At 35.5% G+C, this 288,358-nt stretch overlaps 12 protein-coding genes and 1 long non-coding RNA gene across 17 annotated transcripts; 5 read left to right on the top strand and 8 right to left on the bottom strand.

Annotated features, from left to right (window-relative positions):
* Positions 1 to 14,679: 14,679 nt before the first annotated feature.
* LOC137404332 (transcription factor HES-2-like) lies at positions 14,680 to 15,891 on the bottom strand. Of its 2 annotated transcripts, XM_068090526.1 has the most exons (3): positions 15,873 to 15,891; positions 15,588 to 15,686; positions 14,680 to 15,466 (listed from the first exon to the last, which is right to left on the bottom strand). In XM_068090526.1, exons 2-3 carry the CDS (start codon positions 15,633 to 15,635, stop codon positions 14,957 to 14,959), a joined length of 558 nt encoding a protein of 185 aa, XP_067946627.1. In that variant the 5' UTR covers positions 15,636 to 15,686; positions 15,873 to 15,891; the 3' UTR covers positions 14,680 to 14,956. The 2 variants fall into 2 exon arrangements, with proteins under 2 accessions (XP_067946627.1, XP_067946626.1); XM_068090525.1 differs by lacking the exon at positions 15,873 to 15,891 and having other exon boundaries at positions 15,588 to 15,706.
* Positions 15,892 to 37,278: 21,387 nt separating this feature from the next.
* On the bottom strand, positions 37,279 to 44,439 carry LOC137405268 (uncharacterized). Its single transcript, XM_068091495.1, has 2 exons — positions 37,561 to 44,439; positions 37,279 to 37,374 (listed from the first exon to the last, which is right to left on the bottom strand). Exon 1 carries the CDS (start codon positions 44,437 to 44,439, stop codon positions 38,140 to 38,142), a length of 6,300 nt encoding a protein of 2,099 aa, XP_067947596.1. The 3' UTR covers positions 37,279 to 37,374; positions 37,561 to 38,139.
* Positions 44,440 to 56,261: 11,822 nt separating this feature from the next.
* On the top strand, positions 56,262 to 62,117 carry LOC137404116 (uncharacterized). Its single transcript, XM_068090270.1, has one exon. It carries the CDS (start codon positions 56,262 to 56,264, stop codon positions 62,115 to 62,117), a length of 5,856 nt encoding a protein of 1,951 aa, XP_067946371.1.
* Positions 62,118 to 73,641: 11,524 nt separating this feature from the next.
* LOC137405269 (uncharacterized) lies at positions 73,642 to 77,370 on the bottom strand. The gene has a single exon (XM_068091496.1). It carries the CDS (start codon positions 77,368 to 77,370, stop codon positions 73,642 to 73,644), a length of 3,729 nt encoding a protein of 1,242 aa, XP_067947597.1.
* Positions 77,371 to 84,784: 7,414 nt separating this feature from the next.
* LOC137403921 (uncharacterized) lies at positions 84,785 to 93,051 on the top strand. The gene is made up of 14 exons (XM_068090042.1): positions 84,785 to 84,988; positions 85,510 to 85,607; positions 86,706 to 86,847; positions 87,651 to 87,736; positions 88,382 to 88,522; positions 88,788 to 88,887; positions 89,535 to 89,597; positions 89,795 to 89,848; positions 90,380 to 90,550; positions 90,684 to 90,891; positions 91,659 to 91,735; positions 91,872 to 92,037; positions 92,206 to 92,240; positions 92,624 to 93,051. The coding sequence occupies exons 1-14, from the start codon at positions 84,877 to 84,879 to the stop codon at positions 92,764 to 92,766; spliced, it is 1,596 nt and encodes a 531-aa protein (XP_067946143.1). The 5' UTR covers positions 84,785 to 84,876; the 3' UTR covers positions 92,767 to 93,051.
* Positions 93,052 to 102,823: 9,772 nt separating this feature from the next.
* LOC137403923 (uncharacterized) lies at positions 102,824 to 113,299 on the top strand. Its single transcript, XM_068090044.1, has 12 exons — positions 102,824 to 103,019; positions 103,535 to 103,641; positions 104,069 to 104,210; positions 105,000 to 105,088; positions 105,651 to 105,791; positions 109,492 to 109,591; positions 110,461 to 110,523; positions 110,635 to 110,688; positions 111,248 to 111,418; positions 111,689 to 111,896; positions 112,427 to 112,494; positions 112,877 to 113,299. Exons 1-12 carry the CDS (start codon positions 102,908 to 102,910, stop codon positions 113,014 to 113,016), a joined length of 1,395 nt encoding a protein of 464 aa, XP_067946145.1. The 5' UTR covers positions 102,824 to 102,907; the 3' UTR covers positions 113,017 to 113,299.
* A 7,325-nt stretch (positions 113,300 to 120,624) lies between these two features.
* Positions 120,625 to 127,803, top strand: LOC137403922 (uncharacterized). The gene is made up of 12 exons (XM_068090043.1): positions 120,625 to 120,824; positions 121,339 to 121,448; positions 121,912 to 122,053; positions 123,213 to 123,298; positions 123,675 to 123,815; positions 124,081 to 124,180; positions 124,503 to 124,565; positions 124,677 to 124,730; positions 125,263 to 125,433; positions 125,683 to 125,890; positions 126,968 to 127,038; positions 127,373 to 127,803. Exons 1-12 carry the CDS (start codon positions 120,713 to 120,715, stop codon positions 127,513 to 127,515), a joined length of 1,401 nt encoding a protein of 466 aa, XP_067946144.1. The 5' UTR covers positions 120,625 to 120,712; the 3' UTR covers positions 127,516 to 127,803.
* Positions 127,804 to 130,486: 2,683 nt separating this feature from the next.
* LOC137403924 (uncharacterized) lies at positions 130,487 to 134,563 on the top strand. Of its 4 annotated transcripts, XR_010979636.1 has the most exons (7): positions 130,693 to 130,730; positions 130,929 to 130,982; positions 131,578 to 131,742; positions 132,010 to 132,977; positions 133,138 to 133,302; positions 133,471 to 133,505; positions 134,140 to 134,563. It is a non-coding gene; the product is annotated as an uncharacterized lncRNA (long non-coding RNA). The 4 variants fall into 4 exon arrangements; XR_010979635.1 differs by lacking the exons at positions 130,693 to 130,730; positions 130,929 to 130,982 and adding an exon at positions 130,487 to 130,635; XR_010979637.1 differs by lacking the exons at positions 130,693 to 130,730; positions 130,929 to 130,982 and adding an exon at positions 130,499 to 130,655.
* Positions 134,564 to 137,743: 3,180 nt separating this feature from the next.
* On the bottom strand, positions 137,744 to 205,418 carry LOC137405270 (general transcription factor 3C polypeptide 1-like). The gene is made up of 36 exons (XM_068091497.1): positions 205,362 to 205,418; positions 204,798 to 204,968; positions 204,496 to 204,684; positions 201,131 to 201,263; positions 199,711 to 199,846; positions 197,313 to 197,486; positions 196,478 to 196,561; positions 195,893 to 195,984; positions 193,186 to 193,272; positions 192,283 to 192,391; positions 185,787 to 185,952; positions 185,095 to 185,317; positions 184,446 to 184,610; positions 182,866 to 182,964; positions 179,949 to 180,113; positions 179,184 to 179,351; positions 177,279 to 177,419; positions 173,473 to 173,647; positions 170,831 to 170,994; positions 169,134 to 169,320; positions 164,338 to 164,460; positions 162,519 to 162,606; positions 161,153 to 161,361; positions 159,958 to 160,057; positions 159,280 to 159,422; positions 159,005 to 159,015; positions 158,414 to 158,670; positions 157,128 to 157,244; positions 151,438 to 151,562; positions 149,961 to 150,193; positions 148,709 to 148,855; positions 145,978 to 146,131; positions 143,404 to 143,615; positions 142,438 to 142,568; positions 141,783 to 141,962; positions 137,744 to 138,342 (listed from the first exon to the last, which is right to left on the bottom strand). The coding sequence occupies exons 1-36, from the start codon at positions 205,416 to 205,418 to the stop codon at positions 138,121 to 138,123; spliced, it is 5,337 nt and encodes a 1,778-aa protein (XP_067947598.1). The 3' UTR covers positions 137,744 to 138,120.
* Positions 205,419 to 207,372: 1,954 nt separating this feature from the next.
* Positions 207,373 to 224,194, bottom strand: LOC137404441 (uncharacterized). Its single transcript, XM_068090646.1, has 10 exons — positions 224,124 to 224,194; positions 223,223 to 223,262; positions 216,580 to 216,594; positions 216,129 to 216,216; positions 215,123 to 215,256; positions 213,410 to 213,511; positions 212,108 to 212,242; positions 211,703 to 211,813; positions 209,974 to 210,180; positions 207,373 to 207,966 (listed from the first exon to the last, which is right to left on the bottom strand). Exons 1-10 carry the CDS (start codon positions 224,172 to 224,174, stop codon positions 207,953 to 207,955), a joined length of 897 nt encoding a protein of 298 aa, XP_067946747.1. The 5' UTR covers positions 224,175 to 224,194; the 3' UTR covers positions 207,373 to 207,952.
* Positions 224,195 to 229,424: 5,230 nt separating this feature from the next.
* On the bottom strand, positions 229,425 to 243,649 carry LOC137405271 (uncharacterized). Its single transcript, XM_068091498.1, has 9 exons — positions 243,599 to 243,649; positions 243,067 to 243,100; positions 241,854 to 241,947; positions 235,906 to 236,054; positions 234,950 to 235,051; positions 233,492 to 233,623; positions 232,619 to 232,723; positions 230,818 to 231,024; positions 229,425 to 229,603 (listed from the first exon to the last, which is right to left on the bottom strand). The coding sequence occupies exons 1-9, from the start codon at positions 243,647 to 243,649 to the stop codon at positions 229,590 to 229,592; spliced, it is 888 nt and encodes a 295-aa protein (XP_067947599.1). The 3' UTR covers positions 229,425 to 229,589.
* Positions 243,650 to 246,052: 2,403 nt separating this feature from the next.
* Positions 246,053 to 261,378, bottom strand: LOC137404643 (uncharacterized). Its single transcript, XM_068090870.1, has 8 exons — positions 261,353 to 261,378; positions 255,946 to 255,984; positions 254,354 to 254,409; positions 253,375 to 253,437; positions 250,694 to 250,822; positions 248,415 to 248,507; positions 247,086 to 247,301; positions 246,053 to 246,258 (listed from the first exon to the last, which is right to left on the bottom strand). The coding sequence occupies exons 1-8, from the start codon at positions 261,364 to 261,366 to the stop codon at positions 246,179 to 246,181; spliced, it is 690 nt and encodes a 229-aa protein (XP_067946971.1). The 5' UTR covers positions 261,367 to 261,378; the 3' UTR covers positions 246,053 to 246,178.
* A 6,970-nt stretch (positions 261,379 to 268,348) lies between these two features.
* LOC137404703 (uncharacterized) lies at positions 268,349 to 281,288 on the bottom strand. The gene is made up of 7 exons (XM_068090935.1): positions 281,259 to 281,288; positions 278,771 to 278,874; positions 277,605 to 277,682; positions 276,348 to 276,467; positions 272,409 to 272,510; positions 270,423 to 270,632; positions 268,349 to 268,624 (listed from the first exon to the last, which is right to left on the bottom strand). The coding sequence occupies exons 1-7, from the start codon at positions 281,273 to 281,275 to the stop codon at positions 268,581 to 268,583; spliced, it is 675 nt and encodes a 224-aa protein (XP_067947036.1). The 5' UTR covers positions 281,276 to 281,288; the 3' UTR covers positions 268,349 to 268,580.
* Positions 281,289 to 288,358: the final 7,070 nt, after the last annotated feature.

A 288,358-nucleotide genomic window follows, 5' to 3' on the forward strand; every position in this document is an offset into this window, starting at 1 on the left:
TCAGGTTTCCGGTGAACATTGAAATAATTGGCAATAGATATTCTCTATTGTTCTTTTCATCCACAAAATTACTATTTGCTCTACAAGATGCTGCGTTACTTGTAGAGCTTTTTTACTTCCAAAACTCTCCAAACAATTCGATATTGCAAATTTACAGTATCGAAATGAATCACGGTATATTTATGGACGATTCGCGATATATTGAGGTACTATTATTATGTAAACAAGACATGTAAATTTTTGTTTGTTTATGATAATTTTAAAAACTGTTCTATGTTCATGATAATTTGAAACATTTATATCATGAATACCCGTGTGCATGGAAGGCCATGCAATCAGCTTATTATAAGACTGAACGGCCCGTGAGTTTTAGTTCCAGTGTCGCTCACTCTGAAAGTCATCAGATGTGAGATAAATCACCATTACACGATTATATCGTTTATGCAATTGACGATATCTCTTTAAATGGTGACGGTTTTTAAATCGACTACTTTAAAATCGTCACAAACAATTAAAATATTAAATCCTCTTATCATAAAGTTCTAGGTAGCTGTTTCTAAAAATACCCGCGCGTGTTACCAAAATATGAAGTCAAGTTTATGACCTCATTTAAAACTCCTTATCCATTTATTTTATTAGATTGGCTCGAACCAGGACATTCCATAGCAGAGTAGTACTATGAGTCGGAGGTAGCCGCGTGCTTTCAGAGGTTACTCATGCTGAGTAATAACATTCTAGCGGACGTCATAACGCCTGTCATAATCTTTTCTTCCCATTTTGCATAAATCGAGAAAGATTTTATTTAAGGATATTTCTATTTGTGAATTGTAAATTCATTCAGCCAAAGATTAGAAGGATTAAATCTTGCGAGATATAAGTGAGCAGCTCGTTCCAGGCCTTGGCAAATACCAACTGCTACAGTAATCTCAGTGCGGCCTGTAACAACTTGTGCTGATCAATACATACTTCCTATACATTCATAGCTTTGTTGGAGAATCATTTCTGTGTTGTTGAAGATGTTGCAAAATTGTTTCTTACATGACTTCAGGTTGCTCTCTTATCAGCAGTTCGCTTTCAACCAGCCAAACCTAGTTATACCGAGTCTGGTCTGTTTGATGTAATATCATTGCTGTCTTCAACCTTGTTTTTAACCTTGTCTTCATATGGATATCTATCCACAGGGCTGGTTTGGCTTAACCAATCAAGTAACAGAGTTAATTATATACTCAGTAAGAAAGTTAGTTATGAACCTTCCCAAAAGAAAATCGAAAACTATCCAAACTCTTCATAGCGCCCGCTATCATTGTTGCCGTGTAGCAAATCAGCTATGCAAACACCTCATCTCAGCTCTCTGAGAACTTTGCTTATTTAGCAAGGTGAAAAAAAACACCTCACATATGAGCAGCACTTATCATACAGAAAAAAAGTAGAATTGTTTTTCTTGAAGAATCTAGACCGCTCTCAGCTTAAATAGCTTCTGCTGTCAAAAGCTGCCAATAAATGTCGCATTGCCATGTTGTCTGGTTTACCGTCTAAACACACCTGTTGTTAAGTGCCAACAAGAGAAGCAGTGACGAGGGCAGTTCCCCTGATATTATATAAAAGTGAGCAGTTCGGTTGTAAGCAGAGAATATATAATCTACCGATTTATCTCAGGATTCTTTCAAATGATTCAGACAAAGATTGCTGCTTTGTAATTTACTAATGTTTATTCCTTACATAATAAATTACATTTTATAATTCATTTGTAATAATATTTTCTAATTATATTTAATAATTTCTGTGTTATTATTTTAGTTATTTTATTATTTTTTATTCCTCATGGCCTAACTTGCTTTTTACGATATTAGCTGATGAAATAACGTTTAGATCAGTTCCAATCTAACATGTATAGTCTAATTAGTTGTAATTTTTTTTCCAAATAAACGCTTAATACTTCAATGCCTCTACTAGCAGTTGCAGACAGAATGAAATAATTGATAATTGAGTTAGTGGTTTATATTGTTTCGCCTTGACGACTGAGGCAGAAAAACAAGCTTCTGAATTCTAACGCTATATTTAGAAACAAGATAAAAAGATTTCTAAAAGATTCACTCTACATGTTTGTTTTGCAAATGAGCGGACGTTTACATGGGAATCTCATCTTTTGACAAAATATCTTTTTAATACCCTTTTTTACTCTGTTGTCCTTTGTAAATTGAATAGAGCAAGATAAACAATGGTCAAGTGAAGTTAATAGAACCAACATGCAATTAACTTCTATTGGCCACTATTTGTCGTTCTCTGATATTCTCATTGATTATACAAACCCCAAACCTACATGTATAAATGCTCTGATGCTATATGAATCTAAGAACAGTAATCTGTCTACTTAAAGGTTGACTTGCAACAAAATTCACATTACAGTTATTTGGTATCATAAGATTCACCATGTCTTACTCTGTTGTGTTGTAGGTGCCACATATGTGGAAATGTGATTACAAGCTTTTAAAAACTCAAAAACGAACAGCTGATCGCCGCCATCACAAAACCGCTGTAGATTGAAATCATTTTATTTCCCTGACGTAGTCTTACATTTGGTTATTGTTTTGCCACATGATGTTCTCACGTAAAGTGAGAGGGCCAATAAAAGGCTCAATATAAAACTTCCCGTAGCACTAGTTTATGACAAACACTTTGGGCTTTACCGAAGAGTCTTTACCAAATACAGTTGCTCACTACTTTACAGTTTCGTTTCAGCTTGATCCAATCATCTAGTCGTAATCTGATCATGTGACCTAATCATCTTGCCAAATAGCATGAATAATTTCTGCAGTATTTTTTGACTATCACATGTGATCAACAGGCTCCTCATGTTTATCAGAGGATGATATGCACTCCTTTGAGCTAAGGTTAAAAAATTAAATGAATTTTTACAGTGGATTTTGAGACATCAGTGCTCAAAATGACAGCATTACAATGATGATGAAATAGGTGCGAAAGAACAATAGACATAGTTTTATTGAATGCATGAAGTATATTTGTGAAAATATTTTGACGGATGAGGCTGCGTGAAAGTGTAAACAGAAGCCATCTTGTACAACTACGTCCCATTTGAGCCGTTTTGGAGAGAGATTCTAATCTATGGCCATCTCGTGATAGCTGCGATTAACTGTTTGTTTTTGAGCTTTTAAACGCTTGTATAATCACATTTCCACATATTTTGCAATTACAACACAGCAGAGTACCTAGGTAAGACATACATAGGTAGTGAATCTTTTGATACCAAATATCTGTAATGTGAATTTTGTTGCAAGTCAATCTTTGAAGACACAGCTAAAGCTAAGCTGGAGTAACACTCCTAAAACAGACCGAATTCTGCTCCTTTTAATTCACAAAGTATTCACATTTTTATAGCTAACAAAGTGAACATGAATAGTATATGTTTTAACATGTAGAATAGCATCAATTATTTTAAAAAGCAAAAACATACTTTCAAAACTGCCTCTCAAAGGTCAACATGTACTATTCTAAAATGGCACTCTCATTTAGAAAGTATGTTTTGGCTGCTGTGGATTTTTATAAACTACAAATATAAAAAACAAAAAGGAATTCTAAACATGGCGTAAGTATTTGACTAGCAATGTGTCACACAACTGTAGGTTTGCATATTTTCTTAATTTATCTCAATGTTTTGACAGCATTCAGAATGCAAATGAAATACTTTTTAAAGTCAAATGGTAACAGCTAACATTTAGCGACACGTGTCAATTAACCCAACCTGGCAGTTCACCTTCCGATTGACATGTTTTTCAAAAAGTTACACACTGAAATTGCCGCTTTTCTTAAAATGATTGTTTATTTTTACATCTGCTATCTACTATAGGCATATTTATAATTATGTATATTTATACAATGTATATATTTATTTATAATTATATTTATTTGACCTTCTGACCTTACAATAAGGAGTTTGTGAGCCTCTCTGCTCCTCAGTTGTGCATAGATCGTTTCTTTTTAAACTCTTGACTCGTATACCACGAAAACTCATTTAAAAAAATGAATGAATTTTTAAAAACCTTAGGCCTAAAAATAGGAAATTTTTACTATAATAAGAGCCATGTCTGCCTGTTCATTTGTTTGTCCGACGCCACGCTGAGAGCATTTGGAAAGTATAGCGCCTCTTACGAGAATAAAACTCGAATATTTGGATCTGAAGCTAACCACGTTATCACTGCATTACTCATTCACCTTTCCATATCTAAGAATAATTGTGTACATAGTTATTACACATGATGATCTCTCATAGCCCACAGGACTGCCAGCGCACTAGTACATATAAACTTGCATTACTCTGTGATGTGTGCGTACTTGTTACATGCACATGTGATCAGAATACTACTAACCGTCAATTCAGAGACCTATATTTACGTTTGCATAGATGGCAATGAAAATGTTATGATTGTGATCAGATCTGAAAACTCTATTTAGCTTACCTAAAATAATACAAGTGAAATTATCATGTAGAGATGATTCTTAAAAAGGAGTATAATTTTGTTATTGCAGCTTCATGTTTTATAAACAAATTAAAATACATTACTAAAAATGTTTTAGATACCAGTATGTATAAGATGAATATTCATCTATAGCTGCAGACGCTTCCATACGAATGACAGCTTCACTGCTTCTGATTGGAAAGTTGCCAAGTGGCAACTCACTCACAGTACAGTGTTGGGATAGCCTTTGAATTTGGCACATGCATAATTTCAAAACCATATACATAGATTTAGTAGGGCCAACGACGTAGCAGCTGTAATCTGTCATTTTAACAGTGAACTATTTAGTCAATGCTCCGACACCTATCAATGTGACGGAAAGTTCTCTGTTTACTTTTTGGGAATAGCCTGACACAAAAATCTCTGTAATGTGAACAATGTTTGAACACAAAAAAACCTGGTTACTCATTACTATTCCGTTTTTTTCCACGGACGAGTAGGTAAGCCTACAGAAGATAGCCCGCCATTTAAGAATATTCAAGAAGCTAAAATAGGTCCTACAACAACAGTCTCAACCATACAACGATAGTAAAATTACGAGATATAATGATATATAATGACCACACACCATTCAGATGTGCGGTCTCATTTATATAGTGTAGTAATTTCCACCTTTTTGAGTTGTGTAACATTTTTTATATTCATGAAATCCTTTAGCACACCACCAAACAAAATGACACAAAATGTCACTTCAACGCTGTAATGTATATAGTTAAAGGAAACTCAGTAAGAAACCTAGGCCTGTTTTAATGAACACAACTTAGATATTTTTGCAAAAACTGTAAAGAGACTCACGAAGCTCTTGGCTACCTCCTGAAAACCTCAGCATGGTTGTGTCTATTTGAAAAAAATTGTTTTGTATGTGGCTCGACACCGTGAAGTTCTGCTCAACAGACTGTTGCTCTAACCAGCTGCGTTAATCAGCCAGCTTTCCAAGCCAATCCAAATACTGTTAACACTGTTAACTCTTAACAGTGTTAACAGTATTAAATAATTAAAATAATTAAGTAATTACGCAAATATATATTTTCTGTGCGTTACACAAAAGCAAGCAGACAGACAACGGCCAATAATACTATAGATAAGTTTAAAAAAGAGGCCTTTTATTAATAATTTCCCATTATCTGACAATCTCTCAGAACACACTAGTGTACCGTGACATACTGCTTGAAAGTCACTGATCTACTTCGCAGAAATCATAGCATATTAATCAACATATGTAATAATATTTACAGTACAACAATAAAAGTTGTGCTAAAACTCTTAACAGTGTTAACAGTATTAATACTAGAAATTCCCCTGTCATACAGCCCACGACCAAAGTGATATTGGAAAAAAAGAAAGGGTACTGATGGTTGAGAAATGCAATATTAGCAGTCAAATGGCACTGCAGTGCAATAGGATAACTGCAATGGTAGCTGTAATGTACTGGGTGTGGGTGTTATTATGTACAACAAACAGCAATAATGAAAGGGAAAGATTATATGTTTATATCTCTCCCCTGCAATAGGAGAAATGCAATATTAGAAGTAAAATGCACTGATATTATTAGAATAACTAATATTATTACTAGAAATTCCCCTGTCACACAGCCCACGACCTGATAATGGAATCAGTGATAATGGAAAAAAGAAATGGCAGTGCTGGTTGTTGAAAAAGTAGTTGTCAAAAAGTATGTTTTACAACAATAAATTACACCTAATCACACAAAAAATCACACCTAACCTATTACTGTCTCAAACCTATGTTTTACAACAATAAAATAAATATTAATTAAAGCTGTAGGCCTAACCTACTGTAATGTATGTAATTTAACAACAACAATAAGGAAATATGTTTATTATAACTCTGAAATGCAAAATTAGAAGTAAAATGGCAAGCTACTGTGTACTATACACAGTTTTAAAGTTGGTTGTGTTGAATGTAGACTGGTTTTGATAGCGATCTTTAGCAGAAAGCAAGTATGAGCGTTCACGCGTCTGGAAGTTTTCTGCAAACTGCAGCAAAATAAAAAAATGTTTTCGTCATAAAGAGGCATTGTAGTTCGGCCCTAGCTTGTACATTAGTTGTAAAGAATTTCGGCTAACGTTTTAAATAATTTAATGAAACCTTTGGTGATTAGACAAAAAACAGGTTGATAAACTGTGTACCACAATTTCGTACCTGTAAATCGGTCTACGCCTCAAACGGTCTACGTTTATTGCAAAAACCTTCGGACAAATTCGATTACAAGTAAACAATGAAATGAGCACGGTTTTTTTATGAAATGCGCACTGCTAAATAGTTCTACTATCTTTCGCACGGCTTCATTAGCGTATCGTAGGCCGGTCTTAACTTTTATTAAACCAAGCTTTTCAAGCGTTTTATGGCGATTTTCGGCCAAATTAATTTGTCTATTTGTGTATGATCTGATCAGATGGGTAAGTTTTGAGATACTGTCGACAATTTACAAAGACTTGGTAACATATTTAAATAGGCTTATATGTGTTCTGTATCGTTATTATACTTTAACGACTCTACAAAACGATGGTTAAATTTGTTGATGAGATTTTGAAACAAGGGTTTGCGACGTTGTTGATGAATAATTTTCGTAAGTTGTGTGCACATGCATTTATCATAAAAACTCTCAAACTTTGCTCCGCTCGTTTGGTCGTGGGAATATAGTAATACAGTAATAGTAGACAACCAATGCACAATTTTATTTACATTTCAAAACGCCATAGCTAAAAATATCAAGAAGTTGTGATATTTATATAAATTAAAAAAAAATCTATTTAACAAATCTATTTAGAAAAAATAATAACGGTAACATATTGCCCATCATCGATGTTGTTAGTGTGACTATAACACTTCAATAGTCATCCAAATTTATAATTAAATATTGTAATAATCTCATAAGAATCGTTAGAAAAAAGGATCATCGTCATTTCCTTTACTTTCACTGCTTTGAACATCAGTTAGAATGTCAAAGTACTCAAAAGTGTCCAAAATGTCAGTTACTTTAAAATCGGCAAAAAAGAAATGATTATATTTCAGTACTTCTACGTTAATTACAGAAACCTTCGGCAATTCGACAATACTATAGACTGGTGAAATGTGTACGTTACTTTTTCGTGAAATGCGCACGACTTAATGGTTCTATTCTCTGTCGCTCGACGTTTCATTTGTCGGTCTTAATTTTGATAAAAGTAAGGCTTGGCAAATTTTAATAACGATTTTCGGCCAAATTAATCTGTCTATTTGTGTATAATCCGATCAGATGGGTAGGTTTTAAGATATTGTCGACAATTTACAAAGACTTGGTAACATATTTAAATAGGTTTTTATGTGTTTTGTATCGTTATTATACTTATAATAACCGGCATGATGTTTTAAAAATGTTTTGTATGCAAAAAATTTACAGACAATTGCATTGCATCCAAATGCAATGCAAAAAGTGAAGAACAAAAAGCACCAAAATTATTAAACAAGAACAAGTTTAAAAGCGACCAGCGTATCTCATAGAATTTACCAAGCTAAATTCTATGAATAAGTTTGCAGATTAGAAGTTATCGTGTGAGTATTAGAGACGACAAAAACCACTAGTCAAAATCTTGGACAAATATTAGTTTATCCTTTATTTGGTTGAAAAATGCTAAATAAAAACTCTTTTTACCAAATGATTAACTGTGTCAAACGTGTCACCAATTTTGGCGGCTACAATGAGACTGTTTGACGACATGACGGTATTTGACATAAACCTTGCCAGCCACTAAGAGTGGCTATGCCAATTGATTACATAAATCCAAAAAATGCTTTTATGATTTTGAAATTTAAATTAATCATAAGATGAATCAATAGCCACTGGTCGGCATAAGGTCGGCATAAGGTCGGCATAAGGTCGGCATAAGGTCGGCATAAGGTCGGCATAAGGTCGGCATAAGGTCGGCATAAGGTCGGCATAAGGTCGGCATAAGGTCGGCATAAGGTCGGCATAAGGTCGGCATAAGGTCGGCATAAGGTCGGCATAAGGTCGGCATAAGGTCGGCATAAGGTCGGCATAAGGTCGGCATAAGGTCGGCATAAGGTCGGCATAAGGTCGGCATAAGGTCGGCATAAGGTCGGCATAAGGTCGGCATAAGGTCGGCATAAGGTCGGCATAAGGTCGGCATAAGGTCGGCATAAGGTCGGCATAAGGTCGGCATAAGTTCGGCATAAGGTCGGCATAAGGTCGACATAAGGTCGGCATAAGACGAAACAAACATAAAATGTTTTCGCAAGCCTTTGTTCGATATGCCAGTTTAGGGTTATAGTTTATATGGTGGCTAAACAGTAAAATGGTTAATGATAATAATATTACCAACGGCTATAAGAAGAAAAATGAGTTGCACAGGGTTCTTCAACAGACTGTTGATGTTTTTGCTTAATTACAGAAAAAACCATTTCCAGCATCAAATTGTTTGTATGGCTTATTTGAAATAAAACTACACCACAAAATCTTTTTTCAAAGCGAAGTACAAGTTTTTGGACCCTAGTCATCATTTTTACATCCTTGTGAATGCTATGCATCCACATCTACACCACTATACTAAACCACTACTACACCATTATTACATCACTAATCACTCATGCCACTAATACTACTCCACAAATATGCAACTACTAAACTGCTACTACACAACTACAACATTACTACCACACAACTACTACAGTACTACCACACAACTACTACACCGCTACTACGCCACTACTACGCCACTACTACGCCACTACTACGCCACTACTACGCCACTACTACGCCACTACTGCCACTTCTATGACCTTGCTGATGTTAAATAAATTTGCCATTGGCAAGCACACGAATGCATTACTATGATTTATGGTTTGACAGAACTGTAAAAAAAACAAAATTTAGCAAAAACTGCACAGTAAGCTTACACAAATTCCCTAACAAAAAATAGACAACCTTCTTGCTGGAGCTAAGATCACTTTAATTATTTCCGCAGTAATAAAAGCAGTTCAACTGGTAAAGGATAATGAAAGGTTGTTTCACAGAACTGCAAAATATCACAACATAGCAAATGTGGCAAAAGTCAGTTTACAAAAATTTCAACAAACAATGAGCATTTTTTTACAAAATCTGTAGCGTAAATAGCACAAGTCTAAAAAAACCCTTTCAGATCACCTCTAGAAAGTTTAAAAATAGTTTTTTATAGGCAGCATGAACTTTTCTAATATATTTCGCAGCCCAACGCCGGGCCCACTCCATCAATTCCTTCTTTTATAATGATTAATATGCTTGACTAGATACATTATATAAAAGAAAACAATATAAAACTCTCGCTTGTCAGAAGCTAGTGAAAAGTAGCGCACATGAGCAAACGTGTAGGCTATCTCGTGACTGTTAAAAAAGAAAACAAGGAGAACTTACAGACGAAAGGTGGAAAAATCTACCGATGCCTTTTTTTAGCTATTTACCTAAATTGTGAAACTTATTTAATTAATATCTCCAGTCTCATCATGAATGGAAGAAACATGCTTCTGCAATTTACTCCCAGAACATTTACACGCAGAACCTTAGCACCTTACTTCTACATCTCTTTCGTTGTGCTGTGAATCACATGGCGCCACTGAACTTCTAAAGTCATGCTCTTCATATACTAGTTAGAGCAGCTCCTCCTTTATGTATTACAAATCTGTATGCATACAGAGTGCAGCTGATTATGCTGTAGGCTGAGAGTAAATGTATATTATAATGTATATGCCTACGATGTATCTGTCTGCTTTGTGATTGGCTCTTTAAAATTAGATCAAACTTATGCTGAAAATATGTACAAATAAGTCTTTATTGCAACAAATGTTTATTTGTCTGAAGCCACTCTACGGGTATGAAAAAAAACTACCTCACACAGGGCTTGAACCTAGATATGTCATTTTACAGCCAGAGGTGTCAACCACAACACCTCTCAGCCATCTTGCCACTTCATGGAATAATTATGAATATACTATTACTTATGACAATCTCTCACAGTGTCTGGGCCTGTCAGCGTGTTAGTTGGAAATAAAATGACAAATGTATGAGGCCATGGTATAATAGAGGACCAGAATAAACAGAACTTGAGTGACAAAGAGTTATGGTGAGTCACTCATTAATAACACTCAATGCATGACACCTGGCTGTCATAACTTGATAATTTTGCAAGAAACGTGACCAACTAAAATTATCAATTCAGTAGAATGTAGAAGGAAGAACTTTTTGAGACTAAAAAAGATTTCAGATAAGTCAAAGCGGTACAATCAGAATGCACGAGGAAATCATTGAGTCACGAATATCAACCAAGTGAACTCTGAACAACTGAGTGAATCACACAGACCCTTTTGGGTAAAAAGGAAAATCAACTCCCAGGATATTTTCAATGATCCAAGGATCTTTAATAATCACTGATGCAATCATTTGTAAAACTACTTTTTCCATCTTAAATATGCTTCTGCTAACAGAAAAGGTAAATGAAAATACTTGTGGTTAGTAATCCATATGATTTTGCGGGTGAATTAGAAGCCAAGACGTTGTTACAGGTAATCCATCGGAATTGCGTGAAATATAAAGTGAGTGATATATTTGGTAAGAGACTCTCTGAGCTAGCCGGCAACTGTTGGCGTAGAGTCGTGCACACCTGAAAACAAAATGCTTATGCAACAGGAAGTGTTTCACCAGCTTAAGCGTGCCAGATTATCTGCTCCTTTATCATAAATTACCAAACGTCAAACATAACCGCGACGACTACTCTACCACCCTCAAGGTGTTAATACAAGTACTTCAGTCTAAACGCGTCGTTACAATTAAGGAGCCGTGCATGTGCAAAACACCGTAGCAAAGTGTCTAGCAAACATGATTAATAATATTAATTTGCCATGAATTTGAGGATCATCTCCAAGATTAGCGGTTACACAATGATCCAAAGCCATATTTTATCATGTCAACAGCTAGCGCTCTGCAGAGAAGGGGGCCCAGTGGCTTCTGTGGGTACATGCAGACACCGGCAGTGGCCATCATAAGCTTGGGGAAGGCTATTCAGCGATATTGAGAAATATCTTCATATCAAGTTGTATCAGTGTAAAAAATTAGTCATGTAGTATTTGGCTACTTGTAATACATGTAGTACTTGGCTAGCCTCAGGCCCGATTGAAGTCATTGCAGCCAAAAGCAACCAAATCAGTACTGAAAATAATTGACTGTGAGTATATTGTTTCTTTTCTGCAGCGTATATAACTTTCCCTTCTTTAAACCTTGCTTACTTATGAATGTTCTGTAAATCATATGTGGGATGCGGGATTCGAACCTTCTCTGCTCCAAATCAGCAGAGGTTTTTAGCTTTTGCTGATCCGTGGTTCACAAGGAATTGCTAAACTATGTAAAAACTGTTAAAATATTCATAATAAAAGAACTTATAGGAGTGAGGACAAAAACCACTTTTTTAAATAAAGTGCGAATTAGAGAGCCATATTGCTAGATTTTCTAAAAATTTAATTTTTTGAGTGTAAAAGAATCTGCCATTTAAAAGATGACTTGCAACAAAATTCACATTACAGTTATTTGGTATCAAAAGATTCACCTTGTCTTACTCTGTTGTATTGTAGGTGCCAAATATGTGGGAATGTGACTACAAGCTATTAAAAGCTAAATAATGAACAGTTAATCGCAGCCACCAAGAAAACGCCATAGTTTGGAATCTCTTTATTTCGAGGACGTTCTCAAATATTTTGGTTATTGTTTTGACACGCAAGTTTATCACGTGAATTGAAAGGCCAATAAAAGGCTCAATATAAAGCGCCTCATAGCACTACTTTATGGCAAACATTTTGGGTTTTACCAAAAATCCTGTATCAAATATAGATGCTCACTACTTAACAGTTTCGTTTTGGTTTGGTCTAATCATCTAGTCGTAATCTGATCATGTGACCCATACTTCCTGCACTATTTCTGCAGTATTTTTCGACTAACACAGGTGACCAACAGGCTCGTCATGCTTATCAGAAGATGATATGAACTCCTTCAGGCTAAGGTTAAAAATTAAACTAATTTTTAGGCTAGGTTTTGAGATATCAGTGCTCAAAAGTGACAGCATGACAATGATGATGAAATAGACGCGTAATGACAATAGACATGGTTTTATTGAATGCGTGAAGTATATTTGTGAAAATATTTCGACGAATGAGGTTGCATAAGAGTGTAAACAGAAGCACACAGAATCAACTGCATCCCATTTGAGCTGTTTTGGAGAGGGATTCCAACCTACAGCATTTTCAAGATGGCTGCGATGGACTGTTCGCTTTTGAGCTTTTAAGAGCTTGTAATCACATTTCCACATATTTTGCACATACAACATAGCAGACGAGGGCATGGTGAACCTTTTGGTACTAAATAGCTGTAATGTGAATTTTGTTGCTAGTCAATCTTTATGTTTTTCAAAGTTCCTATTATTGATATATTTAAATTTTTGGCATAAGTTTTTTAAACTAAAATGAATATTTTTATCCAACCATTATGACCAGCCATTGAAGGCTATTACAAAATTCACAACTGATTAAAATGGGCTCATTGAATTTGTATTACTGTGACCAGTTAGCTCTTTCGTGGATTCTCAACACATTTGCTATAGAAAGATTTATTACGTTAACAACACAATAATCTTGATCAAATGAAGTTTTTATATATAATGCAAGTTTTTTTATCATAATGAGTAGAAATATTACTAACTACCTGATTTTATCAGCAATATGAAAACATTAACTGTTACTTACCTAAAAAACCTGTCACTACCTTTAATTTTCAGTTTCTACTTTTGTCCTACACAATTCAACTAAAGGTTCTCATTCGCGGTTTTGGAATTTCAGAGGTGCATATCAGTCACGTTCAAGCAATAACATATGAAAAAGGAAATGTCAAAACTAATGTCAAAACTAATCACATTTCATAGTCAAGGACTGAAGTTCGTAGAATCAAGAACAATTTTGACCTCAGAGCTTGAATAAACAGATCTATTTTATTTGAATGCATTTACCTGTATGCAGGCCATTTTAAAATTATTTTCCTGTAGTTGGTAACTAATAGAAACCGAAGAAATGAGTGAAAGTTTCACTTTGATTGTGTGCAACTCTGAATTACTTTATCTTGGCTATAAAATAACTGCACGATTTTAAATCTCCCTAAACTTTGTGTAAGTTAATTAATATGCTAACACGTTAACATTAACATAACATAACATTAACATGTTCATATTAGCTTAAACCAACACAACGTCAAAGGAGCATATTTTGAGTAACCTACAGAAAAAACAAATCTTTCCTTCTCTGCTAAGAGAACCTTCCATAAAACATTTTATTGACGGGATGAACTCTTGAACTGTGTCTACTCTGATTATATAGTGACAACGGACAATTTAATTTTACGTAAGTAATTTCACAGATCAAAGACTACTTTATAAGAAATAAAAAAGTGAGAATGGCGCAGGAAGATACTCTGTTATTGTTATCAAGTCTTGGTACAGATGTCTAACAGCAGTCCTACTGACAAGGAGAGTGAATTATATATTAAAGCTATTTATTATAAAATGAATTGAAAGCTAGAAACAGTATAATGAGGCAATCTATAAAACAGGGAGGTTCAAATCTGAACACCGATATGCTAATCACTGGAACAACCCAACTAAACTATAATTAAAATACTCAAAAACTTGACATTTTGACCCAATATGAGACTTCCTGTTAGAAATGGAAACAGGGACATCGACTAAATTCACTCACCTCTGCATGCGCGTACATTTACCTGTGCTAACCTCAGTCTAAAGGTCACTTTAAGAGGTCACAAATGTTTAAGACTAAAATGTGAAATGTCTTTTGGTTTGTGGAACAAGCAATTGTTCAGCAAACTTTTTGAGTCATGCAGCTGAAATTATTGACTAACTTGTTTTATTAACCATGAATTATTACAGACAAACATTAAATTGAGATAAATGTATATTAACCTGTTTCAATCTCTACAAGTACATGTATGACTTTATAAGAGGTCGAGCAGGGACCAGCAGAGAAGTCATTCTATGATAGAACTGGTTTATTAGTAAATGATTAAAAATTAAATTAAAAAGTAAATTATTACATGAGAAGCTACTGTTTGAGTAAAATGTTTATTTATTAAAACAAAATCAACAACTGAACAGGAGGGTCACCTGCACTTTTGGCAACTGAACAGGAGGGTCACCTGCACTTTTGGCAACTGACTGATTGGTAAACCTAATACTGCTTCAAAAGGATAAAGCCATGGATTGGCTTAAAACATGACAAAATATAACGACAAAAATCATAGCAAAAAGAGATTTAATGCAATAGGAAAGATAAAAAAATGTACAAATAAATACAATTAGTAGAAAAACAACAACTCCAAATTACCATGGCCTCCAAACATCAGACTTATTACGAGTTGGATGTGCACTAGGGAGGCCTTTGACAGGAAATGCAAATGGAAAATTGGAATGCAACATAGGAAAATAGACAAAATGTGGTTCCGGTGAGGTTGGACTAAGAGATGAGCAACTAGATCCTGGAGATGGCGATGATATTGGTTGCCCTTGATGCCTACGCTGGTGAGCTGCCAATATGTTCTCGTTGACATTTTTAGCCATAAGTCTTTGCATTTCCTGCGAGCAAGGCATGTATCCAGCCCGTGTCGGATCTATAGGTTTGGGTGGAATGGCTACCGGAGCAGTGTTGTTATTATTAGTCGATTGTGAACGTCTTTGAGCTGCGATGAGTTTACGAAGATGATTTACGGTCAGCTCAAGAATGTCAGCTTTTTCTAGTTTAGATCTTGTGTTTCCACATACGAGGTTCTTGAGCTCTTCGAGGTGACTGTTTATTCTTTCTCTTCGTCTCTTCTCTATTATTGGCTTCAATATCTACAAAAACAAAAAACCAATGAATATTTTTGTAAATTACAAAGAAATATAAATTGGCACTAAAGAAACAAATCTTGATGAAATTACTCTAAAATAAGCCATAGTAATATTTTATACTTACTCTGCGGTTGCTGTCTTTCGGCATCTCTAGAGATCCAATCGTCTTCATGGTTTCCTTTTATCGCAATAGTGCTACTGCAGTCAATATGGTTCCAGCTGGCTATTTGAATAGATTAGAAACTTCTGTTAAATGAAGCTCAGCCCAAGCTACATATTAGGCGCGGTGAACCAATAAAAATTCAGAATAAAGCATTAGCGATCTCCTCAGCCAATAAAAAAGTTTTAAAAAGAATTAGCAAAGGATGAACCGTATAATCATCTTGCGCTGTCAATCATGTGCACTCACCTAGTGTTACTAAATTTTCTTGGCCAATCTGGTTCCACTGACCTCACCAATTGGTGGCTTACGCAGATCATCATGATGATGTCTGCGAATTATGAATATGCTCTAAACTTTTACAATAAGCTGAAGATTATCACCTTTGGCTCCTTTGGTGGAGACCATCAATAAGGGTGCGTCTTTGTACAAGCTACAGTCAAGCTTTATTCATCAAAATGATGAAGATCAAACATCAAAAATGAAAATTCTATCAAATGCTTCATGTTAATTCAATCATTTACCAAAAATACTAATGTTTAAAAACATCTTATAATTAAGGAAAAGTTATCACTTAAAACTTGCAATTTTCATCCAGTTTGACTACGCTGGGATACTATAAATAACAGAGCAAAAAAAGAAGCTTATAGCTTTTTGTGTGTAAGATGTTTTACTAGCTGAGATGTTACACGCTGGCAAAGGTTTCTTAATATCCACTCTATAATCATTGACTGATGAAAAAAGAAGACAACTCCAAACTCTAGTAGTTGACTATTCTATTCTTTGTTTAAATTCGTTAAACTTTGAAGTGACTTTAAATGAATTTTGGGAAAGCTTTGAAGGAAAATTGAAAAAGAAATAGTAAGTGGCATAAAGACTTACATTTACGTTGATTAACATCCAATGTATGATCCTGCAAACCAACTGATTGCTTGACCTAAGTTTCAGACACCGTGTAAAACAACCAACCTCTTAATAACTTGTTTGCAGATGTGAGAAATATAAAGAAAACTTGTGGTTTATATATATGTGGTATTTTTAGCACTCTTGGTAACCATAATCAGCCAATTATGCAGAACTTCAATATGAATGAACATATTCTCATGTCTGTGGATGAGAAAGTATTTTTTATCTCAGCTCTTACTATTTGTAGTCTCAAATAAATACCAATTATTAACTTTCATGTTTGGAATTCCAAGGAAAGTATTCAACCCTCTTACCCTGTCACCTCCTCCCCTGTCACCACCCCGTTATAAAATACACATGAAGAAAGAACTATATTGTTATGTTCTTCCATCTCAAAAAGGGGTCAGTCAGAACAGGAACTGCAAAAAATGGTGCCAGTTACAAAAAGGTAGATTGAATGAGCTTTCCACCTTAAAATCCTCATATCATAAAATACAAAATTAAAACTTTCGAAATAATGCATTATGTAAACCATAGTTTTGTAAGACAGTTTTGAATTCAATGTTTAATGTAAGTACGAGCTTTGGAAAAATATGTCTTTTAATGTAATGCTGTCATAACGTACTCTTTGGCATTTTATAACCAATTGATAAAGACTGGAATCAACGTATTCTCCCAAATAAACATATTCCTTATTACAGAAACTAAAATTATATAATATATTGAAATCTAACCGTGTTAACAAATGTAAAAAACTTTCCTTTTGCATTTTCATCAATTGAGATTTTTTGTTTGAGTTGTTGTATATTTGACAACTGACTCTTCTAAGGGAATTTTAGTGACATTTTTATTTTATTGTACTTTATTATATTGTTGCCATTGGCATTGTGTTTTGTTTCAAAGCATTTACGACAACCTGTTTTTGGAAATGTAAACATTTAAAATTTTAAAATATGCTAAAATGAACCTTCACCCTTTGAATAGCAATAATCTATACAACTTATTAAAAGTTAAAATCAAGATCTGAATGCCTTCCTAAAATTTTTTAAAATTAAATTTTCTATTAGAAAAAGGCTGGCGCCAGCTCATCAATAATTTTTCATACTAGTCTTTGAGTGAGAGGCTTAATAATAATCAACTGCATTGTTCAACTGTTCATGTCACTTCAGTGAGCTAAGCCGAGTTGAATCATAGATGTAACATACTCTACAGGGTGATTGATGTTGTAGTAGTTGTCTTCCCTCGTTCACATATACACGTGTATTGTATCCGCATTATCGCAGTAGGATTATATATTAGGTTATGTGGAAAAATATAACACTCTCTCATGCTTCCGGGCAGAACAACACGAGATCGTTAATGACTTAATAAGAAAATCTATCGAACGCATCTAGTCTAGTGGCCGTGCTAAATCAATCTTACTACATGGTGGCAGCGAGAGGAGGTCTTCAGCAATGTTATGGGAGACAGTGAGCATAGCGAAGAAGAAGATGCCGCTCCTGTGGTACATAAACATTACTCAATTCCAAGACTGAATCCACCGGACAAATTTGACTTCAGTGACCCAGGACAATGGACTAGGTGGAAAGCCAGATGGCTCAGGTATCGGGAGGCAAGTAGATTATGTGAGCAAAGGGACAGAGAACAGATTAACATCCTTGTTTATACGTTAGGCCCTCAAGCAGAAGATATCATTTTAGCCAAAGCTATCCCGGAGGATACAAACGACAATCTAATTAATGCTTTCGATACATATTTTGGTGTTCGCACTAATACGATAGTAGAACGCGCGAAATTCAACAAGCTTGCTCAAGGCAACGATGGCTTGGACGTATTTATCAATAAGCTGTATAGACAAGCTGAATATTGCAACTACGGTGCATTGAGAGAAGAACTCATTCGCGATAGATTGGTTGTTGGCGTTACTGATGATTTGCTGAGCAACAAACTACAATCAGAATTAAATTTGACTCTCAACACTGCTGTAGACATTTGCAGAAGATATGAATCAGCAAAGCAGGCACAGACGGTTGTGAGACCTGGCATTAAAGGTTCGTCGGCGTCAGTAGACAGCGTTAAACATTTGAAAAACCATAGGTCTATGAAAGCGACTGCCAAGAATGCTAGGCCCATAACGACTGGTGCTGCTAGTTATAACCCTAATCCAGCCAGTAAACCGAAAGCCTGTCACAAGTGTGGAAAAGGCTTCCACCCGAAATCATCATGTCCAGCTATCAAATCTGTATGTAACCACTGCCGAAAGATCAGACATTGGAAATCGGTATGCAGACAATTATCTAAGGTTTCAGAAGTTCAAGTAGCTGAAAATATCTCGACACCACATTTCCTAGGTGAGGTCAAGCCGGTCAAAGTAGACAATCGCAGCTGGTCGGTGAGAATAAATATCACATTCAACAACTGTCCCGAGGTCGTAAGTGTGTTCAAACTCGATACAGGTGCTGCTGTATCTGTATGCAGTGTAGATACTTTCGGAGGTAACATTCATAAACTGTCTAAACCCGACAAGCAACTTGTAAGACCCGGTAACACTCACTTACCTGTACTAGGTTATGCCAATGCTAAGATGCGCATTGACAACCGACACATTGTTGAGAAAGTTTATGTAGTTTCTGATCAGAACACTAACCTGTTAAGCAAGGATGCCTGTATTTCTTTAGGATTGGTTACTTGTGATGTAAATCATGTATTCAATGTTAACACTGTTTCTGGTGATGTTGTAGGGAAACATGATTTTAAACCTGAATACCCTGATGTTTTTTGTGGTTTAGGCAAGTTCGCAGATCCATACACGATACAGATACGAGACGATGCGAAACCAGTAGCGTTGCATATCCCGTACGAAGTATCGATGCCCCGTTTACAGATCGTAAAGAAGCAGCTGGACGATATGGAACGAAAGGAGGTCATTTCAAAGGTGACCGTACCTACAGACTGGTGTGCGGGTATGGTCCAGGTTCCGAAGGCAGACCAGAATCAGATCCGAATTTGTGCTGACCTTACAAATTTAAACAAGGCCGTACGGCGCGACACATATCCAAGTACGTCAGTCGATAGCTCGCTTGCTAAGATATCAGGTGCAAAGTTTATGAGCAAGCTTGATGCAAACTCGGGCTATTATCAAATTCCGCTATCTGACAAATCTCGGCTACTCATGACATTCGTGACTCCTTTTGGGCGTTATTGCTACAATAGGGTTCCATTCGGACTAGTCAGCGCCGGCGACATCTTTCAACGGTGTATATATAACATTCTTGAAGGTCTTGACGGTGTTGTCTGTCGCATGGATGACTTATTAGTATACAGCTCTGTCAGTGAACAGGAGCATGATGATCGTGTTCGCAAAGTGCTCCAGCACCTGAGGGCGGCGGGCATGACACTTAATGCGGAGAAATGTTGCTTCAGCCAACGCTCCACGAAATCTTTAGGTCATTTGGTAGATGCAGAAGGCGTGAGACCCGATCCCGATCGTATCAGAGATATTCAAAATCTCGCTGACCCGACAAATATAACTGAACTACAATCACTCTTTGGTACCGTGAATCAGTTGGGAAAGTTCTCGCCACGCATCACTGAATTGACGATACCACTTCGTGCTGTCCTCAAGTCGCCACATTGGGTCTGGGATGTTGCCCAAAAGCAAGCCGTGTCTGACATTAAGTGTGAATTGTCGAAGGCTCCGTGTTTAGCATGGTACAGCATCGACAAACCAATAATCATAATGTGTGACGCTTCCAATCAGGGTCTAGGAGCAGTTTTGCTACAAGTGCAATCCGATGGCTCCCGAAGGCTAGTAGCATGTAAATCCTGATCTCTAACCGAAACCGAACAGCGTTGGTCACCTATAGAGAAAGAGGCACTAGGTATAGCGGGGTCATGTGCTAAGTTTGATAGGTACATTCTTGGCCATCAGAACGTGACAGTCGAAACTGATCACAAGCCGCTAGTGCCCATATTTAATTCGAAAGCAGTAAACGATCTTATGATTCACATTCAAAGACAAAGGTTACGTGCAATGAAGTACACTTTTGTGACTAAACACGTACCAGGAAAGTCGAATTATGTGGCAGATCTGCTTTCACGCCGACCAGTAGGTAGACCAGACGTCGAGGACAAGAAGCTCGCCGATGAAATTGAGGTGTACACTATATCGTCTCTATCGCAACTACCAGCGATGGACCGCAGGCTTAACGAGATTAAACACGCACAGCTGGAGGATACAACATGTAGGCAAATCAGGCAATACGTACGACATGTTTGGCCATTTTACTTATCAGACTTGCAGACGAACCTGAAGCCATATTGGCAAGTTCAAGAAGATCTGAGTCTGGTGGACAATGTTCTCATGTATATGGACCGTTTGGTAATACCTCTTCCGATGCGCGCAGACATTCTTTCTAGATTGCATTGCGGCCATCAGGGCATCACAAAATGCAGAGAGAGAGCCCGCCAGTCAGTCTGGTGGCCAGGCGTTTCTTCCGAGATTTCCGAAATAATAAAGTCATGTAGAACATGCCAAACATACTCTAGCAAAAAGACTGAACTGTTGCAACCGTCAATCTTCCCCGACCGCCCATGGCAGCGTGTCGCCACCGACATGTTTCACTGGCAAAGCAAAGACTACGTACTAATTATAGACTATTATTCTAGGTTCATAGAAGTGATAAAGCTGGATCGAACCGATAGCGACTCCGTGATCAACGCACTGAAGTCCGTATTCGCTCGTCACAGTATTCCACAGTCTGTCATATTTGACAATGGCCTGCAGTACGCTAGCCAACAGTTCAAGAGGTTTGCGGAAGAATACAATTTCCTCAGCATAACCAGCTCACCGAGATTTCCACAAGCTAATGGGGAAGCAGAGCGTGCCGTGCGCACAGTTAAGAATCTGCTACACAAATCATCCGACCCGTATAGAGCGCTACTAGCGTATAAAAACACGTCCATACAGAACGGTTATTCTCCTGCCGAACTACTTATGGGACGCCGTTTAAGATCGGACATACCCGTTGATCCGAAGTCACTCCTACCGAATCCTCCTGACATAGAGATAGTCAGGTCGAAAGAACAGGATTACAAATCCTGCATGAAGAGAAACTTCGACAGCCGCCACAGAGTGAAAGAGTTATCTCCGTTATCGCGAGGTGATGACGTGTACATTAGCGATCTCGACAGAGAAGGCGTTGTTACCAAGAACCTTCCAGGACGCTCGCATGAAGTACACACTCCGAACGGCAGCGTACGTCGCAACCGTCAAGCCCTCTGCCGATTGTCACCGAACAATCAGGACACTGTCGAACCGAGCTCTCTCCCACTAGTCGAGCGTGAGGCCGGATCCAATACTGCTGCAGTACGACAACCTATGTCAATTTCTGACAATCAGCCACCAGTACTACGCCGCAGCACTTGCATACGTAGACCTGTAAAGCGCATGGATCTGTGAGCAGTCGATAATTCATTCGTTGCTAGGTCTTGTACATATTATACTCACTTTTGTTATTCTCAGTTTATGGCTTATATGTTTGCTCCGTTCAGCATAGTTTGTAATGCCTTCTTTCTGTATGCCCAATCCACATATGCCTTACCTACTTCTTATTTTGTATTAAGGGAGATGTTGTAGTAGTTGTCTTCCCTCGTTCACATATACACGTGTATTGTATCCGCATTATCGCAGTAGAATTATATATTAGGTTATGTGGAAAAATATAACACTCTCTCATGCTTCCGGGCAGAACAACACGAGATCGTTAATGACTTAATAAGAAAATCTATCGAACGCATCCAGTCTAGTGGCCGTGCTAAATCAATCTTACTACGATTGACTCATGCTCAAGTCATGGCAATTCCAATAGCTTCACAGAAGATGCTCAGTCATGAAACAACCATTTGACATCAATCTAGTAATGACTGCGCTTTACTATGTTGATGACACTAAGGCTAACTATCCTCAAATACAGTACCATATCGAGTAATGACTAAACTCGAATACATCGGCATCGCTAGTAATAACTACGCTCAAATATACTGATGTCATTAGTAAACACCGAACTCTTAAACAGATTAAACCAGCGATGATGCTGATATTAAAAGTAATAAAGAATTAAAAAGCTATGACTTCGCCTAAAACTTTTTGCCAAAATTCTTTATAATTAAAAAAACGCTGTGCGGCAGCAGTCGTATTCCTAAAAAAACCAATATTAAAATAAGTTTGGTTTAAGAACTTTGATGGCAAACCTAACAACAAAGAGGTTAATGTAGAGACACGCTTGCTGTTCATCTTTGACTTAGAAAAGCATAAACTCACAAGTATATCATGTAAATCATGAAGATTATATAAATCATGTCTAAATCATATAAAATGATTGTTATAAGAATGCTGAATGCTTGCTAAAAACGTAAAGACTTCGATGCTGCTAAAAACTTTAAAAACTTATCTCTAGTTTTTCATGACACATACACACGAAATCAAATAAAAATACCTTAGATTTTTAGTAAAATATTCACTATATACGCTAGCAGTTAGAGCAGATGTTTATAGTTCTATAAACTTATAACATGAAGGTTTGCTATAAAACGATATTTGACTATAGCTACAATAATTAGTCAATTGAAGAACTATTTTGGTCATACCTCAGTACTATATTATAACTATTGTTCTCTCATCTTAAGGCCTCTGTGTAAAACTGATACATTTATACATCTTAGCAAATTTGTCAATTTCTACGGATTAATAAAAACATCAGCTTCACACCAACAAATTAGACTAGTTTCTAAGCTAATTAGGGAATAAAAACATACTTGAGGATTTCCATTAATTTAAATGAAATGCATAAATGAAATAGTTTTTTGATTTAATCATTTTTATTTGTTTTCAAATTTTGTGATATGAAAAAATAATATTTAATGTGTTTAAAGCAATCTTAAAGCAAAACTGGTATCCAATTGACACTATAACAACTGTTTTCTCAAATGTGCACCTGCTCTAGTTTTAGTCATTGTTTGCCATGCTTGTTCTCATCAACTACGTATATGAGAAGATGGATGTATCTCAGAGTCTGCCAGCTGGTTGATGGGAATGCTGTTTACCAAGAAGTTAATGAGTGACAGGAGGCGTGCTTCAACTTGGCTTATGAATAATGTGCTCAGCATAAATGTATGTAGGTCACAACCTTTTTGTTTTTCACAAATTTAAATTTTTCAGTTCAATTATGCATGCAGGGAATAAATTTTTTCAAACTCAATTAAGTGTTATGTCCACCTAAATGTAGCCAATCTATCATACTGAAGTGAACGAGACTCAAGGTTCCATATAAGGTAAGGGTGATTTGACAATTGATTAGACTCATTCTCCGTCACTGTATATTTAAAGCCAGCAAACAAACACTACCATAACATATTTGTAAACTCATAAAAAAATACCAGTATCTCTTTAATAAAAGCTGTTTTTAAACTAGCAATATAAGATTGAATTTAGCATTTGAAAACTTTTGTTCTATTTTTTATACAGCTTTGTACAAATGTGTTGAACGAAGTCCATTAATAATACTTATAAACAGAATGTCTTTTCGTCATCTTTTTCTAAAATTATTTAACTAAATTAAAACAATAATTTACATGACTGTCTATGAGTTCTACTGATACTATTTCAGAATGCTTACCTCAATAGTTACTCAGACCACTTTACATGTCTGATAAATGTCTGATATAAGTATTATATATGTCAGATAGTTGTCTGATATATGTTTAATATATGTCTTTTATACACCGGACATAGGTCTGACATATGTCTGATATAATGTAAGTCTCATATATGTCTGATATATGTCTACTATATGCCTGATACATGTTTTATACATGTCTGATATATATCCGATATAAGTCTTATATATGTCAGATACTTGTCTGATATATGTCTAATATATGTCTTTTATACGGCTGATATACAATGTATGTCTAATATAAGTCTGACATATGCCTGATACAATGTAAGTCACATATATGTCTGATATATGTCTATTATATGTCTGATACATGGTTTATATACAACTGATATATGTCTGATATAAGTCTGACATATGTCTGATATAATGTAAATCTTAGATATGTTTGATATTTGTCTGATATATGTCTAATATATGGATGATATAAATCTTATATATGTCTGATATATGGCTGATAAATGTCTGATATATGTCTGATATATGTCTGATATATGTCTGATATATGTCTGATATATGTCTGATATATGTCTGATATAATGTAAATCTTAGATATGCTTGATATTTTCTGATATATGTCAGATACATAGCTGATAAATGTTTGATACATGTCTGATATGCATCTGATATACATCTGGTTTAAGTCTGATATATGTCTGATATTGGTCTGCTATATATGTGAATTAAGTCATATATATGTCTTATAGATGTTTATATATGTCTGATATATGAATGGTATTTAAGCAAAATTTTATCTCGTAATTTAATGAAACAATACTGCCATAATAATATGACTATACTGCCAGCTGAGATAAAAAAAGGCAAGCGATATTCTAAAAATTTGTCTAAAACTCAACTAAATACTTGAGCATTAAACTTGGGAAATATTGCTTTACTGAGCAGGATAAGAGAAGACTATGCAGAAGTTCTGCTGTGCTCACTATGTCTGTTATAAATCTTTCAATTCTAGCAGGTTTTGGTCAAACTCCCATTTCCAAGTTATCATAGGCTACAATATCATAATGTACAGAGACAGTAATATTGATAGCAAGAGTATTTTCACAAACTTTTCATTGCTTTTAGATACCGTCAGAGGCACACTCAATGATATTGTATAATTACTCTGTTTGTAATGAATGTGATAACAAAGATTTAAATCGAGTCTTAACAAAACACCCGTCATAGATAAAAAACTGCCTTTTTCATTTTATGGCATATTACCGTCTCATAGATAGAGCAAATTTATTGACTTTGGGCGAACAGATTTTCATTGGCTGATATAAGGTAATTGTTAAATCTTTTAAATGTAAAATTACCTTTTATTATTTTTCTGTTGAACTCAGCTTTCATATTGGGAGTTTGATAATGATTTGAAGCTCCAGCAGTGATTGTATGCAGTTTTAACTAGCTTATTATATAAATCTCTTGTAAATACTGAAAATGTTTCTTTTATTTATAAAGAAGCTTCACCAATATACATTTGATGAAAAGTTTTGGTGAAACAAAAGGATATAGAGTGTTCTCCAAATGACAAAAATAGTTACCTTTATTCTTTTTTGGCAGGAAACTATTTCTCCATTTTACAAAACAATGCAATGTTGGATACGCTTTAGAACAGAGCGCTGTCTCAATTTTATTTTAAGTTCAAAAGCTCACTTGTATAGACATTGATCAGCTTTATAATAAAAGAAATATTACCTAATTTGTAATTCGTAAATTGTAATGAACATTAATGTTATTGAGATGCCAAAAGAATAAATATACACAGGAGAGGTTCAATGTCAACTACAAACTGTACGATTGCTTCAAATCATTCAGATGTTTGAGAGTAACCAATGCTCTTCTATTCACTGTAAGAGCAATGGAAACTGTTTTTTACAATTGAATATTCTGACAAAACAATAATTCATGCATTCAAGAATAAATGTAATAAATAATTACAGAGAATAATAATAGTAAACTATTGAAAAAATTTCTATTAACATTTTATGCTGAATAATGTATTTCCTTACTAAACATTTGTATTACGTTTCTCCATAAATGGTGCTTTACAGCTTTGAGTTGATGACCTACCATTGCTGAAAGACAATGCTAGAGGTCAGCTGATAGTCTTAAGATAGGTAGATACCTTCACTAGAAGACGATGCCAGAGGCCAGCTGATAGTTTTGATATAGGTAGATACTTTTGCTGGAAGACGATGCCAGAGGTCAGCTGGTAGTCTTGAGATAGGTAGATACCTTTGCTATAAGGCCATGCTAAAGGTTCGTTGGTTGTCTTAAGAAAGGTAGATGCCTTTGCTAGAAGGCGATGCCAGAGGTCAGCTGGTAGTCTTAAGATAGGTAGATACCTTTGCTAAAAGACGATGCCAGAGGTCAGCTGGTAGTCTTGAGATAGGTAGATAACTTTGCTATAAGGCCATGCTATAGGTCCATTGGTTGTCTTAAGATAGGTAGATGCCTTTGCTAGAAGGCGATGCCAGAGGTCAGCTGGTAGTCTTAAGATAGGTAGATACCTTTGCTAAAAGACGATGCCAGAGGTCAGCAGGTAGTTGTAAAATAGGTAGATACCTTTGCTAGAAGACGATGCCAGAGGTCAGCTGGTAGTCTTAAGATAGGTAGATACCTTTGCTAAAAGACGATGCCAGAGGTCAGCTGGTAGTTGTAAAATAAGTAGATACCTTTGCTAGAAGATGATGCCAGAGGTCAGCTGGTAGTCTTAAGATAGGTAGATACTTTTGCTAGAAGGCGATGCCAGAGGTCATTTGGTAGTCTTAAGATGGATTTGATCAGATAAAAGCGGCAGATTTTGGGCTGATTGAATAATATTGCATAATTTAACATTTATGACTAGGCGGCTAAAGGTTGTCTAGACCACAAAAGAAACAAAGTGTCTAAATCAGGAAACATTAGATTAAGTGCAGAAAGCATCACAGATTCGTCTTCGCCATTTTTCCAACTATGCCAAGCTAACTGTTGATCGTTTTATTATGCACTGAGAGTACCTCAAAATTTAAATGAGCATTTGACAGCGTATGCTCTAATAATTAAAATATCGCGTATTAATTACAGAAACAAATGAAATTATTCACCGTCAGTGGCCTGCATTGAATTAACAATATAATTAACATAAACATTTGATTAAGATATGCCTAGAGCAGTGACACATCGTTAAATGCTTCACTTCAAATTTGGCATGGGCTTAAATAGCCTCCTTGTTGAGGCCCTCTGCTGACACAAGGTTAAATGACCTCTTCTAGAGGCCCTTCTGACAAGAGCCAAAATGACCTCGTTTCGACACCCCTCTGGCAAGAGCTTAAATGACCTCCTTGATGTTAAGGGCCTCGTGCTGTGCTACAGTAAACCTGACGAAACAGGATTTTGGAATAACCAATAGACAAAAGTTTTTTTTCAAATTGCTTAAATAGTGAGCACAAGTTACAATGAAAAGTATCATGTGCGACTCGGAACATAATTCGCACAGCATGTTCTTGCTGAATGCCTAGCTCCTAACATTGGGTAACTTGCTGGATTCAGCTACTGACTGCATGGTTAAACACGGAATCGCTATAAAAGAAATTTTAAAAATCTTTCTCAGTGTATTCATGGTAGTGATTTTTCAAATGCTTTGATACATTTCAACAAAATTGCATATCGAGTCTTTACTGTCTAGAATATTATTATATACAAATAATATTACTATAATTAGTATTATTATTATATGCTCAGTTAGACTGAACTGTATTAATGTAATCTAAACCTTCCATCCTCATGCTATGTTTGGCAAAGACAATCTATAAAAGTTGAAAACTTTCACAAGTGAATAACCTGATTTGAATAAGATTTAAAAACCACCATATAGCCACCGAGTCACTGTGAACGAATGAGTTCTCACAAAGCCTGTTCGAGTGCATAATTGTTAAAGGTTGACTTGCAACAAAATTTATATTACAGTTATTTGGTGTGAAAAGGTTTACCATGTCTTACTCTGCTGGGTTGTAGGTGCAAAATATGTGGAAATGTGATTACAAGCTCTTAAAAGCTCAAAAACGATCAGTTATTCTCAGCCATCTCGAAAACGCCGTAGGTTGGAATCCCTCTCAAAAAGGTGATGTAGGCTATTTGAGCACGGTGTGCTTCTGTTTACACTTTCATGCAACTTCATTCGTCAAAACATTTTCACAAATATATTTCACGCCTTCAATAAACCCATGACTATTGTTCTTACGCGTCTATTTCATTATCATCGTAATGCTGTCACTTTGAGCACTGATATCTCAAAATCTAGCTTAAAAATCAGTTTAATTTTATAACCTTAGCTCGAAAGAGTGCATATCATCCTTTGATAAACACGAGGAGCCTGTTGGTATTTTGTGATGGTTGAAAAATGCTGCAGAAATTGTTCGCGCCATTTGATGGAAAATATGGGTCACATGATGAGATTAGGACTAGATAATTAGACCAAATTGAAACGAAACTGTAAAGTAGCAAGCATCTATAATTGATACAGGCTTTCTGGTAGAACCCGAAGTGTTTGTCATAAACTAGTGCTACCAGACGTTTTATATTGAGCCTTTTATTGGCCTTTTAGTTCACGTGATAACGTCACGTGTCAAAACAATAACCAAGTTGAGTTGAATACATCATTGAAACAAAGAGATTCCAACCTACAGCAGTTTTTTTACCTGTTCATTTTTGAGCTTTTAAAAGCTTGTAATCACATTTCCACATATTTCCACATATTTTAAACCTACAACACAACAGAATAAGACATGGTGAACCTTTTGATACCAAATAACTGTAATGCATATTTTGTTGCAAGTCAACTTTTAATTACATTTTTCTCAAAAGTCTAATAAAATAGATGTATGAAGTTGTTATAGATATTTACCATTGATAACTAGCAGTATAACAACTTTCTCTGTAGACATGTTGTCTATGTCACTTTCACAACCCTGAATCTGCTCACCAAATAGAAGTTGCAAAACTGTTGTCATTTGAAAGAACTGCCTGTCTTTAGTTTAATCTACAGTTTAATCTTTTAATCATTTTAAAAATGAACTTACACAATATTTTTGTATATTTTATCAGAAAGTATCAGTATTTTTTATCATTTGTGATTGTTTTTGATGTTTCAGCTGATTTAATTGTCAGGATGTTTCAAAATTAGAATCGATAAAACTTGATTGCAATTTGAACGCTCAGATCAATCGAAAGTGCAATTATGACATCCATAATTATCATTTATATAGTTACAAAGAGTCTAACAGAATAGAGATGTTTAATGCTGCAACTTGAACGCAACAGCCGATACCAACTATAGCAATGATACCTAGCGACGCCATTTCACAAATTTTTTTTCCGAGAATGTTGAATGCGATCAAGTTTTATCGATTTTCATCTAAAAACATCTTGGCAACCAGATCACCTCAAACATCAAAGGCAGTTGTAAATGATAGAAACATACCAATACTTTTAGATAAAATCTACAAAAAATATGTGTAAGTTTATCTTTAAAGGTTAACTTACAGCACCAAATACTTACAGCACTTACTTACAATACTTACACTTACAGCACCAAATACTGTTGCATATTACAGCAGATAATATAACTGATTGGAGTTTCAATAATACTTTTGTGTCGTTTCAAATAAAAACCAAGTTTCATGACCGTTTTTAAATCGTGAAAATGAACAAGATTATTTGAGATTTTTGAAAAATCTCAACCTGAAACAGCAGCGACTTTTTTAACTAGATTATCTAAAAATTGTCAGTTAAAAATTTTTAACCTTGAAAGCAGATAATATGTTAATACGTTTTAAACAAATTTCTTCTGAGAATTACTGATTTATACAAATTTTTTTACTAATTTCCTACTCTTGTGAAGAAAGAATTTCTTGATAGTATCAAGACTCCACAAGACAAAACAAACAGGATGATTGTTAGGATTCTATAGCCGCCGATCGAAAGTTAATGTGGGAAGTATAAATACGGCCCAAACCTTTTCATTATTTGCAAAATAAGCTTCGACCTGGCATTATATGTAATTATCTGCCATGTTGAGTAGCCAAAATTTTTCTCATCTAGTTGCCTGTGTTAGGCAACTAAATCAGAAAACTGCATTAGAATGGCAACCAAACAAAGTGCTTTGCTTCCCGTTCATGCATTGGCTTATTCTCAGCGTTGACCGGGTCTATCACACATTTATGTTTGCCAAAACAATGATCTCTTCATGCTACAGCTTGAGCCTTACACCGCCACTGTTTTTTTTCTAAAACTAATTTTTGTTTTCACATCAAAATCATTGCTGGAAAATGAAATATCATGGTTATATTGTTATCATTAGAAGCAATTTTAAGGTGCTGTCAGTTAACCTTTAAGCAAAGTATGAGCTATTCTATAGCATAGAGTTACGCTCATAACATAGAGTTACTCTTATAACATAGAGTTACACTCATAGGCTACTTGATCTCTCCAAAATTTTAATGAGCAGTTATCATGTCAAGTACTTCTCAAGTGCTTTGTTTCATATTCTTTTGGAATTATTTTATTTATTTCTATTATTTTTATTATTTATTCTTTTATTCTCTTAGATGAGTTGTTTTTTAATTTAGCTAATCGAAAACTCAGCCTGCTAGTTGAGACTATTTTCTCTTTTGATAATAACAAATAAAAACATGATAACTGTGGCAATGACTGAGTAACATATGCGCTGTTATCAATACATATTGGGAAATATGTGTGGTTCATCTGAAATCATGTTTGGATACGAAGGACAGCTAATATATTAGGACAATATTCTAGTTAACTTAAACTATAATATCCTTACTCCATATTTTCAAACAATCAAAGCACAGCAAAATCGCTTAGACACCTTTATTCACAAAAAATAGTACGAAGACAAATTGAAATACTGTATTTAAACATTCCTGATACTACTTTACGAGATTTACACATATTCCTAACAACAAAAAACTTAAAAAAGACATTTTTGTATAAACCATTGTTGCAATTAATTGTCTACAAAGCTAGCTAATTATAATATTGTGGCGGACATTGCATTTACTTTATTTACTCCTATATGCCTTATACTGTCTTGTCCTTTTAAATATCGTGATTCGTCTCCCCTGTCTGTTCTATATGCTTATCCCTTATTACCCTGTTCGTTTTTAATCAGCGACGCCAATAACTATTTAATCATGCTTATACTTCTTTTTATATTATTATTATATTCAGTTTCGACCGTGTGCTATGTTTTTACTTGTTTTTGTACATACCCACCTTCCTTTTATATGGTAGTAAATTGGGTGACTTGACAGATGGGCCAGGCTCCCAGTGTAGTTGTGAATGCCTCTGTTGTACACTGATTGTGGTGCTTACAGTCAAATACAAACTTATTCACTTTGAACTCATACACTCTTTTTCTGCCTGAAGCAGGGGTGGATTGCAGTAGCCAGTTAAGGGAAGGCGCTTGACCTTAACAATACATATACATTTATATTCACCTAAGTACAAGCAAGTGCCCAACATTCTCTAATGTTAAGATAGATAGTAACTCTATTCATAACTCTATTCACATCGGTCAATGCCGTTTGAAGCAGTTTAGACCATGAGACAAAATACAAAAAATAGTTTAATAAAAAGGATTAGAGCATTACTATGCTTTGCATAGTGAATGTATAGAAATAAGCTATACTTATGGAATAAAAGATGTGAATGTTAATTCATAGAGCATTATCTTTTCACCAATAAAATTATTTGAATAACAGTTTAACTGTAAGATAGTAGTTAAGGCGCATCTCACATCAGCTAAAAGTAACTCTTACTGTTCATAATCTCTGCTGTCTACTAGTGACAGTTTATCACCATGACTGCTAAGTTCATGCCATGCCATGTAGAACTCTAAGCGTTGTATCAAAGCTTCACTAGGCACTTCTATTTAATACTGATGTTCTGATACAAAAAAAGTAACACTTTTACCGACTGAATATTAATGACACAGCTAAACAAAAAATGCCTAAAATATGCCTATGTAAAGAAGATTCATGGTTTAAAACAATTTGCAAGCAAATCTTTCAGCGAATAAGTTTACACCGTATTGACAATGCATGTAATTTGTTCTCACAGCATCGCTTGCAATTCTAGCCGCATACATTTTATATACTTGTATATATAAATGTTATTATAACAAACGTGCATAAAATGCGAAGAACCTCTGAACTCGTATCTAAATACATACTACACTATATTGGAGAGATCCAGAGTTTCGATAAGTTCTCTGTGAATGTCAAAGAGGAGAGAATACTTCATCTTATAATGTTTGAAGGAGTGGCTGCCATCACACCCTACTGTCACTATACAAACCAGAAATGCATAAAATTGAATAGCAATGCCTGTCTGGTATCGGTGCTGACAAGGTGAGTAATGGCTTCAACTGTACACTTTGCTTGTTTAGCAGAAGAAAATCACATAGTTTTGATATTATAGCCAAACCAAGCATAGCCTCATGCAGACAATGAGTTTAGTGATCGTCCCCCATGTTTGATATCTCTATTTTTGGCTGAACATTTTAGCCAACCACAACAGTGGGTTTATGCAATAGCAAATAGGAGAATGGTCTTGTAAATATGACAATCATAATATTTTGTCACTTCCTGTTTAGAATAGTGCCTATAGTATTTTGACTTTATAACACTGAACAACAATTAAATTTTGACACCGAAATGTGGAACTCGCTCTTGAAAATTAACACAATTCTCAATTTCCGTAAAGAAAGGGAGGAAAAGCAAGAATTATAAATCAAATTTGTTGTTTTAATTATGCCGATATTTTCCGTAATTCATTGCCATCCAATATTGCTAAGTTTTTTGGAGTGGTTAAAAATAGAAAGTTGGCTAAAAATGCATTTATTTATTCATCAGTTTGGTACGGCGCTTCCAAGCTTCACTTACGCCCTGATTGTTATTTAGCAATTAATTATTATTTTTGCATAAAAATAGGCACATGGCTCAGTGACATTGATGAGGCTAACAAATCAAGCTGCATTGTCTATATAATTAACATACTGATACAATGCTATGTGTGGTTATTCAACAGCAGCCTTAGCTATGCTCTCGCGTTTATATTAAGGCAGGTAGATGATTAGCCCCTATCGATAATTTCTAAAATAATTAAATGCTCAGTTTGCGTTGATAGCAATTAAATGTCACTCACATATTTGCCAGACGACATACTCCTGCCGAATTACCATAGACCGCTGAATAGTGTAAGCTAATTTGCATGGGAGTGCACATGAAATAAGTTGGTAAACCGGTTAGCGCTGTTTTTAAGAACAAGTAAAAACAACCACAAAAAGCATGCATAGATTAGTTTTAATACTTTACCAATAATACTATAAGGTACTTACCTCGTTATACCAAGGAGTAAGTTGGTAAATATGATGTTAAATAATGTTTTAGTATCCTTATGAGTGTTTCTATTGAAAATATGAAATTACTACTGAATGCTTGGAGATGCGCAGGTAATAAAGAAGGTTTTTACACAGACAAGTTACTTTTAATCAACAAATACAACATGTAGCATTCCAACTTTTAAATCAAGGCATTCATTTATTTCTATGTATTGCGTTTATTTCTATGTATTGCATTTATTTCTTTGTATTGCGCTTATTTCTTTGTATTGCGTTTATTTCTTTGTATTGCGTTTATTTTGTGTAATTCATACTGTACCAGCTGCAGTACCTACTACATCTCTATACTGTTTGCACTAGTCTTGTTGGTCAGATGAGTTTAAGCATTTTTCTTCATGTATAGGCACATATTTTTCTTCCGATATGGCTCCTGAGATATGGCTTACAGTTCTTCAGCATGGTCTTAACCTGTAAATATGACTGCAAAGCTTACTGATGGTTAGTTGCAGATGCTACTAAAACTTCTAAAATCATTTTTATACAAATGAGATAGGTTCTACATGAAAGAATTGTCTCCTCTTTGCTACTAACAAAAATCCGATGTGACGATGATAAAGCTATATTATATTAAAATTAAGTTAAAGTTATATTTGCTTATCGAATGTAATCGCTACTTGTATTCTTATTGTTTGAAATATTTCGTTGAACCGTTTTTTACTTGAAAGTTTTATTTTAAACTTTGCTAACTATTGACTCAACAATGAAAATAAGTTTGAAAATTGAGACTGTTCATGAAAAATTTGAAGCGCATACATGATTCTATGCTACAGTGAATTGAATCAGTGAGGTCGACATACTGAATTATTATTATTATTATGAATAATTATGAATAATTGTGAATAATTGTGAATTATGTCGGTCAATGATGTTATTGTAAAACACAGCATCTATTTACAATAACAATAAACAAGACAAAGTCAGTTTATAACTTAAGAAATATTACTATTTGCAAACACAATTTGCAAGCTACATCTTTGAGGTAATAATGGCATCTTAAACTTCTAGTTGGTGTATGGTAGATTATTCAATCTAAGCGGGCATAACTCTCTTCTTTGTTAATACTGATCCGTACTATAGATGTTGTTGTGATAGACAAGCAAAATTCAACCACAATTCAGAACCAGCCTAACAGTAGGCGTAAATAGATAATTTTTAATTGTTTTAGAAAAAACCTTCACAAGAAATTTTATGTAGCAGCCTTTATTCTAATCACAGCAAAACTAGCCAGCAAAATATATGAACTCAAAAGCTTACAAAGTGAAAAACAAGTGTCAAAATTTGAATTGTTTGAATTCCATTATTTTAATTTAAACAAAAGTGCAAAAAAGAAAACTTCCAAGCGTCTTATAAAATTCCTTTAAAAGTGACCATATATTTTTGTCCCTTTTAACTAAAGCGATTACCATAATGCTTTTTGCATGGTATGCATATTCATGCCTAAGACATCCCAGACGTGCATATTTAATGTTTGATGTACGTAAATCAAATCTCTTCAAGACAACAAATGACACCCTTCTAGATTAGCTCAGGAGCAACAGCTTTGTTGTAATATCTGTCTAGAAGAGGAAGAGTGGCCTGTGTGAGTCATACAGTGACCACACCTATATATAGATCATGAACACAAAAGGAAAGAATGGGATGAGTCAGAGCGTATTGATTGACAGTTACCTACATGTATTTCCTTTGCGGCTACTCATAATACCAGGCCACATGGCATCACCCTGATTGGTGGGAAAACAGAGCATGACTACCAGCCTACTGTCCATCTCAACCTACGTAACAAAATATATAACCTGTTTGTATTACTATGACTGCCTACCTGGGGTTTATTACTGGCACAAATATATCTGCCCAATTGTATATCTTATTAACAGAAGTTCATTAAAGGTTGACTTGCAACAAAATTCACATTACAGTTATTTGGTATCAAAAGATTCACTATGTCTTACTCTGTTGTGCTGTAGGTGCAGAAAATATGTGGAAATGTGATTACAGCTTTTAAAAGCTAAAAAACGAACAGTAAATCGCAGTCAACCTTTAACAGAAGTTCATTCTGTAAAACTAATTATTTTACCTTTTAAATGAGTTATCATTTAAACTTTTAACTAGTTGATAGTTTCAAGTGCTAGTCTCTTATAAGGCACCATTACACTCTGCTTAGGTATGTTTCACTGCAGGCTAAATGAGAGATTGTATGATCATATTGTATGTGCTAACTACTGCTTTATGGGTAAGCAGATAAAACTTTAGTATATAACAATAGAAACATAAAAGTGTGATGTGATAATACCACATAATATATGATTTGCATGCTGTAGTAGACATTTTTAAAACACTCAATTGCCTATGCCTTTTGGCTAGATACTAGTTGTCTATGCCAGTTGCTAGATGCCAGTTGTCTATGCTAATTGTTAGATGCCAGTTGTTTATGCCAGTTGTCTATTCTAGTTGCTACATGCCAGTTGTCTATGCCAGTTGTCTGTTCCAGTTGCTAGAAGCCAGTTGTCTATGCCAGTTTTCTATGCCAGTTGCTAGATGCCAGTTGTCTATGCCAGTTGTTTATGTCAGTTGCTAGATGCCAGTTGTTTATGTCAGTTGCTAGATGCCAGTTGTCTATGCCAGTTGCTAGATGCCAGTTGTTTATGTCAGTTGCTAGCTGCCAGTTGTTGACCTACATGTAAGGTAGTAAGGTCTAACTTGTCTGGGCTAGTTGCTAAATATTTGTTGCTAGATGCCAGTTGCTAGATGCTAGTTGTAGACAAGTTTTCAATATCAGTAGCAGGAGTCAGTTTAAGTGTCACTCACTATCTGTCAGCAGTAGATGTTAGCTGGAAGTGTTAATGATCGGTGCCAGTAGTAAGCACTGTAACAGTTACATGGTATCAAGGGAAAGTATCTGTTATAAAATCAGGCATCTATTTATTTTATACTCTAGAACAAACGCATATGTAAAATATTTTGATTATCGTAACATATATATTAACAATTTTAAGCATGTTCTACTGAAGTACCAGTTAAAAATAACTAAGGCCAGACATTCTGGATTCTAGCTTATTAACATATTATTATCATACCAGCTCATTGGGTCAACTTACGCAAAATAAGAGAGGTTAAGTTTTGGCTTTAGTAGCTACAGTGCACATTAAGTTACCAATATGTAGCAATAAGCGTGTTGACAAATCGGCTTCATTAAATACGATAATTAGTATAGTGCACTGTTAAAAAATTGTAATCTATAACTTCACTTTGCGGAGTCGTCCCCTCTTCAATAATGCACCGACCCACAACTCTTCTAATCTCCATATAATTAACTGTGTTGCTCAAAAGTACTGACAGTAATTAAAGTACATATCAAATAAATACATAAATATACAAGTCAAATACTAATACATGTATCAGTCACTGCTTTTCAGACCAGTCATAGATCAGTAAACCAAAAATCATAGCAACTGAGCTAAACAAAACTGTGTGATTCTAAGTTTTAGGTAAACAACGATTAGCAACTTGACCAGTGTACTAGTGACTTCAACGCTTCAATGCTGATAGAGTGTAACTGCTCCCCTGGATTTTGTTGCGTATGATACACTGATGTTGGGATGTATATATGTAGCTTTATTTATACACACCACAGAACACCGTGAAACTACAAAGATATATGCATTTGGCTAACATAATGTTGCTACATAAAATGATATAAGTAATAAAGCATTTCAAGCAAGGTACAAGTACAGTTACAGTAGTTTTAAGGTTAAAATAACAACAAAAACATTATGATAATAGTTAAGATGCAATTACAACAAATTCAAAAGACAAAAATGTATAATCATACCTTATTGCACCTTTCCAGAAGAGAGTTAGTTACGTACTTGTAGACACTCCGTATACTTGCATATAAAATACTTGCAGAATATATGTATAATATGCTTGAATAATATGAGTAAGATGTAATCGATTGTCACTGTCAGATATAAAATATATATGTAAGAAATATGTAAAGCCAGAGAACTCACATCTTGACAGTTGAGGCTCTGGTGTAAAAGTGATAAAGACGAGCACTTGCTGACAAAATACAGTGTTGAAAATTCTAGAAAGATTGATTCACTGGGTAAAAATTAGCCAAAATAATATGATTGCAGCAGTGATATCACAAAGGTAGCAGCGTGTCTCAACAGGAACTTTATTCATTAAAATAATATTGCTTGTATTTTGAAACTCTTTTGAATCATCGCACTTCTTTGTGCTGTGGCTATTTCTAATTCTAATTCTGGCAGTCTTCTGTAGGATAAACAATCAAATCGAATAACAAGGGTGATAGAAATGTTATTAGAAGTTTCTGGAAACGTTACACTCCCACCTAAAATTTCTCTAGAATTTTAACAAAATATTTAGCCAACCAATGACTACATTTTTAACCTTTGTTTACATTATCAGAGCCTTCCACCAACACTACAACCTTTGACACTGGCCTTGTAAGGTATTTGTTAGACTTAGTGGGTGACTTGTGGTTTCCAAGCAAAAGCTTTACAGAGCGAACTCGATTGTCAGGAGACTTAATGCACTCTACAACTCTACACTTGGTCCAATTATTTCGAATTAGATCCTCATCCTTAATGAGGACAATGCTACCTACTGTTAAGTTTGGGGTTTCTTTCACCCATTTTTGGCGAGCTTGGAGTTGTGTCAGATATTCACCCCTCCAACGATGCCAAAAGACATTAGCTAAGTGCTGGACTGCACGCCAGCGTTTCCTGCAATAGATGTCTGCGTCTTCATATCTACCTGGTGGGGGAAGCACGACATCTGACTTCATTGTCAGAAGCATGTTTGGTGTAAGAGGTTTGTCCTCGTCTGTTACTGGAGATAGTGGTCTCGAATTTACAATAGCCATAACCTCGTATAGCAAGGTTCGAAGGCCGCTGGTGTCTAGCCTCCCACCATGGTTCTTCAATAGGCTTTTAAGGACATTCCTGGCAGTTCTAATCATTCTCTCCCACACGCCTCCCATATGGCTAGCGTTAGGTGGATTAAGCTTGAACTCCAGGGTGCCCTTTTCAGATATCTCAGAAATGGCGCCAACAAAGTTTGTTCCTCTATCACAATGTACTACTCTAATTGGACCTCTAATAGCTATGACATTTCTGAGTCCATTTATAAAGGCTGAGGAACTGAGGTCATCAAGCACTTCTATATGTATGGCTCTGCTTGCTAAACAAGTTACCATTAAGCCATATCTCTTCAGCTCTGTTCGCCTCTCTTTCACAGTGAAAGGACCGAAGCAATCCACCCCAACTGCTGTGAAAGGAGGTTGAGCTGTGACTCTGGCTTCAGGCAAAGCTGCCATCTGTGGAGTCATTAGTTTGGGGCGTAACTCTCTGCAAGTAGTGCAGTGGTATATCAGTGATGAAACTGCAGCATGGGCATTGACTACCCAAAAACCTGCAGATCTAATCTTTGATAGCGTGATGCTTCTACCTTGATGTGCTACTTCCTGGTGAAAATGTCGCAGAAGCAGCTTGGTTACATGACTTTTTCGTGGGAGAATTGCAGGGTGTTTCTCTTCAAAACATATTGTGTCATCGTTGACCAACCGACCCCCAACTCTCATAAGTCCAGACTTATCTAGAAAGGGGTTCAGTTTGAAGAGGGGGCTGTTCTGAGGAATTGGCTTCCGTTGCTTCAGCAGTTTGATTTCTTGCAGATAATCTTCTTGGGTCAGTCTAACAATTACAATGAGTGCCTTCTGATGTGTAACTGTTAGACTAGCAACTGTGTTTCTTATAGAGAATAGCTTGTTTAGGAAAACAGATACCACCTTGACAGCTTTCTTCCAGTCAGAGAATCTCTCTAAGCGCTTGGCCAGACTGGGGTAGTCCTTTTGAGCAAATAGGGTGTGAGATTTCACTTCTGGATCATCAACCTGCACAGAAGGTTGTGGCTGTTCAGGGAACTGGACAGGCTCATGCCACAAAAAGTCAGGTCCTGTAAACCAATTAGAGGTGGCTAGTTGGCCAGCTGATAAGCCACGAGAAGCGTGGTCAGCAGGGTTTGCAGATGTTGGAACATAGAACCAACTTGAAGGGTTGCTTCGATCTCTGATCTGTTGTATCCTGTTCGTCACATAAGCATGAAACTTTTTTGTCTCATTCTTGATATAGCCTAAAACTATTTGAGAGTCAGTCCAAAATGTTTCAGTAACATCAATGCCAAGTTCACACCTAATAATGGCACTCATCTGTGTAGCTGTAACTGCTGCTTGCAGTTCAAGCCTTGGGATAGTCACAGCTTTCAAAGGAGTGACTTTTGCTTTGCTGATGAGAAGAGTGCAGTGAACCTTACTGGTACTGTTTACTAAGCGGATGTAGCTGACTGCGCCATAGCCACTGTTGCTAGCGTCTGAGAAGTGATGAACTTCAGCCTTTGAAATCGTTCCAAAATCAGTCGGTTTATAACACCTGGCAATGGAAACAAGTGGTAGATCATCAAGACTAGATTTCCAGTCCTCCCATCGTGCCAAAATGTTAGTAGTCAAAGGATCATCCCAACCTGCAGATGTCCTACATATGTCTTGTAGTATCCCTTTGCCTTGTAGAATGTAGGGTGACACAAAACCCAAAGGATCAAAAATTGAAGATATCGACGAAAGAACTCCTCTCCTTGTGTTTGGGTTTTCTTTGATCTGTGAGGTAAATTTGAAACAATCTGCCTTGATGGACCAAATGAGACCAAGAGTTCTTTCATTTGGCTGAAAGTCACCATCCGCATCAAGCAGTTGTATTTCCTTTAAATTTCTCTCTGTGTCAGGAAGCGATCTCAGAAAGACTTGTGAGTTTGATGCAAATTTATGCAAATGTAAGTTTCCCTCTCTGCATATTGATATGGCTTCATTCACTAGTTTTACAGCCTCTTGCGGTGTGGATACGCTAGTAAGTCCATCGTCAACATAGAAATCAGCATTAATAAATTGCTTAGCTGGGGTATAGGTATTAGCGCTTTGTTTGCACAAGGCTCTGAACCCAAATGTAGCACAACCCGGAGAAGACTTTGCTCCAAAAAGGTGTACTTTCATCCTGTATGTAACTACTTTACCCTCTTCATCGAACCACAGGAAGCGTAGGTAGTTTCTGTCATCTTTATGAACTCGAAACTGGTGAAACATACGTTCCACATCACACGCTATGCCGACCTGTTCCCTTCGGAACCTCATTAGTATCCCAATTAGACTGCTGAGCTGATCAGGACCTTGCATCAAAAAATCATTGAGACTTTGGCCACCTACTTTAGCACTACCATCAAAGACTATACGTATCTTTCCGGGTTTCTTCGGGTGGTACACACCAAAGTGTGGCATGTACCACGAGTGGGGATCATCTAGCTCACAATCTGGAACTAGTTCAGCGTCTCCATTTTCCAAAATTTGTTTCATGAACGAATAGTAGTGCTCAGAATATTCCGGGTCTTGGAGTTTTTTCTTTAGGTGTTTGAACCTGTTTGTTGCCAGCGCTTTGGAATTATTGACAGGTGGGTATTGCTTAAAAGGTAGAGGCATGGTCATATACCCTTCTTGGTCTTTATAGACTTCTTTGTGCATAATTTCTAGAAACCTTTTGTCTTCAAGGGATATGGCATTGTGATGGTTGTCATGTTCATTGATCTTGAAATCAGAGCTAAGAACCTTCAAAATTCTGCTGGACAAATCATCTTGAATCTCACCAGAATTAGCCTGAAAGGTGACATATTGTCTCTCAATCGGTTCGATGACAGCCCTGTGGACCGTAATCAAATTGCTTTTTGTCTGGGCTGTGTTACCCATGATACACCAACCAAGATCTGTCAATTTGGCAAACGGCTCGTGATCTGCTCTTGATATAACCTTTCTAGGTATGAAAGCTTGTGTAAGATCATTGCCAATCAACAAACCAAGGTGAACGGACTCGCTTTCCTCTTGCGAGATAAGTTCATGTGAGATGCACCTGAGATGAGACCAGTCTTGAACGGACATTGCATTAGGGATGTGCTCAGGATTGACTGGTATTTCTGTTTGAGATATGCAGGCAGGAAGTTCCAAACGCTTCTGCCGTTTGAAACCTCGGATTACTAATTCATTCACTTCTTTGCAATGCACATGTGAACCTTGAACGTCTGTGAGTGTACTGAGTTTGACTTTTGTGTCTGAAACTTTTGCTGTGAGATTATCCAGAGTTTTATTTGTAATAAAGCTAGTATTAGACCCAGAATCCAGCAATGCATAGACCAGAACTTCATGATTAGGTCGTTGCTTACTTGAAACATACACAGGAATTGTCCAAGACATAACACGAGCTGCACTTTGCTTGTGGCTATTTGCATTATTTGAGTTCACTGAACGATTGCTGGGTCCACTTTCTTGTTTTGACTTGTCATTTGTTTCATTTTTTCTGATATTGTCTTCCTTAATATCAGCCCTACTGTCTTTGTTTTCTTTCACTAGTGGTACAGTTTTGGTTGGCTTAGACAGTGGACTTTGTTTACTTGACCCTTTTGAGGTGATGTACTCATGAAATATTGTAGGATGCTGCTCATGACATGAACGACATCTTGCTGGATTATTGCATTCATTGGCGACATGACGTGGTTTTATGCATTTGAAACACAAAGAATTTTCCTTAATGTAAGACATCTGTTTGTCTCGAGAAAGCTTTGCTAGCTCATTGCAATCACTGGTGCTGTGATTGATTCTCTCACATTTCTGGCATGGTTTTTTCTTGTGTTGTTTTACTTTCTCATCAGTTGACATTGCGTTCATGTTTGCTTGAGTTTGCAATGCACTGGTTTTCCTTTGTTGAGGTTTGTTAGATTTTGGCTGAAGTTTAACTTGTGAATTTCCATGAGCTCGTGTAGCTAGGGCTTGTGCTAGAGGGTTAGTGGCAACATAGTCCTCATTTGCCACAAATTTGCAAAATTCATTGAAGGAAGGAAAGGCTTTAGTTTGCTTTTCTAACTGGGTTGCTTTTGCTACCCACTTTCTTCCTACTGAAAGTGGGAGCTTTTCAATAATTTTAGCATTTTCTCGTCGATCCTTCAGACATTCTAGCTCTTTTACATTTTTCATGGCTGTACGGCATGAATCAAGGAAGTCAGAGATTCTTTCCAATCCCTCACCGTCGTTTTCATGAATTCTAGGCCATTGCTCTAACTTGCTTCGGAAGGCCTCCGAAATAATATGAGGCTGACCAAATCTTCGGTCCAATTTTCTTTTTGCATCACTGTAAGCGTCAGCTGTACCCACACGAAAGTAGCCTGCAACAGTTTCTTGGGCTTTGCCTCCCAGATATTGTTGCAAAAGGGTCAATCTTTGCAAAGGACTATGCTTTGCTGTTTCTACCAGCCCCTCAAAGGCTACCTTCCAGTCGATATATTGGAGAGGGTCTCCACAAAAGACTGGCGGTTCAGCAGGCTTCATCCTGATAGTGTTAATTGCTGATGCTAAAGCATCGGCAAAGAGCTCTTGTGAACTAGCTGTTGTACTTGGAGACTGATCCAATGTAAAACCATTGCCAGGCAGAGTAGCGGTTCTCTCTTGAGTGATGCGTTGTGGGTTGATTGGAGTTTCAACTATTTGGTGGGCCATTCGGTCTGTCTCAACCACAGGTGCTAAGCTAGCCTCATTGGCAATAGGCGCTTGATGCTGATATTCCACCTCATAACCAACAGGGGAGGGTGGTCTCATCAACACGTTTTCTTCTTCTGCTATTGCTTGTGCAAAGATTTTCTGCCGCTGGTTTTCAGCTTGAATTTCTGCCTTCATTTTTGCTTGCGTAATAAGGCTCTCATTTTTCTGCATTTGAGACTGTAATTTGAGACTTTGCTCTTTTAGTTTTTGAGATTCAATCTCAGCTTGTAGTTGAGCATGCTTTGCAGCAGCAGCGGCCGCTGCTTCGGCCTGTTTTAAGCGTAACGACTGGCTTGTCTTGCTAGACCTAGATCTTTGGGATGACCTATAAGATGTTATTGATGATCTAGACCTGCTTGGTGCGTGTGAATGCTGCAGTTCATACGGTTCCCTGTTTGGGTGGAGTTGGCTATCAGTTTGTGGTTCGTCGATATGACTCGAGTAATGTGTCTTTGCCAACTGTGTTAAGTTCGGCTGAAAATTCTCAACATCCAAATCTGTGCCATGACTTGATTGCGTGGCTTTCGTACCACTTGTACGTTGCTTCACGCTCGCGCTACTCATTGTAGATAAAACATGTCCTATAATACTTTTATTATCAGCTCCTATTCTATCTATTTCATTTGTTAGCTTAAGTTCAGGTGTGATGTCACCAAGAGACTTCTTTAGGTCATCATGTAATGCAGTGATATGTTCTATACCTTCAGTGAGCTCTTTATGCATGGCTCTTAGTTTGCTAAATGACAGCTCTGTTGTCTGCTTTTGCAACTCGGTCAAACATGATTTGTGGGTTACACTTATATTTTTAATAGCCTGTTTCAAGGTTGAAGTTTTTTGCTGGCATTCGAGCCTGTTTGTTCTCTGTTTAGTGTTGCTTGAGTCTGGCATTTCTGTTTGCTCTTCATCAAATACATTTGACTGTTCAGTTTCAACACTAGTCTCAATAATAGGTTCACCTGTTTCAGTACTAAGTTCACCAGTTTCAGTCGTAAGTTCTTTAGCTGCAGCTATAGGCTCATCAGTTGGAGTAATAGATTCAATATTATCAGTACTTGCCATTGCTCAGAAAAGCACTACCATCCACTATGTCACAGTGTAAACATTGAATAAGGCGTTGAAAGCAATAAGTAAACCAATCGCTAAAGGGTGTCAAAGGTTAATGTGTCAGTTACAACTAATGAGAAGAAAATGTTCAAGTTTTCCCGTTTTTAGCGCAGGTGTGATGCAGAAAATTTTAAGTGTTTGTGTAATTTCCCTTTGAATGGTGTGGTTTATGACTGCGTTCAGTTTTGCCTAGTCTATCACACCTAACAAAACACTGCAATGAAAATGACTTACTTTGGCAGTGTTCTAAAATTAGCTGACAGAAGTAAAACTTGCTTGAAAGTCAGTGGATGGGGTCATAGGTCAGAATTTTGTACCCACAAAAATCAGTGCAATGCTATGAATAGATCGCTGACTGGCTGCTGCGCGCGTGATATCACTGTTGCAATAACAATTGCAAAGTCGGCTAAGGAAAATAAACAAGCATGAAATGATAAAAGAAAAGGTTATCAAATCTGAGAAAAACCAAAATTGACAAATAACTAAAATGGTTAAAGTTGTCTGTCTAGAATTTTACTTTGCTCAATGATGACTGATAGGTAACTAGTTACATCGATTAGAGCGCCCAACTTATCTGTTAAGCTGATGAAGATTTGTCACTCTTGGCCCTGGCTCTTGTAGACTCTTTCCGAAGATTTGTCACTCTTGGCTCTGGCACTTGTAGACTCTTTCTTACATACAGCACTGTGTTCAAGTCTCACTTGGCTTGGCATAAGTTACTTTCCACTTGGTGTATAAGTTTCACTGTAACTGCTCCCCTGGATTTTGTTGCGTATGATACACTGATGTTGGGATGTATATATGTAGCTTTATTTATACACACCACAGAACACCGTGAAACTACAAAGATATATGCATTTGGCTAACATAATGTTGCTACATAAAATGATATAAGTAATAAAGCATTTCAAGCAAGGTACAAGTACAGTTACAGTAGTTTTAAGGTTAAAATAACAACAAAATTATGATAATAGTTAAGATGCAATTACAACAAATTCAAAAGACAAAAATGTATAATCATACCTTATTGCACCTTTCCAGAAGAGAGTTAGTTACGTACTTGTAGACACTCCGTATACTTGCATATAAAATACTTGCAGAATATATGTATAATATGCTTGAATAATATGAGTAAGATGTAATCGATTGTCACTGTCAGATATAAAATATATATGTAAGAAATATGTAAAGCCAGAGAACTCACATCTTGACAGTTGAGGCTCTGGTGTAAAAGTGATAAAGACGAGCACTTGCTGACAAAATACAGTGTTGAAAATTCTAGAAAGATTGATTCACTGGGTAAAAATTAGCCAAAATAATATGATTGCAGCAGTGATATCACAAAGGTAGCAGCGTGTCTCAACAGGAACTTTATTCATTAAAATAATATTGCTTGTATTTTGAAACTCTTTTGAATCATCGCACTTCTTTGTGCTGTGGCTATTTCTAATTCTAATTCTGGCAGTCTTCTGTAGGATAAACAATCAAATCGAATAACAAGGGTGATAGAAATGTTATTAGAAGTTTCTGGAAACGTTACATAGAGTCAGCAGTAGCCAGTGGCTAGGTGTCTTATGAAAGTGTCCGCTGACAAGGTCAGTTATCAGAACCAGCTAATAGATGACAGCTATAGGCATGAACTACCAGTGCCAGTTGTAGGGCCGAGTTTAAGTGCTAGCTGTTAGGCATAGTTTGCAAGATGGCAGCTGTAGTTGTCAACTGCAAGTGCCAGCTATAGAGGTGTCAACTGTAACGACCAACTGTAGGTGTCAACTGGAGGTGTCAAATAGAGTTGTAAACTGGAGGTGAATTTGTCAACTAAAATTGTCAACTGTGGACAACACTAGAGATGTCAGCTAGAGGTGTCACCTGTAGATTTCAGCAGTATTTGTCAACTGTAGGTACCAGCTATAGAGGTATCAACTGTAATTGCCAACGCAGGTGTTAGTGTCAATTGTCAACTCTCGGTGTCAATTAGAGATGTCAAGTAAAGGTGTCAACCTTTACTTGACATCTCTAATTGAGAATGTCAAGTAAAGGTTGAGAATTCTCCTCGAAAATAATTTAGGGTAAATCGACTGGAAAAGTTGTTTCCCTAGCAAATATCTTTGGTAGAGGAGACATCGTCCCACGTGGTTCCTTCCTTTTTGTAAAGAATCTATGAGGCGTAATTTGCTTCTCCTTTTGTTAACGAGTGTTTTTACGCCGTTTCCGAAGCTGTTCTGAGCGTTTAATTTCAATGCGCATGCTCCGGTTTGGTCGCGAGCCAAATTTATGTTCGAGATCTGAGATGAATGAATCTGAAATTTTTTGGTCGAAAACTGAGTTGGATGAGAACCAGAGTGTTCGAGAACCAAGGTTCCACTGTATTTCTATTATAATTTTTCTATTTGTAGTAGAGAAAAAATTTGTAAAAACTTTTGAGTTTTAAGAATGAACTTACATAAAACTTGAGCAGATTTTATTAGAAAATATTGGTGTTTTTCTATCTTTTGCAATTGTTTTTGATGTTTGAGGTGATCTGACTGCTGAAAAGTTTCATGATTAAAATCGACAAAACTTAATCGCAGTGAAAACGCTTTGTAAAATTTACGTTTTAAAATTTTGTTTACGAAATGACATCATTAGTTGCTATCCTTCCTATATAGCTGATACCGGCTGTTAGGTTCAAGGTGCAGCATTATGCGTCTCTATTCTGTCAGTCTCTTTGCAAATATAAATGTCATAATCGCGCTTTCGATTAACCTGAGATTTTTAATCACAATCAAATGTTGTCAAATTTAATCTTGAAACATCCTGGCAGTCTGATCACCTCAAGCAATAAAAAACAATTGTAAACGATAAAAAAATACCGATACTTTCTAATAAAATCTAATAGAATTTTGTGCAAGTTGCTCATTAAAAAGAGTTAACATTAGATTGGAACTAGATTCTTATATTCTGATTTACCTCTGCTAGTTATTGGACTTGCCTCCCTTTGGTTGCATTATGCTTGGTATATTCTAATTTTATTTCATCATTCACATGCAACTCCTGGTGTTGTGAAATGTTATTTACTTCTTTTGTTACATTCTTTGGCGAGCTTCATGACACTTACATAGCGCACCGGCGCACTGAAGTCAAAATATTTTGATCTCTTGTAATAACACGGATATTCATTTTATAAATATCATACTAGTTTTGATATTTACGTGACTCAATTTACCTCATGGAATACTTTGAAGTCTGATTACACTGCCTGAAGAAGTCAAAATAATTGACTAGGAAGTCAAGCTAGGCAAATATGCATACACTGTAGAAGTGCCAAAGAGGACCTTTGTCTGTTTATGAAAGTATGAATAATGATGGAGTTCCAAACCTTCTTTTTTGCATAGTTGAACCTTGACTAAGTATTGTCTTATATAGCCAATGCACTGCCAATATTATGGCAGCGCATTTGGTTATATAACTAATGCACACCAATTTGGCAGCGCAATAGTTGTATAAGGCAGCAAAAAATTTAAAATAGTGATTGAAATACCAGCTAATAAGAATGCTGTAAATTGCGAACTCAGACATCTGTGTTTAAAAAACAAACTAGCCATAGTAGTACATCATGAGATCGTTTTTTATACACCGGCTAAAAGTTATTGCCAAATTTCATTTTTTAAAAATTTTTTTCTACAAAACTGCAAAGAAAATTTTATTTTAACTTAAAAGATTACTATACTATAACTCAAGCTAAAGAAATTTGTCATTACAACATCTTAAAACATGTAAAATATATTTGAAGTGAGAAATAGCCAGACTGACAGACTGTGGACCTGCTAAATTACTTTAGATATCTGATTTTATATTACTTTAGATAAAAATGCCGCAAAGACAAATTTGTTTAGGATGTAGCTAGATCCCACAGTTAAGGGTATAACTAGATCACACAGTTAAATGTGTAACTAGATCCCACAGTTAAGTGTGTAGCTAGATCCCACAGTTAAGGTTGTAGCTAGATCACACAGCTTAGGATGTAGCTAGATCCCACAGTTAAGGGTGTAGCTAGATCACACAGCTTAGGATGTAGCTAGATCACACAGTTTAGGGTGCAGCTAGATCACACAGTTAAGGGTGTAGCTAGATCACACAGTTAAGGGTGTAGCTAGATCCCACAATTAAGGGTGTAGCTAGATCATACAGTTAAGGTTGTAGCTAGATCCCACAATTAAGGGTGTAGCTAGATCACACAGTTAAGGGTGTAGCTAGATCACACAGTTAAGGATGTAGCTAGATCCCACAGTTTAGGATGTAGCTAGATCCCACAATTAAGGGTGTAGCTAAATCACACAGTTAAGGTTGTAGCTAGATCACACAGTTAAGGATGTAGCTACATGTAGATCACACAGTTTAGGATGTAGCTACATGTAGATCCCACAGTTTAGGATGTAGCTAGATCACACAGTTAAGGTTGTAGCTAGATCACACAGTTAAGCCAAAAGTAATCTCAAAAGGACATAATAGCAATAAATGTTCAGATAAGAAGTGAAGCCAAGGTAAAGGATGGACGTGCCAGGTGTTCTAATTTATGTCTGGACATTTCTCAAGATAATCAGGCTTTATGAGTGTTTAATAACTATTACAGTTTTATGTAGAATTAAATTTTTATGTGTCTCTGGAAAATGATGAAAACAACATGTCAGACCTGTTAGGGAGAAGTAAAAATACTATTAGAAAAAATCTCAAAAATTATGTTTAAGAGCCGTGCTACTAAATATTATCGTTTAATACTTAATATTATGGGCATTTAGACACGGGCCCAGTTATGCCAGCGTCTAAATGTCCTTAATACATTCTGTTCTTAGATATTTTCTGTCTAAAATACTCAGAGCACATTTCCACCCTGCCTGACCATCTATTACATTCCTCAATTCTCCCCTACCCCTTATATTAAACACCAACACCTGCTATTCTAACTTATAGAGCAGAGTTATACAAAAAGAACTTTTTTCCAATACACAAAATTTTACTTTACCGATCTTTATTTTTTGTCTCATAGTCTAATCTGCTTGGAACAATATCGAGCAGTAAAATAAAGTTCACATCTATATATATATTTCTCAAAGTATGTCAGTCTGTATACATTCCGGCTATAGATCTTAAAAACTTGGAATAAAGAATAAGCAGCGAAACAGATTTGATCTCGGAGCCTCCTGTTTGCAAGTCCAGCACCATACCATTTAGGCCACACAGATCTATTTTTTCCATTGGCAATGTAGTAATAATAATAATTAAATCTTCCATTGGCAATGTACCAGGCTAATAGCAAGTGGGGCAGGCAACTCTCATTACTGCTCAAGCTGATTTTTATTACCCGGGCAACGGCGGGTAGCACAGCTAGTCTATCTATAAAATAAAGTGCTCCTTTAATCCTTGGCTAGAATATCACAAGCCTGCATAAGGCTATTGAGCGGTAACATACATGTAAAGTATATAGCCAAAACAAAGCCTTCATGTAAAGCTAGAGCGGGAGTAAGAGATGTTTCTCATTTGAATGTGATAATTAAGGTGTGCTGTAAAGTCCAGATCAATATTTTTGATATTCTATTAATATCACTAGCAAAGCTGAGCTGATGAAAAGACAACCAATAAAACCCATTTCATCATTGACATCTAAATAAGCTTTCCTAGCTTTATGAAAGATGTATTGTTATCGCGAAGATGTCAATGTGTAACATATTTGAATATTTTCCAAAACAATATCTGTCAAGACTGCATGACCTACTCTCCAGTTCTGATTTCTGATTCTATAGTTGGGCTTTATCAGTGAGCTGATAGACAGAACTGTTTTGGAGGGACATAAGCACCATGAATAATTGGGAGGTTTCATCATTTGATTCTGATTACATAAGCCTTTGTTGTGGTCAATGATATGACAAGAAGAACAGGTAGCAGCATTTGCTTGAGTTTGATTGATTTGTACATATTGTATGATATACTTGGATAAAAACAAATCTATCACAATATTCACAACTTTAACATTTGAGAACATACATTGATTTGTACATATTGTGTGATATATCTTCCATATATATAAATAAATTTCAAAATCCGTCGTTTGGTGTGTCCAGCTAAAGCTATTAAAATTTAGAAAATAAATATCCACTTCGTGCTGGATTTGATCTCGGAAACTCTCTTCACCAGATAATAATCTTACCAATTGATTTACTAGAGATGCAATAATTTCATTAAGTAATATGAGTCATTATGTTGGTTAAAATACACAGCACTCTGCGCCACGCAACCAACTTCACTAAAACTTGTTCTCACGGCTCTTATTAGTAAGTTTAGCAATACTAGCTTACTCAAATTAGCCGTTGGCAATGTGCCAGGCTAATGGCAAGTGGCAAGATTTTTAATACCCGTGCAATGCCAATCATTTGGCTAGTATGGATATAAACATACGAGTATGAAAAAGAAACAACAGAAAGCTACTAGATTTGAGGTGCAGAATCTTGACTTGCCTGAAAAGTTGACAACTTCTGTGACAATTTGACAAGTTTAGCAATTTATGAACTGTTCTCAGACAGGGGTAAAAAATTAAATTCAAAATGGTTCAATATCGAGTTCTTTTAGTTGCCGTAACTTTGTTGATTGCACCATACAACTGGAGTTGCGTTAGCAATGAAAAGGCAACTTCTATATCGTAAAGTAAGTTACTGTCCCTTCACTTATTGTTGAGATGACCTATACTCAAGCAGATATCTGTTATCAATACAACATGATCTTTTGATAATTGTTATCTAAATTTAAAGCATTTAAAGTGGTAGCACCTAGCAAGTCACTGTTTAAAAATAAACTTACACAAAACCTTTTGTAGATTTTATCAGAAAGTATCAATATTTTTTTATCATTTGTGATTGTTATGGATGTTTGAGGTGATCCGATTGCCAAGTTGTTTGAAGATTAAAATCAACAGACTTAAATGCAATTGAAATTCTCAGAAAAGAAAGCGTGCGACATGACGTCCCTAGTTGTTATCGTTGCGATGGTTGATACCGGCCATTACATTTAAGTTAAAGCATTACGCGTTTCTATTCTGTCAGTCTCTTTGTAATTATAGACATCATAATCACATTGATCTGAGCATTTCAATTATGATCAAATTTTATTAATTTTAATCTTGAAACATCCTGGCTGTCAGATCACTTAAAACATCAAAAAACAGTCGCAAATGATAAAAAAATACTGATACGTTCTGATAAATTTGCTAAAGATCTTGAGCAAGTTTATCTTCAACAGTTAATAAGTTATGCAAAATGTAGTTATTCTTACTGTAACTTGTTTTTTATTGCAACAATGTATTACTACTGTTTTTATTTTTTCCCGCTACTAGAAACTAGCCTTTTAATTAAAACTATTCACAAAAATCTGAGACAAGCTTAAAGAAATTATCTTTTTGTCTGATATGAGGATGGCCACTTGTGGTTTGCCTGTTGCAGTGAACTTGAGATACCAGGTGTAACCAGAGCTGTTCCTGATTTTGCTTGAATTAAAAAGCTTACACATAGTTGCTTGCACTTCTGAAAGTTGTAAATGAAACTGGTACATTTTATTATAATTTTATTATAATTTAAGATGTTCTTAAAAGGCTGAATAATTTAATCAATTTGTTATCCCCTTCATCTTGCCATGGCAAATCTTAAAGTGTCTAACACAAGACTGCTTAAACTGTTAACACAATATTTATTTATAAGTAACAATAAAACATAAAACACTAACAAAGCCATACTTGGAATAATTTTTACTATTAGGATTTACTTATCTTGGCATCAACAGGAAACCCTGCGTATATCAACAGGAAACCCTGCGTATATCAACAAGAAACCCTGCGTATATCAACAAGAAACCCTGCGTATATCAACAGGAAACCCTGCGTATATCAACAGGAAACCCTGCGTATATCAACAGGAAACCCTGCGTATATCAACAAGAAATCCTGCGTATATCAACAGGAAACCCTTCGTATATCAACAGGAAACCCTGCGTATATCAACAAGAAACCCTGCGTATATCAACAAGAAACCCTGCGTATATCAACAGGAAACCCTGCGTATATCAACAGGAAACCCTGCGTATATCAACAGGAAACCCTGCGTATATCAACAGGAAACCCTGCGTATATCAACAGGAAACCCTGCGTATATCAACAGGAAACCCTGCGTATATCAACAGGAAACCCTTCGTATATCAACAGGAAACCCTGCGTATATCAACAAGAAACCCTGCGTATATCAACAGGAAACCCTGCGTATATCAACAGGAAACCCTGCGTATATCAACAGGAAACCCTGCGTATATCAACAGGAAACCCTGCGTATATCAACAGGAAACCCTGCGTATATCAACAAGAAACCCTTCGTATATCAACAGGAAACCCTGCGTATATCAACAGGAAACCCTGCGTATATCAACAGGAAACCCTGCGTATATCAACAGGAAACCCTGCGTATATCAACAGGAAACCCTGCGTATATCAACAGGAAACCCTGCGTATATCAACAGGAAACCCTGCGTATATCAACAGGAAACCCTTCGTATATCAACAGGAAACCCTGCGTATATCAACAGGAAACCCTGCGTATATCAACAGGAAACCCTGCGTATATCAACAGGAAACCCTGCGTATATCAACAGGAAACCCTGCGTATATCAACAGGAAACCCTGCGTATATCAACAGGAAACCCTGCGTATATCAACAGGAAACCCTGCGTATATCAACAGGAAACCCTTCGTATATCAACAGGAAACCCTGCGTATATCAACAGGAAACCCTGCGTATATCAACAGGAAATCCTGCGTATATCAACAGGAAACCCTGCGTATATCAACAGGAAACCCTGCGTATATCAACAGGAAACCCTGCGTATATCAACAGGAAACCCTTCGTATATCAACAGGAAACCCTGCGTATATCAACAGGAAACCCTGCGTATATCAACAGGAAACCCTTCGTATATCAACAGGAAACCCTTCGTATATCAACAGGAAACCCTGCGTATATCAACAGGAAACCCTGCGTATATCAACAAGAAACCCTGCGTATATCAACAGGAAACCCTTCGTATATCAACAGGAAACCCTTCGTATATCAACAGGAAACCCTGCGTATATCAACAGGAAACCCTGCGTATATCAACAGGAAACCCTTCGTATATCAACAGGAAACCCTTCGTATATCAACAGGAAACCCTTCGTATATCAACAGGAAACCCTGCGTATATCAACAGGAAACCCTGCGTATATCAACAAGAAACCCTGCGTATATCAACAGGAAACCCTTCGTATATCAACAGGAAACCCTTCGTATATCAACAGGAAACCCTGCGTATATCAACAGGAAACCCTGCGTATATCAACAGGAAACCCTGCGTATATCAACAGGAAACCCTTCGTATATCAACAGGAAACCCTGCGCATATCAACAGGAAACCCTGCGTATATCAACAAGAAACCCTTCGTATATCAAGTTTTAACAAAATCAGGATTTAGAAATTGCAAGCCAGCAAAGTCTACAATAAAACGATAAATTGTTTTTATTGTCTCTATTCTTATTTATTTCTTTTTATTACTTCAGTAATACTTTTTATTGCCTTATTACATCAGTAAAACTAAAAGTAAATTAATCTGCTATGAAAGCATTTTTCTACCTCAAGTGAAAAAAACAATGTACACATAAACATAATTTTAAATCAAATGTTGTCATAAGAAAGTATGTTTAGATTCACGAAGAGATTTTTGGCTATTTAAACATTTACTTTACTCGAATAAACAATGTTTTTTTCTCATTAAAAAGCAGCATTCTAAAAATATATTAAAATTTTTGCAAAAACAGATGTAAACATAAACTAGTTATCTTTTTAGGGAAATACTTTGCTGTATAATTTCATTGTAAATCAATTGTGTTAAATAACAAAGTCGTAAAAATTAAGTTGTGAAAAAAGCCTTTATATGTCACTGATCAGTTCTTTACTTTTAGATTTTTGCCAGAACAGCTAAACAATTGTTGGCGTAATCCGCTTTGCAAAAGGTTCTTTAGGTGAAAAATTACGTTGTGTTTTTTAACAGTTATTTTTGAAAAATAAATCGATCAAATTTGTCTTGAATCATCAGATATCAGATAGAAAGGTGACATGTGATTGGTTAATTGTTGTTTGCTTTTTTGCCTTTTTAAATGTTGCTTCCCCTTAAAAGAGAATTCTAGGGGCTTTTGTAACGCCATAAATACTGTAGCTGCGCTTAGTTAGAAGTAGAACTTGGCACGGTTGTTTGTTTGTTTTACTGATGACTGTGCTGTTGTAGCTCATTGCACTGGGTGGGCGGGCTGCTCTGATCTGGTTTTGTGTTTTGATGAACTGGTGGGTGACCGTCCTATCCGGATGTTCTTTTTGTTGATGTCACAGCACAAATGCTGTCAGCACAAAGAAATGTATGATGTCACGAGTTGCATTAGCCGAAAATTGTTGATTTTCAAGTATTTTAAGTAACAAAAGATGAATCAACTTTCCTGTTGCTTACCAATTGCAAAAGTATTTAGGTGCTACAATTTCTAATTTTATACCTGTTTACAAGATGCCATAGTATATAAGCAGGCAGACTTTCACAAGTGGACAGTAGCGCTTTGAGAATTCTCTCTCACCTACATATTATTTTTCTGAAGTATTACAGTCATATCACATGTATTAGGAATTATTCTGAAGATCAAACTAATCACAGTATTAAACCAGTCAGATCTGTTATGGAGAGAGCACAAGGTATGTTGTGTTTTTATTGCTACATTTAGTTTTGTATTTACTGCTACAATTGTATTTAATCAAGGCTTTGAATTCTACAAGGTTGGCAACTTATTACTGCTTATTTTTGGCTGTATTAGCAATCATCTGAAATGTCACATAGGATGAACAATATGCTGACATTGAAGAATTAGTAGTGTTGAACTGCTGCCTGGCTTATTTTATCATGCTTGTATTTTTACTTATATTCACTTGTAGTTTTACTTGCTTATGTTTTAAAGAAATCGACTGATGTGAAACTCAATGCATATATAGTATTGTATAAACTGCATTTTACCATTTTGTAGTTTTTACGGTGTGAACTACGTCAATAAAGTTCATATCAGTCATAAACCACTCTTCCTTATAACGGATCGTGACTACAGTAAAAACTTATTCTCCCATGGAGTCAAGAGTGGTAACCAGAGCTCAATAAACAACCTATTCACCCAAAAGAGTCAAGAGAAGCCAGCGAAAGCTCAGCATACAGCAGGAATAGCTTATTCGCCTACCTTCTACAAAGACAATCAATAACATTGAAACAACTGACATGGATATCTGAGACTATACCTAGCCAATACACATCAACACTGAAGTCTGAGGTCGGTGAGTGATAATCACTTCAGCTATCAGAAAAGACATTAGAAAACAGCACAGCTTGGTTTTTTCTTGGCAATCATTACTTAGGCTAATCTTTCTTGTAATTGCGATTGGTAAGCCATTGGAAGGTGCAAAATCATACTTCTGTCAGTGTGACATCATATTTGAGACAAAAATCCAATTTTTGGCAAGCATTTGAAAACGGACATCGATTAAAACGTCTGGCTGGGTAGGTTTTGCTACTGTTCTTCAGAGCTCGGCTGGGGTTATGGGTAGTTTTGTCTGGTTTATGTGCATGACTTATGACATATATCAGAACTATGCATATCAGGCAAGCAATCCTGCCATCATTTAGTATGTCCTAGATTAAAAGCAAGATGACTAAGTCCAAACGTAGTCGAAAACAAAGTAGAAAGGCTACTGAAAACGAAATTGCTTTGCGTAAAAACAATATAGCAAGTTGTATCAGAAAGTTCAATAAGCTGACCAAAAAAGGTCCTGCATGCACTAATGAGATAAAAGACAAAATAACAGACATATACCTTGATGTAACTGCCGAGCTAGACATTTTATGTAAGCTTGAACCTGAGTTCACTGAAGATGAACAGGTTAGAGAGCAAGTCGCATTAATGGAAAAATATGTCAAAACTGAAAGTGGCAAATTTCCAAGAGCTTCGCATTCGGTTCACAGTCATAGTCAAAGTAAAGTTTCTAAGAGTTCAATAGCTATAGAAGTAGCAAGAATTCAAACCGAAGAGGTTGAGGCTGAAATTCAAGCACTGCGAGTGCAAGCAGAAAATGAGCGTGTGCTTAATGAACTTGAGCAGAAATTAAAAGACCAGAAATTAAAAATGCAACAGCAGTCTTTAGTTGACAAAAGAAATAGGCTTTCTTTGAGGCGCAGACTACTAGAAGAAAATGGTGTAGATGAAAGAGAAGAAATTGTTCAAGCTCTTGACAACACGCCATATGTAGGCGCTAGTAATGAGATTGCGCAACCCTCAGCAGAGGAAAATGTAGTTGAAAACGATCAGCAATCCTTGGTAGTGTCAGTAAAAAGTAATGTATCGGAAGCTCAAATATTAGCAGATTCCATCGCAAAAGCTGTACACAGTAGTAAGTTCCCTGTGCCTGAACCTCCAATATTTTCTGGGAATCCATTAGAGTATGTTAATTGGGAAGTGTCTTTTAGATCACTTGTGGAGAGATCTGGTATACCAGACTCTGATAAAATCCACTACCTTAAGCAATACTTAGCAGGTCCAGCAAAGGAGGCAGTGAGTGGGCTATTTTATCTCCAATCTAGCGATGCATATGAAAAAGCAAGAAAAAAGTTAAAGGAGCGTTTTGGTTCTGATTGTGCTGTAGCAGAAGCTTTCAGGTCAAAACTGGAACAATGGCCAAAAATCAAAGGCAACGACAATGCACACATACAAAAATTTGCAGATTTTCTCAGCCAATGTGAGACAGTAATGTCACACCTTGAAGGATTGAAAATTCTCAATGATTCACGTTACAACATGGCACTCGCGGCTAAGCTGCCTGATTGGCTAGCAAATAGATGGAAACGTAAAATTGTAGAACACAAAAAGTCAGCAGGAAAGTTTCCTGCTTTTAGCATGTTTGTTGAATTTGTAAATAATGAGTCTGACATTCTAAATGATCCTTCAATTGTCAGTTACTCAACTAGCTCTGACGACACAAAGCAACCAAAAAAGCCAACTAAATCTAAATCGACAGCTCACCTGGCAACCAGCAACAGTAACAGTGGTGACCGCAATAGTGATTCTAATAGTAACTCCAAAGCTAAGCCGTCTTGTGCCTTTTGTCACCTGTCTAATCATGATTTAGCTGAATGCAGAAAGCTAGCAAGAAAAACTGCAGAAGAAAAGAAGCAGTTTGTACTTGAACAAAAACTATGCTTTTCTTGCCTAAAAGCTACTGATCACAGATCAGCACAGTGCACTAGCAAAGCAACTTGTAAGGCTTGTGGAAAGAATCATCCTACTGCACTGCATGTTGAACGAGTGCCAAAAACAGAAAATCAAAAGAATGACAATGCTGCCAGCCCTACAAAAACAAAGGATCACATGGCAACAACCACAGGTGCAAGTACACCTAATCCACCAGCAAAGGCTGCTAATAATGAATCAAAAGCACTTGCAACTTGTAGTGACAGTCAAGCAAATTCAAGCAACAGTCTCAGCTCTATGATAGTGCCAGTTTGGTTATCTAGCACAAACCAACCTAGTAAGGAAATTCTAGTCTATGCAATGTTAGACACAATGTCAGATACTACATTTGTCACAAACAATGCAGTTAGATGGTTGAACACTGTAGGGAAACCAACTACACTTCAATTGACGACAATGACTGCGAGTAGCAAAAACATAGAGTGTAAGATGTATACAGATTTGGTAATCAGAGGTTATAGCGCTCACGATAGTATACAAGTGCCTTGTGCTTATACTAGAGACTCTATACCGTTGGATAAGAGCCACATACCAAGTGCACAAATGACCAAAGATTGGCCACATTTGCAAGCAATAGCACATGAAATTCCAAACCTGCAAGGAGAAAAAGTTGAAGTAGGCATGCTTATAGGGTATAACATGTCTAGAGCTCTTGTGCCTTTAAAGTCCATAATTGGCGCTAGTCATGCAGACCCTTATGCAGTACAAACCCCATTAGGCTGGAGCATAGTTGGAAAATTGCAAAAAGGTTCGAAAGAAGAGTTTAATCACACCAGTCATAGGATCATGACATTGCAAAACCAAAATCATGCTGAACTTGAGCCAAAAGCAGTAACGTTTGTGTGTAAAGCAGAAGCAACTGATGAACTTTGCAGCAAACAGATTATAGATCTATTACAACAAGACTTTACAGAGAAACAAAGTCCTGAGTTGAAGCAAATCCCTATGTCTCAAGAAGACAAACGTTTTGTCAGTACACTCTCTGAACAAGCAGAACAAACTCAGCAAGGCTTTTACTCAATGCCATTGCCATTCAAAACAAGGCCTGTAATGCCTAACAACCTAGCCATGGCAAAAAAGAGGTTTTCACTCTTGCAAAAGAAAATGGAAAAGGACGAACAGTACCGCAATGATTATATTGCATTCATGGCAGCAATAATAGAAGCAGGGGATGCTGAATTGGTGCCCACTAACAGCAAAGCAACTCCAGGTGAAGTTTGGTATATTCCGCATTTTGGAGTATACCATCCTAAAAAACCTGATAAAATCCGAGTTGTATTTGACTGTAGTGCTAAATATCAAGCCACATGCCTAAATGAGCATTTGCTGCAAGGACCTGATTTGTTGAATAGCCTTGTAGGCATACTGCACAGATTCAGAAAAGGACAAATTGCAATTATGTGCGATATCCAACGGATGTTCCACATGTTCAGAGTGCATGAGTCTGATAGAGATTTCCTGAGATTTTTATGGTACAAAGATGACACCATGTCACAAATAGCAGAGTATAGAATGGCTGTGCACTTATTTGGTGCCACTTCTTCTCCTGGGTGTGCCACCTTTGGCCTACGCAAGCTAGTGGCAGACAAGCATGACCCAGAGCAACCATATAGTGTGCAAGCCAAACACTTCATAACACATGACTTTTATGTAGACGATGGATTAATGAGCTTGGACTCACAAGAGCAGGCCATAGGTGTCATAAACAATGCTATAGAGTTATGCTCAAAAGGCAATGTAAGATTGCACAAGTTTGTGTGCAACAACAGGGAAGTTATGACCGCAGTGCCTGAGACAGAAAAGGCAGCCAACTTCCAAGATTTAGACTTGCAGGCTGCGAATAGCGCTCTTCCAATAGAGCGTGCATTAGGCATACAATGGTGTGTTGAGAATGACCAGTTTCAGTTCAAAATAGCCTTAAAAAGTCAGCCAGTAACCAGGCGTGGCATCCTGTCCACAATAGCTTCAGTTTTTGACCCTTTAGGTCTCATTTCTCCTTTCATTTTGAAGGGGAAACAAATCTTGCAAGAGATGTGCAAAGAAAATCTAGAGTGGGATGATCCACTACCGGAGCATCTGCAGAACCAATGGCAATGCTGGATGCATGACTTAGTTGCATTAGCACAAATCAAAATAGACAGATGTTTGAAACCTTCAGACTTTGAAAATATCATTTCAACTGAATTGCATCATTTTTCAGATGCTAGCAATCTAGGCTATGGGCAATGCTCATACATAAGATATGTCAATGCTGACAATAGAGTTCATTGCACTTTGCTTTGTGGTAAATCTAGAGTTGCACCTTTAAAGCAAGTGACAATTCCTAGAGCAGAACTACAAGCTGCTGTACTTTCAGCTACAATAGCACACAACCTGAAATCAGAATTAAAGCTGAATAACCTCACAAAGGAGGTGTTTTGGACTGATTCCAAAGTAGTGCTTGGATACATACACAATGAGGCTCGCAGATTCCATGTCTATGTAGCCAACAGAGTTCAGCAGATAACTGACATTACACTTGCTGATCAATGGCAATACATCAGCACTCAAGAGAATCCTGCAGACATTGCCTCTAGAGGAGCTAATATAAAAAGCCTGGTGGACTCATGCTGGCTAACTGGTCCCAAGTTCTTAAGGAACAGTAACCTCCAACTGTTTCCTGTAGCTAAAGAATACACAACACTGAACCCTACTGACCCTGAGATTAAAGCTACCTGTCACAGTCTCACAAGCTCAAAGAAACTGACCATGACTGACAGGCTGACAGCATACTCAAGCCTCCAGTCAGCTGTGAGAGCAGTAAGCAAGTTACAAAGCTTTGTGAGATCTAAGACAGGTGCACACAGTATCATTTCTAAAGTAGAGGCTCATGAAAAGGCTAAACTTACAATCCTAAAGTGGGCCCAGCAAGGGGGACTCACAGAATATGAACAAATAAAGCAAGGAACCTTAAGTAAATCTAGTGCGTTAGCAAAGCTTGACCCATTTATTGACAGTTCAGGAATAATCAGGGTGGGTGGCAGACTTAAAGAAGCAAACTTGCCCTTTGCAGAAACTCACCCTATAGTATTACCCAAGAAATCACATGTCACACAACTGGTGATAGCAAATTGCCACAGGGCAGTAGCGCACCAAGGAAAAGGTATTACACTCAATGAAATTAGGTCATCTGGCTATTGGATACTAGGAGGCAGCTCTCTTGTAGCTTCATACATACATAGCTGTATACAATGTAGAAAGCAGCGGCGTCCAACAGAAAGCCAAAAAATGGCAGATTTGCCAAGTGAACGGGTGAACAGTGCTCCACCCTTTACATATGTGGGGTGCGATTGCTTCGGACCATTTATAGTGAAAGAGAACAGAAAAGAGCTAAAGCGCTATGGGGTAATATTTACATGCATGGCATCTCGAGCAATTCATGTCGAGGTCCTAGATGACATGAGTACAGATGCATTCATCAATGCGCTTAGATGCTTTATAGCAATCAGGGGACCAATAAGACAACTCCACACTGATAGAGGCACAAACTTTATCGGTGCCGCTAATGAGTTTGCTAAAACTTTCAAAGAGGGCAGCCACAACAAATTTACAAAATTTGCCCAAAGCAACCACTTTGACTTTGTTACAAACCCACCTCACTCTAGTCATATGGGAGGAGCGTGGGAAAGGCACATCAGAACCATCAGAAGTGTGTTAAATTCTATTCTTATGAACAGTCATAACAGACTAGACACAGGCACACTTCGGACGTTTCTTTATGAGGCCATGGCCATAACAAATTGCAGACCACTGACTGCAGTTAGTGACAACAGTAGTGTAGAAACTGCACTGTCTCCAAATCAGTTGCTTACAATGAAGTCACAAGTAGTCATGCCTCCACCTGGAGAGTTTGACTCTGAAGACACCTACTCTCGAAAACGATGGAGAGTTGTGCAGGGATTGGCCAACACTTTCTGGTCCCGTTGGCGTAAGGAATATCTCCAAACCTTGCAAAAAAGACAAAAGTGGACAAAGGTATGTCCCAACATAGAGAAAGATGACATTGTCATCTTACAAGATGACTCCAAACATCGGAATCATTGGCCACTCGCAAGAGTAATGGAAACTATCCCAAGCAAAGACAAATTAGTCAGAAAAGTTAAACTGCTATTAGCAGATGGTCGTATAGACAACAAGGGTAGACGACTCTCATCACAAGTATTTTTAGAAAGACCTATCAATAAAGTAATACTTCTGTGCAAACCTCATGCAAATATTTAGCCAAACATTCATTTATTATAGCTTTCTGTAGTTTTGCTGATTATATGTTATCATTAGCTCCTATAGGATTATCGTGCTAGTATTGAATTCGACAAAAGGGGTCGAATTAAAGAGGGGAGTGTAGCTGCGCTTAGTTAGAAGTAGAACTTGGCACGGTTGTTTGTTTGTTTTACTGATGACTGTGCTGTTGTAGCTCATTGCACTGGGTGGGCGGGCTGCTCTGATCTGGTTTTGTGTTTTGATGAACTGGTGGGTGACCGTCCTATCCGGATGTTCTTTTTGTTGATGTCACAGCACAAATGCTGTCAGCACAAAGAAATGTATGATGTCACGAGTTGCATTAGCCGAAAATTGTTGATTTTCAAGTATTTTAAGTAACAAAAGATGAATCAACTTTCCTGTTGCTTACCAATTGCAAAAGTATTTAGGTGCTACAATTTCTAATTTTATACCTGTTTACAAGATGCCATAGTATATAAGCAGGCAGACTTTCACAAGTGGACAGTAGCGCTTTGAGAATTCTCTCTCACCTACATATTATTTTTCTGAAGTATTACAGTCATATCACATGTATTAGGAATTATTCTGAAGATCAAACTAATCACAGTATTAAACCAGTCAGATCTGTTATGGAGAGAGCACAAGGTATGTTGTGTTTTTATTGCTACATTTAGTTTTGTATTTACTGCTACAATTGTATTTAATCAAGGCTTTGAATTCTACAAGGTTGGCAACTTATTACTGCTTATTTTTGGCTGTATTAGCAATCATCTGAAATGTCACATAGGATGAACAATATGCTGACATTGAAGAATTAGTAGTGTTGAACTGCTGCCTGGCTTATTTTATCATGCTTGTATTTTTACTTATATTCACTTGTAGTTTTACTTGCTTATGTTTTAAAGAAATCGACTGATGTGAAACTCAATGCATATATAGTATTGTATAAACTGCATTTTACCATTTTGTAGTTTTTACGGTGTGAACTACGTCAATAAAGTTCATATCAGTCATAAACCACTCTTCCTTATAACGGATCGTGACTACAAATACTGACCTCAAAGGCATATGGTAAACCTTTATTAAATATGCAAGGCTGGTTAGCCAACAGTGTCAGCGTGAACAACTCTGGTGAACTACAGCAAATCAACTCTGCTATGCTTAGACTCTATAAGATAAAAAATAATTACTAAGGTAAAGCTAGCTTAGGATATATTGCGAATATTGTGGTGACAAACAATAAATGTGCAGGCGAATCACAAGATGGAAACAAAGGATATGTTCTAATCAATTTCGGCATCCACCTAGGAAAACTTGCAGGATCTGGAAGATGTACACATTTGAATACAATATGACCTGAGTTTTGGCAAGTTTTACGCTCTCTTCCTTGCTTATTTTCACTGATCAGCTGTCACAACTTTCATTGACGTTTATAATGTTTAATCTAAATACTTACTTCCAGTCACAAGGTTGCACCTGTTTGTGCAAAGATGCCAAGTCACGGGATGTGTGCGGGTAAACTGTTTATTTTAGTGCGTCATGCTTTTTTATTACGAAACACTTCTCTGAGCTTTTGAAGGGTTGATAGGATTCGCAGATGTGTATGTAGTATTAAACTTAACAGTTCTTTGACCATAAATGTGTTTGTAACGCCAAGCCTACATTGATTAGATGAGTGTCTGTAACGTCAAGCCTATGTTGATTAGAAGAGTGTCTGTAACGTCAAGCCTATGTTGATTATAAGTGTGTTTGTAACGTCAAGCCTACGTTGATTATAAGTGTGTTTGTAACGTCAAGCCTATGTTGATTATAAGTGTGCTTGTAACGTCAAGCCTATGTTGATTATAAGTGTGCTTGTAACGTCAAGCCTATGTTGATTATAAGTGTGCTTGTAGTACTGGCATTGACTATAAATTTGTCTATTATACCAAAGTGATACCAGGCCCACAATGATTATAAGTGGGTCTGTGATACCAGGCCCACAATGATTATAAGTGTCTGTGATACCAGGCCCACAATGATTATAAGTGGGTCTGTGATACCAGGCCTACAATGATTATAAGTGTCTGTGATACCAGGCCTACAATGATTGTAAGTGTCTGTGATACCAGGCCCACAAGGACGAGTATAACTGGAGTGGCTCAGAACCTGGTCACTTGACAGGGGAATTTTCTGTTTTTGTCACATGTCTTGCACATGCCCAGTTGCATTTAACCATGTATCATGAGTAATATTAGACACTGGCCACAATGCTATATTCTATCACAGCAATATTGCAATAACCCACTACTAATAACCCGATACTGTTAAGAAATATAAGATAGGATATTATGCAAAAATGTGCATAAATAGTTGCAGAATCTTGCATAAGATTATTGTACACAGAAAGGTATTTGGAAAATGTATAGAAAAATAGAGAAACGTATAAAAAAATATAAATCTTGAAAAAATTGTTAGGATTTGGCATGGGATATTAAATATTAGACAAAAACAGATAATTCCCCTATCACGTGACCAGGTTCTGAGCCACTCCAGTTATACTCGTCCGGCCCCACAATGATTATAAGGGTATCAGTAACGCCAAGCCTACGTTGAGCATATGTGTGTCTGTAACACTAAGCCTACATTGAGCATATGTGTGTAAGCAATACTGATCCAATATTGATACACACTTCCTCCTGTAAAACAAACTGCTATTACAACCTGTACGACCTTATTACATTCCCCTGTTCTTTTCTGAATTTAGAAATCATGCACTATTATTTACTTTGAAAAGTTGTTCTATAGTTCGAGTTGCGACAAGGAGAAACTTTGCTAAAAAAGATTAACAGATAAAATTGTCTAATCGCAATATTGGCCAAACTGTTTCTTCTGCCCAATGACGACTCAAATAATCCAAATCTCAATGCGCTTCGAAATACATAAAAATTGAAATTGAGATTTTATGATATATTTTATTTAGCTACCAATTGAAAAAAATGGTTGATAGTATAACCATATAAATGCAAGTTATATTTTGGCATTTCACACAAACAAGGGAGAGCAGTGGTAAACCTTTCACCTGAGCTTAAATCAGCTGATGTTATGCAAGCTGTCTCTAGTTCTTAGCCAGATATTAGCTACTACGTATTACTATTGCTACCATAAACACACACACTCACACCCACGCACACAAGTACACGCGCACGCACACAAGTACACACGCACAAGCACCCACACACACAGTCATACAATGATCATTTTGTTTATTGGTATAGGAAGAATCTCTGGCAACAGCAAAAGTAAGCGCAATATATATTGAGTTTATATGTAACTATATTAAATATTTCATCTAAATACATGTAACTTCTAACTTTTGCCAATTTATTGTAATTATAATACAAAAACCTTTTTTATGTGGTTGACTTTTGCCTTTTCATACATTTGGTCTAAATATGCAGAAAGTAACAAACAAAAATGAGGTTATAATAATATCTGAGTTATCTCCTCTCGCTAGACAAACCATGCATGGTCTATATCATCCTTGATACAACTCATGGTGCGCTATTGTCTCATTTTGTTTGCATTTAAATAAAGATGACAACTGCAAAGTCTATGAATTTTGCAAAATGAGTGCAGGACAGATAACTTCATTTTAATCAAAAGTAATTTCCTCATGCAACAATTCCTAGTCTTTCGTCTCTCTTACACTCAAACAGTAGCACAGATTAATGACAAATGTGGTTTATAACCACATACTCGTATCTGGCTATCTATTTAACTAAGTATGCTATGGGTGCGTTGCAAACGGCAGAGGAAAGAAGCCTTTCACAATGCACGTAGTACCTGTAAATTGAAGCTTTTTATTTGCTGCTGTCCATCATTAAAAGCAGTATTTTATTGTTATTATACCATTCTATAAATCAGCATAGTTGATAACTATTAATTTTTAATTTTGCTTTGTACCAAAACTGTAGAAGTATTAAAATTGAAGCAGCCCATTCAGAAACTAGCATTTTCAGCTGCGTTTGCAATACAAAAACACCTCAATTTTTCTAAAGCATTGCTTTATATACCTACTAGCTGTGCTTCCCGGCGTTGCCCGGGTATTAAAAATCAACTTATAAATAATGAGAGGTAATGAAAGTTGTCTGCCACTTGCTATTAGCCCCGCCAGATTGCCAATGGAAAATTTTAGTAAGCTAACTAATGAAAATCACTTACTTGCGCAATCACCCTGCTACCCTGCTTAGCACGCAAAGCCGTTGGGTATTCGCTCTCATATAACTTACATCAGCTAACCAATAACTCAATCTCTTTGGCCTAATGGGAATGGTGTTGGATTTGTGAATGGTAGGGTCTGAGATCAAATCTTCTTCACATATGAATTCTTTTTCCAAGATTTGAATAGCTATAGCTGGAGGTACACACATATCTACCTACTTTGAGAAACATATATATATCTATAGATATCTATAGATATCTATATTTATAGATATCGATATCTATAGATATCTATAAATATCTATAGATATCTATAGATATCTATAGATATAGATATCTATAGATATCTATAGATATAGATATCTATAGATATCTATAGATACAGATATCTATAAATATAGATATCTATAGATATCTATAGATATAAAGTGCTGCAGAGAGAACAGTTGGCAGTATTTAAAGGAATAATCGCACTAAAGGTAGATCAGAGGATGCAAATATTTTATTGTAATAATACTCTAGCATGCTTGTGCACTGAATACCTTAGCTTTTTTTTTAAAGGAGATAGGCAAACCTTAAGTTCCAGAAAATAAACTTTTAATGTCAAATACAAGGGAGCTACCATTATGTCTATTGACTACTGGTAAAAATAGCTGAAAACTTTAATTAATATATATATAAATCTCAGTTGCTGTCTTTCTATTGGTCATCCCTGTGTCCAGTTATGACGATTAAATCAAGCAGTAAAAAATCCGTATCACACTGGATTTGACTTCAGTACCTCCACATCTAGAGACAGCGACATTAACAACTAGACCACGGGACCGAGCAATGAATGTTTGTTATGACATTCAATACATTGGGTAAAATACTCATGCTTAAAGTGCTTGAAGTTATTAGCTAGTATTCATACAAACAATGGAAAGGTTTCAAGGTCTGAAGCCAAAATTACAAGCACCATACTTTAGTTGTAAGTTAAAGTGTAGAGTTTTGATGGAAACTTTATTTAGCGTGCAGGAGTATAATAAACTTTATTTATACGTGAGGTGATTTCACTGGTTATCATGCAGGTCACAACTTTTATTGAGTATCATGAAGCCTAAAATAACATTTCAGTACCATTTTCATACCAACTTGTTGAGCACAATAATTATGAATGCAATACAATATAAAAATTACAGTATGATAGCAAGTAAAGGTACTGAATATCAAGTGAAATGTGACAAGAAACAATATAACATGGTATAATAAAATAAAACAACATATGCAACTAACCTGTAATCTCTAGTAAATAATTCCATGGTAATTGACAACTTAATAATTGACACTAGTAATTCAAATCTGGCTGCCTTCGACAGAAACTAGAGAAACGTAATGCTATGAGTTAGTCACAACTTTAGCTTATGACTCAACGCCGGCAACTATCATTGGTTAGTATTGATTAGGCCATTCTGCCTCGGCATGAACTCCAGGAACTCTAAACTAATAAACTTTTTTTACTTAAGATTGTCACTCATCAAATTTTAAAATATCTTAATACAAAGTATAGATACTTTGCTATCATTTGAGACATTTTTTGTTGTTTTAGGTGATCTGACTGCCAGGATGTTGCCAGCTTAAAATCTACAAAACTTGATCTCAGTTAAATGATCACAATGATATTGGCTATTGCGTTCTAGTTGCAGTGTTACACGCCCCTGTTGACATATACATGTATATTACTTTGGATTTGTTCATGATTATTGGAATAAAACTTTGAATATAGATTCAGATACATTGCTATAAAGGTTTCAAATGATGTAGAGATAGGTTGACATAACCATATAAGCATCTGATGCTACTGTATATTTATCACTTATAAAAATTATTCATGACTATTGAGTCATTGACATTATTTTTGAGGGTGCCTGGGCACAGTTTTTATTCTGAGCATTTCAAGTGAGATCAAATTTTTTAAATTTTACTCTATGAACATCCTTGCAGTCAGATCACCTAAAACAACAAAATAAATTTAAAATGGTAGAAAACCCAATTAACAAGTTTATATTCCCAGAATGTTTCAAAAAATTCTAGAAATGTTTAATTGAAAAGTTGTCACAAGATAATGTGTAGACACCTTTTTAATTTTTCAGCAACTTTGTGGGCAATATGTTATGGCAAATGATTTTCCACAACGTTCCCACAATATTGAAAAAATGTTACATAATACTCCATCAACATTCCTTCCATGATGTTGCCTCAAAGATATTAGCTAACATCCTGAGAACCTGCAGGACATTAATGGGATGTAAGCAGCAACTTTCAAACATTTTGATAAAATTTCACAAAATATTCCTCTAAGAAATTGAGTACTATGTTAGTATAATGTACCGAGCAAAACCTTCTCACAACATTTTTTCCTCACGCTATGCTGTTAGTAAATACACAAATTGTAACATGATATAATAACAATACAAATAATGTAAAACACCATCCAAATATAGGTAGTTATAAAAATCCCTTTTGAAGCGTTTACTACACTCGTGTGCTATAACAAATGTACTCTTACACTGATTGTATTAAAATGGAACCTAGTCATATTTGAGATATTTCTAATGAAGTGTGAAAATTAAAATTTGTAATAACCTTTATTTTTCTTTACATAAATCTTTAAAATCATCTATAGGCCTACTCATGATAAAAATAAATAAAACTATAACTTGCTTCATTTCATCTTATTTTAAATAATTATTCATAATCAAGGGGCGACAACTTCAAAAAATAGATCAAAAGGCAAAAGTATTAAAATTACAGTTAACTTATTTCTTATTGAGAAAAGTTCTAAAAGATTCAGCCAACTAGCAAGAGTAAACTGTTACAATAATAATGTTATTAAACAACATTATAAGAACAACATTGTTAGAACATTGTTGTAACATTCATTTAAGAGTAGAAATGATGTTGCACAGCAATGTGCCCTTTACATTGTAAGTCAATGTTATATGAATGTTTACATTCCAAAGTAACTTTTCTGTAATATTGCCTGGACATTTGTTTGAAGGTAAAAATGATGTTGCACTACCGCGTTCCAGTTACATTGCATGTCAATGTTATATGGTCATTTATGCTTAAACGTAGCCAAACAACTTCATGGAACATTGCTGAGACATTCAATAATAATGTTGTGACAACGTTAGCAAAGTTTCTTTCTGTAACATTCTATAGAATATTACAATAATAGTTTTGCACAAAATTCTGCAAAATATTCCTGCGACATTCTTGTAACATCATACAATAATGGTCCCCAAATAACGCTTGTAGAACATTATGAACATTTTTGCTTGGAAAGTTATTTTACGCGTAACGTTATGGAGTGTTCCAGTAATGCCGTTGTTAGTTGGGAAATATCTATACGTTCTAATAAAATCTTCCAAAATGTGACACGAGTAACCCTGTAAACGGTGGTTGGCATTTTGCTTGGGTATTGAAACACCGAAAGATGTTATTAGATTTGAGCAAACACCTGTTTGTCATGAGCGGGTTACTAACTTTGGAGCTGTCACTGAGCCTTACTAATAATTTTCTAAAAGGAGTTAAATTACCGATTAAGTATTTGCAGGCGAAGGTTTTCTAGAATGACTACTGTCTTTATTACCTTTCAAATGACAGAACTGTTTCACGCAACTAAAAGAGAGAGATTATTTTATATATCTTTGTCAATTTTATCTCTGATTTCTTCAGCATTGCTTACCAACATCATTATCTAGGGAGGAAACCATGTCAAGTGATCTAGAATATCTGTCCTGTAAACAACAGGTTGGAGTTCAACTCGTTAAAAAGGCCACTGGTGGTGACACTGACAGGAATGACATACAACATTAATTGATCACTACGATTGGACAGTCGTCAAAGTTCTTTGCCATTGAACTCAGATATGTCCATCTAAGATTCCATAGCCATTGTTTGTACAATGACGGTGTTAAAAACATGCACAGCCTCTGCTTGTCAGATAGCACACTCAATCTTCAAGGAATTGCTCACAAACACACATATGCCACAAATATTGTGTCTAGATTATTAATCATCCTTATGTAATCATTCTGTGTCGCAGAAAATGTAGATGTTTTGCTAAAAATTTTTCAGTAGCAGAATTTATAACTAAAAACCGCTATCAGACAATTTGCGTCAAATTTTAGCAACAGAAAAATAATTACAAATCGCCAAAATACAATATAAGTTAATAGTCTTAGCTTAATAGTTTAATAGATTTAGCTTTATAGTTAAGCAAAAGCAAAACAAGTAATGCTGCCACAAATATTGTCTGACTCTTTGTTTGGCTTGGCAAGCGGGTGTTACATAACACTGCCAACATAAAAGGTAACTCTATGCAAGTTACGTAAGCTCATGATATTCCAAGTTATGACAAGCCACATGAAGAGATTGTTTTGCAACCACTATAATCCCATTTTCTCTTCCCTTCCCATTATGTCGCTGCTTCAAGCAAAAAGTATGGGTAGCTTGAAGCGAATCTTAGATCAAAAGTTTATAGCAGTAATGTTATCTCATCATGAAATAGTTTGGTTGGCACCATAACAAGTGAAAATTGGACCAAAGTGATTTTGTGGAAAGAGCATAGACAGAAAGCAGCCAACACTTCTAACTACAGAAAGCTGTAATGTGTTTTTGTAAAGCGTTTGTGAAAACGAGCCAATAACTGGGCTGCCCTTACCAATATTTTCTTCTGTTGATAAGTTTTAAAAATCTTTAGTTTTTGTTGAAACTAAAAAATTGCCTGAACTACAATTTGACTTTGACTTGCTAGAGATTGCTACAGTTGCAACAACCAATCAGAGAGGAAAAAGTGTAGTTTCATTTTCTCACGGAGAGCAAACTAATGTAAAATAAAAAGCAATAACAAGGATGAACGTACTTGAGTGCAGAATATAAATCAACAATGTAGATTGGTAAACTTGCTAGCTTGAGGAGCAAATTGTCAACCACAACAACTGGCCCCCAGCAAGTAACAGATTGCCAGCTCGTGCATAGACAGCTTTAGATTGGCAAAACTTGATGTTTGCTGAAAACAAGGCAGAGGTACCCATAGAAAAGGTCTATCAATAATAACTAGAACTAAAAGGTTGCAGGGCGTTTCCCAAGGGTCAGCACTCCTAGTATAGGAGTGCTGGGTTACTTTATAATAGTAACTCAAACTGGTAGTCTTTAGGTCTCTATTGCAGTCAGCACTCCTATAGTAACCCAACCTGGTAGTCTTTAGGTCTTTGATTGGAGTAGTAGTTTGTTTAGAATATTAACAGCATGCATAGTGAGTAAAGGTGATTTCAACTTTTTCAACTGTCACCAAAAGCTTCTGACATTGATTATCAGCATTTAATCTTATCACTACAGCCATGCCTATGTCTATGTCTATGCCTAAGTCTATGCATATGTCTATGCCTGTGTCTATGCAAAGGTATGTCTATGCCAATGCCCTATGTCTATGCATATGTCTATGCGTATGCCCTATCTCTATGCGTAGGTATGTCTATGCCTATGCGTATACCTGTCTATGCATATGTCTATGACATATATATAATTATGAATATGTAGGCAGATGAATACGTAAGCAGTGTTAGTGAGTTGTAACCAGCAAACCAGAATCTACATGACAAAATTCCAACTCTTCCCATGACCACCCCCAACCGCGACTCTTGACTTTGGGATGAACCGCTACATCTCAAAGTTAACTCACTTTATCACTTCTCTAACTTATATAATTTTCCACAAAATAATAAGAAATTTAATTTGAATTATTATAGTGAAATAGACATATGCCATCTATCTGTGTTCAAATAACTTGCAAAATTTGAATATTAGTTTCAAATCATAATAGGCTTAGCTTTTGCTCTGACCCATCTGCAAAACACTAGGGCCTAAGGCATGTTGGCTTCTGTTCACACTAAACAACACTGATGATGATCGAATCGCCAAACTATTTAACGTCAAAATCCTTTTGAAATAGTTGTTCTTAACGGAGTACTGAAGCTTTTGAATGGATTCCATATTGACCCTGAGATCTGTGGTAACATTGTGCAGGCAAAATATCTGATAACTGAAAAAATTCTGAATATGCTGACTTTCACCTGTATAACACACTGAAAAATGATTTTGACTTCAGCTTGTTGCACAGGTTGAATAGCCGTCGAACGCGCACTGACTGTTGGCAGCTACCGGTGGCACACAGGTCATAAGATCACATTTCATCGCAACAGTGCTTGTAGAGTTTTATAGAAACTCTAAAACTCTGTTATGAGATTGTGGAGGGGTTCGACAATTAGATGAATTAGCCTGTTTATTCCTTTATTTAATTCATCAAGTCGTGAAACCTGTTAAATTACATATAAACAATAAGTCTTGGTGCCCATAATAGAAGCTGATACACAGTTACATAGAGTTGAAAACATTGTGCATCAATTGTGGTAAAATTGCATAATCATACTTCATACATAACCATGCATCATAATTTCAACATAATTCAATTCAAGTAAATTAATTAAAACAAAAATTTAAGACAAATTACTGACCTGTGCCTCTATAAATCCCAATCTGTTTATTCTGTAGAAAAGCTGCTATATGTAGTGTTGAAATAAAACATTTTATCTTAGTGATAAGTGCTCGTGGATTCGAGTTTAGGTGCAAACTGGCAACAGGTCAAAATCTTCCCTGCCAGGTAGATCACTCTAAAGTTACAATTGGCCAGAAACATCAAGTCACAGGCAGCAAGGACCAATGATGAGGAGCCCAGCCAACTTCCGACAGGCTACCACTGCGAGACAGAGAGACTTCGTGATCGTAGACACTTTATTCCAAGCACAATAATTTTTTAACCATTTAATGAGTTCAACAGGTACCAAAGCTCAGTTGCCCATGGCTGAGATTTTTACACTAATTGCAAGGTTTAATTGAAAAAGCAGCCATGAGTTTTTGCGCAAGAAAATGAGCGATTGTGAGTCACTACACTCCCACCTAAATTTCTTGAAATTTACTAATTTATTTTTATTTATTTATTTTTTTTTTTTTATTTTTTTTTTTTTACAGGCATTTTCTTTGGGTTTGTATTTTAAACTACATGAGGTTATCAAATTCCATTATTCAGAACAAATGATGTAATAATTGTGTTAAAATACTTGTTAGAATATTTTGCTTTACTGCTAGCTCATGTGATAGGAGTCATGAGCACTTGGTTAATTAAACTGCTAAGTCTAATTGTATTACATCTACTACCATTACTACTACTACTATGCGTCCATATTGATGCAGCAAACATATTTGGCTTCTCTGAGACCTAGGCTTCTACCAGCAAGACCAGCTTGTTTACTGATCTGATCAGCCTTGTAGCCGGCTTGATAGGTTTCCCTTTCTTGTCTAGCATGTGGTTCCCAAGAGTAACCTCTGCTCTGCGCACCAGTCCATCAGATCCAGGTTTGACATTAGTGACTCTCCCTATCTTCCAGTCGTTTCGGTCCACACTGTCATCCCAAAGTAGAACAACATCTCCCGCTTTGATATTTTTGACTTTCGCAGTCCATCTTTGTCGTTGGGTTATGAGACTAAGATATTCCGTTTTCCAGGCTTTCCAAAAGGCTTCTGTCACTGCCTGAGTAACGATCCACCGTTTTCTGGAGTACACATCCTCTTCAGGAAAGTCTCCTGGGGGTGGTGCTGAGAGCTGCTCTTTGCCAGTCAGTAGAATATTCGGGGTCATTATTCCCTCATCTGGGTCTTCGATGACTGTTCCAGTCAGCGGTCTGTTGTTCACAACGTTGGCGACCTCACTAAAAACAGTTCTTAGAGTAGTAGAGTCCATTCTGTACTTCACATTCAAGCCATTCATGACTGCGCGGATCGACCTAATCATGCGTTCTGTGACTCCTCCATGGTGGCTTGCTTTAGGAGGATTAAACTTCATGGTAATCCTGCTACGTTGAAGATAGTCGTCAACCTTTTTGTCAGCTAGATTGAGCTGCCTTTCCATTTCGTTCTTCATCCCAACAAAATTTGTACCGTTGTCACATATGATTGTTCGAACCGGTCCGCGTATAGCCATGAAATTACGAAGTGCGAGTATCAGACAATCCGTTGTCATCTGGTCGAGCATTTCAATATGAACAGCCCGAGAATAGAGGCAGGTGACCACTAGTCCCCAGCGTTTCCTCTCCGTACGGTAGTCCTTCACATGGAATGGGCCGAAAACATCCATTCCTACATGGGTGAATGGTGCCGTAAGTTCGAGTCGCTCCTTTGGTAGGTTGCCCATTTGTTGTTTCATAGGTGTCTTTCTCAGTCTCTTGCACAGTATGCAATCACGTAGGTGTTTCTTTACTGCTCCTGGTCCATTTACCAACCAGTACCCTGCTTCTCTGATAGCGCACAGCGTTGAGCGGTATCCTAGGTGCTGAATCTTGTCGTGTTCCCTGGCTATAATCAGTCTTGCAATGTGAGTATGTTTTGGAATTATTACTGGATGTTTATAGTCATGGCTCCAGTTGGAGGCATTGGTTGCTCTCCCACCTACGCGCAGTATTCCTTCTTCTGTGAATGGAGAGAGTGACGAGATCCCTGCTTCTTTCTCCCCCTTCGGATAGGCCAACTTCTGTACTTGACTTACTATGAATTTCTCTGCATTTTCTAAGTCTGTGACAGATATTTCTGGTTGTCTCCATGCTTTCTGTCTTACGCAGCCCTTTAAAATTGCTATGCTTTTCACAAGTTGTTCCATATTGCTGTAGCGATCATATCTGCTGGCCAGATTGATGGTGGTCTGAGCCGAGAAGGTTTTCATCATTCGCACCTCCTTATCGTGGTCATCCACTGTTACATTGACGCTGTTCTCTTTAATGTATCGCTGAATACACGGTTCATGTAGAAAGTCTGGTCCCTTAGTCCATGTGGACTCCTCAACAAAATCTTTTGTGGAGCATCCTCTTGATGCCCAGTCTGCGGGATTGTCTTTTGAGCGTACATGTTGCCACTGTTCCACCTCTGTTATGTTTCTGATCTGAGTAACTCGGTTTGTCACATATGTATGGAAGCGCTTGTTTTCATTTCTAATATATCCCAGAGTTATAAGAGAGTCTGTCCAAAATACTTCCTTGCTTATTTCCATCTTGAGCTCTTTGCGCACCACACTGGCAATCTTTGAGGCTGTTACAGCTCCTTGAAGTTCTAGACGAGGTATAGTTGTTGGCTGCTTCAGTGGGGCCACTCTGGCTTTTGAAAATACGAGGTTACAAGTTACAGTTGAGTCTGTGTGCTTCAGCCTGACGTATGAGCAGGCTCCGTATCCAGCTTCGCTTGCATCACTGAAATGGTGCAGTTCTGCCGCGGCAACGTCTCCTGTCTTGTAGCATCGCTGAAATGCGATAGAGTCCAGGTGGGTCAGGTCTTTCAGCCAACCTATCCATTCTTTACTAACCTCTGGTGTGAGAAGTTGATCCCATGATGTGTTTTCAGCGGTGACTTTCTGTAGAATCCTCTTGCCTCTGAATACTATTGGGGATATGAGTCCTAAAGGGTCATAGATTTGAGCGATGGTTGACAACACTCCTCTCTTGGTCATCTGTGTTTCTATCTTTGGCGAATTGAAGCGAAGTGTATCTGTGTCGACGTTCCATTCCATGCCAAGCGTTCGTTCCTGCGGTAATTGGTCTTTAAAGAGGTTGAGATTTTGTGCGGACTCTACTCTTTCAGATTCGGGAACAGAGGTGAGGACCTCTTTGTTGTTCGATATGAACTTGTGCAGCCTTATGTTTCCTTTAGTACATATGGCCCTTGCTCCTTGGATGAGATCTTTGGCATCCTCCAATGTTTGGACACTAGTCACACCATCATCTACGTAAAATTCCTCTCTCAGAAAGCTAGCTGCTGCAGGGTGTATGGTTCTATGGTCGTCTGCAAGCTTTCGTAATCCAAATGTTGCTACCGCTGGTGAACTTGTAGCGCCAAATAGGTGCACGTTCAGACGAAATTCCTCAATCTGCGTCAGTGTTTCATCAATCCATAAGAACCGTAAGTAGTCCCTGTGATCGGCTTTGACTTTGAAATTATAGAACATCTGTTCTATGTCGCAGGTTATAGCTATCGGTTCTCGTCGAAACCTCATCAAGATTCCGATCAGCGAATTCATATGATCCGGGCCACTGAGCAGTCTATCGTTGAGTGAAACACCATTAAAACGTGCGCTAGCATCCATCACCACTCGGAGCTTTTTCTTCTGCTTGTGTCGAACACTGAAGTGTGGTATGTACCACACCTTGCCAGGTTCCGATGAAAGAGGAGCTTTTTCAACATGGCCTTGCTCAATAAGCTTATTCATGAACTTCCTGTATTCTGCATGGTAGCTGGGTTCAGCCTTAAACTTCTTAACCAGACCTCGAAGTCGGCTCTCTGCTTGCAATCTGTTATATGGCAGATCTGCTTTATTCTTGAATGGTAATGGTATCACATAGTTTCCGTTTTGATTGCGAGTAATTTCTGTTCGCATAATTTCCAAAAACTTTAGGTCGTCTTGTGAGATGTATTGTTGGTCATTGCTGGTGTCCTTGAAGTCTTGTTCCAGCAGATTTATAAGTGCTGTTGTCATTTCTGTTCGGAAGACATACTTACCTGGTTTCTGATTGCTGCTAGGTCCTCCACCCATAGTCCAACCAAAAAGGGTTCTGACTCCGAAAGGAAGACCTGTAGAGCCTGAGGGAGCGGGTCTCGTCTCAAGCGGCTGTAGAATTTCTGGATGATCTGCCCCGATCAGTAGTCCTACTGGTATATCAAGTTTTGGAGGAATTTCGGCAGCAATTTTCTGGAGATGCTGGTACCTTTTGGCTCTGCTGGTGTCTGGTATCTGGTCGCGTTTGCAAGAGACATGGTCTCTTCTGTATGCACTTATCTGCGCATTAGTGTTTGTAGTATAACCTCTGAGCATTAGATGGTCATACCTCTCTATGTCCACACACTCTGATCCATTTATGGTATGAATTGTGACATCTCTTTCTATGTCGTCTGGCTTTGCCTGTAGCATCTGTACTATATTTGAAGAGATGTAGCAAGCATCCGACATACTGTCGAGCATAGCATAGACCAGTATTTCTCTTCCTGTCTCAGCTGACAAGTATACAGGCACTAGCATGCTACTTAAGTTGCCCCTTGTTCCGATTGCTCTGCAGCTGAGTTCCTTCCTCTGCTGGTCAGTTGATGAAGCTTGAGATTTCTCCTGTGCCTTCTGCTGTGAAGCCTGGTTTGTTATCGGTTCCTTTGAGTTGTCCGTAGCTTCCGACTTACCCTTAGAATTGTCCATTTTTAGGGGTATCCAGTTGGGGTCATGGTTGACAGTGGCGTGTCCCTTCTTACAAACATAACACTGCTTTTTGTTTTTGCAGCCTTTAGCTCTATGTCCAACGTTCAAACATCGGTAACACCATCCTTTCTCCTTAATCACCTTGTCACGTTCCTCTTTCGGCATCTTCTGCAGTTTGAAGCATTCAGATGTGACGTGGTTGCTCATTGAGCAGTAGAGACAAAATTTACTGCCGTCTGGCTTCTTTGTGTCGCTTTCAGCTAGGAAGCTCCCAACACTCCTCTTGTCCGATCTCTCTTTTCTGTCCTTCTTTTCGTCTTTTCTTTCCTTTCTTTCTGATGTCATACTCTGTGTTATCTCCATGTTGGCAATCTCTGCTTCATCTTTAACAAACTCTTCAAACTCCTCAAAGTTTGGGTATCGTTTAGCCATTCTATTCTTCTGTGCAACTACCCTCGGCCATCGTAACTTTAGCCACTCCGGTAGCTTGGCTGCCATTTTTTCATTTTCCAGGGGGCTGTCCAAGATTGATAGCTGTCCCATAGACTTTTTCGCACTCCGCAAGTATCCGAGAAAATCACTATACTCTCTCAAACCCTTGTAGTCCTTTGACCTAATGCTTGGCCAATCAGAGAGCTTTTTAAGAAAACTTCTAGTAATGGTGAATTCATTGCCATAGCGATCTTTGAGTAGACTTATGGCGTCGTCATAAGAAACAGTTGTGTTGCTACATAGGTGGCTTTCCACACATTTTCGAGCCTCACCGCTTAAGTACTTCTTGAGGTGACGTAGTCTGTGGTGCCCGGTTATCTTCTCAGCTGTCAAGTACTCCTCTAGATCTACTTCCCAATCTGAGTACTGCAGAACATTTCCATAGAAGACGTCTGGCTCCACTGATTTTCTGTTGGTATCCTTCAACGCATCTGTAAACCCTTTGATTAGTGTAGTTAGAACAGTAGAGTCGGAGGTCTCTGAGAGGGCTGGTGATGATGGTGGGGTTATCTTACTCTCTGGTAAGCTGTTGAGTAGCCTTATGTTTCTAGTGGGGTTGCTGTTGAGTAAATCTGAATCTTCTCTCGATGGTTTCTCGGTAGAAGTGTTGGATCTAGCAAGTATGGAGATTTGTGTAGAGTTACTCTCTCCTGATTGCTCTGTTGTTGACATGCTTTGGACATCCTTGGTCATGAGTGATGTTACCTGTTTTTGCTTCTGAGTTGTAATCTTGATGTTTGACGGAAGTGCAGCATCGACATCTTTCAACAGCTCCTGGAACAGTTTCTCTTCCTCATCAAGTTGTCTGCTCCTTTCTTCGGCTTGCTGTTTCAAAATTTCTTCTTGCTCTGCTTCTTGTTCCTCGATCTTGTTGTAAATGAGTGCTTTGCATCCGTCTGCTTTAGAAATAACTGTTGCATACATCAACTTTGTACGTTCAGTTACCTGATCCTCGTCATTATTGCAAAGTGCAACTAATGTGTTGTACATTTCACATACATTACCTATGTTACTATCTAATTCATCACATACATTATATAAATGCTCTAGAGTGATACCCTCAGATAATGCCTTTTGGTTGGATGCTAAAAATCGCAGAACTGAGTTTACAGATTTACCGATTTTCAAGTTGAGTTCCGAGATTTTACTCTGTTTACCGTTTTCGGATAATTTTTTATCTCTGTGTGGTCGGGTTTGAGTAATAACAACTGAGCTTTCGGTACCCTTAGCCTCGTCAAGTTTGCTATCAGAATTTTCAGGATTATTTTCGCTTATATCATGTGTCTCTCCGTCACGCAGTGGTATCCCCTCATCCGCGGCTGAGTCATCCCCAACCTCAGACATGATGCCACCCACACACCCAATATATCCGACCAAATTTTAACCCAGAATAATCCACCCAGTTGGGATTACAATGTAATGCTACAAATCAAAATAAACAAAACCTATGCTAAGTAAACAAGCGCTTGCGTTAGGCAGTAGAATAAATGCCAGTACAGTAGATAATTAATTGTCACGGAAGCAAATATCCCACACAAATTTATACTAAACAAGATACTATATAAGAATACTGCACAAGGTTACTATTTTTGACTGAGCTGTCAAAACAAGATACAGTACGCAGCGATTCTGAATCTATAGTTGATGCTGGCAAATTGTCAATTTAAAGTGCATACCATTTGTGATAAAGGTATGTGATCAGCTGTTACTTTCGATAACTTTTGGATGCTGCTTCTGACTGTTCTGTGTAACTTACAGAATGTAGATCTGTAACTGTGTAGCTTACGATATGTCGGTCTTCAGTTTGTTTCGACATCAAATTCGGTTTAGACCTGTTCTGGTTTTAGTTCTGGCTCTGTTCTAGCTCAACTCTGTTCCGTTTGACCTTTGTCGTGACGTGTGTCGCTTCTGTTTCTCCACTCAAGAGGGAAGGTTTCACTGTAGAGTTTTATAGAAACTCTAAAACTCTGTTATGAGATTGTGGAGGGGTTCGACAATTAGATGAATTAGCCTGTTTATTCCTTTATTTAATTCATCAAGTCGTGAAACCTGTTAAATTACATATAAACAATAAGTCTTGGTGCCCATAATAGAAGCTGATACACAGTTACATAGAGTTGAAAACATTGTGCATCAATTGTGGTAAAATTGCATAATCATACTTCATACATAACCATGCATCATAATTTCAACATAATTCAATTCAAGTAAATTAATTAAAACAAAAATTTAAGACAAATTACTGACCTGTGCCTCTATAAATCCCAATCTGTTTATTCTGTAGAAAAGCTGCTATATGTAGTGTTGAAATAAAACATTTTATCTTAGTGATAAGTGCTCGTGGATTCGAGTTTAGGTGCAAACTGGCAACAGGTCAAAATCTTCCCTGCCAGGTAGATCACTCTAAAGTTACAATTGGCCAGAAACATCAAGTCACAGGCAGCAAGGACCAATGATGAGGAGCCCAGCCAACTTCCGACAGGCTACCACTGCGAGACAGAGAGACTTCGTGATCGTAGACACTTTATTCCAAGCACAATAATTTTTTAACCATTTAATGAGTTCAACAGGTACCAAAGCTCAGTTGCCCATGGCTGAGATTTTTACACTAATTGCAAGGTTTAATTGAAAAAGCAGCCATGAGTTTTTGCGCAAGAAAATGAGCGATTGTGAGTCACTACAGTGCTTGTTGCCTACAAAGAACCTAGGTTTCTAGAAGAATTCGTTTGTAGAACAGTAATTGCCACAGACGTTGTCTTTTGCTGATATTATATTTGAGTTAGAGCATATAATTTGATGACCTTGTGTACCGAGGAAACAAATGCAAGATGTAGGTCACATGACTCATGACAGCGCTGCCTAGAACAGCCTAGAACAGCCTAGCACTGCTTGGCACAACACACCCTGGAACCATTAAATTGAAGGTATGCAATATTTTTATGAGATCATGAGGTCATGCTAGCGTGACACAAAGGATGGCGTAAATCAAGGTGATGCTTTTCATCAACAAATTAATTGCTTGGCTCCCAGGTGAAAAATCTTTTTCTTTCGTAGCTCAAGCATGATTCAAAAAGTACTTACTCTAACAAGTTAGTCAAGGATTTTAAATTCATGAGTAAGTGTGTTACTCAACATTGACATTACCTTTTTATAATTTAAATATATAAAACAGCTGCAGGATGAAACAGTATGCAAAAAAGTTTTGTTCAGTTGTTATAGCAGCGAGTTGCAGCCATTGCTACTGTATCATAAACAATTATAAATTTCAAGGAAGTTGATTTGCTTTGTTACTTGGTTGATTTGCTTTGTAGCTCGCAACTGTTGAAAGATTTTTTATGGTGCTTGAAACTGAGATGTAACATACAACCCTAAGTGAGACAAAGTTTGCCCTAAACTTTATATAATCCTTGGTGGTGGGCAGCATACGCCCCAAACATGCCCATTTTTGTAATAGGAACACATGCAATCGCCACACCTACAACAATTTGAGTTGGCTCAAACAGGGAAATAGAAACATGTAATATTGTGTATTTCAATTAGTTGATTTTCAACTATTTTCTACTACTCTACCGTTAACTAATCGCCAAGCTTTACCTACTTAAAATCTCAAGTGTTCTGTAGATTTATAGAAATAGTAGTCTTTTCTAAATCCAAATTAATTTAGGAATAAATCAAAAAGACACATTATTTTTAGCTAATGATGTTTTAGGAAACATTCAAAAACACAAAGTTTAGAACAAAAATTTTGCGTCTTTAATCTCTGCTTGAAAAATTACAGGCTTTTGCCTCTAGCTGTGCTGTTTTTCAGGTTTATTACCATGAAAAATGAGAAAAATAATTTTGTATTGCTATAGAACTTAAGTTGAGCAGTTTTGTCACCTATGCATAGCGCAGATAACTGTGCAGGTAACTGGTTAGCCATGAGGCAACAAAAATGGAAAATACATGAATGGCTGTTTAAATCCGAGCATGGAAGTATTCAAGAAGCTCTGTAGCATACACTAGCAATGGAAACATTAGATTGATATAGCTTTTGCATCCACAGCTGCACAGGCCTTACACCTTTCCTGTATGTAAAATTGCATCTCTAGTTGATGGAGGTGAAAACAAAAGCGTTTAACATGAAGCATTGTTAAGTGAATGCCAAAATCTTAATAAAGGAGTCTTTAACTAGCTTCCTCAAGCTAATTGTTGACTTTTAGAGCTACACTATATCTTGTGTGCTGTCATATTATGTGTTAGAAGATAACTCTGAAAGTTTCTCATGTTTTAGCGTTTGATAATGACATAACGTCATTAAATAATTTTAATAAAACTAAAAATTTTAAAATGATAGAGACAAGCTGACTAATGAGTTGTTGAAAATTATGACATAACCTTAGCTCCAGGTTGTTATTCTTCATACCATAGATAGGCAGCTAACTTTGAAGCACTTGGTCAACCACAGGCTGAGAATGGTTTACTGGCTTTGTTGAGAAATAACACTGTATAACTGATGACCTCAATATTCACCGGTATATCTTGTGGTAAGGTTTAGTCAGTGCAAATAATCCAATGGCTTGATGAAGTTTCCAGAACAATGCCATTATCTGGATAACTACCTTGACTGTACAGATAAATTCTTATCTAGATAATATAAATACAGCTAGATTGTTTATAGATGTTATCCAGATATGGGCAGCTAGCATGGGAGTGCTTATCAATCTATGTTGATAGATCCCACTTTGACATTGTACATATATGTGTGTGCATGTGTGTAGGTGTGTGTGGGGGATGTCTGTTTGCATGGGTGTGCATACATGGGTGTGCATGCATGGGTGTGCATGCATGAGTGTTTGAGTGTGCGCGCGCGTGTGTGTGCATCTGTGTGTGTGCATCTGTGTGTGTGTGCATCTGTGCGTGTGTGTGCGCATCTGTGTGTGTGTGTGCATGCGTGTGTGCATCTATGTGTGCGTGCGTGGGTGTGTATGCTTGGGTGCTTGTACATGTGTGGGCGTGCGTGTGTGCATGCATGCATATGTGTGTGTGCATCTGTGTGTGTGCGTGTGTGCATGCTTGGGTACTTGTACGTGTGTGTGTGTGTACGCACGCGCATGTGTGGGTGCTTCTTAAGCAGCTTCTTAAAGATCTACCTAAAGGATGGAAGAAGCCCTAGACATGGTCAAGCTTACTGTTGGTATTTAATGTTGACTGATGTCTACATAAGAAATCTGTATTATACGTCTTTGAGTAGCTGGAACAGTGTAGATTATACATATAGTTTCTCACCTCAGTGTCACCAGAATTTCTGCAAACAACACATTAAATATCAGCTAAAGCTTTTATTTTATAAATCTTATTTTTTCTAGTTGAATTTTTGAATAAAAAACCTTTAGATAATCTTTTCCCACAGTTTAAATGCAAATTGAGTTGACTAAAAAGTCAAATTCTTACATCTATATACGTCCTCAAGCTAAAACAGCTTTATTTAAACAGGCTGACTTTTAGCTGGTCTATAGACACAGATAATGCTGTAAAACACTAAAACTGTTGAACTAAACTTGAAACTATACTCCATAATTTTTATATGATATATAATATTTTAGTAAAAACTTTTAATAAGCTGCACTGCAAAAAACTCCTTTCATAATGCTTTCCCTGAAAGCAAAACAAATACCTAGATATCGGTATTTTTACTATAAAATGGCATTGAAAGATTTTTTTTTGTTGGGTCCATTAAAACTGATCTTGTTTGTAAAAGCTATTGAAATATGTATGTTTAAGGATTTAAATTTTGCAATCGATGTTTGTAACTATTTTAATAATAATAAACTGAACCCTGGCACTAGTTCATGTGTCAAGGAAAATATATTTGGAAGGAGCAACAGCCAGTAGAGTAAGCACGCCTGATCTACCTCAATTGTATATTGAGATCTCACAACAACCAAACAATTCAAAACGAACTTGCATAAAATTTTCAATTTTATTAAAACAAATCAGCATTTTTTCATTACTTGCAATTGTTTTTGATGTTTGGGGTGATCTGACTACCAGAATGTTTCAGAATTAAAATTGACAAAACTTGATTTTGATAAATCAATGCTCAAAAATCTCATAACCGCACATGTTGATAGTGCACCTTCAGTATCCTTATGTTCACAAAGTTTTTTTCCTTGTTGCTGCAGCCCTGAGCAAGATCTTCTAGTTGCAGGTGCAATAAAACACTGAAAACAACACAAATTTAGTAAAGCTCTTGCAGTGAAAGTTGCCAATTAAGTAGAGAATGTTGTTGGTAAAACAAAACAAAAGAGATACTAGGTGGTACGAGAATGTGAGGTCACATGCACCTGACATCTATATTGACACAATAAACAGCTGCTATCCTTGACTCTCGTTCTATCGCTGCCTCTTCTTCTAATAAATGCCTTCTGATTCACAGCCATCAGCAATAATCGCTCATTCTGTGGTTAAATTAATATCAGCTGACTATCCAGTTTCAATAACAGTGGCTGTAACTGTAGATAAGAGTAAGACACAAAAATTTAGCCCTTCACATATGTGAACAGGAAGGGGACCCATGCTTACGCTCCAGCAAATCGTTATGGATCACAGACTGAACTGCAGAGGTCAGGCCATTTGGTTGTATTTGTATTCCAGCTACTTGGTTATGAAACTATGACAAGGCAAAACAGAGAAGGTATATAAGACACGCTGCCTCTCAACAGCAGCATTCAGTGAGCAAATATCTATACACCAACCATGAGACAGTTTGTAGGGGGAATTCTTTTAGGACTGGCTATACTTTCCTCAACTAGTCATGCAAGGGGTAGTGGCATGAAACGAGGAAAACAAGAGATAAACTCGTATGACGGTAAGTTATACAGTTTAGTTTTTATACATGTACTATATGCATAAGTTTAGTGACAGAAAAAATATTCATACATTCTTATTTAGTATATAATTTTAGATAAAGTCTAGAATAAAAAGTTTTATATAGTCTTCTTTGAAATTTTGATTGTTGTCAATTGTATCACATCTACATTTCATCTAGAAAAAAATATGTAGACAACAAACATCTTTAAAAATCAACATAAATATTACCTAAACTTAGTGAGAGCGATAAGAAACACTAGCATGTATTATGTTTACATATTTTTCGGCTGATCTAGGGCTGCCCAAGTCACATGACCTGAAAATACTTGTCTAATTCAAGTTTCAAATCAGTGACAAAACTTAGAGATATTCTTACAACCTCTAATATTGTCCTTGACTCGAATTTCAACTGTTACACCAATATAAACCTGGTAGTTGAAGGCAGCAATTGCTTACTAACAGGTTTTTTTAAGTCGTTTATGACTAGAGAGAAAAGTAATATTTTGAGACTGTTTGTAGATGCCCAAGCATTCATGCGCAAGCAATATGGGGAGAATGAGGCAGATGACAGCATGGAAGCTGATCTTCTTTCTGAGCCACTCTTTGATGATGAAACAGTGAGTATCTCTTGCTATCAGAAAAAAGGTTTGATTAGAAATGGCAAAATATGTTTTTATTCTAATAAATTACGCATTGTTCAAAGTGTGAGTAAATTTGCCCAATGATATATAGTGGAAGTAAACTCTAAAACAATGACTATTTTAGTTGGTATTTCAGTACAAAAATAGATAGTCTACTAACTGTTTTAGTCAAAACCTCATGAACAAACAATGGTAGAAACGCTAGGAACATTACCTAAAATGTATATTGTTTAGAATTAAAACTTAAAAAGTTTACATTTATAAAAATCTTTAAATATTTGTAAAACAATAATACTCACTGCTTGACAAAGTCAAGCCATGAGCATCATTGTTTTACCAATGGAAAGGGCACTTGGGAATGGTGCAAATGGAAAGGGCACTTGGGAATGGTGAAAGAAGATGCCTTGCAAGCTATTCAATTAAAAACATTTTCCACACTCAACTTGACAGGTTTAGGAGGTTAAAGTGTGCCGCTTTCTGGCATAGAATTCCTTATCCTTTTACCAAAGCGCCTGTTAATCCCACAACATTTGAATGTTGATGAAATAAATATCGATTGTATGCGTGGATGCAATGTTTTATTGCATTCAAGTTATAGGTGAATATAGAAACTAACAAAAATACAAACATGAAGCGAAGAGATTGTCCGATAGCTCAAGACTAGCAGCAGAACAGCCTCGCTGGCAGTTTGCACAAGATATCATTAAAAACTTTGATAAAATGCACATGCTGTATGCTAGAATATCCATTGAAATACTTATTCGCACAAATTCAAATCCGTATCATCTGTACAATGGAAACATAATGATGGCTAGTTTTTATTACTAATCAAAACATAATGATTTGCATACTCTGACAGATCTTCAAAACAAGCTATATGTAGACTAAGACAGACCGTGTGAAGTGTGTGAGAACTAACTCTGTGGTAACTGTGTACATATTGCCATTATCTAATCAACCTGCGGTATATCCAGGGATGACAGAGTGGATGTGGTTGCATAAGAGAATGTTGAGCTGGCTTACAAAACTTAGAATGTATAAACATTGAATACATTGTGTGTTTGGTCTTTTCAGGAAGCCTTCTCGGATAGCTTTGACATCGTTAACTACATGTTCAGTGAAGAAAGCGAAGATGGTGAAAGCGCTGACTTGGAGGAATATGCTGAGACTGATTCAGCAGTAACTGATGAAGACTCTGACAGCGATGAGAGTTTAAGTAAGTAGGCGTAATAAGACGTTAAAGTCATCAGTACTTGACACTGACATCAAACATTCTAATCTTAGAATGCTTTAGAATTGTTACTAATGTTTCCATAGATCTAGTTATCGAGGAGTTCAATTTCTTTAACTGTTGGTGTCTAAGGCAATTTCGAAGGTTAAATCTGTGCATCTGACAATAACAGTGCTATATATTAAAATTTACTACCCTTTTTATTTAAAGGCCTGGCTCATAAGTTTAAATCGAAGTGAAAAAATATGTTGAGGATGAAAGGACAAATAGAGAAATCGAGCTGGTCCACGTTTTTCATGACTGGAAGCATCAATTAAGTGTAGCTATTGTTCAGTCTGCTTTAAATCAAAGTGTCATCCAATACACTGAATAGCAGTCAGCAGGGATCAGGTGCATGACCTCACCTGCCACAAAGGATAGCACCTGATGAGTTACAGGCCAGACTAGAAGGCTTCTGTGCCCAACACATAGTCATGATGCCCACGCTGTCTTAAAGTGGCCACTGTCTTAAAGTGGCCGCTATCTTAAAGTGGCCGCTGTCTTAAAGTGGCCGGGCGCTTACTGCCTGGGCACCAAATACAGAGCCAGAGCTTTGAAAGTAAACTGAGAATTTTTAAATACCTTCAAAAGTTCCCTTTACTAGCCTGTTATGAATTTGCTGTATTGAAATCCTGGTACTGAACATTTTAATTCGAGTAGCAGTTTTTTGTATCATAAATTGTATATAAGTTATTATGATAGATAAACTTGCCAGCCTATCTTCCAACTTTTACATTTTCTACTAACAGAAAACAGATGGAGGGATAGAAAAGGAAGAAAAGGAAGTCGTGGCCCTAGGAACAATAGACGAGGAGGAAAGCAACATAACCGCTGTGTAAGTTAGCTTAAGCATTGGCAAATGGGCATTGAGGGCTGAAGTTTTCCTATATTAAAAGTTGATGTTAGGTCCCAAGGCTTTTTTTCACTAGAAACTGATGACTGCTAAGTCCCGAGGCATCTTTGTGCTAGAAACCGATGACTGTTAGGTCGCAAGGCTTCTTCGTACTAGAAACTGATGACTGTTAAGTTCCAAGGCTTCTTTATACTAGAAACTGATGACTGTTAGGTCCCCAAGGCTTCTCCAGAATAATTATCCAACTCCCTTGTTCATAAAAAAGCTTCATTGCATTATTTAAATTAAACTTCTTATTATTTCTACTGCTCTAGTAATTGTTATTCTAGTTGTAATAAGTAAATGCCTATTATATGGTCTCAGACCTGGCAGCTGCGGGTATGATTATTGTTGATAGAACACCAAAGAAGTAGTCAGCAACATTCAGTTCTAATTTATGGTATTTTTTATCAGCCCAAAGATGCAGCTACTATGATTAGTTGAAGCTCTAGCCACTTACCTAACTAATCAATCAACTTTTACAACAGGAGAAGAGTTAAGTTTTAGTAACATCGGAAAATGAGTTGGGGCAAATGTATGATTGACAACCAACGGGCCATTTCTGAATATGGCCTCATTTTATTTTAGGTAAGCTTGGAAGAGAAAGCTGAAGCAATCTGCGCTAAAGTGGATATGGTTATGGGAAGAGGCATGCCAAATAGACGCGCTTCCAGAGGCAGGAACAGTGAGGACAAGATGGCAGCATGGCTAGAGTGCTGCTCTATGGAAGTAGGTTCATTCTGAGGTTCTTGTACTTGCAGAAAGATATGCAAGCTTACTCTATATTAAAATAGAAACAACACCAATTTTATCACATTTAGTTTATTATTGATGACTTTTAAGAAGGTAGACCGAACTGATGTCTTTATCATTCAATTTATCGCTATGATCAAGCAGTTGACATTTGTCACTTTGTGAAAGACTGGTTTTGTCTAGTAATCCTTCATGTACAAACATTTTTACATAAGGATAAAATCCTACATATTATGAACAGGGTGATGATATGATGGAGTGTTTCACAGAAAGCTATATTAACAAGATCAACTCTATGTGTGAAAACTCAAAGCGTAAAAGGCCCAACAGGTGCTGTCAAGGTACTGTTGATCATTACTCCTCATCTTGTAATTCTCATGCCCTTTACCTTTTGGTTACTGCTGTCTATGAAAAACTTCAAGTAATGGATATTCGTAGACATTAACATGACCCCCAGTGTAGACATTAACATGACCCCCAGTGTAGACATTAACATGACCCCCAGTGTAGACATTAACATGACCCCCAGTGTAGACATTAACATGACCCCCAGTGTAGACATTAACATGACCCCCAGTGTAGACATTGACACGACCCTCAGTGTAGACATTAACATGACACCCAGTGTAGACATTAACATGACCCCCAGTGTAGACATTAACATGAACCCCAGTGTAGACATTAACATGACACCCAGTGTAGACATTAACATGACCTCCAGTGTAGACATTAACATGACCCCAAGTGCCACTAACATGACTTCAAGTGCCATTAACATGACCCCAAGTGCGCATTGACTCACATAAATGCCTTCAACTTGTTCTAGTAACAATCTTTACGAAGCTATTCTAAATTCTAAAAAAGTAAACCACTCCAAGTAATTTTTTACAGTGTACTATTTGTTAAAAACTCATGACTGATTTATATATACGTGTATATAGATATAGAAATGGACTATATTCTGTTATTGTTATTATAATTTTTGCAGTTGAAGATCAAGATCGACTAGACTGCTTTGAAAGAATCAGAAACAAGACTTGCTCAAAGACAGGTGAGCTGAAATGAAACCACCAGTTTTCTTAAAACGAATAACCCAAACTTAGTTCTGATTAGCCAACATGTTTTATTGATCCAGTTAAATAAAAGCCCAGTTGTCCGCCCAATAGAATGATAGATGAGCTTTGAAAATGGAAATTACTTGATGAGCTTAATTGGAATTGTATCCAGCTGTTTGTTTTCTTGTTTCAGCTGAACCCTCTCAGCCCACTTGCAACTATATTCCTAAAGACCGCAACATGACAAGTGAGTGTACATTGCCAGATTTAGTAGTGTAGCTTTTGTTTTAAAATTTTCTGTCTGCAACTAAATTAGGGCAGAAGTTGAAAGGTAAATTACTGTCACAACTTTGATCATTATATTGGCATCATCAGATTCAACGGGTGTTTTATAAAAAGGCTATTACAGCTCTGTTGAGGTAGCCAAAGAAGTTATAAATTTGAAACATCAATAGTTATGGGAAAAACTTGAGAGATTTACTGTCTTTCTTGCCTTTTCAGTACATCTACTTTGTACTACATCCAAAGGCTCTAACACGCAGCCAATTATAATTAGAGTTACTACCATATTTAGTATTTCTATTGTTTTACTATGAAATAATACCTGCTCTCGATAGTCACATTTAAGGGCTCTTTTATTTAGGGTAAGTCAGCTATCCAAGCTCATAATTGGTTAACTTAAACGAATGAGAAGCAACTGATTGAACAATAACAAAAGTTCAAACCTCGTTATCAAAAGGAGCTAATAACTTTTAATATATCAACTGTTGGGTTTTAGTGAGAGGATTTCCACATAGAAATAGGAGTGAAGAAATGGAGGATGGCAACGGACACCGAAATGGAGAGCGAAGAAAGAGCAATTTGCGTCGATTTAGAGGCATGGAACAAAGAGATCAGCCAATGGCTCAGCAAAACGAGCTGGTTGTAGACCATAGAAACAGGCGCATAAGTAAGTTGGCTGAATTATATCTTTTGTTGAGTTTCAGGAAGCTGACAGAGAACTAATTCCCTAGTCTAATTGTGGACATCATGATGTGATAGTGAGAATGTATAGTAAATATGTCTCTATAATGTTTCTCTAGACCGAAGGCAAAACAAAAGAATGGAAGCTCGAAACCCCAAGATGTGCTGCAGAGCTGGTAAAATGAGCAGAGCTAATGACACAGAGGCGTCTTGCGATGTCTGCATCAGTAACTTTGAGTCATGGGCTGAGAATGATATGTCAACATCTGACAAGTGCTCGGAGAAGTTCATCTGGTGTTGCATGAATCTTGAAGCTCCTATGTCAAGGTCAGTCATACTTCTGAATCTTAAAATAGTTAGACACAGGCTTTTGAAGTTTTTGATCCTCTATTTATCAACACCCAAAGAAGGTTGAGCCATCTCAAAGATTTCCAACTGGAATACTGCTGACAATCAAAGCATGTGCTTGTATTATGATTTACACATTTGATGTAGTAGAAGCAAACTGAGCTCTGTTAAAATGTTAATATTACAAAAATTACACAAAAAATGTAGTTTTGGGTAAGAAAATAAAATTTATGATGGTTTTCATATATATAGTAGGATAGTTAAATTTTCTAATTATTTAATTTTTAAAACTAATTATTTAATTTTGTATATTTTGACATCAAAACGCTTGCTTACCAACAATAAAAATTTATAAGAAGTAGTAGCATTCTTTTAAACAATTTTACATGACTCCACCACCATTACAAACATAAAACCCCTGTAAACCAAAATGACCATGTTTATCCAGCTTGAACTGTTTTCTTAAAAAATGACTACTAGCAAAAGCAGTTAGATTTGGTTACCGCATATTTTTAGCTAAACAGACTTTCTGCTAACATAATGTTAATAAGGATTCTCAATTGAATTGAAGAATATATATATATATATATATTATATATATAAATATATATATACATGAGTCGTATGTAAAAAATATAAGAGTTGTCCTCTCTTGCAGTTTTGTTATATATATATAACAAAACTGCAAGAGAGGACAACTCTTGGACACTGCTACACCGTTTTCAGTGCGCAAGTTTTTGTGACAGTTTCAATGAACAAGAAGACGAGGAGGAAGAGGAAGATGATGACATGAATGATGATTCAGAAGAGAGACAATCTCGTCGTAAGTTTTTTTCAATTTGCTTTTAATCAGTTCATGCATACTACAACTTTTTTAGTTGACAGCACTTTGAAGAACTATTTTAGTAAATAGGAAGCTGATATTTCATAGAAGCTATATGTGCCGCTTTTATTGCTAGCTTTTAACTGCTGCGCCGCTGGAAGAAGACGAAGCAATGGCGCTGGAGGGCTGGGTTCTAAACTGGAGTGCTACCGTGGACAGCAAGAATTAGAAAGATCTCGTCCAGAACTTGGTCTCGAGTGCTTCTCTAGGTACTCGGACTGCTGCACGCAGCCCAAACGACGGTGAGTTTACCATAAATTTTTGAAACATTCATTGGCAGCAGCACGATGTCTTACTGAAGTACAAATAATGGACACTGTAGTTAATATGTTTTCTAGTTATATGTTTATGCATGAATCTTCATATAAGCTCTGACACACATGATTATGATAATGTTGTTTTATTTTTAGCCCAAATAAGGAAAACAAAGACAAGATGCCAAAACGTATGTAACACATCTTACTAAATGTTGGAATGATAACTCCCAAATGCAAATGTATACTGTTTAATAAATGTGTGGTACTCTCTCTTTATCATTTTTACAATTTGATGTTGATATATAACATAATAAGAAATGATAACAAAAAAATGCAAAATACCTCTTTTAATCAGTGTGCTTTACAGTGACATTCTCACCTGTTAACCTGTGTCACTGTTTATACTGTTTGTTGACTGCAGCTACATTCTCACCTGCTAACTTGTGCCACTTTTAGCACTTTCTATTGTTTTATAATGACATTCTTGCCTGCTAATCTGTGTTTCGTGTTGTATGGGTAAAACAAATTTATTAAAACGCACTTAACCAAGTCCCTTGAAATGATTTTATAGGTAACTGGGGTTCTAACTACAAGAAAGGGCAACTTCCTGATGGTCTGAGACAAGATTCCAAAGGAAGATATTATTACGTAGACTTTGCATCACCAGATACCATGGATCGAAAACTGATGAAGAATTACAATGTTGAAGCGTAGTCTTTAACTTCCTGATAAATTGGCAGAAGATAAATTTCAAAGCTTATTATATCCTGAAGTATTTTCTTCATTAATTTAGAAAATATTTTCTATTGCTACCAAAAACCTGGTTACAACTTGTAACATCTCAGAATTCTTTTACATTTATTGCAACCTTTACATAAAGGTTTCTGATTTTTACTCTAAAAACCGTTTTTAAACTTTTATAATTTTGTAAAATACTGCTTTCATGCTTTTTATATACAAACTTTATGATGTTTTGTAAAATATATTGAAAAAGAACAATCCTCTGTGTAGTGGTTTTATAAATACTAGCCCAGCTTTAATTCATACCGCAATGTCAAAAGGAAGTAAAAATAGATTACAATAAAAATCCTGGACTATGTTTGGATATAGACAGCACGGAGATTGATCAAGGATATACGCTGTAGGTAATCAGATAGACAACTGTACCATAAACTATGATTTAAGCTACTGCTACTTCATATAGAATATGCAACCAAGGACAAAGTAGAAGAGAGACAGCTTTTAGAGAATACAATTACTATGAACATAAATCGCAGCAAAGTCTATGACTGAACATTTGTTGAGTTATTCTTCATTTTGTCTCAAACTCATTTAAGAACAGTTAAACACAAGCGAGCACAAGCGTTATTAAATGAGTTATCTCATCAATGAGTTTTTACCCTAGTCAGCTATGGTGTCTGACAAGGCTATGAACTACCCAGAAATAATTAACAATCAGCTTACAACTATCTGCTGTTCCATCAATTTAAAACTAGCTGAATAAAGCCTGAGATTACACTAGTCTCTAGAAACTTCATTTGACATAAATTGTAATCTATCGACTCATTTATTAAACTAGACTCTGACTTAAGAAGATAAACTGCTGAAACAACTAAGTCATGTTCATCACTAGTATCCGTTTTAACCTTGCTATGCCTTATCATCACATTTTAACTGAGTTTCCATGAATAGGTAAACTTTCATGCAATTGTCAAAAAACAGGTTTTGTATACTAAACTATCATTCAAAGCTGAGCTGCCAGCTGATCCAGCTTACCTACTAGCTAGCATTTCTAAATTCACTTGATTAAATTAACTTACTAAGTAATGGCATTAGTACAGTTAACTCCTTTATCAATATCAAGTACTTCAAGCTGATGTGTATTGTGGTCGCTATTGTCTAACACCCATTCATGAGAGGCTATAATAAATGACAAAGAATATATATTATAATATTAAGTTATTTTACGTGTACTGCTTCATTTGATGTCGGCAATAACAAGAACATAATTTAGTGACTCTCGATGAAACAATGCAAATTGCTGAACATAGTTATAGATCTTTGAAAATTGCATACTAAAGTTTTACAACTTTATTTAAAAAGAAACATACAGTGCACCCTCAGAATGCGATTACCCTGATATATGATTTTCTGAATATATGAATAACTATATATATTCGTATATCTATGATATATGAATTTGGCCGTCGGTGGGCTTATTACTTGCGTCAAAATAACAAAGATGCCGAAATGCGGTTTGCCGAAAACATTTTTACAACGTTCAGAAGAGACATGATGACCGACTTCTTACAGGGCAGCATTCCACGTGGGGAATTTTGTGAAAAATACATAAGCGAGAACAAATATTCATTTTTAGCGTTATAATCCTTTTTACTATAAACTTTTATTTAGCATATGTATATAACTACAAGTATCTATATTTAAACCGTTAGCTATAAAATCTGAGACCGATACATACGTTGCAAAACAAAGAAAAATTAATTTCCTTTTCACAAAGTTGGTGGTCATAAATAAAAAGGGAATAAGGCGCCTGTAATGGTATTGTTAATATTGCCAAGGAATATGTCGCAACCAATCAACAATGGCAATTATTATTGAAAACAAGAACTCCATTAAAGCAAGCACAAGGAGAAGCTTACGACTGAAAACTTGAAGGAGCTAAGGGCCAAGCACGGGATCAGCATTCAAGAGTAGTAACCATTTGATGGTGGTGTGGAAGTAAAAGCAACAGAAAATGATTTTACTGATGGTGACTGGTACATACAAACAATGCTGTACATCACATGTATAATGTATATCATTATTTATCTTTTTTTCGTGGCATGGTTTTCATGTATTACTCATTTCATTTTATGCTTTATTTCAATTTACTAATTTCACTTTGATTTTATGTTTTATTTTCTTTTTTAATCATGTCTTTGCAGGCAGGCCAGTTTTCTACTACCTAAATACAAATCATCGTATGTATGTAACTCATATAACTAGCTACTCAAGATAGTTGACACATCGACATTACTTTCTAGAACTTGCTAAAGCTCTATCCTCTAGAGTCTAGAGTATAAATACGTACAAACTTCTGTATGCATAGTGATATTAATTCTTATGCAAATTTCATACAAAACAAACTATGTACTGTACAACCTTCTCTGGATCCTCTCCGCATTGCACCAGCATTTACAGTGCACCAGCAAGCATCATCTTCAATAAGTGATCAAGTAGGCTATCTTCTACATTGCACCAAGTTAGTTCGCTTTCTTAGAGCACTCTCTGCACCAGTTGGAAAGCTGTATCTTCCTGACCATTTCTGATTCTCAGGACCCAAAAGTGGTAAACTTTTTCTTTTAAAACTAGTAGAAACATTGGACAGGATTAGACAACTTCTTTTAGCCTGCTAAAAAATTTCATCACATTACATATTAAATTTATTTTCAAGTGTACAGTAACATAATTAGCATTGATACGTCTTTGCCTCCTCTCTGCTTTACTCGCTACATGTACCAGCTCAAGTCACGTTACTCCAAAGGTATGTACTTCCTGTAAAGTAAATAAAATTTCATTTTTGCCGATAGCCATTAAATGAGCAAGTGTGCGAGAGGCTGCTTTTGATAACTGCATCGCTCGACCTTTCTTGTTGAATTAGGTTTAAAAAGGTTTTAACCAGACACGCTAAATGTTATAGTAAAAATGAAGACAGAAGCTGATAAAGGATAAAATGTTCGTGATAAAAAGTTGAAGTTTAGTAAAATAGTTAAAAATACTTACTAAAACTTAAGTTTGAGTGTGAGTTTGGGAAGCTAAACTTATTTGAAGCGACTTCAAAGTTTGTGTTATACGTACAGCTTGAAGGTAAGAACTCACTTACCGTACGTACTGCATTTAGTACACACATTATAATGTTGCATTCTATTGCAGATCATAACCATTAAAATTCACTAAATACAATACAGTTACTGTAGGTAACTATAATTACTAAAGTTAACATACTATTTTGTTACTAATTTTCAACATGCATACATTTTTATAAAACTTGGACGATTTTTACCAGGGGATGTTTGCATTATATAAACTATGGTCTCTATACCCCTACATACGAATTTTTCACCACGTGATGCTAACCCTGAAACGGATCAACATCGCATCCTGAGGGTGCACTGTATCTATTACTTATCAGTCTAGAAAGAGAGAAATCATTGTTTAAAATTAAACCTTTTGTTCATCCATTCATTCGCTCATTCATTCATCATTAATTCATTAATACCATAGATATATATATACCTATATATATATATAGGTATATATATATAGGTATATATATCTATGATTAATACATTCATACATTCATACATTCATGCATTCATTCAGTAATGTATTCGTTCATTAACTTAATTCATGTATTCATTCATTTATTCATGCTTTCTTTCACTCGTGCTTTCACTCATTTCACTCTTTCACTCATTCATTCATTCATTCATTCATTCCTTCATTCATTCATTTATTCATTTGTTCATTCATTCATTTCTTCATTCATTTATCCGTTCATTCAATTATCCATTCACTCCTTCATTCATTTATTCATTTATTCATTAATTCATTCATTTATTCATTCATTCATTCCTTTATTTATTCTTTCATTTATTTAGTTATTCATTCATTTATTCATTCATTCATTCATTCCTTCATTCATTCCTTCATTCATTCATTCTTTCACTCGTTTCTTTATTTATTCATTCATTCATTTGTTCATTCATTCATTCGATCTTTGGTATGTTTGTTTATTCACTCATTCAATTTCTTACTTGTTGCCTCACAAGTTTTATAGAATGAAGCTTTGCTCCACCTACTAGCACACTCACCCTAAAGCCGCCACATCAGCTGATTTGCAAGCAGAGTGTAGCGGATCTTCTGGTTCATAGTTATGTTGTCTCATACGGGTGATGAGGCAGTGTGTATTTTATTCAAATTTCTTATTTATGCTTGTCAACACCGTGAAACTACAATAAAGCAATAACTTGATTGTCGATAAAAGGTTATTGAAAGTATGTTAATTATACAGTTGGCCATATGTGAAGCCATCGGTAATATATAAAATAAAACACATAAAATGAGAGATATAACATTTACCTTAATAGCACATCCAGGAGATTGCTAGATAGTATGCGATTCTCCATGTGGTTAATTCTTGATTATATATGGATATGACACTGGCGTAATGAGGAAACTTGATACAAATAAAAGAAAGTATCAGCATTGAAAAACAGAGCTGTAAAACTACATGTTGTTGGCTGAAAGGCTGACAGAAAAACGACTTTAAAGATGTGGTTGCGTCAAACTTGAGTTGATTTTAAATTTTGTCTATTAGTTGATATGTTGTTTGTTGTGTTAGGCGATCTCAATGTCAAGATATTTAAAGATTAAAATCGAAAAAATTCTATTGCGGTAAAAACCTCAGGCTAAAAAAACATGCCCAGACTTGCCCAAAGTGTTGTAACGCGTGATACAACCTGTCTCTATCTCTCGCAATCACATCGGCTATTGCGATAAAAGTCTAGTCCTACGCGGCTCTATTGGCATATATTCTATCTTGTACTTGTTTGTGTTGGCTAGAATAAAATTTTAAATTCAGCTACATATACATTATTACCAAGGTCTCAAATGCTTCAAACAAGGAAAATTAAAAGCTTGTCATATTAGCTTCTTCTAAATGCTGTGTAAACATCTTAGTATCGACTACCAATTCTACCGGTCTACGGTAATTCTGTCAAGCAAACTATGTAGAAAAAAGTCTTTGTATTGGCACAGTTCCGCCGCTACCTGCACTAATGATATACAGCCCTCCAAAAGCCTCGCTCACATGATGCCTGTCGCCTATTCTGGGTGAGGGGGCTGTATATCATTGCCCACACTGAAAAATAGTTTCTTACTAAGTAAAATAAGCAAGCTGCGTTTTTGAAAAGAATATTTGGCGAAACAAACTACATTCCTAAAAATCATGTACATTGTATAGTCGACTGTCAACGTTATCGAGTCATTATAGGTATCAATTTGTGGAAAAAAATTCACTGGTCACATTTGATTAGTTGATTCAAGTACTAAACCAATGGTTGAACTATGCAAAAACGCCTGTCCATACAGCTCTGATTGCACTTCAAAAGTCCATCTATCAGACAAGATTTCAGCACAGGTGTCAACGGGGCTATGATGTATTCAATGTTCTGCAAATCATGTTTTGCATTACCTTCAAATATATTATTTTATTATACTAGAAATTCCACTGTCATACAGCCCACGACCAAAGTGATAATGAAAAAAAGAAAGGGTGCTGTTGATTGTTGAAAAAGTAGTTCTCAGCAAGAATTGACAAGAGTGTAGTGTAAATGAGACTTGTTTGAGATGATATAAAATAAATTTGAGGGAGCACGACTCTAAAAAGGTGCAACTAACAATTTGTTTTGGAGGTAATGTTGGGTTAAAACCAGGTATACAAGTAATTGGTTAATTGTTGATATTACGATATCTGTTATAAGTAGGCTATACAGTATCTGTTAAATGTCGCTGCAGTCCAGTCTCCTCTCTTTTGCGTTGTAAGATTTGGTCATTGATAGCTAATCGAGTGATGCGCTCCCTAGCAAAGTTATCCAGTAAGTCATTGATGTTTCGAACTCGAGAGAGAGCAACAAACGATATTCCAGCGGTCATTTCGTGGTGGCCTATATCAATGACAGCTTTAGCCGTGGTAGGACCTTGACTCTTGTGTATTGTCAAACCCCATGCTAGATCGAGAGGAATGCCTCGTCATAAAGGGGCATTGTAGTTCGGCCCTAGCTTGTACATAAGTTGTAAAGAATTTCGGCTAACGTTTTAAATAGTTCAATGAAGCCTTCAGTGATTGGACAAAAAAAACATAGGCTGATAAACTGTGTACCACAATTTCGTACCTGTAAATCGGTCTACGCCTCAAACGGTCTACGTTTATTATAGAAACATTCGAATAAATTCAATTACAAGTAAACAAGGCCATAGACTGGTGAAATTAGCAAGGTTTTCTCGTGAAATGCGCACTGCTAAATAGTTCTACTATCTGTCGCACGGCTTTATTGGCGTTTCAATTTTTGGTCTTAACTTTTATTAAACCGAGCTTTTCAAGCGTTTTGTGGCAATTTTCGTCCAAATAAATCTGTCTATTTGTATATAATCCGATCAGATGGGTAAGTTTTAAGATAATAACGACGGTTTACAAAGACTTGGTAATGTATTTAAATAGGTTTGTATGTGTTTTGTATCGTTATTATACTTTAACAACTCTACCAAACGAAGGTTAAATTTGTTGATGAAATTTTAATACAAGGGTTTGTCTCATTGTTGATGAATAATTTTCGGGAGTTGTGTGCACATGTGCATTTATCATAAATCTCCCAACCAATCGCTTCACTCTGTTTGGTCGTGGGATAATTTTTACAAGCAAAAAATTTTTCATCTCATCATAAAGATTTTATTAAAAATATCCACCCAAGTTGTGGCCACTCACATAGTTACAGCTCATACAATAGGGCAAATTCATCTACTGCAGCAAACCCAAACAAAACATCATGGTTTATGAAGCACACATTCAAGTCTCTCTTTCCCATCTATGGCAGTTTCTACACTAACAAAGCTGCTTCGACTGGTGGGACCACATAAACATCCTGTAATCAATAAAACAAATGCAATAAATATATGTCATTCATAGATATGTCATTCTAACGCATATCTACTGAAAGCTTTCAAATTGGGAGTTAGATAGATTGCGAGTGTAATTTTAAAATTGAATAAATGTTTAACTAAAGCATAAGTACGCCAAGCCAAGGATTCGAAGCTTTGGTTCTGGAAGTTAAAGATGTGCGTTGATCAATTGATTTTTTTCACTTTCTACAAGTGAGAAGTGAACATCTAAAGTCAAATCATAAATCTAATTTACTAGCTAAAATTACCAAAGAAAATTTGAAGCAAATATAGCTAGGTGAAATGATAAAAAATTATAAAACAATGATTGGTGATAGCAAAAAGTTATTATTCTATTAATTAATAAATGTATTTGTGAGTACTAAAAGTATTACCTTTAGTATATTCATCAATCTAAGCCATTGTATTGCTAGATGCTATGGATTAAAAAGAAGCCGTCAATAACTCACTGTGCGTCTTTATCTCGCACGCGCGCACAGGAAATTACATTATAACCTCAAACAGAGAAATATAATCTGAATGTAAACACAACAGTAATTCTATAGGTAAAAGTAAAAGATAAATTTACCTCCATTCTCTTATCTTCCTCTAGCACTTTAACCACCTGATGCTCAGAAAACTCGGAGTCACCTTTGCAGTAACTTTACAGTAATTTTTACAATTCTTTTGTTCGTCAATAAAACGTGTCGATCGAGTAATTCATTAAAGTACCGATGTTAATTAATTTAGTAAATATCGATGTCCATGCGATTTAATAATAGAGTAAAATCTCTAAATTTGAGATCACAGACAACACGTTTTACGAGTGATAACATTTATTACGGCCTATATGAAAATTTCGTGCTGATGATTGGCTAATGAAGCGATCCTATATTTATTGCTCGTTGACTCTTTTCAGATGTATCACTAGTTACGTCACGAATGAAGCACCTGCTGGAACATGAGCTTTTTAAAAGATGACCTCATTCAAACGCATATATCTCTGGACAGGGTTAGTCTACAAAGACGAAACTGACACCAAATTGTAGCTGATGTTTTAGCCTTTTATTGGCTTTAATTTCATTAAATCGACCTTTTTGACGCAACTACATCTTTAACAACACCTAATCAAATGTATAACACTATGGCAAGTGGACAGACCGCACAAGACTCATAGACCACAAAAGATCAACAGATCAACTAGCATTCATTCTGGGCTGGAGCAGTGAATCATACAGGGGTCTAGATTGTGAAGTGTATTATAAAATTAGGAAATTTAACAGAGACAAACAGAACCTTACACAGAGTTTTTGTGGCCAATATTTGAATGATTTTACGAGAATTATTGGCACGATTTTTCCGTTCACACCAGGATGAGTTTGAACTTAGAGTAGGCAATTTGGCCATTTTTAGCAGGGTTAGATGACCTTAGCTGATATATTTTTAGTGAGCTGAGGTTAACATTTTGTTGACTACTTCCTGTGAAATGTCTGGTGTATGTTTTTAGCAAGGTTACCAATTATTTCACACTGCCCAGCTCATCACTAATAATGGAAAACTAAAGGGAGGACAATCTTTTGCTAGCATCATCTGCATCAACTATTATTGCACCAGCATAATAATTAAAGCAAATACTTCAATTATTATGCCTGTGCTATAATAATTGAACGTGAGCACTAATCCCATTAATATCACCCTTCAGTGGTGCTATCAAGGGGATTATTGCTCATGTTTGAAGCTATGAAAAAAATTTACACAAATGCGAAAACAATTAAGGCAGCCACTTCAAATGACAATACGTGTAGGCCTACATGATTCAGTGCCAAAGTGATTTTATTGGCTACTCTAACTGAAAACTGGTCTAGAATCGTCCACCAATAGGGCACAGGCCTATTTATATGAAGTATACCTCTCTTAAAATTTTATAGAATATTAATATATTCTATAATACAATATATAATAATCCAGTGAAATATTTTAACAAGCTTCATTACAGAAAACCTTTTGCATAACATTCTCCTTGAAAGCAGAAAAAATACCTAGATGTCGGTATCTTTACCCTAAAAAGGCATTAAAAAATTAATTTTTTGTTAGCTCTGTTAAAACTGATCATGTTTGTCAAATTTATTGACAAATACATGTTTAAGGATTTGAATTTTGCTATCGATGTTTGTAACAATTTTAATAATAATAAACTAAACCCTAGCTTTAGTTCATGTGTAAAGGACAAGGTATTTTGAAGGAGCAACAGACAGTAGGGTAAGCAGCCTGATCTAAAATAAACACTACATCAATTGTATATCGAGACCTCAAGACAACCAATAAATTAAAAATAAACTTGCGCAAAATTTTACATTTTATCAAAGCGTACCCATATTTTTCTATCATTTGCAATTGTTTTTGTTGTTTGAGGTGATCTGAATGCCAGGATGTTTCAAGATTTAAATTGACAAAACTTCCTTTCGATAAAACCGCCCAAAAAACTCATAACGACACATGTTGACAGTGCACCTTTAGTACCCTTATGCTGACTAAGTCTTTTCTCCTTGTTGCTACAGCCATGAGCAAGGTCTTTTAGTTGCAGGTGCAATAATAAAATGTGGAAATAACAAAGATTTCGCAAGAAATTTAGAAAAGCTTTTGCGGTGAAAGTTGCCAATTAAATAGAGAATGTTGTTGGTAAAACAAAGCAAAGGAGATACTAGGTGGTACGAGAATGTGAGGTCACATGCACCTAGCATCTATATTGAAACAATAAACAGCTGCTATCCTTGACTCTCGTCCTATCGCTGCCTCTTCTTCTATTAAATGCCTTCTGATTCACAGCCATCAGCAATAATTGCTCACTCTGTGGTTAAATTAATATCAGCTGACTATCCAGTTTCAACAACAGTAATTGTAACTAGATAAGACACAAAATCTAGCCCTTTTTTTATGTGAACGAGAAAGGGGAACATGCTTACGCTTCAACAAATCGTTATGGATAACAGACTACACTGCAGAGGTCAGGCCATTTGGTTGTTTTGTATTCCAGCTACTTGGTTATGAAACTATGACAAGGCGAAACAGAGAAGGTATATAAGACACGCTTCCTCCCAACAGCAGCATTCAGTGTGAAAATATCTATACAGCAACCATGAGACAGTTTGTAGTGGGGATTCTTCTAGGCCTGGCTATACTTTCCTCAACTAGTCATGCAAGGGGTAATGGCATGCAACGAGGAAAACAAGAGATAAACTCGTATGACGGTAAGTTATACAGTTTAGTTTTTGTACTATTTGCATAAGTTTAATGACAGAAAGAAATATTCATACATTCTTATTTAGTATAGAATTTTAGATAAAGTCTAGAATAAAAAGTTTTACATAGACTTCTCTGAAATTTTGATTGATGTCAATTGTATCACATCCACATTTTACCTAAAAAAACATAGAGACAACAAACATCTTTAAAAATCGACATAAATATTAATCAAACTTTTTGAGAAAGATAAGTGACACTAGCATTTATAATGTTGACATATTTCTTCAGCTGATTTTTGGCTGATCTCAAGTCTCATGACCTAAAAATATTTGTCTAATTCAAGTTTCAAATTGGTGCCAAGACATAGATATTTTTACATTTTCTAATATTGTCCTTGACTGGAATTATAATTGCTACGCCATCTTACACCCAGTAGTCGGAGGCAGCAATTACTTACTAACAGGTTTTACTAAGCCGTTTATGACTAGAGAGGAAAGTAATATTTTGAGACTGTTTGTAGATGCCCAAGCGTTCATGCGCAAGCAATATGGCGAGAAAAACTCGTATATGGCAGATGACAGCATGGAAGCTGATCCTCTTTCTGAGCCACTTTTTGATGATGAAACAGTAAGTATCTCTTGCTATCAGAAAAAAGGTTTGATTAGAAATGGCAAAATACGTTTTTATTCTAATAAATTACGCATTGTTCAAAGTGTAAGCAATATCAGCCAAAGATATATAGTAGAAGTAAACCCTAATACAATGACTATTTTAGTTGGTATTTCAGTACAAAAATAGATGGTCTACTAACTGTTTTAGTCAAAACCTCACGAACAAACAATGGTACAAACGCTAGGAACATTACCTGAAATGTATATTGTTTAGAATTAAAACTTAAAAAGTTTACATTTATAAAAATATAAAAACAGCTAAATTTGTGAAACAATAATATCTCATTGCTTGACAAAGTCAATAATATCTTATTGCTCTACAAAGTCAAGCAATGAGGTATTATTGAATAGCATTAAATACTTTGTGTGCTTGGTCTCTTCAGGAAGCCTTCTCGGATAGCTTTGACTTTGTCAACTACATGCTCGGTGAAGACAGTGAAGATGGTGAAAGCGCTGACTTGGAGGAATATACTGAGACTGATTCAGCAGTAACTGATGAAGACTCTGACAGCGATGAGAGTTTAAGTAAGTAGGCGTAACAAAAGGATAAAGTCATCAGTACTTGATACCGACATCAAATATTCTAATCTTAGAATGCTTTAAAATTGTTACTAATATTTCTGTAGATGTACATGTAGTTATCGAGGAGTTCAATCTCTTTAACTGTTGGTGTCTAAGGCCATTTCTAAAGTTAAATCTGTGCACCTGACAATAACAGTGCTATATTTTAAAAGTTACCAACCTTTTTATTTAAAAGCCTGGCTCATAAGTTGGCATTGAAGTGAAAAAATTGGTTGAGGAAGAATGACAAACGAAAAAATTGAGTGTGTCCACATTTTTCATGACTGGAAGCATCACTTTTTTCGTTAAGTGTAGCTCACGTGCAATCTGCTCTGAATCATAGCAGTCATCTAAGACATGTAATAGCATAGTCAGCAGGGATCAGGTGCGTGACCTGCCACAAAGACTAACACCTGATGAGTTACTGGCCAGACTAGAAGGCTTCTGTGCTCATTATATAAAGTCATGATGCACCAAGTACTCGGACACGGTACCAGTACCACACCCAGGCACTTGGTAGCCATACCGTGCCAGGGCTTTGAAAAATAAACTGAGAATTTTGAAATATTTACAAAAATTTCCTTTACTAGCCTGCTATGAATTTGCTGTATTGAAATCCTGGTACTCAATATTTTAACTCGAGTAGCAGTTTTTTGTATCCTAAATTGTATATAAGTTATTACACCTGATAAACTTGCCAGCCAATATTCCAAGTTCAAACGTTAGTTTAATGACTTTAAAATTTTCTACAAGCAGGAAACAGATGGAGGGATAGAAAAGGAAGAAAAGGAAGCCGTGGCCCTAAGAACAATAGACGAGGAGGAAAGCAACATAACCGCTGTGTAAGTTAGCTTAAGCACTAGGAAATGGGTTTTGAGAGCTAAATCTGTACCAGCGTTAGAAGCTGATAGACATGTAAATACATGCCTATTATATGGTCTCAGACCTAGCAGCTGCAAGTATGATTGTTGTTGATAAAACACCAAAAGAGTAGTCAGCAACATTCAGTTCTAACTTATCGTATTTTTACTAACCCAAAAGTTTTAGTTATTATAATTGGACCTATAATTAATGTGTAGACCGCAGAAACAGATGCATAAGTAAGTTGGCTGAGTCGCACCTTTTGTTGAGTTTCAGGAAGCTGACAGAATAATTTTTTTGTGTTGAACATGTGTGTGTGGTAGTTGTGCCTGCTGAGTGGATTAGCTTATCAGCCCAAAAATTGCAGTTACTATAATTAGTTTAAAGCTTTAGCTAATCAATCAATCAACTGTGAACATCCAATATGGTGACTTTTACAACAGAAGGGAAGTTAAGTTTTAGTGACATCAGAAAATGAGTCAGGACAAACATATGATTGACTGCCAACAGTCCATTTTTCAATATGGCCTGAATTTCTTTTAGGTGAGCTTGGAAGAGAAAGCTGAAGCAATCTGCGCCAAAGTGGATATGGTGATGGAAAAAGGCATGCTAAATAGACATGCTTTTAGAGGCAGAAACAGAGATGACAAGATGGTGGCTTGGATTGAGTGCTGCTCTATGGAGGTAGGTTGATTTTAACCCTTTAGCGACGATCGGCTTACGGCTTGGAAAGTACCAGCGGACGGGGGCAATTACTAGGGCGATTTGACCCTTCGACATGACTGCATAAAAACTGCAGTAACTTACATCACAACTGCGGTAGTGGCATAAATCAACATGCATGAGAAAGCTGAGAAATTATTCTACAGGCTCATTGTTTTTGCATGCAATTAGCTTGCAAATGCTTTCCAGCAAACGTGTCCATTTGTTGAAGAGATGATTTTTTTATTTTCATGTGCCAACTTCCATTGCATTTTCCAAATCGATACGAATAATCGACAATGTTGTACAAATACTACTTGCAAGGATTCATAGGTTCACAACAGTTTGCAAAAAAAATTGGTCGTCTAAGGGCTTTGAAAGTTAAGTTACGAGCTCCGATACATTATGGGAGCGCCCCTCGAAATTCTCAGTGCGCGACCTGTAAGACAAGCAAAAATTGAAGGCCTGACATGGCCGCCTAAAAATCGCAATAACTTGCACACAAATTGACATGGAGCTATAAATTAATATGCATTGGACAGCTTAGAAATTTCTCAACAGGCAGCCAATAATTTCCTGGAAATAGTCTGTGATTTTTTTTGGACAAATTATTAATTTGTCTAAGTTTTCACTTCTTTTTCCATAAAATATCGATAACAAATACATTTTTAAAAGCAATAACTCTGTGAAAATGATTTATAATAAGCATCTGCACAGTGTCATATGTTTGCAAGAGTTAGCAAAAAAAAAAATTTGTTTAAGTGCATTAAAAGTAGAATTAGGAGCTTCGGTGCATTGCGGGTGAAGACCTTCAAAATGCTCATGACGCCATGTCGATAACCGTGCAACAGTCGCCCGACAAGGCAGCTCAAACCTTGCTATAACTCTCGTGCAATTTGGCATAAAGCTGCAAATGAATATGCATCTGAAAGCTGAGATATTTTTCTATACAGACTGAGATTGTTTCCTCCAGACAGCTTGTGAAAACTTAGCATCTTGAGATCTATATGTTTGCAGTTATGATTTTTTGCATTCAATTTATTATTATGTATTTCTTGAAGCTATATATGTATCAATTTTGCATATAATCTCATTGCACAGACTCATATGCGCTGCAGCAAAGATTAACTGTTTGTGTACAAGAAGAATGGAGTGGTGGGCCTGTATTCACACATTTGGTGAAGCAGCAACAGACAAGAAGCAACATTTATTATGAACAAACACAGCAAATCATGGAGAAAGCAATCTGCTACATTGCAGAACATGTGAACTGAACTCTCTTGATTAGTTGGCTGCCCTGAAAAGGGCAATGGACAACAAATACAACATATCAAAGCAATGCAGAACAAATACAACATATCAATGCAATGCAGAACAAATACAATAGACTAGATGACATTTCAGCAAATGTATGTACAAAAGCTAAAAATACAAAGCAATGAAACAGTTGCCAAAACTAAATAAATTAATTTGTAAAGAAATTTATCTAGCATGGTAAGGAATAAAACATGACTTGCACAAAGATACTCCACATGCTAGGCATTTAAACTTAGTTTCGCTTCGTTTATGGGTGCCGTCATCATTTCGCCTTGAGCAGCACTTACAAACTCTATATTTTGGTTTTCTATTTTTTCCTGGACTATTTGGCACTAGTCGATGAGGGGAAGAAGTTGAAGAAGTTGAAGCGCAGGAACTAGTGTATTTGCGGCAAGATCCAGTGTATTCAAATATCTGTTCAATTAATTTATTTCGAAACTCTAGGTCAGTTATTTTACAGCCGCTATGTACTCTATAAACTATGACTGCATTATACACACAAATATCCAATAAGTGAAAAAATAATTTTTTGTACCATTTCATGGTTTTACGCGCAACGTTATAATAATGCAAGTTTTGATCTGATTTGTCAACTCCCCCCATGTATTTGTTGTAATCCAAAATAGCAGCTGGTTTGCAAATTTTACCCCCCTTATAATTTACTTTGCCTGTATCTACGACTTCCAAGTTTTTATGCATAGTTGAAATTAAACAAATAAATTTTTTATCTCTCCAACAGCCAATCATACTATCACCATTAGAAAAACTCGTTGTTTCACCTTTTTTAATAGTTTGTCCATTACATAATTTTAAATCTCTAGGAACACCTTTTCTGTTTGGACGCAGAGTTCCGCAAACATGAGTGTTATTTTTTATAAGTTCAGCAGCTAACTCTGGCGAATTATAATAATTGTCCATATATAAGCAACGACCTGTATTCAGCAAACCATTCATTAATTTCATTACTATATTATGGGTGACTCCTCTGCCGGTACCTTCAGCTTGCTCTCGCTCATCACCTATGTACACAGACAGCTTGTGCACGTAGCCAGAGACAGCATCGCAGAGAGCAAATATCTTAATTCCAAATCTGGATCTTTTAGATGGAATATACTGTTTGAAGCTAAGCCGTCCTTTCCATGCCAGCAAGCTTTCATCTAAAGATATAAATTTACCTGGCAGTAAAACAGAAGATAACCGCTCACATATCATGGATAACACATTGCCTAGCTTGAACAATTTATTGCCAGCAGGGTTTTCCGAGTTGTCAGTGAAATGTAAACAGTTTAAAATCGTTAAAAACCTGTCTCTTGAAATCATTTTCCCAAATATTGACGTAGATAAATGGGGACGGGTAGACCAGTATAATTTTAGAGTAGGCTTTTTAACAATACCCATGAGCACAACTAAACCAAAAACTCGCCAAATATCTTTGTCATCGACAGGCTCCCAGGCATCGCGATGTTTTTGAAGGCCATATCTATTTGTTTCGTTAACTATTACATTCATGATGGCCGATGTGATAAAAAGTTTTAAATAATCAAAAATACTTATCTGTCCAGGAATTCGACTTTTTACTCCTGCCAAGCTTTCATCAAAATGCAAATCTTTGGGTTTTAAGTCGGCTCCTCTTTTAAAGCCGTAAATACTCCCTGTTTCATCGCCGGCCGTTTCACTCTCATTTTCGCTATCAGATTCACTCTGTTGATCTTCTATTTCACATGCATCGTCTTCCCCACTTTCTTCTGACCTGATATCCTCTTCCTCACTTTCGAACCAGTTGATGTCTTCATCTAAACGTACTTTTTTGGCTGAGCTGGAACAATCGCGTCCGTCCATGTTGACTAGCTTTCCAAAAAGGAAGAGCAATTTTTTGCAACGTGTTCTTCTTGCACATGCGTATTAGGGATTACTTTTCAGTCTCAAAAGTTTACTACAAAACCTACTGAAATTGATGAAATAATTAATTTTATTTTTAAACGCTATTTTCTTAAAAAATAAAATATTTTAAAAAAGGTCTATCGTAGACTGATTTCTAACGGGCTTTCACGTGATTCGGCCTCTGAGACATTGCCCGGTTGACGGGCTTTCACGTGATTCGTCCCCAAAGAGTTAAAGTTGTTATACTTGCAGAAAGATATGCAATCTATTCTATATTAAAATAGAAACAACACCAATTTTATCACATTCAGTTTAATATTGATGACAATTAAGAAAGTAGGCTGAACTGCTTTCTGTATTATTCAATTTATCACCATGATAGAGTAGTTGACATTTATCACTTTGTGAAAAACTGGTTTTGTCTAGTAATCCTTCATGTACAAACATTTCTACATTACGATAAAATCCTACATATTTTGAGCAGGGTGATGATAGGATGGAGTGTTTCACAGAAAGCTATACTAACAAGATCAACTCTATGTGTGAAAACTCTAAACGTAAGAGGCCCAACAGGTGCTGTCAAGGTACTGTTGATCATTACTCCTCATCTTGTAATTCTCATGACCTTTACCTTTTGGTTACTGCTGTCTATTAAAAACCGCAAGTTATGGATATTTGTAGACATTAACATGACCTCAAGTGTACATTAGCATTAGACCTCACATAAATGCCTTCAACTTGTTCCACTAACAATCTTTATGAAGTTATTTGAAATTCTAAAAGAGGAAACAACTCCAAGCAATCTTTTGCTGTCCATGTATACTGTTTGTTAAAACTCATGACTGCTTCATTTAACAATAGTTTATATATATCTATATATATATATATATATCTATATATATATATATATATATATATATCTATATATATATATATATATTCTTAATAAATTTTATATAAATGCTCTATTTTAATATTGAGCACTCTCTTCTAGTGAACTGCAACCTTCTTCTTCATCAGTATATATATATATATATATATATATATATATATATATATATATATATATATATATATATATATATATATATATATATATATATATATATATATATATATATATATATATATAGATATAGATATAGATATAGATATAGATATAGATATAGATATATATATATATATATATTTATATATATATATACTGATGAAGAAGAAGGTTGCAGTTCACTAGAAGAGAGTGCTCAATATTAAAATAGAGCATTTATATAAAATTTATTAAGAACTGAAAACTTAAAATATATAGATCATTTTAATTTTACCTGATAAATGGTAACAACCATGAAACTTTAAGTAGTAAAATGTTTTAAAAGTTTTCAGTTCTTAATAAATTATATATATAATGTATATAGAAATGGACTATATTCTGTTATTGTTATTATAATTTTTGCAGTTGAAGATCAAGATCGACTAGACTGCTTTGAAAGAATCAGAAACAAGACTTGCTCAGAGACAGGTGAGCTGAAATGAAACCATCAGTTTTCTTAAAGCAGACAACAAAATGCTAGCGCTACCATGAGAGTGAGCTTAATGAAATTGTTTCTAGCTGTTTGTTTTCTTGTTTCAGCTGAACCTTCTCAGCCCACTTGCAACTATATTCCTAAAGACCGCAACGTGACAAGTGAGTGTACATTGCCAGATTTAATAGTGTAGCTCTTGTTTTAAAATTTCCTGCCTGTAACTAAAAATAAAGCAGAAGGTGAGAAAGGTAAATATTACTGTCACAACTTGGATCATTATATTGACATCATCAGATTTAACGGGTGTTTTATAAAAAGGCTATTACAGGTCTATTAAGGTAGCCAAAGAAGCTATAAATTTGAAACATCTGTAGCGAAAAATCTGAGGGAAAGCTTGAGAGATTTACTGTCTTTCTTGCCTTTTTAGTATTTATACTTTGGACCACATCCAGAGGCTCTAACACGTAGCCAATCATAATTAAAGTTACTACCATATTTAGTATTTCTATTGATTTACTATGAAGCAATACCTGCTCTCGATAGTCACATTTAAGAACTCTTCTATTTAGGGTAAGTCAGCTATCCAAGCTCATAAATGATTAACTTAAACGAATGAGAAGCAACTGATTGAACAATAACATAAGTTATTGTTCAATCAGTTCAATCTCCTCGTTATCAAAAGGAGCTAATAACTTTTAATATATGACTGTTGGGTTTTAGTGAGAGGATTTCCACATAGAAATAGGAGTGAAGAAATGGAGGATGGCAATGGACACCGAAATGGAGAGCGAAGAAATGGCAATTGGCGCCGATTTAGAGGCATGGAACAAAGAGATCAGCCAATGGCTCAGCAAAACGAGCGGGCTGTAGACCGTAGAAACAGGCGCATAAGTAAGTTGGCCAGAGTCACAGCTTTTGTTGAATTTCAGGAAACTGACGGAATGAATTCTTTGTATTGAACATGTATGTGTGGTATTTGTGCCTGCTGAGTGAATTACCAGACTAAGCAGTTTCGAGATTGAAATTAGCAATGTGTACAACAAACAATGCTATACTATAAATATTGAATCAAGAGTAGAACTAATCCCCTAGTCTAATTGTGGACATCATGATGTGATAGTGAGAATGTATAGTAAAAATGTCTCTATAATGTTTTTCTAGATCAAAGGCAAAACAAAAGAATGGAAGCTCGAAACCCCAAGATGTGCTGCAGAGCTGGTAAAATGAGCCGAGCTAATGACACAGAGGCGTCTTGCGATGTCTGCATCAACAACTTTGAGTCATGGGCTGAGCATGATGTGGCAACATCTGACAAGTGCTCGGAGAAGTTCATCTGGTGTTGTATGAACTTTGAGGCTCCCATGTCAAGGTCAGTCATATTTTTAAATCTTAAAATAGTTAAACATAGGCTTTTGGAATTTCTGATCTTCTATTTATCAACACCTAAAGAAGGTTGAGCCATATCAAAGATTTCCAACTGGAATACTGCTGACAATCAAAGCATGCGTTTGTATTATGATTTACACATATTTGATGTAATAGAAGCAAACCAAGTTCTGTTTTAACATTAAAATGCTTGCCTACAATTATAAAAATTTATTACAAGTAGTAGCATTCTTTCAACTCTTTTAACACGACAAACATAAAACCGCTGTAAACCAAAGGGGACCATGATTATCCAGCTTGAACTGTTTTCTTACAATATAACCACTAGCAAAAGGAGTTCTATTTGGCTTCCTCTAGCATATTTTTAGCTGAACTGAGTTTCTGCTAAATTAATGTTGATAAGGATTCCCTTTTTATTTAAAGAATATACATTGCATAACATAACAAAGGAGGACAACTCTTGGACAGTTTGCTACACCGTTGTCAGTGTGCAAGTTTTTCTGACAATTTTAGTGAACAAGAAGAAGTAGAAGAGGAAAATAATGACATGAATGATGATTCAGAAAAGAGACAACCTCGTCGTAAGTTTTTTTTGCTATTTGCTTTAAACCAACTCATGTGTACTACAACTCTTCTAGTAGGCAGCACTTTAAAAAACTATTTTAGTAAATAGGAAGCTGATATAGCATAGAATATAAACAAAGATTTCAAGCTAACCTGTTAACCTTCGTCACTGCTTATACTTTCTTATTGTCTGCAACGACATTCTCACTGGCTAACTTGTGTGTCACTGCTAGTACATTTTTGATGTAATGACATTTTCACCTGCTACCTTGTGTCACTTCTAGCAATTTTTGTTGTTTGGCAATGACATTCTTGCCTGCTAACCTGTGTCTCGTCTAGTACGGGTAAAACAAGTTTATCAACATGCACTTAATAAAATCCCTTCAAATGATTTTTTAGGTAACTGGGGATCTAACTACAAGAAAGGGCAACTTCCTGATGGCCTGAGACAATATACCAAAGGAAGATCCTATTACGTAGACTTTGCATCACCAGATACCATGGATCGAAAACTGAAGAATTACAATGTTGAAGCGTAGTCTTTAACTTCCTGATAAACTGGCAGAAGATAAATTTCAAAGCTTATTATATCCTGAAGTATTTTCTTCATTAATTTAGAAAATATTTTCCATTGCTATCAAAACCTGGTTACAACTTGTAACATCTCAGAATTCTTTTACATTTATTGCAACCTTTACATAAAGGTTTCTGATTTTTACTCTAAAAACCTTTATGAACCTTTATAATTTTGTAAAATACTGCTTTCATGCTTTTTATATACAAACTTTATAATTTTTTGTAAAATATATTTAAAAAATAACAGTCCTCTGTGTAGTGGTTTTATATATACTAGCCCAGCTTTAATTCATACCGCAATGTCAAAAGGAAGTAAAAATAGATTACATTAAAAATCCTGGACTATGTTTGGATTTAGACAGTACAGAGATTGATCAAGGATATACGCTGTAGGTAATCAGATAGATAACTGTACCTTAAACTATGATTTAAACTACACTACTTCATATAGAATATGCAACCAAGGACAAAGTAGAAGAGCTACAGCTTTTAGAGAATACAGTTACTATGAACATAAATGGCAGCAAATTTTACGACTGAACATTTTTTGAGTTATTTTTCATTCTGTCTCAAACTCATTTAAAAACACATAAACACAAGCGAGCACAAGTGTTATTAAATGTGTTATCTTGTCCATGAGCTCTTATCCTAGTCAGCTACGGTGTCTGACAAGGCTATGAACTACCCAGGAATAATGAACAATCAGCTTACAACTATCTGCAGTTCCATCAATTTAAAACTACAGCCGAAGAAAGCCTGAAATTACACTAGTTTCTAGAAATTTTATTTGACATAAATTGTAATCTCTTGACTCGTTTATTAAATTAGAATTACTCAGACTTAGGAAGATAAGCCACTGAAACAACTAAGTCATGTTCATCACTAGTATCACTTTTAACCTTGCTATGCCTTATCATCACATTTTAACTGAATTCCATGAATGGGTAAACTTTCATGCAATTGTCAAAAAACGGGTTTTGTATACTAAACTATTATCCAAAACTAAGCTGCCATGATTGCAGCTTACCTACTAGCATCTCTAAATTCACTTAACTAAATTAACTTATTAGGTAATGGCATTAGTACAGTGAACTCCTTTATCAATATCAAGTACTTCAAGTTGATGTGTGTTGTGGTCGCTATTTCCTAACACTCATTTACTCAGAGGCTATAATAAATGACAAAGAATATATATTATACTATTAAGTTATTTTTACGTGTGCTGCTTCATTTGATGTCGGCAATAACAAAAACATAATTTAGTGACTATCGATGAAACAATGCAAATTGCTTAACATAAATATAGACCTTTGAAAATTGCATACAAAAGCTTTACAACTTTATTTAAAAACAAAATTTAAACACATACAAAGCACCTTCAAGGTACGATTACCCTAATATGCAATTTTTTTACCGTACGAAGTTGAACATGGTGAGGTTTTCACCTCATCATATGACTTTTATTTCATCATACGAATTCAAGAAAGTTTTCGCTCGAGTTCAAATTTGGCAGTCGGTGTGCTTATTATAGAGTTGCCCCGATTTTGATATCGGAATCGGTATCGATGCCAATATGAGTGTCAAGTATCTGAATCAGTATCAGCCAAAAGAAACATATTTTCTTAACAAATCTGAAACTTCAGATACTTTTTACAGATCAACTATTTAGCAGAAAACAGTATTTCTTTCTGCTACACCAATAAAAATCATCACCTGCAAGTTCTTCACTTTTACCTAACCAATTCTGGGCCTGTCACACTATTTATTTCGTGTCTATAGCCTGATCAACATCAACATAGCTGAGGAACATTTTTGCTTTAGTCAGGACATAATCACAAAATGTGGTATTTCCGCAATTACAGCGATAGGATTTATTGCAGCTAATCACGAACAAGATAACAAAGATGGGAAACAAGAATGCAGTGTAATATTTCCATTTACTAGCATTACGAAAGTAATTTAAGCAGTCAATGCATAAAGATCTATCACTCTCTTGATCCTGGCGATACAATGTATCGTTTGTATTGTACAAAATATGGCAACCCCAGTGGCTTATCGGTATTTAGCCCAGACTCCATCATCTGTGGCAAGTGAGTCCTTCAATACGACTGGCTACATTAATAGTAATAGAAGAAAGAGATTTTTTACTGAGAGAATTGAATCACTAAAGGTAATTAGAAGAAACATTGATTTGCTCTAAACTTGTACAGGTGCAACAGTTCATCCAGCAATAAAAGAGAGACTTTGTTATCACAAAGAGAGCTGTACCACTAACAGTAACTACCTTTATTAATTATAAATTACAAGAAACATGGACTGTTTTGTTACTGCATGCACTGTATTTCGGTATGTGAATATATATAGTTTTTTCATAAATACAAACAAATAATTACATTAACATTTATATTATCTTTGCATGATTTTTATATTTGCATAATAAAGATCTGCAAATAAGATGTGAATCAGTATCTGAATCGAATTATTTTTCAATAAGAATCGGTGTATCAGATCGGTATCTGAATCGGCCGGTGAATTTAGAATCATGGCATCTCTATCTCTAGCTTATTACGTGCATCAAAATCACAAAGACACCGAAATGCGGTTTGCCAAAAAAATTTTTGCAACGTCCAAAAGAGACATGATGACCGACTTCTCTCAAGTCAGCATTCCAAGTGGGAAATTTTGTGAAAATTACATAAGCGAGAGCAAATATTCATTTTTAGTGTTATACTCCCTCTTACTATAAACTTTTATTCAGCATACGTATATAACTACAAGTATTTATATTTAATTCGTTAGCTATGGAATCTGAGACCGATACATAGGTTGCAAGATGAAGAAAAAATAATTTCCTTTTCAACAAAGTTGGAGGTCATAAATAAATAGGGAGAGGGCGCCTGTATTGTTAATATTGCCAAGGAATATGGGCGCAACCAATCAACAATTGCAATTATTATTAAAAACAAGAACTTCATTAAAGCAAGCACAAGGAGGAGCTTATGGCTGAAAACTTGCAGGAGTTAAGGGCCAAGCACGGGATCAGCATTCAAGAGGAGCAACCATTTAATGGCGGTGAGAAAGTAGAAGCGACAGAATAACAGACACCGACAGAAACATTTCAAGTGTTTAATTTACTGATGGGGACTGGTACATAAAAAACAATGCTGTATAACGCATGTATAATGTATATCATTATTTATCTTCTTTGTGTGGCATGATTTTCATGTTTTACTCATTTCACTTTATGTTTTATTTTGTTTTATTTATTTCATTTTGATTTTATGTTTTATTTTCTTTCTTTTATTAACTATGTAGTTGCAGGCAGGCCAGTTTTCTACTACATAAATACAAATCATCGCCTGTATGTAACTCATATATAACTAGCTACTTAAAATAGTTGACGCATCCACATGACTTTCTAGAACTTGCTAAAGCTTTGTCCTCTAGGCTATAAATACGTACGAACTTCTGCATGTATGGTTACATTGATTCTTGTGCACATTTCATACAAAACAAACTGCTGTACAACCTTTTCTGGACCCTTTTACAAGTGTTAGCTAGCTAGCAATATTCTGCATTGCACCAGCATTTACAGTGCACCAGCAAGCATCATCTTCAATAAGTGATAAAGTAGGCTATCTTCTACATTGCCCCAAGTTAGTTTGCTTTCCTAGAGCACTCTCTGCACCAGTTGGAAAGCCGTGTCTTCCTGACCATTTCTGATTTTTAGGACCCAAAAGTGGTTAGCTTTTTCTTTTAAAACCAGTAGAAAACTTGGACAGGATTAGACAACTTCTTTTAGCCTGCTAAAAAATTCCATTACATTACATATTAAATATATTTTCAAGTGTGCGGCAACATAAGTAGCATTGATGCGTCTTTGCCTTCTCTTTGTTCTACTCGCTACATGTACCAGCTCAAGTCAAGTTACTCCAATGGTATGTACTTCCTGTATAGCAAATAAAATTTCATTTTTCTTTTCAATGGCCATTAAATGGTCAAGTGTGCGAGAGGCTGCTTTCGATAACTGCATCGCTCGACCTTTCTTGTTGAATTAGGTTTAAAAAAGCTTTAACCAGACACGCTAAATGTTATAGTGAAAATGAAGACAGAAGCTGATAAAGGATAAAATGTTCGTGATAAAAAGTTGAAGTTTAGTAAAATAGTTAAAAATACTAAAACTTAAGTTTGAGTGTGAGTTTGGGAAGCTAAACATATTTGAAGCGACTTCAAGGTTTGTGTTATACGTACGGCTTGAAGGTAAGAACTCTCTCTCACCGTACGTACTGCATTTGATACACACATTATAATGTTGCGTTCTATTGCAGATCATAACCATTAAAATTCACTAAATACAATACAGTTACTGTAGGCAACTATAATTACTAAAGTTAACATACTATTTTGTTACTAATTTTCAATATGCTTACATTTTTATAAAATTTTGATAATTTTTACTAGGAGATGTTTGCATTGTATAATTACAATGGTCTCGATACCGCTACATACAAATTTTTACCATGCGATACCAACCTTGGAACATATCAACATCGCGTCCTGAGAGGGCACTGTATCTATTACTTATCAGCCTAGAAAGTGACAAATCATTGTTGAAAATTAAACCATTTGTTTATCCATCCATTCATTCATTCATTCATTCATTCATTCATTCATTCATTCATTCATTCATTCATTCATTCATTCATTGGTCTCTGACACATTGGTTATCCACTCATTCATTCTCTTAGTTGCTCTCTCACAAGTTTTATAGAATTAAATTTTTCTCCACTTATGGAATGAAACACTCACCCTAAATCTACCACATCAGCGGATTTGCAAGCAGAGTGTAGTGGATCCCCTGGTTCATAGTTATGTTGTCACATACGAGAGATGAGGCAGTGTGTATTTTATTCAAAATTCTTATTTATGCTTGTTAACACTGTGAAACTACAATTAAACAATGACTTGATTGTCGATAAAAGGTTATTGAAAGTATGTTAATTATACAGTTGTCATGTGCGAAGCCATTTGTAACATATAAAATAAAACACATAAAATGGAATATATAGTATTTACCTTAATAACACATCTAGGAGATTGTTAAATAGTATTTGATTTCCCTTCTGGTTAATTCTTATATACATGTACGTATATGAGATTGGTGTAATGGTGAAACTTAATACAAATAAAAGAAAGTATCAGCGTCGAAAAACAGAGCTGAAAAACTACATGTTGTCTGCTCAAAGGCTGACAGAAAAATGACTTTAAGCACACCTAATCAAATGTGTAATACTATGGCAAGTCAGACAAACCATACAAGACTCATAGACTACCCAATATCAATAGACCAACTAGCATTCATTTTGGGCAAGAGCAGTGAATCATACAGGGTGTCTAGATTGTGAAGCGCATTATAAAATTAGAAAATTTAACCGAGACAACCAGAACTTTACACAGAGGTTTTGTGGGCAATATCTGCATGATTTTATGGGAGTTATTGACCGACTTTTCCATTCACAGCAGGATGAGTTTGAACTAAAGCGTGGTTCCCATATCGATTGCGATACTCCGGCGGAAATTTGCGCAGCCAGACATTTGCGACGCTAAGCTCGGCGGCATCGTTCACATATAAGCTGCATCGCTAAACATAGTCGCGTAGCCAAATAAAATGTTCTCTCGCCATGCCGTTTCTATAATGGTGACCTTCATCCGTACAGTGCATTTCGGGAAGGTTTTGCCTGCGGCCTTTTGCGAAATTTGAACAGCGCTAAACTATTGCGATGCCGCCGGCGGTCCTCGGCGGTACCCGGCGCATAGGTTCCCATTTCACCGCTAATAGCCTGCGGTGCTATCGCCGGTGCTTTGTGACATATATGGGAACCAGGCTTTAGAGTAGGCAATTTGGCCATTTTTTAGCAGGATTAGATGACCTTAGTTGATAGAATTTTGGTAAGCCAAGGTTAACATATTGTTGACTACTTACTGCTAAGTTTCTGGTGTATGTTTTTTTAGCAAGGTTACCAATTATTTTACACTGCCCAGCTCATAACTAATAATGGATAACTAAAATGAGGACGATATTTTGCTAACATCATCTGCTTCAATTATTATTGCACCAGCATAATAATTAAAGCAAATACTTCAATTATTATGCTGGTGCTATAATAATTGAACGTGAGCAATAATTCCATTGATATCACCCTTCACTGGTGCTATCAATGGAATTATCACTCACATTTGAAGCTATGACAAAAAATTTAAACAAATGAGAAAACAAATAAAGCGGTCCCTTCAAATGACAATACCTGTAGGCCTACATGATTCACTGCCAAAGTGTTTTTATTGGCTACTCCAACTGAAAACCAGTCTAGAATCGTCCACCAATAGGGCACAGGCCTAGTTATATGAAGTACATGTATACTTTTCTTAAAATTTTATGGATTTTTAACATATTCTATAATAAAATATATAATAATCCAGTAAAATACTTTAAAAAACTTCAATACAAAAAACTTCTTGCATAACATTCTTCTTGAAAACAGAAAAAATACCTAGACATCGGTATCTTTACCATAAAATGGCATTATAAAATTACTTTTTTGATGGCTCTGTTAAAACTGATCATGTAGGCCTATGTAAAAGTTATTGACAAATACATGTTCCAGGATTTAAATTTTGCTATCGATGTTTGTAACTACATGTATTTTAATAATAATAAACTGATCCCTAGTACTAGTTCATGCGTCAACGACCACGTATTTTGAAGGAGCAACAGACAGTAGGGTAAGCAGCCTGATCTAAAATAAACACATCATCAATTGTATATCGAGACCTCAAGACAACCAAATAATTAAAAATAAACTTGCGCAAAATTTTAGATCTTATCAAAACGTACCCATATTTTTCTATCATTTGCAATCGTTTTTGTTTAAGGTGATGCGTTGGCCAGGATGTTTCAAGATTAAAATCGACAAAAACTTGCTTTCGATAAAAACCCCAAAAAAACTCATAATGGCACATGTTGACAATACATCTTTAGTATCCTTATGCTGATAAAGTCTTTTTTCCTTGTTGCTACAGCCATGAGCAAGATCTTTTAGTTGCAGCTGCAATAATAAAATGTGGAAATAACAAAGATTTTGCAAGAAACTTAGAAAAGCTTTTGCGGTGAAAGTTGCCAATTAAATAGAGAATGTTGTTGATAAAACAAAGCGAAGGAGATACGAGGTGGTACGAGAATGTGAGGTCACATGCACCTGACATCTATATTGACACAATAAACAGCTGCTATCCCTGACTCTCTTCTATCGCTGCCGCTTGTTCTACTAAATGCCTTCTGATTCACAGCCATCAGCAATAATCGCTCACTCTGTGGTTAAATTAATATCAGCTGACTATCCAGTTTCAACAACAGTAGTTGTAACTAGATAAGACACAAAAATCTAGCCCTTTACATATGTGAACGAGAAAGGGGAACATGCATACGCTTCAACAAATCCTTATGGATCACAGACTATACTGCAGAGATCAGGCCATTTGGTTGTATTTGTATTCCAGCCACTTGGTTATGAAACTATGACAAGGCGAAACAGGGAAGGTATATAAGACACACTGCCTCTCAACAGCAGCATTCGGTGTGAAAATATCTATACAGCAACCATGAGACAGTTTGTAGTGGGGATTCTTCTAGGACTGGCTATACTTTCCTCAACTAGTCATGCAAGGGGTAATGGCATGAAACGAGGAAAACAAGAGATAAACTCGTATGACAGTAAGTTATACAGTTTAGTTTTTATACTATTTGCATAAACCTAATGACAGAAAGAAATATTCATACATTCTTATTTAGTATAGAATTTTAGATAAAGTCTAGAATCAGAGATTTTACAAAGTTTTATATAGTCTTCTTTGAAATTTTGATTGGTGTCAATTGTATCACATCTACATTTTATCTAGAATAAAAACATAAAGACAACGAACATTTAAAAAAATCAACATAAATATTACTCAAACTTTGTGAGAAAGATAAGCGACACTAGCATTTATGTTTACATATTTCTTGGGCTGCCCAAGTCTCATGACCTAAAAATACTTTTCTAATTCAAGTTTAAAATCGGTGACAAAACTTAGAGATATTCTTTCAATCTCTAATATTGTCCTTAACTCGAATTTCAACTGCTAAACCAATATAAACCTGGTAGCCGAAGGCAGCAATTACTTACTAACAGGTTTTTCTAAGTCGTTTATGACTAGAGAGAATAGTAATATTTTGAGACTGTTTGTAGATGCCCAAGCGTTCATGCGCAAGCAATATGGTGACAAAAACACATATATGGCAGATGACAGCATGGAAACTGATGATCTCTTTTCTGAGCCACTTTTTGATGATGAAACAGTAAGTATCTTTTGATACCAGATAAAAGATTCGATTAAAAATGGCAAAATCCATTTTTATTTGGATAAATTACGCGTTGTTCAAAGTGTGAGTAAATTTGCCCAATGATATATATAGTGGAAGTAAACTCTAAAACAATGACTATTTTAGTTGGTATTTCAGTACAAAAATAGATAGTCTACTAACTGTTTTAGTCAAACCCTCATGAAAAAACAATGGTACAAACGCGAGGAACATTATCTGAAATGTATATTACTTAGAACTAAAGCTCTAAAAAATTACATTTACAAAAATATAAAAACAGCTAAATTTGTAAAACAATAATATCTCATTGCTTGACAAAGTCAATAATATCTTATTGCTCTACAAAGTCAAGCAATGAGGTATTATTGAATAAATTGAATACATTGAATAACACCGTTATTGAATAACATTGAGTACATTGTGTGTTTGGTCTCTTCAGGAAGCCTTCTCTGATAGCTTTGACTTTGTTAACTACATGTTCGGTGAAGACAGCGAAGATGGTGAAAGCGCTGACTTGGAGGAGTATACTGAGACTGATTCAGCAGTAACTGATGAAGACTCTGACAGCGATGAGAGTTTAAGTAAGTAGGCGTAGCAAGAGGTTAAAGTCATCAGTACTTGACCCTGACATCAAACATTCGAATCTTAAAATGCTTTAAAATTGTTACTGTTTCCGTAGATTCATAGATGTAGGTATCGAAGAGTTAAATTTCTTAAACGGTTGGTGCCTAAGGTCATTTCTAAAATTAAATCTGTGCATCTGACAATAACAGCGCTATATTTTAAAATTTACTACCCTTTTTATTTAAAAGCCTGGCTCATAAGTTAAAATTGAAGTGAAAAAATATGTTGAGGATGAAAGAAAAAATGGAGAAATCGAGTGGGTCCACATTTATCCTGACTGGAAGCATCATTGTTCAGTAACTATTGTTCAGTCTGCTTTCAATCAAAGTGTTATCTAGTACACTTGATAGCAGTCATCAGGGATCAAATGCATGACCTCACCTGCCACAAACGCTGGCACCTGATGAGTTACTGGGCAGACTAGAAGGCTTCATTACATAAAGTCATGATGCCCACACTGTCTAAAGCCTGGTTCCCATATATACCGCAAAGCACCGGGTGCTGTCGCACCGCAGGCTTTTAGCAGTGAAATGGGAGCCTACGTGCTGGGGTACCGCCAAGGACCACCAGGACCACCGGCAACGCAATAGTTTAGTGCTGTTCAAATTTCACCAAAGGCCGCAGGCAAAACCTTCCGAAAATGCACTCTACGGGTGAAGGTCATCATTATAAAAAAGGCATGGCGAGCGAACATTTTATTTGATTAAGCAATTATGTTTAGTGATGCAGCTTTTATGTGAGCAGATGCCGCCGAGCCTAGCGTCACAAGCATTTTGCTGCGCAAATTACTGCCAGACTCTCGCAATCGATAAGGGAACCAGGCTTTAGAATGGCCAGGCACTTACTGCCTGGGCACCAAGTACTCAGACACGGTACCAGTATCACACCCGAGCACTTGGTAGCCATACTGTGCCAGAGCTTTGAAAAGTAAACTGAGAATTTTGAAATACCTACAAAAATTTCCTTTACTAGCCTGTTATGAATTTGCTGTATTGAAATCCTGGTAATCAACATTTTAACTCGAGTAGCAGGTTTTGTATCATGAATTGTATATAAGTTATTACGGCTGATAAACTTGCCAGCCTATCTTTCAACTTTTAAATTTTCTACAAACAGGAAACAGGTGGAGGGATAGAAAAGGAAGAAAAGGAAGCCGTGGCCCTAAGCACAATAGACGAGGAGGAAGGCAACATAACCGCTGTGTAAGTTAGCTTAAGCACTAGGAAATGGGCATTGAGGGATAAAGCTGTACCAGCGTTAGAAGCTGATAGACTTGTAAATACATGCCTATTATATGGTCTCAGACCTGGCAGCTGCGGGTATGATTATTGTTGATAAAACACCAAAGGAGTAGTCAGCAACATTCAGTTCTAATTGATGGTATTTTTTATCAGCCCAGAAATGCAGTTACTATAATTAGTTTAAAGCTAATCAATCAGTCAAGTGTGAACATCCAATATGGTGACTTTTACAACAGGACGGGATGTTAAGTTTTAGTGACATCAGAAAATGAGTCAGGACAAACATATGATTGAATACCACCCAACCATTTCTCAATATGGCCTCAACTTCTTTTAGGTGAGCTTGGAAGAGAAAGCTGAAGCAATCTGCGCTAAAGTGGATATGGTTATGGAAAGAGGCATGCCAAATAGACACGCTTTTAGAGGCAGAAACAGTGAGGACAAAATGGCAGCATGGCTAGAGTGCTGCTCTATGGAAGTAGGTTCACTCTGAGGTTCTTGTACTTGCAGAAAGATATGCAAGCTTACTCTATATTAAAATAGAAACAACACACATTTTATCACATTCAGTTTAATATTGATGACAGTTAAGAAAGTAGGCTGAACTGCTTTCTGTATTATTCAATTTACCACCATGATAGAGTAGTTGACACTTATTCCTTTGTGCAAAGCTGGTTTTGTCTAGTAATCCTCCATGTACAAACATTTTTACATCAGGATAAAATCCTACATATTATGAACAGGGTGATGATATGATGGAGTGTTTCACAGAGAGCTATATTAACAAGATCAACTCTATGTGTGAAAACTCTAAGCGTAAGAGGCCCAACAGGTGCTGTCAAGGTACTGTTGGTAATTACTCCTCATCTTGTAATTCTCATGCCCTTTACCTTTTGGTTACTGCTGTCTATTAAAAACTTCAAGTAATGGATATTCTTCCTAGACATTAACATGACCTCAAGTGCGCATTAGCAACTGACATAAATGCCTTCAACTTGTTTTACTTTATGAAGTTATTTGAAGTTCTAAAAGAGGAAAAACTCTAAGCAATTTTTACAGTACATGTATACTGTTTGTTAAAAAATCATGACTGCTTCATTTAAAAACGGTTTATATATATATAGCAATGGACTGTACTCTGTTATTGTTATTATAATTTTTGCAGTTGAGGATCAAGATCGACTAGACTGCTTTGAAAGAATCAGAAACAAGACTTGCTCAAAGACAGGTGAGCGGAAATGAAACCACCAGTTTTCTTAAAGCAGACAATGAAATGCTAGTGCTACCATGAAAATGAGCTTAATGAAATTGTATCTAGCTGTTTGTTTTCTTGTTTCAGCTGAATCCTCTCAGCCCACTTGCAACTATATTTCTAAAGACCTCAACGTGACAAGTGAGTGTACATTGCCAGATTAAATAGTGTAGCTTCCGTTTTAAAATTTTCTGTCTGCAACTAAAAGTAGGGCAGAAGGTAAAAGGTAAATTACTGTCACAACTTGGATCATTATATTAACATCATCAGATTCAGCAGGTGTTTTATAGAAAGGCTATTACAGCTCTGTTGAGGCAGCCAAAGAAGTTATAAATTTGAAACATCTATAGTTAAAGGGAAAACTTGAGAGATTTACTGTCTTTCTTGCCTTTTTAGTATTTCTACTTTGGACTACATCCAGAGGCTCTAATGCATAGCCAATTATAACTAAAATTATTACCATATTTATTAATTTTATTGTTTTACTATGAAGCAATACCTGCTCTCAATAGTCACATTTAAGAACTCTTCTATTTAGGGTAAGTCAGCTATCCAAGCTCATAACTGGTTAACTTGAAAAAATGAGAAGCAACTGATTGAACAATAACATAAGTTCAAACCTCGTTATCAAAAGGAGCTAATAACTTTTAATATATCAACTGTTGGGTTTTAGTGAGAGGATTTCCACATAGAAATAGGAGTGAAGAAATGGAGGATGGCAACGGACACCAAATTGGAGAGCGAAGAAAAGGCAATTGGCGTCGATTTAGAGGCATGGAACAAAGAGATGAGCCAATGGCTCAGCAAAACGAGTGGCTTGTAAATCGTAAAAACAGGCGCATAAGTAAGTTGGCTGAATCACATTTTTTTCTGCGTTTCAGAAAACTGACAGAATAAAATTTTTGTGTTGAACATATATGTGTGGTATTTGTGCCTGCTGAGTGAATTTCCAGACTAAGCAGCCTTGAAATTGAAATTAGTAATGTGTACAACAAACATACAGTCAGGAGTGGAACTAGTTCACTAGAGGAATTGTGGACAGCATGTGATAGTGAGAATGTATAGCAAATATGTCTCCATAATGTTCCTCTAGACCGAAGGCAAAACAAAAGAATGGAAGCTCGAAACCCCAAGATGTGCTGCAGAGCTGGTAAAATGAGCAGAGCTAATGACACAGAGGCGTCTTGCGATGTCTGCATCAACAACTTTGAGTCATGGGCTGAGAATGATGTGGCAACATCTGACAAGTGCTCGGAGAAGTTCATCTGGTGTTGCATGAATCTTGAGTCTCCTACGTCAAGGTCAGTCATATTTCTAAATCTTAAAATAGTTAGATATAAGCTTTTGGAATTTCTGATCCTCCATTTATCAACACCCAAAGAAGGTTGAGCCATATCAAAGATTTCCAACTGGAATACTGCTGACAATCAAAGCATGCGTTTGTATTTTGATTTACACATATTTGATTACATAGATGCAAACCAAGCTCTATTTTAACATTAAAACGCTCACCTACAATTATAAAAATTTATTAGAAGTAGTAGCATTCTTTTAAACCTTCTAACATGACTCCGCCACCATGACAAACATAAAACCGCTGTAAACCAAAATGACCATGTTTATCCAGCTTGAACTGTTTTCTTACAATATAACCACTAGCAAAATCAGTTTTATTTGGTTACCTCTAGCATATTTTTAGCTAAACAAACTTTTTGCTTAACTAATGTTGATAATGATTCCCTATTGAAATAAGACTATACATAACATGACATAACTGCAAGAGAGGACAACTCTTGGCCAATTTTCTACACCATTATCAGTGTGCAAATTTTATTACCATTATTTTTATGATTTACATGTGTTGGATATCATAAAAAAACCCAACTCTGTTAAATGTTAAGACTACAGAAATTACACAAAAAATCAAGTTTTGTGTAAGAAAATAAGATTAACGATGACTTCCATAGAGTATGATAGTTAAAATTTCTAATTATTTAATTTAAATCAATTATTTCGTTTTGGTATATTTTGGCATTAAAACGCTTGCCTGCAATAATGAAAATTTATAAGAAGTAGTAGCAATCTTTTAAATATTTTAACATGACTCCACCACCAGGACAAACATAGAACCGCTGTAACCCAAAGAGGACCATGTTTATCCAGCTTGAACTGTTTCCTTACAATATAACCACTAGCAAAAGGAGTTCTATTTGGTTACCTCTAGCACATTTTTAGCTAAACTGAGTTTTTGCTAAACTAATGTTGATAAGGATTCCCTTTTTAATTAAAGAATATACATTGCATAGCTGCAAAAGAGGACAACTCTTGGACAGTTTGCTACACCATTATCAGTGTGCAAGTTTTTGTGACAATTTTAGTGAACAAGAAGAAGAGGTGGAAGAGGAAGATGATGACATGAATGATGATTCAGAAAAGAGACAACCTCGTCGTAAGTTCTTTTTCTATTTGCTTTAAACCAAATCATGCGGACTACAACTCTTCTAGTTGGCAGCACTTTAAAAAATTACTTTAGTAGATAAGAAGCTGATATAGCATAGAATATAAACAAAAAGATTTCAAGCTAACCTGCTAACCTTTGTTCACTGCTTATACTTTATTATTGTCTGCAATGACATTCTCACTGGTTAATTTGTGTGTCACTGCTAGTACATTTTTGTTGTTTGGCAATGACATTCTTGCCTGCTAACCTGTGTCTCGTGTAGTACGGGTAAAACAAGTTTATCAACATGCACCTAATAAAATCCCTTCAAATGATTTTATAGGTAACTGGGGATCTAACTACAAGAAAGGGCAACTTCCTGATGGCCTGAGACTAGATTCCAAAGGAAGACCGTATTACGTAGACTTTGCATCACCAGATACCAGAAATCGAAAACTGATGAAGAATTACAATGTTGAAGTGTAGTCTCTAACTTCTTGATAAATTGGCAGAAGATAAATTTCAAAGCTTATTATATCCTGAAGTATTTTCCTCATTAATTTAGAAAATATTTTCCATTGCTATTAAAACCTGGTTACAACTTGTAACATCTCGGAATTCTTTTACATTTATTGCAACTTTTACATAAAGGTTTCTGATTTTTTATCTAAAAACCTTTATGAACCTTTATAATTTTGTAAAATACTGCTTTCATGCTTGTTATAATTATACAAACTTTATGATGTTTTGTAAAATATATTAAAAAAAGAACAATCCTCTGTGTAGTGGTTTTATAAATACTAGCCCAGCTTTTATTCATACCGCATTGTCAGAAAGAAGTAAAACTAGATTACAATAAATATCCTGGACTATTTTTGGATTTAGACAGTACGGAGATTGATCAAGGATATACGCTGTAGGTAATCAAATAGACAACTGTACCATAAACTAGGATTTAAACTCATTTAAGAACTCATTTTAACTAAACTTTATTGAACAATTGAATAGCTAAATTTTCACAAAACTGTCAAAAATGTAGGTTTTGTATACTAAACTATCATCTAAAACTGAGCTGCCATGATTGCAGCTTACCTACTAGTTAGCATCTCTAAATTCACTTAACTAAATTAACTTGTTAAGTAATGGCAATAGTATAGTGAACTCCTATATCAATATCAAGTACTCCAAGTTGATGTGTATTGCGGTCGCTATTGTCTAACACCCATTCATGAGAGGCTATAATAAATGGCAATGAATCTATATTATAATATTAAGTTATTTTTAAGTGTACTGCTTCATTTGATGTCGGCAATAACAAAAACATAGTTTAGTGACTCTCGATGAAATAATGCAAATTGCTGAACATAAACATAGACCTTTGAAAATTGCATACAAAAGTTTTACAGCTTTATTTAAAAAAAAAAATTAAACACATATCTATTACTTATTAGCCTAGAGAGTGACAAATCGTTGTTTAAAATTTAAACATTTGTTTATTTATTTGACCACTCATTCATTCATTTATTCATTCATCTTTCATTAATTAATTAATTAATTCATTCATTCATTCGATGTTTGGCATGTTTGTTTATTCACTCATTCATTCTCTTACTCCACTTACTAGCACACTCACCCTAGAGCTGCCTTGCCAGCTGATTTGCTAGCAGAGTTTTTTGTGGCCAATATGTGAATGATTTTATGGGAGTTATTGGCACGATTGTTCCTTTCATACCAGGATTAGTTTGAACTTAGAGTAGGCAATGTGGCCACTTTTTTAGCAGGGTCAGATGACCTTAGCTGATATATTTTTAGTAAGCCAAGATTAACATATTGTTGACTGCTTACTGCTAAGTTTCTGGTGTATGTTTTGAGCAAGGTTACCAATTATTTCACACTGCCCAGCTCATCACTAATAATGGAAAACTAAACGGAGGACAATCTTTTGCTAGCATCATCTGCATAAACTATTATTGCACCAGCATAATAATTAAAGCAAATACTTCAATTATTATGCTGGTGCAATAATAATTGAACGTGAGCACTAATCCCATTAATATCACCCTTCAGTGGTGCTATCAATAAAATTATCACTCACGTTTGAAGCTATGACAAAAAATTTACACAAGTGCGAAAAAGAAATAAGGCGCCTCCTTCAAATCACAATGCGTGTACATACATGATTCACTGCGAAAGTGATTTTATTGACTACTCAAACTGAAAACTGGTCTAGAATCGTCCACCAATCGGGCACAGGCCTATTTATATAAGCTATACCTCTTTTACAATTCTTATAGAATATTTATATATTCTATAATAGAATATAAAATATTCTAGTGAAATATTTTAACAACCTTCACTACAGAAACCTTTTTGCATAACATTCTCCTTGAAAGCGGAAGAAATACTTAGATGTCGGTATCTTTACCATAAAATGGCATCAAAAAATTAACTTTTTGTTGGCTTTGTTAAAACTGATCTTGTTTGTAAAATCTATCGACGAATATACGTTTAAGGATTTAAATTTTGCAATCGATGTTTGTAACTTTTTTGATAATAATAAACTGAACCCTAGCACTAGTTCATGCGTCAAGGACAACATATTTTGAAGGAGCAACAGACAGTAGGGTGAGCACGCCTGATCTAAAATAAACACTACATCTATTGTATATGCAAACCTCAAAACAACCAAATAATTAAAAATAAACTTGCACAAAATTTTCAATTTCATCAAAACGTATCGGTATTTTTTATCATTTGCGATTATTTTTGTTGTTTGAGGTGATCTGACTGCCAAGATGTTTTAAAATTAAAATCGACAATACTTGCTTTTGATAAAACTGCCCAAAAAACTTACATATAATGGCACATGTTGACAGTGTACCTTTAGTATCCTTATGCAGACAAGTCTTTTTCGTTATTGCTTAGCCCTGCGCAAGATTTTTTAGTTGCAGGTGCAATAACAAAATGTGGAAACAACAAAGATTTTGCAAGAAATTTAGAAAAGCTTTTGCGGTGAATGTTGCCATTTAAATAGAGAATGTTGTTGGTAAAACAAAGCGAAGGAGATAGGAGGTGGTATGAGAATGTGGTCACTTTCACTTGACATGTATCTTGACACAATAAACAGCTGCTATCGCTGACTCTTGTTCTATCACCCCTTCTTCTAATAAATGCCTTCTGATTCACAGCCATCAGCAATAATCGCTCATTCTGTGGTTAAATTAGTATTACCAAACTATCCAGTTTCAATAACAGTAGTTGTAAATAGATAAGACACAAAATTTAGCCCTTTCCCTATGTGAACAGAAAAGAGGAACATGCTTATGCTCCAGCAAGTTGTGATGGACAACAGACTACACCTCAGAGGTCAGACCATTTGGCTGTATTTGTATTCCAGCCACTTGGTTGTTATGAAACTATGACAAGGCAAAACAGGGAAGGTATATAAGACACGCTGCCTCCCAAAAGCAGCATTCAGTGAGCAAATATCTATACAGCAACCATGAGACAGTTTGTAGTGGAGATTCTTCTAGGACTAGCTATACTTTCCACAACTAGTCATGCAAAGGGTAGTGGCATGAAGCAAGAGAAAGTCAAGATGAACTCGTACGACGATAAGTTATACAGTTTAGTTTTTTAACTACTTACAGTAGTTTTCGACTGCTTTGAAAGAATTAGAAACAAGACTTGCTCAAAGACAGGTTAGCTGAAATGAAACCATCAGTTTTCTTAAAACGGATAACCCAAACTTAGTTCTAATTGGCCAACAACTTTTTAATGAACCAGTTAAATATTAGCACAGTTATCCTCCCAATAAAATTCTAGCACTACCATGAAAATTACTTGATGAGCTTAAATGGAATTTTATCTACATGTAGCTGTTTGTTTTCTTGTTTCAGCTGAACCCTCTCAGCCCACTTGCAACTATATTCTTAAAGACCGCAACGTGACAAGTGAATGTGCATTGCTAGATTAAATAGTGTAGCTCTTGTTTTAAAATTTTCGGTCTGCAATTAAACAAAAAGGGAAGAAGGTGAAAGGTAAATTACTGTCATAACTTTGATCATTATATTAACACCATCAGATTCAGCAGTTGCTTTATAGAAATGCTATAAAAGTTGAAGTTGTCAAAGAAGTTATAAATTAAAAAGATCTTTAGTTAAAAGGGAAAACATTGAAACGTTTACTGCTTTTCTTACCTTTCCAGCACTTATTAATGAAAATCTGAAATTTAGCTGTTGAGACATCTACATCTGCATCTACATCTACATCTACTTTGTACTACATCCAGAGACTCTAAGGCGTAGCCAATTATAATTAAAGTTATTACCATGTTTAGTATTTCTATTGTTTTACTATGAAGCAATACCTGATCTTGATAGTCACATTTAAGAGCTCTTCTATTGAGGGTAAGTCAGCTATCCACGCTCATAATTGGTTAGCTTAAACGAATAAGATGAGAAGCAACTGATGGAATGATAACAAAAGTTCAAACTTAGTTATCAAAAGGAGCTAATAACTTTTAATATATCAACTGTTGGGTTTTAGTGAGAGGATTTCCACATAACAATAAAAGTAAAGAAATGGAAGATGGCAAGGAACACCGAAATGGAGAACGAAGGAAAGGCAATTGGCGTCGACTTGGAGGCATGAACAAAGAGCCAATGGCTCAGCAAAACGAGCGGGTTGTAGACCGTAAAAACAGGCGCATAAGTAAGTTGGCTGAGTCACACCTTTTGTTGAGTTTCAGGAAACTGACTAAATAAAAGTTTTGTGTTCAACATGTATATGTGATATATATGCCTGCTGAGTAGATTACCAGACTAAGCAGCTCCGAAATTGAAATTAGTAATGTGCACAACAAACAATGCTATACTGTAAATGTTGAGCCAGGAATAGAACTAGCTCACTAGAGGAATTGTGGACAGCATGAGGTGATAGTGAGAATGTATAGTAAATATGCCTCCAATGTTTCTCTAGACCAAAAGCAAAACAAAAGAATGGAAGCTCGAGACCCCGAAACGTGCTGCAGAGCTGGTAAAATGAGCCAAGCTAATGACACAGAGGCGTCTTGCGATGTCTGCATCAGTAACTTTGAGTCGTGGGCTGAGAATGATATGTCAACATCTGACAAGTGCTCGGAGAAGTTTATCCGGTGTTGTATGAACCTTGAGGCTTCTATGTCAAGGACAGTCATATTTCTGAATCTTAAAATAGTTAGACAAAGGCTTTTGAAATTTCTGATCCCCCATTTATCAACACCCAAAGAAGGTTGAGCCATCTCAAAGATTTCCAACTTGAATACTACTGTCAATCAAAGCATGTGCTTGTATTATGATTTACACATATTTGATTTCATAAAAGCAAACCGAGCTCTGTTAAAATGTTAACACTATAAACATTACACAAAAAATCAAGTTTTTTGTAAAAAAAGATTCATGACAATTTTTATGTAGTATGATAGTTAAATTTTCTAATTATTTAATTTTGAGCTAATTATTTAATTTTGTATATTTGACATTAAAACGCTTGGCCTACAATAATAACAATTTGTAAAAAGTAGTAGCATTCTTTTAAACCTTTTAACTCATGTTAAAAGGTTGCTCCACCACCATGACAAACATAAAACTGCTGTAAACCATAATGACCATGTTTATCCAGCTTGAACTGTTTTCTTACAATATAACTACTAGCAAAAGCAGTTTTATTTGGTTGCCACATAACATATTTTTAGCTGAACAGACTTTCTGCTGAACTAATGTTGATAATGATTCCCAATTGAATTAAAAAATATACATCGCATAATTGCAAGAGAGGACAACTCTCGTCCAATTTGCTACATCATTTTCAGTGTGGAATTTTTTCTGACAATTTTAGTGAACAAGAAGAAGAAAAGGAAGAGGTAGATGATGACATGAATGATGATTCAGAAGAAAGACAATCTCACTGTAAGTTTTTTGTCCATTTGGTTTAAACCAACTCATGCATAGTACAACTCTTCTAGTTGACAGCGCTTTAAAGAACTATTTTAGTAAATAGGAAGCTGCTGATATAGCATAGAATATAAACAAAAATATTTCAAGCTATATGTGATGCTTTTATTGGTAGAATTTGACAGCTGTGCTGCTGGTGAAGGATGAAGCAATGACACAGGAGAATTGGGTATTATATCGGAGTGCTTCGATGGAAGGTTAGAATTGGAAAAATCTCAGCCAGAACATAGCGACAAGTGCTTCTCTTTGTTCGTGAACTGCTGCACTACCCCAAATCACGGTGAGTTTACCATAAATCTTTGAAACATTCATTGTCAGCAGCACGATGTCTTACTGAAGTACAAATAATGGACACTGTAGTTAATATGTTTTTCTAGTTATAGTTTATGCATGAATCGTCATATAAGCTCTGACACACATGATTATGATAGTGTTGTTTTATTTTTAGCCCAAATAAGGAAAACAAAGACAAGATGCCAAAACGTATGTAACACATCTTACTAAATGTTGGTATAAGAGCTCCCAAATGCAAATGTATACTGTTTAATAAATGTGTGGTACTCTCTCTTTATCATTTTTACAATTTGATGTTGATATATAACATAATAAGAAATGATAACAAAAAATGCCTCTTTTAAAATGTCGTGTACTCTCTCTTTCTTACGATTTACACTACTTGATGTTGATATATAATATAAGAAATGATAACAAAAATACAAAATGCCTCTTTTAACTAACTTGCTTTGCAGTAACATTCCCACCTGCCCACCTGTGTCACTGCTTATACTTTTTTGTTGTCTGCAACGACATTCTCACCTGCTAACTTGTGTCACTGCTAGTACATTCTTGTTTGCAATGATATTCTCATCCTCTAATCTGTGTCACTGCTTATACTTTCCTGTTGTCTGCGACGACATTCTCACTGGCTAACTTGTATCACTGCTAGTACATTCTTGTTGTTTGCAATGACATTCTCACCTGCTACCTTGTGTCACTGCTAGCACTTTTTGTTGTTTCGCAATGACGTTCTTGCCTGCTAACCCGGTGTCTGGTGTAGTATGGGTAAAATAAATTTATCAAAAAGCACTTAATAAAATCCCTTTAAATGAACTTACAGGTAACTGGAGATCTAACTACAAGAAAGGTGAACTTCCTAATGACTTGAGACAAAATTCCAAAGGAAGACCCTATTAAACAGACTTTGCATCACCAGATACCAAGGATCGAAAAGTGAAGAATTACAACATTGAAGCGTAGTCTTTAACTTCCTGATAAATTGGCAGAAGATAAATTTCAAAGCTTACTATATCCTGAAGTATTTTCCTGATTAATTTAGAAAATATTTTCCATTGCTACCAAAAACTTGGTTACAACTTGTAACATCTCAGAATTCTTTTACATTTATTGCAACCTTTACATAAAGTTTTCTGATTTTTACTCAAAAAACCTTTATGAACCTTTATAATTTTGTAAAATACTGCTTTCATGCTTTTTATATACAAACTTAATGATGTTTTGTAAAATATATTAAAAAGGAACAATTTTCTGTTTAGTGGTTTTATGAATACTAGCCCAGCTTTAGTTCATACCGCAATGTCAAAAGAAAGTAAAAATAGATTACAATAAAAATCCTAGACTATGTTTGGATATAGACAGTACGGAGATTGATCAAGGATATACGCTGTAGGTAATCAGATAAACAACTGTACCATAAACTATGATTTAAGCTACCGCTACTTCATATAGAATATGCAACCAAGGACAAAGTAGAAGAGCTACAGCTTCTGGAGAGTACAGTTACTATGAACATAAATGGCAGAAAATTTTATGACTGAACATTTTTTGAGTTATTCTTCATTCTCTCTCAAACTCATTTAACGACACATAAACACAAGTGAGCACAAGTGGGCTTAAATGTGTTATATGGTCAATGAGCCCTTACTCAAGTCAACTATGGCTTCTGAAAATACTATATACTATCCAGATATAATAATGAGCCATCAGCGTACAACTATCTGCAGTTCCATCAATTTAAAACTTTAGCTGAAGAAAGCCTGAGATTACACTAGTCTCTAGAAACTTCATTTGACATAACTTGTAATCTCTTGACTCGTTTATTAAACTAGAATTACTCAGACTTAGCAAGATAAGTCACTGAAACCACTAAGTCTTGTTCACCACTAGTATCAGTTTTACTAGCATCTCTAAATTCACTTAATTAAATTAACTTGCTAAGTAATGGCATTAGTACAGTGAACTCCTTTATCAATATCAAGTACTTCAAGTTAATGGGTATTATGGTTGCTATTGTCTAACACCCATTCATGAGAGGCTATAATAAATGGCAATGAATCTATATTATAATATTAAGTTAAAGTTATTTTACGTGTACTGCTTCATTTGATGTCGGCAATAACAAAAACATAATTTAGTGACTCTCGATGAAACAATGCAAATTGCTGAACATAAATAGAGACCTTTGAAAATTGCGTACAAAAGTTTCACAACTTTATTTAAAAAGAAAATTCAAACACGTATCTATTACTTATCAGCCTAGAAAGTGACAAATGACTGTTTAAAATTTACACATTCGTTTTTTCATGTGACCATTATTCATTCATTCATTCATTCATTCATTCATTCATTCATTCATTCATTAATTCATTCATTCATTTGGTCTTTGGCATATTTGTTTAATCATTCCTTCATTCTCTTACTTGTTCCCTCACAAGTTTTATATAATGAAACTTGACTCTACTTCTTAGCACACTCGCCCTAAAGCTGCCACACCAGCTGATTTGCAAGCAGAGTTTTTGTGGCCAATATCTGAATGATTTTACGGGAGTTATTGGCACGATTTTTTCCGTTCATACCAAGATGAGGTTGAACTTAGAGCAGGCAACTCGGCCATTTTTTAGCAGGGTTAGATGACCTTAGCTAATATATTTTTAGTGAGCCAAGGTTAAAATTTTGTTGACTGCTTACTGCTAAGTGTCTGTTTTTAGCAAGGTTACCAATTATTTCACACCGCCCAGTTCATCACTCATAATGTATAACTATAGGGAGGACGATCTTTTGATAACATCATCTGCTTCAATATATATAAATAAATTGTTTCCTCAACCCGGTTAACCCGTATGGGTGGTAATTTCTACTCTAACTCGGGGCTCCTACCAGAGACCTGGGAGTTTGAGCACTCGCCTCAAGATGTTAGCTGTTCCCTATAGCACACTTTTCTGCAACTCACCTGAGTTGATTGCTGTCGGTATCTGGGCAAGCCACATTTTATGCGCCGGTGTTATTGCGCCCAGTGCCCCAAAGACTACTGGAATTACAGTTGTTCTTACATCCCAGCATTTTTCAATCTCTTCTCCAAGAGGGAGATATTTCTCTACCTTTATATATACACGTATATATATATATATATATATATATATATATATACATATGTATATATGTATGTACAGTAAAACATGGATAACTCGAACTTCACGGGACCGAGCGAAAGTGTTCGAATTATCAGAGCGTTCAAGTTATCAGAGCACTGTCACAAGTCCATGTATTTACTTATTTATTAGTAGATACATGTACATATACAAACTATAATATAAATCAAAAGCACAAATGGCTTGTTTCAAATTAAATGCTTCTAATGTAAAGTTTAAAAGGTTTTTATCAAAAAGTATAGAGATTTTTCTATCCCTTGAGATTGGTTTGTTGTTTGAGGTGATGTTATTGCCAGGACGTTTTTTAGATTGACATTGGCAAAACCTGATCGTTGTTGAAATGCTCAAAAGAAAAGACATCTTTTTCTTTTGAGCGTTTTACCCACGATCAATTTTGCCGATTTTTCTTGAAGTTTATGCAAAGATTACCTCACTTTACCTTGCTTCCGAAGGGCGATCGCTAGGCGGATGTTTGGTATGAATCAAATTTTACCAAACTTTTAGAAAAGTTGTTGACAAAAATATTTTGCCGATGGTGGTAATAACGACGCCTATGAATTACGAAAAGTTGAGGTTTACCTCTATGGCTTGGATTAAAGTGATTTTCTAAAGCGATAACAACCGTTTCGGTAGCCGCTGGGCAAAAAACAGTTTGAGTTAAAAGTGTTGAGTTCGAGTTATCTATAGCAATTTATCATTACGTGGGAACAGACCAAAGAAACTGTTCGAATTAACCATGTGTTCGAGCTATCCGTAGGCGAGTTATCCATGTTTGACTGTATATATATATATATATATATACATCTATATATATATGTATATATATACATGTATATATATATGATAAGTAATCTATATATACAGTATACAGATGTATATATATATATATATATATATATATACAGTAGATGCAGTATGAACAGTCTCTTGCATGAAAGTGCTCAATATTAAAATAGAGCGATGTAAAATTGGGTAAAAATGAAAGTTAAAGTTTAAGTTTAAAACAACTACAAGTTGTTTTAAACTTAAACTTAAGTTTAAACAAGTTTAAACAACAACAATATATATTCAGTACATTTATTATTTAACCATACTTATTGTTTGAAACACCCTGACTGACACCCTGACTAACAGGTGTTGTGTGACCTGTAAACAGAACAATGGCTGACCCAAACTAGTATCATACCACATGATATATATGTGGGAATAGCTGACAAACACTGCAAAATAAAATCAGAATGCAAGCAACAACAGCGATAAATAAAGCAGACGCAATTAGTGTTTTAGATTATATTTCAGAAACCAAAAATATTAAAACTATTGGATGGATTGCCAAAGAGTAATTTGATACAAAAGGAGTAGAGAGGAAAGATGCTATCTGAACTATAACTTTACAGTACAATGAAGAATATACACATGTCTTCTCATTCTGAGAAATTAACCCTATTCCCAAATAACGATCATAACAGAAGCAATGGCTGACACATTTTGTAAAATATACAGACAAGAAATAAGATGAGGCATATGTGATTCTCAAACCATAGTGTGAACAAATTAACAGAACACAAAACAAATGCAATTAAAGTTTTGTATTCTCTTATGAGACTATATTTGATATTGCGGTGCAGAACTAAGAGTTCTTCCTTCGAATGCTAAGTTTTAAGCTTGACTGACGAATGCTTCTGCGAAGTATTTCTGATAAAAAGTGAGATTCTCTGCATAGCTTCATGTTTGACAATGTAGTGAGCTATCGAGTCCGGTCGGAGAGGCTCATCAGACAGTTCATATGTTGGCTTTTTGGAAAATAGACTAGGCTTTTGAGTAACAGGCGGTGTCAGATAGTGACAACTTACGCAGCCTAAATCTTGGAGAATCTGCCAAAAAAGATAACCTTGTATTTAGAACTCACAACCATCTCTCCTACTCACAGTTGTAAAGCTGCAGCAAAATTACTTAAATTATACACGGAATGCTGAGCAAGCGCTAAACCATATCCTCCAACACTCCATGATGATGATTATGCTTCATTATACACTCGCGTATTGAAACGCCATAAAAGCGACTGAGTTAAAATAAGTTATCAGGTTTTCTCTCAAGTTCTCTAGTCATAGGGAGATAGCGATTCCCAGATATAATAGATATTTCATGGTGCTGTTTAGATTCTTAAAGTTAAGCATTTGATGAAAAGGATAACCTTAAACATTAACTAACAAGTCAACTGTTAATAAAAAGGAAAATGGTTCCCAAATAAATAGCTTATGAAATATAAAAATATTTATTTTATGTGAGAAATATAGTCAGTCTACTTTCCAACTCGCTGTGAATAATATATTTATCCTACTTTCCAACTCGCTGTGAATAATATCTAACATATACACTCAATAGAACATTGGTACCCAGGAAAGTCTGGTGCGCCGTGAGAGATTACCAGGTGTAATAAGTATCCGCACAATTATTCTAAAAATGCAGTAAGGTGATCGAGTGGCATGGACTTTAGAGAGTCCGGTGTGCTGTAATACGTTTCCCAACATCTAACTATGCCTTCGTACAGACAGACACGGGTCTTATTATAGTAATGAATATTTTAGGTAGGGCTCCAAGAGCAGCCTTAAGACCAGAGCTAATCTTTACTATAAAAAGAGCCACGTCTTTCCATCAATTTGTCTGATGCCAGGGTTAGAGAACAGATTGCTTCGAGCAGGATTCAAGCTCATGACATTTGGCTCAGCAGGCCGACACTCTAACCCCTGGGATAATCATCTCCCTGCTGGAGGCAATTTAGAATAGTTGTGCGCATAGCTATTCTCTGCATTTCATCATCTCTCCTAATGATCTCTGATAACACACTAGACTGCCAGGGCAATAGTGTACATGTAGAGCTGATGAGTGAGAAAATAAGATTGGCTAGGCGACTAACTGTTAGTAGCGGATGACACCACATCCTCTATTATATATGTAAAAACTAGAAACCATACACAAAGACTACAAACTGGATAGGCAGAGACCCCACAAGATGGAGACTGCATATTGTACACACATGCCTATTGCAGATATTAGATTGAAGTATTAACCCTTTCGTGGGCGAATTTTCAGGACTATATCAGACGCCCCCGGGCGAATTAATTTTCCCGAAAATCAATTTCTTTTAAAAGGTTTATACACTCTTTTGTATGTTATTGTGGGCATATATGTATGTAGAAACATGCATATGTATATATGTATATTTCCAGATGTATATATACAGTCAAACATGGATAACTCGTCCACGGATAGCTCGAACACATGGTTAATTCGAACATTTCCTTTGGTCCGTTCCCACGTAATGATAAATTGCTATAGATAACTCGAATTCAACACTGTTAATTCGAACTGTTTTTTTGCCCAACAGCTACCGAAACGGTTGTTTTCGCTTTAGAAAATCACTTTATTCAAAGCCATAGAGGTCAACTTCATCTTTTCGTAATTCATAAGCGTCGTTATTACCACCATCGGCAAAATATTTTTGTCAACGACTTTTCTAAGTTTGGTGAAATTTGATTTATACAGCGATACGATGAATAGCACGGGCTAGCCGGGTCACGCGCGCAAGAATTTTCGCCACGCACATACAAAACAAAAATCGCATGTTGTTTTGTATGTGCGTGGCGAAAATCCATGAGTGCGTGACTCGGCTAGCCCGTGATGAATAGTTTTCCGACGTTGATTCCGTGTTGAATCAACGTCGGAATGTTGAATGTTTAAAACGTCTTAAAAAATGTTGTAATTAAACGTATACGTTGTCTGAGCTACAAAAAACTATTCATCGTTTGACCTAAACACAGAATACGTGTGTACATTCAATAAGTATCTATTAAAAAAGCGTGAGTGATATACAATGTACCGTAAAACCTCGTAAAACTTCTAATTGAACTGCCTCGGAGTGTTGCTCTTAACGAATCCCAGGTAAAGTAAGGTAATCTGCATAAACTTCAAGAAAAAACGGCAAAATTGATCGTGTGTAAAACCCCAAAAGAAAAAAATGTCTTTTCTTTTGAGCATTTCAACAACGATCAAGTTTTGCCAATGTCAATCTGAAAAACGTCCTGGCAATAACATCACCTCAAACAACAAACCAATCTCAAGTGATAGAAAAATCTCTATACTTTTTCATGAAAACGTTTTAAACTTTACATTAGAAGCATTTAATTTGAAACAAGCCATTTGTGCTTTTGATTTATATTATGGTTTGTATATGTACATGTATCTACTAATAAATAAGTAAATATATGGACTTGTGACAGTGCTCTGATAACTTGAATGCTCTGATAATTCGAACACTTTTGCTCGGTCCCTTGAAGTTCGAGTTATCCATGTTTGACTGTATATTATATAAATGAATAAAAATGTATAACATAAAAATATTTATATATGTAGATCTACCAAGATAAATATATATTGTATATCTTTTTATGATACAAGTGTACACATTAATAAGCACAATTTCTGTATAATATATCCAAAAACATTCTCCTTTACACGGGCCTACATCAGTCTTTGCACCATGTGCTTATTCTTGTCTTTTTGTACCAATCACACAGCATCTACTGGAGTAAATACTGGATTTTTCACTACTACAAACTGATGAATGGTAGAAGATTTATCTCTCTTCATATTGGTAATATTCTTCCAGGCACTAACATCACCCCACCCACCTCATCATCACTACTGCTACCAGCTTCTTCATCGATATCACTTCCAGATGTAAAATAATTAGAATCACAATTTGAACCTGATTCATTGTCATCCCTGGCTACTAAATCTAAAAAGTCACAGTCAGCTGTGATTCTCTTAGTAACTTCAGTACTAGTACGTGCTGTATTAGAATAATCACGGAGGGTTCTCTTAGAAGTCGTCACGACAATAAACTAAATTAAAAGTCTCGAAGCTTTCAGTAAATAACGGCTAAAACAGAACCAAAAAGAAAAAAATAATTAAAAATGATTAACGGTTTTTAATTTTTTTTCGCAATTTTTATTCATTTATTACTGCTAAAAATGATCGTTTTGTACAAATAGAAAATTTTTGTTAGAGGCTGATCGAAGCCAATATATCGTAGCTTGCTATTGATCAAAAAATTAAACAAAAAACGGCATTTAGCTAACCAAAAGCCGCAATAAAAGAAATATGCTACTATGGCGACCAAAATGTCGCTCTGCCCATTTGAAGGAGTATCGCGAAGCGACAAAAACGTCGCTTTGCCCGCGAAAGGGTTAAGAAGCAACCACGCAAGATATTGAACAATACAGTAACATAGCACTAGGAAGAAGACACTAACCTGTAGCAAGTCAAGCAGTAAAGTTGGTGCATACACCATGGAGAAGAGGCGATGCAAGGACTTGAAGTTGATGGACTGGTACTTGTTGATCGTAGATACAACTGAAGACAAGATCTGGTAAAGTGACTCATAATTAATTGTGCCCTCAGGTGTCAGCCATGGCTTGGGAATAATATCAACCTGAACAGATAAGGTCCAATCGTAAACTAAACCCATCAACATTGCAGGCATGCATGGGATCGGCACAACATTAATTTGATTGGCTACCTGCAATCTAATGTACGAGTATAGCTACACATCTTAGGCAATATTCATATTGATTGGTCTTGGTCGGTGTTAACAAGTGTGTACACTGGCTCTAGCTTTCCAATAAACAGCTAGATAAAAATAAGATGTTGCAATTAGTACAGTTAAATCGTACGCTATAAGAAGTAGACAACCCCCCCATGGGATGGCGATAATAGGATAGGATGATAATGGGATGGCGAACCAGGTAATAGGTATAACAGTTGCTTTACTAACTAAATTCTGTAATTCAAAGGTGTTTAAGAAAAGTTAGAACAACAAGAAAGGAACAGAAACCACATGCAAACCAGCAAAAGTTGTGGGAAGACAGATAAAATTTGTATATGTAAATATATACATGTATACTTACTCTGTGGTAGGTGCTAGAAATAGGCTTTTCAGGGTTTTCATTTGAAATAGAGTGAGCCTCTTCCTCTTGTGGAACTTCCTCACTCAGGGTAACCTTGTCCTTCTCATCTAAAGCCACACCTGAGCCCCGGCCTGTTGCAAAAAGCAAATTACAGACAATTTGATTTATATCAACAGTCTGAGCCAAAAAACATACAATCATTAGAACAAATCAGTAAACAACTGGTTGGCAGATGAGAAAAGAGTTTATAGTAAATCTAATATTATGACAATGAGCACAGGTAATAGTAGGAATGAGACAGAGGAAGTATAAAACTGTCAAAAGCACTAATCACGTGTCGCAGTTACAAGAACTAGTAATTCTAACATTAGTTACAAGTTCAAAGTTGGCAGTTACAAGTTGCAGTATCATCAGTAAGAAGTACTAGTATTAAGAATCACTAATACTAGAAGTTACAAGTACTAACAGTCACAAGTACTAATAGTAAAATGCTCAAGTTAGAAGAAGTAAAATAGACAACAAGCATGCAAAAGTGTTTGCAAAAAACTCCAAATGTGGGCTCTAGAGAAATTTGAGCATTGTCTCTCCACTCACCTTTAGTGTCGCGGTTTGTATCTCCACTCACCTTTAGTGTGGCGCTTTGTCTCTCCACTCACCTTTAGTGTGGCGCTTTGTATCTCCACTCACCTTTTGTGTCGCGCTTTGTATCTCCACTCACCTTTAGTGTGGCGCTTTGTCTCTCCACTCACCTTTAGTGTGGCGCTTTGTCTCTCCACCCACCTTTTGTGTTGCGCTTTGTCTCTCCACCCACCTTTTGTGTTGCGCTTTGCCTCTCCACTCACCTTTAGTGTGGCGCTTTGTCTCTCCACTCACCTTTTGTGTCGCGCTTTGTATCTCCACTCACCTTTAGTGTGGCGCTTTGTCTCTCCACTCACCTTTTGTGTCACGCTTTGTCTCTCTACTCACCTTTAGTGTCGCGAAGGGAATGCACGACCCAGGTTCTTGAGTTGCCATGAGTAATATAGACTCTCTCCGTGATGCCAACACTCAGCACAAGCTGGGAATCAGTCAGACAGCGCAGACAGCTGAGCAAAGAGCTCATTGTACATTTGTGAACGCCACACAAGCTTTCATAGAGGCTATGCAGTGAAATCCCTAAAAGGCCAGATTTGTCGATTCTAAAATATAATACATAATATTCCATACACAATATGCAATGCTGATCCGTACACAATATGCAATGCTACTTCATAGACAAAATGCAATGCTGCTCCTTACACAATATGCAATGCTGCTCCATACACAATATGCAATGCTGCTCCATACACAATATGCAATGCTGCTCCATACACAATATGCAATGCTGCTCCATACACAATATGCAATGCTGCTCCATACACAATATGCAATGCTGCTCCATACAAAATATGCAATGCTGCTCCATACACAATATGCAATGCTGCTCCATACACAATATGCAATGCTGCTCCATATACAATATGCAATGCTGCTCCATACACAATATGCAATGCTGCTCTATGCACAATATGCAATGCTGCTCCATACACAGTATGCAATGCTGATCCATACACAATATGCAATGCTGCTCCATACACAATATGCAATGCTGCTCCATACACAATATGCAATGCTGCTCCATACACAACATGCAATGCTGCTCCATACACAATATGCAATGCTGCTCCATACACATTATGCAATGCTGCTCCATACACAATATGCAATGCTGCTCCATACACAATATGCAATGCTGCTCTATACACAATATGCAATGCTGCTCCATACACAATATACAATGCTGCTCCATACACAATATGCAATGCTGCTTCATACACAATATGCAATGCTGCTCCATACACAATATGCAATGCTGCTTCATACACAACATGCAATGCTGCTCCATACACAATATGCAATGCTGCTCTATACACAATATGCAATGCTGCTCCATACACAATATACAATGCTGCTCCATACACAATATGCAATGCTGCTTCATACACAATATGCAATGCTGCTCCATACGCAATATGCAATGCTGCTTCATACACAACATGCAATGCTGCTCCATACACAATATGCAATGCTGCCCATACACAAGATGCAATGCTGTTCCATACACAATATGCAATGCTGCCCCATACACAATATGCAATGCTGATCCATACACAATATGCAATGCTGCTCCATACACAATATGCAATGCTGCTCCATACACAATATGCAATGCTGCTTCATACACAACATGCAATGCTGCTCCATACACAATATGCAATGCTGCCCCATACACAAGATGCAATGCTGTTCCATACACAATATGCAATGCTGCCCCATACACAACATGCAATGCTGCTCCATACACAATATGCAATGCTGCCCCATACACAAGATGCAATGCTGCTCCATACACAATATGCAATGCTGCTTCATACACAACATGCAATGCTGCTCCATACACAATATGCAATGCTGCCCCATACACAAGATGCAATGCTGTTCCATACACAATATGCAATGCTGCCCCATACACAACATGCAATGCTGCTCCATACACAATATGCAATGCTGCCCCATACACAAGATGCAATGCTGCCCCATACACAATATGCAATGCTGCTTCATACACAACATGCAATGCTGCTCCATACACAATATGCAATGCTGCCCCATACACAAGATGCAATGCTGCTCCATACACAATATGCAATACACAAGATGCAATGCTGCTCCATACACAATATGCAATGCTGCCCCATACACAAGATGCAATGCTGCTCCATACACAATATGCAATACACAAGATGCAATGCTGCTCCATACACAATATGCAATGCTGCCCCATACACAAGATGCAATGCTGCTCCATACACAATATGCAATGCTGCCCCATACACAAGATGCAATGCTGCTCCGTACACAATATGCAATGCTGCTCCATACACAATATGCAATGCTGCTCCATACACAATATGCAATGCTGCTCCATACACAATATGCAATGCTGCTCTCGCAATTCAACTAAATTACCGATTAAGCTATGCACAGGCAAATAAAAAGCATTGAGTATCTTACAATGCGAACAAAAAGATTTACAATAACAGCAGTTCTGGAGGAAATAGAATTCTGCAGAATTAAATATTACACAACATAAACTAAAATCATGTATAATGTGAGGAATCCTTCGTAGATCAAGTCTGATGCCCGCTTAGCTTACTGCAAACAGAGGCTGTGTGTGTTTTCTATGAGAATTGTTGCTCAAATGATGGCTCTGTGATCTTAAACTGACATTTCTGAGTCCAGTGACAAGGGAACCTCGACAACTGGAGACATACCTAGTTGCAGAGAGCAAGTTAAGGTTGGATGTCATTCCTGCCACTACCAGTGACCTTTTTTTGGGAATTAACCCCGACCAGTTATTTGCAGGTCAGGTTTTCTAGATACGGCTGCTCTCTGTTCCTGTTAAAGCCCACAGGTTTGAGCAGGAAGTGAACAAGTAGAGATCAAAAGTCCAATACGTACATGTCATAAAGAGCTTGTAAAATGAGCTTGTCAGGTCCATCAACAGCATCCAGCAAGTCATCAAACTCCCTTACTGATTCAAAATCATACATAACTGAAGACATAAGTGTCCGGACATACTTCTTGTCTTCCAGCCTGGTTGCCTTCAGAACATCTGCAATAGAATCATACAAGCAACTATACAACAATTATAATATATATTCATTTTTTTCATGTTATATTATATATCGTTATTATATACTTTTATATTTATATATATTCAGTCTATAAACCTATGCTGAATAAACAAACCAAAATAGCTCACTCAAAAACTGTCCTCCACTAAATTTTAAAATATTAAAAAATATAATCCATTCACTATTGCTTCAAATTGTAAAATATTTGCACTAACAGCAAGGTCTGCACTAACAAAGTAAGAGCACAATGGAGAGAATAAACAGAAAAAGATAAGTTTTTATAGAGAGATTACATGACTCCTCTTTGCTATAGGCCTGTATTACCAATTCAAAGGCATAAATATGCTACAGGTACTATGTTTACGACACTATGTTTATGGCACTATGTTTATGGCACTATGTTTACGGTACTATGTTCACGACACTATGTTCACGACACTATGTTTACGGCACTATGTTTATGGCACTATGTTTATGGCACTATGTTTATGGTACTATGTTTATGGCACTATGTTTATGGCACTATGTTTACGGTACTATGTTCACGGTACTATGTTCACGACACTATGTTTAGGACACTATGTTTATGGCACTATGTTTATGGCACTATGTTTACGGCACTATGTTTACGGTACTATGTTCACGACACTATGTTCACGACACTATGTTTACGGCACTATGTTTATGGCACTATGTTTATGGCACTATGTTTATGGCACTATGTTTATGGCAGTATGTTTATGGCACTATGTTTACGGTACTATGTTTATGGCACTATGTTTACGGTACTATGTTCACGACACTATGTTTACGACACTATGTTTACGGCACTATGTTTACGGCACTATGTTTATGGCACTATGTTTACGGCACTATGTTTACGGTACTATGTTCACGACACTATGTTCACGACACTATGTTCACGACACTATGTTTACGACACTATGTTTACAACACTATGTTTATGGTACTATGTTTATGGCACTATGTTTATGGCACTATGTTTACGGTACTATGTTCACGGTACTATGTTCACGACACTATGTTTAGGACACTATGTTTATGGCACTATGTTTATGGCACTATGTTAACGGTACTATGTTCACGACACTATGTTTACGGCACTATGTTTATGGCACTATGTTTATGGCACTAGTTTTATGGCACTATGTTTATGGCACTATGTTTATGGCACTATGTTCACGGCACTATGTTTACGGCACTATGTTTACGGCACTATGTTTATGGCACTATGTTCACAGCACTATGTTTACGGTACTATGTTCGCGGTACTATGTTCACGACACTATGTTTAGGACACTATGTTTATGGCACTATGTTTATGGCACTATGTTTACGGCACTATGTTCACGACACTATGTTCACGACACTATGTTTACGGCACTATGTTTATGGCACTATGTTTATGGCACTAGTTTTATGGCACTATGTTTATGGCACTATGTTTATGGCACTATGTTTACGGTACTATGTTTATGGCACTATGTTTACGGTACTATGTTCACGACACTATGTTCACGACACTATGTTTACGACACTATGTTTACGGCACTATGTTTATGGCACTATGTTTATGGCACTAGTTTTATGGCACTATGTTTATGGCACTATGTTTATGGCACTATGTTTACGGTACTATGTTTATGGCACTATGTTTACGGTACTATGTTCATGACACTATGTTCACGACACTATGTTTACGACACTATGTTTATGGCACTATGTTTATGGCACTATGTTTATGGCACTATGTTTACGGCACTATGTTTATGGCACTATGTTCACAGCACTATGTTTATGGCCCTATGTTTATGGCACTATGTATATGGCACTGTTTCAATGACGCGGTTAATCCCTAAGTTTGCGTCACCCGCAAGATAAAAACAGTAAAAATGCGCAAGTCAAGCTCGTTTTGTTAATCACAAATTTTTACCAAATATTTCATGCTTGTAAAAGATGGAAACGACACTTGCGATTAATGCGCCAGAAACTGCTGCGCAAGCTATTCCATTTAAAACTTTTTCTACCCTTCAGTTGTTTTCTGTTCGATTTGAGCAGTTCCGAATGCGCCGCTTTAACCGCTGGCTAGAAATCTTTATATTTTTTAACAAAGCTTTCAGTTTAATCTGCATCATGCGAATGTCCATTAAAACACTCATCGCATGGCAACTCAATGAGTGCACAACTCCAAACCCGCGTCATGCAAAAATAGTGATAAGCAATAACAAATAACCGTAGTCTTGCTGTAAACAAAGTCAATAAAACCATGTTTTCCAGTAGAACACCAAAAAAATGAATAAGATTGAAATAGACATGTTTTATAACGAACTAGAGACCAACTTTGACATCTCAGTGACAGCACCGCGATTGACACTAATGCCAGGATAGAGCTAAACATGACACACAATGACACTATGACACGCAACACACAATGATACACTAGACCCATAACACGCTATGACTAACGTGGCAAAGCTTTTCACATCGCTAGCACACATGTGATAGGAGTACACAACTCCTACTGCAGATATTACCTGGAAGGTTGTCAGGTCTGAGACAAGCTTGCACGGTGCAAGGCTTGATTTGACAGTGTTCATATTTCATGCGGCAGAGTTTATCCTTAGCGCTAACTGTCTTGCTATTCTCTGCCAGGTCATCATCTTCCTCATCCTCTTCATCGTCTGTAAAGGTACCGATGTAGAACTCATTAACGACTTACATCACTCAACCAAATGTTCCACAAAAACAAACAACCAACCAAGTTGTGACCAGAAGTAGAGCTATATTTCAGCATGATTTGCCATGCCAACTAAATATAACCAATCAGCTCACATTCTCCATTCACAGTGTGATGTAAAACAATACGGTTGAACCTTTACTCGTGATTGCCTGAACACAAAGATTTTTCAAAATACAAAATAACATTAAAAAATATATAATTTAATTCTACAACTAAAGGACTTTTAACACCCGACATTCAACATTTCTAGAAAGGTGAAGTGATGTAAAAAAACTCTGAAGTTAAAGTGTAGAGACTGAAGGAAATAAGAATAACCATAGGAATAAGATAGTCACGAATACAAGTATACTTGTCTGTTAGAGATAAGAGAAGTTGTCTTCTTACCCAGCTTACATTGTTCCTAATAACTATGAAATGATGTGCTTTTAGTATTACTTTTACCTTTAAATCCAATCTTTATTAGTCTAGCGATAGTATTTTAAATATAACATTGAAAAGGAGCAGCTCAAGCTTTCAGTCCAAGTTGCTGCTTCTGCCTATCCACTGTCTGGCTCTTGCGGAACAAAGACTACATCTTCATTCACTTGTCTTCAAGGTAAAGTAACAACCAAAACACTTTTTCATTCATTCTTTATTCGTTAACACAGTTTGCTTATCATTATTATATAATAAAATTGTTTTACTGCTATAGACAATTATCTGCAGAGCTTATTAAGAAGCTATTGTAGGTTTTTAGGCTATGGTAAGTGAATTCTTATATAAGTATTTAATATACCAAACAATGGCATTAAAATAAAAATATTACAAATATTTTTATAAATTTGAATGTTGAGCTGGATTGCCATTAGTAAACTCTCTATCTTGCACTCTCATTGCTAGTGCAGCAGGTCTCCCTCGGTAATTACGATTGATCAGCTATTGATCATTATGATTGATCAGCCTAAAACACTGTTGATGACTCAATGGTCATTGACAGCCAATATTTTCCACTTGACAGTGCCACAAGGACAATTCAATCTAATTTGAAAATAGCGAACAAACTGCACCTGACTGGGCAACACTACTCATATCTAGAACCTTCTCGGGGAGATCAAACTTTATGTCTATCGCATGAGAAGGAACGAGCGTGAGGAACATGAGCAGTTTGCCGCGCCAATCATCCACATCTGTGTACTGGTGGTAAGAAGAGCCACTGATCTCTAGCTCGGTGATAGCTTTAGAGCAGCTGTCAAACACTTCTCTCGCAACCACCTGAATTCTCTCAGCAAACAACTGATATCTGAAAAAAATCTCTAAATGTTATAATTCATGAACTTATTCATTGATGTAGACGGTTGGCTCTGGAAGTTGTAACAACCTTTTAATGCTTAGAAAGTATAGAGCACTATCTTTTATTTTAATAACTTGTCTCTATCATAGCAAAGTCTGGCTTTGATACAAACACCAATACATGGACACTAAACGTGTAATCAATGAACCAAAAATAAAACCTTTGTTATTTTGTATAAGAGCTATATTCATAAACACAGTATCGCAACGACTTGCTAAGGATTAACACAAAATATTATATTAATCTGTAGATGGGAGACCAAAACAAACTTCAGCCGCTTCCGGCTCACTTGAAGACATGACAAGGGAGATGCTTGAGAGAAACACAATGGCTATACATAGATTCAGCTGCTGATGGGACCAGAACTTGTACCTACATGTAACCCAAGTTTCGTAACCAGGTTCCATGTCACCGTAAGACAGGAGCTAGTATATATCTGAGGGTAAGACTAGAGCTCGCACCTATCTTTAACCCTTTCACTGCCAAAGACGCATTTATGCGTTTTCTAGGGTCGAGTGCCACAGACGCATCATTGGGACTTTCCCAGCAATTGCGTAGTAACTTCATTTTATTATTCGTTGACAACATAAACCACGGTCTTTAGGACTTTCAAGATATTGACCACGTTGTCCGAAGATATCTCTATAAATTTAGCCTAAAATAACGAAACAATTTTAAACTTTTGTTTGAGAACTACCAACTTAAAAACGGACAATTCTTGTATGAGTTCATTAAATACCGCGCGCGAGTCAGAAAACAGGTAATTACTAATGTTGATGACGTTATAGCAATTCAGATTTAGATTTTGGTGATTATACGAATAATTAAAGAAGCAGCAGTGACTCTGATAGTGGTGAAAGTAATAGTTTTGTAAGAGTAAGGAACATTGTGGAGGATCGTTTTAGCTTCGTAACGATCGCTTCACATAGCTTTATCATCGCACAAAGTATAGATACATTGAATTTTTTGCATAGCAGGGTTAGTTAAAATGTTAGCAAAATAAAATATGTTACGAAAAATGTTCTAGATAGAGTTTGAATTTGAAAAAAATGTTGTATACATATCATGAAGCAATAGCGACAATTTTCGATAAAATGGCTGGTACTAGGCCGATAGCTAAATTTGTACATGGATGGCAGTGAAAGGGTTAAATGAGACCAGAGCTTGTAAGAGTGACAATATGCTTTTCTTACTTGTAGCTTAGACCGAACCGACGAATAGTTGGGTTCTTTTGTGTTTTCCTTTGGGTAGCTACTTTATTAGACTGCAGCATATGGAGTGCTGAGTCGGCCATCTTAGATGGGTACTGCTCAAACACCTGAGGTAGAGATGTACACGCTTTTAAGAAGAAGAATAACTTTCATGCAAGACACAAAGGATTTGAAGTGTTACAAGCGATAGCCATTTCGTGCGTCCATCTTTAGCATGATATTCCAGCTTCTCTACTAGCCATGCTCTACTAGCTTCTCTACTACACTAACAGTCCCCTGCAATCGCCACGTGTAATAAGTATGGGCACAAATATTTTTAGATGAGACCAGGTGATCGCAGTGATAGCGTGCTTGGCTGTAATTGTGATTATCAGGGTTGGATTCCTGCGCGGTGTAATTGTTTTTCCTGATGTTCTTTCTCAGCGAAGCTGCTGACAGATGGACAGACCTGGCTATTATTATAGTAAAGGCTAGTTAAATGCCGAGCGTTGAAACGGGTAATACAAAAGTTATTGGACAGAAATTTCTTTCTGTTTAACATATACAACACTTACCATCCAAACCTTTAAACTTCATATCATGAAAAAGGTTTTTTATGCAGTTGAAATGAATTCAGAAAAAAAATAAAACAACTGTAAAGGTTTCCAAACTTTTCAAACAACTGCAACTTTTACATCTCATAACTTGGAAGAAGTGTTTCGTTGAAATAAATTAGGAGGAAAAATAGAAATGTAAAGGTCTTCAAATGTAAATCTGAAATCATTAGCGAGTAATGGCTAAATACCCTACAGGATGAATTTATTCGCGGAGTTATATTTCGCGAAAATTGTCTTTTCATGCATATTCGCGGATGAATTTATTCGTGGCTAAAAACTGCCACTCTCTAGGAAAAGTTAACTCTATTGCGGCTAGTAATAGAGTTATTTCTACGCATGCCCACACCGGGTGTATCAGTTATATTTAGCTTACAACTGCGAGGCGATCATGCTAAGCTACGGTAAACAATTTTTGCTGTGTCCAGAGGTTTTCACGAATATTCATCGCTTAGGAGGCCTGTGATAAGCCAACAACTTGTGGTAAGTAATGAGTTTTTTTCATTCACTAAATTAGTTGAATTTTACTTTGGTTCTTCGGTAAAACGCAATACTTATTTTTTCCATCCCTACCGCTTCATTATTTGTTTTAGTGTGAGAGAGAGATTTTTCATCATACACCGAAGAACAATGATTGCAAGGGTGGTAGGTGTCATTCTTGGAAGATCACCAATCATTCAGGGAGGTCTGGAAAATGAGGTTGAAGTGATCGCAGCTACTTACGAGAAGAATATGTCTGTTTTAAAAAAAAGGAACTAAAACGCCTTTACGAGCACAAATCTTTGGCCAACCGGCAGAACTTTGCAATAGTAAGCCACGAGGAGAGTTCTGATGATAACTTCCTTACCAGCCATGTAGTAGCGAGATAATCGAGTTCAACACCTACCCAAGACAGTGACAGAGCTGCTATTACCAAAATAGCTAGTCAGAAAGCACCATTACACGCTAGTATTCACATATTAAGAGTACCAGTTTAATTTAATTGCTAGACAACTGCCATATGGACTAAACTGTTTATATTTACTCCATTCATCGTTTGTAAAATTTTATTTGTATTTGAAATATTTTATTTGTACACTCAAGTTTGTAATAAATTATAATATATCGATACATGAAATAAAATATATAATTTAATCATGTTTGCTGCAGCGATATCAAGGAGTTGTTGTCGATGAAGGGGTCTAGGTTGACTGGTTGCTTCTCTGCCAATATTCCTGCCTTGATGAATATTACTACTTGTCTCTAGTTTTCGTAATCAGAGTAGTTGTTTCATTCTCAATCTGCAGTAAACACAAAATAGAAAAAAATATTAACGAGTGTTGAGGAAGTACAAAAACAATAGCTGAAGTATTTGATGAAAGCGATCAGTTTTTAAACAAAAGAATCAACTAATGCAGTTGATTATGGAAAAACGTATCTAAACTGCAAATCAAATACATACCATAATGTCCAGATCAGAATCATGATCGTCATTGACTTCGGTATTAGAGATTGATGGAGTTGGACTAGGAGAGCATTTTGCGATGCTGAAGCCATGCCGAATAACTTCTAAACCTTGAATAATTTTGTAAAGTTTGACGCAATGGCAATAACGCTCGAAGCCGGCGATTATTTTAAAGAAGTTTTGGAACTCGGCTACGTATGGTACTTCTGCCTAGCGGCTATTTTCGCAATGACGCCATTCTGCATATCTTGTGACAACCTCGAATAATTTTGTAAATAAATGTGATGCATTGGCAATGGTGTTAGCTCAAAGCTCAGGCAATGATTTTTAAAATGTATTGGAACTCAATTACGTTTAGTATTTACATTAAAAACTAGGCTAGCGACTAGTTTTCAATTTGATGCAGTAGTTATTCTCTCTTGTGATTAAAAATAGAACTAATTATTCACTGAATTTAATAATTCGCGGGATTGACTGTTCGCGAAATCGCGAATTTTTATGACCAACGAATATTTTCATCCTGTAGGGTATACTCTGTCTTGCTACAATTACAATGAAAAACTATATGGTAAACATTTCAATGATTTTAGTTCGTTTCAGTGTTGGCATGCAAAAATGTTGTGGGCTATAGACGTACATAGAGTGGTATAGAAACCCATAGTAATTATCTAATGCAATCAACTCCTGGTAAAAATTATCAAAATCATCATCATTACAAAATAGCAGCAAAACAGTATGTTAACCTTAGTAAATATAATTACCTACAATAACTTTAGTGCATTTTGTGGGCATGATCTGTAAGAGAATATAACATTACAATGTACTACGTAGAGAGTTCTTACCTTTGAGACCAACGTGTAGCATAAACTCTGAATCTAACTTAAATGAATTTAGCTCACTAAACACATACTTAATGCAAGCTTTAGTATGTATTTTAGTGAACTTCAAACTTGGAACTAAAATTTCATCATTTATCCGTTTGCGAATCCATTTTTCCAAAACGGATGACGCTGAACTCACCATGGCGAGCAACGTAAATTATATCTTTTGTAAGGCGAAAAATATTTTATAACAGGGGCATCGAAAGGCGTGGGTGCAATGCTCAAACAATAGGTTATTTAGCGTGTGCATACGGTACATGATAAGGGCTTGGATTAATAAGGCATGTATAGCTCAGTGTTAGACTGCATGGTTTTGAAACTTGCGGTTGCAATATTCGTGAGTTCGAATCGCGCCAGAGAGCAAGAGTTTAATTCCAAGATTTCAAGAGCTATAGCTGGACATACACAGAAACACAAACTTTGAGAAATATATATAGATAGCTGCATATATACAGTATACATATATATAAATCTAAGAGTTTTTCGTCGTTGTTTCCTATTGTTATCTGTCTGTCCTGCTATAGCTATTAAAATCTTTTAATGAAAAGCTCGCTTTGTGCAGGATTTGAACTGACGAATATTGCATTTCAGCCACAAGTTTCTACCCGTGCATCTAACCTTTAAGCTACACAGTCCTTAGAATTCGATCGCTCTTATATACCGTATACCCTTTTCTCGATTGCACACGCTAAATGACATATTAATTGATACATTGCGCCCACAGGTTATGATGCCTCTGTTATAAAATATTTTTCGCCTAACTCTATAAAACACGATACTTTTTCGTCCTCGCCATACAAGAGCGAATTTGTTTCCCCGTCATACGATATCAACAACAATTTCTCTCGAAATTAAAATTTGGCGATTGTTGTGCTGATTACGACAAAATAACAAAAATGTTGATATGCTATTTACCGAAATACCTCACACAGCGTTGGAGATATGCGTTGCTCGCTATCTCAGTTCAGCATTATCCATTATGGTAACAATGGATTCGCAAAATGATAAGTGATAAATTTTAGTTCAAAGTTTGAAGTTTATTAAAATACATACTAAAACTTCCTTCAAGTATTTATGTGTTTAGTAAGCTAAATTCATTTAAGTTAGATTCAGAGTTTATGTTACACATCTGTCTCAAAGGTAAAATATCTCCACGGCACGTACTGCACATAGTATATTGTACTGTTACATCTTCTTGCAGATCATAACCACAAAATGCACTAAAATTATTGTAGGTAACTTTAGTTACTAATGCTAACATATTATTTTATAACTATTTCTAATGATAAAGATTTTGATGGTTTTTACCAAGAGGTGTTTACATTAGATTATTGCAATGGGTTTCTGCACCACTCTACTTGTCTATATGATATTTTTCCCGTATGATGCCAACACTGAGACAAATTAAAATATAATTGTATACCAAATAATTCTTCATTGTAATCATAACCTAACAAATTATATTTAGCCATTACATTATGGTAAAAACGGATTCGCAAACAGATAAGTGATAAATTTTAGTTCAAAGTTTGAAGTTTATTAAAATACATACTAAAACTTCCTTCAAGTATTTATGTGTTTAGTAAGCTAAATTCATTTAAGTTAGATTCAGAGTTTATGGTACACATCTGTCTCGAAGGTGAGAACTCTCCACAGTACGTACTGCCCGTAGTACATTGTAATGTTACATTCTCTTGCAGAACATAACCACTAAATACATTAAAGTTTTTGTAGTGAACTATAGTTACTAATGTTAACATATTGTTTTTTTACTGTTTTTAATGATGATTTTGATGATTTTAACCAGGTGTTTTCATTAGATAATTACTATGGGTTTCTATACCATTCTATACGATATTTTCACCTTATGATGCCAACACTGAAACAAACTAAAATCATATAATTGTATACTAAACAACTGTTCATTGTAATTGTCACAAAACAGAGTATAGTTAACCATTACTTGCTAATGATTTTACAAATTTACATTTAAACACCTTTACATTTTACAATTGCAATTACAATTGCATACATTTTACAATTTTACTTTGCAATCTACAATTTACATTTAAATAGTTTCAGTTTTATTTTAACTCCTAACTTATCTCAACAAAACTTTCATAATATGAAATTCAAGATACAGTTGTTTAAAAATTTAAAAAAGTTTGAAAACCTTTACAGTGGTTTAATTTTTTCTTTTAATTCATTTGAACTGCCCAAAAAACACTTTTCTCATGATATGATGTTTAAAAATTAGAATGGTAAATGTTATTATATGTTAATAAAAATAAATTTCCGCCAAAGAATTTTTATTACCCGGGCGCATTCAACTAGTATATATATATATATATATATATATATATATATATATATATATATGTATATGTTACTGATAGCAAAATCCATTGTTATTTTGACGTCATAAAGCCGTTTGCACATGCGCTCATTCACGAAAAAGCCGCCATATTTGTAGAAAACGATCGTATTTCTTATATTTATTAGTACTTTTTGGTGTTGTTTTGATACTACAATAAAAAATTGCAAACAAGAGCATCGCTTTCAAACATGTATTGCAAAAGCTTCGTGTTTTTAACGATAAAGTTGTCTATAAGATGGCCGACAACGATAAAATGATGTCACGAAAAAATGAAGGATTGTAATACAACGCAATACTGTAACAGCCAGGTGGAAACAGAACCACATATAATAAACCAGCACTCAGCCCCAATATTAAACTTCTGCATGCACACTCACCTTATGCATCTGAAAGGTGCGTTTCATCTTATCGTTCACGAATAGATAGGACATTATGAAGTTGTTTAATGTGAACTTGACAACATCCACGTCACTGGTCGGCTCCTTCCAAGAGACCTGCAGCACCAACCAATAGCAGATATGCCATATAACTGTTGTTAAACCCACAAGATAGTCAGACAGTCTCCAATACAGTTAATTTATTACCTAGCAATGATAGCTAGTGGCCAAAGTTACACACAACTAGTGGTTGAATGTCTATCAGCAAAAAGGTAAGCATTAGTAAATTGCTACTCCGCTTTCTAGCTCATAAAATTTTCAAAATAGAACATAGATCAACGTTAGAGCAAGATGAGCAGTAATTTTAGCGAAGCCTATCTATGGATCAAGGTCAATGTTGCTGGCATGTCCAGGTACGAAGTCCCATTGCACAATTGCAATGAACTTGGTACTTCCAAACATTGGCTATTAAATTAACAGAATAGCCTTAGGACAAGAACCTAATAACTAGACTTCAAGTATTGCCCTTCCGAGTGGTTTCTCATATTGCTCACTGCTTAACAAGCTTTCAGTGCCATACTTATTAGAACAACTAGTACCCGGGCAATCCAGTGCACCGGGGTACTAGTTCAGTGCACCGGGAGAGATCGCCATATGCAATAAACATCTATACAATTATTATTATATGTAACAAAGTAGTCGAGTGGTGCGGATAGTAAGGTGCCTGGCTGGTAAGCCAGATGTCGAAGTTCGAATCCCATAAGATGCAACCTTCTTTTTAGTTATCATAGTTCTTTTTATAGTTCTAATTATATATTCTAGTTTTTTCAGTTCTATTATAGTAAAAATAATCAGCTTCAACAATTACTATTATAATAAAAATGATTTAACTGTTGGCTAGTTTCCAATTCAAACCAAAATGGTGTAGCTAGTTGATGCAACACGTTGACTTGTCAAACGCATTTAGAAGCAATATTTTCGAATAAATTAATAATTAGGTGACCTCGACAGCCAGTCAGATCATCCAACTTATGAGGGGATAACTCTTATGCCTCGATAAATAAAAATATCCCTTACAACTCAGCAGCCAACGTGACCAAAATTGGTTTCATATAAGTCTAAAAACTCACTTTCAGAAGTATTGTGATAACGAAGGTTCCTTAAAAACTCTTGCATACTGGTTATTGTGTTCTATGGGTACCTGTTGTACATGCCATTATCAGGCTTAGGATAGAAGCAGGTTGATATCACATCCTAGAACAGATGCCAAGATAACGAACACGAACCTCAATAGGAGGCGCTATCTTGTGTCCGTGGGAGTGACCCATATTCTCTTTCACCATTTCTTGAGTTTCAGCTATAACTATGAGGTGATACTGAGAATTCAAATCTTCCAAACCATTGACCGTGGACAGGTCTATGGTTACCTCCGACTTGACAGCATTTTCACACTTTCTTATAATCAGTTCCATTAACTTGCTGTAGGTTTCTGAGAAGCTAGGAGTAAGTGTTGGTGCAGTGTCCTGGTATTTGGCTATTTCCTGTCAAATATGCAGGACGTGAAATGAGTGAGGTGCTACCTCTGTAAATAGCATGACTGCCAAATATACCAATCAGCGAAAGAGGTAGCCTGGGCTGCAGGTCACGATTGGTAAAACGAAAGACATCGCAGAAATTGCTTAATACGCATACAGGATTTTTGATGACCGAAAAAATATCTTGTACATTAGTGATTATGACATGAAACGCTAACAGCAGTGGTAAACGTGTTTACGTTTACTTGTGCATATTATAACAAATTGGAAAAGTACAATATCAACTAATCTAAAAACTAAGTGCTATGAAAGCATGACACAGAGTTAAAAATAACCAACAATGAGATGACATACTGCAGAAAGAAAAAGATGGCAGTGGCTTGTCAAGGGACCCCCAAAACAGGCATTCATTACAGAGAGACCACAGCTTTAGAAAAAATTCAAACTATTTTGTGCATACACATCACCTAGCAACAGTACTAGGTCAAGCTGCTTCTACCACATGAATAAAACTGTTATGATACATATTGGTAAATGAGCGTACCGGGTCACTCAAAGCTATGGTAGTGTAGAGACGCATGGTCCGTGCTCTGGCATTAAACTGGAGGACCCTGTACATCCTCGCCCAGCAGGACCTAGACGATTTGTCCTTTGACACTTTGGGAAGACTCTTGTGTAGAAAGTCTCTGACATGCTTCGTCGCTACCTCTTTGCAGCCAAGAATATTTAATCCTATCTTCGCGAGCATCAGTGCCTCATCCTATAGGAATATATCGAAAAAAGTGAAGGAGAAAATTATGGAATAGTATTTAGAGTAGATGATGGTGTAACTATGCTATGTCAAGGCTGTGTAACAACTCATAGCCATCACCAGCTTGCTGATTACCTGTAGTTATATAATTAATCGACTTGCTGTGGGACAGTTATACTAGTTTCGGTCAATCATTTTATTACCAGAGGCTCCATACCACAGGCTGAACACACATACATACACACACGCACGGACACACACGCGCGCGCGCACACACACACACACATCAAAGAACCTTGTTATAAATATGTGAGTTGAATCAATCACAAAGATTTATGCAAGGGGAGACAACAGCTGAATTTTACAGGTGCTGTCATGTGACACTCAATGACCCCTAAGGTGACAAGCCAACAAATGAACTTCATTCAGTGACATAAACCACAAGAACATCACCAAACAAGCAGCTTTTCTACAAATATAGGTAAAAAAACACATGAAAGTGCTCATAAACAACTTCAATTAAAACAAAACAGGCTCCAGAAACCTCTTGAGGGGTGAAAATGGATCGCTGTGTCTCTAGCTTCTCCTCAGCCATGTAGTCTTTTTCATCTTTGGCATTCCTCCGTGCATCGTTTCTCTGTCTTCTGTTCGAATGAAGACATTCAAATTTAGATCTTGAATAGTAGACGCATGTGAGTGAAGGCATTACAACTCCAAACATTAAACGCTAGATAAAGAAGATGCCGGAGCATTCAGCTGTCCAAGATACTACTGCTAGCAAATATTCAATGGTGCAATATTCTGGCAGAGGGAGATAACAGAGGGATATATATATATATGTGTGTATATACATATGTACATACAATGTATATACACCGCATATGCATTTATATGTTAGGCAATTTAAAAACTATTAACATGTATAAGACAAGTTAGACGCAGGAAATAAAAACACTACTACATGCTGAGGCAAATCAACTGCCATTGTATATCGTTGTAATAGAGACGAAAAGCTGGTGACATGCAAATCAACCTGCCCAACTAAGGCCTGAATTCTTACAAACTATTCTAATCTCCAACAGAAAACAGACAAAAGAACAGTAACAACAATCAGGGAAATTTCCAAACTAAATACTGAGAATAGTAGGAAAAAAGTAATGATTAAAAAGTAATTAAATAATTAAAAATTTAAGGATTCAACCAGTTGAGGAAATAGAATATTCTACATAATATAAAAACTTAGAAATTTTTAACAACTCAGACAGAACAAAGGTTTCTTTTTTTGAAAATAACTTGACTCAGTAAGAAAAGTCATGTGCTGGGGAGCCCTATTGAACAAAAAGCACTAATCTATCTGTTGGTAAGATTCCAACTCTTTGTTTGATTTTATTTTTCTAGCTTTACGATCACTAATATCTACGACTTCAAGTTTGTTAAGCAAAAGTATGTGCCCTACATGCGTACATACTAATAAGTACACGTTCGGTGATAAACCATTGATCATCTACTGACTCACATTGTCAGATCTAAAATACTAGATGCACTCATCTTACAACAATTAATTATATTAGCAAGTAGAACAGCTACACGACATTATATCGATGCCACAGTAATAAGCAAAGATGTAAAGAAAAAGGACAAGTAAAACTGATGTTGAAATGAAACAAATGAGATGTTGGGTAAAGGCAGCACACAAATGTACTGCACCGTTCATTTAGCTTCACAATAAATTTTTTTACCTGCGTTGCAATGCCTTAGACTTCCTTTCTTTAGCTTTGTCAGCCTTCTTGTGACTGGTTCGATCAAGTTTCATTCTCTTAGCAAGATGTCTTTGGTCTGCATTGGCCCGCTTGTTCTTGAAAGGTTTCGTATTGGATATCGCACGAGTGGCTGTGTTGTAGTCAACTTGCACGACTGTAGGAGTTACTTTCACTTGTGAGCTGTATGACTAGAACGTACCAAACGCTTCTGTACAGTTAAAACAACTATCCCTCAAGACAATATTATTCACAGAGTTATGGCATATCTCGTGGAAGTTGTCTTTTTATGCATTACGCGGACTATTTTATCCGTGGAGGGAATTTTATTCGAATAAATTAATCCATGAATCCAGCTAACAATAGCGAGCAAAACCTTCAAATACATGTAAACGTGTCGATAAATCATATACATACCATAACATCTGAATCAAAAATTTGAAAGTTACATTCATCAACTTCAGTATTAGGAGTTGTTAGAGATGATTTCACAATGAAAAACTTCAAAGAGCGACTTTTGAGATGACAAGATTATGCTAAAATCTGAAAAAATTGTGACATCCTTAAATAATTTTATTATGAATTGTGGTGCATTGACAAGGGGCGCTACTCTATCCCCTGACAATAGTTGCAAAAAAAGTTGGAACTCAGCTATGTCTACTCACTACGCCTGACAAACAGTTTTTTAATTTTATGTAGTAGATATTATCCTTTTAAAAAAGCAGACAACTCCGATTATTCACGATTTTAACCATGCATGGAATTGTTTGCCCTCAAATTCCTGAATGTTTAAATCTATCGAATAATATCATCCTGGAGAATATTTGCTTGTGTGGCTATATACCATGACTTGGATCAGCGGTTGCATAACAGAAAAACAATGATTACCAACTATTTCTTATACCACAAACTATAGTATTACAGCCGTTGTCAAGTTACTACGACAATGTAAAATGTTTACACTATCTGGCCATTTACTGGGAACAGAATGATAAGATATACATGCTGCCATAAGACAAGCCATGAAATCTCAGCAGCGATCTGGTTATCCATAAGGTCAACAGAATGAAATGACCTGAAATTAAATGTTATTCGGTTTACCTCATCACGGACACATTTGTTTAATTCAACAAAAATATAACACTATGGCTTTTTGGTAAAAAATATTTTCAAGCATTGCGCCGACAGTCTAAATGCAGCAATTTCAATAGATTGAAAGAAATGAGTGCCTAGAGGGTGAAGAATATCGAATACTTTCTTAATAGGGCCAGTGGAAGGTGCTTAATCCACTCAACATACAAAAATAAAAATGGTAAGAGTAACGCAATTACTTGTGGTGGATACTTACAGGTTGTTTTTGAGGATCTTCCTGAGAACTTGCAGCAGTATTAGCTGGAGGTTTTTGGGGGTTAGGTACAAACATTGCGGACCACTGCCTATAATAAGTAGAATAATAACTAAAAAAAGCACCTGCCGATGAGCAAGTGAAGTCATGACTAAAAAGTGATAGCCTCTGTAATTTAGCCGCATGACTTGCTTTGACATTCGGTATGATTCAGTTTGAATAACACTAAATAGTCTTGAGGTTTGGAACTTTAAAGAATGAGCCGATGATGAAATGGTAAGTATGTAAGTGTGTGGCCATGTAACTTTAAAGCCGATGATGAAATGGTAAGTATGTAAGTGTGTGGCCATGTAACTTTAGAGTCGATGATGAAATGGTAAGTATGTAAGTGTGTGGCCATGTAACTTTAGAGCCGATGATGAAATGGTAAGTATGTAAGTGTGTGGCCATGTAACTTTAAAGCCGATGATGAAATGGTAAGTATGTAAGTGTGTGGCCATGTAACTTTAGAGTCGATGATGAAATGGTAAGTATGTAAGTGTGTGGCCATGTAACTTTAGAGCCGATGATGAAATGGTAAGTATGTAAGTGTGTGGCCATGTAACTTTAAAGCCGATGATGAAATGGTAAGTATGTAAGTGTGTGGCCATGTAACTTTAAAGCCGATGATGAAATGATAAGTATGTAAGTGTGTGGCCATGTAACTTTAGAGTCGATGATGAAATGGTAAGTATGTAAGTGTGTGGCCATGTAACTTTAGAGCCGATGATGAAATGGTAAGTATGTAAGTGTGTGGCCATGTAACTTTAGAGCCGATGATGAAATGGTAAGTATGTAAGTGTGTGGCCATGTAACTTTAGAGCCGATGATGTAATGGTAAGTATGTAAGTGTGTGGCCATGTAACTTTAAAGCCGATGATGAAGTGGTAAGTATGTAAGTGTGTGGCCATGTAACTTTAGAGTCGATGATGAAATGGTAAGTATGTAAGTGCGTGGCCATGTAACTTTAGAACCGATGATGAAATGGTAAGTATGTAAGTGTGTGGCCATGTAACTTTAGAGCCGATGATGAAATGGTAAGTATGTAAGTGTGTGGCCATGTAACTTTAGAGTCGATGATGAAATGGTAAGTATGTAAGTGCGTGGCCATGTAACTTTAGAACCGATGATGAAATGGTAAGTATGTAAGTGTGTGGCCATGTAACTTTAGAGCCGATGATGAAATGGTAAGTATGTAAGTGTGTGGCTATGAGCTTAATCTTACTAGAACAGAAAATTAAAATATGATTTCGGTGCCACAGAAGCTACGGCGGTGAAAGACAGACTCCCACGGCTTAAAAGATGAACTGAGTGAGCAAATGCAGCTTTGGTCGAGTATTAAAAATTGCCCTAACGTATAATATACATACATGTACATTCATTATAGAATAGTACAATAGACTAAAACTGCAATTGCTACTGAAGAAATGAATAAGTTTAGTCTGAAGTCTGAAGAGGGCCATTTGAATCTTTCTTCCTATTTTGCTTAAATTTGGAATATTTGTTTTACAAAACGATTTAATAAACAAATAATTCATTTTGCGAGCATAGCTTAATTGAGATGAATGAATTTATGTAATGACGCACAGATCTGAGCACCGGTGTCAAGTAATGTGAGAACCCATGCTAGGTTAAAGCACTTTGTGTTAAGAATGTTCAAAGTGGAAAGCTTTACAGGATTATGTTATGTTGCAGGAATGTGTTATGTTATAGGATTGTGTCATGTTGTTGGACTGTGCCATGTTATTATGATAAGTGATGAGCGCATGACATATTAAATTACCTGCACAAGTGAGCAAAGAACAATGTATCAAGGCCTGCAGCCCCTCGCCCATCTCCTGGTATTACACCCTCCTGCACTTCATTCAACACCTTCGGGCTGTGAGAATCTTTCAGTCGTTCCGCTCTACAAGAATTAATACTATTCTTGCCAGGAAGTATCATATCAGTTTAGAAGCTTACAATCAGCTTAGTTAAATCATAGGAAAATATAAGGAACTGTCAGGTTGGTCTTGTTAGGCCAATGAAGACACTGTATTTCAAAGTCGTCTTTACCTGCTTCATACTTCCTCTACTATTTCAACAGTTCATTTATGTTCATTTCCTGATTTTATTATCATGAAGTTACATTATTATACCGTAATGCCTTGACATACAAGTGCCTCAACCTACGAGAAATTTGAGGTACGAGCAAAATTTCAAGCAAGATCTTTGCATTGAGACGAATTTGACGTACGAGATGGTTCTCGATGCAGCTGCTAGGTGGCGAAGTATGTGAGCGGCTTCTTTTGAGAACAGCTTTGCTTCATTTATTTCGTGGGATCGGTTAAAAAAGTTTTAAAAAAGATGGCTAAAAGTGATGGCAAAAGTGAGTCTGAAAGCGAGGCAGAAAAGGCCAAGCCATAACATTATAATAAAAAAAACAAAAAAAAAACAACTAAATTAATAAAGATTAGGGTAAGATTAAAGCTTATTTTCAAGCATGTGTTTACTAAGATAAAATCATTACCGCTAGATTCAAAGTTCATGTTGTGTTACGCAGCACCCCAATAGTGTATCATACCGAGCATGATTCTGTCAAGTCTCTCTCACACCCCCGTTAGTCACTACCGTCTGTCTGGAAGGTAAGTGCTCCATACAGTACTGCAGATAATATGATAACATTTTATCGCAGATCATAACCACTGGGCAGGTATTTGTAAGTTGTTACTTAATGAGCGCAGGTAGTGAATTAGAGCAATTAAAACACGTTTTTTATCGTAATATCCTGTTTTTTTACGTGTTTTTTTAGAAGATGGGAATGGAAGAATGTGTATTTAGTTATTTTATATAGCACACATTGCATTGAGATATGAGGAAATCCCGGACTGCATTAAGATCATATGTCGAGGTATGATTGTAGTTAAACAAAACATAACTAAAAGGAGAAATCAAAATCCTCCAATGAAAGAGAATGGCTAATCGCAAGTAAGGTACCAGCTATGCTGCTAAATGCTCCAGCAAGAATGCTTCCAATAGAGCTGTGAGTGCTATACAACCACCTACCACCATTAAGCTAAGAATTGATGTACAGATATATTGTTGCCAAAATATCATGGTGTAAATATTTCAGCAAACCTTTACGATTGCCTGAGGTCTTATGATTGCCTGAGGTTATATGATTGCCTGAGGTCTCACGGGTGCCTGAGGTGCTACGATTGCGTGAGGTCTAACGATTGCGTGAGGTCTTACGATTGCGTGAGGTCTTTCAATTGTCTGAGGTCTTGCGATTGCCTGAGTTCTTACAATTGCCTGAGGACTACGATTTCCTGAGGTCTTACAATTGCCTGAGGTCTACGATTGCTTGAGGTCTCACGGGTGCCTGAGGTCCTACGATTGCGTGAGGTCTTACGATTGCGTGAGGTCTTACGATTGCCTGAGGTCTTTCAATTGTCTGAGGTCTTACGATTGCTTGAGTTCTTACAATTGCCCGAGGTCCACGATTGCCTGAGGTCTTATGGGTGCTTGAGGTCTTACAATTGCCTAAGGTCTTTCAATTGCCTGAGGTCTTTCAATTGCCTGAAGACTACGATTGCCTGAGGTCTATGATTACCTGAGGTCTTACGATTGCCTGAGGTCTCACGATTGCCTGGGGTCTTACGATTGCCTGAGGTCTTACGATTGCCTGAGTTCTTACAATTGCCTAAGGTTAACGATTGCCTGAGGTCTTATGGGTGCTTGAGGTCTTACGATTGCCTGAGTTCTTACAATTGCCTAAGGTCTACGATTGACTGAGGTCTTATGGGTGCCTGAGGTCTTACGCTTTAGGCCAAACATTGCTACTTTGCTTGCTACACTTAGTACATTGCCATTGTGCGGATGGTGCAGATTTGGAGTTGTGCGCACATCGAGTTACCGTGTAATAAGTGTTTCTACGTATTCGTGTGTTGCGAAGTAAGGCGAACGCTTTGCTCAAAATCTGTGTTAAAGATGTAGTTGCGTCAAAATTTAAGTTGATCTTAAAAGAAAGCATTTTTTTTTCTCTATCAGTTGATATGTTGTTTGTTGTGTTACGCGATCGCATTGCCAAGATATTTGAAGATTAAAACCGAAAAAATCTGATCACCGTAAAAACGCTCATGCCACAAAAACGTGCCCAGCCTCGCCAAAAATGATGTCACGCGTTTGGCAACCTCTCTCTATCTCTCGTATTCACATCGGCTATTTGCGATAAAAGTCTAGTCTTACGCGGCTCTTTTGGCATATATCTTATTTTGTATTTGCTCGTGTTGGCTAGAATAAAATTTTAAATCCTGCTACAGATGCATTATTATGAATGTTTAAAAGGCCTCAAATAACGAAAATTGAAAGTTTGTTCTACTCACTTTCTCCAAATGTTGTGTAAACATTTGGGTACCGACTACCAATTCTACCGGTCTACGGTAATTCTGTCTAGTCACTTGATGTAGAACGCGGTCTTTGTATCAGCGCAGTTCTGCAGCTACCCATATAAACGATATACAGCCTCCCATAAGCCCCGCCCACATTATGTCGCCTATTACCTATTGCCTACGTACTAGTTTCTTACTACTAGCAAGCCACCTCTTTGAAAAGAATATAGACATGGATAGAGTTTTAAGGATGAGAAGTCTGCTGCAAACTGGATTTGAACTCACATTCTCCAGTTCTGCGGACACCCATATACCATATCCGATTCACTACAATATTCTGCAAATCATGTTTTGCATTATCTTCAACAATATTATTTTATTATATAATTTTTACAAGCAAAAATATTTTCATCTCGGCATAAAGCTTTTATTAAAAATATTCATCAAGTCGTGGCCACTCACATAGTATTAGCTGATACAATAAGACAAATTCATCTACTGCAACAAACTCAAACAAAACATCATCCAGCACGCATTCAAGTCTTGCTTTCTCCTTTATAGCAGTTTCCACACTGACAAAGCTTCTTCGGCTGGTGGGACGACATAAACATTCTGTAATCAGTAAAACAAGTAAATGTAAACAAAGTAGATGCAATAAATATGTCATTCATAGATATGTCATTCTAAAGCGTATCTATTGACAGCTTCCAAATTGGGAGTTAAATAGATTGCGAGTGTAATTTTAAAAACGAATAAACATTTAATAAAGGCACAAGTACGCCAAGCCAACGATTCGAAGCTTTGGTTCTGGAAATTAAAGATTTGCAATGATCAATCGATTTTACCCACTTCCTACGTGTGAAAATAATTTGTAATCATGACTCTAATTTACCAAAGAAAATTCGAAAAAAATATTATAGCTAGGTAAAACGGCAGATAAGCTATGAAACGATGATTGGAGATAGCAAAGAATTATCATTTTATTAATTAGTATATGTATTTATGACTATAAAAAATATTACATTTACTAAAGTATAGAAGACTCTAAGTTAATTTACCTCCATTCTGTCTTCTTCTGCAGCAAAACGCTGCTGACGCCTGTCAGCTTTGGCCATAGGCTGTCTACTCTAATCTTTTACTAAACGTTGCTCAGATAACTCTGAGTAGCGGTCGCTCGAACTTGAAGCCATTTTAAAACTATGTATAACTTAGTAATTGTTGAAACGCGTTGAATCAGTAACGATGAGAATGAATTCTCTAGCGATGAGAATCTTCGAGATCACAGACAACGCGTTTTACGAGTGATAACATTTATTACGGTCTATATAAAAATTTCGCAATCGTGATTGGCTAACGAAGCGACCTCATATTTATCGCTCGTGGTTTCGTTTCAGAAAACAAGCTAGTGACGTCACGAAATTGGCACCCGCTGGAACGTGAGCTTTTTAAAAGAGGGCCTCATTCAAACGCATATATCTCTGGACAGGGTTGGTCTACAAAGACAAAAATGGCATCAAATTGTAGCTGATGTTTTAGCCTTTTATGGGTCCTAATTTCATTTTTGACGCAACTACATCTTTAAAAATGGTTTGTTAACAAAACGGGTACATTGTTAAAAAAGACAAGGAGTTTATACTATAGATCATGGCGGCGCCCTCCTGTACTGCTTAGCAGCACGCCTTTAAAATAGGAACCACAGAAGCCTGGAAAATGTTTTAAATGGAATAGCTTACACGGCATTTTCTGTCGCATCATTCGCAAGTCTCGTTTCTATCTTCTGCAAGCATGAAACATTCGATAAAAATTTGTGAGAAGCAAAACTCACTTGATTTACAGTTTTTTTGCTGTTTTTATATTGCGGATGGGGTTAACTTGCAGATTACCTGCGAGACGGAAGCATAGCAACTACACACTATGTACAATGGCCTAATGTACTACTACACACTATGTACAATGGCCTAATGTACTACTGCACACTATGTAAAATAGCCTAATGTGCTACTGCACACTATGTACAATGGCCTAATACAGTGGCAATCGTGAAAATCCTGCCTCAAGCTTTGTAATACTGATGTACCAGAACTTTCTAACAACCCAAATTGACACGTTGATATAAAGTAAATACAAACTTATGACACTTCAGGTAAAATAGCTTTCAGGTGAAGCCGCCAGTAGCCCATGTAGCTGTAAAAGCCACACAAATACCTACTTGTAGATATCATGGCGGGTTGTGTCAGGCTCCTCCAAATTCTTGGCCTTGTCTTTTCCAAAACGCTTAACGATCGTTGATATGCATGTGTTCTGCAGCGAAAGCCAGAAGTTGTCAACGTCACACATTCCTTTGTTCACTTTCCAGACGTGCCTCTTTGCAGTAATTTCCTCTTCGGTGTTATCAGCTAAAAGAGAAGCAGGATATCATTGAAAATATATTTTGCTCATTGTGCTGCAGTTGAAACTAAAGTATAAACGGGCAATAGACAGTTGTAAATCTAGAAACTAAAGGATAGAAGTGCAATAGACAGTTGTAAATCTAGAATCTAAAGGATAAAAGGGCAATGGACTGCTGTAAATCTAGAAACTAAAGGATAAAAGTGCAATAGACAGTTGTAAATCTAGAAACTAAAGGATAAAAGGGCAATAGACAGCTGTAAATCTAGAAACTAAAGGATAAAAGGGCAATATGCAGTTTTAAATCTAGAATCTAAAGGATAAAAGGGCAATAGACAACTGTAAATCTAGAATCTAAAGGATAAAAGGGCAATAGACACTGCAAATCTAGAAACTAAAAGATAAAAGGGCAATAGACAACTGTAAATCTAGAAACTAAAGGATAAAAGGCCAATAGACAGTTGTAAATCTAGAAACTAAAGGATAAAAGAGCAATAGACAGCTGTAAATCTAAAATCTAAAGGATAAAAGGGCAATAGACACTGCAAATCTAGAAACTAAAAGATAAAAGGGCAATAGACAACTGTAAATCTAGAAACTAAAGGATAAAAGGGCAATAGACAGTTGTAAATCTAGAAACTAAAGGACAAAAGGGCAATAGATAGCTGTAAATCCAGAAACTAAAGGATAAAAGGCCAATAGACAGTTGTAAATCTAGAATCTAAAGGATAAAAGGGCAATAGACACTGCAAATCTAGAAACTAAAAGATAAAAGGGCAATAGACAACTGTAAATCTAGAAACTAAAGGATAAAAGGGCAATAGACAGCTGCAAATCTAGAAACTAAAGGACAAAAGGGCAATAGATAGCTGTAAATCTAGAAACTAAAGGATAAAAGGGCAATATACAGTTGTAAATCTAGAAGCTAAAGGATAAAAGGGCAATAGACAGCTGTAAATCTAGAAAAAAAGCATTTTTAAGATTCTTAAACAAACCATTCAACAAAAGACCATAACAGTTGCAAGCTAGCCTTGATTACTATTCCTTTTCAAGGCATGCACACAGCACCATAGGGCTCTCTGCGCTACAGATTCAGCACCATAGAGCTCTCTGCGCTATAGAGTTTAACAACTGGTATTCAAGAATGGGTACAAAGAGCCCTTTGACGAAAAAGGGATATTTATGCATTTTTGTTTTTTTATTAATGACTTTTTTACAGAAGCCATGAAAGCGAACCACGAAGCAGCAGGGATTACTTTATAATAAAACACCAGCCACTGATGGACTGACTGCACATGGACAAGACATACATCCATTTTTACCATGAAACCACTAGCTCTCTCCTGTACATGCACGCTGTGGTTGAGCAGGGCAGTTAAAAGTGTGAGACCAGTGAGAACGGCTGATCAAGTTTTTTTGTAGCAATTACTGCAACTGTTTAGCTAGCTCGCTATACACATATACAAAAAAATCAAGAGTCACACAGCCATGTAGAGGGACAGAATGACCACTACTCACCAGTTATCAGGCCCCTAGTAGTGTCGATATAAGTAGCAAGCTTATGCAGGTAGATGACACTGATATCTCTATAAGTCACACTGCCTTCAGCCTTGGAGATATTTGTGACCAATCCCATCATGCAAAGCAAACTGGTTGTTTCTCTTAATGCGTTTATGTACTTCCTGCAAAATGAGAAAAAGACGTACACTTATTGTGCATCTTATTAACGCAGCATGGACTTGATAAAAATAACAACTGGAGTCCAAGTATTGACCTGAACAGAACTGATGCAAGGCCCACCTGCCTGTGTCAAACAACAAAAGCGAATGTTAATTGATCTTAAAAGTTGTTTTCTTTCATTTTAGAACCGTTTTTTGTCAATAAATCTATTTATAAGGCATAATTTACAGATGAGAGTGATCAAGGTTGACATCAGAACCATAACGGACAAAAAAATTAACACGTACAACAAAATGATAAAAAAATAAAAACCATATAAAAAATAAAAATACTAAACACAAATACAATTTCTCAACATGACTTGTATTTTCCCACGACCAAACAAGAGTGAAACGATTGATTGGGAGAATTATGATAAATGCACATGTGCACACAACTCCCGAAAAATTATCCGTTAACGGCCGTCACCAAACCCTTGCAACGAAAACCTATCAACAAATTTAACTATTTTTCAGTAAAGTCGTTAAAGTATAATAATGATACAAAACGCATATAAACCTATTTAAATATGTTACCAAGCCTTTGAAAGGTTACCGCAAATTCCTAAAACTAACCCATCTGATCGGATTATACATAAATAGACAGATTTATTAGGACGTAAATCGTCACAAAACACTTGAAAAGCTTCGTTTAATAAAAGTTAAGACCGGAATTTAAAACGCCGAGCGACAGAGAATAGAACGATAAAGACTTGTCACAAATCGCCACAAAACGCTTGAACAGCTTGTTTTATTAATAGTTTCGACCGACCTACGAAACGCCAATAAAGCCGTGCGACAGATAGTAGAACTGTTTACTGTGTACTGTTTGAGGCGTAAACCGATTTACAGGTACGAAAATGTGGTACACAGTTTATCAGCCTACGTTTTTGTCCAATTACCGAAGGTTTTTCAAATTATCTAGAACATCAGCCAGATTTCTTTACATCTTATCTACAAGGTAGGGCGTTACTACAATGCCCTTTTATGACAAGAATATTTCTTTATTTCACTCCAGTTTGCATAAAACTTCCAGACGCGTAAATGCCAACCCTTGCTCTCAGTTACATATCGCTGTCAAAACCATTCTACATTCATCACAACACAACCAACTTTCAAACTGTATATTACACATCAGTTTGCCGTTTAACTTTTAATATTGCATTTCAAATATATAATAAACATATTTCTTTATTGTTGGCATTGTTGTTGTTAGTTAAATTACGTACAGTAGGTTAGGTCTACAGCTTGAATTAATATTTATTTTATTATTGTAAAACATAAGTTTGAGATAGTTAAATATTTATTTTATTAATATTTATTTCTGTTACATATCGTTGTCAAAACTGTTCTGCATTCAACAAAACCAACTTTCAAACTGTATATTACAATATATTTTACTTGTAATATTGCATTTCAGAGCTATAATAAACATATTTCATTATTGCTGTTGTTAGTTTAATTACTTACAGTAGTTTAGGTCTACAGCTTGAATTAATATTTATTTTAACCAACAACCAACTTTCAAATTGTATATTACACGGCAGCTTGCCATTTACTTTTAATATTGCATTTCAATATAATAAGAGATATAATAAACATATTTCATTATTGCTGTTGTTATTTAAATTTCGTACAGTAGTTGAGGTCTACAGCTTGAATTAATATTTATTTTATTATTGTAAAACATAAGTTTGAGATAGTTAATTATTTATTTTATTAATATTTATTTCTGTTACATTTCTGTTGCGCCTTTTTAGGGTCGTGCTCTCTCAAATTTATTTTATATCATCTCAAACAAGTCTCATTTACATTATACTCTGTCAATTCCTGCTGAGAACTACTTTTTCAACAACCAACAGTACCCTTTCTTTTTTCCATTATTACTTTGGTCGTGGGCTGTATGACAGTGGAATTTCTAGTTTAATTTTCTACAACAATATTTTAATTCATCCTGTTATTTTGTTGAGTAAAAATTTGATCTTTGACCTGACCTGTGTTAGCTTATCCAGCACAGTCAGCTAGGAATCTCATGTAAGACCTTGCACACGACAATACATTTTTTTGACATTTAAGACATACGCGAATCAAAACATTAAGGTCCCATCGACAGCAACATAAGATGAAAACAAGACAACAAAAAACAAAGTAAATATGCTGCCTTTCCCTCTGAGGCTCGAGCATATTCAAGAGAATTCAGCTCTACCAAGTATAATGAATGAGCAGTTCAATATATGAAGTTATTTGAACTGACCAGCTTTGGCCATGACAGCGCTTACTATTTACACAACCATGACAAGTTGCATTGTTAGACAATATCAAGGCTGCCTTCAACTTTCAAACATCACAAAATATAGATGGCTGAAGGCTGGCTGCAAAAAGGTGAGCTGAGAAAAAAGCTTGGATATTTGTATGAACGTTTATACGAGCCGTAAGTATTACCTTTTATAGAGGAGTAGAGATTGCAATTTCATTGGCAGACATCTAACTGGTATGAGGCGTTTGATTTTATGTTCGAATAACTCGGTTATCTCTGGCACGTCGTATGGAAATCTGACCAACATAAGGAACCGCTCCAGAGGCAATTGAGTTCCCAAGTCTAACAAACAGGCCACACCTGGAGGAAAATATTATAGCCATTTAATGACCTTCTAAATGCTTGTGACTGCTCTTTAGCAATTGTATACACTATCATCTGTATATATACTTCTCAAAGTTGGCCTGTCCGTGTTTGTATAGCTATAGCTATTAAAATCTTGGAACAAAGAATCCGTATCACAGAAGATTTGATCTCAGATCTTCTCCTTCACCAGTTGAATGCCTTTCCAATTCAGCCGAACGAGCTTGATGGATTCATTAGGGGATATATGTCACTATATGGGAGCAAATGCGGGAGCTCTCCGCTATGGTTAGCGGTAGTGAATTTTAGCGTGCTCAATCGTGAGAGCAAGTATTTAGCTCTTATTAATAAGCTTACTCAAACTATCCATTGGCAATGTGCCAGGTTAATAGCAAGTGGCAGAAAACTACATTATCTCTCATTGTTTATAAGCAAATGTTTAATACCCGGCCATCCAGCTAGTATGTACAGTATATATTAACTGATCACATATATGCCAGCACACATACACACTATCATATGTATATACAGTCAAACATGGATAACTCGCCCTCGGATAGCTCGAACACATGATTAACTCGAACGGTTTCTTTGGTCCGTTCCCACGTAATTATAAATTGTTTTAGATAACACGACCTCAACTCTGTTAACTCGAACAGTTTTTGGCCCAACGGCTACCGAGACGGTTGTTATCACTTTAAAAAATCACTTTATTCCAAGCCATAGAGGTAAACCTCAACTTTTCGTAATTCATAGGCGTCGTTATTACTACCATCGGCAAAATATTTTTGTCAACGACTTTTCTAAAGGTTCGGAGAAATTTGATTTTTACCAAACATCCACTTAAGGATGGCCCTTCGGAAGCAAGGAAAAGTGAGGTAACCTTCGCATGAACTTCATGAAAAATCAGCAAAATTGATCTTGGTTAAAACGCTCAAAAGAAAAAGATGTATTTTCTTCTGAGCATTTCAACAACGATCGAGTTTTGCCAATTTTAATCTAAAAAACGTCCTGGCAATAACATCACCTCAAACAACAAACCAATCTCAAGTGATAGAAAAATCTTTATACTTTTTGATAAAAAAGTTTTAAACTTTACATTAGAAGCATTTAATTTGAAACAAGCCATTTATGCTTTTGATTTATATTATAGTTTGTATATGTACATGAATCTACTAATAAATAAATAAATACATGGACTTGTGACAGTGCTCTGGTAACTTGAACGCTCTGATAACTCGAACACTTTCGCTCGGTCTTGGTAAGTTCGAGTTATCCATGTTTGACTGTATATTAACTGATCATACATATGGTAGCATGCATACACACTATAATCTATATATAAAGCTCAATATTTGTCCATCTGTCTGTACATACGTCTGCCCGGCTATAGCAATAGTTTTAAGAATGAGAAATCTGCTGTGAATTGGATTTGAACTCCCAACCTCAAGTTCTGCCGACATTTATTTATCCAATATACTAAACTGTCCAACTGGCTATACCAGGGAATAAATTGGGCAGATACTTGGAACACATGGCAATCTTCCATGGCTTCACGCTAAACACTGCAGCTAGCGTTATGCCTAAAGCCATACTAAAAGAAAATCCGTGAAGCCTTACCAGAAGAAAAATGCATGCCCATAAGTGAAAAAAGCCTAAACTCATATAGCCAACAAAGCTATTGCAATCAGTATAGATCTGTAGCAGTCACTGCAGCTGGCATAGTAGGAATCACACATAAATAAACACAGTCAATAGATTCGGCCCTGCACCTGATTAGCCCTGCTACTGTGCACGTGGGCCTTCATCACTTCCTATTGTATTATGATTGCTTATTCATATATGTATATTTATTTAGTTTATGTCTCTGTGTGCATCTGTTTTTATGATGAAAATAAACTCAAATCAAATAGTACAGTACACAGAAACAAACAAACACCTTCAATTAAACGTTAACATGGTAAATGTTGTAGATATTGATTAAATGTAAATTTGCTATACAAAAGCATTTTTTATTACCCGTACAATGCCGGGCATTCATCTAGTGTGTATATATTAACTGATCACATGCATGTAGCACACATACACACTATCATATGTATATATTAACTGATCACATGCATGTAGCACACATACACACTATCATATGTATATATTAACTGATCACATGCATGTAGCACACATACACACTATCATATGTATATACATGGACTAGCTGAATACTCGGCGTTGCCCGGGTGACAAAAAAATCATTGCATAAAACATTCATCTTTTTAAACATATACAAAATTTACCATTCTGACTTTTAAACTTCATATTATGAGAAAAGTGTTTTGGGCAGTTGGAATAAATTGAGGGAGAAATAAAACAACTGTAAAGATGTTCGTCCACAGGTGAAATAATTGGCAAGAGATGGCTAGATAGTCTGTTTTGCTACAATGAAAATTGATTTTGATATGAATTGAAAAAAAATTAAAAATCATATGTTGAACTAATAATAGCAATGACTACATAGAAGTGTGTGTATAAAAAAGGTTACTGCTGCATCAAAAGCTCGTTGTATTCAAAGTTTTGATGGACGATACTGGTATCTCTCGATACCGATACAAAGGTGAAAATGAGATATCAGACAATCCTAGTCTGACTCTGCCTGAATGTAGAGGCGATTCCTACTCGAGATAATACAATTCTCAACGTGCAAAGTATTTAGCCTTTACAAATTTAGCGACAGAACCTTTAGAAAATTTGGAAATAGGAATGTGAGGACATATTTAAAATTGAAGCGGCACATTTGAAAATTACAAATTAAAAAAATAGGTAATGGTAGAAAGATAACTTAAAAAAACAGATGCAAAAGGTCATATTAATTAATAATAAAACATGCACTTTTAGCATGTGTAATCGTGAAGAAGATATACAGTATATGGTAAGAGAAATGGGAATGCTAACAACGGGTTAGCCTTATGGTTGGTTAGGTGTGCTTGTTGGTAGACTTGCTATTTAAATTTTGCGAGTTCAAATTCAATAAAAAGGTGAGTTTTCGTTGCTAAAACTTTATCGCTATAGCTGGACAAACGAATGACATCCAGACAGATTTTGATACATATATATATAGAATAACTACCCGAATGTCGAGCGTTGAAGAGGTATTTAAAAACAGCTTATAAGCAGTTGTTGCATGGGGATTAAAAACAGCTTATAAACAGTTGTTGGCTGCCACTTACCATTAGTCTGGCACATTGCCAATAGCTAATTTGAGTAAGCTAGTACTGCTAAACTTACTAATAAAAGCCAAGAGAGCAAGCACAAAATGATGTTACGCCGTAACGCAAAGCGGTATGTGTATGTTCACCCACATAGCAACATATATAGCTCAATGAATCAATCAATCTCACGTAGCTCAATGGTTTAGCATATCATCTGGGGAACGGGAGGTTCCGAGATCAAATCTTCAGCGATATGGATTTTTTATTCCAAGGTCTTAATAGCTATAGCTAGACAGGCAGACATCCGAACAAATGACAAACTTTGAGATTTATGTATAGGCTGATCAAACATGTCAGCACATATATGTCAGCAAACAGGTAAACAAACATGCACAATTGAAGTATCCAAATAGATACCTCACCATCGCTATTCTCCTCAGTAGTAAGTATGTTGGGTGGTATGAAGCGTTTCCAATCATCAGTTTTTGAGTAGACAGGCACTTTGATGACCTCATTGTCAGACAGTGTAAATTCTTCCATTTCTTCTTCTCCGTCAGGACAACCTTCAAACAACCACAAGTTATGCTGCATGTAGTAACCTAATAACTTAAGTAACTAGTCCTACCACTAATTGTGACGATAATGGCTCCATCTTTATTTTACATTAAATGGCGTTTGATCAATACAAATCCAAACACATTGTATTATTCCCAAGTGTACTCAACACAAGAACAGAAAATATGTGAGTAAAAATTTTGATGAACTAAAAATAATCCAGCAATATATTCCAAAATTAGGCATGTCATCTATCAGATGCAACAGATATATGAAAACTCGTGGTTGTTTATGCAAAACAAACATTGGTGATTAATGTTTTTATTTTATAGAGCATAAATAGTTAACAAATATGAAAGTAAAAAATACATCTACAAATTAATCACCAAAGTCTTGTATCTCCATTCAAATTAGTTGTTGAAAAAACCTCAGCGGTTCTAGATGTAGAAAAAGTCACAACGAAAACAAATATTTTCATTTGAATGTCAGAACTCTGAACTTGGTCTCCACCTGATGAGACAAACTTATGTTTGCTACCTCTAGCCGTAGTTCTGCTTTCGAATTTTGGCAACATATAGGAATTGGTGAATGTCCCGCAAAAAACATTCCTCTCTTTGCCATATCAAACTTACTGAGACTGATCCTGGATGAATCCAGCCTTCACAACATATAACTAGTGATCGTAGAGGTCATTGACAGGAACTAACAGGATCTCAGAACCAGAGAGTAATGAGAAACCATCGACATATGTACAGACTGAACTTAGCTATGAACCATCAAATATATAGTATCAGTTGGAGACGCATTTACAAACTAATTGGGGGGATGTTTCACAATTTCATTTTTACACTAAAAAACTGTTAAAACAACTCGTGTAAAAAGAAGCACTTCTAAAAGCTTCTTTCGAGACTTTCCAACTTACTAACCGTACACCATATTGATTACAGGTATCTCCAGAACTAACCGCTGCGACGAGTAAACTGGTAAAATCATATAACTAAACAATCGTGACTTCCCAACATCTCTAGAAATGTTGGCATGATGTTATTAATCAGTGTGATTGTCTCCAAAACCAACCATTCAGACATTTGAATTAGATGTGGACTTATCAAGCTTTAATAAGTTGTAGAAGTATCTGCTTGGTGTTGGAGCTACCGATTTGTGTGGCTCATATAACCATGCTGCTCCAGTAGCACTTAAAACTGACCAATTTCTTTTTGATGACTAAATTACCTGCACAGATTATTTGTACTGTGAGCAACCCCTCTAAGATGGAGTATGACGTCTGCCTGGCTTACTGCAAGCAGAGACTGTGAGTGTTTGTGAGAGCCAGTGTGACACAAACAATGACTCTGCGATCTCGACTGGATATATCTGATTCCAATGGTAAAAACACCTCGATGACTGGAAACATGAGCAGTTGCAAAGACCAACCATTCAGACATTCAAATTAGATGTGGACTTGTTAAGCTTCAACAATTTATAGAAGTATCTGTTTGGTGTTAGAGCTGCCGATTTGTGTGGCTCACATAACCATGCTGCTCCAGCAGCATAGGATGACCACCAGGAATGACACTGGTGGGGTCATCCTTGTCACCACCAGAGGCCTTTTTGGGTGTTGAGCCCCCACCTTTTGCTTGTAAGTCACGAGTTCTAGACCAATAGACCACGGCCGCTCTCTCCAAGTATCTAGTCACTTTCTACAAGCTGACGGAGTTCAAACGATAAAAGTAAAAAAGGGTGTCAGAGGCCCTAGGGGAAGCATGACTAACCTTCATAGTTGTAAATCGTGTAGCAGAGGAACTGATGTAGAACCTCAGCTCGTTTCATCTTAGGTGCAAGGCCATACTTGTTCAGTCTGGAGTTAGGGTTGGCGGTGTAAGGAATGACTGGCTCTGCCTTCACATCAACATCATTTGGCTCCGCCTTCTTTTCATTAGCTAATTATGGGTAAGAGAAACATGAGAAACTACCATGCATATTATGGGTGAAACGAGTGGGAAACTGAAAGAGAAATAAATCATACAGGAATAGCTACCATCCTAATGGATGTCAGAGATAAACTAGACTTGAAGGAAAAAGCTTCAGTTATCCTATTGTACATTGGTGTTCTATCAAATACCAATGTGTGCACCTGAAAAGACTTTTTAGTTCGTTACAGTAACCTTGATGTGCCAACACCTTCACTTCTGAAGTGTAATTAAGATATCGCACATTTTCACAAGAATATAAGTTGATAGCAATTAAATGCAATTTATATGCATTTACAAATAATTTCTAATTAATTTTCTTATTTTTATAAGGTCAGATCAAACAAGGCATTACCAAAGTCTTAAAATCCTACAAATTTTGAGCTTCAATTTGAAAACTGATCATTATTCAAATTGCTTTGCATTTAATGTAAGCAATTACTTCAACATTCTTCATCTTGTTAACGAGCCATGAAACATGTGAAAGCCTAACAATTTGATTTGCTATAGGGCAGTAATTACTCGATTTGCTAGTAATTACCTAGTAATTAATAGTGCAGTGATTACCTGGAACCTTAACAGATGCTATGGAGGACATGAGCTCAGAGCGCTGTGACTCCAGACTAGATTTCATGAGGTTGTTATCAAGGGTCATGGTCGGCTCACACACATAAAACAGATCCCTCGTCTTACTCTCTACTTGTACTGTGGTCTTATATATCTTAATATCCTCTGCAGCAAAGAGAAAACCATATATGATGTGACTACTTGTACTGTGGTCTTATATATCTTAATATCCTCTGCAGCAAAGAGACAACCATATAGGATGTGACTACTTGTACTATGGTCTTATATATCTTAATATCCTCTGCAGCAAAGAGACAACCATATAGGATGTGACTACTTGTACTGTGGTCTTATATATCTTAATATCCTCTGCAGCAAAGAGACAACCATATAGGGTGTGACTACTTGTACTTGCAATCAACATTAAGTATATTAATATAATCCCTATGTTTATATTACTTATTATTATGTTTATTATTATATTAATATAATCATATTAATATATTATATTAATACGATTATTATGAGCACATACTGATATAGTATCACATAGTCATCTTGAATAGACATTTGTAAATTACTATTTGAGGCAGTTTGTTAGAATATGTTTTCCTTAAATATAACTGTGGTATTACACATATATGATTAGTTCCAACAAAGAAGCCTAGTAGAAAAGACTTGCAAACTTTTGTTTAATGAAGGCAAACTAGTCTTCCTCTTATTTAGATAGTAAGTTATAAAAAGAGCCTATCTACCATAGTCGACTGGTAGATCATATCTATCATAGCCTATCTACCTATTTATCTATCTATCATAGTCGAGTGTATTTTACTTCTATGAGTGTAGGGTTATTTGAGTAGAACACTTTAATACCGCGCATTCTTTTGTAAGCAAACTCAAGTACATCTACCATTGCCAAACAATGTAGAATACAAGAGTATGTCTACAAAATGAGTCATCTTGAAAACGCATTTATCTTCTTCAAAAAACAATAAAAATCTGCTTTCATATCCAAAGGCTTTATACGCAACACAGTTATTTGTGGCATTGCCATCCAATTCGATTTATTTCAACATTACAGAAATTTACATATTACCCCTTTTTCAACTCTGATTAAAAATATCAGAACAGCCAGATAAAACTCACTTAACAAATCAAACACAATGTTGAGCAAGTATATGCTTTTAAAAATATACATAAAAGATAAGGAAAGATAAGATGGTGGATATCATATTTACAAGCTGAAGACAAAACTGCCATATCATGCCTAACCCACTTTCATTGGCTTTTTCTTAGCTATCTCTGATATATGAAAGATTGACAATAGAGGTTAATAATTTATTAAATTAATCTATATTGTTATAAACTCTTGTCCATCCGCCTGTATGCTTTTTCTGTCACGGCGCCTCAGTGTTTCAGCAAAATATTAAAGGTTGACTTGCAACAAAATTCACATTACCGTTATTTGATATGAAAAGATTCACCATGTCTTACTCTGTTGTGTTGTAGGTGCAAAATATGTTGAAAGGTGATTACAAGCACTTAAAAGCTCAAAAACGAACAGAAAATCGCAGCCACACGAGACCGCCGTAGTTTGGATTCCCTTTCCAAAACGGCTCAAATGTGATGTAGTTGAAAGAGATGGTTTCTGTTTACACTTTCTCGCAACCTTATTTGTCGAAATATTTTCACAAATATATTTCACGCATTTAATAAAACGATGTCTATTGTTCTTACGCGTCTATTTTATCGTCATCGTAATGCTGTCACTTTTAGCAGTGATATCTTATAACTTATCGTAAAAATTCGTTTAATTTTTTAGCCTTAGCTTGAAGGAGTACATATCATTGTCTGATAATCATGACGAGCCTGTTGGTCACTTGTGATAATCGAAAAATGCTGCAGAAATTATTTGCGAAGTATTGGGTCACATGATCAGATTACGACTTGCCGATTAGACCAAACCGAAACAAAACTGTAAAGTAGCGAGCATCTATATTTGATACGGGGTCTTCGGTAAAACCCGAAGTGTTTGTCATAAACTAGTACTACGATAAGTTTTATATTGAGCTTTGTATTGACCTTTCAATTCACGTGAGAACATACGTGACAAGACGATAACCAAACTTCGTGGCTACATCATCGAAATGAAAAGATTCCAATCTACGGCGGCTTTTTGTTTTTGAGCTTTTAAGAGCTTGTAATCATATTTCAACATATTTGGCACCTACAACACAACAGAGTAAGAAATGGTGAATCTTTCGATACCAAATAACTGTAATGTGAATTTTATTGCAAGTCAACCTTTAAATACCCTGATTAAATGACTTTCAGAGAAAAATTGGTTCGTACTGCAAAGCATTGCCTGCATATAAACAAAACTATCGAAAATTTTTGAATGGACACTCCATTCCAAAACAAATATGCAATCAAGAGAAATGCACGATAAGCCATGCAGTGGTCATGTACAAAGTATATCAAAATAAATTGTGCAGTAGTCACAATGAACCCCCATGCTATACGTCTACAAACTGCACAAAATGCTAGCCGTACACGAGAAAACTATCAGAAAAAAAAGCTGAGGTGAGTAGTAATCAAACTACATGTACAGCTTCATGTACCAGACGCGTACAGGTACATCTTCATGTAGTGGACACGTACAGGTACATCTTCATGCACTAGACGCGTACAGGTACATCTTCATGTACCAGACGCGTACAGGTACATCTCCATGTACCAGACGCGCACAGGTAAACCTAAAATTTCTTGGAACAATAATGAAAATACTGAAGTGATCTACGGCAACATCAGTCATACGTTTAGGTAAATTGTATTTCGCTGATGCTCAGAGATTTAACAATGCTGCAGAATAAAAATGAGGAGCGATCGACCATGAAGACCGGATATATAAACTTACTAGTCTTGTTGAGATGCTCACAGATTCTTTTCAGTGTTTTTCTGTCCATCTTTGTATCATACTTGTCTGCTTCAGTAGCAATTATCAGCTTGGTTAGATCTGTGCAAATATGGAAGAAATAAAAACTAATGCTAAAAAGTGATGGTAATATTGAGAGTTAGTAAACTGATTATCAGTAGTGATGGTAATATTGAGAGTTAGTAAACTGATTATCAGTAGTGATGGTAATATTGAGAGTTAGTAAACTGATTATCAGTAGTGATGGTAATATTGAGAGTTAGTCAACTGATTATCAGTAGTGATGGTAATATTGAGAGTTAGTAAACTGATCATCAGTAGCAGCTAGTGAAATTAATAAACACTATTGATGAAGACATTGAGAATTAGTGAAATAGCAAACAGTGTTGATGGAGATATAGAAAACTTGCAAAATGGCTACCGCCATGAATCTGTTGCGTGAAATTAAGACAGAGTGAGAAGAATTACTCTATAGAGAGTATGCTGAGAGTGATGGTTGGGGTCATTGATTTGATGAATGGATGCTTGTCTAGTGACGGTACTAAAAAGATGGGAGACAGTTAATGCCAATAATAAATGCAAGTTTAAACTACATGTATCTACATGTACAACTTACATGTAGATAACAATACTTGACTTACATAAATTTAAAATGAGAAGCTTTACAATCTCTCAATCACAAACTTAAAAATCTCTAACATTTTAAGTCAACTCTCACTTAAACGTACTTATAAGTATGCATACATGTATACGTACTTATTACTTAGCTTGGAGAGTTAACACGCATTTATTGAACACATTTTACAACTGATTACATTTTGATATTACCCAACGCTCTGATACCACTATCACCAAGTGTTGAATATGCGTTACAAATATAGAAAACTGGACACATCAAAAGACCTTGAAAAAATAATTTTACTGATCCCCGTTTGGCTGCTATATGCAAATTGAGAGAAATCTTCTAGCATGGATGATAAACTTATTTTGTCCTTCTCACTAGCATTAAGATGATATTTTCATGCTACGACTTAACCATTCTCTGAAACAATGCAGTTCCCTATAATAACCACTCAAGTATTAGCAGTGACTTTCTAAACACATAATATAAAAGAAACTTATTCTAATCTATAACTATTACAGTAGTATCTCTCTCGAAATCTACAAGTCAAAGTTGTAAACCAAAATAGCCTCGCCATAAGCACCCTTGGTAAACTGCCTTTTACACTATGATGATTATTCAATCACTTTTACCAATGCGAGAAACTGTAAAAAATAAGAAAAAAAAGACAAACATAACATTAGAAAATCCGTGACAGAATTTTCAAACATATAGACGCAAAATTTAGAGAATAGTGACAGAGATGATAGAGAGGAGAGAGTGAGCTTACAAAAACAAGAGATAGGCCACAAGTAGGAAAAATATGGAAAGCAACAATTGCAAGGATACGATATTGCGGGTTGAAGAGACAGAAGATTGGGGTGGGAGAAACTAAGGCTTAAAACATTCTAAGAGAGACCGAAGACAGAGACACCGTGTATAAAGGAGAATGAAAACCCACCGGCAAAAAGTATAAGCCTATGCTCCAGTGCCAAGTTTACAACAGTTCGCCGCCTTTCTGCCATTTTGTTAGTTAGAATATTGCGTCTAGCAGACCCTGTTGAGTCGGGCTTAGCCTTTGCACCACTGCTTTGTAGAGTATTCGCAGAGACTTCAGAAATGCCTTCTGTAATTTATCACATTAGCTATGATAAATATACCCATCACCGGACACGGCATATTAATCAAAGTATGTGCTGAGATGATTGTCAATACCAAAAAAATAGTGTTGCCTAATATATGTTGAAGTTGGTTGTCTGTGACAATGCCACATCTACTGATAAAACATCTTCTTAAGTCACCTCAATTTGCCAAAATTAAATTGTAATATGCTTTAAAACATTGTGTTGAATAACTACAAAACGGGCTCATTTATTGATGAAACTACCTAATCAACTTTCTTCTATGTACTTCCTATGCATGACAGACCAATAGTTAGGCTGATGACAATAGAATCTAGTCAGTAATAATACATGAAATAGTAGAAATAGCTTAAGATTTAGACAACCAACTAACGCCACAAATTTTTACATATCACTTGTATTTATTCTTTACTCATTTGTAACATTCACATATAAAATAAATTCAAACTTATGGTAGAGCAAACATACCAGATTGGTTAGAAGTTGATGCCGAGGGTGAGAACATAGACAGTTTAGCCACAGGTTCAGTTACCTCCTCATTCTCATGCACAGACGCGTACTTCTTTGCACAGAGCCACTCTACCCTCTGCCTCTTTTTCTCACGATAGAAAAAGTGCAAGCATTTGTTCTTGTAGAAGTACTTGATGATGTTTCGGACTTGCAAAGAATGCAATCCGAATGTCTTTCTGATCTAAAATGATACAAGATGTGATTGACCCAACAGACATGGTTCACCTACCGAACAGCTTTAATTCTCCCATATAACCTACTTCCTAATTTGAGAACCTAATTCCTTTGCAACAATTAATGACACATTTTATCTGATTAATAAATCTATTACACGTACAATCACGATAGACCAAATACACACACACCCACCCACGCGTGCACGCGCACACTCACGCGTGCATGCGCACACACACGCGTACACACACGCGCGCGCACACACACACATACACACACGCGCACACACATATATATATACAGTATATATAAAGTGAAGACCAAATACATGGTTATAACATCTGATTTTAATGAGAGAAATACAAATTTTGTGATAAAGTCCAACAACTGGCTATAATGAATTGTGCTATGCAAAAGATAATGCATGCAAAGTATAGCTATAAGCAAGGTATAACTATAATTCCAATGATACCCACCATGTGTTTGGTTACCCCATGGGGGCCTTGACATTCGATCCACTCCATCATTTGGACAAACATAGGCTCATCCAATCTATGTAGCCACGGTACCACCACATCAGACGATTGGTCACCATCCTCTCCATCGCTCACAACATCATCAGCATCCTCAGCCTCTTTGATTCTATAGAAAGTTGTACGGTAAAAATTTGAATATTTCTTCTCAGTCATTTCTCTTTAAACTGCGTTACACCAAACCAAACAGATTTTTAACGATCTGAATTTAAACTTTCAACAATCGAAAGATATTCACAAATTCAAATATTCACTTGAAACTTGAAATATAATAAATAAGCATTGAAAGTACCAAGTATATAATTAGGCATTAAAGATAAACTCATACAAAACTTTAGTAGATTTCATCAAAAATTAAAATTTTTTATGCCTGAGGTGATGCCAGTAATTTTCAAGATTAAAATTGACAAAACTTGATCGCGATTAAGGTCAGGAAAAACTAACACGCTGAAATGACGTCACTACTTGCGCAGCTGCCTGCCTCTTTCATTATTAGTATCGACTATTGTGTTGTCGATACTAAGTTGAAGCATTACGCTTCTCTATTCTGTCACTCTCTTTACCGAAGTGCAACTATAGATGTCATAATCGAACTTTTGCTTGTGGCTGAGTGCCCTAATCGCAACCATGTTTTGTCGATTTTAATCTTGAAACATCCTGGCAATCAGATCACCTCAAACATAAAAAACAAATGCAAGTTATTGAAAACAATGACACTTCTCCAATAAAATTTACTACAATTTTGCATAAGTTCGTGTTCAAGGTAAATAATACACTCAAACATGCTTGCAACATTTTCTGTACAGTCTTACATAGTCATATAAAATAAATTCCTGTCAAGGTATGCTTAGGATGTTACAGTTGTTATAACCTTGATCGAATAACCCCATAAGCCCATATCGTGTAATTAATTTAATTTGGTCCACAGGCCAACAACCAATGAGCATTGAAGATATTATATAAATTAGAAAAGAACTAAATTATATACAAAAGAAAAACTAAACAAATAAAGTAATAACTGTTTTTTTCCACCGTCCTACAGACATGCCAGAGGAAAAGATACTTGGTAATGCTTATGTTGGAAGGTAGGGGAGTGGTTTAAATACGAGACAGTGTGAGGTTCTGTGCGTTAAAATTTGTGAAGTTCAAACTGTCTTAAACAATATATTTTATATTATTTTATATTTTTCTACCATTCTGTTGCAATTCCCCCAAGGCTCTTCTCTTTCACTCATGTAATAGGGATTATTCATGCTATATGTTAGAAATATTTCAAGTCTAAAGTCAAGTATATACAGTGCACCCTCAGATCACCTTTGATCCGTTCCAGGGTTAGCATCATACGGTGAAAAAATCGTATGTATGGGTATAGAAACCATAGTAATTATATAATGCAAACATCCCCTGGTAAAAATCGTCAACAAAAAATCGTCAACATTTTATATAAGTGCTGTACATAATAAAATATAGTAACCAAATAGTATGTTAATCTTAGTAACTATAGTTACCTACAGTAACTTAAGTGTATTCAGTGTATTTAGTGAGTATGATCTGCAATAAAATGTAACATTACAACGTGTCTGTGCAGTAGAAGCAGTATGTACAGTAGAGAGTTCTTACCTTCAAGATGGACGTACGTATAACATAAAATTTGAATTCACCTCAAATAAGTTTAGCGCACGCACGCTTAAAGCTATGTTTCAGTATGTATTTTTGCCTATTTTACTGAATTTCCAATTTTTATTACTTAGATTTTATCATTTATCAGTTTCTGTCTTCGCTGTCGCCATAAAAATATTACCGTTTTACACACGAGAATTGCTGAACTAAGAGAAATAGGTCATCGTGTCACCTTTAAGCATTCTAAAAACATTTTCGGCTAATAGCTTTTTGGTGTCTTTGTTATTTTGACATACGTAATAAGCACATCGACTGCCAAATTTTAACTCGGGCGAAAATTTTGTTGAATTCATATGGTCAAACAAGATTCATATGGTGAAGTGAAAAAATCATAATGTCCAACTTCGTAGAGTGAAATAATTGTACATCAGGGTAATCGTATCCTGAGGGTGCACTGTATTGAAAATTTACATTTCTTACATACAAATTTACATTACAATTTACATGGTATATATAGCATATATGTGTTATATAATATATATATATAAATGCGCGCCTGTCCAGGTATAATGATAAAGTTTTAAGAATCAAAATTCAGCTTCGAATAGGATTCGACCTGAAGACCTCCAGGACTGCCGACACAGAAAAACCACAATGCTACACCAACCTTGCCATGCTGGAAAGTATTTGTGCAAATACTTACGCAGCGCTTGGGAAAAAACAATCATTGTACAACACAGCGTATTACCATCCTTAAATACAAACAACACTGCCTCTTTTCTTTATTTACAGTTTTTATGGTATTTCTTTGATTTACTTGAAGCTAATTTCTTTTATAACTATCTTTAATCAATTGCATTTAAAAATTGTCGTTGGCATGTTTTTTATTTAATATGGATATAGTATACTAACGTGTGCAATTTCCTTTCCTCAACAGGTGAATATTGAATTTGTTATGCAAATTTATCACAGTACTTGCTTTGTGTATTAGCTCACACATTTTTTTCATCGAATTATAAGATTTCGTAATTCATGATTGAATCAAACACATTTTAGAGCAAACATAGTTACTGCACTACCATATAAAGTTATAGTTATTCCTCGCTCTCTTATATCTGTTAAACAATGATTAAATTTATAAAGTTAACTTCAGGGGACCGAGCGAAAGTGTTCAAGTTATCAGAGAGTTCAAGTTATCAGAGCACTGTCACAAGTCCATGTATTTATTTATTTATTAGTAGATACATGCACATATACAAACTATAATATAAATCAAAAGCATAAATGGCTTGTTTCAAATTAAATGCTTCTAATGTAAAGTTTAAAACTTTTTTATCAAAAGGTATAGGAGATTTTTCTATCACTTGAGACTGTTTTGTTGTTTGAGGTGATGTTATTGCCAGGACGTTTTTTAGATTAAAATTGGCAAAACTTGATCATTGTTGAAATGCTCAGAAGAAAAGACATCTTTTTTTGGAGCGTTTTAACCGAGATCAGTTTCGCCGATTTTTCTTGAAGTTTATGCGAAGGTCACCTCACTTTTCCATGCTTCCGAAAGGCGATCGCTAAGCGGATGTTTGGTAAAAATCCAAATTCACCAAACCTTTAGAAAAGTCGTTGACAAAAATATTTTGCCGATGGTGGCAATAACGATGCCTATGAATTACGAAAAGTTGAGGTTTACCTCTATGACTTGATTTTCTAAAGCGATAACAACCGTCTCGGGAGCCGTTGGGAAAAAACTGTTCGAGTTAACAGAGTTGAGGTCGAGTTATCTATAGCAATTTATCATTACGTGGGAACGGACCAAAGAAACAGTTCGAGTTAACCATGTGTTCGAGCTATCCGTGGGCGAGTTATCCATGTTTGACTGTATATATATATATATTTCTCAAAGTCTGTATTTTGTTTGTCCGGCTATAGCTATTAAAATCTTGATATTAAAATTCCGTGTTTTGATAGATTTGAACTCACAATGAATGCATCGACATGTTTCCTATCGGAGCGCTCTACCACTGAGCTAGAACGGCTTATTGATCAAAAACGTTTTCATATACCGCATAACCCATGGGCATGCTAATTATTTTAGCCTTGCGCCCACGCGTTACGATACCTCTGTTAAGAATTATTTTGTGACCTAAGTTTATGTGACGCGATGCTTCTTCGTTTTTTTTTGTTAGTGCTAATTTATTCTGCCCCACGATATCGACAATAATTTATCTCGAACTTAAAATTTGGCGATTTGTGCAATGATTATATAAGTTATTAAAATATATATGCGGCTGAACTTGCCACGGCGAGTTATCCGTATCCGTTATACAGTATAACCGTGTGTACATATACAGTATATATATATATACTGTATATACAGTGCACCCGTTAAAATAAAAACGTTTCGCAATGATAAAATTAATGTTAAAGTTCAAGGTTTACTAAAATACATACTAAAACTTTTCTCAAGTGTTTAGTAAACTAAATTCATTTAAATTAGACTCAGTGTTTATGTTACACATCTGTCTCAAAGGTAAAAACTCTCTACGTAGTACATTGTAATGTTATATTATCTTGGGCCCGCGGATCATAATCACAAAATGCATTAAAGTCATTGTAGGTACCTAAAATTACTAAGGTTAACATAGTATTTTGGTATTATTTTTAATGATGATTATTTTTACTCGGTGATTGCATTAGATAATGACTATGGGTTTCTATACCACTCTATTAACGTCTATGCCTACGATATTAGCCTACATGCCCATTTTTGCATGCCAACACTGAAACGAACGGAAATCATATAATTGTATAGCAAATGATGTTTTATTGTAATCGTAGCGAAATATACTATATTTAGCCATTACTTGCTAATGATTTCACATTTACATTTAAACACATTTAGATTGTTATTTTTTCTTCTAATTTATTTTAACGAAACACTTCTTTCAAGTTATGAAATTTTAAATTTACAGTTGTTTGAAAACGTTTACAGTTGTTTTATTTATTTTTAATTTAGTTGTCCTGCACAAAACTTTTTCCTCATGATATGAAGTTTGAAAGTTACAGTTGTGTGACACAGTTTGAAAACCTTTCGAGTTGTTTTTATTTTCTTTCTTAATTTATTTTAACTACACACAAGGCCACAAAACACTTCTCTCATGATATGCAGTTTGAAAGTTAGAATGGGAAATGTTGTTATATGTAAATCGATTTTCTGTCCAAAGACTTTTTTATTACCCGGGCAACACCGGATTGTACAGCTAGTATAGTAATAGTCTATTTATATATCTCAATGTCCGTCTGTCCAGTTATAGCAACTAAAACCAAACAGTGAAAAGTCTGTTTCACAGAGGATTTGATCCCAGAACCTCCACTTCTAGAGACGTCGAGCTGATCCATTACACTATGACATTCAACTAAGCCTAGTGATCAATAATGGTGATGACATTCATTACATCAGTTAGAATACACAACGACTTTGTGCCATAGGTAACGATTTGCAGCTGGCCTCACTAAATGAATGCTGGCATTGCACGAGTAATAAAACAGCTTATAAACAGTTGCAGGTATTGTAGTGTGAAGGTAATGTAATAGGTAAGATAATGTTTATAAGCTGTTTTTTTACCCGTGCAACGCAGGGCATTCAGAAAGTATTATATATAATGTATATATATACACAACCTTGAAGCAAATAAATTACATAATTTTTCTATCATATATTTCAATACATCAGAGACTTGACCTTCAAATGAGCCATTGTTTGACATGGTGAGACAGACATTGGTTGGTGTTTATAGAATTTCCCCAGAGCTCTACCGCATAAATGTTAAACGGTATAGGCTCAAAAATTGTGATGTCACAATTTTCATATTCGGTGTTGTGTGCTCTTACCGCTTATTTTATTGCTCACCACTTATATTTATTAAATACGATAATGACGCTAGTGGCAGGCGAAGGTAGGATAACTCCAGAGAACCAATGAAGATGACAAAGGAATCAGTGTCATTAGCTCTCCATGTACAGATTATTTCTATGATAAATAACTCAGATTCCAAGCACCATACTATGTTTTGCCGATATTATGCAGTAGCCCTCTCTTTTTATTGTGATGTTGAGGGGCACGACTGAGGCTAATTAATTTCAAGCGTTGCGTGATCTCGCGAAAGTGCGATTAACATATAGTCCTAGGGCCACGCAACTGCAGGTCACAATTTAATCGATGTGATTTCATTACCTTTATTAACGACAGTATATTTATTGAAACATAATTAATTAACCCAGAACATGTTTGTATTGGTTGGGCGTTAGCACGATTCCCGGGCATTGGTGATTATTTAGAATCCTAGTTTATTATTAGCGCTCTCTGGGTTTAACAGCACCGATTGTCACAGAAAAGTGCAGCCTCAATGGCAGCGAAAGGAATCGACTACCTAAGGCTAAATGATAATAATGACATCACATTGTGGGAACCGCAACCAAGTGTTTTTTTTTATTGCAGGATATACTTTTGACACCCTGTTTTTCATAGTTCGATTATTCTTTGTGTATTGAATATAGGCTCATTCGAAAGCCAAGACTCTGATGTATTGAACTATATAATAAAAAAATTATATCATTTATGTGCTTCAAGTAGATGGCTGAGTGTATGAGAAGGCAAAACCTACCGAAACCCTAAATGTTTAGATGGCACTGGACAGCTCCACTGTAACTGCATTCAATTGACAGTGTACTTTGTTAGTACATACCATGGAACATGTACAATGAACATTTTTAAGCTACTGTTGTGCTGAACACTGACAATAAAAAAACAGAGTGCAAATCTTACGTTTGTTTGAGAGTAACTTGGAGATGACTTCTTGCACTCAGTTTTCCTTTCTTACCCACCGGCGCCTTTCCTTTGTTATCAAGCGGAGTGCTGCTAGTATCCATATCTTCTACAATACAACTCCAGTGAACCCCCGACATACAACATCAATTCATTCTGAATGTTAGCATCGCAAAGCGAAAATGTCATATAGAAGGGTGTAGAAACCCATAGTAATTATCTAATGCAAGTAACTCTGGTAAAAACATCAAAACTTTATACACGTACTGTATACATTAAAAATTAGTAACAAAATAGTATATTAACCTTAGTAACTATAGTTACTTACAGTAACTTAAGTGCATTTAGCGGTTATGAGTTGCTTATGATTACGACTATGATTTTTTATCGATCTTAAGACCCATGGCTAACAAATTAAAGTTGTATACACTATGTAGTTACATAGCTAAATACGTATAATGAATTAAATTTTAGAGTAAATATTATATTAACTGCTAAAATGCACAATAAATTTTCATTTATGCTTACTTTTCACAAATTTTCGTTTCACTTCGGCAATATCAAGCATTTACGGAACACAAAAAGTGCTGAACTGAGAGAGCGAGCATTGTATCTCTTTTAATCACTGTGAGAGGGATTTCTGCAAATAGCATATTGGCATCTTCATTATTCCGACACAGTCAGCACACCGACTGCCTAATCTGAACTTCTAGAAACATTTCTGTTGATGTAGTATGACAAAAAAGTGCAGTAGCAAGAGAATGAAAAACATCGTGTTCCACATCATAAAGCAATAAAAATGTAAAACACGAATGTCTTAGCCCGGGGTGCACCGTACATGTATAGCCTAATTCCTCTGGCTACCAGAAGAGAAAAGGGAAACAATACAGATTCTCAACTCACTATCCGTCTCCTCTAATGTGCTAGTATCCACAGAGTTATCATTGTCTGCAGCTGTACCCTCAGTAGCTCTATCATTCTGACCATTCTCTAAAATCGGAAGAAACCACAAAACTCTCACTCGACAAGGATAAACACTCAATGATGATACAAGCACTCACTGTGCTAATGAATTTGAAGAGCCAGTTTTTATTCAGTGAAAATATTCTGTTTTTCGTAATAGATGCCTAAAAATTGCCTCTAACTTTTTTTGGCATGAGTTTAACCTGAAATTTTGGTGACTACTATTGTGCTGTTCTTTTTTGGTAATCCTAATGGCTGCTGCAATCTATATACCGTAAAACCTCTAATTGAACGCCACCTCTATTCGAACGCAATCTCTATTTGCAGCCACTATGAGAGATGAGTTGAAAAACAGAGTGCCACCCTCTATTTAAATGCCAACTCCATTTGGCCGCCATTTTGACTATCTTTGATCTTTATGAACCCATAATATCAAGGGATCAGTAGAAAAGTGTCCACAAAATTGTATTAATAATTAATCATTTACATTAATAGCAATCAATTCTCTTGTTGTCCAACTCCAAAGCTTTTCACTTTTTTTGTTAAAACTTTGAAAGCAACACCATAGAAATAATTATTAACTGTCTCAGGTTAATAATAGTTCCTTGTTTAACACTGTCTTAACACTGCGATGTACATATATAAAAAACGGTTTACAAGTTTTGGGCTAAAGGTTACATTTAGTGAGCAAAACCTTTACGCATTGCATTTGTGTTAAATGTTAAATGCAGTGCAGTTTAACATATACAGTTTCTACATGTAATAAAGTATGGTTAGTTTATGTTACTTGCTTACAAATATATATTTGTAACATTTGGTAGATTGGAAGAGATTGGAAAATTAAGTAGCATATTATTTGATAGCATGATTGCGGTAATCTGATCATACAATTGATCGACGCTGGTAACTCCTCTTCTATTGCACATAAAAATATAGTTTTGGCTGCAAACTGTAGCAAACATATCAATGAATGCAATGAGCTTTTATGCAACATTAGTAAATATAGATATAAAATAAAAATATGTCTTCAAATTTTGAATGAATTATAAATTAAAAGTGCTAACAAATTGCAAAGAAGGACACAGGCTATAATATCATCGCAGGACAATTGCAAGAAATAGATATCAACTGGTAGAAATATTTCTCAGTTTCTGGATGCACATTTATTAAGAGATTTTTGACAAGTGAGAAGTAAGTTAGCAGATTTATTGAATCCAAAAGGTTTAATATCACTCCACCAGAAAAAAGAGCAAAATATAAGCGACATTCGCTACGCCCGTAATAGTTTTAAATTTATCTTCCCGAAATTCTGACGAGCCATTTGAAAAATACACTGCCTCTATTTGAATGCTGCCTTTAAATTGACCGCCCCCTATAAAGGAAGGGTTGAAAAATGGAGCGCCATGGCGTTCAATTAGAGGTTTTATGGTACTTATTTTTTGGGCACTAATTGACTAATTGAGTACTACTAATTGACACACCTGACAATCTCTCACGATGCCTCACAATGCCAGGGTACTAATATTAATAGTTACTACCAATGATAGCCTGACAGTCTTGTGCGCCATGAGAGATCGCCAGGTGTGCCAGTAAGGTAAGAAAATAATGTGTGAATAGTTGTGTATGCCAGTACAGAGAATAATCACGCACAGCTATTCTAAAATGCCACAAGGTAAACAGTTAGTGCAGATGGTAGTGTGTTGGGCTGCTTCCCGTACAAAGCAATCCTACATCCTGACCTCTGACCGTCGCTTTGGACAGATGAATATTATATAAAGATTTGGGTTGTTTCATCATTTCTTTAACAGACAAGACTTTTCAACCTGTTACCAAGTTGAATAACCAATTAATCTGATTGGTTAGCATTTTGTACCCTTCCCTAATATGACCCATTAGGGTCATAAAACAATTACCAAATGGAAAGGAGTAACTTACCTGGAAAGCTAGATCTTTACTAAAATCATTACTAAAACAATACTCACATTTTGGGCCAGCTTATCAATCATTACGCATAACGATCAACAGTGCTAGTTATTAATCCCAAGCAAGCGCTTCAAACATAATTTAACCAATACAATGACTATTTGCCTAATGTATCAATTGTATGTAGCTTCATGGTTAGGTTCGCCGCCTGTAGAAACCGAGATCAAACCCAGTGTCGTGTGGATCGTTCGCTGCTAGATTTTATTTGCTATAACTGAACACAGGGTTTAACAAAAATACAAACACTGAAATTTACATATATAGATAAACATATTGAACAATTGAAGATATTAAGGACTTGTGAATATCTTTTAGCATGAAATTTCAACTTCATACTGTCGCTGATATTAGAGCAGAAGTATGAGCTGATATTCCAATATAGGTTAACACGCTGTCATAAACCACTTTACCAGCATTGTCATTGTAATACTCACCCGTGGTTGACCTTGACCCCATTTTTAGGAGGTGAAGGTCAACCACGGGTGAGTAAAGATTTGAACAAGCGTCTAGTACATGTATCTCCATAAGCCTTTACATCAACTGATAAAAGTGCTGTTAACTAGCATAACAACCTACACCTTGGATATAAAAGAACGCTTGGAAAGAATGCATGTATATACACCTAACACCGATATAGCTAGACTTCAGAGCACCATACGCATACCCGTTTCATTTGTATCAGGGCAGGAGAGAAAAGTAGAGTCTTTCACAGTGATGTAAGATAGCTCAAAATGTTGTGGTTTCAGTTTGAGAAACCTACAAAAGGACATTAAGTAGTAAAACATAACATGAAGTTTTAAGAAATACAGCTACTGGCCAAAAAATCAACTTTTTTCGCATTATAAAAATTTATCGGCTTGCTAAAACAAAAAATAGTTTGAAGAGAAATTGATGAGTAAACTAACAACCTAAGTGCCCTGACAGCATGAAGCTGACTGCTACAGGAAAAGGTCTAAGTTCGCCTGAGCTAGAAAGCAGTGGTCCAAATAGCATTGTAAATGTAGGAAACATTCAGTCCTCCACATGCTCACCATTAAAGTAAGTAAAACGCCTGCTAGCGCTAGTGTGAAAGTTTCACAATATATATTTATATGCTAGCTGTTACTCCGTAGTTGAAGAGATCTCTATTTGGTATCAGCTGGTAGACACGGGTCTACACAACAGACTTTTCCTGATGAGACTTACTTTAAAAACAGAGCTTGTTGGTGATATTTACTCGCAAAAACAGACCATTATTGATGAGACTTACTTGTGAACTTTGCGTCTGGGAAGTTCAAGCGTAGAGCACATGTCTGCCAAGAAGTACTTCCTGTCAGTCTGGCCCAATAAAAATCTACAATATAAGAGCTAAGGTTAAGTCTAAGTCACTACACCCAAAACACCAGGTTGTCATGAGCTTCACAGAAGTTTAAACAATTAACCAATTTTAGTTACCAGCTCAGATAAATGGGAAAATCGATACGCCTAGTGAATAGCTAGTCGTAGCTTGCTTGGAAATTGCCTGTATATAAGCTTATTACTGATCAATGAAGCCAGAGGAAACTCCTAGGTAAGTAGTCGGAAGAAAAAAGGGAAGTCAGAGAAAGAGATATTCCATGGTGTGCTAGCGAATCCCACACTTTCTGTAGGATTCGTTGTCTCGTAATTTAATGGAGTTGTTGGGGTGCGCTAGTCATAGCAGCTTAGTGCTGGCATAATCTATTCCATTCCAACAAGTCTGAGAACTCTTTCACTTCTTTATCAACTTTCAGAGCATGCATACGCTTTGACTGCCCTGATGTTTATATTTGCACTTCTGTATGCCTGCTACAAATTATCTAGTTTCCAAAAATGAGAGACATAAACCAAACACTACAAACAGTATTGCGTTTCTCCTACCAAAAAGGTAATAGATTTTGTAATTTCGAAAAAATAATTTCACACACATTGTTGACATCACCTGACGACCACCTTCTGTCATTCAAACACAGTAATATCCGCATTAATACAGGACAACTGAAGACCTAATCAATTGTGATGTAAAAAATTATAAAAAGAGAAAAATCTGAAAATCAATATTACTGGGATAGGCCCTGCAAACCTACTCCTCAATTTTCCGGTGGTAAATCGTGTAGATTGTCTCCCTTGGCATGAATAACCTTGGAAGAAAACATATGTTGTCATGAAAGAGGCGTAGGCTGTTGTTATGGGAGGGCTTCATGAGCACATGAGATACCTGTGTGACAACTCCATAACTTTTCAACTTCTTGCGTAGGTACCTGTGAGAAAATGACAAATTTACTTCTACCAGTATAAGGGCTCACAATGTATGTTCTTGTCAATAATAGGGCTATCCCATGAGATGACTAGCATAAGAATGCTCATGAGATAACAGAGCAGGGCCACAGGCTAAAGATATATAAGATTATATAGGAATATACCTAGTGTGTGTATGAGAGAGAATTCCCTCGAAAATCGAGTATGTCGGCTTATCTTACAGTAAGCAGACGTCGTGAGTGTTTTTAAGAGCATCGTTACACAAACATTAGTTCTGTGAGCTTGGTTGGACATGTCCGAGACCAGTGGCAAGGGAACCTTGACGACTGGAGACATGCGCAATTGTAGAGATCAATTTAAGGTTAGATAGCGCTCCTGTTACTACCAATGACCATTTTTGAGAATTGAATCCCGACTTCCTGTTCGCAGGTTAAGCGTTCTACATTCAAGCATGCTAACCATCGTCATTGTAATGCTATCACTTTGAGCACTGATATCTTATAACCTACCGTGAAAATTTATTTAATTTTTTAACCTTAGCTTGAAGAGGTACATATCATTGTCTGATAAACATGACGAGGTTATCATTAAAACCCAGTAAATAACATACGGTAATATGTCCAATAGTACTTGTCTTGGGTGACCTTATAGCTAACCACAACCAAACTTTTAAATAAACATACAACTGTGATGCCTTTAGATCTTATTTCATAAATTTTAGCCATTTTATTTTGCTGCTAGAAGTGTTAAGATAACGTGAAAGCAGTTTGGACATGTTAGAATAAACCAATGCAGAGTTGCCTGTATATAATGTTATATGAATATGATACAAACAGCAATGGGCTTTGATAAAATGTAACATCAACTAATAAATAAATTCGTATCATTCAGGATATGATTACCGATAGCAGAAACTTTCTAAGATGATGATGAGTGATTGCACAAAGTTTTCTAATTTTGACTGAAAGACATGGTAATAATGTTAGACATGAAACACAATACAAAAACAATACCGCAATTTCTTTTATTATTTCATAGATGCATCAAGGTTTATACTGTGGTGGAACTTAGGTTAAGTGGGCTGTTACAAAGTTTTGAAGGTGTTGATAAATATTTAAAAAGCCTTTAGAACATCCCGATTAACTGGGTGCTATTTCGCTGTTATCCATTTCTTTTACCACTATTAATTAAATACTCGACCTACTTATGTAAAACTGCTTCATAGGCAATTTAAATATAATTCTACTGTGAATATATCAGGTTTGTAGATAATTTGTAAACATTTTATGCTTATTCACCGATCGTTTCGATTAATCCGTTCCGAGCCATTGCATATTCGCAGAAATGCGAAATTGGCACACAGGTCACAAAAGCATTTGTGTAGAAATGCGAAAATGGTTCTCTAAGGGGTTAAGTTCTCTAAGGGTTAAGTTCTCTAAGGGTTAAGTTCCCTAAGGGTTAAGTTCTCTAAGGGTTAAGCAAATAGTTTTAAATCGTTTATCAAGTGGCCGAGTGTCAACTTTTTCGATCTTCAAGTTTTGGAAAGTTCAAAGGTTTACTTGCAACAAAATTCACATTACAGCTATTTGGTATCAAAAGGTTCACCATGTCTTACTCTGTTGTGTTGTAGGTGCAAAATATGTAGAAATGTGATTACAAGCTCTTAAAAGCTCAAAAACTAACAGCTAATCGCAGCCATCGCAAAAATGCCGTAGATTGGAATCCAATGAGTTACAGTCCGAACTTGTCAGAACTGCTGTCACGTTATCTTAACACCTCTAGCAGCAAAATAAAATGGCTAAAATTTATGAAATATGAGCTAAAGCCAACACAGATGTATGTTTATTTCAAAAAACAAGCTTTTTGTATTTGGCATCATCTGGTTTTCTATAAGGTCACCCAAGACAAGCACTATTAGACATACTCTGTTGTTTAGCGGGTTTTAATGATATAGTGTTAATTTGGGCTATATAGACCAAGTAATAATATAGCAAAAGCCAAAACAAAATGCCGTGTTTTTAAGTGAAAAAAATGCGGCACCGTAGCAATAAGCGCAACGAATAATGCGGCAACCCAAGAGTTGAAAAATATTGCTGCTGACACACAATACCTTATATGATATTCCGCCTATTTTGCACATGTCCTCAAAATGAGCATCTTATATAGAAGTCAGTGAGATTCACTAGCCAATGAACAGGTGCTACACGCCCAAGAGCTCTCACCTACCCCATCATGCCATGATTAATCCTCGATGATGCAAGACCTTGGAGAAATGTAAAGACGTCACTGCCATATACGCCATAGTTTCTTCCTTTGGCTAAGTACTCCAACAAACAGTACATTTCCGCTGTCAGCTTCACCGCTGCACAACAGAGAAAAATGAGATACAGCATAGCCACACAGTAGACAGACTTGATCAAGTTATAGTCGATAATTACCAAATAATTATTTTGAGTAATGTTCTGATTGAAAGCTTGAAGGAAATCAGAGAAATGAATTTGGGGTCCCGGCAGTGGCCCAACCCTACTGATTTGATATATGAAGTGCCTGATGTGAAAAGGTTCGTTGTAAACCTTAAAGGTTGACATGCAACAAAATTCACATTACAATTATTTAGTATCAAAAAATTCACCATGTCTTAAACTGCTGGGTTTTAGGCGCCAAATATGTGCAAATGTGATTACAAGCTCTTAAAAGCTCAAAAACAAACAGTTAATCGCCGCCATCACGAAACCGCCGTAGGTTAGAATCTTTTTCCAAAATGGCTCAAATGGGCCGTAGTTGTACAAGATGGCTTCTGTTTACAATTTCACGCAACCTCATTCATCGAAATATTTTCACAAATATACTTCACGCATTCAATAAAACCATGTCTATTGTTCTTACGCATCTATTTCATCATTATTGTAATGATGTCATTTTGAGGACTGATATTTTAAAGCCTACCATGACAATTCGTTTAATTTTTTAACCTTAGCTCGAAGGAGTGCAGATCATTCTCTGATAAACATGACGAGCCTGTTGATCACCTGTGATAGTCGAATAATGCTGCAGAAACTATTCGCGCTGTTTGGCAAGAAGTATGGGTCACATGATCAGACTACGACTAGACCAAGCCAAAACAAAACTGTAAAATAGCGAGCATCTATATTTGATACGAGGTCTTCGGTAGAACCCAAAGTGTTTGGTAAAACCCGAAGTGTTTGTCTTAAACTTGTGCTACGAGAAGTTTTATATTGAGCATTTTATTGGCCTTTCAATTCACGTGAGAACATCACGTGTCAAAACAATAACCAAATGAATTGACTACGTCAGAGAAATAACTGATTGTAATCTTCGGCGGTTTCGTGATGGCGGCAATTAACTGTTCGTTTTTGAGCTTTTAAGAGCTTGTAATCACATTTCCACATATTTTTCACCTACAACACAGCGGAGTAAGACATGGTGAATCTTTTGATACCAAATAACTGTAATGTGAATTTTGTTGCAAGTCATCCTTGAAATACAATGGATGTGTGATAAAATTAATTTCAAATTGTTACAACAAAAATCAATGCAAGTTACACACCTTCCTAAAGTAAAACCTTTATCAAATAATTCAAAATGTTCATTAACAGACGCGGAAACAACTAGAAGAAATACCCACTGCTGGCATCCACAGAATCTTTCAGTAGTACCCTCTCTCTCACTCTTTGCGATGCCACTATAACAAATCTTTTACCCCATTTAGACTGAACTTCTGTGTATGATAGTTTGGGCTGTCTTGTACGCCCCCTCACCTGTATAAAACACACATAAATATACTACTGAATGACCGGCGTTGCCCGAGTAATCAAAAAGTCTTTGCACAAAAAGTTTATTTTTTATTTAACAAAAACAACATTTACCATTCTAACTTTCAAACTTCATATTATGAGAAAAGTGTTTTGTGCAATTCAAAAAAAGTAAGAGAAAAAATATAGCAACTGTAAGGATTTTCAAACATTTTTAGTAATTGCTAAATATAGTCTGTTTCGCTATGATTACAATGAGCAATTATTTGGTATACAATTATACGATTGTAGTTTGTTTCAGTGTTGGTATCATAGAACAAAAATACCGTATAGAATGGCATAGAAATCCATTGTAATTATCTAATACAAGCACCCTCTGGTGAAAATCATCAACATTAGTACATATTAGAAATTAGTAACAAAACAAAATTTTAACCTTAGTAACTACAGCTACCTACAGTAACTTTAGTGGTTATGATTTGCAAGAAAATGTATCACTACAATGTATTACGTGCAGCACGTACCATAGGGAGTTCTTACCTTCGAAACAGACGTGTAACAAACTTTGAATTTAGCTTACTAAACACATAACTAAAGGAAGTTTTAGTAAGTATTTAGCTAAACCAAACTTCAACTTTGTAATAGGCTAAAATTTTATTATCCATTTGTATTCAGGTTCGTTTTCCCTATAACTTACAACGAAGAACGCTGAACTGAGATAGAGAGCAAGCATTCTATATCTTTAAGGCGTTTTGAAAGGGATTTCGGTGAATAGCATATTAGCATCTTCGTTATTTCGCTGTAATCAGCACACCGACTGCCACCACATAAATTTTAAAAAAATCTTGTTGAAATCATAATTATGGTGGAAAAATGCCGAGAACATTCTTTTCCTCGTACGGCGAGGACATATATGGCATACGGACAGTATATGGTAAAAGTGATGGGTGTGATAAAACCGGTTTACCCTTGTGGTTACGCGTAGTTGTTAATAGACTTGCGATTTGCATGTCGCGAGTTCAAATCCAGAACAGAGGTGATTTTTCATTGCAAAACTTTATTGTTATAGCTGGACAGAGGAACTAACTTTAATAATGTTTCAGAATTATGGGGTATCCCAAGACTCAGCGGGACAAATAAAAGAACCAGATACACAAAATGAGGGCCAAATGATGTCAGCCTTTTCTGAACGAACACTACATCTGCAACAGTGAAATGAAGCATTTTTCAGAAATAACAGGTAATGATGCACTTTTTGTCACAATGATGAACGAATCGTCCAATTTCAACTGACATGTTGGAGAGGGATAACTTGACCAAACAAGTCAATCGTAGCAGTTTAACTTTGCACTGCTATTCAATGGACTGAACTCTCTACACAGTAAGATTGATCACAATTATTATAGTCTAAAGTTCTAAACTATGCTCTTGATTATATGATTAGCAAATTAATGGATATGAGACTATTTAGTATTTACTGTCCTTAAGATAAGACAACTGTATATTATTTTCATGATGTGCAAACACGGCCCACAAAACAATTTGTTCAATGCGTAAACATAGTCTTACATCCGAAAAACACACAACTGAAAATACCTATAACTATATTTGAAGCATTTTATGTAATGCAATACTTTTATTTGTTGTAAATGAATAAATATCTATAATGAATAATATATTGCAGTTAGTGTTAACAAGTGTTGGACAAGTATGATGACAACTCCCAGGCATAAGTGATAGGTAGACATTCAAAATTTTCCATAAACGAGTGAATGAAATGAATGAATAAATGAAAATAAAACTATTTTAGCTTCAACACCATTTTATTTCAGTAAATTTTCTCTAAACTTAGTAAAAAAAACCTAGTGCAAACTCGAAAATTCAATCGAAAATTTTGATTGATGTAAATTTATGCTTCGTTGCAGTCTAGCGGAAGCTGGCACATAACAAGAAAACGAGAAGCCAGGGGAATAGAAATAAAGAGCATGTATTTTTAAACTAAGCCTATACAGTAAAAACTGTCATTAATCGCTTCACTAAAAAGATTTTGCAAAACAATTAGCAAGAGTACAAGAAGAGATGCGCACCAAATACTTGACAATACATACAAAAATATGGCATCATTTGCTCTATCAGTGATAAAACTTGTAGTCACTTTCTTAAAAAGGGTTTTGGTGTAGCAAGAAACATGGGCACTAATTTTATAACTGCATACAACAAAGGATGATTTAGAGAACTGAGGTTCAGTTTTGAGAAACAAAAATCGGACGCAGACACAAACTTCGCAGAAATTAAAAAATAACTCGCGCAAAATTTTTGGTAGATTTTATCAGAAAGTATTGGTATTTTTCTATTATTTGTACTTTTTTTTAACATTTGAGGTGATGTGACTGACAAAACTTGCTTGCGGTTAAAACGCTTAAAAGGAAAACATGTGCAAAATATCATTTGTTGCTATCATTGCTATAATTGCTATAGTTGCTATCATTGCTATAGTTGCTATCATTGCTATAGTTGATATTCGCTATTGCCTTCAAGTTGCAGTGTTACGAGTTTCTATTCTGTTGGTCTCTTACCAACTATAGACCACATTATCGCGCTTTCAGTTGATGCGAGTGTTTTAACGACAATCCAGTTTTTGGATTTTCATCTTCAAACATCCTGACAGTCAGATCAGATAAAACGTCAAAAACAATTGCATATGATAGAAAAAGACCGATAATTTCTGATAAAAGCTACTAAAACTTGTGTAAGTTAAGCTTTAAGACCAGGAATGAATATGTGTTTCCAAAGAGATCCAAAATATTGCTAACCAAATATTTAACAGTATCACTAGTAAATCTGTCAACATTTTTACATTTAAAATGTAGACACACGTATAACAAATAAGAATTAGTGGCAAAAACTAAGACCAGTATTGATCGTAATTGACCGTGGGAATCGACATAAAAGACTATAAAGAATATCATCTCAAGGGATATTGAAGATTAGGCTACTCGCTGGTTTACTCACCAAAATCATTAGCCATATACATACCTCGTAAGCTATTCCTTTACAACTGGGTGAACAAATTTAGTGCTTGCAAGACATGAATAAAAGCAAAATTACTGGAAAACATATTAGTTTAAATCTAGCCAAGAGTCTGTTGGTAGAAATTTTGTTTTCAAGTTACCATAGCAACTGATAAAGACATAAATAAAAGCCAAAATGAACTGAAAATGCATTCCAAAATTCTAACCTCAGTAGTGACATCCTTTCGGGTGGAGAAGGTAGAGCATGAGCCCCTCACAATACCGTCAATTATGTAACAGCAGGGCATCATGATGCGCAATGGATCCGGTTTGTAAATCTCCACCCCAGTATCAGAAAATTGTGGCTCTGGGTCAACAAATGTGTCTCGTTCCTCTGGCAGTACGTAAAACTTCACCTACATCCGCCAAAAAGGAAAAATTTTTTTTGATATGCTGTGAAAGTATTACAAGTGGACAGCTACAGTTAAACAGATATTAAAGTAATAAATGCAAAGCCAAAAATACATACATCTTTAAATTTAGACACTACTTTTGTCCATAGGTATGATTTCGATTTGTCATCGAGCTTGATTCGGAACTGAGGGAAGGTCCTGCCAAGACGGTACCATAACGAGTCTAATGTAATGCCATCTAAACCATCGAGAGCAATTTCTTCTAGAATTTGAGGCGTCTGGTCCATCTAAACAAATCATATAAACCCTACGCATCACAATTCACACATTAGCTATGCTCTCCCATCAGAGAGCTCACTTAAGCAACTATAACGTAGTGCCAATGTGTGTGCGTCCCATAACATAAAGTTGTTGGTTCAAACCCTAGTGAAAACAAGTTGGTTGTGAAACAGTACTCAATGCATAAAGGTTTCAAACTCACTAGCTCCAGCACATTGAAACAACAGACCTTCAGACAGGTATTACAGGAATTACATTGCTAACAGAAACTTTAAGAGCAACAGCAACTGAACCAGAAAACAATTAAGTGATTATAGGATTTGAATAGCTAAAACCATTTCTTTATTGAGGCATCACAAATTATTTGCGTGTCGGTAGAGTAGCAATCGTTTATATCTTACATCTTCTTCATAGAACGTACTAGAGCCGAGCCGATTGCGGCAAGCGGCACGTCTCATATGTTGAGCAGTTGTTAACACTAGATAATATTGTAATTTATTGCCATATTAGCAAATAATTGTTTATTGTTGATGTGATGTACAGTTTTTAAATTCACGAACAGTCTTTGGTAAAAAGCTGTTGTGATAAACAGACGTTCTTGCATTTATAGTAGGAGGATCGCCTCTTCCAGCAGCTCATAGACAAAGTTTATAGACAAACAACTACTTGAAAAGCATTTAAAATAGAAGTCTTACTACTGGCTATGGTATTGTGTGCACCAATTCACATCGTGTAGTAAATTTACAACGTTTAATGAATCGGACGTACTCTCTGCAGGTCTAAACATTTTTATATTTTGAACTACGTTTGATAACTTTACGAGCTTTGTGGACTAAATCATTTAGGTATATATACCTTTGTTTTATTAATGCAAAAACCGAACAAAAAAGCACAAAACTAACAAAGACAAAAACGATTTTTCTCAAGCCTGCATTAGCTTATTCTAAGATTAGATAAAAATCTAAATATTTAGTCAAATATAACCTATAAAAGTGTTAACATTTCTGAGCCGTTCCGGCATATTAGTTTAAAAAGCAAAAATGGGTTTTTTAACTAATCGCTTTAACACTTTAAAGTTGGTAAAAGAAATAATTGATTCATTGACAGTCTTCAACATAAGCGACAAAATAAAATACGATTGCCTTCTCGCTGAACCCAACGAGCTAACAAAGTTAAATTTGCGCACTGGAGGGACTCGACTACCTTCACCTTAGTCCAGAACCATAGCAAAAAAATGGCTAAATTCTTAGCCGTTTGGTAGCACAAAACTACATTTTGGGCAAAAACCTGCAGTTTCTAGTACATGGGAGAGGACAACTTCGTTAATGCATGTTATCTTCACCACTTATATTATCTAGGTATACAGTAAAATACGTACATGTTCACGTAATAGCCTTGTCAAAAGCCACGGTAAGTGTTAGGAAAAATATCGCATCGAACAAAATTCAAACGTTCGGACATTTGACTACGGAAACCGATACGCTAGCAGGCACAATATTTCTCCAATCTAGTTTGATAGATATATTTTCAATAAACTATCTTAATTAGGTGTTATGATTGATTCCTTCAGTTGTTGCAAAGTTTGTTCGCAATGCTTCAGATCACATTCTCATATGATCTGAACTATAACTACAGACTATAACTATAACAGCCCCACATGGGGGGCTGTATTATGTATATCATTGAATACATGTAGTATAAAACCAATATCAATTTACACAATTGCTTTTGGCCCAAAAAGTTAGCACTTGCATTACTTTGGCTTAATTAGCTCACTTAATGCTGAAACACCAAATGCTATGGGATGACATTGGTACACTCACATAATACAAGCAATCATGGCTGCCACTGACTCTAATAAAACTAGAAACATATATGTAAAAATTTAAAATGCTATAATCTAAAGATATCACAGATCAGCAGTGATGTCATAAATCCCTTGAAACCCTCTACTCGGACAGAATCTATCACAGAAATCCTTGAAAACCAAGGATCATATTGAGGTTGATGACGTCTATTGACCCACATAGAAGCATGAGAGGCTCGTTGTTTACACCTAAACTATTGCTGACCTAGCTGACTCTACTTCCGTTTATTGTCGTCACCTTACTAAGTTGATTCTAAACTTGTGATGGTTTTCCAATATTTATGTTTCAAAATGTCCCAGTAATGCATCAGCGAACAATTTGCGTTTATCAATTTAGCTTTACACGTGCAGTATACATGTACAGGTAACATAACAGATATATGTTCGTATCATTTAGTTTCCATCTATAATATCTTAGTTATTGTCCGTCCGTTCATTTTTTGTAAAATTTTATTTATAAGTTATTTTCATTAGACACAACAAAAGTGTAAATTGAGACACACAGGTAAAAAAAATAAAACTTCTGTAAATAAAAATTGCTAACTAAAAGTGCGCAGTAAAAGTTTGTAATCGTAAAAACAACAGCGGTAGTTATAATTTGTAAATAAATATCATAGATGGTGACAAACTTATACTATCAGGTACATAACAAGAAGTGATCATACAAACAAAAATGACAGAGGATTTATTTAAACAATTGCATGAAGATACAAAAGCAGCAATTAGCCAAAATAGAGCTAAAACTCATGTTGACAACTTTTCGCAGTCGTACAGTAAGGATAATGGCTGCTTCCATGTTCTTAGTCTTGGTTCCATACAAAATACTGAAAAAGCCACAAAATCTCTAAAATATTTTATGTCTATTGAAAATAACTCAAAGGAAAGTATATTCTAAAAACATTATTTAACAAAAAGCACCAATCTTGCGTAATCTCTGCACGAGTCATTATATTTGATTATTAAAAAGCAGTGTGAATATTTGAATAATTCCAAAGGGCATGATGAATAGCAGATTCTATAAACCCAACTGATGTACTCTCGATCAGTATATGAAAAGTTAGTACTAAAATTGACAAGTAAGCGCTGTCAAAGGTAGTGTGTAGAAGGCAGGTCAAGGCCGTTCACTCAGGTTTCATCAACTACAAATAAATTGCTCGTATTTTACTATGCAGCATTTAATATTTAATTATAAAAATATTGTGTTCACACACATTTGTATATACATATATTGTGTACATACACGCATTTGTATATACATGTATTGTGTACATACACGCATTTGTATATACATATATTGTGTACATACACGCATTTGTATATATATATATATATATATATATATATATATATATATATATATATATATACAAATGCGTGTATGTACACAATATATGTATATACAAATGCGTGTATGTACACAATATATGTATATATATATATATATATATATTGTGTACTACACATTCATTTGTATGTGCACATACATGTATTTAGTATACACATGCAGTATGTATGTAAACATGTATATGTACTCACGTATACACACATGTTTAGGTACTATGGCCACTGTCTTGAACAATGTACAATTATCAAGTAGAAGACATGTAAACCTCACAACTTGCAATCATTAAGAGTTAACTAATGGTGTTCCAAAGTCTGCGCTTTTGGTGACTAACAACTCCTGTTGACATTTTTCTGAACTAATAAATGACATGTACTTGACGCAGCTTACAAATCTTCTTAGATTAGCTGTGCTACCCGGCGATGCCCGGGTAATAAAAAAGTCTTTCGACACAAAATGGATTTGTATTTAACATATAACAACATTTGCCATTCTAATTTTCAAACTAGGCCTACATATCATGAGGGAAGTGTTTTGTGGAATTGAAATCAATTAATAGAGAAAATGAAAACAACTGTAAAGGTTTTCCAGCAACTGTAAGTTTAGAATTTCGTAACTTCAAAGAAGTGTTTCATTAAAATAAATTAGAGAGAAAAATATAAACGTAAAGGTGTTTAAATGTAAATGTGAAATCATTAGAGATTAATGGCTAAATATAGTCCAATCAGCTGCAATTACAATCAAAAATTATTTGGAATACAATTGCATGATTTCAGTTCATTTCAGTGTTTGCAAGTGAAAATATCGTATAGACGTACATAGAGTGGTACAGATACCCATGGTCGTTATCTAATGCAATTACCTCCTGGTAAAAATCATCATCATTAAAAATGGCACCAAAATACTATGTTAACCTAGTAACTATATGTGCATAAAAAGACTTTAGTGCTAGCTGTAATACCTGGCGTTGCCCGGTTAATAAAAAAGTTTTTGCACCGAAAGTTGATTTGTATTTAACATATATAACAACATTTGCCATTCTAACTTTCAAACTACATATCATGAGAAAGGTGTTTTGTGTAGTTGAAATAATTTAGGAGAAAATAAAAACAACTGTAAAGGTTTTTAAACTTTGTAAAACAATTTTCAAACTTCATATCATGAAGAAAATGTTTCGTGCAAGTCAAATAAGTTAAAAAAAAAATAAAACGACTATAAAAAGTTTAGATGTCAATGTGAAATAATTAGTAATAGCTAAATTAAGGCGGTTTTGCTACAATTACATTAAAAGATGATTCGGTAATGATACAAGTAATACGAGCTGAGAAAACAAAATAAAAGTCCTGAATATGTAAAATTAATAATAACAATTCTTGCATAGAAGTTTGTGTATAAAAAAGTTACTGTTTCACCAGAACCTGTTCCATCCATCAAAACTTTGAATATGATGATACTGGTACCTCTCGATACCGGAACAAATGTAAAAATGAAATATCGTCTTGTCTTTGTCTGACTTAACGGAGAGATAACGTCGAGGCTCATTCCGCAGAGACAATAATTATAATTGTCTGCATGAGAAGAGTTGGCCTTGACCCCAAATATAGTAATTGAACCTTACGAAAACAACTTCTTAACAGGGGCATTGTAACGTGAAGCCGCATTGGTAAAATAATCATGGTGCACTGTAGTTATAGCCGGAATGACAGACAGATCCACACACACATACTTTGAGAAATATATATACATGTATGTAGATGTATAAAAAAGTAGCTAAAATGTAGAAACATGTACTTGAATAACTTACAATCATCCTCAGCTATCTTTGCAGTTTGTGCGGATTGTTCCAAAGCTTCTAGGAAGTTGTCAACATTTACTTGGTAAGTGCCTGGGTTGGCCATGTCATGAAACAGTGTGTTACCTAGTAGGAAAGCAAGCCAACCATCTGGCCGGTATTTCTTTTGCATTCTAACTGGAATTAGTGTTTTCTTCAGTCTGTCCGCGTACTGTATTTCTAAAAATAATAATATGTACTGTTTTATTTTGTAGGCTTAGTAAGTAGCCAATAATTCTGAAACAACAGAGGTTCTAAAAGCTGTCTTTTAAGTTCACAGTAACGCTTGAAGTGTGAGGATCTCACTTACCAGGTGTTGAGGCAGTCAACTTTTGGAGAAATAATTATTTTATAAAACCTCCTAAGATTCTTTTTTCTGTCTCAATGGTTTATAATCTTTTGTTTTTTTTATACCAAACTATTTACATCCACAAACATTCGGAAGAGAAAAAGTACCAACACCCAAGGTAATTCTGGTAAAACAATCTTATCAGAGACACAAGAACAACAAATCCTTAATAACTAAGTTTCACATGACCATTTATATACTCACAGGTCAATATACGTTATTGAATTATGAATATATATACAATAGGTTCACACAGTGGTGCCTGTAGCCGGCATCATTTAAATCATGAGGTGAAACTATTCCTTAAATATACAAAATAGTGTAATTGAAAATCTGAAACAGGACAATTCTTTATGTCTACAAGTTGGTGTTACTAGAACCCTGAGTCAAGACTATCATTTATGCCTACAAGTTGGTGTCACTAGAACGATGAGTCAAGACCATTTTATATGCCTACAAGTTGGTGTCACTGGAAATCTGAGTAAAGACCATTTTATATGTCTACAATTTGGTGTCACCGGAAGTCTGAGTCAAGACTATCATTTGTGCCTACAATTTGGTGTCACTAGACCCCTGAGTCAAGACTATTCTTTTTGTCTACAAGTTGGTGTCACTAGAACCCTGAGTCAAGACTATTCTTTTTGTCTCCAAGTTGGTGTCACTAGAACCCTGAATTAGGACTATTTTTTTTGTCTACAAGTTGGTGTCACTAGAACCCTGAATTAAGACTATTCTTTTTGTCTACAAGTTGGTGTCACTAGACCCCTGAGTCAAGACTATTATTTTTGTCTACAAGTTGGTGTCACTAGACCCCTGAGTCAAGACTATTCTTTTTGTCTACAAGTTGGTGTCACTAGAACCCTGAGTCAAGACTATTCTTTTTGTCTCCAAGTTGGTGTCACTAGAACCCTGAATTAGGACTATTTTTTTTGTCTACAAGTTGGTGTCACTAGAACCCTGAATTAAGACTATTCTTTTTGTCTACAAGTTGGTGTCACTAGACCCCTGAGTCAAGACTATTATTTTTGTCTACAAGTTGGTGTCACTAGAACCCTGAGTCAAGACTATTCTTTTTGTCTACAAGTTGGTGTCACTAGAACCCTGAGTCAAGACTATTCTTTTTGTCTACAAGTTGGTGTCACTAGAACCCTGAATTAAGACTATTCTTTTTGTCTACAAGTTGGTGTCACTAGAACCCTGAGTCAAGACTATTCTTTTTGTCTACAAGTTAGTGTCACTAGAACCCTGAATTAAGACTATTCCTAAGGACTGCAGGTTGATGCCATTACAACATTTTAAACAGCTGTGGTTTTGCATATGCTTATTGAAACTAATACATTCCTTTCTACTTACCTTTTTTACAGTCTATATCGTGTTCATATTCCTCTGTCAACACAGGAACTACCACTGCTGCTCCATCGATAGCTTTGGCTGTTTTCTCTGCCTTTGTAGGATCAGCCACATCTGCAGTGAAAAAAGCAAAAACCGATTTACTTTGTTGGTAGATAAGGAAATGATGAAAGGACATCATTTTTTTCATGAGTAAGCATATCTCAACAGCTATCAACACAACAGTTCATTTTCTATAAAAAAATATATCTAAAAAAAACATGATACATACTAGAAAGGAAGCTAAAATGTGAGAAATGAAGTTTACGGAGGATTTCAATTAAAATTGTAGAATAATAACTGCTGGTAGAACCTTTCATACTAATAAACTGCAATTATCACTTTAAATAAGAATGTTGTTTCACCTACTTGCAGTTCCAATCTGCTCAGCTTGAAACCAGACCCGATACCTCTCCCTTTTCAGTCTCATTCTGAGATCCTTGACATCCTGGTATACACTATTGTGGTAGGAGAACACGATGTGCTCTCGAGGTCCGTATTTAGCTGTTAAATAAGTGTACAAATATTTACGTAAATCTGTGTTTGCTGGTTTGTTTGTTAAATTTCCAGTTATAGCAATAAAGGTATAGCAATGAAAAAACCTCTTCACACTGAAATTGAACTTGGATGCACCGATTTTGGAGACCATCAACTGCTAACCACTACAACATGTGGCAACTTTGCCATACTATGAAATAATTGAGAGCCCACTTATTACACTTGCCAATCTTTAATGATACATGGATACTACTGGTGTACTAAAAGAATATGTGCCCAGACTTCCCCAAAATGCTATAAATATATGTACATATAGCATAAACTTAATTGAACCTATGGCACACACAGAAATAAACCAACACCTTGATTTAAAAGGTAGGATGGTAATTGTTGTATATGTTTATTAAAAATAAGGTTTCTGTGCAAAAACTTTTTTATTAGATCTGCAACACCAGCCATTCAACTAGCATAGCTATGCAATTATCAGTGGACAGCCAGTACCAGTGGTGTCTTCTAAAGTAGATAAAAATAGTGTAAAGCATAAAATCCTGCAGCGCTGTATGCGTATTTTCACCCACATAGCGACAGATCTCGGCCAATGTATCTATAATTTTTATATAGGTAAATGGTTAAATGTATCGTTTAGGGATCGTGAGGTTCTGAGATCAAATCTCCTGTGATACGGACTCTTCATCCTAAGACTTTAATAGCTATTACTGGAGAAACCGAATCATACACACAAAATTTGAGATATATATAGATACACACTCTTCAAGCACTAAAAGCATACTCGATTATTTACCTAATACGGTGGTTTGCTCAGATTTTAATGCTGTTTTTTTATTTTCATTGTAAACCATACAATAGAATATTGTAATACAATTAAATTTTATTCACTCTACCCTATTTTGATTTAGCTCTTTTCTCTAGCTGAGTTCTTTATATGTGAAGTCATCACAATTAAACAGTTTTTATTTATTTATAAGCTTTTTTCTGTGTGTAGTTTTTAATAAGATTTCATACATCGCCGTTATAAGTAATAGTTTTGAATATGTCTCATTTGTTATTGTATGATATTTATTTTCTATCAATGAGTTTTAAGATTTTATAAAAATTTTTGGTAACTAGTATTTTTTTGCATTATTTTGAACATAAATTTAGTAATGCACTTACCTCTTTCTTCATCCATCATGTCAACATGTAAATCTTGAATCACCTGGTTTTCTTTCTCTGGAGGCGTATGCCAGCCGTTCCTGTTTACATCATCCTGTGTGACTGGAAAAAATGAACTTATTACAAGCAGACAAACGGTTTAAAGTACATTTAGCAGCTAAATTTACACGCTCTTTGACATAGGAGAGTCGAGCAAGTTAGGTGAAGCAGGCGAATGATTCATACGGATGCGGTAGTGGTGGCTTATGTAGTTAAGAGGCAGGTTAGGTAAGGTTGGTGTGAGGAGTAATAGGATGTAATGTTGAAATAGATTAGTACAAAAAGCAACCATTTAAAAGTGAATGATGCTGAGAACTGATGAGAAACAAGGAGAATGATTAAATATATTAATTAAAACAGTTAGCATACCGTAAATATCAGAGAGTAGATAGGAAACTTTACAACTATTGAAAGGCTGTAACTCAAGAACAGACACTGATGAGATCAGGGTCGAGCACCGTACTACATAAACATAGTTTTTTGAAAAGATGTCAATCTCAGTCAGACAAGTTTTAATGTAGGTCTAGTGGTCTAGCGTGTCAGACCTAAAAATGATGAACTGGGGTTTAATTCCCAAAAAAGACCACTGGTGGTGGCAGAAATGACATCCAACCTAAATTACTCACAGCAACTGGGTATGTCTGCAGTCTTCAAGGTTCTCTTGTCACTGGAGTCATACATGTTCAACCAAGATCAGAGAGACATCGTTTGTGCAACAATGATCTTAAGAAACACACACGACCTCTGCTTAGTTTACAGCAAGCAGAAGTCGTGTGTGTTTCTTAAAGGACTGCTCACACACATTGCAATAGATGAATTTCTTTCCAGGCTTGAAACTCGGTCTAGTCAGCTCAAGGTACACAAACTTCTATTTTATCAAAAGACTATAGAAGATAAAACTATGAATTACACTTACTAATACATGTATTGAGCTTCTAGATTAATGTAGTTACTGAGTTATTTTGATTTGTTTTGCTTGTATTATCAGAAAACAAAATAGTAAAAAAATTCCTTTGTTTATGCAAACGATATCATATTTTAGTGAAGTTGTACATTTCTCGTACAATAAATTAATATAATTCATGATATAATAAATTATATCAGTTTTGCCCAGCCAAATACTTGCCTGCTCCACAATGAATCTCACACAAAACTGATTTTAGGTAGAAGGAATTACATTAGAAACTATTATCTGTCCAATAAGGACTTCTCATTTTAATAAATCAAATCTACATAAATTATTTCATATGATAATTTAGGGAAGTTGTGCGTTCATAAATAATAAATTATATCTGTTTTGCTCAGCTAAACAATTCTCTGCCGCACAGTCATTTCAACCAATAAATATTAGCTATAGTTCTCCCTAAGATGAACATGACAAATCGAGCGTTCAGTATGAGTAGAAGAATGTACATGTAGATGCTGACTTGTGATCTATTAAAGTTGAGAGGTGAGAAACTGTAGCTAGTAGTGATATTGTGCATAGTACAATCGACTACAAAATATTCTCTAATTATTTCTCAAGTAGTTTGTTTTACTTTTATAAAATCAGACCATGTTTTTATGCAGAATAAAATTTTGTGCTACACTTTTTTAATCAAAAGATTTTTGGCCTTATAGAATACCAATTTCGTTTTTCAGATATGGTATAACACAACTATCTCAATATCTCACCCATTGCTGTATCTGCTACCCCGGTCTGCACCAATCTTTGAAAATTTTCTTTTTGTTGTGCAGAAAGGGAGTTGTATGCTGCATTTGGATCGGTCTCATTTAACGGAAAGGTCGCCTTACACTTATAACACGAACTGCATTATAAGTGCTAATTACAACTAGCTCTACTGCTGCCGCTATTAGTTATTCAGCTGCCACTAAAAATGCTGCTTGAGAAAACATAAGACTTGGCAAACACTTTTGTAAGATCCTGCAAAACTAGAGACACAATTTTTTTCATACAACTCTAAAGGAGCATAAAAAAACTACTAATATTGCCATTTTCAAATATCGTAAAAGTTGGCTTTCTGAAAAAAAACTCATGTAATTATTAATAATTTTGATAGTCTTTGCTAAAATATTTTTACCGTAGCTGCTCATGATTAGTTGAAATTACCTAATCAAAAACAATCAACCAATGAAGCAGGCTGATATTAACTACTTAATTAAAAGATTGGAATGAAATAAAAATCTTTTACCTGCAAACATCTCTAACAATATGTTACCTTCAATGTTTACATGTTATCATCTCTAACTTGTAAACCATTGTACTTCAACTGAGCAAGTTGATTTTTTAAATAAATAAAATGGCACTTATTGATGGGCTTCATCTGCAGTGGATATTTTTTGTGCACCACCCAAGGTTATTGTTGTAATAATAGCATACTCTGCTATAGCTTTTATTCATTTTTCTATAACTTGGCCGGATTAGTTGAAGGGGTGGTGTTAATGCGCAATTCAAATAAATTATTCTTTTGCTGGAATAACCTTTATGAAGCAATTTCACAAATAGTTAACAAGTTTGACTATTAACTCTAAGATCAGCATGGAGATATTTTTAAAATGTTTAATATTTCAATCTTATGGTAAAGATTTGAGCTAATTTTTGAATTTTTTGTGAGCTTTTTGTTAATAAATATTATATAAGGAATTTGACTTTCAGAACTTTCAATATATCTCTGCTCACCTTTCTGGATTCTGGTAACATTTCTTCACAAAGAAAATAATTCCAATTATTACGAAGAAGCCGACTGCGATGGAAATGTATATAACATCTGTAACAGAGTTTCACATGTCAACATCAAGGTATGTCATGAATGAGTTTTTGGTAATTGAAGCAATATTATGCTACAAACACCACTTTTCTGAAAGAAATTTAGCCTCTTTATATGCCTAGCGGTCTTTTAGCGGTGTTTATAGCTGTTTATAGCTGATGTTGCTGATAAAACTATAAATATAATTGTCTAATCACAGCTGTGTAAAATGAACTTATGGTATACTGCGTGTAATGTTAACTTGACAAAACATGCAGTGAAACTAATATATAAACCAAAAACATAAACTACTATGAATCAACTAGTTTAGAGAAGAAGACTCAATAAATTTGAGGGGCTGAAGGAAGTAATAGCTGTACTTACAGGTTACTGCACTGCCTAAAACAGAAAAAAAATGACATTGTACACATAGTTTTAATTCAGTAACAAAGGTTTGCCTGCTTATATATAGTATATATATAAGTATATATAGTATATGTAGTTTACACTGTAAAGTAAAGTGCTCAATCATCGAGTCAATTAGAGCTGTGTATGAAGTTTATTAAAACTACAGGTTAAAATCATTACTTTTAATAATTTCATGCAATCGCGTTGCAATCTTCAGGTAGTATGACTAAAATGTATAATGTACAAGCTATAAAATTACTTTATAAAGCTGAGGGCTCAATACTATTGTCTGATATATATATATATATATATATATATATATATATATATATATATATACATGTAGTATACAGCAAAGATGTAGTCAAATTATGTTATTGCGCTAATTTGGGGTTTTCTAGCGTGCCGGCATGTGCATATCAGCTCGCTTCTAGTGTTAAGACTGGCTAACTTCGGTTCGAATATGATGAAGTACTTTTCCCATAGACATAACTGGCAAGATTTTGTTGATGTGTTGTATGACACCACTCTTTTGATGATCTTCCAGGTTATATTATAGTGAATGTCCTTGTCTTTTAAGTCCCACATGTATTTACTCAATTCTGTTTGTAGTCGTTTGGTAGGATATTTAAAAGATGTTTTGTGGTTGGCTAATCTTGTTCTTGTCATATATATATATATATAAAAAAAATTGTTTTTCCACCCCGGTTAACCCGTATGGGTGGTAGTTTCTGCTCTAACTCGGGTCTCCTACCAGAGACCTGGGAGTTTGAGCACTCGCCTCAAGATCTTAGCTGTTCCCAATAGCGCACTTTTCTGCAACTCACCTGAGTTGATTGTTGTTGGTATTTGGGCAAGCCACATTTTATGCGCCGGTGTTATTGCGCCCAGTGCCCCAATGACTACTGGGATTACAGTTGTTCTTACATTCCAGCATTTTTCAATCTCTTCTCCAAGAGGGAGATATTTCTCTACCTTTTCTTTTTTTTTGCTGGCTATATTGTAGTCATTGGGTACTGCTATATCTATTATAGTAGCCCTCTTGTTCTCCTTGTCTACCACTACTATATCTGGTTGGTTTGCTAGGACATGCTTGTCAGTTCGGATGTAGAAGTCCCAGAGGATCTTAGCGCGATCATTTTCATTGACCTTACCAGGAGCTTCCCACCAGTGTTGTGGTTTATTAAGGCCATACTTATCACATAGACTTCTATACACAACACCTGCGACATGATTATGCCGGTCAGTGTATGTGTTTCCTGCTAGCTGCTTGCATCCACTGATGATGTGTTGGATGGTCTCAGATGCATCTTTGCACAGTCTGCATCTAGGATCGTCTCTAGTGTGATAGATTTTTGTTTGGAGTTGCCTTGTTGGGAGCACTTGCTCCTGGGCTGCCATGATTAGCGACTCTGTATTGGCCGTTAGGTTTCTTTTGTTCAGCCACATATATGTCTGGTGAAGATCGCCAACCTTAGATAATTGTTGGTGGTAAGCACCATGAAGAGGTTTTGTGTGCCAGTCAATTTCCTCATCATCAGGGCGTAGGTCCGTTGTAAGAGCAGCCGATTGAAATTCAGCTAGCAACTTATCTGAAATGGCCATGGAGGCTGCATATGCTTTGATGCTTTGCTCCTTCTCTTTCACTGTCTGCTGTACACTTTTGAGTCCCCTACCGCCATCTTCCCTATCAAGATACAATCTAGTAGTATCAGATTTTGGGTGGAGTGCTCCATGCATGGTCAGCAGTTTACGATTTGCTATATCTGTTTCCTTGATGGCTTCCTCAGTCCACTTTATTATGCCTGCTGGACATCTTATTACTGGCAGTGCGTAGGTATTTATTGCCATGACTTGGTTCTTGGCATTGAGCTGGCTCCGTAAGACCTGCCGAAGGCGTTTTTTGTATTCGGTAAAGGCTTTGTGACGTACTTCGGCTTCGTGGTTGATGCTGCTTTGCATAATCCTCAAGTACTTGTACCCTTCTTCTATATCTTTGGTGGTACCATTTGGCATTCTTAGGCCATCTGTGAACATAGAATGGCCTTTCTTAAGAATTAGCCTTCCACATTTCTCAATACCGAAGGTCATTCCAATGTCCTTGCTGTATACCTGAGTGAGGTGCATTAGTGAATCAATGTCTCTTTCTTTGTTAGCGTACAGCTTGATGTCATCCATGTAGAAGAGGTGGTTTATTTTGGTGCCACTCTTAAACTGGTACCCATATTGAGTCTCCTCCAGCATATTGCTTAGAGAGTTTAGGCATATGCAGAAGAGCAGCGGTGATAAGGAGTCACCTTGATAGATGCCTCGCTTAATTTTTACACTCGCCAGCTTCTTGCTATTGGCCTCCAGTTCCATCTTCCATTTGGTTATTGACATCTTGATGAAGGCCACAAGAGCAGGGTGAACATTGTACATACTGAGGCACTCAAGTATCCAACTATGGGGAATTGAGTCATAGGCCTTTTTGTAGTCAATCCAAGCCATGGCAAGATCGGTTTGCATTTTCCTGCTGTCTTGACAGACCGTCCGATCCACCAGTAACTGATGTTTGGCTCCTCGGGTGTTGCGCCCAATTCCTTTCTGAGCACTGGTCATATAGTGACTCATGTGCTCTTTCAGTTTGTCTGCAACTATTCCTGAGAGCAGTTTCCAAGTGATGGGCAAGCATGTTATTGGTCGATAGATTTTGGGAATCGGCCCCTGCTTTGGATCTTTTATTAGAAGTACAGTTCGTCCTTTGGTCAGCCATTCTGGATGGTCACCTTGTTTTATTAGGCATTCCATCTGCTTAGCCAATCTAGTGTGAAGTGATGTCAATTTCTTTAACCAGAAGGCTTGAATCATGTCATGGCCAGGTGCTGCTCAGTTCTTCATACGCTGCACTCTGCACTTGATGTCCTCTTTGCTGATGGTGAGTCTTTGCTGAGCCACAGTGTGTTGATGGCTCTCTTTAAGCCTCTTCAGCCATTTTGCACTGGTGTTATGAGTAGTCTCTTTCTCCCAGATGTCCTTCCAGAACTTTGAAGTGCTAGATCGGGGAGGCTCAGACATTGGCCTCTGCTGTTCAGCTTTGAACTGGGAATACACTCTAGATGGATTATTGATGATCAGTTTGTTCATTCTCTTGTTATCCCGCTCTTTGGTGTACCGCTTCAGTCGTGCCGAGAGTGCTACTAGCTGCTGTTTGGCAGATTCTACAGCTTCTATTGTGGCTTCCCTTTTTGGACCCTCCAAATTGTGGTTAGATCTCTCACTGAGCCTACTAACTTTCTTGTGCAAGTCCTTGATCTTATTTTGCAGCCTCAGATGCCAGGATGGAATGGCTTGAAATCTTGTTGGCAGTGACTTAATATCCATCTCCTCCAAGATGATGGTTGCTGTACTGTAGATTAAGGCATTAGTCTCACTGATTGATCCAGTTGAGATCGACTCCAGTGCCAAGTTAATGTTTTCTAACAGCTTCTTAGGTATGGCCTTGCTAACTCTTTGTAGTGGTAACCTGCTTCCATAATCATTAGCAGCTGACATCTTGTTGATGGTATTTTCCGCAAGCTCTCTCACCCTTGGGTCATGGTTCAAGTGCAGGTCTTTTTCAACCTGTGAGTCAACACATGATTGTGTATGAGTGACAGTGTGTGTTGATATGCACTCCTCGTTGGTTGAGGTTACTTGGGTGAACTGTTCCCTCATTTCATCTACCTCAAGTTCCGATATGAGGTGCCGCTTGATTATGTTACTCCTCTGAGCTACAAGTTGCTTAGCAGTTAGTGGCAATTCAGGGCACATGTTTATCCACAGTTGACGCATCCTTCCCATGTAGTCCCACTTCTGAGGTTCACTCATAAAGTAGCACTGCATGAGGTCCATGTTATCAGTCATGGACCGTTTCATCCGTTTTGAACCAGTAGCCCATTTTTCACTGCCTTGTCCTGGTTCAGCTACAGGCAGAGCGGATCTTGTTTGACCGGGCGACATCCGAGCCGGCATGGCTTTGGTTATTGCACTCATCATAGAGGTTGTAGACGTTATACAAGCAAGGGTCTTGTTTAAGGACCACCAGAAAAGTGCAGTTGTTAGGGTTTGAACCGAGGACCTAATGATCACCTTACCAACTGCGCTATCTGTCCTGTCTGTATATATATGTATACATTTGTTCTCGGATATATATATATATATATATGTATATATACATATGATATATATGTGTATTAATACTATATATGCATATACATAAACTTAAAATTTGTCGTCTATCATTCTCTGAAATAGCCTGTGCGTCCAACTATATATAGCTATTAAAGTGTTGTAATGAAAAGCTTACTTCATACTGGATTTGAACTCACGAAGATAGCAACCACAAGTTTCCAACCACAGCATCTAACCACAGGGTGATGCAGGAATTTCAATTTTATCACTCTAACCACATACTGTGTATATCCCCTTTGCCCGACAAGCTAAATGACGTATTAATTGATGCATTGCATCCACGGTTTACGATGCCCCTGTTATAAAATATTGTTTGCCCAAGTCTATGAAACACGATGCTTTTTCGTTCTTGTCATACTAGGGCGAATTTTTTTTCCCGCCATACAATATCAACAAAATTTTTTCTCGGATGTTAAAATTTGGCGGTTGTTGTTCTGACTACTACAAAATAACAAAAATGTTGATAAGCCAATTGCCAAAATACCTGTCACAACGCTAGCAGAAGATATACGTTGTTGCTTGCTATCTCAGTTCAGCGTTGTTCGTTATGGAAAAAAGTATTTGCAAACAGATAAGGGATAAAATTTCAGTTACAGGTTTGAAGTTCAGTAAGATACGCGCTAAAACTTCCTTTAAGTATGTGTTCAGTAAGCTAAATTCATTTGAGTTATATTCAGCGTCTTTGTTTTCTTAGGTTTGTCTGTCTCCAAGGTAAGAACTGCCCACAGTGTGTACTGCATGTTGTACATTGTAATGTTACATTTTCTTGCAGATCATAACCAATGAATGCACTAAAGCTATTGTAACTAACTATAGCTATTAAGGTTAACATATTGTTTTCTTACTAATTTTTAGTGATGATGATTTTGATGTTTTTACCAGAAGGTGTTTGTATTAGATAATTACTATGGTTTTTTATTAACACACTATACAATATTTTCGCCTTATGATGCCAACACTAAAACGAATTAAAATCATATAACTGTATACAAAATAATTTTTTAATGTAATCGTAGCAAAACAGACTATATTTAGCCATAACTTGTTAATGATTTCACATTTACATTTAAACCCCTTTACATTTTTATTTTTCCCCTTAATTTATTTCAACGAAACAACTCTTTCATGATATGAAATTTAAAAGTTACAGTTGTTTAAAAAAGTTTGAACACCTTTACAGTTGTTTTAATTTTTCTCTTGATTCATTTGAACTGCACAAAAAACACTTTTCTCATGATATGAAGTTTAAAAGTTAGAATGGTAAGGGTTGTATACGCTAAATAAAAATAAATATTTACAACCAATAAGCAAATTGTTGTAAATAGACGTCGAAGATGTGGCTCCCCATCAATTTATTGTAAAATTACTGCAACCATGGTCTATACCTCTGACTTGCGTTATATAACGCAAGTCATCTGATGAGTGCAGAAGCACTAAACAGACCTGTCCGTGACCCCAGAGAAATATCAATCTAGATTTTAAGATAAGTAACCTTAACCTACTTCAACACTCTAGTTAGTTATATTTATATGTATATATATGATTTTGTGTTTGAAATCTAACAACTACTTCAATTTTTTAACTACACTGTTTCTCTGCATAAAAAGATACCGTCTAACACTATCAAGGTTCATATTAGTCATATGAGTTTATATTAGTCAATGAAAGAGGTATGTTTGTTTAAGCCAAACATTCTTGTTTACATTCTATGACAGGACAGGCCTATAACATCTAGGATGTCAATATTTTTAGTCAACAATTAGTTTCCTCTCAGCAGTGTCACAAAACAACAGAGCTACCCATATTTTCACAGTTTGTATGTTGACCGCGATCTGCTAGTGATACGCTTCGGAGAATGTCCTTCACAGTTTGCAAAATAATTGTACGGAACTTTTTCAAGACACTTTCATTTTTTCACCCTTTTGAACTCTTCACAATGCCAAAACATATATTGAAAACTGTCTTACTCAATAGCTGCATGTATGTTAGAAACACTTTTTTGTAAAAATAGTTATTGCAGAGCAACCAAAAATTTATAGGAGAATAAGTAAGTACACATTGTTGTGATCGTGTTTCAAGGTCTTATGTAGCCGTAACTATGTCTATGGCAATGATGAGATGCTACTAGGAGTCAAGGCCAATGATGATGTTGCAATGGTGTTAAAGCTATCAGATTAACAGTATAGGATTAACGGCTTTATTGGCTTTTCGGAACTATTGGCATATAAGCTATACGGTACCTCACAGATGCTTTTATTCTACAGTGTTGTAACCAGGTACGTATACCCGCACATTATTCAATACACATGACTAGCACATTTTAAAATGTGAAAAACTAAAAAAAAACATTCTTTTAAGGATAATGTCATGTGTTTGAAGCTTGATGTTTGACTTATAATCTACTTACCACTGGTCTGTGCAAAGACTCCTGGTAGAAGTAGAACCAGCTACAGCGAGAAATATGAGAAAGAAGTCATAAACAGTAACTAACATACTTTGGTACCTAATACTAACACTACCTTTGGTATACAGTAAGATAGTATGTCAAAGTATGCATTCTTTTATACTAACAAGTGAATGTTTGACAAATGATGAAAATATGCAATATATTGACTATTATTTAATCTAAATAGTAGCAAAGTTTTTATAAGACAATGGTTCCTTTTTATATGTATTGCTAGTTCATCACAGAATAAACCAAAAATTTGCTGTTTTGTGAAAGACCAATCTTTTCCATAATCTCAAACGTACCATCTCAGTCTATGTCAGTTCATGTCGGTGTTATATCGGTGTTTCAACACTATTATATCTCAACAGCGTTATATCTCAATGTATAGATTTCAACCTCTTTATCATGGTTTTCATTCAAGTATATAAAAACAAAATCTCTACAACTTTCAAACCTAAAAAAACAAAGAAAAGGTAACTGATTAAAATGGTAAGTAGTTACCTAAATAATTTTTAAATACAAATCTACCAATTCGTGATCAATACTTCAGTTTTATAACTTCTTTGGCAGATCATAGACATTTGTTATGTTGTTTGAGAGACTTGAATACTTTTATCAGCTCGTATGAAGCATTTGAGACCGCAAAAGCTGTGACTCTGCAAAGCCACAGCAGATAAATCAAGCTTCGTATGTCTAGCTTTGACAAAGTCTCTTTCAATTGCATCATACATAATACAAATAGTGAAGTTTGCTAAAAAAGCTTCACAAGATTAATAGGTGCTGACGAGCATTTTTAAGTAGGTAAATACTTAAAGTAGTATAAATCAGGCAGCGGCATAGCTGCAGGGTGAATACTTACAGTGATATAGATGCTGCTCTGTAGTCTTTCCAATGCTGAACTAAGAGCCATGGCGGCAAAAGAGTTTCTCAGCAAATCTATCTTTCACTAGCTCCACCCGCTAAGTAGCTGTTTTGATTTGGATTTCATTGTTCGGCACTTCATTCACTGCGCTGCATACTTGCGCCTTGCACAACACTTGTTTCCCTTGCCAACCTTAAAGCTGGCTAGTTATTGTTAAAAAATCAATAAAAGAATGCGAGTGCATTGGGTTGAGCAATAGCTCTCCTTTCAAAGCGACCTTGAAATGACTTAAACAGCATTTTTACTTGGTAGTTAGAGAAAGCACATTGCTTTGACGGCTGATTTGTTCCCTAGCTTTGTTTTTAGAAATTGCAACAGGAGGAGATGGAGGAATAATTTATTTTTATTTGTTTCTAAGTGCCATGCCCTGTGAGAATGTGGGCAATCATGGTTTTCCACCACTTCCTATCCCTTGTTGTTTTCAAGAATGCTTGCTTCGACACCTCTGATCTCTCTCTTTTTGGTAGTTTAGCTGCCATCCATTTGCTTAAGCTTCCCAAGTAGGTCAGCCGCTGTCTGCCTTTGCTCTGTTTCCCTTTGTCTTTCTGTTACTGTCAAGTCCATGTAAAGGCAGGAGCATCCATGACAATCTAATACTCGTAGCTTGGTGCCCATAGACATCTTCCTATTTTTCATTAGCTTTCCTAATTTCTAAAAGGCATCTTTTGCTACTCCTATTCATATTTTCATTTTCTTTTTATTTTCTTTTTTATTATTTTAGTGTTTCTTTTCAGAACTTTTTTTGCCTGTTAATACTATGATTGTAGGTGCAAATCTGTATTTTTATAAAACCAATTAGACACCAAGTAAATTAGCGTTCAAGCCTAAAATCATAAACCTAAAAAAGAATAAAGACTTAGAGCCATGGATCCTACATATAAGTGAGCAATGCTGATGAATTTACCATTGTATTCAAGGCACTAAAACTGTACAAGCTCTATTATTGTCTCATCAGCAAGTGAGAAGTGTAACTGTTAATTTTAGGAGACCAACAATAAAAACAAAACACCTATAAAATTCGTAATATTGTTTATTTTCAATTTCTTTTACTTTTAAAAGTTTTTGAAGCTTTTCGATTCATAAACCTTGTTGTAAATAAAAAAATTTGTGTGAATTTTTAGGGGAGATAAAGTTAATAAAGCCAAAGATTGCCTTTTAGCAAAATATTTGATGACCTTATAGTGACAAGACTATAATATAGAGTAAAATTTTATTGAAAAGTTTTAATCTATTTTTATATGCAGTACTACAGAGAACCAGATCTTGTTCTCCTATTGCCCTAGACCGACTTATTTCTTGTTAGTCTGTTAGTTAACAGACAGACTTATTTCCTGCTTGTGTTTACGAACACTATAAATAAGCTAGCAGGTAAGCCGTGAAATGATTATTTCAGTGTGATTAATTCACTTCAAAGTATTAACAACATAGTGTTAAGAGATTCTTCATTGTGTTAACAACATGGTGTTATTAGGGTATTCAAAGTGTTAATGACAATAAGATGCTAATAGATTCTTCTAAGTGTTAACAACATGGAGTTAACAGATTCTTTCCATAAACACAGCTCATCAGTGCCTTTAATAATACACACTGAAATCAACAATATAATGTCATAGTTGCTTGTAAATTTTAAAGTTTCTTTGCTTTACAGACCAAATTGCTAAATTCAGAGGTTAGAATCACTTATTGATTGGTCAGTTAGGCATAACTAGACTCACTGTTCAGGTGGTATCAGTCGGAACTACAGATGGTAGTACAAAGCAATGACAAAAGGTAAGATATTTTGTTATCAATACCTAGCTGACTAGCCACTTTTCTAACTAAAATCTTTATGCTTGATTATTTTTACCATCATTATTATTACTATTATTATTATTCTATCTTTTGTTTGAAGATGTTTTAGCAGCTTTTCGAATCAACAGAGAGGTTTACGGGTGAGTTGCAGCTACTTTAAAATCAGCATATTTATGCTGATACGTAGTCTGGGAGTCAAATAGAATTAGTTGCAGTTACACACACGCACGCTTGAAGATAACTTTATTGAACTACAGATAGCCATAAAATTTATTTACAGGGCGCGGGTCAATCCAAACAGCACATTCCAAATGGTGGTTCAACAGTTATTTTACAAAAATTTGTCCTTACAATATTAAAAGCTATTCACAGATTACAAGCTGTACCATTTATGGATTACCAGCTTCCAGTTATATCTTCGAATAATCCTATTAAAAGTACATCTAAAACAAAAATACAGACCATTTTCATTCGTCTATTGTTTTAGAAAATCACTGAGAACTGAGAAAATGGTAATGAAATACATCGTGCAATGTCATGTCTGCAACTGAATGCAGCTTTCTGATTGATGTGCTGCTATTGGTTATGCCTCATCATGCAGCCTTGTCTACCGTAGTTTGGCCGCTGGTTTTGACTTTTTGTGTATTTTTTGCGGTAAAACAAAAATAATGTTTACTTGTTTGGTGTATCACAATGGGTATTCTCTAGAAAATCCTGATAACATTAAATAAAAATACAAAAGAACAAGTTGTAGTGTCATTATTTTTAGATTAGGTAAAAGATAGATTTGATTATTTATTATTTTAAGACTGAAAAATGTTGAAGAAGTAGTTTGTTCTGCATCTTTACGAGAATTTTACCTAATCTCAAAAACCCAATAATTATTATTAAACTTGCTAAGGCTATTAGTTGCCTAACCCGTGACACTATATCAACCCGTGTCACTATATTAACCCGTGACACTATATCAGCCCCTGACACTATACTAACCTGTGACACTATATCAACCCGTGTCACTATATTAACCCGTGACACTATATCAACCCGTGACACTATATCAACCCGTGATACTATACTAACCTGTGACAAAATACTAACCTGTGACACCATAGTACCTTGTGACACTCTACCAACCTGTGACACTATACTAACTTGGTACACTATACTAACCTGTGACACTATACTGACCTGTGATACTATACTAACCTTTGACAATATACTAACCTGTGACACCATAGTAACTTGTGACACTCTACCAACCTGTGACACTCTACTAACCTGTGACACTATACTAACCTGTGACACTAGACCAACCTTGTACATCTCTTACCAACAAATCTCACCCTGTTATATTGCACATTTGAGAGTGCGTATCTGTTAGTCTGCGTAAACACTATGAGTTTCAGCATTTTTGCTCGATTTGGTTCAAACTTCTCAGGCACATGACTTGCATTTGCTTTCAAAGCTTCGCCAGGCTCCTGAAAACCAGCTTCTAAACACCCATCAGATTAGAGAATCAAGCATCTGCTTGACACGCAGTAAGGACCATCGCCCTCAATCCATGCATTCATGGATTGCTGTCATGAAAGTAGTCGAGCAATTCATCTGGAATATCTACGTGCGCGCCGAGAGTTATTTGGTTGAAAATAAAAGACATCTCAGACAACGCTTGGCTTACCGCTAATCTATATATTTAAATCTCAGTGTTTATTTATAGTTGGTCTTTTGTTATCTGTTCTTCATGCGTCCAGCCATAGCAATAAACATCTGGCTGTGACAAATATGCATGTCACTGGAATTTAACTTGCAACATTCATATCGCAAAACTTTAAACAGGCATGGTTAACCACTGGGTTAAGCTGACCTTATCCTTTGGCGATAAGGTCAGCTTATCGATAGGTCGTTAAACAGGCACGGTTAACCACTAGATTAAGCTGACCTTATCCTTTGGCGATAAGGTCGGCTTATCGATAGGTCGTTAAACAGGCACGGTTAACCACTAGATTAAGCTGACCTTATCCTTTGGCGATAAGGTCAGCTTATCGATAAATCGTTAAACAGGCACGGTTAACCACTAGGTTAAGCTGACCTTATCCTTTGGCGAAAAGGTCGGCTTATCGATAGGTCGTTAAACAGGCACGGTTGACCACTAGGTTAAGCTGACCTTATTCTTTGGCGATAAGGTCAGCTTATCGGTAAGTCGTTAAACAGGCACGGTTAACCACTAGGTTAAGCTGACCTTATCCTTTGGCGATAAGGTCAGCTTATCGATAAGGTCGATAAGCCGACCTTATCGATAATTACCTTATCTATTCTTATCGCAACTGCAGGTTGCAAGCTAAATATGTACTTTTATCATTAATTTATAGTACATTTTCCGTTTTATTTTCCGCTGAAAGTTTTTTAAAAGCTATTTCACAATCTATTGCTTATTCTCTCTAATTTGTAGTTTTTCAAATGAGCCATTTCAATTTATATGTTTCGTTTCACTCTTTAAATTCCTGGTTCTTAATAAGTGCAATCTCTAAACCTGTAAAAGCTAAAATCTTTTCACATGGACTGCTGTATTTTCTTGATTAGAAATTGCTTCTGCGTTCTCTCTCTGTTTAGTTTGACAAAGTACCATCGTGCACTCCGCTGCTATATGTTTGCACCTGTATCGAGAGACACCAGTATCGTCCATCCAACCTTTGATTACAGCGAACTTTTGCTGCAACAATACCCTTTTTGTTCACACACTTCTATGTGCTAGTTATTATTTTTGATTCAACATATTTATGACTTTTATTTTGTTTTTTTTCGGTTCATATTAATTGTATCATTATCAAATCGTTTTCATTACTTGCTATCATCTAGCCATTACTTACTAATTATTTTCCATTTAACAACTCTGCAGTAGTTTTATTTTTTCTCTTAATTTATTTGAACTGCACACACACTTTTCTCATAATATGAAGTCAAAATTTGGAATGGTAAATGTTGTATATGGTGAACAAAATTAATTTTGTGTGCAAATACTTTTTATTAGCCTGGCAGCGCCGGGCATTTAACTAGTCTTCAATAACTTGACAGATGCAGTCATAGTTGCAGCGTAATCAATATGATTATCAATTACATAATCTGATGTAGTAAATATTTTACTGCTTATTGAGCAGCGAAAAACATTGCTTGAACTTTGCTCACTGTAGCTTATACAAATTTTTCTGGAAGCATATGTCTAACGATGGTTGATATATAATCTGGGTAAAAAAAGGAAAATCAACATCAAAATGGATGTCATAAACATCCTCGAATTATGTAAAAATAATAATGTATAAAAAATCAATCTCACCGAGTACTAGCACGCAATTAAATTACCTCTTTGAACATTTAAATCCTAGTCATGTAATGTTTCATTTCATTAAATTAAAAAAAACTTTGAAAATGAACATTTAGAATCCATCCGGCTTATAATTCATCTCTAACAACTAAAGTGAAAATAAAAGAAAATGACAAAAAGATTTGAGTCGCCTGCCTCCCATTTTAGAATACTAGCCTGGCTTATCACGAAGATGTCTAGAATGTCTTTTCTGTTTCTCTCTTCTGTCGGGCAACACTTAATCTCCACCAAGATTAATTATCATCAACTGCAATCAGATATTGGAACATGGCTAATGCACTTCAGAGAATTGAAAATTTTTAATATTTTACTGTTTCATCTCCCAGTTTTATTGTTTCACTGCTAGTAATATTATTATCAGTTTACACTTGTAGTACTATGGTATAACTAGTATCACGAGCAGTACTAATAATGCAACTACTCGCGGAGTACCTCTTTTCTTGGTACTAGTGCTTCTGGTACAAATAGTATCACTTATTATCACTGTTAGTGATAATAATAGTGGTGTTAGTTACTACTACCACTGTAGTAGTGGTACGTAGTGTATCACTACTGAATAGTAGTGATACCAGCCACGCTACTAGTAATACCATCAGTGGTGCTGAAAGTAATACTGATAGAATGACTATGAGCAGATTGAACAGTTAGAAAGACACATGAGCCTCGGTATGGGGTCAGGCACCGAGAGCTAAAAACCGAACTGTGCAATGGACTTTGCTAGTTACGGACATTTCTGGTAGTAGATAATCATAAAGCTTTTCTTGTATGTGAGATTGCTCAGAATAAATGGAATCTCTATACAAATGTAGCTAAACTTAGTAAAAATAACCTCTACTAACATTCACACACACTGATAAAGTATTTTTACGGTAAGTCATCCATAGATTTACTACTAGCTATGAGTTCCTTAAAAAGTCTGGCTATTTTTAATATTCAGGAAGTTTACGATTTTCTATGGGTTTATTACATAAAAGTTAAGTGTGACATTGTAAATGGCTTCAGAAAGTTCTCTGAGTTAGAACAGATTAAAACAAAACTTTTATTTTTATGCATACAATATTTAGAAAGGAAATGAATAATTTATTTTATATTCGCTATGCAAGCTTTACACCTAGCCGTTGATGACTACATGAGTTATGACTAGAATAGAACAGCTATAAACATTAGCAGTGTGATGAGAATTGTAGAAAATATACTTCAATAATATGCTTAAAACGTGCTTACAGATTCACTGTTTCTATTAGTTATTATCGTTTTTAGATTCTAAAATACGATTATGGCTAAAATATGATAGAATGAAATTTTACACAAAAGTCTACACAATGCATTCGTATACTAAAATGAGTTAATCCTTACAAACCTATGCAAGATAATAATGTTATATATATAATTTAATTATATATATAATATAATTATATATATAATTATTATTTATGCAAGATAATAGTTAAAACTACTTACAATCATCATCAGCGATTTTAGCATTTTTTCCTACACTTTCCATTGCTTCCAGGAAATTGTCAATATTAGCCTGATATGTCCCTTCATTTGCGAGGTCATGGAACAAGGTGTTACCTAGCAAAAAAGCGAGCCATCCGGATGGTCTGTACTTTTTCTGCATTCTTACAGGCACTAAAGTCTTTTTGATCCTGTCAGCATACTCAATCTCTAACAAGGAGAAAGAACAGTACATGAGAATTAGTCATTCTGTCAGTGCTGTTAATCTCTAACAAGAAGAAAGAACATTACATGAGAATTAGTCATTCTGTCAGTGCTGTTAATCTCTAACAAGAAGAAAGAACATTACATGAGAATTAGTCATTCTGTCAGTGCTGTTAATCTCTAACAAGGAGAAAGAACAGTACATGAGGATTAGCCATCATGTCAGTGTTCACGTTCTCTAACAAGGAGAAAGAACAGTACATGAGGATTAGTCATCCTGTCAGTGCTGTTGATCTCTAACAAGGAGAAAGAACAGTACATGAGGAATAGTCATCCTGTCAGTGTTCATGTTTTCTAACAAGGAGAAAGAACAGTACATGAGAATTAGTTATTCTGTCAGTGCTGTTGATCTCTTACAAGGATATAAGACCATAAATTCAAGGTTTTCTTGAGACTAATAGGGCAGGTATTTTATTAGGTATAGAAAAAGCTCTTTTATTAAACAGATACTTAGCTCACATGCAAAAGTCCTCAGGTCAGCAAGTAACGAAGACCTTATCTAACATGAATTTTACATCTTAATTCACGCGTATATGTACACCTGTAAAATATTAACCCATCTAACATCCAACAGTATTTGTAATCCTACATTCCATAGATGTCTACTCAAAGATGTCTATAAACAAAGGAGTGATGAGCAATGATAAACCAATAGCAAAGATATATTTACTTCATAGAACTAGATAAATCTATGTTAGCCTAACACATCCTAATAACCAGGGTATGTTTTAGAATTCATCATGCGGGTGTTAGAAAAATCCAGTTAATGTAAATGCCAGGGATGGTCCTGAATAATATACAAATTAACAATCATAATAGATATAATTTTAATATAATAATTATAACATAATGATTATAATACTAAAATTATTTGTGATATTGTATAAGTTTATTTAGAGTATGTATAAGCGTAGGTATGATGTGATGTAATCGCTTTTGACTTGATAAATCAATTAGCCTGGATTACGATTAGCCCGTTGTATAAACATTATAACAATTTGTGCTCAAGTAGCTGTTTAACCGCATAAAAACTTTTCAAACACAACACGTTTGCATCAAACAAATAGTTGATGTAGATTTAGAAGATTTCTTTGCATTATAACAGGTTCAAGCTAAAAAGTGTCTTTATAAGTCAATGGAGTGCATTAACAAGAAATGAATGAAAAATCTATAGGCTATATTAATACGATGATGTCTGCGTTCCTTCACTGTGGGTCACACTTTTCGGCCACGGTTACGGTTCGACATAAAGGGTTGTTTTAAACAAGCAACATTCGCATTAGTAGACCAATGCTCTATTAGTGGATCCATACGAACACTTCTTGGTGCTTGCGAAAAACCGAGCATGTGCTCAGTCTCTGCGCTTTATTGGATTTGCTAATGATTACTCCACAAACAGAGTACTAATAAAAATGTTTTTTTTTTAAATCTTTTATCGAATGAAGTAGAACTGTTGCCCCTGACCAAGTACTCTTGAAATAGTTTTGGTTTCCAAATAGATTTCAACTCGATCTCTTTAAATGTATTGCCATCACTTTACCTTTTCTACATTTGCTATCTTCCTCGTACTTTTCTGTCAGCACTGGTACTATCACCGCTGCCTTATCGATAGCCTTCGCAATGGCCCCAACCCTGTCAGTGACTCCTGTAGATTAGATTAAAAAATTGCATGTGCAGAATTTCTGATTAATAAAAATCAAATCAAATATTTATTGGTTATATGTAAAACACGGACAGCTAATTACATTATTATTGAATATTTGAAATATAACCTTCTTGAAATGAATCCATTTAACAGTAGTGTGTCAAGGGATTGTTAGCAATGCTTTATGTGCAAAAATTATGCTTTCAGAAATCAATGCTAAACCTTGGTTTCAGATTTAGTGTAACTCAACAAAGGAAGCCAGTTATGTAAGCAATAAATGATAAGGATCTTTGAAAATGAAGGAATGTGATACAGAAATGAGGTCAGGGTGAAAATAGCTGCTCAGCTCATCAGGCACTCAGGTAAATGGTGATTTCCAATGTCAGCACTAGAGTTGCCTATGCAGTTCGGAGGCAAGCGGAAAGCAATTAGCATTAGCAAGCGGAAATCCTACTCTTACTAGAGGGCTGCAGAAAAAGAGGGAGAAAGAGGGGGAGGAAAGAGAGTGAGGGGGAGAGAGAGGGAGAGAAAGAGGGAAAGAGGAGAGGGAGAAAAAAGGAGAGAGAGAATAATGAGGGGGAGAGAGAAGAGGAGAGAGACAGGGGAGGGGGGAGAGAAGGAGAGAGAGAAGGAGGAGAAAAGAGAGAGGGAGAGGAGGAAGAGAAGGAAAAGAGGAGGGAGAGAGGGAGAGAAAAGAGGAGGGAAAAAGGGAGAGGAGAGAGGGGAGAGAGAGAAAGAGAGAAATAAATGCACAGCTGCAAGTCATACTTTCGTCAAGCTGCTCCTCGTCGAACCAAACTCTGTATCTCTCTCTTTTTAACCTTCTCCTGAAGGTTCTCAAATCATCAAGAATACTCGGCTCATATGTGAAGAGAATGTGCTCTCGTGGTCTTTCGTTGGCTGTTGTTACAAATAATACTTTATTCAACATACTTGTAATGAAATTGAGACATTTCTGATTTTATTTCTGTTTGAATGCTGACATGTGCATCAGGATTTGCAACTGCTCTTGCAATTCAATTTTATCATATACAGACGAAACAAAAACTTTGTGTCGACAAAGCTATAGAAAGTTAGCAGTAGTTTATCATTGGCAGATTTCATTGAGTTATTACAGCTGTGGCATAACCAGACAGTAGCAGATTCCAAGAGTTGAATCACGTGATCAATAACATAATTTAAAAAACAACTTCTGTTTGAAATGAAACTCTTGCCAATAAAGCAATCTATATATTTCTCAAAGTTGGTTGTATGTGTGTATGCGTGTCCAGCTATAGCTAATAAAATCTTGAAATTGATATTCTGCGTCCTGATGGATTTGAACTCATATCATAGAGATCACTACTGTAAGTTTAAATTCCAGGCGCTCTACCACTGAGCCATACAAAGCATAAAAATTTAAGAAGTTATCATTAACCATATACCAGTAATAAGCACGCTAATTATTTTAGCAATGCACCCATGTCTTACGATGCCCCTGTTAAAAAATATTTTTGTAGGGTTCAATTACTATATTTGGGGTCAAGGCCAATTATTCTCACGAGGACAATTATATTATCTCTGGAAAAAGAACCTCGACATTCTCTCTCCGTTCGGTCAGACAATGACAGTACGATATCTCCTTTTTACATTTGTACAAGTATCAAGAGGTACCAGTATCGAGAGGAACCAGTATCGTCATAGTCAAAATTTTGATGGATAGTCTCTGCTGGAACAGTAAACTTTTTTATACACACATTTTTATGCAAGATTTGCTATTATTAATTCAACATATTCAGATTATATTTTTGTTTTCTCATTTCATGTTTATTGTATCATTACTAAATCATCCTTTATTGTGATCTTAGCAAAACTGACTTAATTTAGCTATTATTTGCTGATTATTTCACATTTATATCTAAACCCTTTTATAGTTGTTTAATTTTTTTAATTTACTTGACCTGCACAAAACATTTTTTCATGATATGAAGTTTGAAAGTTACAGCTGTTTGACAAAGTTTGATAAACTTTACGGTTGTTTCTATTTTCTCTTATTTTATTTCAACTACACAAAACACTTTTCTCATGAAATGTAGTTTGAAAGTTAGAATGACAAATGTTGTTATATGTTAAATACAAATTAATTTTCTGACCAAAAACTCTTTTATTACCCGGGTAACGTCGAGTAGCAAAGCTAGTGTTGTGTTGTATAAGAGTGTTACTGGTTTTAATGCTACCAAAGCTTACCTCTAGCTTCGTCCATCATGTCTATGTGAAGGTCCTCTACTACTTGGTTAGCCCGCTCTGGAGGCTCATGCCAACCAGACCTGTCTACATCATCTACAGTAGCTACAAAATACTCATTTAATCAAATACTGATATAATTGTACAGACGTGGCAGAACATATTTGGAACAGCCAGAAAATTGCATCAGAGCGATTCTGACACTGACTGCCTGAATCTAACATTTAAATCATCATGATTTCACCGCACCATCATTATTATTGGTTTTATTGTAGTATAATGCTGAGTAGCCATTATCTGTCATGGCCATAATATGATTCTGAGTAGCCATTATCTGTCATGGCCATAATATGATTCTGAGTAGCCATTATCTGTCATGAGTCATGACATGAGTCATGACCCTAATATAATACTGAGTGCCCATTATTTGCCATCACCATAATACATTACTGAGTGGCCATTATCTGTCATGGCCATAATATGATTCTGAGTAGCCATTATCTGTCATGAGTCATGACATGAGTCATGACCCTAATATAATACTGAGTGCCCATTATTTGCCATCACCATAATACATTACTGAGTGGCCATTATCTGTCATGGCCATAATATGATTCTGAGTAGCCATTATCTGTCATGAGTCATGACATGAGTCATGACCCTAATATAATACTGAGTGCCCATTATTTGCCATCACCATAATACATTACTGAGTGGCCATTATCTGTCATGACCATAATATAATACTAAGTGGCCATCGTCTGTCTTGATCATAATATAATACTGAGCGACCATTATCTGCCATGGCATAATATACCTAATAATTTGATGACAATTCCTGACTGCTGCAAACTCAAGGTTTTGCCACAGTAGTCCAATTCATACAAGTATGCATGCACTCATGCAGTAGAATTAGTTATTTGGAGAAAGTTATTTGAAACTGTTCAATTGGAACTCACAGCGAAAGTTTCCGGCACCGATCGTCACTCCCGTGCTGTCAAACATTTTTTTCTGTCCTTCAGAGAGTTGATTGTATTCTGCAGTGTTTAGGTTTCCATCATCATCAATGGCATTAGGTGGAGAAGAACAACCACACTTGTAACACGCACTAAAAAGCATTACATCATTTATACATGTAGATAGCTGATGCAAAGTTAGGTATACTATCTCAGATTTGTGCTCTAGGAAACCATTTCCTGAACTTTACAATTAATAATTATTTGTGTACAATATGCAAACAGTGTATATTATGGCTTGTTTAGCACACTATCTACTAGACCAGATAGCAGTCGGTCTCTTTTTTTTCACCATAAAGAGCAATATTGGTTCTTTAGAAAGTTAAAACATCTATGATACATGGAAGAAGAATTGGCTAAAACTACATCTACAAAAACCGATAAAAACGGTTTAAGATGTTGCTAAAACAAGTATCTTCTAGTTTCACCAATGATTAAATTACTAAACTCTTAGCATTAGTAGCTTAAACTGATATAAAAAAAAGAAGCTTATAACAATTTATCTTTATAAAATGTGTTTCAATGTGATTCGGACCATGAAAAATTGCCAATACACCAGGTTAAAACTTGCAGCACATCAATGTGATTTAACCATGAGAACTAGTGCTATATGACCACTTGTAACTAGCAAGTTTCACAGAACTTACCAGTATTATAGTATCCGCCTGTTTTTTTTTATATACATATGTATCTAACACTCATTTTTGTTTGGCAAATTTGAAAACTATTGTCCAAAATTTTAGTTAACTGTATATTTTGGTGCTTCAATTGGGCTTCCTATTTGTTAACTAACGTTCAGTAAGTACTGACTAATATTTTAGAGTCTCGACTATCTGCCAAATCAGCATTACTGGCTGAGTCAGCTGTATCGGCTGCCATCTGCCGATACTGGCTGGCTACCTGCCGGCTTCATTGTATATAAAAAGGTCCCAAAACTAGAGGAGGACACGACCGGTACTAAAGAAAGTCACGGATTAGAATCTGATTTATATAATTGTACTCCAGGTTTAAGACTATTTTATCATCAATAAATGATTTTGCGCAAGTGCACAGTTGAATAGAAAAAGTCTAGCAGTTGCATCTTCATTATAAATATAAACAAATGTAAGTACCCTTTCACTATAATATTGACACAATAGAAGTTGAATAAATGATTGAAAATGGTTAAAAAACAGATTTTCAATCAAAATGATTATTTTATAGTAAAAAAAAGCCACTCCAACTTTATTTTTATATTTATTTTACAATTTTTATCAACAATTTATTTATTTTTATTCTCTCTGACCTTTACCCAAGTGCACAAAACACTAAATATTATAACCTGTAGACACTCTCAGAAACTAAGCTGTACAATGATGTATAGGTTGGCATGGCCGAATTTAAAGGAGATTGTATAATGGCAGTATTTAATGAGATAGTATGGTGTATATATATAGGTATAAGTTTTTATTGGCATCAGTAACTATCAACAAAATGATGTTTTTTGTTACATACAAAAACAATGAAAAGGCAAAAATAAAGAATTATTAAGTGAGTTGAAAAAACATGTTTAAAAAGTTGATAATCTGATAGCAGAGCGGAGGAGTCCGACTAGTAAACTGTAGGTTGTAGTAACAAAAGTTCATAAACTGAAACATACGATGGTAAATGTAGTTTGTTGGTGTCACAGTTGTCAGTTTGACAGAATGTCAGTTTGTTGGTGGTGGTTTTGTTGGTATAGAAAATGATGTTTTCCCTATTCCATACAGTACACATATTCTATATATTCTATATAATCTATATATTTTATAAATTCTACATACTTTATATATTCTATATATTTTATATACTCTATATATTTTATATATTCTATATATTTATTCCATATACTTTATATATTCTATATATTTTTATATTCTATATATTTTTTATATTCTATATATTTTATATATTCTATATATTTTATATATTCTATATATTTTATATATTCTATATATTTTATATATTCTATATATTTTATATATTCCATATACTTTATATATTCTATATATTTTTCTATTCTATATATTTTTTATATTCTATATATTCTATACTTTACAGTTGCAAAATCTGTTTGTAAGTTTTTTACGGACACCCTTTCTAGTCCGCTCTCGTTAAGTACTCTGATAATATTAACATCAACAACTTTAATTTTGCATTTATGTGACCAGAAGAGCAATCATTATACTGACAGCTAATGGTGAGAATGTATGACCAGAAGAGCAATCATTATACTGACAGCTAATGGTGAGAATGTATGACCAGAAGAGCAATCATTATACTGACAGCTAATGGTGAGAATGTATGACCAGAAGAGCAATCATTATACTGACAGCTAATGGTGAGAATGTATGACCAGAAGAGCAATCATTATACTGACAGCTAATGGTGAGAATGTATGACCAGAAGAGCAATCATTATACTGACAGCTAATGGTGAGAATGTATGACCAGAAGAGCAATCATTATACTGACAGCTAATGGTGAGAATGTATGACCAGAAGAGCAATCATTATACTGACAGCTAATGGTGAGAATGTATGACCAGAAGAGCAATCATTATACTGACAGCTAATGGTGAGAATGTATGACCAGAAGAGCAATCATTATACTGACAGCTAATGGTGAGAATGTATGACCAGAAGAGCAATCATTATACTGACAGCTAATGGTGAGAATGTATGACCAGAAGAGCAATCATTATACTGACAGCTAATGGTGAGAATGTATGACCAGAAGAGCAATCATTATACTGACAGCTAATGGTGAGAATGTATGACCAGAAGAGCAATCATTATACTGACAGCTAATGGTGAGAATGTATGACCAGAAGAGCAATCATTATACTGACAGCTAATGGTGAGAATGTATGACCAGAAGAGCAATCATTATACTGACAGCTAATGGTGAGAATGTATGACCAGAAGAGCAATCATTATACTGACAGCTAATGGTGAGAATGTATGACCAGAAGAGCAATCATTATACTGACAGCTAATGGTGAGAATGTATGACCAGAAGAGCAATCATTATACTGACAGCTAATGGTGAGAATGTATGACCAGAAGAGAAATCATTATACTGACAGCTAATGGTGAGAATGTATGACCAGAAGAGCAATCATTATACTGACAGCTAATGGTGAGAATGTATGACCAGAAGAGCAATCATTATACTGACAGCTAATGGTGAGAATGTATGACCAGAAGAGCAATCATTATACTGACAGCTAATGGTGAGAATGTATGACCAGAAGAGCAATCATTATACTGACAGCTAATGGTGAGAATGTATGACCAGAAGAGCAATCATTATACTGACAGCTAATGGTGAGAATGTATGACCAGAAGAGAAATCATTATACTGACAGCTAATGGTGAGAATGTATGACCAGAAGAGCAATCATTATACTGACAGCTAATGGTGAGAATGTATGACCAGAAGAGCAATCATTATACTGACAGCTAATGGTGAGAATGTATGACCAGAAGAGAAATCATTATACTGACAGCTAATGGTGAGAATGTATGACCAGAAGAGCAATCATTATACTGACAGCTAATGGTGAGAATGTATGACCAGAAGAGCAATCATTATACTGACAGCTAATGGTGAGAATGTATGACCAGAAGAGCAATCATTATACTGACAGCTAATGGTGAGAATGTATGACCAGAAGAGCAATCATTATACTGACAGCTAATGGTGAGAATGTATGACCAGAAGAGCAATCATTATACTGACAGCTAATGGTGAGAATGTATGACCAGAAGAGCAATCATTATACTGACAGCTAATGGTGAGAATGTATGACCAGAAGAGCAATCATTATACTGACAGCTAATGGTGAGAATGTATGACCAGAAGAGCAATCATTATACTGACAGCTAATGGTGAGAATGTATGACCAGAAGAGCAATCATTATACTGACAGCTAATGGTGAGAATGTATGACCAGAAGAGCAATCATTATACTGACAGCTAATGGTGAGAATGTATGACCAGAAGAGCAATCATTATACTGACAGCTAATGGTGAGAATGTATGACCAGAAGAGCAATCATTATACTGACAGCTAATGGTGAGAATGTATGACCAGAAGAGCAATCATTATACTGACAGCTAATGGTGAGAATGTATGACCAGAAGAGAAATCATTATACTGACAGCTAATGGTGAGAATGTATGACCAGAAGAGCAATCATTATACTGACAGCTAATGGTGAGAATGTATGACCAGAAGAGCAATCATTATACTGACAGCTAATGGTGAGAATGTATGACCAGAAGAGCAATCATTATACTGACAGCTAATGGTGAGAATGTATGACCAGAAGAGAAATCATTATACTGACAGCTAATGGTGAGAATGTATGACCAGAAGAGCAATCATTATACTGACAGCTAATGGTGAGAATGTATGACCAGAAGAGCAATCATTATACTGACAGCTAATGGTGAGAATGTATGACCAGAAGAGCAATCATTATACTGACAGCTAATGGTGAGAATGTATGACCAGAAGAGCAATCATTATACTGACAGCTAATGGTGAGAATGTATGACCAGAAGAGCAATCATTATACTGACAGCTAATGGTGAGAATGTATGACCAGAAGAGCAATCATTATACTGACAGCTAATGGTGAGAATGTATGACCAGAAGAGCAATCATTATACTGACAGCTAATGGTGAGAATGTATGACCAGAAGAGCAATCATTATACTGACAGCTAATGGTGAGAATGTATGACCAGAAGAGCAATCATTATACTGACAGCTAATGGTGAGAATGTATGACCAGAAGAGAAATCATTATACTGACAGCTAATGGTGAGAATGTATGACCAGAAGAGCAATCATTATACTGACAGCTAATGGTGAGAATGTATGACCAGAAGAGCAATCATTATACTGACAGCTAATGGTGAGAATGTATGACCAGAAGAGCAATCATTATACTGACAGCTAATGGTGAGAATGTATGACCAGAAGAGCAATCATTATACTGACAGCTAATGGTGAGAATGTATGACCAGAAGAGCAATCATTATACTGACAGCTAATGGTGAGAATGTATGACCAGAAGAGAAATCATTATACTGACAGCTAATGGTGAGAATGTATGACCAGAAGAGCAATCATTATACTGACAGCTAATGGTGAGAATGACTAATAATGTAGGTAGCTGATAGATGAACTTGCACCAAATTTTAGTAGATTTCATAAGACATTATCGGTATTGTTTTATTATTTGTGATTGTTTCCTTATGTTTGAGGTGATGTGACTTCCGAGATGTTTATAGATTAGAAACGACAAAACTTTATGACAGTTGAAACCCTCATATCATACAAAAAAAGTATTAAAGAGATCGACAGAATGAAGACGCATAACGCTTCAACTTGGACACAACAGCCAATATCAACTGAGCAACGATAGCAACTAGTGACGTTATGACTTCATGTATTTTTCTTCTGAACATTTTAACCACTGAGTTTTGTTGAACTCAATTTTGAAATTGCTGAAAATTGCGAATGATAGAAAAATACGGATACTTTCTGATGAAATCTAGTAAAATTTGGTGAAGTTGATCTTTTTAATAGAAAATAGCCCCAAACCGTTAGCTGGTGAAACTTGCCACTATTATTGAGTTCAACTAGCAAAATAGTTGGGCGTCATTCAGCGGTGAAGGTATTATATAAAGCTAAAGTTTCAGTTTTACATTGAACAATGGTAAGTGAGCAATTCCAAAACATCTATATAAAGTCAATTAAGGCTTCTCAATGCGCTAGGGTCAGCATTACAAAGTACAGCACAAATACATAGAAATATATACAAAGCATGCAAGAATAAAACAATAAAATAGTATTTACCTTTCTGGAGTCATACAGAGCTTAACTATGTAAGCCCCAACACTACATAGCAGCACTCCACCAGCCACGGCTCCGATGTAGATATATGTGGCATCTAAAAATACGAAACAGAAATTTTTGCGATAGCGTTGACAACTGTGAAAGTCACACTCGAAGGTAAACTTGCACAAAATGTTAGTAGATTTTATCAGAAAGTATCAGTATTTTTTATCATTTGTGATTGTTTTTGATGTTTGAGATGATCCGACTGTCAGGATGTTTCAAGATTAAAATTGACAAAACTTGATCAAGGTTAAAACGCTCAGACTACATGAAAGTACGATTATGACATCTATAGCTGCGGAGAAGCCGAATAGAATAGAGACGCGTAATGCCACAGCTCAACTTGATGGCTTATATCAACTATAATAGCAATGATAACAACTACTGACATAATTGTATTTATTATTCTATTTCTCTTTTGAGCTTTTTGATGACGATCAAGTTTTGTACATTTTAATCTTGAAACAATTGGCAGTCAGATTACCTAAAACAGCAGACAAAATCAGAAATTAGAAGAAAATGCTGATAGTTTATGATAAAATTCACTACAATTTTATGTAAGTTCTTCTTTAACCTTACTGACTTCAGCTATTAGCCATCCCAATCATTACGTTTCTAAAATCACGTAAAGATACATAGAAATATTTATGAGTATTAACATATTTAGTGCGTAATATAAATTTTTAATGCTAATCATACTTTCAAAAATGGATGGAGGATATTAATGTAAAAGTTCAAAGTTAATTGTAACCTAAAACTAAATTTGAAATTTCTTGTTTTTAAAACTTGGTTACGCAGAGCAAGCTAAAAAATAGTCTATCATCCGCGTTGTGACAGCGCTAAGCAAGTGCTCTAACTTCTCTTCACACACACTTACATTGTTGAAAGAATGGAAGACTGGTTGTAGAATCATCTGTAAAAAGACAATATATATACTTGTTGAATTTCCAACTTTAACAGATCGCATGTTTATTAATGACAATTACAGTTTCTACGACTAAATTGAAACTTTTTCTTTCAGAGACCTTCGTAGTTTAATATTACATGAAAAGAAAATATGATAGAAGGCAATGCTCTTTCAAGTTTTGCAGAATAGAAAATGATAAATCTATATAGCATCAAGATTAGGTATAGAGTGTTTCTCACCCAGCAAAGCAGCGGTGTAACTCACCCTGTGCTTTGGCTTGATCTGCGTGTAGAATGACCTACCAAAGAGTAATGTATACGTAATAGTATTTTGTTTTGTTTAATTTCGCAGTGATCGTAAACAAAATGAAATTATTAATAAAAAAGTAAAAATACACATGTAAATATTTTATTAATTATTAGCCATAAAAGTAGTGATTCAGATCCCAATGCACAATAGCATGACTAATCAAGGTGCTGGAGCTGAAGGTCAGCAAATGGCATAGAAACAATATAGAGCAGCATCAATATAAAGCAACATGGTAAAAGCTAGGATTATCAGTTGTACAGCCTATTGATTATAACACTTGGTTAATAGCAATTTAACCACTGATATTTCCATCCAATAGTCTATGAGGTTTCAAGTAGCAACCTTTCACTTTTGCAGAATCTAACCTAAGCATACAAAATTAAAAACCTTTTCATTAAACCGAAGAACACTTTGAGCATATATTCATGAATGAATGCACAAAATAAATATGCCAAGACGAGAGCATCACTACCAGGGTGAGACTTACCACTAATAAAGATGACAGCATCGAGCTTATAGCAGCGGGTTGAGCAGCCATCTTTAAAGGTCCTTGAGCAATAGCCTGCTTAAACAACTCTATTGCATGCCAGTTATTCATTCATTGCTTGTGTAACAGGAAGCGTCTCTCTTGGCGACGTCTATACTACTGAGCTTTTTAAAGCTCTCATTGTCCGCATGAAAAATCAATACGACTAGATGTTGATCAATGCAAAATATTGCGCAACAATAGTCTGGCTGCAGCCGGTTCATACTTGGATTGACTGAGGAATGCTGGAATCGAACAACTCGCACTGTACACGTGAACAGTGACCATCTGATTGATATTCTGTAGACTGGTCAGTTTATTTCCAATTGTATTACTATCTACACAGGCAAATGCTTGAGACCAACATGTGTGTTGATATGCTTGGTAGACGTTTCTAATGTTCTCAAAGTTCGTTCCACCATGTTGTCATTTGATATCAGCTCAAAAGAGCAGCCTAATGATTTAAAACACCTCACCTGCAAACGACAGGTTGTGGTTTCACTTCCAAAAACACGCTGATGGTGTCAGGAATGGCATCCAACCCTAAAATTACTCTCTGCAACTAGTCATGTCTCCAAACGTTGAGATTCTCTTGCCACTGGACTCAGATGTGTTCAGCCAAGATCCCAGAACCATTGTTTATGCAACATTTCTTTTAGACAGAGCAATGTTGCACAAACAATGCACAACCTCTGCTTGCAGTAAGCCAAGCAGTCGGCTAACCTTTGCATTATCGCATTGCTGTATGAAAAACACTATATATCTGGTATTGATGCTATATAGTTTTATTGTTTTTCTTGCGACGAATTGAACTTGAGAAAGTATTGCTTTTAATCTTGTTTTATTTTTATATAATATTAAACTTCTAAATTCTCAGAAAGAATAAAGTTACAATTCATTTTTGAGATTTCTTGTTGTTATTATCTTAATTTTTTATAGCCTCTGCTTGCAGTAAGCTAAGCAGAAATTTAGATCTTGCGCCATCTTATACTCACTCATATCTCACTTATATCTCACAATCGATCTTCGGGGGTTTGCTCACACATCGTATTGCCTCATATACCATCATCGCCTTCCATCGCCTGATATTGCTTATGATAAACACAATTTTAATGCATTGATAACTTACTGACAACCATAAACCCATTTTGAAAGAGTTATTTTGTGTGACTAGTATACCTTAACAGGTCAATTGTGATAAGCTTGAAGTGTCTAACCACTTTAGTCAGCTACAGCAAGATCAGAAGTTCTTAACTCGAGTTCTATCAAACTCAAGGAGTTGGTGAGTCAGCCAAAAGGATTTAATGGAGGCCAAGACACAGAAGTGGTTTCTCAAAGGTAATAGCACCCTGATTTGCAAGGATATGTCTTTATGGAAATAAATGTAATTTGTTATTGGTTCATGCATTGCATGGGTTTTGTTCTCTGAACACAGGGATGTTAATGCGCGGTTCATTTTGTGCAACAGTAAAACAAAACATCCAGAATGTAAAAACATCACCTGTTATTTTTCAATAAAGAAGGGTTTGGCAAAAATGCCCATGCAACTGGCGGGGTTCAGTACAATCGGCAAGGCTTAGAACCTCTGAGCTACATGGAAAAGTATCAAAAATAGTTCAGAAATTATTGTAGAGGAAATGCTCCCCTATATGTGCACACCTAGCAGCCCCTATAACAGTATGATGATATCCCTTGCAGAACTCCAACCAATTCTTGAGAGTAATATTCAATGAATTGTGTAAAATGACTATCTTTTCAATGCTTGCTAGTCAATGAAGTAGCTTCAAAATCGCCGGCTTTTAATAATTTTTTCTATTTTTGGAAATTTCCATGTAACATTCTAACTTATGTGACACTCTAAGCTGCGTTGAAAACTAAAGAATCTATCGAAAAAACATCATAAAGATATGATTTATTGTCTTTAAATGCAGATGGATGTTTCTTTGTTAGGTACAGATGCTTAATAATTAGTTTCAGGTTTATTCATTGCTTCCACCAGAATATAAACAGGAACAAAGTTTGTAGCAGCTGTAGCTCGTGCAAGGAAACTGAGCTAGAATTTATTTCTTATTATTACAGATATTGTCACAATTTTCCAAAAGAATACTCTGAAAATAATTAAACAGTATAAAAATAATAACATAAGACAACACAACAGTGTTACGCGATATCCTATGTTGGGGTTACAAACATCAGGGTGCATTCACTCTGCTGGATCAAAGATTCAGAGCAGCTATAAGTATATAACTGTACTCTTTTCAATGTCCGTTCAGTCATGTGTATAAAAAATACAAGAGTGTTGTTCATGCTACAAAACTTTAGCAAAAAGTTACAAAAAGTCACCAAAACTAGCAGAAATACACATCAATTCTTATCTGAGAAGCAGCAAAGCCAGACAATATACACATACATGTAGATACACATTGAAAGTTCAGCATGACAAGAGAAGATAGTAGTGACTCATTCCTCATTTGTTTAGAAAAGTCTCAAATATCGAATTTCTGTGCTGCGCTATTAAACATAGCAAGTGTTCTCTGATAATTAAATTACAGTATTGGGATGCTGGATTTGTGGCATTGCCTCTGAGTTTATGGGTTGCAGTGTAGGAAGGGGCGGTGGCTCTAAAATAGAAACAGAGGATTATAGGCAAAAAAGCAAAAGGTACACAAATGTGCAATTGTTTTGAATTACTGGGCAATAGAGAGCTCATTGCTAACAATAGTAGCTTGTAAAATGACAATCAACTGATATTCAATTTTTTAAAGTGAACTGACAACTCCCAGCATCATAATGTTGCTACATTTTAGATATAAGAACCAAATTATAAAACTAATTAACTTAATAAGTTCCTCGAACTCGTACACATCAGCTTTAGGCTGTATACATGACATATTGATAAATAGCTAATCATAGAGTTCCCCAGCAACTCACAAGACCTGCAGCTAGATAGAAGGGAGCTCAGGCTACATGATATATTGATAAATAGCATTTCATAGAGTTCCTCAGCAACTCACAAGACCTGCAGCTAAATAGAAGGGGGCTCAGACTACATTATATATTGATAATTAGCAATTCATAGAGTTCCTCAGCAACTCACAAGGTTCGCAGCTAAATAGAAGGGAGCTAAGGCTAAATGTTATATTTATAAATAACCATTCATAGAGTTACTCAGCAGCTTGCAACAACTGTAACTAAAAATTATAGTTCTTGGAGCTAAGGATTTATAAAGAGACACCAAACATGTTCTTTGTTCATAGCTAGGCCATAATCAACTTGTTACAATGACTCTGTGCTCAAGTCATACATCTATGATACCGAAAACTATATGTTTATAATAAATGCATATTAGAATAGAGAATGAAAGACAAAAACAACTTTCCTCCTAGTTGTGGGTGGTTTTGATATAGTTACTATAAACCCATGAAGCAGACTTTATTTTACCAAATACCTTCTTCTTCTTCTGGTGGCATTTTGGCATCTTTTCCGATGAGCGAAATGGTGTGTAAGAAATTTGCAAACTGCTCGTCGAATGTCTCTTTTTTGCTCAAGTCGTACCAGACTCTGGTACCAAGAAGAAATCCCAGCCAGTCTTCTCCTGGTCTAAATCCACGCTCTATTCGTATCGGTATAAGTGCTTTTTTGCACTTATCGGCGAACTGAATCTCTGCAAATTCAGCAGCGAATGCTTTATAAATTTATTACAGTTGCAACCATTTCAATACACATGACTATAACTCTTTGAAAGAATTATTCAGACTACCTGACAACTTGCTCATCTTATCTTTTCTAATGATTTTGATACAGTTAGTTAATTACAGCCCTCGGGTGGTTTTGATAAAGATGAAAACATCATCAACTATATAAATCTCAAAGATACGAAGTCATTTTTGATTTATCTCACCACAAAAAATAGCCGATGGCTTCTAAAAACACGCATTCCTATCATTCAGACAGTTTGTTGTACTCTGCTAAAGTTTTTGTAGAATTATGCCAATGAGTTCAAATCCTGTACAATGGAATCCTTTTTCCCAACCTTCAACATTCAGACGGATGGACGAACGGACAGACATGGCTTTTATTATAGTAAAAATGATACTTTTGGTCAGCAATTAAAAATGGAACTTTAAAATTAGCAATTGAAGCGATGAAACAAGGAACACGTCAGTTTGTTGTCTTGGCAAGCAAAAGCCACTGAGAAAAGAAGGATTTATTCGTGCTTACTTTAAAACTAATTTCAGCTGATCTTTTATTTCAGTAGTTAGTGATTAAAATTAGCAGAAGCACAAAATGACTATCTGACCAAATAAAATGAAAGTTGAAAATTACTTGAATTACATTTGTGTTTAATCTACTTATCTTAAAAAATAAAACAAAATGTTTGCAAATATATTACTACATCTGCATTAAATAACATTTAGTCCAAATCAACAAATTGATATCCAATCAACATAGACATGCCATTATTAAACTTCACTATCACCAAGAGTCGATTTAAAGTTTTATGATGCTAGTACTGATTGTCATATAAAGGTATATTGTTCTGATGCTTATATGAATAAAACGAGACTGTTCCTTGACCTCTTACCTAACACGTTTAGCTAGTTGACTGTAACATAAAATATATCATAATATTTTAATATGTTTTCTGTATGAAACAATTCTAATAGACTGAAAAAAATATAAAAATTCTAAAAGGCATGATAGAAGAAAACTAGAATGTTTAGAACACACAAAATAAATTGTAATTAATAACATCAATTTACAGATTTTTACCTACCTTTCTGGCAAGCCGGACTGTTCTGGTAACTTTTGGTTAAAACTGGAACAACAAGCACAGAGCTCCTGATGGTCTTTGGTATATCTACTCCAACTAAATTCAAAGGATAAAATGTTATTGCCAATCAAGTGAAGTAGTGTTTTGATTGGTTGACAGAAAGCTACTATATGTGAGAGCAACTAGTTTGACAGGAATTGAGTGCTGGACATTAATTTAATTTGGTTAAGTATTCTAATTTCTACTATTATAACTACAGATATTTGATTCAAATTAACTAACAACATGATTAAGAATATAACATGAGCTTTTAAATATAATTTTTGAAAGTTGAAAGATTTATTTGAAAGTTTCTTAGTAAAAATAAGTTTACTTTTAAAAGCCAGACTTTGTACTTTTACTTTATTTATAAATATTTATAGCATTTATGAGCCATTGGCTTTAGTTGAAATTCAATTAAAAAGATTAATTAATGAAACATTTTAACATCGATTAAACCATTCAATAGAAAAATTAGTGACGAAAGATAGATTATAAACACTGCAAACAACAGTTTTTAAAAAAAATATTTATAAAAATTCAAACAGATTTGGAATAACAAAAATCATTATTTGAAAAATCTCACTTTGTAAGAATTAAAAAATTGGAGTAAATTAAAAAGCGATTACTGCAGCTACTAAAGTTTTTGCATTTTGATTATTGATAGCCTTTATAATTTACTAGTAAGCAGGCAGTCTTGCAAACCATGAAATACCATCATCTGTAATAGCTAAGTGCACAATTATTCTTAGATGTAACAGGATGGTTGAGTGGCACAGATAGTGGTGTGCTTAGTTAGAAATATGAATGTCTGGGTTCAATCCTTGTACGGTGCAATATTTTTTCTCTAAGACTCTTAGTGTGGCTTTGGACAGATGTACACCGCTCTTATTATAGTAAAGATCAGAACTGTTGATTGTAACACAGATATAGATATTGTTCACATATAAACCTCTTATTTAAACGTTAACACAAACTTAGAGCAACTTTATCAATAATAATCTACTAAATCTTTTTTCTGCTACAAATATCAATCTTTCTAATGTAAAATTTTACCCTAGACTAAAAAATGGTATGTGAGCTTTGATTAGAGCAACCTAAACTGTACATCGAACAAGGTGGTAAAGCTATTACAGGACCACAGATTATTACACTGCACCAAAACAGCTGCAGCTATTCTCCAGTTGTGAACTGCAAGGTTGTGTACTAAACTCATTTTTAACTTATTGGTCAACTCTGCCACCTCACCACGTATCCGTTCTGCCACCTCACCACTTATGTGTTCTGCCACCTCACCACTTATGTGTTCTGCCACCTCATCACTTATGTGTTCTGCCACCTCACCACTTATGTGTTCTTCAACCTCACCACTTATGTGTTCTGCCACCTCACCACTTATGTGTTCTGCCACCTCACCACTTATGTGTTCTGCCACCTCACCACTTATGTGTTTTGCCACCTCACCATTTATGTGTTCTGCTGGAAACTAAAAGGTTACTGACCAGAATTTTAAAGTTTCTATAAAGTCAAAACTGCTATAGAAGCTGCAATATCTTTCTAGTGTATCTGGTAGATTAGTGAAAGCTGGTGATGACTACTAGGCACTAGTAATACAGTGTAGCAGTAAATTTCATGCACTCAGCGGTGACATGCATTGAGAGAGATATAAACACTTATAAAGTATGGATATTTATAGATTATAGATTAGATATACATTATGTATACCTATACATAAAAAATGAGTTTGCTTCATAATATAGTTTACTGTTTTGAGTGATGTTTTGGCAAAATGTTTAACCAAGTTAACAATAGCTGATCACTACTTAGCATAAAGGTGTGTTATCTGTATTGACATAATAGGAGTTAGCTGCTCTATTGGGAGCAGTTTACTAAATGTCTATGAGCTGCAATGAAAGCTTGAATGTTGATTGAATCCTTGTGATTGACTAAACTTGAACAACGCAGTATTATAATAGAAAGATTTGCATATTACTTACATAAAACTAAAAATTAGGTTTAATTATCCAAATAAACAGTTGTATGTTTCCTTATTTTAATAACTCAATTAGGTCAAGTGCTTCAAGGCCTTCACCTTGTTAGCGGCACACGAATAATTTTGTTATTTTACAGCAGTTAGCGATACACAAAAACTTGGTAAAATACTTGATTAGAAGTTAAAAGATAATATATATATATTAAAATATTAATATGGTGCGGTGTATGATATGATAAAAATAACTTACCCTTTCCAGCTTCCTTAGGTGAATCCAAGCTTGGCCAAGATCTGTATCCTGCTTTGAACAGTTTTTCTTGCACGAACTTAACATGGGTGTATTCATTTAGCTGGTAACTAAACACTATTTTGGGTCCATCTAAAATAGATCATCACAAAATTATCATTGGATTCTAAAAAGTTGATTTTAGAGTAACCCAAATACTCTAAAACAGGTCGTCATCGAGTTCACTCACCTAACAATGACATTACTGGAATGTTCCATAACGTTGCTCATACACTAATGTTCCTAGCACACGCTTTTATTATTTTCTACAAGCGTTATCTGGTGATCATTATCTCACGACCAAACACGAGCGAAGCGATTGTTTGGGAGCTTTATGATAAATGCATATGTGCACACAACTCCTAAAAATTATCTGTCAACAGCCATAACCAGACCCTTGTACCGAAATCCCATTAAAAAATTTAACCATTTTTGTGTAGAGTCGTTTAAGTATAATAATGATACAAAAAACATATAAACCTATTTAAATATGTTACCAAGTCTTTGAAAAGTTGAGACAATATCTTAAAACTTACCCATCTCATCGGATAATATATAACTAGACAAATCAATTTGGCCTGAAATCGCTAATAAAACCTGACAAGCCTTTTTAATCAAAATTAAGACCGGCAAACAAAACGCCAATAAAGCCATGCGAGAAATAGTAGAACTATTACGCCGTGTGCATTTCACGAAAAAAACGTGCACATTTCACCAATCTATGGCATTGTCCAACTGCCGAAGGTTTCTGTAATAAACATAAAAGTACTGAAAAGTAATCATTTGTTTTTTGCCGAGTCTACCGGACTCTGACATTTTGGACACTTATAATGAGTAGGCCTACTCTGTTATTCCAACTGATGTCTAAAGCAGTGAAAGTAAAGGAAATGACGATGATATTTTTCTAACGATTCTTATAAGATTATTACAATATTTAATTGTGAGAATAACTATTCAATTTTAAAAGATTATTAGAAGATTTAGTGTGCAATGGTGTGCAATATGTTACTGTTATTATTTTTCTAAAGATTTTGTTGATGATGCTCCGACTGTGCCCAATATCGTGGTACTGCCAAGCCAATCTGTTTAGATTTTTTAAATTAAGCATAATTTTTTAGATATAAATACAGAAATATAGATACATATCACAACTTCTTGATATTGGTTGCTATGACCAATGGTATACAGCCCTCCAGCCTGTGTATATTACACAGCAGCTTGCCATTTTACTTCTAATATTGCATTTCTCCTATTGCAGGGGAGAGATATAAACATATAATCTTTTCCTTTCATTATTGCTGTTTGTTGTACATAATAACACCCAGTACATCACAGCTACCATTGCAGCTACCATTGCAGTTATCCTATTACACTGCAGTGCCATTTGACTGTTAATATTGCATTTCTCAACCAGCAGTACTCTTTCTTTTTCCATTATCATTTTGGTCATAGGCTCTATGACAGGAGAATCTCTAGTTTACAAAATGTATTGTAAAAATATTATCAAAACGTTTTATAGAATGTTACAGGAATAAACATTGCTAATGTTATCACAATGATGTTAGACAACATTGTGATTGATTGCTTAGCAATGTTCTGGCAAAGTTACCTTACAATGTCTGAGCATAAATGTCTTTATAAGATTGCCATGCAATGTAACTAGATCGTTATGGTGCAACATCACTGTTACTTTCAAATGTGGCAATGTTGCAGGAAAGTTACTTTGGAATGTTGGAATGTAAACATTCATATTACATTGACTTCCAATGTAGAGGAAGCATTAAGATGGGCCATAATTTTCACCTTTAACTGAATGCCCCAGTAATGTTACATAAAAGTTATTTTTTATAATGCTCAATAAAAGTCAATGTTATGTAAATGTAAACACACATATAATATTGGCTTGCGATGTAAAGGGAAAATTATGGTGTAAAATCCTTTGTACTCTCAAATGTCTGTTATAATGTTCTGACAATGTTTTCCTTAAAATACTCTTTAATACCATTTTTATTATAATATTTTACTCTAGCTAGCTCTTAGCTGGCCCTTTTAAAACTTTTCATGATGACTTGATAAATACACTGGCAACAAATCTTTAAGAAATAAGTTAACTTTAGTTTTACTACTTTGGCCAAAAACGCATCATCTATTTTTTTTCTCAAATTGTTGCCCTTTGATAATGAAAGGTTATTTAAAATTAGATAAAATGAAGCAAATTAAAATTTTATTTATTTCTTATTTTATTACAAATATAGAAAGGAGCAAAATAATGTAATAACTTTAAGGCAACAACTCCGAAGGAATCTTTGTGGAATATTTCGCGGCATTCTCCCAATATTGTGGAAATTGTGTGTTAGATCATTTTTTTTGCTGAACGTTTTAGCATACATGTTTCCCACAACATAGGAACGTTAAAAAAGTGTCTACACATTATTTGGTGACAACGTTGCAATTAAACGTTTCCGAGATTTTTCGGAAAATTCTTGGAATGTTCTAAAAATATAAAATTTTTAGTTGGGTACCTGTGTACTCCAAGCAGTAAATCGCAAATTTGTCTATGCCTATTTAAAAGACATGTGAGGTATAATTGTTTAAGAAACATACATGTAAGTGTTTGAGAAAAACAATAACTGTGTATAACCTACCAGTTCTTTTCTTTTTAGGTGGCTTTGGCTTGGGGGCGGGCTTAGGAGCTGAGTTTGGGGCAGCTGCAAATATTGACAGAATCTTCAAAGCATTTTTGATAACATCTGCTATTCATAGAAATATTTGCTACAAAAATAATTATCTCAAAAACAGCTAAAAGAGTAACTGTTAAGCAGTACATGCTGTAGCCATGCGAGCTACAAAAATGACTGTTATTGTAACAACTGCTACCAAAATTGCTGTTTTAACAGAATTGGCCATAGCAATCTTACCATAATTTTACCTGCTACTGTAATGTTTTTTGCAATTACATTTAAATGACAAAAATTTGTATCCTTTAAGTTGCAGCAAACCTGGTGATACCTGAGGTTTCTTTTATTTTCAATTTGCAGGCAGGTATTTCAGAGACTGATTCTCGGGAACAAGACAGATTTATAAGAGCAAATATTTTAGTGAGCTGGATGAAGATCACTAGCATGGTGGAAGCGTGGTGGAAGTCACTGGTGGAAGCATATGCATGCGAAATTTGAATGAAGTTGGCCAAAAAAGTAGAAAGGCATTATGAAGAGATTATGAAGACTAATGGACACACATACACACATACATACACAATGACAAGGTGAGTTTTATTAACATATAAATGATTGTCATAGTAGCCATCAGCCTCAACTTCATTTGAAAATCACCTTTCCAATGATTAGAATACTGCTTTTAAATATACTTTATAAGTCCATATAATAGTATTATAAAAACAAATATTTTATTCATGGATTTGCAATACAGTGGCGATGTATAGGCCAATAGCATATTTGCATCGCCGTTTAAAATACAGTCATTCATTTGGTTTGAAACACCTTTTCTCTGTTAAAATCTTTTTTCTTATCATTTTCTTGAATTTTTTTAAAGATTTTGATCTTCTTGATTAAAGAACTAAAAACCTTAAAATTTGTAATTAATAAATTTTGATATTATACAGACCTCGTGGTGGTGGCGAAGGTTTGACTTTTTGACACCATCCATTCTTGACTGCATGGCTAAAAAAACAACAAAGCGATGACTTCTTTGTACTAAACGTATGAAAAAAATATTTTAAAAAGTCATTCTTCGAACTTTTTTCCAAGAATGTCACAGCTTCAATAGCTTTAGTGCATTATTATTTTCAATTAATTCCAGTTTGAGGAAAGGTTTGTCAATTATGAGAAACATTTGCCTCAAAGACTGAAAGCTAATTCAACAGCTGTGATATCTTCTCTAATCTGAATGTTATGCTCTTTTTACAAAGCAACTATAGGTGCTGCCTGACAGCGCTTGCATCTGAAAAAAAAGAACTTTTTTCATGTCAAACATCTCTAGCATAAAGGTGTACTGTAATTATGCATTAAATACTTATCTTTCAAGCAGCGAAACAAAATATCACTAATATATAATTAATGAAATAAACTGTAGGTTTAATATGTTCTAAAATGCTTACAGAGTATTTTAAAACTGCTACAAGTTTAACAATTCATGTTTTATTATCACATAATTAAAATAACAGATTTTTTGATTGTAGTATGATACAAAGTTGGTAGTTATAAAAAGCAGTATGTGTGAAGTTGCCTGCTTTTTTACTGCAACATAGTCCGACAAATGAAATATTGTTGCACACATAAACATCATTTTTTGGGTTTTTAAATTTTTAACATGATCTTTGATGATGAACTGAGCACGCTCTTTTCTGAATGGCCTTATTGTTTGATTTCTGATTTTTTTGCTTGCTATGAGCTGAAGTGCACGCACTCGAAACTAGCTTAATTTAAAAGTAAAAGAAGGATTACATATAATTGCTAAACTACTTTGTGAAATGTATTTATAAGCAAATGTAGCTGGCTCTGAAGCAAATACTTAGACTATAGCAAACAGCATCTCTTCAGCCCTAAATTATGCTAAACATCAACACTATAGCCCTAAGTTATGCTAAACATCAACACTGTAACCCTCAGTTATGCTAAACGTCAACACTATAGCCCTAAGTTATGCTGAACATCAACGCTGTAACCCTCAATTATGCTAAACATCAACACTGTAGCCCTAAGTTATGCTAAACACCAACACTGTAACCCTCAGTTATGCTAAACATCAACACTGTAGCCCTAAGTTATGCTGAACATCAACACTGTAACCCTCAGTTATGCTAAACATCAACACTGTAGCCCTAAGTTATGCTAAACACCAACACTGTAACCCTCAGTTATGCTAAACATCAACACTGTAGCCCTAAGTTACGCTGAACATCAACACTGTAACCCTCAGTTATGCTAAACATCAACACTGTAGCCCTATAGCAAAGTCAAAGACTAAATCACTCAGTTATGCTATAGCGAGCATGAAAACTATAGCCTCATTTTTGCTATAGTAAACGTCAGAGTTATAGCAGGGAGTTAGGCTATAACAAACATCAACACTATTATAGCCCTTAGAATAGCACAACAGCTACACTCTGATGAAAACTATCCTTGATCGAATGGCTATGATGTTGGATTCATAATGAGATATTTGAGGCCAACTTTAAATAGCCATGAGATACTTACTCTTTTCCTATGAGGTAGAAGAAGGGTAGTAATATCAATCTACAATACATAACACACAATCTAAAATATATGGCAAATAATCTAAAATAGATGGCACACAACCATAAATAGATAGCACACAGTCTATAAATTGGCGGACCGACAAGCGAGTCTGTTGGAAGCTGAAAAACATATCAACTTGTTTAGAATACCATCTAAAAGAGATTCATTGTTTTTCTCTTTTAGATAAGTTGGAATGCAAAGACAAAGGTTTTTACTGTTTGACTTTAGTCTTCGTAAATCTAACTACAGTCAAACATGGATAACTCGAACTTCACGGGACCGAGCAAAAGTGTTCGAATTATCAGAGCGTTCAAGTTATCAGAGCACTGTCACAAGTCCATATATTTACTTATTTATTAGTAGATACATGTACATATACAAACTATAATATAAATCAAAAGCACAAATGGCTTGTTTCAAATTAAATGCTTCTAATGTAAAGTTTAAAACGTTTTCATGAAAAAGTATAGAGATTTTTCTATCACTTGAGATTGGTTTGTTGTTTGAGGTGATGTTATTGCCAGGACTTTTTCAGATTGACATTGGCAAAACTTGATCGTTGTTGAAATGCTCAAAAGAAAAGACATTTTTTTCTTTTGGGGTTTTACCCACGATCAATTTTGCCGTTTTTTCTTGAAGTTTATGCAGATTACCTTACTTTACCTGGGATTCGTTAAGAGCAACACTCCGAGACAGTTCAATTAGAAGTTTTACGAGGTTTTACGGTACATTCTATATCACTCACGCTTTTTTAATAGATACTTATTGAATGTACACACGTATTCTGTGTTTAGGTCAAACGATGAATAGTTTTTTGTAGCTCAGACAACGTATACGTTTAATTACAACATTTTTTAAGACGTTTTAAACATTCAACATTCCGACGTTGATTCAACACGGAATCAACGTCGGAAAACTATTCATCACGGGCTAGCCGGGTCACGCACTCAAGGATTTTCGCCGCGCACATACAAAACAACATGCGATTTTTGTTTTGTATGTGCGTGGCGAATATCCTTGTGTGCGTGACCCGGCTAGCCCGTGCTATTCATCGTATCGCAGTATAAATCAATTTTCACCAAACTTTTAGAAAAGTCGTTGACAAAAATATTTTGCCGATGGTGGTAATAACGACGCTTATGAATTACGAAAAGATGAAGTTTACCTCTATGGCTTTGAATAAAGTGATTTTCTAAAGCGATAACAACCGTTTCGGTAGCCGTTGGGCAAAAAAACAGTTCGAATTAACAGTGTTGAGTTCGAGTTATCTATAGCAATTTATCATTACGTGGGAACGGACCAAAGGAAATGTTCGAATTAACCATGTGTTCGAGCTATCTGTGGACGAGTTATCCATGTTTGACTGTAGTTTAACTGTAAAAGCGAAACTTACAAAAAGAATAGGTAATAGTAGTCACTGCTGCTATTTCCTGTCTCTACAGAAGTAGCGTTAGTCGTGGTTTCAATCAGACCTGCAATAAATAAACTTGTATGACACGCGCACTTTACCATCGGATTACATACAAAGACTCAGTACATGATAAAAACAGTGTTATGCTTTCAGTAACTGTCACTGAATAAGTTAGGAAAAGTTGTTTTCCTTCAAATTATCTATCATCCATTCATCAATTGTGCACTGCTGGTATGATGCCTGTCAAACATCTGTTTATCAATTGTGCACTGCTGGTATGGTGCCTGTCAAACATCTGTTCATCAATTGTGCACTGCTGGTATGGTGCCTGTCAAACATCTGTTTATCAATTGTGCACTGCTGGTATGGTGCCTGTGAAACATCTGTTCATCAATTGTGCACTGCCGGTATGGTGCCTGTCAAACATCTGTTTATCAATTGTGCACTGCTGGTATGGTGCCTGTGAAACATCTGTTCATCAATTGTGCACTGCCGGTATGGTGCCTGTCAAACATCTGTTTATCACTTGTGCACTGCTGGTATGGTGCCTGTGAAACATCTGTTCATCAATTGTGCACTGCTGGTATGGTGCCTGTCAAACATCTGTTTATCAATTGTGCTCTGCTGGTATGGTGCATATCTAGCACCTGTTTATTCCCATACTCTTACTTGCTTCTTTCCTGACTGTGATCTTATCACCACTCATCCTTACCATTATGTCTTCCAGCATCATATTAATATCAATAGCATACCAAGAGCCAACTTAAAATTGACTCTTAGCTGTCTATGCTTTTATAGTTAGAAAAGTGGTGTTATCTACAGGTAGTATAGCCTTCACTTCTCCATCCAAAGATACTCACAGGTAATAAAAGTACCCGACAATACCTACATGTTTGTATCAATACATGCAGCACCAGAACAGACCTGGAGTTAAGGACGTAGTCCAATCTAAACTGAAACCTCTATCAGTTCCTGCTCCATCAGAAATGAACCGCACAGATACCAAATTGGATTGTCCTATGATATACAACGGAATGGAATTGTCTGTTCCACAAAGCTTAATGAGAATATTTCCTCTGTCAATTATCTACAAGTTTGACAAAGAAGGAGATGATAATTTTAGAAACTCAAAATTAAATGGCTTTGCCTAACTTTAATGTAAAACCTATTAAAAACTTATGTACACACATGCTTATAATAAGCAACAATAATTTAGCTAAGCACACAAAAGTATACAGAAGATTTCTAACTAAAATTAACGACAATCTCATGATGAAAAATCTGAAAGGGCTAGCTCAAAGATGGGCAAACTTTTCAATGTGAGAACCACATTAGGAAAATCTACAGTTTTAGCTGCATCTAAAAAAGCACAGTTTGCAAAAAATTTTAAAATTATTAAATGTCAAACAGCTATTTATAGAGTTTCCTTTAAAAAAACGATTAGTTTTTATTAATTATCTTTAAAGTGTACAGTTCAACTGAAATACACTTATTTCACAAAATCTTATATAGACTGTATAATATAGAAAACCAGGTAACTGCGTAATTGTTGAGTAATAGAAATAATAAATGTCAATGAAATGATGTAGCTGACCACTGTCATTCACCAGTATGTTAAAATCAGGTGTAAAAAAGTACAAGCAACTTGGCAGTTGCTTGTGCTAACTTGTAAGACTGACTAAAGATTTGAGTCAGTAAGAAATGATTTGTTCTTTGACTTCCTAATTTTCATTACAGAGAAAGTCTGCTCATAAATTTATGTTGACGCAAACAGCACAAACGTCTTTCTTGCAACTTTTTTCAGCTGTTGAAACTTTTCACAATGCACAAGAGACATAAAACTCAACCGGTGGTTTACTTTCAAACATATACTTTAAAGAGTTATCTGCATGCACCTCAATTAATTCCTTTTGTAATTTCGCAGCAGTTGTTTCAATATTACAGGCAAAAGATGAGCAGAGCAAATTATATTGCCTTTCCATTACCTTAAAATAAACAAATCTTCTGATAATATTTGTTGTAAATCCATCAACTGACAACTGTATTCGTCTGACAGCGTTGGTGTGATATTTTGGGTTTCAAAATGAATGAAATAAACCAAGTTTTGCTCACTTAGCTGTTTGGCAAAAAGTTTAAGTTTCAGTTGAAAGCATTTTATCTTCCTGTGCAAATCATGAGCAAATACACCTTCACTTTCTAGCTTTATGTAGAGCTCATTCAGCTTTGATATTATGTTCGAAGCAAATAAAAAATCACATCCTCATTCTTCACACTCTATTTTCTTTGGAAGTCACAAGAAATGCCTTTTATCACCAAACAATGATAGTCTCTGCTTTGAGGTATCAACTCTCTTAAGCACTCTTTCCATGCTTAGTCAGTTGACATTTGTGTGGTAAAGTACATCAGCAAATTATCCTCCATATCATCCAAACATTTTTGAATTGCCCGTGATTCAATCTCCATGCTCTTATTAAATTCACTGCAGTTATCACTGAATCCACAATAATTTATGTTTGAATTCCAAAAAAGACTTACAAAGGCTTTCTTGATGAATGATGCAACAAAAGGAGAGAGAGCAATGCACAGTAGAAATCTTTCTTTGATTTTATCATTCATTAACTTCACTAAGCCAGAATGTTAACCAATCAGAGAAAGAGCACCATCTGTTGTATTACTTGCAAGTGTATCCATGCCTAATCCTGACCTAGTTATACTACTTATGATGTATCCATGCCTAATCCTGACCTAGTTATACTACTTATGATGTATTCATGCCTAATCCTGACCTAGTTATACTACTTATGATGTATTCATGCCTAATCCTGACCTAGTTATAGTATTCATGACATTCTCAAACAAATCTTAACCAGTAGTAGTGTCCTTCAGAGATTTCTTGGATAGCAATTCTTTAGTAATCTTAAAGCTTTCATCAATTCCTCTGATATATATCATTAATTGGACAGTGATCAGTACTCTCATCCACAGCAATGAAAAGCTACTCAAAATGAATCCTCCATGTCAACAATTGTTCTTTGATAATGTCTGCAATTGTGCCAATGCATCGAACAATAGTTCTTTTTGACTGTGAAATGGCTTCAAGTTTAGATTGGCTTCAAGACAGACGACGCTGACAATTTTTACCATGCAGTCTTTGATGAATTCTATGTGTGTAAACAGTTTTTTTTTGCAATTTCACAAAGTCGATAGAAAATTCGCACTGGTAACACTTTTTTGTAAAGATGAGAATTTCTCAAACACACTCAATAGTTGATTAAAACTCTTTGCCAGATCAAATGCGTTCTCAGTTTTAGACTCAATAGACATTTTCCAAAGTTAGCATGGTTGGTTTAAAATTATATTCCTTAAACATGGCGACTGCGGCGTGGCAAATCAAACATACGGCTTTATCTTTAACATCGGTAAAGAAATACTTTTCCACCCATCCTGTGTTAAAAATATGGCATTCATCTTTAGTTTCCTGCTTCCTAGAAGCCTTCATTATAGGTGATTTTGTAATAATTTAAGCTAAGCTGAAATATTAAATAATTTATAAATAATTTGTCTTTGAGAGGCAGTTACAGTCAAGTGCTGTAACTGTTGCACGAAATAAAACATTGCAGCTTCCGGTTCAGTGGCAATGCGTTTTTGATCCACATACTTTGAGTGCGATAAGTGTGTAGAAGCCTAGAAAAGATTCTAAGCAAAAATTTTTATGATGAAATGTGTATGTACTTTAGGGCCTCAGATTAGGCATTGGCAGGCCGCATGTGGCCCGCAGGCCGCAGTTTTCCAACCCCTTGGCTAGCTTATAAAAATTATGTAGGCCATACTTTGCGAGTTCCTACATACATGTGTAGGCTATTCTTTGCTAGAAAAACACATCTGTATTTAAAAAAAGGGCATACTGATGAATATTTGTATAGCATTCACAACAGACTTGAAAGTGTAACTTACTTCCAAAGCATCATCTTCACAGTCAAATGAGTCATCGATTGCAAGGTAAGTTATGTTTATTGCCGGGTACGTGTTCTCTGTTAGTTGAATGTACCAGCTACAGTCCAAATTGTCTGCATAGAATGTGGTAGGGTAGCCTGGTGAAGAAATAGTGCCACTGCTATTGAAGTTAAAAGCTGTGCCTCCACATTCTACAACAAAATATCAACAATAATTTTAGGTAGATACCTATTAGAAGCCAAGTCTTTAAGCTAAGCTATTAGAAGTCCCAAGGAGGTTGAACAACGATGACTCCCATGCAAACTGTTTGCAAACAGTCAGCAATCGAAAACATTCTAGCATCTTAGAACCTGCTTTTTTACAGGAATATACTAAAGTCATAAAATGTCACATCCGAAATAGATGTAGGTATAGATAGATATATATAGGCCTATCTATATAGATTAATACTGTTGTATCTTCTTCTTCAAGTTGGAATATACCTCAAAACTAATACAAGATTTGCCTCTCTTGGTCAGCTTGTGCCTTGGGAGCTGATGAAACGTTAGCGATGACATATTTTAATATGCAGACTACAAAATCTTACAACTATGTGTCTTCTGCAAAAAAAAACTAAAAACTTGGGCTGTTTTTATATGTTTGGCAATGCTTAACATATAAAAGCAGCTCAAGTTTTTATATGTTAAGCATTGCTAAACATATAAAAACTTGAGCTGTTTTTATATGTTAAAGCATTGCAAAAAATACAAACTTTTCATGTGCTGTTTAGTACTGTCTAAATAAGTTTGAAAAAGTCAAAAAATAAACTTTTGGAAGATTAAATTTTGCTTACTTTTAAGCTGTTGCAATAGTATTAATAATCATTAATAACAAATAGGTTTTAAAAAATAAATTATTGATACTATAATAATAGTTAATACTATTTTCTGTAGCAAATTTTGGGCCATGTTAAATAAAGTTCTTCAAAAGATTTCTGTTGCCTAAAAAAGTATATTCTTTAAGCTAGAGTCAAGTGGACAGCAGGCTATATATTTGTAACAATAGACTCTGTATTTGTAGCCATCATGAGCAACTGCTAAGGTAAAATCATGCCAAACAGTTATAAATTGCTTTGCAAAGAAACTACCCTTGACGGAAGAGAAAGTCTCTGCCTGTTACAATTTTCGCAAATTTTTAAACTTTTCCACAATCAAGCTTCCTTTAAAACCTTGAGTAAGGTTTGCAGACTTTATTAAGTATGTAACATTTAGCTTTAGCGTCTTACAAAGTGTAAAAAGACTGAGAATTGCTTTCTCACCCCCTACTCTCGTAATTGTATAAACAAAATGTCCACTTTTATTTGAGATGTATAGGGTGGGCAACAGAGACGTCGACGCCTGTCATTCAGGTAGTCTCATCAAGCAAATTGAGACCCACTTATCAAACATCTGAATTGTGCAGTTGTTAGGATTATGTTTAAAATGACGGCTCATGTAGGTTTACAGAACAATGAGGTAATACGATATAAAGTGTTGCCTACATTCTTATTGATAGCTAAAGCTTGAGTGGACAATTTTCAGTGTGTTACTAATTGTATTTGCTAAAAAGCAATTTAGCAGACAGTCTTTTACTAAAGTGACATTTACAGTACACACAACTACAATAGAATCATAAGCATATTATTGAAATACTTAGCATGAGATCTTCATGATTGTTGCTCTAATTATCGCTTTTCTGATTTTGACTTCCGGCAACGACAAGCTAGAATGCTTTTAGTTTAATTTAATTGGCAAGATTTTACATAACTAAGTTTTAGACTTAGTCCTTATCTCAAGCTTCGAACCGGCTTTGCAAAGACTCAGCTTTGTAACGCAAATTACTACTAACACAAAAATATTAAAGCATAATATTAAAATTAGAAAACCTACTGTCAAAACTCGTAAAACCTTTTTTACAAGTTAGTTTATTAGACGACCAGCGTGGTAGTCTAAACGATGTAATAATTAATATTATTTTTAGAATATTTAAAAACATATCTGATTTCTAATTTATTACGTAAAGATTACATTTAGATTACCAAAATGTGCTACTCAGGTTGCTATCAAACCATAATAGAAGATGGAATTAACTTTAAAGCAAATATGAAGTCATAAATCGCATAGAATTAAATGTCGCATCTGACCCCAATCACCAGAGTGCACTAAGTATGCCGACACTGACCAGGAGAGTAGGCTCAGTAATGACAACAGATATACACGCAGGACTATGAAAACATCAAATCAATATCTCTGTGAGAAACAAACTACTACCAACATCTACTAGGTGTGAACTAATGACACACAGCATACATGTATACTGTGTCCTATTGCATGGATATGTGTGCTATATCATAATTCTACAACCTCATCGCACACTGTATACAGTGTGTATGTACTATACCATATATATTCTAGCTCATCACGCACATCGTATGGTCTTAGGTGTATGGTGTATCACATATATACTAACTCATAACACACAGCGTATAATATTTGAAGTTTACTGTATCATATATATCCTAACTCATCACATGCAGTGTATATGATATTAGATGTGTACTATATCATATATGTTCTTACTCCTCACACAAAGTGTATGATATTAGATGTGTACTGTATCATATATGTTCTTACTTCTGACACAAAGTGTATGATGTTAGATATGTACTATATCATATATGTTCTTACTCCTCACACAAAGTGTATGATATTAGATGTGTACTATATCATATATGTTCTTACTTCTGACACAAAGTGTATGATGTTAGATATGTACTATATCATATATGTTCTTACTCCTCACACAAAGTGTATGATATTAGATGTGTAATATATCATATATGTTCTAGCTCATCACACAAAGTGTATGATGTTAGATATGTACTATATCATATATGTTCTCACTCCTCACATGAAGTGTATGATATTAAATGTGTACTATATCATATATGTTCTAGCTCATCACATGAAGTGTATGATATTAGATGTGTACTATATCATATATGTTCTCACTCCTCACATGAAGTGTATGATATTAAATGTGTACTATATCATATATGTTCTAGCTCATCACATGAAGTGTATGATATGAGGTGTGTACTGTATCATATATAATAATGGAAACTGTTTTAAGTGCATTTAATTATTCTTCAACTTGTGATAACTTACGCTCGACAAATAGCAAGAATAGCCAACTTCAATATGGCCAAACATGCGTCAGTCTGTGCGCCTATGCTATGTGTTTGATTCAATCTTTTTTTAGCTAAAATCACCAACTACTGTTAATAACAGAATAATATGTGAACTAGTAGAATAGGCTAAATTTAGAGCTTTTTCAAGCAGGTCAAACATGTATGTATATGTACATGAATGTACATATACATGTATATGTACATGCAGTGCTATGACAGTGTATATGTACATACAAGTACATATAGATGTATGTATACCTACATGTATATGTACATGTATATTTACATATATATTTACATGTATATGTACATACATGTACATATACATGTATATGTACATACATGTACATATACATATATATGTACATAGATGTACATATATCATGTATATATATGTACAGTATCATCAAAAGAGCCTGTGAGTCATGCACTCAGTTACATGCTGCCAACTGAAAAATATATGTTCTTGTTTTCAACTATAGATACGCCAAAATGTGGTTGCATTTTGGTGTATCTATAGTGTAGCCAAAATGTGGTTACATTTTGACAGTTTTAAACACTAACTAGCACTGCAAGCATTATGAAAAGCAATTGCCTACCTGAAGCTGTAGATTCTGGAATGATTTGAGAGCTTATCTACAACAGAGGAAAATGCAATTTGAAAATGTATAACAAATGACTGTCTCTTAGAGCTGCTCTTATACTATTTTTGTTCCGTTAGTCTCAAGCTACAACTAGGCTGACTCTGCACCTGATAGTAGGATATAAGCTAGTAATAAATACTTCCATACAAACTTTTTAAGATTGGCAGGACGTTTGCTAGTTGATGAATAGTCCACCATTTTCTTGGTGCTGGTTTGTAGCTACCCATATAGTAATATAGTTATTAGCTGTGAAAGTACACAAAAAATAGTTATTCTCCACGATAGCTAATTATCTAAATTGTAGCACGTTTTTATTAAATACAACGCTCTGTGACTAGTCACCTGCCCATCGCTACAGATCCCTACTTAATTAATCTGTCGATGACCAAAGTTTCAGTGTAAGTCATATTCTCACTACAAGGTTTCAGTGTAAGTCATATTCTCACTACAAGGTTTCAGTGTAACTCATATTCTCACTACAAGGTTTCAGTGTAAGTCATATTCTCACTACAAGGTTTCAGTGTAAGTCATATTCTCACTACAAGGTTTCAGTGTAAGTCATATTCTCACTACAAGGTTTCAGTGTAAGTCATATTCTCACTACAAGGTTTCAGTGTAAGTCATATTCTCACTACAAGGTTTCAGTGTAACTCATATTCTCACTACAAAGTTTCAGTGTAACTCATATTCTCACTACAAGGTTTTAGTGTAACTCATATTCTCACTACAAGGTTTCAGTGTAAGTCATATTCTCACTACAAGGTTTCAGTGTAAGTCATGTTCTCACTACAAGGTTTCAGTGTAAGTCATATTCTCACTACAAGGTTTCAGTGTAACTCATATTCTCACTACAAGGTTTCAGTGTAACTCATATTCTCACTACAAGGTTTCAGTGACACATGAGTTGAGTCTCATCCCACAGTAATTTTACAAAAATGTTTAATTCAGGTTTAAAAGTTCATTTCAAAGATAAAGTTTTAGCAGTGCGCAAGGTCAATTAGAGGTTAAATCAGCAGGCCCCATGTAGTGACTTCCCATTTATGAGCATTATTAAATTACATTACCATTGGTTGACCAACTTCGGATGTTCGATCTGCAGCTAAGCTTTACCTAGAAACTTTTTTTATACAAGAGCTAAGCTAGCTGCATCCTTAATCTTATTTTCAAGATCATCTGACATCTCTTAAACTCACACCTTTTCTACAAATTTACTTCCACTAATACTCATTTTTACCTCTAAGTAAAGTTTTACTTATCTGCTCAACTTCTTAGCAATGATAACAAACAAATAAGCTATGAAATATATTAGTGAGTAGTGTATCCTCCTTTGAGAAAGAACTGGTTTTGAGCTTGAACATTCAAAGGATATTTTGAGTCAATTGATTCGCGACTTTGAGTTGCAGTTGCCATTGATAGAAGCAAAGGTCAAAGTTTAATTATTTCCGACTTGCAATTTTAGAGCGATATCCATTTCTACTGATATCTTTCAGCATGTCAACATTTCCTAAACACTGACTATACACTTAGTATAACAACTTCAAAATCAACCCATGTGTTACCTAGTTGTTGATAATGTACGCTGAGTTGGTAACACCTTAAAGTTTTATTCCTTACCTCTATCAACACGAATATCCTTAAAAATCGGTGAAAAACTTTATAAGTTATGAGCATGTTTAACCAGCGGTACCAGTGAGTAAGCGACTGCCCATCGTCAACTAGAGACTGGGACTACTGAGCAATGAAAAGGCTGTTGTGAAGTTGCTAGGCTATGTAAATCAATCAACTGTTTGCTTTTATGAAAAGCCATTCAAAAGGCTGGATCCTTTGTCAACTTGCCTCGACTAAGCTCCACTCATCGTTTGTAACAGTTGCACTGCAAAATGTGTCTTGGGATCTTATTTATTTATCACCATCAATTCATAACAAATTAGGTAGGTGTTGTTTGTGAACTAAGACTCAAGACTTGAAGCTGCGATTACAAGAAATCCTAGCAAAATTTTGCAAACCTTTAAAATGTTTAAAAATTTGTAATAGCTTTTTCTAAGGCTGCTCTGAATAATATCTAGAAAGTGATTAGAGCTTTTCTACTTACAGTGAGACTCAATAAATGAGAGCTGCAAAAAGCAACAAATTTTGTTTTCATTGTTTTCATATTCGAAATGTTTTCTTTTGATGAAAGTAAATTTTTACCAAGGAGTAACCAATAATTGACAATTAAATGTGATACGATTTCTTATAAATTCTACAAAAGGAATCACTGGAAGCTACTAATTGTTGTGAACTTAGATCATTTTATGACTAAAAATGCTGTAGAAGTTACATATTGGTTAACATTACACAGCTAGTAAATTTGTCTCAGCCACACAAATTCTGAGTTGTTCTCTTTGTTAGAAAGCTACTTATAAATTTTATGGAAGTAATCGCTAAGAGCTATAATCTGTTAAGAGTTTACTTTAGTTTATTACAGAAGAGTGCTGTAAATGTTACATAATAGTTAACGTTACACAGAGAATAAATTTTATTTCATGAAAAGATGACATCTCAGATTCGCTTAACAATCTCAGAGTTGTCTCAAGTAACAGTGCTAATGGTATACATGTAAAAATCAATGCTGTAAAATAAACTTATCTAGAAAGCATGTCAGATGTTTTAATGAAAATGCATTTGAGATCTGAAATAAAATACACAGTTTTAAAAACTGAGCCATTTTGGCACGCTTGAGCATTAGTTCTAGACAACTATTATTGCGCTATTATAAATATAAAACAAAGTATTTGCACAAACAATGCAAAAAATTAATATGCTTGTTTACAATTATAAAAATGATAAATAATATTTTCTACATATACTGAAGCAGGCACTTTAGTTTGTATTAAACGGCTCAGAGTTAAAGCCTAGTACCTGTACATGTGTATCTATATTGCAATCATGATGCAAATACGTTAATTCTGGTTTGCAGTACTTCCACAACTGGAAAACATTGCAAAAAAGCTTTATGATGTAAACAAATAAAATCTCCATTTACAGTAAAAGCATCTTGGAAGTATTGAGAGGTCATTTTGGTCAATAATCTTTCAATGTATTAGTGCATCTCAGTATTACATATTGATCTACATGTATGTATACGTGATTATTGTATATGGATTAGTACCAACCCTACTGGTACTAGCAGTTAAACAAAAATCAACATTTTCAATGACCTGTTGACCTTTGGTTGAAATAAGGTAATTATTTTTTTCTGCAGAAGACATATGCGGCAGCAATTTTTTTCAGCATCACAACAGCAAGATTTCTTATAAATCGAAATGCTGCTTTGATGGCGCTTCTGTAGTGCATCATGAGAGATGATGTAGCTCTCTAAACACTATGGACTGAATCAGACTCCGGTTGTCTGGCGATGGAAGACATTGTATTCACTTCCTACAACAACATATAGAAAATGTTAAATTGATTGCGCTATAACATTTAGACAGTAGCAACAGATTAAGAAGCAATCAGAATATATACAATGTTCAACAAATTTTGGATATCGGAAAAAATGTGTTGATTCATTCTTTTACCAAAAATCACCTTTAAATTTTCAAATAAAGTATTTTTAATAAAAACCTCAAAAAATTATAAAATTTACTTTAAAGATTTTATGTTAACTTTTGTAAAGGTTTTGTGCCACCCTTACTTTTCTCCACTAGTACAAGACTTGGTGCATGAGTTTATACCTATATTTCTGCTTAATTCGTAAGAGTACAAGAATAATCAAGCACAGGCAATGAACAGGCCCAGAAAAGCTCTGCTCTCTAGCGCAAATGTTCAAGCTTATATTATTAGCGGGTAGGCCCCCCTCTCGTTCCACTTGGCTAGGCTTGACCCGCTCGACTTTGGCTTAGCTTGGCTCTACTCAGCTCGGCTTGGCTTGGCTCTACTCAGGTCGGCTCTGACTGGCTTAACTCTCACCTCGTTACGCTGCCTGACTGAGCACAGCCTGGCTTGGCTTAGCTCAGCCCTAGGCTCAGCCCTAGGCTCAGCTCTCAGTGGATCATATTCCACAACACTTTTAAGACTTTTAAGATTTTTAAGACTTAATAATTAAAAATTAAGACTTTTGAGATTTAAAGTTACTTTAAAAGTAGTATGCGTTTATCTATTGTATAGTTTTAAAATGATTTTATAATTTCAATAGTTAAAGCTATTTCAATAGTTAAACAACATTTCCGTGAAAATGTTGAAAGTAACCCTTCCATTCATCATACCTATTATCACTGATATGTTTAACAGAATATTGATATGTTTAACATAATATTGATTGATGGCTGTTTTCCTTCGACAAGGAAGCAAGCATGGGTTACTCGATTGTTCAAAGAAAGAGATAATATTAACTCAACTCAGTACTCCATTTTTTATATAAGTTTTTAAAAAGCCCTTAAATATCCACATCTACTCTCATTTGTCCAAACACGATATTTTACATCTTTGTCAAAATGGTTTCAGGAAAAGCCACTCAGACGCTGATACTGTTCAAAAATTGATCTCAGACTGTTTCGATCTTAAAACAAAGAATGAAAGGTTTGCTTAATGTTTTTGAATTTCAGCAAAGCTTTGACTATGTCAATCCCAAAATATTAGCTCAAAACCTGGAAGTTGCTGGTTTTAGAAGTAAATCTCTGCAAATACTCTAATCTTATTTTCACAAAAAGCATCAAAATGTTGTCTTGAATGACAAAAAATTTTTGATGCAAAAACAGATGTCAGTGCTCTTCACGATCTCTTATTGCTCCTATATAATTTTCAATATATAAATATGCTAAACACTTTATATGCTAAACACTTTATATGCTAAACAATTTATATACAAAACACTTTATATATGCTAAACACTTTATATACACTAAACACTTTATATGCTAAACAATTTATATACTAAACATTTTATATGCTAAACAATTTATATAGTAAACACTTTATATACTAAACAACTTATATACTAAACACCTAAAACCCAGCATTTTGACTAGGATTTAAATGGAATGGCTATCAGATCTTCTTCCTTATAAAATGCAAGACCTCTTGTTGAGAAGATTTAAGTTCTGAGAGGAGTTGCTAGAGCAAGCACTTTGATAATAGCTTCTTGTCAGCTATATTGTGCTTAGCAAACTTTGCATCAGCTGAAGTATATTGCAGAACTTTTTCCGAGAATAAAATAACGTATGTCCATCAGAGTTACCTTCTCCTGCTTCCATTAGAGCAGCGCTTCCACTGTTTGCCACTTCTCCAAGAAAGTTGATAAACTGCTGTTCATATGTTTTCAAGTCGCTTAAGTTGTGGATAGTGGTGTTTCCTAGCAACTCAATTAACCAATCGTCTTTGGGGTCGAATGACTGCTCCATTTTGACTGGAACGATGGGTTTATGGCACATGGCAGCAAACTGGATTTCTAAACAAACAGAAAGGTCGGCGAAAGTTTAGGTATGAAAAAACACACGTGGCTTGACAATAATAATTTTTAGTGAGCAGTGACTATTTGTCTATAATCTTTTGTAATATTACTATATGTTTGCTCTAATACTAAAAGTGAACAGTTACCTTTTTACTAAATGGGAATTTGTTTTTGCCAAATAGTTTAACAAATATATTGGTTAATCGTGAGAAAATTGCTGTAATCTAATAACAAGATTTAGCAACAAATTTCATCTGACTCGGATGCATTAAAATACCGTCCAATCATTTGATTTTAAGCAAACCCTCACATCACTGGATTGTTTCACGGGATTTATGGAGCGAGATTGAAAAATTTTGTTGATAGACCAAAGCAAGCTGAAAACAGCAAGATTTAGAAAATTAAAGAAAGTTAATGTTGGTTAACCAGTTAATGTTTGTTAACCAGTTATTACAGTAAATTTTTTAAAGTTGAAATATTGTTGATAGCTTATCAAATCAGTTTTACGGACATGCATAAAACTTCAAAAATGCAATAAAATACTTGGCAGCAGATCACAATTCTAATAAAATACTTGGCAGCAGATCACAATTCTAATAAAATACTTGGCAGCAGATCACAATTCTAATGAAATACTGAGTAGTACTTATTTGATTCAACAGTCTATTTACTTAACGTAACACAATAATAAAAAGTTAGTCAAGTGTAATGCAGTATTTATCAAGTGTAATTCAGTATTTATCAAGTGTAATGCAGTATTTATCAAGTGTAATTCAGTATTTATCAAGTGTAATGCAGTGTTTACCAAGTGTAATTCAGTAATTATCAAATGTAATGCAGTGTTTACCAAGTGTAATGCAGTATTTATTAATTGTCAATGCAGCATATATAAAGCATCATGCAGTATTCATCAATTTTAATGCAGTATTTATCAAACAATTTTAATGCAGTATTTATCATGTGTAATAGAGTATCTTTGAAGTTTTACTCGAAATCAAACTAGCCCATGCAATACTTATCTAGTGTTGTACAATACATATCCTATCCTATCTCATTAAGCACTGATATTAGATCAACTCAATTAAAGCATTGAGTTGATCAAAGCTCCACTGACAAAGCGGTGGAGCTTGTTAATCGTGTGACTCTGCACTTTTATAAGACAAGCCAAAGATATTCAGAGAGGTATCTGTGCCAGCCATAGACCTATTAACTATATTATATATTAAGTACAGTCGATCTTGCCAGCCCATCTAATGTGAAAACTCATTATTACTTGATCACACATTGTTACAATTATTAATTACTACAATTATTAATTAAGCACTTATACATTATATATGAACTAATTTATTTTATCAGTCCTTTTGGCCTTATAGACAAAGGGATTTAAAATCGTAAAAAATATTTAACACATGCAGATAAAGTTACAGACAACAAAAACATAAACACATATAAACAATGTCATTCGGTACTGTTTTCGTAATAAATAGATTTTGTTTCCACAATCTTTTACGCTAATGTGGTGTGGGTAAACAAACCCAATAATAATAAAAATAATAATAATTATTATTGTTGTAATAATAATTGAAAAAAAGTTTCATCAAAGTGATAACCCTTTAGCTTTAAGCTAAAGTCTGGGCTCACTTATTACCAACCACATGGTTGTGAAGACAGTTTCTATAATAATAGAATATTAATAATAATAGTAGTGATAATTATAACAATAAGGATAACAATAATAATACAATGTACATCGCCAGCAGACAAACTTACCTTTTTTACAATTCTCACTAGTTGGATATTTGTTTGTTAGAACCGGTACAACTACAGAAGCTTGTCTCACGGCAACAGCCATTGCTTCATAAGTTGTCTCACCTATAAAACATGTGTTAGAAATCAGTGCAGCTAAAATGTAATTTTAGAATAATAAAAATTAACCCAATTAAAGTGTACTAATGTAATAGTTGTTGGCTAGTATTATGCTTATAATAAGCGCTATAGAACACCTCCTTGAACATACTAGCTGATGTCTCAATCATAATTGAGTGTACATGTCTATCACTATGTTTCCATGATGCGCAGTGCTTCGATGCAGCCCTCTCCAAAGTTGAGGGGATAGTATGTTTACATGCTGCGCACTGGTTTTCAGCACATTAGGCAGAGAAGAGAAATTGTATAAATTGGATCGCTGGATGGATACATGGCATCGATCATGGATACCAAACGTCAGAAACGGTCTTTTTATGCTTCTGTCATCATTATACTTTTACTTACAATACACATTCACAAGGTTTTACAAACCTTAACACAAGTTTTACAAAGCAATATATTTTTAATAAATATTTATTTAAGTAATAGATTATTTAAATGTTACTTTCGGACTTGCCACCTATTTTTTGAAAAGTGTAGGTATCGATAACAAAGTCCAGGGAAGTAATCATTTCATCATCCTCGTAGGAGCAGACCATAAGTAAATTTAAGTGAAAAAATATCGGAAGGATAGCAAAAACAAGACAAGTGGGATAACTTTTGTACTAGTTTATGGCGCTCGAAGAATCTGTCTCCATGGCATGAGAGCAGTGTCTGAAGTAGAGAGACTCTTGGGGGTTCTCTCTGTCATGCCAGGAGGGTAGTGTCCAGGGCCAACAGCCCTGCTCGCCACTTACAGGGTGAGCCTGCGAGGGGCGCTGCACCCTCTCAGTAGAGGGGGGTCCGGGGGTACTCCCCCGAAATTTTTTTTAGCATGAATGCCCCTAAATTATGGTGTTTTCCATAACTTAAAACCCTGAGTTGTGTTCAGTAAGAAATTAAAAGTGGGCTTAGCTGCACAACCTGTGTACTCTATGACTATGGAGACTCCTGGTTGTGATGTGAGTGAGTCAAAAAACCCTATAGACAGTCCACACAGACCCCAGACACAAAACAGTTCCATCTCCAAGCCACCATGAATATTATTAAATGATAAGCTCAGCCACCCACTATTTTTTTAAATACAGACTCTAAATTCATGACAGTCACTAATTCTTACTCACCTTTAAAGAAGTTATCTATTGGCCCATGCTGTTTCATTATGAATTGATAGAAAACTGATCGGTTCTCAGGTTTTAATAAAACAATCTAGTTGATCGGCTAAAATAGCAAAAAACTGACTGAAGAAATTAAAGATCAGTAGCGTAATTCTCTCATCCCGAACACGCGCACTGTTTTCAGTGTAACGAACTCGAGCTAATATAAGTTCAGGAAGAAAAGGACAAAACGCGTGAATATTTCACTTCATTCCGGTTTTACCGCATTTAATAAGATACTAGCTGTGCCACCCGGCGTTGCCCGTGTAATAGAAAAGTATTTGGACAGAAAATTGATTTGTATTTAACATATTTCAACATTTGCCATTCTAACTTTCAAACTACATATCATGAGAAAAGTTTTTTGTCTTATAAACAATGAGAAGTAGTGAGAGTTTTGCTATTAGGCAGCGAGCGAACAGGTGAGCGAACAGCTTCTCGTGACGTTATGCTATGACCCGCGTCATACGTAAAGCAGTTAGGTATGCGCTGATATAATGCCTTATATTGGGATCTAGCAATTTGACTTCCATAGTCCAGTGGGCTAGGCGTAAGACTAGTGAACGGCTTGGTCCGAGATCGAATCCACTTCCGTACGGAATATGTGATTCAAGATTTTAAGATCTATAGTTGAAAAACCGACATATACCGGTATACGATACGACGACATACTTTGAGAAATATATATAGATGGGCAACCTTATATGAGGGGGTACGCGTCCTAGGGAGTACCCCCATTAATTCTTCTTAGGGGTACGCCGTACCCCTGCGTACCCCCCCCATTTTGAACACTGCGTGAGAGCTATGCGCAGTCGCTGCGAATTTGCACTGGCTTCGCACTGATTAGTGCGCAGTGATTTCAGTGCAAAGACACCGTTTTCATGATTCGGAGAGAGCGCAACTCCGAAGTACTGCGCATCATGGAAGCATAGTGTATGACTGAAAACTGGAAAAGTAAACTCTTCAATGTGTGACAGCGAGTGAGGATTTGTGATTGTACTAATAGTGTAACTTTGCATATATATTATATCGGAAGCTGACTGAATTTACAGATGAGAGAAGTGATCTTCTATTTAATCCAAACCTATGTCTATAATTGCTGATGAAGTGAATAATTATTGAATGTTTAGCACTGAGTTCTAGACGTTGTTTTTGCATTAAAGTTATATCTTTTTCCTGATGGTATATGCAGTTACTTACTTCAGCAGAAAAAAACATTAACTATAGTATTTTTTCATATATAATTCTGAAGCATTTTATTAATTTAAGCTTAAAAAATTTTATGAAATAAAAATAACTCATTTTTTGGAATTATTTAAAACACAAAAACTTATTATTTAGTTAAAATGGAGGCTACTTTTGGAGTATAAGTAACACAAGTAACATTCTTATTTTATTTAAAAGTTGGTAAACAACTATATTTTACAGTTTTTGCAGACAATCCATAAATGATTAGGATATAGCATGCCAACAAAACATGTGATTTAATCAACTGAATAGAATGTTAGATTTTAAACAAAGTAAAAGTGAAGAAAATATAGCTATTCGCATAAATAAAATGTTTTCGTGACAACGAATCATAAAAGTAAACAACGAGGCACTGTTTTGACTGCTGAAATGTCATTATAAGATAAAACTATCCTTTTCAAAAGCATTAGCAGTACCTAAAACATTAAATCAGCATCAAGTAACCAAACAACAAATAATTGTTATTTCAAACCTTTGAAAGGCAGAACACCTTACCAGAGAAACAAGTTAAAGTGAGATTTTATTGACGTAAGAATTTTGATCTATGACAATTAATTTCCTGTAGTTGGGACCAGTAAACCAAATCATGAATTTTAGCTAATATAAATCAAAAACCAAAAAAACTCCCTTTCCTGTATCAAACAAGTATCTCAAAACGCCTAGTAGATAGAACTAGCTAGGGTACTTAACTCTCGCAACTTGCCAGCGTGAAAAAGTGAATTTGATGTGGTATATCATTTGCGGAACTTCAAAAACTCCTCAATGAGAGTTATTTTAAAATTGCCAGAACAAAGTGAATTTCTAATAAACCTGGAATCTTTTAAATGAAAATTGTAAGCAAAAATAAAACAACAGAGAGATTATTTTAAAAGCTCATAAACTAAAGTAATTAGTCATTGCTGGTTAATGGTAGAGCTCTACATCACTTTCACTACTAATACTACAAGAGTTCTACATCACTTTCACTACTGATACTAGTAGAGCTCTACATCCCTTTCACCACTGATACTAGTAGAGCTCTACATCACTTTCACTACCGATACTAGTAGAACTCTACATCACTTTCACTACTAATACTAGTAGAACTCTACATCACTTTCACTACTGATACTAGTGGAGCTCTACATCACTTTCACTACTGATACTAGTAGAGCTCTACATCACCTTCACTACTGATACTAGTAAAGCTCTACATCACTTTCACTACTGATACTAGTAAAGCTCTACCTCACCTTCACTACTGATACTAGTAGAGCTCTACATCACCTTCACTACTAATACTAGTAGAACTCTACATCACTTTCATTACTGATACTGGTAGAGCTCTACATCACCTTCACTACTGATACTAGTAGAGCTTTACATCACTTTCACTACTAATACTAAGACGTCCACTCACTTTTATGCATCTGTTCCATATCTATCCAAACCCGATATCCTTCTCTATGCAATCTCTCCCTAAACTGGAGGACTTTACTCTGTACATCCCACTGGTAGCTGATCATAATATGCAGTGGACCTGAATAAATAACAAATCTACACATTGAAATATCAGTGTTTGTAATCTTGTTATCTCTATGTACAGCAATAAGAAATAAAATCAAGCACTAAAAATTTTGCTTGTCGCTGGGTTTCATCTCAGAACCTCAGATCGAGAGGTGGCGATCTTATTCATTAGGCTACACTACACAAGGTAACACATTTATTACATCGGTTAATATAATCATGCTTCAAGCGCTTAGCGCCATTAATTAGCACTGTTAACAGTTAAGCGTAACGTAACTGTTATTAAGCTGTTTGCAAAGCGGCAATTGATTTAGTAAAGGCAAGCCTACTTTTTTTAGATGAGTTTATTAAATTCATTGAGGTAATTTTCTCAGTACCTTTTCAATGCCAGATATTTGGCAAGTAAATCTTTATAAATATTACAGTTTGTCAGTAGGCGTGTCCAGTTTTAGTGATGAAGTTTTAAGATTGGAAAGTTTGCTGCTCACTTAATTTGAACCCTGAGCCTCCAGTCCTGCAGACAACATTCATCCAATACTCTACACTTTTCAACTGGCTGTTCTATGGAGCTAATCACTTCCATGATTATTACACCTGCCAATCATTTACAGCTTAAAGCTAAACACTTGAGATAGCATTACGCTTGGAACCATATCGGAAATAAATATGTGACAATATTTGCCCTTAAACTCCGATGGCCAACAGGATGATTGCAACCAGTATTGATTTGTAGTAGGCTCTGTAGCTGGTACAGAATGAGCTACGTAGAAATAACACATTACAAAAAATAAATAAAACCCTTCATTTGAAAGTTAAAATGGTAAAAGTTGCATATGTTGATTAAAAGTAAGTTCTCTGTTCAAAAAACCTTTTTATTACCAGTACAACTCCTGGCATTCACCTAGTTGAATCATATTTACTGTTAAGTTCATGCTTTAAAAAGTTCTCTCTTTTCATATTTAGGCATCTAAATTTTCCAAGTCTATACATGGGTACCAGAGTTTTTATGGTTTTCGATTTCATCATCAACTTGTTCTCTTTTAATTAAGCGTATACAATAACACAAAAACTTTAATTTAAATAATACAAAAACCACATCTGTAAGCAGTGCCAATATTTCTGTACTTAGACTGAATTTTATGACTCAAACCTGATTCCTGTTTGGGAGGTTCTGGAGAGGGTGCTGTGGCTTCTCTCGTTTCATATCTCTGGTACGGCGGAGGTGGCTCTAATAATCAGAAGAGAAGTAACTGTCTTCAAACCTCACAGGTTTTAACAAGTTGATAAAAAAGTTCACCAACAGCTACTTTTGTTTGAGTCAATGATCAATAAATATTTTTTACAAAATTTTCAGCGTTGACTAAGCACTGTAGATGTGACAATGGCCTTTTAGTAATATTAGCTTTCTAGTTGACGATTGATGCAATTTCACAACATGAACCATGTAAAATAGTAACTTTTGAAATATAATAAATATATATTTATAAACTTTAATACTACTGAATAATGCTGTTCAAAGCAACTTCTATCATGAGACACAAAATAAAAAAATATAGGATAGTTAAATTATGACTATGAAAAGAAAAAGCTCTTTTTTGTGTAAGGCTGTTCTAAAATAAGGTGGTGGTGCCTGGTATATGGTGTAGTAGATTTTATAGAGAAGTAGGAATGTAATGGATCATCAAGCAGATAGGAAATGAAACCTGAGTATTTCAGACAGCAAATATCTAATAAGGCTGTTAGCTCATCAGCATTGACAAGTCTTATTGTTTTTCTTTCCATGCCTTATAAATTGCCAGTACAATCTGTTTCCTTGTTTAAAGCTCTTCATGGCAGGCTGCTGAATATAATCATCACTCATGTACAGGGGGGGGGGGTCATAATTGATAACTGTAGCATTACCTCGGGGTAAATAACTTTCATTAATTAGAACACTTGTGGTCACTCGCTTGTCTACACTGACTAGCATTAAATATAGATGCACTCTCAATTAGTCCAATGACTAAACAGACTGAATTCTTACTATTAGTGGCAACTTCTTTAGATTCTTTTCTTTTTAAAATTATTTTTACACAAAATTTTTAGAAAATTAAAAATATTGAATATTTTGACACTTGAGTAAAGCTTTTTCAAATCCATTTATCAACAGGAATAAATAATCAAATCTATAAAATAGAAAACCGAAAATCAGAAACCCGCCAGACAAACCCTATAAATCATCGTGCATATCCATAAGCCCTTCAAGCATTTGCTTCACCCGCTAAAATATAGCTAAAATATAGCTGGTACCGCAGGTGCTTGAGGTAGACAACTCACCATCTGGGATGGTACGGTTCCTATTTGCTGGAGCTGCAGGAGCGGGTCGCTGTTGGGTAGCATGGACAGCTACAGCCTGTTGCTGTTGCTTCTTCACCCCAACTCTAAAAGAAAATTAAGATACGTAACAGTGGGATAGCCCAGTGATAAGTTATTCTTTTTGAAGTGATGCATATCACTGGCAATTTTTCATAAGAATGATTGTGATAGTAAACACTCATCATCTGACTACATCGTAAATAACAAATGTTGATTAAGAAATGTTGATTAGGTCAAATTGGGTAAAAAAAAGCCATTGTGCATATGAAAAGTGCCTCCCCAGAAGTGTGAACTATATGAGAAGATTGCATAAAAATGTGCAGATATTTTGAAGTATTTGGGCTTTGCAACCTTTGTGAAGTAGTGAGCCCTTAAGCGCATTTTTGTGTTTTATTCTAAGAGGTCCCTGCTAAGAGGTCAGCTGCTCTAGGTCACTAACATCAGTACATACGGAGTATTGTGTTTGAAAAACCTGTTTCATGGTTTGAATGAAACACTCATGGTAGTCATGGCAACAGAATAAATAAAAAAACATGACAAAAATGACTATAATTTTTACTGTGCTAAAAGCAGTGTCTGTCCATCTGTATGAAACAACGCTTAGAAGTTAGGGAAACAATGCATCATGCAGGAATTGAACTTAGATATCTTAACATCCAGTCAAGCGCACTATCAGCTACACCACTGAATTAATACGAAGCATGTATATGTATAAATCTCAGTGTTGGTTTGTTTGTTAAATTGTCTGTCCTATGGCCACTTATCGCGATAAAATATGCACAAAACAAAACTCCTACGCACTTAAACTGAACCCGGAATCACCAGGTCTCCAAACAGGTTAATTAACCACTATGCAACAGGGTCGTGCTTGTAGTATTATGAAATAATTGTACGCATACTTATTACACTAGCTCAAATGCACACGCAAGCAGTTGCTTGCAAAAATGCTATTGGTTACTACTAGCACACTAAAAGATAATGACTGCGCGAGAGATCATGATAACGATTATAAGCAAAATTATTCCGAGTTGCGGCAAGGTAGTGTGTAGCTTTATGATTGTGTGCTTGGCTTCACATCCATATATGCGCCAAATCTTTAGCTTCAGTTTTTCCTGTGAAGTGCAATCTTTCTGCCTAACAATGAGTTGAAACGGACAGACAAGGCTCTTATTATAGTTAAGATTTAGACTAGCTTAAGTTATTAGCTCAAGTTATTCAAATTCATTAGGTAAAGAAAATTAGCCAATTGCAACTAAATTACCTGTCACTGTTTACAAGCTATTTTAAATTTTTAATGAATGTAATAGTATAAATGAATATAATAATATATAGTAGCATAAGAAGTAAAAATGTTGATTAGAAATAGGTTTTCTGTGCAAAAACCTTTTAATTACTTGTGCAATGTTGGACATTCGGCCAGTCATGGGATAATTGTGCACATAGTGAATACACACAATGATCTCTCATCGCTCCTGGAACTGCCTGCGTACTAGCTATAGAAGATTATTAAATAAAATCTTTTACCTAAAAACTAATACATCACTAAAAACATAAAACTAATTTATCTTTCATTGTTCATTTTTCAAAGAACAAGGAAATATAAATTTAATACCATCAGAGAAGACAGTCGGGCCAGCCTTAATGGTTTACCAGATTAAGGAAAGAAACTTGATTGAGAAAATAAAAAATCAAGCAGATTCATAAAAAGGGAAACAGGTAAGGATTTTTTTTGCAAATAGTGTCGACAAGGATTGCTAAAACTTAGGTAAAAAACTTTTGCATCGACAAATAAATAACTTTTAATGAAAAAGGAACAAATGAAAATAGGGTGAAGGAAGCAGAAAAAGTTCGTGACATTTTGTTGAGTGAATGCATTGATGGAATACACAAACGAGAGTTTTAGAACAAAGTAGACAGAAACAGTGTTGGGGAATGACAAAGAACAAATGGTCTCAGAGATCAGCATACGCCCAGATTATACAGTACAATCTAGATACAGATAAGGTGTAGTAACAGATAACACCGAGCTGAACTGGGCTTGACTAGTCCATTTAAAATTCTTTGATCGAGTAAAAATGAATGACAAAAAGCTGGAAAGGCTGGACAAGAACGAATTAGCTCAGCAACTAAAGAAGACTTTTTAATATGTCTACTTCTGTTCCCTCAATCATGGTATGAACATTGAAACTGGTAGGAAAACTGATAGGGCGAGTTAAACATCTGAAGTAAACAATTTTAAAAGTAAAGTTCATGGCACGTCTTGGATCAACATAAATGCTAAAAATGATAGCTACTCAGCTGACCTGATATTACTTTATAGCTAACTGATAAGAATAACTTTAATAAAATAAATTATATTCATTTTATGGTAGCTGTAATGATAGAGTTAACAAAATGAGAGAATTTGAAACATTTGAGACTAACACAAAGATTGTAGATGTGTACTTACATTAAAAGAGCCATCATAAATAATCCTACCGGAGCCCTAAAATATAATAGCAAAATCATCTAAATGAATTTGACTCTTCAGTATTGGAGCTTCAACAAAAATGAAAAGACTTTTATTATTAAAATATTACTTGAAGAATTCGTATTTACAAAAAGTAAGTGCAAGACCGCTATGCCATACAGAGGAGTCATTGAGGTTCTCAACTATACTTCTGCGTTGCTATTGTACTATCAGTATGTCAGGCTATGAAATCCTCATTCAAATATATCATTTTCTCGAACAGCTTATCTTTGTATTGCTGCTCCAGACTCCTGATATTATGTTGTTACTTTGTGAAATCATTGTCACACTCCATCATAGCAGTTTTATAACTTCTTCATGTCGCTCTTTGATGCCATCAATAACCCTCTAGTGGCATCAAGCAATGTCAAGATACAACTAGCTACTCTATGACATCTTGAGATAAGAGTTTGACTTTATGGTCTACTTCAAGAATCTATGGTCTTCTCTTCACACTCTATTTTGTTTCAAGTATACTCTAGAGTACTCTAGTAAGCGATGTACTGTACTAACTAGGAATTTTAGCCCCAAAATAATACTTTCATGGAAATATTCATAGATTTACGAGGTTGCTGTTAAGGTTCTTACTTACAAAAGCGCCAATGCAATTATGCTGTTAGACGAGGTGCTCTCTGTAGTTGTCATGTTTGGAGCAGCTGTAGTAGTAGTAGTTATTATCTCCCCTGCAACAAAACAGTTTGGCAGATGTTTAACAGTTGTAGAAAGGTTTATTTTACAACAACCACTGAAAGTATAACATTATTATAGGCTTAGAATTCACTAGCTATACTCGCTTATCACTTCATGCTTAGATGAGCTCTCACCTATTACTACCAGAATGCTAATAATCTTTGATTCAAAATGACAACAAGGTCAAGGTTTTTGCTACAATTTAATCCCAAAAGATCTAGCTCTATGTTTTAAACCAAAATTTTTGAATCGACACAAAAAACCCAACCTACATGTAGGTCACAGCAAAAATACTATTGCTGTGGTTTTCAATTTTTCAGAAAAGTAGCAAAAAATTATAATTTAGAACACCATAGAAAAACCTGCGAGCCACTTAAACATCGAAAACACAACAGAAACTCAAAATAAAAACATTCAAATAAACAATTTTCAAGTACATAAAAGTAAGTGAAATTACAAGAAAAAAGATTAAGCGTAACGCAAAAGGCACATGATTGAATGTTGAGCACCGAAAAGGAACACAGTGGCAGTATGTAAATAATGAACCAATGACCTGAATAATAGGATTAACTTTCTATAACTATTGCTTACACTGCCAATTATTATTAGACATTCAAACCTGAATAAAATAACGCTCTAAATTTACTCGCTTATAATTGAAGAATACACAGGTAAGCTTGTTGTACATGTTTGCCTTTTGGTAGTTTCCACAAAACTCATTTTATTTTCTTTAAATGAGCAGGTGTTCATGCAGTAACCTTGCTTTAGACAACGGCTCCACTATTTTGAAAAATTATTTCACAATTGATAATATGTTACAATGGTATTACTAATACCATGTTACCATGGCTATAACAAAATGTTACAAAGGCACCGCTAATAACATATTGAAGCTAACTGAATGCTCGAAGCTGCCCAAACAATAAAAGGTTTGCGAATGGAAAATTTGTTTTTATTTCACATATACTGTACAACATTTAACATTTTAACTTTGAATTTCATTTTATAAAAAAACATGTGGTTTCAATCCAAATGATTTAAAAAAAATTCAAACGTTTTTGAAACATTTGAGAAAAAATTTCAATAATTTTAAAATTATTTCAATGAGAAATAATTAGCAAGATATGGCTAGATAAAATATGTTCTACTACAATGAAAATTTTTTTATACTGATGCAATTAATACGAACCAAAAAAACAAAATAAAAATCATGAATATGTTGAAATAACAATAACAATGAGTACATACAAGTGTGTGTACAAAAAGGTTACTGTTGCAGCAAAAACTATCCATTAAAAATTTTGAATAAAACGTTACTGGCCCCTCTCGATACCGATACAAACATATAGCAGTGAAGCGCACAAAGGTACTATGTCTCATCAAACAGGAAGAGAATGTAAAGGCATAAGGAACTCGAGCTAACATAAAATACACGTACGCAAACAGTTTTTGCTTTTTTAGTTTCAGTGATTGCCCTTTAGAAAAACTGGAGATTCAAGCCGTGTAATGCCACATTTGAAATTGGAACGGCATATTTGAAAATTAAAAATTAAAAATGATATGTTATCAATTTTAAAATTAAGGTAGGTACATGATTAGCTTGTAACTTGCTACAGTGTTAAAGATAGATAACATAGTGAATAATGATAAGGACAGGTTAGTGGTTAGACGCGCCTGTTTTTTATCTTGCGAGTCCAAATCCAGTGCTATACAAATGTATGGACAAGAATAATGCAAAAGGCAAACAAACCAACACTGACATTCATACATATACATGTAGGTAGAAAATAGATAGGCGCCACGACTAATAATATGTTACAACTGCTCTATTAGTAATATATTACAACTGCACTACTAGTAATATATTACAACTACACTACTAGTAATATATCACAACTGCACTACTAGTAATATATCACAACTGCACTACTAGTAATATATTACAACTGCACTACTAGTAATATATTACAACTGCTCTACTAGTAATATATCACAACTGCACTACAAGTAATATATCACAATTGCACTACTAGTAATATATTACAACTGCTCTACTAGTAATATATTACAACTGCTCTACTAGTAATATATTACAACTGCTCTACTAGTAATATATTACAACTGCTCTACTAGTAATATATTACAACTGCTCTACTAGTAATATATTACAACTGCTTTTTAGTAATATGTTACATTGTTTCAGTCCACAATCACTGCATAATTGTACACAACTAAACCTGATGACGGGAGTCAATTTTTGAATAAATAGCATACGGTATTATTTATTGCTCAGTTGTTTTGTAAACTGGCAATCTTTATTTTTAGTAGATTTTTATTACAAATACAATTTGTAATGAAAATTTTGGGTTTCTTAGTGTATTAATATATGTATCTTTAGTTGCAAGTTTACTTTTGTTAAAGGTTGACTTGAAACAAATTTTACATTACGGTTATTTGGTATTAAAAGGTTCACCATGTTTTACTCTGATGCTTTACGAGCTCTAAATTGGTAGAAATGTGATGACAAGCTCTTAAAAGCTAAAAAATGAACAGTCATCACGAAAATGACCACATATTGGAGTCCGTTGTTTTAACTGTGTATTCTACTCGAAGTGGTTATGACTTTGACTCGTGATGTTATCACGTGAAATGAAAGGCCAATAAATGGCTTAATATAAAATGTCTCAGAGCACTAGCTTATGAAAAACACGTATGGTTGTACCGAAAAGCCTGTATCAAATATACATCTAGATGCTCACTACTTTACAGTTTTGTTTCAGATTGGTCTAATCATCTAGTTGTAACCTGATCATGTGATCCATATTTCTGCCAACGGGAGCAAACAATTTTTGCAGCATTTTTCGATCATTACAGGTGACTAACAAGCTCCTCATGTTTATCAGGGAATAATATGCACCCTTTCGAGCTAAGGTTAAAAAATTAAACTGATTTTTAGGCTAGGTTTAGAGATATCAGTGCTCAAAGTGACAGCATTACAATCGATAATGAAATAGACGTGTAAGGACAATAGACATGGTTTTATTGCATGTGTGAAGTTTATTCGTGAGAATATTTTGACGAATAAGGTTGCAAGAAAGTGTAAACGGAAACCATCTCTCACAACTACGTCACATTTGAGCCGTTTTGGATAGAGAATCTACAGCAGTCTCATGTGGCTGCGATTTTCTGTTCGTTTTTGAGCTTTTAAGAGCTTGTAATCACATTTCCACATATTTTTAACCTGCAACACAGCAGAGTAAAACATGGTGAACCTTTTGATACCAAATAACCGTAATGCAAATTATGTTTCAAGTCAACCTTTAAATTCTTTTAGTTTTGACTCGCTACAATGAGGAAGTGAGGAAGTGAGGAAGTGAGGAAGTGAGGAAGTGAGGAAGTGAGGAAGTGAGGAAGTGAGGAAGTGAGGAAGTGAGGAAGTGAGGAAGTGAGGAAGTGAGGAAGTGAGGAAGTGAGGAAGTGAGGAAGTGAACCATTTTTAAAACTTTAGGCTTCATGAATCATGAGCGAACCTTTGACAAAAGATAATATAACAAGCAGTTTAACTCTTAACTATTCATAAAATATTTCTTCGTAGATTTTTTAAATATTTCTTCTATAACTGCACAGTTCAAATAACTTCAATTTTGTGGGTAAACGTTAAACGATAAAATAGCCTGCAGGATGAAACAAGAAGAAGTTAGTAACTTGCAATCAATAGCGCTATGTTTCACCTGGTGTATCTGATGTATACCATTGTATCTTGAATCCTCTGTCTGCCACAATACTGTCTGACACAAACCTCACAAGGACAGTGTTTGATAAGGCCGTTACAGATGTTGGTAAATAATCTGGAATGCCACAAAAAGTAGACAATGTTTTTCTGCCATCAATAATCTGCAAAGGTCACAAATATGTCAGAACTCCTCCGGGAAAACGCTCACAGTATTTATAAGTTGATTTCGTTGAGGACTGTGGCACAGTGAGAAGATTGGAAGTAGTCATATTTTAAGACTTAATACCTTCTGTGCTGAAAGAATAAACCCATGTGACCACAAATGAAAATATTTAAAATTACCCACAGCTTTTGAAAGTAAAATTAAAAAACAAAATCGCTTGAATACAGTTTGATAGCAAACCAAAATATTTTGATGAGCAACTTGTATGCACCTATTATTTCTTATTACAAATTATATAATATATTACGCTGTAACTTAATACACTATAATGCATTGCAATATACTTTTATCTAATAAAATTTTACATACTATAATATACTAGAATGTACTAGAATATGGTATCATATAACATGAGCTACACTATAATGAAAGCAGTATCTGTCCAGCCATCTGTCTAAAGCCTCGTCAAAAGAGTTAAGAAAAAAATTGCATCATTTGGGAATTGAACTCGAGGACTCTGATAAAAAGCCTTGCCACTTCACGAATTAGTTATACAAATACTGATTACTCATTACGATCTCTCATGGTGCACGGACTGCCAAGCATACGAGTACATGTTAATATTACACAACATAATGTAATATTATATATATCATAATGAAATAAAGGGCAATATATAGCATATCCTAATATATTACATTGAAATATAATGCAACTCTAAAGCCTTGAACTTGGTAAGAATTCACTCTGTCCATTTTGAAATTAGGTAAACATAATATTAGCAACATCCGCCATCTTGTCTCTGAGTTTAATCAATATGCTATACATTTTCTTTTTAAGTTGAAAGACTAATACTGTTTTCACCTCAAGGAAATCATTTTGGCAGCCTTCTGAATCTTCCATAAAGACATCTGAGATGATGAATGAAGGATAGCCTCTGTCGTGCAAGCTAACATACCAAGTGCAGAAGAGATTTGCCTCATATTGTTCATTCGGCCAGCCAGGAGATGTCATGATGCCTTCTTCACTGGTGTAAACAGTGTTTCCTCCCTCACAATCTAGACATAGATATGATTCTTACAATGCTTACCTCTGTTTGTGCTAATAATTTCTCTACTCTTTGAGGAAAAACTAGCCACAGTCCAATCATTACGTACAATTTACGTAATAGCTCGTCTTTCATTGGCTATCAACAATCAAGCGAATCTGCTTGTTTCCCCAGCTGCAGCCTCCAAAGGCATCGCTATGTCACTGTTGTGTCGTTTCATTGTCATTGTCATTTACCCATATGTACGTGTATCTTTAATATTTACTCATATATGCTCATATAGTCTCTAACAGTTTCTCCTAGTTTATCTCAAGGTCATAGGGTCATAGGCGAGTCTTGTTTTAGACATCGGCAGTCTGGAACTCCTTTTCCATTAATCTCAGACAGGTAAGCAGTTTTTGACGATTCCAATCAAGTCTTAAGAAACATCTCCTTGATTTACTCGAGTAGTCATTGTGTTTTTTTCCTCATCTAATTATTAAACTAACTGTTAACCAGGGTCCAGCGCTACTGGTAGTTGCGCTACTGCACATGTGTGTCCTCATTGCAATTTCTTTTTCTGGTATTTCTAACTGTTATATATTTTTTAATGAAATAAAACTAACAAACAACTAATATTATTGTTATTACTGTTATTATAATTACTGATTTACGTTAAAACTCACTCAACTTATAGAAGCAATACTTTTTTTAGAATACTTATAGAGCAGTTTGTTGAATATACCGCTAATAATAATATTAGTATTCTCATTATTATCCATTACATCATTATTTTTATTGATTTCACTATTAATGAAAATATTTTTGATGAAATTTTAGCTGTTATTAACTTTTGATTGTACTACTACTATTAACTAAACAGCATGTCCAAACCGCTCCTCCTCGAAAAGTAGCTCTATTGCGACGTCCATGTAAGTTAGACTACCAAAGCAAAGTATGTACGTTATGTCACTAAAAATTGTATGTTAGATTACAAAACATAAACATGAACATTACACCAATAACACATTTACATCTATGTTATTAGAGGAATACTGGCACGTCAGTTTACCAATACGGATATGACTTGACCACCAAACTGTATCAAGTAGATGACCACCAAGTTCTATACATAACCCTTGGTGATTAGGTGTCCTAAAGGTGTCTTCATACCTGCAAAAGCTCTTGGGATCAGCACAGGAATCATCAAGCATCCCTACAAGTGCAATTGTACACTTCAGAATGTCATTGTATACTCCACAATATTATTGTACACTCCACAACATCATTGTACATTCCACATTATCATTGTACACTCAACAATATCATTGTACACTCCAAAATATCATTGTTCTCTCTACAATATCATTGTACACTCCACGATAATATTGTACACTCCACAATGCTATTGTACGTTCAACAATATC

The sequence above is a fragment of the Watersipora subatra genome, chromosome 9 (genome assembly GCF_963576615.1).
Source record: "Watersipora subatra chromosome 9, tzWatSuba1.1, whole genome shotgun sequence".
Taxonomy (NCBI): Eukaryota; Metazoa; Bryozoa; class Gymnolaemata; order Cheilostomatida; family Watersiporidae; genus Watersipora; species Watersipora subatra.

What these genes read in the sequence shown, in the direction of transcription:
- LOC137404332 (XM_068090526.1), bottom strand. Translation starts at nt 15,635, where the DNA reads ATGAAGACGATTGGATCTCTAGAGATGCCGAAAGACAGCAACCGCAGA. An exon ending in CGAAAGACAGCAACCGCAGA is followed by an intron (nt 15,467 to 15,587) that starts GTAAGTATAAAA and finishes TTGTTTTTGTAG; the next exon opens with ATATTGAAGCCAATAATAGA.
- LOC137405268 (XM_068091495.1), bottom strand. Translation starts at nt 44,439, where the DNA reads ATGGCAAGTACTGATAATATTGAATCTATTACTCCAACTGATGAGCCT.
- LOC137404116 (XM_068090270.1), top strand. Translation starts at nt 56,262, where the DNA reads ATGACTAAGTCCAAACGTAGTCGAAAACAAAGTAGAAAGGCTACTGAA.
- LOC137405269 (XM_068091496.1), bottom strand. Translation starts at nt 77,370, where the DNA reads ATGCTACAGGCAAAGCCAGACGACATAGAAAGAGATGTCACAATTCAT.
- LOC137403921 (XM_068090042.1), top strand. Translation starts at nt 84,877, where the DNA reads ATGAGACAGTTTGTAGGGGGAATTCTTTTAGGACTGGCTATACTTTCC. An exon ending in CTTGAAGCTCCTATGTCAAG is followed by an intron (nt 90,892 to 91,658) that starts GTCAGTCATACT and finishes TTTTTGTGACAG; the next exon opens with TTTCAATGAACAAGAAGACG. An exon ending in CAAAGACAAGATGCCAAAAC is followed by an intron (nt 92,241 to 92,623) that starts GTATGTAACACA and finishes ATGATTTTATAG; the next exon opens with GTAACTGGGGTTCTAACTAC.
- LOC137403923 (XM_068090044.1), top strand. Translation starts at nt 102,908, where the DNA reads ATGAGACAGTTTGTAGTGGGGATTCTTCTAGGCCTGGCTATACTTTCC. An exon ending in GAAAGCAACATAACCGCTGT is followed by an intron (nt 105,089 to 105,650) that starts GTAAGTTAGCTT and finishes AATTTCTTTTAG; the next exon opens with GTGAGCTTGGAAGAGAAAGC. An exon ending in CCGTAGAAACAGGCGCATAA is followed by an intron (nt 111,419 to 111,688) that starts GTAAGTTGGCCA and finishes ATGTTTTTCTAG; the next exon opens with ATCAAAGGCAAAACAAAAGA.
- LOC137403922 (XM_068090043.1), top strand. Translation starts at nt 120,713, where the DNA reads ATGAGACAGTTTGTAGTGGGGATTCTTCTAGGACTGGCTATACTTTCC. An exon ending in TAGAGTGCTGCTCTATGGAA is followed by an intron (nt 123,816 to 124,080) that starts GTAGGTTCACTC and finishes TATTATGAACAG; the next exon opens with GGTGATGATATGATGGAGTG. An exon ending in TCGTAAAAACAGGCGCATAA is followed by an intron (nt 125,434 to 125,682) that starts GTAAGTTGGCTG and finishes ATGTTCCTCTAG; the next exon opens with ACCGAAGGCAAAACAAAAGA.
- LOC137405270 (XM_068091497.1), bottom strand. Translation starts at nt 205,418, where the DNA reads ATGAGACGTGCCGCTTGCCGCAATCGGCTCGGCTCTAGTACGTTCTAT. An exon ending in TACTAGGGGCCTGATAACTG is followed by an intron (nt 169,321 to 170,830) that starts GTGAGTAGTGGT and finishes CTTCTCTTTTAG; the next exon opens with CTGATAACACCGAAGAGGAA. An exon ending in ACCCGCCATGATATCTACAA is followed by an intron (nt 164,461 to 169,133) that starts GTAGGTATTTGT and finishes TAATTCTTGTAG; the next exon opens with AGCGGAACGACTGAAAGATT.
- LOC137404441 (XM_068090646.1), bottom strand. Translation starts at nt 224,174, where the DNA reads ATGGCTCTTAGTTCAGCATTGGAAAGACTACAGAGCAGCATCTATATC. An exon ending in GGTAGCAGATACAGCAATGG is followed by an intron (nt 213,512 to 215,122) that starts GTGAGATATTGA and finishes CATTTTTTCCAG; the next exon opens with TCACACAGGATGATGTAAAC. An exon ending in CATGATGGATGAAGAAAGAG is followed by an intron (nt 212,243 to 213,409) that starts GTAAGTGCATTA and finishes CTTATTTAACAG; the next exon opens with CTAAATACGGACCTCGAGAG.
- LOC137405271 (XM_068091498.1), bottom strand. Translation starts at nt 243,649, where the DNA reads ATGGCTGCTCAACCCGCTGCTATAAGCTCGATGCTGTCATCTTTATTA. An exon ending in CTCTGTATGACTCCAGAAAG is followed by an intron (nt 236,055 to 241,853) that starts GTAAATACTATT and finishes AATGCTTTTTAG; the next exon opens with TGCGTGTTACAAGTGTGGTT. An exon ending in CGAGGAGCAGCTTGACGAAA is followed by an intron (nt 232,724 to 233,491) that starts GTATGACTTGCA and finishes TCTAATCTACAG; the next exon opens with GAGTCACTGACAGGGTTGGG.
- LOC137404643 (XM_068090870.1), bottom strand. An exon ending in ACCTTCGCCACCACCACGAG is followed by an intron (nt 253,438 to 254,353) that starts GTCTGTATAATA and finishes CAATATTTGCAG; the next exon opens with CTGCCCCAAACTCAGCTCCT. An exon ending in ACCTAAGGAAGCTGGAAAGG is followed by an intron (nt 248,508 to 250,693) that starts GTAAGTTATTTT and finishes CTTTGAATTTAG; the next exon opens with TTGGAGTAGATATACCAAAG.
- LOC137404703 (XM_068090935.1), bottom strand. An exon ending in TATGGAACAGATGCATAAAA is followed by an intron (nt 272,511 to 276,347) that starts GTGAGTGGACGT and finishes CATGTTTTATAG; the next exon opens with GTGAGACAACTTATGAAGCA. An exon ending in TCTAATGGAAGCAGGAGAAG is followed by an intron (nt 268,625 to 270,422) that starts GTAACTCTGATG and finishes ATGTTGTTGTAG; the next exon opens with GAAGTGAATACAATGTCTTC.